At 33.8% G+C, this 239123-nt stretch overlaps 18 protein-coding genes and 2 long non-coding RNA genes across 38 annotated transcripts; 11 read left to right on the plus strand and 9 right to left on the minus strand.

The window, feature by feature from the left end:
- Positions 1-345: 345 nt before the first annotated feature.
- LOC105336136 (opsin-5) lies at positions 346-13444 on the plus strand. The gene is made up of 5 exons (XM_034480179.2): positions 346-740; positions 2717-2899; positions 3724-3831; positions 10889-11205; positions 11639-13444. Exons 1-5 carry the CDS (start codon positions 587-589, stop codon positions 11942-11944), a joined length of 1068 nt encoding a protein of 355 aa, XP_034336070.2. The 5' UTR covers positions 346-586; the 3' UTR covers positions 11945-13444.
- An 8936-nt stretch (positions 13445-22380) lies between these two features.
- LOC109617903 (uncharacterized) lies at positions 22381-31002 on the minus strand. The gene is made up of 3 exons (XM_034480654.2): positions 30888-31002; positions 26869-26947; positions 22381-22861 (listed from the first exon to the last, which is right to left on the minus strand). Exons 1-3 carry the CDS (start codon positions 30906-30908, stop codon positions 22482-22484), a joined length of 480 nt encoding a protein of 159 aa, XP_034336545.2. The 5' UTR covers positions 30909-31002; the 3' UTR covers positions 22381-22481.
- A 1665-nt stretch (positions 31003-32667) lies between these two features.
- Positions 32668-62593, plus strand: LOC105322324 (protein MTO1 homolog, mitochondrial). 2 transcript variants are annotated; one of them, XM_011420966.4, is made up of 16 exons: positions 32669-33118; positions 33542-33637; positions 35826-35881; positions 36145-36316; positions 36695-36871; positions 37437-37549; positions 39564-39676; positions 54856-54929; positions 55479-55595; positions 55822-55952; positions 56740-56944; positions 58332-58494; positions 59422-59540; positions 59667-59763; positions 61383-61440; positions 62371-62593. In XM_011420966.4, exons 1-16 carry the CDS (start codon positions 32884-32886, stop codon positions 62491-62493), a joined length of 2049 nt encoding a protein of 682 aa, XP_011419268.3. In that variant the 5' UTR covers positions 32669-32883; the 3' UTR covers positions 62494-62593. The 2 variants fall into 2 exon arrangements, with proteins under 2 accessions (XP_065935382.1, XP_011419268.3); XM_066079310.1 differs by lacking the exons at positions 61383-61440; positions 62371-62593 and adding an exon at positions 60597-61349 and having other exon boundaries at positions 32668-33118.
- Positions 43448-52545, minus strand: LOC105322323 (5-hydroxytryptamine receptor 4). Of its 3 annotated transcripts, none has more exons than XM_011420963.4 (2): positions 52391-52545; positions 43448-44937 (listed from the first exon to the last, which is right to left on the minus strand). In XM_011420963.4, exon 2 carries the CDS (start codon positions 44910-44912, stop codon positions 43557-43559), a length of 1356 nt encoding a protein of 451 aa, XP_011419265.3. In that variant the 5' UTR covers positions 44913-44937; positions 52391-52545; the 3' UTR covers positions 43448-43556. The 3 variants fall into 3 exon arrangements, with proteins under 3 accessions (XP_011419265.3, XP_011419266.3, XP_011419267.3); XM_011420964.4 differs by lacking the exon at positions 52391-52545 and adding an exon at positions 49678-50096; XM_011420965.4 differs by lacking the exon at positions 52391-52545 and adding an exon at positions 45039-45211.
- A 1132-nt stretch (positions 62594-63725) lies between the features above and the next one.
- LOC105322325 (CUE domain-containing protein 1) lies at positions 63726-75723 on the plus strand. 4 transcript variants are annotated; one of them, XM_011420967.4, is made up of 11 exons: positions 63726-63836; positions 65981-66231; positions 66576-66728; positions 67070-67233; positions 67538-68084; positions 68663-68867; positions 69308-69373; positions 69921-70043; positions 70536-70611; positions 70919-71033; positions 71354-75723. In XM_011420967.4, exons 2-11 carry the CDS (start codon positions 66037-66039, stop codon positions 71453-71455), a joined length of 1746 nt encoding a protein of 581 aa, XP_011419269.3. In that variant the 5' UTR covers positions 63726-63836; positions 65981-66036; the 3' UTR covers positions 71456-75723. The 4 variants fall into 4 exon arrangements, with proteins under 4 accessions (XP_011419269.3, XP_011419270.3, XP_034336546.2 ...); XM_011420968.4 differs by having other exon boundaries at positions 67538-68027; XM_034480655.2 differs by lacking the exon at positions 63726-63836 and adding an exon at positions 63850-63959.
- A 1783-nt stretch (positions 75724-77506) lies between these two features.
- Positions 77507-79888, minus strand: LOC105322326 (nucleolar protein 10). The gene is made up of 2 exons (XM_011420970.4): positions 79727-79888; positions 77507-79580 (listed from the first exon to the last, which is right to left on the minus strand). Exons 1-2 carry the CDS (start codon positions 79804-79806, stop codon positions 77630-77632), a joined length of 2031 nt encoding a protein of 676 aa, XP_011419272.3. The 5' UTR covers positions 79807-79888; the 3' UTR covers positions 77507-77629.
- A 3643-nt stretch (positions 79889-83531) lies between these two features.
- Positions 83532-93000, plus strand: LOC105322327 (adipolin). Its single transcript, XM_011420971.4, has 8 exons — positions 83532-84204; positions 89193-89321; positions 89517-89628; positions 89893-89933; positions 90256-90420; positions 90513-90712; positions 91635-91713; positions 92576-93000. Exons 1-8 carry the CDS (start codon positions 84067-84069, stop codon positions 92672-92674), a joined length of 963 nt encoding a protein of 320 aa, XP_011419273.3. The 5' UTR covers positions 83532-84066; the 3' UTR covers positions 92675-93000.
- Positions 93001-100103: 7103 nt separating this feature from the next.
- Positions 100104-132199, plus strand: LOC105322328 (echinoderm microtubule-associated protein-like 2). 8 transcript variants are annotated; one of them, XM_066079314.1, is made up of 21 exons: positions 100104-100257; positions 109873-110814; positions 121379-122083; positions 122304-122487; positions 122715-122873; positions 123019-123094; positions 123289-123456; positions 123555-123618; positions 124594-124695; positions 125386-125481; positions 126705-126866; positions 127416-127577; positions 127668-127781; positions 127895-128032; positions 129252-129383; positions 129656-129812; positions 129949-130049; positions 130149-130236; positions 130347-130439; positions 130572-130702; positions 131088-132199. In XM_066079314.1, exons 1-21 carry the CDS (start codon positions 100213-100215, stop codon positions 131241-131243), a joined length of 3975 nt encoding a protein of 1324 aa, XP_065935386.1. In that variant the 5' UTR covers positions 100104-100212; the 3' UTR covers positions 131244-132199. The 8 variants fall into 8 exon arrangements, with proteins under 8 accessions (XP_065935386.1, XP_065935385.1, XP_065935387.1 ...); XM_066079313.1 differs by lacking the exon at positions 100104-100257 and adding an exon at positions 103905-104334; XM_066079315.1 differs by lacking the exon at positions 100104-100257 and adding an exon at positions 104836-104984.
- Positions 132200-132590: 391 nt separating this feature from the next.
- LOC105322330 (fumarate hydratase class I, aerobic) lies at positions 132591-137728 on the minus strand. The gene is made up of 12 exons (XM_034480660.2): positions 137564-137728; positions 137226-137353; positions 137013-137151; positions 136472-136572; positions 135884-136090; positions 135647-135773; positions 135012-135202; positions 134815-134925; positions 134351-134557; positions 133585-133704; positions 133019-133136; positions 132591-132874 (listed from the first exon to the last, which is right to left on the minus strand). The coding sequence occupies exons 1-12, from the start codon at positions 137718-137720 to the stop codon at positions 132774-132776; spliced, it is 1707 nt and encodes a 568-aa protein (XP_034336551.2). The 5' UTR covers positions 137721-137728; the 3' UTR covers positions 132591-132773.
- Positions 137729-139105: 1377 nt separating this feature from the next.
- On the plus strand, positions 139106-148316 carry LOC105322331 (uncharacterized). Its single transcript, XM_011420983.4, has 8 exons — positions 139106-139268; positions 143363-143522; positions 144198-144337; positions 144920-145105; positions 145251-145367; positions 145553-145639; positions 146262-146478; positions 147423-148316. Exons 1-8 carry the CDS (start codon positions 139170-139172, stop codon positions 147479-147481), a joined length of 1065 nt encoding a protein of 354 aa, XP_011419285.3. The 5' UTR covers positions 139106-139169; the 3' UTR covers positions 147482-148316.
- On the minus strand, positions 146472-153822 carry LOC105322354 (uncharacterized). Of its 4 annotated transcripts, XM_020064877.3 has the most exons (11): positions 153683-153822; positions 152799-152864; positions 152540-152611; positions 152330-152395; positions 152161-152223; positions 151956-152039; positions 151786-151851; positions 151535-151633; positions 151361-151438; positions 151164-151235; positions 146480-146733 (listed from the first exon to the last, which is right to left on the minus strand). In XM_020064877.3, exons 1-11 carry the CDS (start codon positions 153772-153774, stop codon positions 146613-146615), a joined length of 879 nt encoding a protein of 292 aa, XP_019920436.3. In that variant the 5' UTR covers positions 153775-153822; the 3' UTR covers positions 146480-146612. The 4 variants fall into 4 exon arrangements, with proteins under 4 accessions (XP_065935392.1, XP_034336552.2, XP_065935393.1 ...); XM_034480661.2 differs by lacking the exon at positions 151535-151633 and having other exon boundaries at positions 146475-146733; XM_066079320.1 differs by lacking the exons at positions 152540-152611; positions 152799-152864 and having other exon boundaries at positions 146472-146733; positions 153683-153801.
- A 162-nt stretch (positions 153823-153984) lies between these two features.
- On the plus strand, positions 153985-157957 carry LOC105322332 (ribosomal RNA small subunit methyltransferase NEP1). The gene is made up of 6 exons (XM_011420984.4): positions 153985-154139; positions 154233-154334; positions 155623-155764; positions 156018-156076; positions 156201-156350; positions 156995-157957. Exons 1-6 carry the CDS (start codon positions 154020-154022, stop codon positions 157106-157108), a joined length of 687 nt encoding a protein of 228 aa, XP_011419286.2. The 5' UTR covers positions 153985-154019; the 3' UTR covers positions 157109-157957.
- Positions 157958-158270: 313 nt separating this feature from the next.
- On the minus strand, positions 158271-162746 carry LOC105322333 (blastula protease 10). The gene is made up of 10 exons (XM_011420985.4): positions 162519-162746; positions 162110-162419; positions 161657-161792; positions 161488-161551; positions 161170-161373; positions 160923-161052; positions 160450-160569; positions 160215-160312; positions 160015-160118; positions 158271-158614 (listed from the first exon to the last, which is right to left on the minus strand). Exons 1-10 carry the CDS (start codon positions 162582-162584, stop codon positions 158467-158469), a joined length of 1380 nt encoding a protein of 459 aa, XP_011419287.3. The 5' UTR covers positions 162585-162746; the 3' UTR covers positions 158271-158466.
- Positions 162747-165358: 2612 nt separating this feature from the next.
- LOC105322335 (protein LZIC) lies at positions 165359-169965 on the plus strand. Its single transcript, XM_011420986.4, has 6 exons — positions 165359-165498; positions 165922-166021; positions 167813-167948; positions 168944-169042; positions 169192-169369; positions 169701-169965. The coding sequence occupies exons 1-6, from the start codon at positions 165480-165482 to the stop codon at positions 169757-169759; spliced, it is 591 nt and encodes a 196-aa protein (XP_011419288.3). The 5' UTR covers positions 165359-165479; the 3' UTR covers positions 169760-169965.
- Positions 169966-175142: 5177 nt separating this feature from the next.
- Positions 175143-177274, plus strand: LOC105322336 (chitin deacetylase 7). The gene has a single exon (XM_066079322.1). The coding sequence runs from the start codon at positions 176082-176084 to the stop codon at positions 177246-177248; it is 1167 nt and encodes a 388-aa protein (XP_065935394.1). The 5' UTR covers positions 175143-176081; the 3' UTR covers positions 177249-177274.
- A 15417-nt stretch (positions 177275-192691) lies between these two features.
- LOC105322337 (GDP-fucose transporter 1) lies at positions 192692-194778 on the plus strand. Its single transcript, XM_011420988.4, has 2 exons — positions 192692-192837; positions 193245-194778. Exons 1-2 carry the CDS (start codon positions 192821-192823, stop codon positions 194248-194250), a joined length of 1023 nt encoding a protein of 340 aa, XP_011419290.3. The 5' UTR covers positions 192692-192820; the 3' UTR covers positions 194251-194778.
- Positions 194779-196887: 2109 nt separating this feature from the next.
- On the minus strand, positions 196888-200293 carry LOC117692525 (uncharacterized). Of its 2 annotated transcripts, XR_010711559.1 has the most exons (4): positions 200180-200293; positions 199872-199986; positions 197662-197870; positions 196888-197320 (listed from the first exon to the last, which is right to left on the minus strand). It is a non-coding gene; the product is annotated as an uncharacterized lncRNA (long non-coding RNA). The 2 variants fall into 2 exon arrangements; XR_004603856.2 differs by lacking the exons at positions 199872-199986; positions 200180-200293 and adding an exon at positions 197970-198126.
- A 5021-nt stretch (positions 200294-205314) lies between these two features.
- On the plus strand, positions 205315-219686 carry LOC105322339 (uncharacterized). Its single transcript, XM_011420990.4, has 10 exons — positions 205315-205441; positions 206482-206660; positions 207615-208386; positions 208503-208553; positions 208948-209162; positions 209937-210113; positions 210689-210908; positions 215668-215775; positions 216309-216418; positions 216900-219686. The coding sequence occupies exons 2-10, from the start codon at positions 206523-206525 to the stop codon at positions 217032-217034; spliced, it is 1926 nt and encodes a 641-aa protein (XP_011419292.3). The 5' UTR covers positions 205315-205441; positions 206482-206522; the 3' UTR covers positions 217035-219686.
- Positions 219687-221237: 1551 nt separating this feature from the next.
- On the minus strand, positions 221238-228842 carry LOC105322341 (guanine nucleotide-binding protein subunit beta). 2 transcript variants are annotated; one of them, XM_020064872.3, is made up of 10 exons: positions 228682-228842; positions 227862-227949; positions 226512-226657; positions 226250-226313; positions 225571-225800; positions 223599-223728; positions 223398-223469; positions 223015-223231; positions 222744-222873; positions 221238-222622 (listed from the first exon to the last, which is right to left on the minus strand). In XM_020064872.3, exons 2-9 carry the CDS (start codon positions 227919-227921, stop codon positions 222767-222769), a joined length of 1026 nt encoding a protein of 341 aa, XP_019920431.1. In that variant the 5' UTR covers positions 227922-227949; positions 228682-228842; the 3' UTR covers positions 221238-222622; positions 222744-222766. The 2 variants fall into 2 exon arrangements, with proteins under 2 accessions (XP_019920431.1, XP_065935396.1); XM_066079324.1 differs by having other exon boundaries at positions 221238-222873.
- Positions 228843-232280: 3438 nt separating this feature from the next.
- Positions 232281-233814, minus strand: LOC136273367 (uncharacterized). Its single transcript, XR_010711560.1, has 3 exons — positions 233684-233814; positions 233359-233590; positions 232281-232741 (listed from the first exon to the last, which is right to left on the minus strand). It is a non-coding gene; the product is annotated as an uncharacterized lncRNA (long non-coding RNA).
- Positions 233815-239123: the final 5309 nt, after the last annotated feature.

A 239123-nucleotide genomic window follows, 5' to 3' on the forward strand; every position in this document is an offset into this window, starting at 1 on the left:
TTTGAATTAAAAATAATAATAATTGAATTATTTAATCCAGCTGTTGAAATATACTTTACATACACTGTGTAGAAAATAAGTGCATCATTTTGCTAAACTAATCTGTAAAAAGTGTGGATAAATTATTTTGATTTTTATCGTTATTTACCGGCACGTGTCAACGGGGAAATTTTAATCTTTTGGGTGGGGTGGGGAGGTCACCCAGACTACAAGCTTTAGACAAGACTTTGCTTAAAGTTCATGATAGGAGGAGCGTTAATTAAATGTCTCCATTTAATCAGCAATGTTTTGACTCTATGACGTGACTGTATAGTTATATTGATTTTATCATTCACAGAGATCAGAGTGGGTATACAAACAGAGAACTTCTCGTTTCGTTCCTCAATTTACAACTGGCAACAAGCAGACAGTCACATGGCGCTGGTCAGGTGGGAAAAAAATATATACATATATTTATAGAAAATTCTGAACAATGACCGGAATAAAAGTGAATGCAGGCTGACGTTTTATTATTAGTTTCCCATGTTTTGCTTCGACGGCTACTACTTCTACTACAATTTTCGGGGGCAAGGTTTCTGTTTCTTCGATGACACAGGTACACACAACGTACAAGAGTGAATTCTTGATTAAAACTTCGGTGCATTTGGACAATTTTACAGAGTTTCGTAAACTCGACATATTTGATTCGAAGTTAACGGTGTGGGAAGATTATCTTGTTGGAATTCAGTTACTTCTTACAGGTAAGATTTGGAAATCTTATGCTAACGACATGCAAAATGATTTTAAGAATTTCCAAATGTAAAATGCTATAATTGATTTGTTTTAAAAGTAATGTAAAAAAAACAATTCATGGTATTTCAAACGATGGATGAATTGCATAAAGGTATTATGTTAGCAAAAACTGGTTTGAGTTGAATTGTGAATTGAATTATTTGTGGACGAGTTAAAATTGTGTTTTGTTGACATAAGATGTAAAATTGCCAATCCGATCTACCTAAGATTTAAGGTATGATTTATTAACTTATGAATTGTTACTCAGTAAATAAAAAAGCTAAAAATTTTGGCCGTTAAAATTTAGTATTTTTTATATTTCTTAATACAGAGCTCTTCTTCTCAAGGAGATCAATATAGTGTAAAAATTTACCACGGCCATCCAGCCCCCTTAAAACACTGGATATCGTTAAAAAAAACAAAGCATTTCGTCTAAAATATGAGATTTAAAAGCAAATTCAATGAATCATGGATTGATTGTTGACACCGTCGTTTTGAGCAGCCGGTATGTACAAAACAATTTGAATTTGAATACGTATAAAATGGCGTTACAGGTAGAATGCTTTAATTAATTGCTTCGAGGAATGTTGAACATATTGCAAACATAAAAAACTCGTGATTATAACTCTAGATTTCAGTTGTGAGTCGCTTTTGTTAAATTGTGCATTTATAATGGTAGACTTGATAGAGCATCTAAGTTTATGAAGCTGTTCTTCACTGATATGATGATAATTTCCGGAATAAATATCAATGACTACAAAGAGATCGACAGTGATTACTACGAATACCCATGAGTTGAAAATGGGGAAGCAAATGTGTAAATCTAAGAGATTGATCCGACTTGATGAACGAAATTTTCTCCGGGGGTTGGAACAAGGATGAGGAGGGGTTGGGTTAAGAACAGATATAGATAAAAAAAAAATCCATATTATGTTTGTGTGGTGTTCAAGATGTTTGAAAGAAAACAGATTTCATTATCAAATTTATCAACATTTCATTTAAAGCTTATACAAGTACGTGAATAAATAAAAAGCCAATTGACACTGGCTTTGAATATATACGTTACCTTCGATCGAGGTTTTTTTCCCGCGGCGTTCCTGTCTTTGGATTCATTGAAGACAAGACGATCAAAAGACACGCGATGCTTTTATATGATTAATTTACATTCATAAGTATGCAGTTGAACGGGATGCGGTATCAAAATTTCTTCAGTCATTTTCAATTATTACGTGTTTACCTAGTCAACTAGGAAAGCCACTGTGTGGTCTCAAGTTTGGTCTCAAGCATAGTCGTGGTCAAAAATGAATTTTAAAAGATAATATTTTCAATAGCTAAAGCCCCGTTAGTAAAATTTAATAGAAGTGTAGATTATAAGTACAAAAGTATGAGCAGGTACAAAGAAATTCAATCAAAATACATATTTTTGTATTTATATTTGGTTTGTAACTAGCCAAACCACAAGTCATTATAGTAATTATTTTATTTAATACAAACAATAGTACAAATATTATCACATGAGATGTTGCGTGTATATACAACTTATATTAAATACAACGATTTTTATAGCTATAACATCCTAGTTTATAGGAAATTGTACAAACTTTGAGTGTTGTGTAAAAAAAAAAAAATAAGAAACCCTATGAGAAAGGGCTGATTCAATTTTTTTAAGTTTTCAACATTATATGTTACTTGTTGTTATTCAAACCAGAGAAATTTGTATAAACCAGCAGTACCAACATAACGTTTTTAAAACAAAATATCAGCGTTTGGGAGTTGATTGACTAACTCCTTTATGAAATCACTCTTAACGGAAATTGTATGTGTCTCTCACCTATTACATTAATGAATCTGCAACATAAGGTAGACAAAATTAGAAGATTGTTTCGATTATTTATTTCAAAAAACAGGCTCCCATCACTACTTTCACTACTTTGATTCTTTTCAGCCTTCTCAGCATTCGTTCTGAATATCTTCGTTATCATCGTTTGTGTGCGAAAACGCAGCAGCCTGGTTCCCGCTGACTATTTCATAGTGAACCTTGCAGTGAGTGATTTAATTCTGTCCGTTGTTGGGCTTCCTTTCGGAATATCCTCGTCTTTTTTACATCGATGGACGTTTGGTTCTGGCGGTAAGCCTGAAAATGTCTTTTATTTTGGAGAGGGGGGGGGGTTGAGGGTAAGGATGTTTAGCATTATTTGTTTGGGCTATTATTTTTTTTCTTGTCAGTGAACATCTTTTTTTCTTAATATTAAATTTCTTCATCTAAGTTCCTTGGTACTCTCATCAAGACCTTTCCTTTGACGAGAGTCAAGTTATTCAAACGTTTGAAGAGAAATAAAGCTTTATTCTTTATAAATTAATAAAAATTTACACCGTTCTTGTACTAATAAGAATGGGATTAAGAAAAAAGAAAACATCAAAGAAAACAGCTCATTGCTATTGCTAAAATCTGATGAAAGTGTGAAACTGTTAACTGTACTGATATTTCATATTGTTTTGTTTTAATCTGAATATAATGCAATAACCAGGCTTTGCAATGATATTACCTGTATTTCACGTATGTGAACTTTTAATTCCACGTCAGCATCGATTTTCATGGATTTGGTAAAACTCGCAGATGAGGGGGCTAAATGGCTAACAAACTTACCATCGGAGACTATTTTTGTACAGAAAGTTTTCATAAATTTCAGGTTTGAAAATTTTATTCTAAATGTGTAGAGGAAACTCTTTTTTTTTTAATTATCAAGGAGATAAATATACTTTTAAAAAATGACGGCGACAATCCAGTCCTCCTAAGACGATACATAAAGAAAACAAGAGTCCATTTTTATCGGCTTTTTCATCATGAAGCTAATGCGTATAATGCGGATCGACCTAACAACGAAATCCACGAAAATTGGTGCTGAACGAAAACTGGTTGAACTCCCTTAATGGCTTCCATCTTGTTTCTAGGTTGTAGAATATACGGATGTCTCGGATTCTTCTGTGGGGTGGTCAGCATTTCTACGCTAGCCTTAATGAGTTTTTCAAGATATATCCACGTGTGCAAGTCCAGTAAATGTAAGGGCTTTTTTCTAATATTTAGATCCGAATTTGTGTCGCGCATTCTCGTTGTGGTAGTAAATTTACATTATTTACACGCAAATGTTACTCTTGGTATTAAAACATTTTTTTTCGAGTATATTTCTTTAAAAAAATGATTGATAAGAATTATAAAAAAGGCATTTTAAAAAAAAATATCTAATGATCGACTGTATCAGAAAAGATGTGGTTAAAGAGATAAAAGTTGATTTCATGCATGTTACATAAAAAAAAATGTGTATGAGCTTTTGTCAGGAGTGTTCGTGTTTTGTTTGGATGTTTTGTCATCTGTATGCTCTGTGCTACTTTACGGTGCATATGAATTAAACTAGAGTTGAATTAATCAGTGAATATTTACCACTCACTCGCACTTTGCAATCCTCAGCCCAGAGACCAAAATCGTACGCTTAAATATCAATGAATAATTTAAATTTGCAATTGGTCCCAGGTTGATAAAATATTAAATCAATATACGAGTATTAGTTGAAGAACACTTTTTAGGTTTTTTTTAAAAATGTTATTTCCTTATATGGCCCCGTGCGAATTACGTCATTATACTTCATGCAATGGTATATACATGTAGGAACTGAAAAAGTGCTTACGTTGCTTTAGTTTATCAGTTTTAATCCCATGTTATTTTATTTTCGGCTTATCTTTGTTTTTGGTGGTCGGGATCAAAATAATTCAAATCATAGGTAAATAAATCTTTGTCTGCAAGAAATGAATTGATTATGGAACAAGACTGTTTCATGTATATCACCACATTATTCATTTACAAAATCTATTCGCTAATACTATAATAAATGTACTTATTTCGAAATCTTTGGGTTTCTAATTTTTTATTTTTGCTATCCTGAATCACCCCCTATCTCCCTAGCCTTCTTCACTTTTGATCTGGCAGTGTAAATCTGTATAAGGAAAGTTTGATTCAACCAAAAGTGAAAACATCGGCTAAACTTTAAAAGATTGGCACATCCCCATCCTGCCGAGAATGAGAATGATGACGATTTTTACATGAGAGGTCTGGTGTTTTTCTTTGCTTTTTTGTTGTGGGGTCAATATTTATTGTAAGTTGCCCCCCCCCCCCCTCCCCATCACAAACTTTTAAACATTAGGCATAGTGACTGACTTCGGTATGGTCATTTGTAAAGAACTCCCAACGTTATTTATATGATGTAATCTCGACAACCTAGGTATGTAAATTGAATCTCCTAGTAACATATTTCTAACGAGTCTCAAATTTTTCTTTGGTTTGGATCGAACACTTTGGAAATTTATTCAAACATTTTATAAAAGATATAAATCACCGTTTTGAAAACTACGTATTTTTGTTCGACTTAAAAAAAATGCAATAATTTTTTTTAGTAAAGGTATAAGTTGGAAAAACCCAATACAAATTTAATAAGTCCTTAATCACAAATCGCAACAGTTGTAGCAATGGTGTCAGACGACTATACGAAAAACAGACGTAGTGTTATTATAATTAATTTCGTTCATTATTTCGAAAGACAACCAACGTCACAAAATTAAAAATGTTTGACAACTCCAATCATTCGTTAAACAATATGTGTCGCAAAAATAACGTTAGAGAACGTTTTATTCCAAATACTATTTTCCATTGATTTATTATGGTTTTTAATGTCTGTAATTATAGTATATTTGTTATATATTAAGTATAATTAAGAGAAATTTTAATGAAGGCGCTTGTAACAAAACTAAGTAGATAAAGCGTCGGAAAGTTTAAACTGGAAATATCTAGAGTGGAGCTGGAAAGACCAACTATTAGATTTAGAAAGGCCAGTTTTAAAATTGACATTTCGATTTAAAAAAAGAATACAAATTAATGGTATAGTCCTGTGCTCTGTCTAAAGACATTCATGCAGCCCATTTTCTTAAATTATTCAATATTCATTGATGTCTCAGGGTTCAAACAACGTTCATTCAATACTATCGAAAAATCCCTAGATTTTTCCCTTTGAAACGACCCCTCTAGAGAGTCACTGTGTCAGATTTTAATACACAGCTAAAAATAAACAGTCTATTGGGATTTTGCATTGCAAGCGACATAAAAAACGTTAAAAAAAATTGTGGGAGATGTTCCGAGTGATTTCTGAATGACATTTGACGAGGACTATTGTAAATACCCGTAAGGGGATTTGTTTTTTCTTTCGCGTGCATTTCTCTGGGTGAAAATTGATTTAGTTGTCAATGAAGAAATCTTAGAATTCATCCCCTTTATCGTTTTTAATTGTACTTCTTTGACAGGTGTGTGTATTTTCATTAAAAACCGTGAAAATGACGGAAAAAATAACTTGGGACAGACTATAGTAAAACTATGCCTGCGAACAAAAAATGCAATCTCGATGAATGTGGAAGAATTTGTGTTCTTTGTAAATCGTCATAACAAAATAAACAGCTTGTTCGTGAGGATGAATCCTTCAAAATGTTTTAAACAAATTAAATTCTTTGTAAGGACTTAAGGATATTGTTATATCAAATTTCAAAGTTATAGTTTTGATGATGGGTCAACATGTTCGTGTGATTGCCTACCCTTTCAAATTAAGTGCTTGGTAATACTAGTAATGTAATTTTACTATCAAAATCGAAATATCAAATTACAAGTAAATGATAGAGCTCTATGTCAAAATCAATTGCCCTAGTATTCTACGCTTTGTTGTTTATTATACATGCATTTACAACAGACGACTTTAAAAAAAAATGACATCCCAATGGTAAAGATAGAATCTATTTAGAACCATTTTAACAAGACCTTGGACTTTCGGTAGGATGTAACTATCTTTTTTTTGCGTCATAACAAGTTGAAAATGACGCTGGTTTCAAGCGAAATATACACAGATTGCGTAGTCTTTGCTCAAGAGCCAGATAAATCTTGTTGATTTCAAAGAGCCATAGCTGAGTGGCCAGCAAAGAAATAGACAGGCATACGTCACAGTGCTGTTTGACACAACTACCCAAAGTCCAAGCTCTTGTTAAAATGGTTCTAAGGCGAATAGATCACTAGTCTTGCTACCTAAATAGTCCAGTTATGTCTTGCACACAATAAACTATGTTGAAATGAAAAGAATACATTATTTATTCTTTTATTTTGGTGTTTATTTGTGCCAAAAGGTGATGGTTGGCGTGTGTTTTTCGGGGAATGTATGTTATAAAAAATAATTTATTCATTAATTATCAACAAGGATAGGCTACAAAGTTTTCAACAAATTAACACCCATTAATGGCGCGTTGTTTACCTCTTCCAATCTTTAGCTTTCCTTAAAATTTGATGACATAACGTCAACACTAGTATACACCTTAAGATAAAACATTAACTAAACACCTGGTGACAGTTCTCGTAAGCTTTTTATTATCTACTTCTCTTTGACACCTTAGCCAATGTCAACCAAACTTGCTACAAATCAACCGGCCCTTAATTAAGTGAAAGGGTTTTCATCGTCAGTAATAAAGACGCTAATACACAAGGACATGTTTAGCTACAATGGTTCATGTATTTGGTTGCAAAAATGTTCATCTGAATTTGAAGGGTTTTAAAGATAAGAATTTAACATTTTAATTTTCTTTTATTAAAGCAAATGTATTGCTTAATGAAGTTCACATTGCAGATAAATAGTAAGCATATTTTCTAAATATGTGTGGTTTTCCAAACAAAAAAAATCGTTCCTTAATAAATTGATTTCCTTGCAGTGATTATCTGTGTTTAGAATGTAATGTAAAATGTAGAATGTTTAGAATGTAAAAAAAAACTAGAACCGTTTAAAAAAAGAAGAGTATGACGTTTAGACAGTACATGGAACCTGACAAACTCCGATTTGATGAGGGTGGAGTCTACTCATGGTGAAGTGTCTAGAGCAGATAACCTTTCAATTTTGACAGTCAAATATGAATATTAATGAGCCTCCCTCATTTCTCTAAGCGAATTAGAAGAAAGAAGGTCAATGTTTGACAGCTTGTTTTGACGTGCAAACTAGAAAGTAACATCCCACCGAAAGTCCAAACTCTTGTTAAAACGGTTCCTTAAAGTGTCCAGTGGAAAATGCTCAATTTAGTGAGTCTACGAACAATGCTCCGATTCTAATTTTAACGTGTCTTTATTATAAGAATCTTAACATTCGTTAAACATCGATTGTTATTAATTAGAATTGTTCAATCCTTCTTAGTAATGTGTCATCCCTGTAGGAATCCTTATTTTTAATCGTGTATTTAATTTATGGGGGCGTTTCAAAGAAGAAATCTAATAAATTGTTCATACTTTTGAATGAACATCGCTTGAACTCTGATGTTTTTATAAATATTGAGTTATTAAGCAAAATGTGGACTGAGGATATCTTGGGACCGAGAATAAATCCCAAATACAGCAAATACAATTGTGACCCGACGTCGGGAAGGGTCCCGGTTGGAGTTTAAAGTTCACCTTCGAAATAGAATCCTTTAAAAACCTTGAACAACAAGTTAGAAAGTTCACCGGGATATAAAATCATGCTAAGTCCGATCGAAGGACTTCACGAAAGATTTGATCACCTATTAAACATTTCTGTTTATTACTTATATTTACGTTTGAAAAAGGAAAACCTTTTAGAATTATTAAAATAACCGTGTTTTGATGTTTACAATAATGCAACTGTCAAGCGATAAGCAGTTGCGTTAATCATTGTGACGTCATGGAAACGTTCACACAGATCGAGAATTGAACGTTTTAGCAATTAAAACTGAAACGTCCATATAAGGTAGCATATTTACAGAATTGAACGTTTTGCTATTCCATAGGTTCATATATGGAAGTATAATTATGTAACCGTTAGTTTGAAACTCCCTAACCATCCAATTTGATTTGTACTTATGAAAAACAACCGTTAAATCATTATACATGTTAGTATATCCTATCTTCCCGGCAAAGTTTCTCGCACCATATGTTTAAAGACAGAAGCGCTCTGAAAGGTATCACCGTTTTATGACTGTTCCATCTATTATTCATATCCCCGACAAAAGGCACACTTCCTGTGGAATCGTTAGAATTAAGGGTGGCTCATTTTTTTTTTGGGGGGGGGGGGAGGGGGGTGAATGATTATCTTAGGAATTATGATAACACAGAATTACTACATGTACAATCCACCTTGAACTGTGCTTAATCTTTACACGGTCAACAAACTCTGCTTTAAAGGTAACTCGATCAGTTGGTTATAATAAGAAGAAACCGAGTATATTACTGGGCTAAAACTAAAGTAATTGAATGAATTATGAGGACACGCAATTTACAATTCGCAAGGGAATTAGAAATCATTAATTTTGAAATGAATCAGTAAGGTGACGCATGCTAAGGAGCATCAGACTGATAGAATTCTGTGATAAACATTCTTCTAAAGATTAAAAGATCAAGACAGACGAGAAGGGGGGGGGGGGTAACATAGCTTATATGCAATGTTCTGTTTCATAGTTTATGAAAAGATTTTGTCAATTGTTTCTAAATGCGTCAGCTCTTTAAGTTGTTTGGGAAAAAAAGACCACTCCATCTTCATAAAAACGCTCTATTTAATGTCAACTGACACTTTTTTTTCGTTTTTCCAGAGCGGAAGAAAAAAATATGGAAATAAATTCAAATTTCGTTACCGAAAATATTTTGTTAGTATATGTATGGAAATGTGGATGCAAATGATGATTTTAACAATTCATGAATAATTTTGTTGATTGCTTGGAATTTTTTTTTCGCTTGAATTATCATGAAAATGAAGACTTATTTTTGAAAAATAGCTCGGTCGTAGTTATAGATTTATCTACGTATACATTGTGTGATAGACATCGGGCTTCACATCAATGCCAACCTCAGCTTTATACAAGAGGAAAACAGCTGGTTTTCAGAAAAAGGCTAAAAAATTATCTTGCAGCGATAAAAAGTAAAAAGTAACAATTTTTTTTTTAATTACTCAAAGTTTTTATAACAACGAGACATCGATGCAAAAAAAATATGTTAACTTACAGTTACATGTAATTGTATGCCCAGAAATCCAAATCTTCGGTAATATATATGTGTAAAGAAACCTGTAGCGTTTGATGTCTTAAAATCATCTATTAGCTGTAGAGAAGGGTACTTGTATTAAGTTTCAAATTGAAAATCCTTTTTTTTTGGTAACAAAATTTAAGGAGGATTTGGGATTGTCTTTTTATCACTTAACTTCTAAAATACATTTCTAAATGCTATATGTACCTGCATTTAATTTGTAGGACCGTATTGAGCTTATAGACATAAAAGACAAAAATAAATTTAAAAAATAGGAAACAACTACATGTTCAAGTATACGACATTCATCCTAATCTAAATTGAATCTTTTTCTTTTGGACAAATATTTCGTTGCTAGTGCCCATGTGCTCGGAAACACATGCTTGCAAAACATACAAGCGGGCATTACCAGGTAGTATGGATTTGGATCCGCAATCCGTCTGTGTTGAAACACGATAAAATGAATATTAATGCGTTTATATTAGAAAAAAAAACTGTTAAGCCGCATCTTGTCTCAACTCTTTAAGCTTTGATTTGAGTGTACACTCCAAAAGAGCCATCATAATAACAGTTTTGGTTCTCGCTGGAATTGAATCTCGTAAAACTTAACGCACTTAACACACAGAAGTCTAGGATTCTCCTTAAAGGGTTAATTAAGATCTAGCAGACCTTAATCTTCACTCCTGACATTTGAATTTCTCCCCGCGGACCAAATTGAATCAATTACGCAGTCCAAAGAGATCGAAATTAAACCCAGGTTTCTATCGTCATTCACATTTCGTTTTAAAGAAAACCGATTTTTTTCTTATCTTTTAGTTAGATTTTATTTTTGAGTGGGGTTTCCCCCAAAATTTTTCAAAACAACACTCCTGAAACTTAGAGCCAGTTTTGGATTTTTTAATAACAAGTATTTTTGAAAATCATCAAATGAAAATATATGTAATTCTAAAATTCTTTTTAAAAAACCCAAACTCCTTTATATGTGTGATCGAACGTTCATTGCTTTCAATATTTTATTTTCAGCGCCTTTCTTTTCTAAACATACCAATTTCTTCATAATCGGAAGCTATGTATACGCATGCGCCTGGGCGTCATTTCCGATGCTCGGATGGGGAGAGTACGGAGTGGAGGCTTATGGAACTTCCTGTACCCTGAAGTGGACCGAGAATAGAGGTTTCGTCACTCTGATGCTTATTTCATGTATCATTTTCCCCGTCATCATTATGAAGTTTTGTTATGGTGGAGTGTATCTATATTTACGGAGACACTGCAAAGCGTTCAGAACAGATCGAAGTAAAATGGGAATTAATGTACGAAAAAGAGAGGGATATCTTATAAAAGTAGGTATCTCATTCTGAAATAGTGGTTTGGTTTAATCTAAAAAATGCAAAACGTCAATATAAATTGTTGATATTATTTCTATATCTGCATCAGATCAATGTGTGAGTCATGGACGTGCGGTACGTTCGTCATTTATTGGTAATTAATCATAGGTGACAATTCCATTAATCTTAAATCAGACAGTTTTAAAATTGTTGATGACACGATGATTTTCCATACTTTTCACACTATTCTAGATGGTTGCTACCTAGTAAATTTGCGTATTTATTGAGTAAGTGTAAATCTTTTCATCTGTATCATGTTGTAAATTTTAAATACAAAATCTACGACGTGAAATTAGCGACCACGGTTAATAAGAAATAAAAAATTTACATGCGTGCAAATGCATTTATTTATGACGTTATTTGAATTCTCTACAACATTTACCAACAGATGGCCTTTATGATGTGTTGCGCGTTCATGCTGACGTGGACCCCATACGCCGTGGTCAGTTTCTGGGCAGCTTATGGTGATCCCAATAGTATTCCAGTAAGACTCACTCTCGTCTCGGTGCTCATTGCAAAGACATCCACAATATGGAACCCTTTGATTTACTTTGTGTTGAACAAGAAATTCAGGCCTCACATCAGATTTTGTCTTCAAAACTTATTCAGGAACGAAACAAATGCTCAAGACAGACGGACTAGAAGTCCATGGTTTTTCTGTAACAGTCGATCGTCTATGACGTCATCGCTATAATAGCTAGCATGGAACTGTGTTCACTGTGTCGAAAAACCTTTCCAACAATAACACGCGCGTGAAGCCCAGAAATGGTTTTTTTTTTTTTAAAGGAGAAAGTTGGGTCGATAGGTTGTTAATGAGATTTCTACGGATGCCAAAAAAGAAAAGAAAAGACAAGACTATGCCATTATTTGATTGTTTACCATTGCATGATGTGGGGGTATTTTTGTTTGTTTGTTGTTTTTTCTTTATGGGATGGGAGGGGGGTGGTTCATATTGTATTAAATAGAATTGTTTTTTAATGTAAGTAGATGTAAAACCGCATTTTAGCACGAATTGTCAAGGACACATTGCTATAAAATGTCTAGATACTCGTATTTAATTTTGTACCGGGTAGAAATTAATTGACGGACAAGAAAGGGGAGAATTATTTTTTCCTCGCAATTTCCATATTTTTTTGTACGTGGTGATTGTTATACATTGTGATTAATTGTTTTTATTGGCGGTGGATGCCTTACTATATCGGTGTTCAATGGATCTTACTTTAAATAGTTAAAACAATGATATTCAGGCATTGGTCAAAGATTTCTTCATTGAGTCGCATGGTCATGATTTTGTTCATTTTATTTTTATTTTTATTGTTGACAATGCTTTAGTAATCCATTTGTATGTTCAAACAGAGTTTGAGTGGCAGTCGTAGAGTTATAAGCAAGACGCAGCGCTCGAAGTTCTTTGTTATGTAAACAAGGCTCGTGCCATGTTTTTGCTTACATTGGTTCAATGTAACTGTTATCAGTATAAATATTCATTCTAGGATAAACCTGGAATTTTCTTTTCAGCATTCAAAATGTAATCTAAAACAAGACCTAAACTTTTTTTTACATAACAAATATTGTAAGCTTATAACTCGACAACCATAACACTCAAATTTTGGTTGGCTACGAAAACTGTCTTGCTGAAGAATTGTAAACAATAAAAACGAGGAGACTTGTAACCGAAAATTCTTACAAATTCGATTTATATTTGAAACTTTTTTTTAAATATAACCTAAGAATTTACATGCCCTTTACAACGCAAAGTCATACATGACTTTAGTTATACAGAGAAAATTTTTGAGAGAATAAAATATTCGATATTTGTCCATTTATAATGTTCCAAACAGCTCCTTGCATGTACCTTTAGTGATAGAACCCTTTTAACATTACCTTGGACTTTCAGTAGGGCGTTGCTATCTATTCCTTGCGTCAAAACAAAATAAAAATGACGCGGTTTCAAGCGAAATATGCATCGATTGCGTAGTCTTAGCTCAAAATCCAGACAAATCTTGTTGATTTCAAAGAGCCATGGCTGAGTGGCTAGCAATGAAATAGACAGGTCTACGTCACATTGCTGTTTGACACAACTACCCAAAGTCCAAGCTCTTGTTAAATTGGTTCTAGGTATGTAAGATGTTTTAATCAAGAAAGTCGCCAAAAAGCGGGGTTCATTATGACAGAGTGTAAATAATGTGAATTTTTTTTTTTAAATAAAAAAGCCGTTACAAGTATTAACTGTATTCGCTCATGATGGGAAGGTGCCGATATTCATTCATACTTTTGTATTATACATCTGCATGTTATAACATACTGAACAACGAAAAAAATCATCATTTAATTTTTCGAGAATTTCTTTTTGTTTGTTTGATTAAATCAAATGTTGTTTGTTGCCATATGTATTGAATTGTATTGTCAGATATTCATATAATATATGAATGATAAATCTTTTATTATTGTTATGCGCATCTAAATAAAGTTTTGTATTGATTCTTATTACAAGTGCAATCAAATTGTCAATATGTATGGAAATGTGGCGCGAAAAAAAAACATGAAAATACGTATACCATCCTAGTATACTTATTCCACGAAACACAAATTAACCACACATTTTCAGCTAACGAAGCTGTATATTATTTAACAAATAAAATAACCACTCAGAGAGCTTGTAAAATAAATAGACTTCCAGGTTAATTAACCAATAATTAACATCCAGTAAATGGAATTGCATTTTGTATGTTTGTGCCTTAAATTCCTTGTTGCCTTCAATAGCATTTTATTTATCGTCTTCGTTATGTCTCTGGGATTTTTTTAACAACAACGAAAAGAGGATGCAAACCTTTTAACTCCATACACATACGTCTAGATCCATTGTGCAACCAAGTATACATTTGTATGTTTTATGGTACATCGATGTTAAATGCAGAATTGGCATACTTTAAGTGTTAAACTGGGTCAATCCAAAATCAAATACACAAAGAACAATTCAGTTCTATTATACTGTGGTCTCATTAATATTCAAGGGTATCAATTTTCGTGGATAGAGGGAGAATCAAGGATGCGTAAATTCGTTGCAAATAACCATACAATACAAAATGTGAATAGAAATTGCTCTTCAGTTAACATTCAGTTTTGTGGATCAACTTAACAACGAAATCCACGAAAACTGGTGTTCAACGAATATTGATGAAACCAATGACAGTAAGATCACAACTGATTCTGATAAATATATTGGCAAATAATATCAATAAGATAAAATATTTCCAAATGCCATGTCCAAGGAACTAGATAACATTATCTGGTAGTTTTGAATAACATGTTAACCTGTGTAATGGCTCTTTAAAAACCCTGTAATCACCCCTGCGAATGTTATTGTAATTTAAATTTTGGACCACATGGTTTTATTTGACCCTTTCAGTTTCGCAGTAAAAATCGTGCCTCGTGTTTATAGTCTATTTTATAGAATCTAGGTACTTGTTGTCAAATATAAATTCTAGACGTATATTGAGTTTAAACTTTATCTTCATTAATTGGTGGATAGAATGTATTCTAGAAATAAATGTGACAATACAAAAAATAGTTTTTTCTGCATTTGCAACAATTAACATGCGTAGTAGAGATCCCCACTAGGAATTAATTTTCGATCCGCGCCTGACCTAGTAATAACATCAATAGTGAAAGAGACTATACTATTTTATGCAGAATGTTCCTTGAAAATGGCTCGATATACGAAGTTTTTTTGCAAATCATTCACCCATAATTTAAAAAAAACCATAGTATTGCACACCACAAGCATCAAACATGGCTATGGTTTTATTTAGCAACCCAATGTTTATATTTTCAACGACTCTACACGTGGTTGAACACGAACGATAACTCTGTTCTGAATATCATCGTTTAATTTAGATAACTACTAGATGGTGAAATAAGACATACATCTTAATAGATTTTTATGTTTTAAAATAAATCAAAGTAGGATATGATATGAAAATTGACCAGTACTTACGTATTTTTAGAATATTATCCGAACACTTATACTTCCGCTCGAAATTTCACAGGAACTTAACAAATCTCGGTGAAGTCTCGTGAACTTTCATTCGAGCACTTCTGGATTTATCACATACTTAGCAACGATAAAGAAAACATTCCGAACACATTCGCAGGGGTGGTAATGGTATAACTGAGTTGATACAGATCGATTCACATGCTCAAGAGGACATAAATGACAAATTTGCGAATGAGCGAGATACGTGATAGGGTGCCAAATATAAAGGTGCGAATGGACGAGTCACGTGATATGTTGTTTAATACAAATTAACGAATAGCCGAGTCACGTGATCGGGCATCAAAAAGAAATTTGCGAATGGGCAAATACCTCATTGTGTATATATTTGTTGACATTATGAAGATTTTGAAGGAATCATTTTTTTCACTATAAACATTTCAATGGATAGAAAAATAAGCATAAACGTTTTACTGTGTGTTGATTTAATTTTAAATCCAAAGCTTGAAGCATTGGAACGACAGATGTAGGTATCATCATTCATCATCATTGCTGGTAATCAATATTTCCATTTCCCCCCTAAAAAAAAGTAATGCCTTCATCGTTTTCAATTTCAAATCTTAATGTAGATATGAAATCAAACACAGATAAATTACCGTAATTTGAAATTTTTTTTTTCGATTTTGTGCATTTTTGTGTAGATGTAATTCTAAGACTCGTTTCACAAAAGTAATTTATGACTAGGATCTATCTCAAGACTAAATATTGCACAAGATCTCATCATAGCCGTTTCACAAAACTGTCCTATCTTATGATTATCTTAACTGTCATAATCTTAAGCCAACCAAATACATGTATGTGTCTCTAGTCCAACTTTATCATCATATGGCGAGAACCTATATAGTAAATGTATATTTTGGTCCACGACCGAAGGCCGAGTATATATATATATATATATATATATATATATATATATATATATATATATATATATATATATATATATATATATATATACACTTTGTGCAAACTTTTATTTTCATGCTGCCGTTGGTGCACAGGTAATAAATTCTTTTAGTATTGTGTTTTTAATCAAATTTACATTATTTGTAACTTCCATGCGTTAATTTCTTTAATTTTTAAGACATTAATCGAGTAAATTACTAAAATGTCTCTTGTAAAGACAGCATCATTCTTTGGAATTGAACACTATGCAAGTAACCGAGGAAGTATGACGAGCTTGAAAATTGAAGGTGATCGTATACTTTTTACTCAGAATTTATATATTGACAAGGCATCAAAAGAAGCATGTACTTAATATAGTTTTTTTTCATCTAGAGTTAATAAATGAACGTCAATATATACAGCAATATGACATTTTAAGAGGGATTAGCCACGGAATAAATGACTTTGATATAATCCCAGAACAAAATTTTACCCAAATAATTTACATTTTGTAACACTTTTAATTTGGTAACTTTTTACACGAGTTTTCATGCATGTGAAAGAACAAACAGAAGCCTTGGACAGAAATACAAAATCTTATAATTTATTTAGAAAACTGTGATGCTTCGTTGATCTGGTTCGAGTTGAAGAGTTGAATATGTCTTCTGTCTCCTTCAGAGCATTTACAACAGAGAATTTCTGCATTAAAACTAAATTTCAACCACGCCTGTAAAATTGGAGACCCTCATCGTAGACATTTTCACATGGATTTACTGACCGAACGGACTTTCAGGTTTTTACCCGTTTTATGGTCACAACTAAAGAAGACATTCAAACAACAACTATTGTTTGTAGAGGCACAAATGCAGCGAAAAATTAAATGAAGATTTCTATAGCTAGGGTGCAATATACTTTATAAAGATACCTTTTATTCAGTTAATGCAAGTCCCAGAGCATAAAACTCAATAAAATTAGTAAGGTTTTAAATTCTATTTAAAAGGTTGGATATAAACAAAAGGAACAAAGCTACCCTCCGCGTAAGTACAGAAAAACAATCTATACAAATGAATGCATGTAAATTGATAAAAACTAAGAAAATCAGTATATCAAAGAATTAAAAGTTTCTTAAGAATTGTTTTTAAGATTTCACTTAAAATGATTTTTTTGAAACAGTATTGATATATCTTATGATTGTCAGATCTTATAACAATCTTAACTTACGTCTTATGGTACACCTTAAAATAGTTTAGAAATCCAGCTCAGGGCTAGGATTCATACAACTATCATAAGATCTGACTTATGACAACCATAAGATATATCAGTTCCGTTTCACAAATCATTTTAAGTGTAAGAAATCTTAAGACAATTACTAAGACATACTTCATTCTTAAATATATACTAACTTTTTTATTTTTATCTACATGTATTTACATGCATTCATTTGTCTAGAAATTGTTCGATTCTTGCACGGAGGCTAACTTTTTAAATTTTGCTTATATTTTGAATATCTTTTACAGGGGGAGATATTGCTAAATTGAGCTGTAAAAATTTGGTGATTGAAAAATTAAAACAAATATTATTTATTAATAAAATTATGCATACAACTCAATGAATGAAAGGTATTCTTATAAAGTATATAACACTCTTAGTAATCTTCACTTTATTTACCGCTGTATTTGCGCCTGTAAAAACAATAGATGTTGTTTACAATAGGGACCTGAGAGTTCGTGCGAAAAGAAACATCCATGTGAAAATGCCTACGATGTGCCGTGTCCAATTTAACAGACGCGGTTGAAATTTAGTTTCAGTGCAGAATGTCTCTATTGGAAACGTTCTGAAAAGGAGACAGACGACAGGAAAAAGGAAGCATCGGGGTTGCACTCAAGTCTTCAAATAGAATACGGTGGAAATTTTCAAAACATGTTGATCATTTGGCTAAAATTTTGTTCTGGGATTATATCAAAGTAATTTTTCAGTGTTTCATTCCTCTAAATTTAATTTGTCATATCGCGGTATTTATTGGCGTTCATAAATTAACACTGGATTTAAAAAAAAACTATATAAAGAGCATGCTTCTTTTGATGCCATTTCAATATATAAATTCTAAGTAAAAAATACACGGTCACCTTCAATTTGCAAGCAAGTCATACACACTGTACTTCTTCGGTTTCTCGCATGGTACATGTAAACAATACCAGAGAACGATGCTGTCTTAAAGACATTTTAGCATTTTACCCGAATTATTTCTTTAAATAAATAAAACACGCATGGATGTTACGGATGATGTTTATTTTGATTTTTACACAATACTAAAGAATGTTTTTCTTTGCACCCGCGGCAGCATGAAAATTAAGGATGAGCAAAGTTGCGCGCTCTCGAATTTTACTCAGCTTTCGATGGTGGACCAAATTATAGGCACTCACTATGTTAAAGTTGGACTTACGACATGTATTTGGTTGTCATAAGATTATGACAGATCTTAAGATGATCATAAGATAAGACAGTATTGTGAAACGGCTATGATGAGATCTTATGACAAATCTTATGACAAATTTTGGTACGTCTTAAAATAGATTTTACTCAGAAGATGGTTTTGGAAACGGGCCCCAGATTCAAAACAATAATCATAATTGTGTATTTTTCCCCCCTGTTTTTCAATTTCAAACCTCATAGCTAGGTCGCCCAAAAATATTACAACAACCCCCCCCCCCAAAAAAAAACAAAAAAAAAACAAAACATTACCACACCTACCGTACTAACATTTCAGGGACTTATGCAAAATGGAGTGAAAATATGTGCACGTGCCAGTTTTTGAAGAGCTGTTGTAACATTTATCCTAAGTATTTTTATTTTTAACTTGATTTGTCGAAAGCACTGTAATATTAAACTTTCGCAGATTCTGTTATCTGGATAAAATCTTACGAAACCCATACAGGTATTACCTATTAGCCAATACATTGCGTTAGTTTAAATAGCATTTCAGCTTTTATATTGAAATAGACATATTTTACACCTGTTTGAAGTTCCCAATATTAATAAAATACAGATTTAGAGTAATAGATATCTTTTTGAATTTTATAAGAATAGACGTCATATTTTGAAACAACATAAGAATGGTTGTAATATTCAGTTGAACGGAAATTACTTGTGGTTTAGCTACCAAGTTACAAAAGAACAAAGGACATATAATTATGATTCGCGTTTGCGTATGACATAATATAGAATTTCTTTATTCCAGTTATTCATCCATACAGTGTATGACCTTGAATGCAAGAATCAGCTATCAAAATCTATCGATCTTCCGAGCTTTATACTGTAGAAACTGTTCAACGATTGTGTCAATAGTATTTGCCATATATAAATGTATTGTCTACAAAGATTTGAAAGGATTCAGACTTGTGAACATTTTTTGCGCGTTACAGCTCCGAAAAATGGCGAGAAACTCCAAACAATCGGCTTCATAGGTAAAAGAATTCTTCGATGGGAAAAAAAACTTTCCCCCAAAGACGCCAGCTTTATTAAACATACTGTAAAATTGACTTTTCTTCCCTTTATGAATCTATGTTTTTCCGTAAGATGCACAATTTGCAATTCTCTATGTTTCTGTTAGTTAAACTATAAATTCACTGGTCTTTGCATTTGTATCTCCGTGCTATGAAATAGCCTATCTGACAAAAATTAATGTTAATTAAGACTCGTTTTTCTCTTAGATTTTGATATGACCTTATACAACAAAGCCAGCTTTAGGAATTATAGACAAAATGGTCTGTTTTAGTGCAAAACCATTTCCTTGAGGGGGGAGGGGGGGGGGGGTAGAGGCTAAGAAACAGAGATATTTTTATACATTTATATATACATTTGAAAAAAGCTCTCCCTCTCGTTCGAGAAAATAAACGAAAATCGATGCGTGTTATGTTTTGACGTGTGAATAAATAAAACTGCCATAACAACAATTTTGGTTTTGATATCAATAAAAAAATCATAAATTTGAGTGTGACCTCGTAAATCATTTAAAAACTTGATCAAATGTTTCATTGTTCTTGGCGCGAGCTCGGATACATTATCTGATTAATTTGTTTTAAGAGCGAGCCTTAACTTTATTTCTATCAAAACCTCAATACGTGGTGTCAACTTTAAACGAAGTGTCTTTACTATGGATTTCTTTTGGGAATTTTAAAAAAAAAGATTAAATCTGCAAAATGTATCCCTGCTGTCATCCATCTCATTTGCGACGCCTCGGTGATAGGTTGTTCAATTACAACAGTAAACATCCACACTCAGATTGGGGGGTTGGGGAGGGTGGGGGTACAGAGCACGATTCGAACTCTCTTCTGTCATGGGCATACAGAACAAGATTCAAATACTCTCCTTTGTTTGATGCTCTATTATCTTAGTCTGTATATCCGTCAAAATGAGTGTTGTTTAAGCATTGAATCATTATTTTTTGAAAGATGTGGTCTCATAACTGCAACGGTGCGTGCATACAAATTGAATAACGCGCGCTAGCGCGTTATGAAAATTTGTTTGCACACACCGTTATTTGTGTGCAATATTTTCTCTCTCAATATTTCTGAGGATCAGTCTAGCCCCCCACTTTCAATTTGCTTCCGACGCCAGTGTGACATGTTATATACCTGTAATTTTACATTTTAAAATTTCTTTGCTTTGGTAATATACAGAGCACCTAATATGAATTTGTGACATGTACATGTTATAAATTTATCATTGCTAAATTAATTAATTAAATCAAATATTTAAGCTAAATTTATCAATTGGTAGATTTATTAATAATTTATATGCACTCTAGCATATCCTTATACAGTGACATACTAGTAACTATATTTTTATTCATATGTATTGATAATAATTGAAAATAATATATGTGCATATGTATTTCAAAGTACATTTTATTTATTTTTCATCCATGCTTGCGTGCATGCCTACATATTTAAGCATGCGCAGTCTGATATTTCCGGACACGACTTCCTACTAGACTGCGAAACTTGCAAAGTTGCGTTAGCGCGACGGCGTGTTGTGCAAAGTTGTGTTAGCGCGACGGCGTGTTGTGTGTTAGCGCGACGGCGTGTTATGCAAAGTTGTGTTAGCGCGACGGCGTGTTGTGTGTTAGCGCGACGGCGTGTTGTGCAAAGTTGCGTTAGCGCGACGGCGTGTTGTGCAAAGTTGCGTTAGCGCGACGGCGTGTTATGCAAAGTTGCGTTAGCGCGACGGCGTGTTGTGTGTTAGCGCGACGGCGTGTTATGCAAAGTTGCGTTAGCGCGACGGCGTGTTGTGTGTTAGCGCGACGGTGTGTTGTGTGTTAGTGCGACGGGTTGTTGTGCAAAGTTGCGTTAGCGCGACGGCGTGTTGTGCAAAGTTGCGTTAGCGCGACGGCGTGTTGTGTGTTAGCGCGACGGCGTGTTATGCAAAGTTGCGTTAGCGCGACGGCGTGTTGTGTGTTAGCGCGATGTCTCGTTTACCTGAACGCGATGTCGCGCTAACGCAAATGGCCCTATCCGGACACCATAGTTAGTTTATATACCATCTCAATCTAGATTTAACTCTGATATAAGAGATGCAAAACAAAGTCGTACGATGAATATATAATTCACCCCTGAGCCTTCGAGTGTATCTTTAATGCATTTGTAACTTTGTCTCTGTAACAAATATGGGTAAATTGTCAAGAATTTACTGGGTGGGTAAAAATAGAAAAATTTCACACAACAATTGTCATATATATATATATATATATATATATATATATATATATATATATATATATATATATATATATATATATATATATATATATATATATATATCAAATTTTTTGAAACTTTTACTTAATTATGTCTCCAAGATTTAGTAATGATATGACGTTAAGTAAAATAGCAATGGCAAAAGTCTTCGTATTTTTTTTTTCTATTGACCCTCGGTCATTTACCGAGTATTCATAAAGACGTAAACGTTGTGTGGATTTATACATGTAAACCCTTGTCATGAAAGACAAGGCGGTTGGTCTGACGTATGCTTTTCAGTGAGGCATCAGAAATTGTTTTAATCTCCTTAAAAAAAATGTAAAAATCTGTAATATCAGAACATATTTTGATGATTTGACCAATGAAAAACAAACTCATTTCTAATCTTCATATCAAATTGTTGAGAGAAAAAAAAAAGATTTATAGAAAACGAGAAACATCAGCCGTTTAAGTTTAATTCATATTATTGTAACACTAACAATTTATAAACAAAATCATCAGGTACTAGTTTCACCGAGTCAGCGTCAGAACCTGCTGGGCTACTGACACCAGCCTGGACACTGGGTGTGGTTACATAAAACCTCCGAGATCCTGTTGGCAAAATCATGACAATTGTTCGTCAGAAGATGATAAGCGCCATATCTACCTTTATAGGAGCGTGCGCATTTCTCTATACACGCCCTGTCCAGCTGACTGTATCCCGCTGGCTGACTCTCGCGCACGGTCTTGCAGTGGTCAGCGTCCGTTAGGGTGGGACCGTAGTGGTAAGAGTCGCCGCTGACCCCCCATTCGAAGTACTCTCCGTCAAAGAGGATCCAGCCGTGACTGAGTCCGAGGGAAAAACGACTGGGAGCACGGACCAATCTACGACCGAGTTTACAGAGGAGATCGGTCGTACCGAAGTAATAAGGCTTTCCTCCTTCAATGAAATAGAAAAGAGTACAATAAAGCTTTAACCACATGTGTTATAAGTTTTTATATTTTTTTTCTCCTTCAGATTATTGATGCATTTATTTTAAAAGAAAGTGTCCAATTGTGCGAAAGTATCATTCGACAAGTGATTGATTTATCATAATGCATCAAACTTGACATGTATACATTGCATATAAATTGCCGATTCTCCTTAAACATATTTGTAAAGTGTATATAAAAGTGCATCGAGGGTAAATAAAGGTATATCAATCTCACAATTTTTTGGTGTAATTTTTCTATTTTTCGGAAATTGAATTTTGTAATCATCGCCAGTGATTGAAGGACTCTCACGTCAGACGTCTGTTGTAGTTCTAATCCTACAGTACAATTTACTTTAATGTGGGTGGGTATCTTATGTGTGAAACAACGCAAATGATTCATTCCAATATCAATAATCTTAACTATACAATAAATTTTACTTGAGAGAGAGAGAGAGAGAGAGAGAGAGAGAGAGAGAGAGAGAGAGAGAGAACGTACAAAGTAAGTGAGGTAATAATTACTATATAGTAATGCATATGATTTTTAAAAGAAGAAAGACTTGGGGGGTTTTGGTGTAAAAAAAAAAGTACAATAGGAGAACTCCTTTCCACTCCTTTCCTGTACACAATGTGAATACAATTATTCTGGCCTAATTAGCCTAATTTTACCTGCTTCCAATACTAGTATTATCTTATTTACCGTCTATGTGTGTCAAATGGCATTTACACAAGAATAATACAGGATTATATTTTTGGCACTGAAAAAGCAATCTCTAAAGAAGCTAAAAAAATGTAAGAATTTCTTTTCTTAAAGGCGTTAGAAAAGAGATTTAGTATTTCATAACGCCATAAACGCAAAAAAATGACGTCAACTTACCAATCCAATTGAAAAAATACGGAGAAAAATTACGATTTGAAATTTAAAACTGTTTTTCTGTCATTTGTTGGTTGTACTGCAGTTGATATTTGATTTGAAAATATCGGATTTTTCCTAAATGCAGAAACGGTGTATTTCAATGTGCAATAAGTATACAACAACGTCCGCACAATGAAAACGTTATAATAAGCAACCAATCAACAAATCTGGACTTTAAAAAAAAAAACTAACTGTATTTCATGTGCGAACCCCTCTCATTTTAGTTCATTTTTTGTTTGTTTTAATCACAAAATAATTCATGTATTTCGGTATCAGTTTATTTAGCTGCAGTTCGGTAACCACCGGTCTGAAAAAAGTTTTCAGACCCGGAGCTACAAGCCTGCAGCTACACATTATGATATTTTTACTTAACTATGATATGACTTACATGTAAAGCGGAGATTTCGTGTGCTTTAGATAGCTTCTATATATCCTCTATTTACTTTTCTAATGTTGTATGAAATAATTCCATATGACCATAGTGTTTTTTCAAAGTAAAAATGTTGTCACATCATATGAATATTTCAACCTGTGTTTCCATATCATTTCTATGGTTGAGCAGTCTAAATATAAACAACCTTTTGCATGCTTTTTCATAAATAACACTATTATGATTGGACCAACCACCATTAGACTTTAGATTTAACCCTAAGCGAACATGACTTTTATTTATTGTTTAGATCATTTCAACCGGATTGCAGGAAAGTTGACATTTTTTCTAGTAAACTCAACACCAACAGTTTTATTTGCAATAAAATCTACAACCCATGTGTTTGACCAATTTTTTTTTATTGTGTTAAGGCCATTAGTAATTGATAAAGTTTGTTGTATGACATCATCAATAGCAAATAGAGAAGCATCATCTACAAATACTAGTAATCTAATATTGTTTAAATTACCATTAATAATGTCATTAACATATATAAATATATATAACAGGAATAGGAAAGGACCAAGTACTGAACCCTGGGGAACCCCAGCATCTAACATAAATGTAGATGTAAATTCGTCTAATGCTACTCTCTGTTGCCTATGTGTCGAATACTCTCTGATCCAGCCTTAAATATTTCCCCCAAAACCTAGCCCCTCAAGTTTATGAATTAGCCAAATTCTATCGAATGCTTTAAACATGTAACAAAAAATAAATCTAATATCTTTTCCTCTTTTTAAACTTGATGTAATTTTATCATAAATTTCTACTAGTTGGTTAATAGTTAAATCTCTTAGCTGAAACTTTGACTGAAATTTTTATAGAATCTCATTGTCTTTAATGTAATTAAACATAAATTTGAACAATGCTTTTCCCCATAATCTTACACAATGAGCCCGTTCAGAAAATGGGTTTATAATTAGTAAGATTATCAACACTCCCTGTTCTTAAATAGAGGTGTAACATTAGCTTGTTTCCAAATATAAGGTAGACATTTTTTACCAAAAGAGAGAGATTGAATAGTTTAGTGAGAGTTTTATATATAGAAGAAGAAGTAGCTTTCAGAATTGGGGCAATACCATTGGGGTTCTTGAGGTTTGGTTACATTTAGTATTTGTAGTTGGTCAATAACATAATAACATCTTGATCAGATATTATAATGTCAGTATGTTCAAAATTAAAGGGTCCGTGCCCATGTTCACGTAGCTTTGGGTTATCACTAAGAGTTGATATGCCTGAGAAAAAAAGAGTAAAATTCATAATGGGATGAACAAGTATTCTACCATATTGACACACTATTGAAGGAGAAGAGGGATTTTGTTTCATCAGTCGAATCACAGATTTAGCAATGCGCCATCATTTACCATGTGGAATAGATTTTGTTAACAAGTTGGTTAGAAAGTTTAATTTTGTAATCCCTTTGGGCATTGCGAGGAAGGCTCATTATTTTATTACGGATAGATCTAAACTGTTGCCAATGTTGTGGGTTATAAGCGCACAGAACTTTTTTGTGTACTGGTATTTTTTTTTCTTTGTCGCACTCGTTTGGAGCTAGAATTAGTTACACATATAAGGCAAATCAAAAGGTCGAAAAGTAACAGTTTTTGTTTTCACATCAGTTTTGAGTATTTTTAAGTAAAGTTATTGTATATATCATTAATGTTTTCTGAATTGAATACATCTTTATCCCAATTGACAATTATCAAATCAGCATTTAAGCCCTGGTAGTTAGCAAGGTTATAATTTTTTCATCACATGTTTGGGTCTTAAATGATAAATGAAAAGTAACAGGGGAAGGTGACCTACATGTGAATTTATCTACAATATCATTTTCAATACAACCCACATCATTAGTAAGAGCAAGACAATTTACATCCCCAATAGTATGAACAAATCTAAAGATAATCCCATTATAAATCTCTGCACCTAAGAAATCTATTCTTGTATTTGCTCTTGTCAATTTCTCAAGATTACAAAAAATCGAATATTTTTTTACATTATCAATTTCAAGACCAAAGTGTACTTCACTTAATGTACAGTGTATGTAGATATTTCAATTTTGAATTAAAATATTGAGGTGTACCAAACCATACACAAAGCAGAATACCTACATATTTATCAAAAAACTATTCTTATCATATATCTTGTTTCCTGAGATTCATACCAAAGTCATCACTAGATAGTTGTTGGGATTTCAGCATGCGTTCTTGGCCAAATCTTTACAAACAAATAATAGATTTTTTTTCCTGGTGAGAGTGATATGGATTGAGCAACAGGCAAAAATAGCCTATATTAGTTTTCTCCACTAGAGATCTAGGTATGAATAATTATAATACTGATAGTGTATACTTTTCAAAGTTTTACATGGACATTTTATTAACTCATAGAGAATATAGAAATAGAGAATTTAGTTAAGGAACAACATAATATTAAAAAGAAAAAACAGAGAGAGAAAAATACATAAATATATAATAGTTATTATAATAGGTCCAATAATCAAAACATGTAAAGTACATGTAGCACAGTGTAAAGTAACTTTGTGTAAAGTAACTTTGTGTAAAGTAACTTTGAATCTAGGTAAATAGGTTCAGACACGACTTTTTTCTAGATATTATGCAAGACTTTCTTACCATGGCACTGACTGTGTGATTTTTCAAGTAACCATGCACTTGCCTGTCCAGACAGCAGAACCACTGCACAGCCAATGGTCTGAAAAGACATAAATCTGATGTTAAGGTAGAAAGCCACACCTTTATATGTTCATTAGATTGTCAAAATGTCTCTTTTGAAATAGAACTTCATTGAAAGACGAAAATAAGGGTTATTTTGGGGGGAATAATCATTTAAAGGAACTTGGACACGATTTGAGCTCAAAATTGACAATAATTATTTTATTTTTCCAATTTTGATGTTTAGAATCGTTAATATGGGTACTTCTAATGCTTTATCAAAATTTGAAAGTCAGATATTGAGTTATAAGGAAGATATAGAGTTTGAAAATCATTGTTTTGTGAACAAAGCTCGAGCTCTGTTATGGTTTACTTATGTGTTTTATCGATATAAGTCTCAGTCTATCAAATGTTGATTTTTTCTGTTTATCATATTATCTATGAACACTTTGAATCAGTTTACCTGGTTTGCCACCAGTCATTTGGTCAAAGAAATGGTAATTCCATACTTTACATTATTTGTAAACAACTATAAAACTTGAGCTTTGTTTACATAACAATGACTTTTTACCTCTGTATCTCTCTTAAGACTTGACTTCCAACATTCAAATTTTGGTCAATCATTCAAAATGAGCAAGTAAACCATTTTATACATAAAATAAGAAAAAGAAAATTTTTATCTAAAATCGTGTCCAAATCCCTTTAAATGGGATTTTTTGGGGGGGTTATTTTTATTTTTAAAGAGAAAGTGAAAACTTGTTTGAACGCAAATAAGCATTTTAGCTAAAGAGTATGTTGTTGATAAATGCATTATTAAACATTTTATGATAAGATATGTCAAAATGATGAATTTACATTTTTATTGCTCTATATTTTAAAGGGACTTAGACACGATTTGAGATCAAAAACTTATTTTTATTTTTTGTATAGAATGGTTTACTGGTGCATTTTAAATGATTGACCAAAATATTGAATGTTAAAGTCAAGTTACAAGCGAGATACAGAGGTAAGAATTGATTGTTATGTAAACAAAGCTCGAGTCTGATAGTTGTTTACAAAAAATGTAATGTAGAGAATTACCTTTTTTAAACAAAATGACATGTAAAAAACAATTTGAACTAATGGAATATTTTAATAAATACTATTATCAACAAAAGAAAGTTACATTTGATTGAAACTTACACCAAAACAACACATATGTAAAAAATGACAATATTCGAGCTTTGTTTACAAAACAAAAACTTAGGAATTCTCTATCTTGCTTATACATTGTAACTTGATATTTGACTTCCAAATTTTGACTTGGCATTATGAACTTCTATATTTATCGTTATAAACATTGAAAATGGAAAAATAAAATTTGAAAATTCTAAGTCAAATCGTGTCTAAGTCCCTTTAATAAAAATCCTTTAAATCTTTTAAAAATGGAAAAAAATACATTGTTTGTTTGATAATTTGATGATCTTTTTTTATTTCTATTTTTTATAACAAAAAAAGACACGAGAAATTGAAATGAAATGGCAAAATATGACATGCATTTTATGCGATAATATAATTTTATCCGTTTGATCGGTTTAAAACGTTTATCATAACAACGCATTTCCTGTTGCGTAGTCGGAAACAGACCAGGTCTGCAGTCATTTACTTACTGGGATATTTATTCTTTATTCATGCATCAATGAGAAAGTGGGTACTGAATAAAAATCATTTAATGAGAACATGCAGTTGTATAAAGATGCATGCGTCACACAGCAATTACACAATCGGTGAGATTTCCTTATATGAAGTAGAAAATCGGAATAGAGCCTGAAATATTAATGAGAACGAGAAAAAATCAGCGATTTGGCTCAATGCTTCTACATGTACATGTATTTAATTTGGCTTAATGCTATTATTTTTTTTATTAAAAAAATCGTGATATATGAAGTACAATGTGTCAGTATATATGCCCGATTTTCACAAAAAGTAGTCCCATCCAGCCTTTCTCTATACGTCGTAACTAACATAGACAAGTATGTAGTTTCAGAATCGACCACGTTCTAATTGCAAAAAAAAAAAAAAAAAAAAAAAAAAAAAAATCGATCGCAATATATAATTTCTTAATTGTTAATTTAAGTATTGCATTCATTCTAGTCATTGTGTTTAACTGTAATCTTTTATTGTGTTTAAAAAAATCTTTGGGGCGTCGACGACCCTAATTAAAAAATAATAAAATGAAGATATCGATAAAATTAAATGCCATGTTTCTTTTTTTCATCGCATCTCACTTAAAAGAAATTATAAATACACTGAAAACATGTCCACAATTCCGTGTTTCTGTCCAAAAATGGCACAACATGATACATATACATATTGTCAAAGTCATCTGCAGAAATTGGTGCCTCCTTCCTCTGGGCAAAGATTAGTTTTGACTGACTTTACATGTACTAATTTATTTAAAGTCAATAAAAATAAAAGTGATTTGATTGCCAACATAATGAATTGAATATGCATCATTTTATTAATATATGAACCGGTCGCTTTAATATTTAACATTTAACAAAAGAACTTACGACAAAGTCGTAAATATTTTCAGTTTCATGGAAAAATATCTTAATGAACCAATTTTATATAAAATCATTTATTTAAAACTATTTAGATTTCCATAATTATAGCAATTGGTATAAACATTGATTGGTTTGCGATTGCATGTAATTAGCTAGCATTCGTTGATTTGCTACCTTTTGTAAAACGCAGTGTGGGGAATTTTAAAATTATTAAAGATTGCGTGACGCAGTTTATGATAAACGACTTTAAACCATCCAATAACAAATAAATAAGGGACACATTTTGTTGTGTCTGTACTCTTGTCCATTATGCTTAAAATGGTTTTGAGCGAATGAAATAAAATGAACTAAATAAATTGCTTTGTTAATTTTGTTGTTGTTCGCGATCATGGTTACGTACTAAATCATAGAAATAATTACCTGCGTTATATTATCTTCTTTATGCACGTATGATATTTAAAATGAATATCATTTTATCCTGAAAATTTTCCGCGTATCCAATAAGCCAAGAAGTTCGTTGATTGGATTTGCGTAATATTAACACTTCAAGACCAATTAAATTTGTCTAGTACATAAAAGGCAGATTTATTGTACGAATAAACAAACTCCGAATAATTTCAGAGTCCTCAAACATTGCTGAGGATCGGAGATCGTTAAGAGAAGAATTCCTTAAGAATAGTAACTTTACAAAACCCTCTGTATATTAATTAATAAATGAGAAATGTTTTAAAGAAATTTTTTGTCATCAGAAAATTTCACACGTATTCTTGCTGCTTTTTTCTTCAGCTGACCTGTTTATACTCGTATACTGTTATGTATATCTCAGTCGTTTTGTACATGAGCTTTAAAACTGTTGACTTATTAAGCATACAATGCATCTCAAAAATATTATTTCATCTTTTATATTACGATATAAGCGATCTTTGTACATGCATAGTCTGTGAATAAAAAAATAATACAATAGTATACGTTATCAGTATCGTATCAGTTGTACACTACCTAATCTATAAGTTTGTCCAAGAAATGGGCATTAAGAAAACTCGATGGTCCACAAATTAACCACCAGATTCACCTCATATTGTTTAAAAATCTACCAATCTGCAGGTCCCGAGTTCGAATACCGCAAAACTTAAATTTTCATGAAAAGAAGTACAATTAAAAAAAAAAAATTATTCCCCCCCTTCCAAAAAACATTGATTTTTTTTTGTATGCTGAACTTTTCCCAGGTGTATGGAGGACCCTTAAAATAAACTATCATTTAGTAAAGAAAAATTTCATTTATTTAAACTTCAAAATGTTTTCCTTTCTCTTTACATAGACCTCTTCTTTTTAAGGAGATTTATATAGCCTAAAAATGGTCACGACTATCCAGTCCTCTTAAATTACATGTAGAAGGAACATAACCGTTAAACGCATTTTTTAAGTTTTGCTTACCAATAAAAATGTGTTGATCATTTTTCACTCGAACTCCAAAATGTTGTGTTACAATACTAAAAATAATAATTTAATCTTCCATTTTTATACACGTATGCCCATTTAAATAGTGCATGGTATTCTGATAACGTTAAAAAGCGATGACTCTTAACTGCATCTGGGACTCAATTTACAATACTTGTAGCATGATAAATTTGGGTATAATTGTTAAATACTAATACCGTTTCCTCTTCCCTAAATTCTTTGTAAACCCAGAGATCCAAACTGTGCCCAATGCAATTTAAAAAAAAAAAATGGTTTATTTTATTTTCTTACATCATTCAAAAAGGCTGGATGGTGTTGGCCATTTTTAGATTTTATTAATCTCCTCTAGAAAAGATTTCTTTGTAAAAATGTCTTTGAATATTATATCAGAAGGGTAAATTGTTGCCCATCCAGCCTCCTTAATCCATGCATATTTTTATTGATTAATTAAAATTTGGTCACAAAAACATTGCGTCAAAAGTATTCTGGGCTGTAGCAAAAGGTGGTACATTTTTGTCATCCTGTATAATTTATGAAACTCCCTATATAAAATTTGTCAAATTCGTACGTAATATGCCCCCAGAAGTAATTATCATTTACTCCAAGGCATCATCGTGGCGTCTGTCTACTGGATCAGTTGATCTTAATAGCTGAAATTTCGTACCGTCAGCGTGCAAATTACCATCATATCGCCAAATCAAATATCATATCAATATCCATCTTCTCAGTAAGCCATATAGAGTTCCATCCGGGTAATTAATTGATTGTGTCCGCACTAATTCCAAGTCAACGCATGTTATACTGCAAGAGGCCAACCACCGTTGTTTCCATTGCTCCTTGTTGCTAGATAAAGTCACATAGATCAGCTTAATTTGCTATAATATGAAAGTTATTATATTTCATATTAATATTTAATGTGGAATCACCTAACTGTACAGCAATATATTAATATTTGATTAACCTCATAAAATAAACTTGTATGAAGCAAAGAGTATGACAAATGAGTATGACAGATGTAAAAGAAAAACTTAAAAATAAACTACATCTATGTTTATAGATATGTCTGTAGCAAGTTTTACCGAAAAAGTCCTATATATGAAAGATTTTGAAAGAAGGTGTAAATTTAAGATATTATTTTTAATAATAGTTGTTGTTATATCATGGGATATTTGTAATGGATATAGCGTAAGTTGCCGTTTAAAAAACAAAACAAACAAACTATATAGTCTGTCCCATGATATTTTTGCTGCACATTTGGACGATTTTGATAAAACAAAAAACAAAAAAAACAAAACAAAACAAAAAACAAAACATATACCTGTGAAAGAAATGCAATTAAAATCGATGAAAGGGAAAGTTTCCAAGATAACTTCATTCACACATTATTACTTTTCCCTTGTAACATTTCACAGGAACGAAAACAGATTTCCTACGGAGATTTATAATGGGCAATGTTGACATCTCTTCTCCATTCGGAAGTCACTCGGAATACCTCGCAAAATTTTTCAACGTTATCATCCGGGCATCATATATGGCTGATGCAATGCAAAATCCCCGTAGACTTTCTATTTTTAGCCGTGTATTGAAACTTGACAAGCTAGAGGGGCGTTTCAAAAGGGAATTCTTGGAATTTTTTCATACTATTGAATGAACATCGTCTGAATCAAGAGGTATTTATAAATATCGAATAATTTAAGAGAATATGCGGCAAAAATTGGGACAGGCAACACGTTTGTAAAAAGAAGTTCGGGCTCGGTATTCCAAATATGTTGGTCAAGTGATTCGAATTTTCTCAGATATATTTTGCAGCATGGGGCCAAATGTGAAAACACGATAATGACGAGTTTAACGTGTGCTTGTTAAAAATGTGTTTGGAAACATGTTTAACCATTCACGATAACATCATATTTTACAATCATTGCCTTACGCTCGTATCATTACATTACCTACGATAAGGAAACTCTTAGGGAAAATGATTAGAGTTTTTAAAACTGTTTTGACGTTTCCGCGTCACAACTGCGGTATACCTGGCTGCAGCCCTTCTAAAAGTGTCAGAAAGGTACTTTGCAGAAATGTTAACAGTTGTACAGAGCAGAAGTTTGACGTTATCGTGGTTGGAGGGGGACATGCTGGTACAGAGGCTGCGTGCGCCTCGGCCAGGATGGGGGCGAGAACCTTACTACTCACCCACAAAATCAGCACTATAGGTGATTTTAACTTGTCTAATTGAATATCATTTAATATGAGTGTGTATTTGTCCAGAAATGACAAATAGTCCATAGCCAGCAACCTAGCTGTTTATTGTTATAAATATCAGACATTATATATCTGTAATACAACTGTGTTATAGTTGTTATAGAGCAAGTTTTATGTGTCTTTGCTATAATGTGAAAGCTTTTTGTACAATAGCACAATCCTGACTGCACAATTACTGGTAGTTTGATCAGTTGATCAATCTGTCTCAAAATTATGGCACTGCATGACAATTCATGAACATGCTGAAGTTAGCAGTGAATCATTTTGAATGTCTGCATGCACGATGAATGAGACATACCCTGGTAGTTAATTAAGTTTTGATAATACTAGATGAATTCACCAGCTGCTTAAAAGTGAGTTGATTTTTTTTCTAGGTGAGATGTCCTGTAACCCATCGTTTGGGGGGATAGGTAAAGGACACTTGATGATGGAGGTGGATGCTTTAGATGGGGTCTGTGGAAGAATCTGTGGTAAGTTTCATTGTTCATGTAATCATTGTATTAGTAATTCATAATACATACATTTATATATATCCTGTATATATCATACTTAAGCTCAATTATCCCAGTCTTGCATAGGCTATCTGACCAAGGACGTATACACTAACAGGATAAACAACTTCTACATTTGCCATGATTACTCCCCAAAATATCATTCGAGCCTAAAGTTGACCATTGAGTTTTTAGAACTCCTTTGTTATTTGGATATTGAAAAGTTAACTGAGTTTAATTGCTTTGATGGCTATTTTTAATCCATATTTGAATTATTTTTATAGAGAAAGAAAACAAACATCGATTTTTACGATTTACAATTTTTAAATTTGCATATGTTCATGCATGGTTAAAAAGTGGGTCTGTTTATTATAGAAACTCTGTTGTAATTATGTTCAGATCAGAGATATAAAGTGCAAATTATGAAAAAGCAATTCTAAAATAATTTTAAGATGGTTTTTTAAATGTTTTGTATCATTATATCAGATGACATGATAGATATAGGAAGTTAAACTGACATATGAAATCACATACTGCCAGAAATTGGCTAGACTTGCATGTGTCTTAATTTTTTTTGGGGGAGAGAGAGAGAGAGAGAGAGAGAGAGAATGCCAAATGAAAAAAATCGGAGAGGGCTACGCTATTGCAGCTAACTGATGGCCAACTTATTAATCAGTTCTCATTTTCATGATTGTTTACAATATTATCAAGCAGTGAGAAAGTGAATCTCTGGTTTTTGAAGGTGTGAAAACAACATTATCTATTTTTTTTAAAACAACTGAGAATCTTGTTTGAATTTAGTATTAAAGTACCTTAATACATTTATATTTGAAAATCTGTACTTTCAAATAGGCATATAAAAAGAGGAACTCAGGCTGAAGTTAAAACGAGAGGATTCCATATGATTTTGTATATCTTCAAATATTTTTCATTCCCAGTACTGTATTTTAAATTGAACAAGAAATCATATTGACGCAAGCGTCAAATGGGCCGCAAAAATATAATTGTTGTATGAATCATTGGTTGTTTACATAAAAACACACCACAAAGAAGAAAATAAGAGTTGGTTGTACTAATTTTTATGGTAAATTTTAATTTACTTTCAGCAACTTTTTTTAAAGTTAAACATTTTACTATTATCATTAAGAATCGATTTCGTTACTGTAAGCATTTCTAACGGAAATTGTATGATCATTGCCATAGTATGAAGTAATGGAGAACACATTGATTTGTACATTACTCTAATACAAAGTTCAACTCATCATTTTTCTCTTGGAGATTATGTATTTCAAACCATTTTGGTTTTTGTTGTTGTTGCATTGTATTGAATGAAAACGTAATGCATTAGTTTAATATATGATTTCAAGGGACCTCATAATAAAATAAAAATTGATTAGTTCAAATTTTCCAGTCAATTCAAATTTTCATTTCTGTCATATTCTTGCGTAAATAATTGATATAATGTCATTTCATTTCATATTTTCTACCACATTTTACATGGAAATATAATAAATACACACGCAAAGTCATTTTATTTGACATGGCACATAGAAATTCAAATATATCATTTATATAAAATTTAATGACATTCAGGTCTTTAGTATTTCAGGTCTTTAGTATGTCCCGCATACCGATCCTGATGCATTGTTTTAAAAAGAATGAAGAACTCCGAAATTTTCCGAATAGACTATAGTCTCGATAAAAACGCGCCAAATACGACAATCTACTAAGTATGACCTACTTTTCAATTACGAGTAAAACAAAAAATATGTGATATTTTCTAAAAGGCATAAAACATATTTCTACATGCAAATTTACTTTTAATTTATAAAAATAAGCATAGTATTAATTCTATTAAAAAAGAACTATCCCGCAGAAACGCAGTAACAATATTTAAATGTGTATCAAATAACGGACCGCCTTCCGGCGGCCCGTAATAACTGTAAAAAATAATACTTTTTTAAACAAAAATGCCAATAAACTAGCATGTATGCTTCCAAGGCACTTGATTGAAAGATTTGTATTTTGACTGATCATATGTATCTACACTAAAACACACTTGAAACAGTTGCATGGTTATAATTATCAAGTAACTGATTCAACCTCTGGATAATGTATTTGGAGTTATCTTTCTTTGAAAACTTATTATTTCGTTTTACAAATTTAGATAAAACTGGAATCCACTACAGAATGCTAAATCGCCCAAAAGGACCAGCAGTTTGGGTAACTTGAAATACATTTCATTTGAAGTTTATTTCCATATTAAATTCCCCCTTTAATTTTTTCTGTCTAATCCATCAAAACCTACCGCTATATAAATGTTACCCTATAATAATTGTATGTATAAATATATATAAAACACATTATTTTGAAATAATAGAGTACTTTACTTATCAAATGATTTTGATGAGAGCCTATTTATTTTGATAAAATGTAACTATGTAACCGTGTAACATCGGATGTTAATAGCAAAATGGTTTTTCAAGGGTCCTAGAGCTCAAATAGATCGGACATTGTACAAAACGGAGATTCAGAGAGAAGTTCAGAATTCTCCAAACCTGACCGTGATTGCAGGGGCAGTAGAGGATTTTATCCTAGGACAGTGTCACAATCCAGACCTTGATACAATGAAACAAAGATGTTCTGGTGTAATTTTAGGTAATACTGTGGAATAATTAAAGTTTGTGGGGGCCAATTTTCGTGGATTGTGTAAATTTTACAGGTTTGTTGGGATGTAATTTCATGTTTGATCTTATATCTATATGGAAGTATGATTTCATAGCCCTAATTTATTAATTCGTGGAGGATGTTAATTTATGGATGGGAGGTTCCCATGATTTCCACGAAAATTGAGCCACCACAAAATCTAATGATTCCACAGTGTAACAGTGCAATACAGTATATTACTAATAAAAACAGGAAAAGCTATAGTATTTTCATGTAACCTTTCAAAATGTGGTCAAAAAGGTGGATTTAGATTGCAACTTTAATCATGTGCATGAGAGCTATATTAAATCTATGTTATTCTCATTTCAGAATCTGGAGAGAAAGTTTATGGAGAATCAGTGGTTTTAACTACTGGGACATTTCTGAGGGGGATGATTCATATAGGCTTGGAAGAGTTCCCCGCTGGACGGATGGGGGACCAACCAGCTATAGGTCTGGCCAAAAGTTTGGAAGATGCTGGCTTTACTATTGCCAGACTTAAGACAGGTAAATTTCATTCTCATGTGGGATTTACTATTTTCTTGTTTTTTAATATATAGCTTTCTGAATGTTCAAAACTGTTTTGCTGTGAAGTATGTATGAAGTATGAAATGCATTTATTAGATTGCATTTGCTTCCTATGCATAGCTTTATAACTTCAAAAGAAATGTAAAATTTTTTTTTGAAAATGAAAGCTATTTAGAGAGTATTTGTTTTAATGTTTGATATGTCAAATTAAAAATTGATGAACAAGTTATCTGTAGGTTTTTGCCTCATATCTTCTAAAGTCGACTTTTTTCCAAGCATTGTGTAATACATTCGTTACCCTTCATTTGAAATTTTGGCATTGTTTCACCTAGTCTGGGTATCTCACCAATTAATTTGAAGCCTAATCAAATTTGTAGCACTCACCCTCTTGGCTAAAATATTCTAGGTAGTAACGCATAAAATGTATCAAAATGTGATGCGTTAAAATATACAGATCTTCACTTTAAGTGTCTATCCGTTTATTTTTGCTGATTTTTGCTTGTTAATTTATCATTGTGATTGTTGTTTATTGTTGTTTATACAGGCACTCCTCCTCGTTTAGATAAGAGATCGATTGATTTCAGTAAGACCGTGGAGCATGCACCGGATGACCCGCCCCTGCCATTCAGCTACCTCAACACAGAAGTCTGGATCAAGGTAAAATACCAAGTCTCAAGTCTGAGACTTAATTACGTTAGATTTAGATGGTATGAAATAATGGAATAATGAAAAGAATTCATTATTAAGTTTTTCACACTTATGAGATTACCAATCCATCTATATAGATGTATTTTACCTTAGAAGGGTTTTAAATTGTCTCTTTATATATTCAACAATAACATCTATCATAAAAATATCATCAGTCATATTGATTGAAGTTGAAGGACAATGAAATGATTAGAAATAAATTGAAAATACATTTGAATTTCAATATCTTGAACACAGATATCTTGAATACAATGGATATGTCAAAAATTTGAAAGTCCCAATAACTTATTTTTTTTGTAGTTTATCCTCGATGTCTCGAATACTCAAGATATCTCGAGGTTTTTAAACAGTCCCATCTAGTTCGAGATAACAAAGTTTGACTGTAATTCCTTGTAATCTTTTTGTTGATCATTTCCCCAAAGGGTACATGGAATTAGTGGAAGTTTTTGTGGGGGTGATCTTTTGTTCATTTGTGATCTACATTGTATATTGGTACAGTGGAGATTTAATTTGGATGTGAGATTTGATTGTGACATACTGGTACTTGCCACATATGTAACCCTGCATTTACAGTAGAGTTTAAAAATAAAAAAGGAAATGGATGACTCAAGATAATTAGAAGTAAGGAGAATTATCAGAACTAGAGGGTCACTTTGAGAGACTAACTTCAAGAGATCAAAGTGTACACACTGAGGTAGAGTCATATGAACTCACTTATATGCCATTTCCATGGATGATGCATAGGCATTAGAGTTACTTTGTTCTATTAATTAGGTTGCAGATGCTGCATTTTCAGTCAATATTTTTGAAGATGTAAGATTTGATCAATTTTATGAGCAATTGCAATTAAAAGCTTTTGGAGCAGGTCTTATGGTACAAGGTAAAAAAAAAATTAAAAGCCCAAGATGGATTGGAACTCATTAATGCAGATTATTAGTGATTGACATTTCAGTATATCATTATTTCTTTGTTGTTTATTTCCAAAGAAAATATATCACGATATCGAGGTGTCCAATCCATCTTTACAGCAGGTCCAGTCCATAGTAACTAAATAGGAGCCCAATTAAACCCACAAATACCAGCCATGCTTCAGATGATTCTGTTTAAAAAGCCCCATGTTTTCAGTAGAATTATCAGATTAGAGTTTTGGGTACAGATCCACAACTAAGTTACTGAATGTGCAGCTTTGTCCATGCAGACGTGAAAGGTTGATGCATCTGGGGATACATTATACAAGTCACACCTCCGACATTGTTTGTTACACATAAATTCTGTTTATGAAGAGTGAATGGAGCAGGTCTAATACTATAATTAAGCAGCAATGACTTTGTGCCCTTCCCTTACCATACCCATGAGGTTGATTCATCTAGAAGTGCAAAATACCAATCATGTTTTCATTTTTGAATTGACATTATATTTTTAGGTTGATTATATCAGGTTTCTGAGCATATTGAAGTTGTAGTTTAATAATGAAAATATATGTTTGAGAGAGAGAGAGAGTGAGAGAGAGAGAGGGGCACTTCAGAGGTGACATTTCTAGCATTTATAAGGCTTTTTGATATGGTCTCATAGAATGTCATATCAGATTAGTTCTACTTTCATCATACATGTTTTAAGGAGGCTGCATGGTCAAGTATTTATCCATCAGTTCTACCTAAAAAAAATTATATATATGATACTTTTAGCCATAAATTGTTGTTGATTTTACATGTAGTAAAATTTTTTTTCCAATATTTTAGCTTTAAAATTTGAATGTTTTCTTATACATGTATATTCCTATTGATCTCTTCTTTACAAGGAGATTTATATAGTCTAAAAATGGCCACGACCATTGACCCCTCTTAACATGAAATGTTTTTATAGGCTAAATGTCATGAATATTATCTATAAATACTAAAATTCAAATAGAGGTATCTTGCAAATCTCCAATTGTTGTCAATACCCCGATAATTTGTTGTTAAAGCCAGAAGACCAGTTACCATGTCATATGACACACACAAATGAGGAGGTAGAAAAAATTGTCATGGAAACCATTCATCTTAATAGACACGTGCAACAGGAAGTCAAAGGGCCAAGGTAGGTAACTGTTGCAAGCCCGATTGCCCCAGACAGTCATACATGTCATCCATCTCTGTAGCAGCCAACAAAAACTGTGATGACAAGCCGCTACCACCAGCTCTGTCTGTTTTTCATTTCTTTGCTTGTTGGTGTACACGGCTATACTGTTAGAATAACCATTAAAGACAGGGGCAGAGCATGAGGATCTAGTCAGGAGTTTCCAACCACAATAGAGAGGAGTGGATGGGTGTACTATAGAGCTTGACAGTTATTAGTCAGTAGTTCTACATGTAGTGGGAGGCTGGTAAATAGATGAAAGGGGGGGGGGCTATTGGTTTACACAGGTAAATACCTCTAGAGGCAAATCTGATGTCTGAGTACTTCTAGAAAGCCCGTTTCTTATTCACTAATTGCCTTGCTTTGATCAGATTAGTACAGTAAGGTTACTATGTTATAAGGCTATTGTTTGGAGAGAAATCAAACACTGCTTGCAGTGATGTTATGTCTCTGTTCTTTTCGTTTAAATATTAACCTCAAAGCTTGCATGCTGCTGTTTGTAAATATTGCTAATAATCCGCTGTTTAAATAGTATTGACATTTGTGATTTCAAATTATCTTTGATAATTCTCATACTTTGATTTTTCATAGTAAAGGGTATTTAAAGGTAATATTGATAGCATCAATACAGTACCAGGTACAGTTAAACTTATTCAGTATGAACACGAATATAGCGAAATCTCGGATATAGTGAACTCTTTTGTGTCCCCAGTAAAATTGATGTTCAAATCTTTGCAAAATTTTCTGGTTATAACGAATTCTGATATAATGAATTTAAGGATATAGCAAACTGAATTTGAGTCCTGTAGAGGTGAATAAAAATGAAATTTGACATTTTTATAACAAATTATTAACAGTTTAAAAAGTTTGCACTATCACTTAACATAATAGTTTGAATGAATATATTTTCACATAGATTCTTCAACTCACAATCCGAATATTAAAGGTATCAAAAGAGAATATTTTTATTGTAAGCCTCAAGTATAAAAAATTATAGTCTGGTGAAAGAAAACATACAGTGAATTCACTATAATTTTTATAACAAATTCATTAACAGAAATAACAAAGTAAATCCATTGGTCCATAGGGCTTTGCTCTAACCGAGTTTCACTGTATTCTTTAATATGGCAGCAAGAGAAAAAATATTTTATGACTAACAGACTAACCAATCCTTCTTAGTGATGTAGCATGTTAGACAAGAATTTCATATTAATCCCTGGTTTTTAGGTGATTCATTTGTTGAAAAGATTATGGACATTTGTTAGTTGAATTTTTGTCAGTTCAAAGTATAGAATACATATTTAACAGGATCTTTGATCAGTATTTGAACCTAGCTTAGCTGTGTCCCAGAGAGCTTATATACCCGCTGAGCCATCTGGCAATGGAGACCGATTCATGTCTCATCTGATGCCCACACATTATAAAATGCCACACACAGTTTGCTATATTAAAAACATTGTCAGACTGATGTAAACAAACAAAATCAGACAGAATAAGTCTAGTGAGGTGCACCAGTTTACAGATGCAGTGTTAACTTTTTCGGAAAACAAATGTAAAGATAAATGCTGCGATAAACTTAATGAATTTATTATCTTCCTGTTATCCTGGTATCAGATTTTTGGGGGGCAATTTTTGAAATTGGTGTATACTCTGACATGCACAAGAAAATGCTTATTTACGACCCAGTTTGGCTGTAAATAAACACTTGACCCTGAAGGATTTAGGATAACAAAGTTAAAAATGTACGAATTGTTTGAAATCTTGATAAATGGACAGCATCTCATGTGGGGCTTTAGATGCCTAACAAGTGATAGTGTGCCAGTGTGTATCATGTACTTGATACCATTTCTGTGGCTACGACTGATAGTTTCTTTCAAACTCAGATCTAGATTGTTTTGATATATATGTAAAGGGGATTTTGTAAATCATTTGTTAGTTGATTAGTTTCCAAAATTCTTTGAATAGAAGCTCTCCGGGGGTTAGTCACAATGAAAAAAGATTGGACCGAAAATATTGGAGTCTGCAAAAAGGGAGAAAAAAATATATTGCATGGCATGTGATTTTTCTTTTCCCCCCAGAAACTTGTATCATTTATCCATCACATGAAAAGGCTTTGTGGAGATGTATTCCTCTTCTAATACATGTCTGAGAATGAATGTCTGCTGCACAAATAAAACAAAGATGAAAAAAACCTGATCGGGGAGCATTATAAATCACATTGTATTGCATCATTGTGTATTCTGAATCTATGCATGCATAGTTATTAAGTAGAAGAGGGAAAAAGAGAGGAATTATTCAGAATTGTGGAAAATGTCTTATGAAATGTTGTGTTGACACTTGATTCAAAGAAATTTGCTGAAGGCGATCTTTCCTTTAAGTTTAGAGGCAACCAATTGAAATTTCTCTTTTGAACAAGAATCGTCCATATGAAAAAAATTTATTTCGATGAGATGGGAGGGCAGTTATACTTGGTAAACCTCAGAAATTCTAAGGCTTTTGTTGTCTCACACACAGAGTGTGGCATCAGTAGAGGGAATTAAGTGACAAGATGTAATTTTGTATTGAATTTTAAGCTTTAATTGATAATACTTTTGAGAAGGTTTGCTTTTAAAAGATGAACTGGGAGGGGAAACAAGTTTAAAATGAATAAATTCAGTACAATGTGGCGTGGGATTCACTTCATTAATTGTTGGAAATGAAAATATTGATAGTCCCAATAGATGCGCTTAGAATTGGGGAGATATGTCTGTTCATGTTTTATTTGGATGGGTAGAGGGTAATAACAAAATATTTGGTATACATTGTTTTTGTATGTGTAGACACAAAACTTACAAACAATTTTGAAATGCACAGTAAATTTTCATCAATTATTCCTTCTGTAAAAGAACGTTTGACTTTCTTGACTACACAATAGCTTAATATATTGATCAGAATGCATTGGAAATTTTGCAACTCAAATTTTGGTGGTGGTGGTGGTGGGGGGGGGGGGTGTACAATTCAATACATTGTTTACAATATTTAAATCATTTGTCTTAAGAACACAAATGGTGTTGTGTTCTCTAAAAAGATAAAAGCAAAAATTGTTGTTTTTGTCATGTCTGAATAGAATAAATCATTTGAATGGGGGGATTTTATGCTTTTCTGGGGGGCATTACTCAAAATATATGTAAATAATATCAGTACATTAACAGGAAACCCCAAGCCTCACGCCACTATCTGACAACTCTGCAGTTCAATTTACTTAAAAGCTAGGTTATGTAAGAAGACAGTAAACGAACATTTATAGCCAAAATAAGACATGTGCCTGTCCAATCAATACAGCAAAGAAACCTACAGCAGCCATTAATTTTGCTGATCAAGGGGATGTAGGATTTTTAATTTCCATGTGAAGATTTGGCTTTTATTTTTACTTTTTTTGCTGAGTATGGTTGAATAGAGGTCACATCAAGGTCAGATTGGAAACATGTGGTCCAACAGACTGGTCTCTCTCGTCCCAGACAGTTTGATGATGTTTAGATAATAAAGATGTGAATTCTCTATAGCTGCATGCAGGTTTTTTGGTGAGTTCGATCATTTTTATGCCTCCCCTAGTCACAATAATTTTTATGTGAGGAGAAGATGGTATTGCAGACATCTTTTTTCTTTTAATAAAGAAAGAGTTTGAAGACATTGCCTTCATTTGCACATATTCATGGTAGAACAAGTGGGTGTTTATATACAAAGAAGGACAGATTTTAGAAGATTCAACCAGTGAATAGATTTATTATCTAAATAAATATACATGTCATAGAATGTGAATAGAACAACAGACCAACAGTGATCATGCCATGAATAATCAAGGTCAACATGATATACGAAAGTCACCGCGGATGTGAGGGTTGCTGGAAGTGTGAGTCTCAGCTCGACTCATGAGCAAGCTCGAGGTGTTATCCGAGTTTGACTCGGGGGTAGCCTCATGGCTAGGGCGAGATCTGTAGGTACTGCGAGAGCTTAAAGCACTTATACAGTCATCCATGTTAATACTGTTGGTGTCCTCAATCCCTGATTGTCCTTGACCTTCGGCGAAATCCATTTGACCTTGATCTTCGTCTTCCTCGTGGTGCTCCTCCTGGTTGATGGCGGCTTGCGTGGTCATCCAGTCGGCTAAGGCAGCAAGATTTTCCTGTCGGTAGCGATCACAGTAGATGTACTTGGCCAGGATGTCAATGTGTCTGTCGAAGCAGATGTAGAGAATGGGCTGGATTGTGCCCTGAGTCCAAGCAATGAAACTGAAGGCCTGGTACATCTTTGGTCGTTGTTTGAATTCCGAGTCAACAAGAATGAGCAAAAACAAAGGGTACCAGCACAGAACAAATGCGATCGTGCTGAGCACAAACATTTTAGCACGCTGACTGGAGTCTTTGATCATGTGACGGATGTTGCATGTGGAATTGAGTGGATTGTCCGTGATCGTGATGGATGATCGGACCAACATGGAAACACGATTTGGATGGTTCATCTGAATTTCTTTATAGAGTTTACAGATAAAGTGGATTACAAACAATACAGCCAGCGTAATGATTATAATCCACATTACATGAGCCACGTAACCTGTCTGCTTCCCTAACACAAAAGAACAGCTCCCAATTTGGGGATGAAAATCAAAATATCCTCCTATTAGTGTAGGCCCGAGATGTAAAATAGTACTGGCTATATACACAAGAATGATGCCAAAAAAAACGCAGCACAAAGAACCATGAGAATTCCCACCAATGTTCACCTCTCCGAAGGTGTAGGCCTCCGTGCACACCATAGCAACCATATTGAATATGGAGGCCGTGATAATGAGCACATATGTAGCCCCGAAGAAATCACAGTCCGACGGTTTGATTTGTGTAATCAAGTTGTTGGCTATTGGAATGCAGTAAGCAGCCTTTAGACTGTCCAGAAAGCAGGCATGAACGAGGAAAGCACTGGTCAGTTTCCTCATTGTCCGCCTGATGAAAATAAAGATGGCCACGAGAATGTTGAGAAGAAGTCCGAGGACGGCCACAAAGTAAAGATAGTAGGCCTCCTGGTGGTACGTCTGCTGTGTGGGGGCGTGCTGGTGCTCCGCCTTTAGAAGAGCCGGTTCCTGGGGCCCCAGGTTGCTGAGAGAGTCGCCAGCCACACGGTCTTGATAGCTGTGATTGTAAACCGATCTCTCCATGCTGTTCATTCATAACGAGCAAAAAATCCACAACCTGTAAATAAAAAAAACAAGGAGACAAATAAATAACAAAATATTTGCAGTACTGGAAAGAAAATTTTCTTTGGAGCCCAAACAAATCAAAACATTACTGACATTTTTGAATAACAGACATATTTTCCTCTGCTGTGAATTTTTTCCTTCAAAATTGTTGTTTCTAAAATAAATTCCAAACGTTAGTATGCAGTAATTAGATTCTATCATACCCATGGGAAAGGCGTAGTTTTTGTAAACTTTAACAAGAAGTGGGCTTTGATAAAAAAATGTTTACTTTTTGTGTAATATTTCACAATAATGGTTTAAATTCTCAAGCTTTATACCTGATATAACAGTTAATTTATTCTAAATATTGATTTTGGGTTTGAATTTTTATCAATGCTCAGGCAGAAATGTTTATAATGGAGTCCGGTCCAGACCACACTGACGAAACCAAAACATGGTGTATTTATTTGCACTAATCCTGAATGCAAATATTGGAAGATGAGGCATTGTGTCCTCTGGATAGAATATTTATACTTAATTCTTGTTCAATGAATATTCTTTATACACTTGTCAAGTACAATTGCCCGGAAATCTGACAAGCTCTGTTGGTAATCAGAACTATTTTTTGTCGAGAGCAACACAATTGATCAGATATTCTTTCTTTTCCCGTTCTGAGCTGCTAGCCGTTTTGGCTGTCACAAATTTTCTGTCTACAATTAGAGATCAACTCGGCCTTTGGTATTAAATACACTGTACTGGTAGCTAACAGTGATCAGAATTTTAATTATACTAGGTTTGTACTGCCACACTAAAAAAAATATACATTAAAAATTGATGCTATATAATCATTCCTGTTACCGGTACCTAAATATCAGCAAGATGTTTGCACTCTTTTAAAGATTAGCAAATAAGCATCGAAAAGGGTACTGGTATTCCAATTGCTCTATATTCATGGATAATAGGTTTCATATTACTGGTATATACTTTAAAATCTCTAACTTTAATTTATCTATGATTAATATTAGTTTTTTTTGTCAAACGTAGCGCACAATCAATGACTGTTGATCAAGCTTTCAGTAGTCGAGATGCGAAATTTTGAGCAAACTAGCTAACTTTCAAATGTGTCAGTTTAATGTCAGTAGATACTTCAAAATTAAGAGAAAAATAACACAATGTTATTACATACTTAAATTTCTTATGAACAGAGAAAACAAAGCTTTAAGTAATTGGGGCTTTTGATAGATAAGAGGCTGGCTATTTTCATAAATTATTGGATATGAATATAGAAATAAAAGATCAATTTTATGTTTTATTCATAGAGTCTAGTATTCGTATTTCATATAGAACAGGAATAATTATAAGCAATCGGGGCCTAAATAATGCTGGGGTTCTAATATTGTGAATTTCTATATAAAATATGTATATATAGTTAATAATTGATGATAATTCTTTAAAGCAATGTATAATAACAGTTATATTCAGCACAACTGATTGCTTTCTGATTGAATGAACCAGTTTGCTGTGTATAAATGTTTATCTCAACTTAATAATATTTAGTCATATCTTTGAGATAGAATATTGCGTTAGTGCTATGAAGATAAAATTTGAAATGGAAAATAGACTTTTATTCGTCTTCATTAATTAACTTTAGCATCTTAATTTAACTATTGAAGAATTGATTAAGCATGGTAGCTTATTCATTTGATTGAGCATGTTACTGATCTACGATAGAGAAAAATATAGATATCAGCATTTATTTCTTGCCTGGAATTTGGGTGCAGTGGTTGTTCAGTTCAATTTTTTGATTTTTAAATTGGCTAAATTTTTCCCTATAATGATGTTTATTTTTCACAGTAACAATGTGCAGAAAAGGACATCAAAAAGATATGACTTCGTTTGATGTCAGGTGTCTAATTCCGAGCATAATTTTGATCATAACCTTGAGAGTGAAAGATGAAAAACAAAGAAAGAAGATATTGTGTAAAAATGAACTTCCATGAATCTGTTTTGATCAGGCTGGGGTTACCTTTGTTTAAGGGCAAAAGTCAACATAGCTGGGGATTGGCAGTCACGGAAGATGGAGACCATCAAAGCTGTTGCATGCCCATTCAGAAGGGACTCTCTTTTGTGGTTTTAATTGATTGTAGTTTGTGGAGGACTTTGAAAAAAATCAGATGTTAGGGAGGAGATGCAACAGGAAGACATCATCCGTGACAGCTATTGTACACTGGTAACTTCAAACCATCTTTGATATGGTCATGTGATGTTGCAGAAGACATTATGATCTTTCTTTATGACAATAAGGCAAGTTTAGTGTTTATGTCCAGAATGTGGATTAAATGTAATCTGTCTTATAGTGTGCCACTTTGGATGACCTTTGGGTCTTAAATATGTCTTAAAAATGCCTCTATTCTTATAATGTGTAGGAACAACTCAGTTTGTTGAAACTCCAAACAACCATTTATTTACACAAATTAATTTCCAACAAGTTTCTCAAGCAAACTTCACGCAGCTTTTTAGAAATGGAATAAAAGAACTGCTAGATCATGGAATTTAGATATTTAGATTTGTTTTACTCTACAATGGTACATTTGTAAAGTATGTATTGATTGGCATGTACATATTGTGTTGACCTTAAAACCTTGTAGGCAACTTGCCTCTGTCAGACAAAAGGACAATAAGTAAATGCATAGTATTTTAGTATTGACTTTTGGAATTTGTCCCACTGTGTTGTTTGTCTCTGGTAACTTTGCAAGCTGTGTATTAATTTTCTTCATTACGTTGATGATTCTTACACATTGCATGCCTATTAATCGAGTCTTACATATAGGATTGTTAATTGCAGTACAGTAATATGTTATCACTTTTCCTAATATCTGTTGTTTATTTTTTATTATCATGTTTTGCAAACCATATCGCATCTTGTTTACGGTACATGTAGTGTTGCAGAAGTAGGATTGTTGAGCATTTGGTGTCGGAAAAAATGCCAGAATTTCGTAATTGTTAGCAGAGATATTGGACACGAAATGATAAACACGGCCACATACTGATGACCAGGAGCCATTTAGCCTCATCAACTGATCAGAGATACAGAAGAAATGGCAAAGTACCACTGAGAGAACAAATGTAACAATCAAGTAACCAGAGTGCAAATGTGCTCACTGAAAGTATCAGAATGGAAATGTACCCACTGATTTCACAGAGTGCAAAATTCATGTACTCACTAAAAGTATCAGAGTACCAAGGTAACCACCAAATAATCACGGTGATAAAATACCAAAATACTACCATAAAAATGCAACTACGAAAGTATCACAATACTGATGTTAACTCAACAAATGTCTTAAGTCGAGTATCACAGTAAAAATGAATATATTAATGTACCACAGTACAAAAAAAGTGTACCACACTACAAATGTTCTTAAAAAAGTGTACCACAGTACAAATGTTCTTAAAAAAGTGTACGAAGAAAAGTACTATAGTACAAATGTTCTCAACAAAGTGTACTGTACATAACACATCTATGTAAGTACCATAATTCACTTGCACTTAGTATAGTTTACTGAGCAAGCATAGCAAAGTACCACAGTAAAAATGAATCTAATGAAGTACCACAGTACATATGTACTCAGCAAAGTAGTTCATTACCATAACTCCCACAAAAGTATCACAGTACTAACTAATACAAATGGGTCAACGAAAGCTCCAGTTATAAGCTGACTTTTAGTATGAACTTCATCCCCCTCCCTTCCTTGACAATTTATTTTCATCTACTTTGAATAAAGTGTCATTTAATTTCCTTGGAAATTGCTTTAAAAAACAGGGCTGCATTTTACAAAAGAACATTACATATGAAAAAGTTGTAAATATTTCTACCTCATGGAACTATCTTTAATGAATAAAATTTAATATACAAAACCAGAAATTTACAGCTATTTTGAATTTTACAATTATATTTAAAAACCATAAAATTGAAACATTGATTAATATGTGATTTATAAGTATGGTATTCATTAATTTGGTCATAATTCTAAGTTTCTTTGTAAAATGCAGCCGAGCTAGATTTCAATGTTACTGTCATGACTTGTAGAAATTCCATAGAAATTTTGGTTACAGTAGCCATTTTTTATACAGTGTGTCAATTTTCAAATGATTTTTTACCAAACACTGTAAAATTAAGTGTTTCTTTTAAAGGTATGAAACACGATGGCACAATGTCTGTTCAATGAAATCTGGTTTTGCGTTTCCTACAACTTGCTGTATACTCTAGCTGGTATACAGAGAAACATTGTTGGCATGCTAATATGTGCTAAATGACAGACAAACAGCTCAGACCCATCTCTGCAACACTCGCAGGAATTTCAAAATGTCTAATGCAATGCCTCTCTGCTTTCAAAGTGTCATAATGAAACTCCCCAACTGAGAATAATTTACAGCTCCTAAAAACTTGTAGTTTATGTTGTTGGCTGATTTTAAAGAAAAAAAAGCAATTTAAAGTTTTTTTAAAAGAAAAATCTGAAGTAAATACCTACTTTAAATGATGCACTTTGTAATTACACTATTCTATCTGGAAGAATCTGGGATTTTTTCAAAGACATCTTATTAGCCCAACTTAATTATTATTCATATTTGCTTTGGAATAGAGCTAATATTTGCAGAGTGACATGATGTTATTATCAGTGTCAAATTTAAAGGGAAGTTTTCTTCTGATAGTATTTATTATAAAAAAAAAAAGATTGTGAAGATTACTTACAGTAAAAGGTATTAGAAATCAGGTGCTGATTTCCAAATCATAGTGATCCCTCCATATAGCAGAACATAGTGTTCATAATGTTTTCCACATCAACATGAAAACTTTCTAATCTTCACAGCATAAGTAAATATTTCCTCAGCTTGTGAGAAACACCAGATGTGCAAATCAGATGATAAATTTTCGGATAGAATCAGAAGGCAAAAACTGATCGAGAGAGCATTGATACCTTGCCCCCTTCTCCCCGCTTGTTCTTCGTACAGTCGTCCATTAATTAACCCTCTTTGAGAATTTGGTTACAAACATATACTTTACAGTCATAGGGTCGAAGAAAAAAAAAGTGGAGAGCGGAGAAAAAAAAATCAATAACGTAGAAGCTGAACTCTTTTGAGCAAGACCCAGCTTAGTGGGTTTCCTGCATTTATTTGTACAGCCACAGGATATATTCGCTAGCAAAGTCTCCCTAGAAGCTATTTCTTTAGATTCGCAAGCATGGGCGAGAAAAAAAACAGATAATTGGCAGTTTTTGTTTGTGAAACTGGTAATTAGGACTTGGTAGGGAAAATTTTTGAAGAAATATTTAAATATTGTTAAAAGGGTAATACACCCCTGCACAAATAAACCCTAATGAGACTTGTATTTACTTTTTTTCTCCCCATCCCTGATGATACCATTGATTTCTGAAGGATGGCTTGGATGTATAATCTGTTGTATCAAATATTGAGATTCATCCAGCTATTTAGCCAATAAAACCAATTACAGCAGTCAACTCCTTTGACCTCATGTCTCCAAAAACTAGACTGCTCACCAACTTATTTAAAAAGTGTTTTTAGACTATACAAGTTTTTAACTGAATTACTTTTTTCTGCAATTATTAGTTTCTTACATTCAATTAATTAAAGATGTTACAAGGGTATTGTTTTAATTATTTCTTACAATTTGCAGATTGCTGAAAAAAAGTGACTTGTAAATTTAGGAAGTCATGATCTCATCGCAGTCATTTTGACTGGGAAAGGAAAATGTTTGGTATCATATTGTGTTTTGTCTAAAAGAAAGGATTGACTGGAAAACCAAGAATTATTTGTTTGATTTGTTCCGGGATCCTTCAGACAGCGTGTGTGTGTTAACCCTCACAATCAATATCATAAGAACTAGAGATGGCATCTCTCCGATTGTTACAATAGATCCTCTTTGTGGCAGAGGGAACATCGGTACTCAATGGAGCATTGATTTTTGACAGCAAGAGTAGCCCTGTCCATGGTGACAAAGGGGGCCTGAATCTACCTGATGCTTGCTCCAATATGTGTACCGGTCACAGCTTGAGATGATAATCTTGTCGAGAGTCATTGAAAGCCATCAGAAAATCTAACTAAAAGTATGCTTCACTTATAAAGATTTGTACTTTATGAAGCACTTAACTTGTTCTTCTTTTAAAGTTTGTTTGCAGTGATAAATCTCCAGTACGTCATATTGCTAGCATGATAATGATATTTATTGGATTTAGTATTGGGTAATTAAACTGACGACTTCTAACTGGATGAGAGAAACTTTGAATTAACTGCTACCCAGCCTTTTAAACTTCTCGTTTCTTCACAGAAATTCAGTTTTATTAACAATCTTTTTTTTCTGGCTTAGAAGTCCTAGATTGATTTTGCAGCAAACTTTGTTTTGAGATTATCTTAAAAGTGAGGTTTCAGGTCACATGGTCAATCAGAATAACTAGGCTTGAGAAACAAACCCATTTGTGCCAGCCGAAGAGTTGTTAGGTAAATAGACATAGCTGTGCCATTCTGAACCATTCAATTATCTTGTGCAAAAACAAAAGAACAAAAAAATAACCCCAAACTGAAACCATTGCTATAGGTATTAAGTATTTTTACAAATTGCAGAAAGGCTAGAATTGTCTATTTTGACTATACGAGTAATTAAAATCACTTCTAGTGTCCTTTTGTTTAGGCAAGTTCAAATTTCATATGAGCTTGCATGGTATATCATGTTATTCTATTTCAGTAATTCATAAAATTGAGGCTGTCTCCTAGATAACTTTGCCTGAGAAAACAATGTGGGCTGAAGTAGAATAAAATTGTTTTTGTCTAAGCGCAAACACTAGTCGATTGAACCTTGCAGAAAACAGGGCTATAGAGTCACAGAGTCAATGAAGCTACAGAAAACCCCCGATCATTGAATCTTCCGTCGGAGCCTGGAAAATTACAAATTTTAGCCAGGAATGTCACCACACATGGAATATTCCCAGGATTCCGAGGATAAATGACATCTAGTCAGCAATGACAGTCAATTATTACATGAAGACGAGCAGTCGTGCAAATATGCATTAACTTATAGAAAGTCAAAGGCATCATCATTTTGATATAAAAAGAGATATATTGTACATGTATAAATTTAAGTAATTTTTATTTGCTTAGATTTTTTATGTTAAAAAATCATAATGGCTTTTTTTAATATTCATAGAATTTTTAGCTATTAATGGTATAACTTAAAATTGCTACATGTGTTTTAGTTGGAATATGTTCAAGTGGTTGCAAATTGATTTGGTAGACACTTCAAATTGTTTTTAAAAAAGTTTAAAAATCAAACAACAATTTCTTTTTACAATGTTCAAATGCACTATTGGATATTATTTAACATTGATTTATTATCTTAAAGAAGATGATAATTTTAAATTTTACAATCATTGGCGAGAGGAAAAAAAACTCACCTGACTGATTTAAAATCCCTATTTCACTGGCCGTCAACTATCACACTTCCCTTCATAATTCTGGTACCATAGAACTCTTAAGAAGCAAATTGCTGAGGCCCAGATGGGAGGAATTATCAACTTGTAGGTAATATCACCGGAAAACTTAATGGACTGGTAACATTGAAAGATACATTGCAGGAAAAGTTTTATCAAATTTTAATTGCCCATTTAAAATTTTATCTGGAATTTCATTTTTCTTTAGATTAGCATGAGTAACCTTTAAGTAGCCCCACCAGAAAATATGCTTATCATTGTACAATGCATATATTCATCACATGCAGAAGTTACCAGCTGCTGAAATGGGGCCCTCACGCAGGGGGAAGATATATAAGACATGCTGCGAGCACAAACAATATGTAGAATATCAAGAGGAATGGATTGCAGCAAATAAACACTTATGTTGATCGCTTTTCACAGGAAAAAGAGAAACATGGCTTCTAGCAGACCTGACGGTTTTGTTTATTTATTCCAGTTTATTTTGACTGGAACATAAAAGAAATGTCTCTGCAGTCTGATTTTCTGTATGTAGCCTTGATAAATGATACAAATTTTCCTCACAATGTAAGCAAGATTTGGCACCTATGGAAACATCATTCATGCAACTGTTAAATGCATGGAATTTATGGTATTGTCCGTAATCATAGAATGTTTCTGGGGTTGGTTTTTTTTTCATTTTCTTTTCATAATTAATTTGTAGTTGAAAATGTTGAATAAAAATACAGTGAAAGTTAATTATGATATTATACCATAGCATGTTTGCTGATATTTTTGTATTTTAAAAAATATTTCATAATTTGTTAAGTATAGTAATTAATGATTTGCATTAATTGTGCAAAATAATCAATAAAACAATAAGAAGATAAAGCGATGAAAAATAACATTAAATCAATTAAATACCTTCTGTTATTAAAAATGATTTAGTGTAATAAAAAAAATTAAGGGGAAAAACGAAATAAATAAAATGCACTCCTTCATTCATTGATGAAATATCTTGTATTAATCATATTATTATCATAACCATTAGCTTATGTGTATTCAAAAACATTAGAAAAGGATAATGTTCTCATTCACTCATGGTTCCACGCGGGCACCAGAAGGAGTGCATTCATTCAATGTGATTACTTCAACATTGCAACATCAGAGCAATGGCTGATCTTAGTCAAAATTTGTATTCATTTGCATCAAACGCAACAAAACATTTAAAGGGTGTATCTTATCATGCCTTAATTCATCTTAATAAAAATGCTGCTTCAAAACAGATGATGCTTCTTTCTCTCTTTCTTTTTCTCTTGTATTCAAATATTGTTCAGTTGCTGGTATGTTTTGCCAATTTGCTATTTTCATTTGATATCGGCCAAAAGTCCCATGTGAAAGTGTTCAGGCCTCACCTGAACCACATTTTGTTAGGAGGTGGGCCTTTTTGATTCAGAACTATATGTGTTTGTGTGTGTTGTTTAATGTCCTATCAAGATTGAATAAATTGCTAATGGAAGGTAATTATTCAATGCTAATTGAAGGCTATTAATTTTACGGAGGAGAATTTTAATCTTTTGCCATTCCTGCTCATGCTAGTAAGACCTCTATTTTTTTTTCTTATTATTAGTCACTTGGGTTTTTTCCCCCTTTGATGTCTCATATTTGTCCAAGAAAAAATGTATTTACTGGTACATGTATCAATGTTTGAGCTTTGCATGGTGTCCAATGTCAATTTAGAGCTGTAATTGATTGGTTCAAACAACTTTTGATCAGTGGGTGACATCTTGGCATTGCTATCACCTTTTTGACTCCCAGTTGGATCAAATCCTATAAAAACTGCAAGGTTCATGTCCCCTTGCCCAATGAAACTCCCACATACTCATGCACTAAAGCTCTTCCACTGAATCACTTTGATTGATTCAGTTTTATGTACATGTAGTGATTGTCAACAGTATATAATAAATGGGTGCCACTGGCTGCATAACAAAAGCAAATGTTTTTTCTATCACCATCAGTGAACCTTTAAGGTTAATAAAGAGGATACATGTAGAAGTACTTTTTTTGCAAAAAAGTTCTCATTAGACACCATGCAAATTTTGGAATTCAGCCATTATAAGTATATGAAACTCATTATTTAGTACATTGTATATGATATTGCAGAATAATTGAGCTTATTACATTCCCTTGTTCATGGCAAAGGAGATAGCTCTCTTGTGATGGATTCCCAATTTTATGAGATACTAATTGCAATTAGTGTCAGAGTCTGCCTCCCACCTCCATCTCAATCACTGGGAATGCAGAAGAGATTGTTTCTAAACAATGACAAGTGCTCCTTTTTATGCTTCAGAGTTTATAGGGTTATATCTGCACAAAGCAGGTCTAATCAGTTGAAGAAAATTACATTATAGTCTTTTGCATTAAATAGAAGTTAACCTAATCTATTCCAGATACTGCCCCTCTATAGAATCCAAAGTTTTAATGTTCAAAGGCAGAAGGCATCAAATATGGCTGGAACCAGAGGGTAATTTTTTTAATTGAAAAGTTTGTCTGCATTGTGTACAGTGAGGCCTCAGTTATCCAGACACCAATTATCCAGATGCTTCAAATTTCCTGAACAATTTTAAATGGGTTTTGATCTAATCTTGACCCCAGACACCTCTTGAATATTCTTATAGCAATTTTTTTTTAAAAGGTTTGATGTAGTATGTTTCAAAAAAGGTTTGAAAGTATGATGTAATGTGGCTGCTGACAAAGGTGTCTGGATAAACAAGAATCCACTGTATACAAGTTCAATCCATGTGCAGAGATATACCAGTTTGTAGTTTTGATATGGAATTTTAAAAAAAAAATTGTTTATTGTGTAAATTAAGAATTAGGACAAAATTCACAATGATTAAAATTTGATCATTTTTATTTCTAAAAAGATGAATGAAATGCAAACACCTTATCTATTAATTTTGTGAATGTTCATCAACTTGTGATGCTGTGTATCTAGACGATGAGCTATATCCTTGCCCCATTATCAGGGCACTGAGTTAACCCTGTTTTCACCTTTTGAATTTTTGTGTAGGTCTGGATAGTGAGGTCATCTATCCTCAAGGTATATCCTGTACTATGCCTGAGGAACATCAGCTGAGGCTTATGCAAGCTATCCCAGGTCTAGAGAAGGCTGCCATTGTCAAACCAGGTAATTACACCATCAAAAATTTGACTGTAAGTGCCGTATCTATAAAACCCCAGCCACTAATCTTAGACCAATAAGTTGAAGTCTCGAAACAAAAAATTAGGAATTAATTAGGTAAAGCCAACAGTATATATTTTCCTAACTTTCAACTCATGTGGCTTAATAGCTCAATTTGAAAGATATATTTTATCTTGCACAGTTCTATAACCTTTTATCTGGTATTTTAAAGGTTATGGTGTGGAATATGACTTTATGGATCCCAGACAGCTCAAACCCACATTGGAAACGATCAAGATACAGAATCTCTTTTTCGCTGGTCAGATAAATGGCACGACAGGATATGAGGAGGCTGCCGCTCAGGTGTGTGCAGACACAGGGGTGGATTCAAAATTTTTCCAAACAGGGTGGGGTGGGTGATCAGTGGAAGGATATTTTTTGCCAGAGGGCTCCAAGACCTTGTTTCAATAGTTTAAATACCAGTACATGTGAATTTAATAAGTCCTAATTTTCCAAGGGAGAAGGGGGCATGTAAAAGTAAAATATCATACACTAAAATTGATATTGAATAAATGAAGCTTGATAAGAACTATTACTAGTATATAGTATATACTAGTAATAGTTCTTATCAAGCTTCATTTATTCAATATCAATTTTAGTGTATGATATTTTATTTTATATACTATATACATAGGAAAAAATATGAATGCAAGTACTTTTAGTATAATAGCAGTCTATATTAATTAAATTATTTTGAATAAAGCAACATCTGCAAATTCTGATCAAATATTTTGTAAATAAATGGTGCCGTTTAGATCCATGCTATTGTTCCTTAGATCATATATGCTTTGGTACAACTCTTTAGAAAATGGACAGATGCAGACAGATATATGAGTATTTATCATTAAGATCCCAGACCCCAGTTATATAACAAGGACAATACGATATACCTCCACAAGCCAACCATCAAACGCATTGAATCAGATAGAAAATAAAATGAGAAATCTTTAGAGCCCTGGAGATTTTCATGGAGCGACTCCAAAAGTCCAATAATTACTGCATCATGCAGCCATGTATTACTTAAAGGACGAAATTGAGTAGGTTGTGTCGGTCGAATAATTAAATTGACCCACTTTCCATTGACATATAGGGCATTATTGCTGGAATCAATGCTGCAGCCAAAGTACAGGGCAAGCCTCCCTTCACAGTCGACCGAACGGAGGGTTATATCGGGGTTCTCATAGATGACCTCATCACCCAGGGAACCAATGAACCGTATCGGATGTTCACCAGTAGATCAGAGTTTAGGTTGTACTTACGACCAGATAATGCAGACAAAAGACTTACCGCAAAAGGTTTGTTCAATAAGATTAAGTTTTAAAAGAAAATGGTTTCAAAACATTCCCCAGCGAAATTCTAGACAAATCCTTGTGAAATTCTATGTTAACCATTGCAGTGAATTCAACTAGAGGTACTGTGAGCAAGCTCACAATTGATACCCCCCGCTAAGATAAAAATCATAATGCGTGTATTTTTCCAATTATAGAAAATATTGGATAAATCTATTTCACCGTCCATTTTCTATAAATAACAACTGCTCTATTTTTTTTAAAACTGTTGGTCATAAGCAATATTTGTGTGAAGTAAGAACATTCAATTCTTCTCCATAAGACAATGACCTGACATAAATTTTGCACTTTTTCTGCCAGTGACCTTGACCACGCCCAAATGACCTTGGGTCAAGGTCATGACGCACCCTTTGGTCCTAAGCAATATTTGTGTGAAGTAAAATCATTCAATGCTTCTCCATAAGAAAGACAATGACCGGACATAAATTTTGCACTATTTTTCCCAACGACCTTGACCTTGCCCAAATGACCTTGGGTCAAGGTCATGGCATACCCTTAGGTCATAAGCAATCTTTGTGTGAATTAAGAACTTCCAATATTTCTCCATAACAAAGATATGGACGGGACACAAATTTTCCACTTTTTCTGTCAGTGACCTTGACCTTACCCAAATGACCTTGGGTCAAGGTCATGACACACCCTTAAGTCATAAGCAATCTTTGTGTGAAGTAAGAACTTCCAATAACTCTCCATAAGAAAGATATTGACTGGACACGAATTTTGTATTTTTTCTGCCAGTGACATTGACCTTGCCCGAATGACCTTGGGTTAAGGTCATGACACACCCATAGGTCATAAGCAATCTTTGTGTGAAGTAAGAACTTCAAATAATTCTCCATAAGAAAGATATGGACCGGACACAAATTTTGTATTTTTTCTGCCAGTGACCTTGACCTTGCCCGAATGACCTTCGGTCAAGGTCATGACACACCCTTAAGTCATAAGCAATCTTTGTGTGAAGTAAGAACTTCCAATGTTTCTCCATAAGAAAGATATGGACCGGACACGATTGCACAGACAGACGGACAGACAGATGGACGGACAGACGGACAAGGTGATTCCTATATACCCCCCCAAACTTCGTTTGCGGGAGGTATAATAAGCGCAACAGTTGCCATGTGGAAGAAAACATGTTTATAGCAAATTTGCTACACTTAATATTACAAATTGCAATTCAGATATAACAAATTACAGATATAGCGAAGTAAATCCACTGGTCCCTTTCACTGAGTATTCAACGGGGCATTTGTAAAAAAAAATTGTATGTATTCTGAGTTTTGGGTGATCTTGTACATGTTTTGACTGAATTATCCTCATTATCTGTTATTTGTAGGTTATGATATTGGGTGTGTCAGTCCAACTCGATACAACCACACATTACAACAGTACAAGGAGGTGGAGGAGGCTATTGATAAACTTAAGTCTACAGTCAAGTACATGCAGCAATGGAACAAACTTCTACAACTACCTATGAGCTCCAATCCCAAACCATACAGGTAGGTCTTATACAAGTCACCAGCCTTTTTTCTATCAATATGCCACTGGGTGAATCTGGGCTGCCTTCAAGATCATAGCTGCTAGCCTGCTATGTAGGGGTAGTGGTCTGTTCGACAGACCTAGATATCTACGACCTAGCAGCTAGATTGGCTGCTACAATCCTGAATGCAGCCCTGGTAACTAGCTTTAGCAAGTTTACATATGATTTTAGTGTTTGTTATAGAAATTTTTCTTATGCATAATTCTGATTTATTTTTTTATTTGCATTTCTGTAAACCAGCTTTTATTTGTGACAACTTCTGTTGATTTACTTGAGGAAAACTAATTTTCACGATTAAGATAAAGATTATCTGGAAATAAATACCAGAGACATTTGAAGACTGGTTCACAGCGAGAACTTTTCCATGACAAGAAGGCTCTAGCGAACCCCTTAAAATTTTTCAACCGTGAATAAAAGTTGGTCATGGCCATTTTTAGACTGTGTTGATCTCTTTTAAAAGGAGAGCTCTATATAAGAATATAGGAAAGAGCCCAAATTTAAAAGGAAAAATATATGGACCTTTTCTTTACTTAATAATAGTTTAAAGCTGAAAACATCATATCTAAAAATTTAAGGAAGATCTGAAGGCTAATTTTTTGACCACCCAGCCTCCATAACAGCTCTTCGTTTTCAATGAAAGGCTATTTAAAAAATATATATAAATATCATGACCAAAAACAAAGAACTCTGAGAACTGTTTGCCTCAATAAAGACCTTCGGTTGCAGTTTATTGGAAACTTTACTGCTGATTTCTTTGGTAATTAAAAGTCTGATTTCTTTGGTAATTAAAAGTTTGATAGTTGTCAAAATAATGATTTTCCTTGTACATGCTGTGCATTTATCTTCAAAATTTGTATTAGACTTATATAAGTTGGATATTTTTCAGTGCTTTCCAGTTGCTTGCTGTACCTGGCAATACGGTAGAGAAAATAGCAATGGCAATGCCTGAGATATTCAAGGACCTTCATCTGAACAGGCAGCTTTGTCATAAAGTCTTTGCAGAAGGTATGACTATCAAAAATAATTCAGTATGAATTTCTCAGGAATATGAAAAATAAAATACGAGAGAGATAAATATTTGCCTTTTATTGTGCACTTGAAATGCGTCTGACCTTGTCAAGCTTTATACAGGTCTCTACGCTCAGGAGCTAGAAGAGCAGATGAGCCAGATAGAAGAGCTTCAGAAAGAGGAACAACTCCTGCTGCCAGAGAACATTGACTACCTCAGGTGCTTGTTCATATCCTAAACTAAATTCATTCTGATACTTTATATGCATGATCATTTTCCTTATACCCTAAAAGTAGACATTGACATTGGCCATGTATCCATATATTGACCTACTTAATTTGTTGTGTTTCATACAGTTCAACTGGTTGCTTTATATTTGTTATGATGGTAATCACATACCGCGGTACATGGATTTCAAGCACCCATTTAACAATTATACTGACAGTGCATTCCAATGCAAGCTAGTGAAGATTCTTAATTAAAAATTGAATTTGAAACAAAGTTGATTGACTTTGTCCTTGATTGACTTTTAGCACGTCAATATTTATATCAGCCCCCTGTTTCTACACCACAAAAAGCTAGACCTGGCAGGAACTTGATTGAATTGAATTATTAGTTTTGACCTTTGGTAACTAGGACCATGTTAAATCTAATATTTTTCTTCATTGATTTAAAATATGTTAGTAAAGAAGGCATATACTCTGGTTACCGGTATATGCATCATTAGAGCCTGGCAACATATTTACATTAGAAATATGGACTAGACAATAATAATATTAATGGTAGCATGCGGGTCCACTGCTTGTGAGAAAACCTACACTAAAACTTTGTCAGCTAGATCAATTGGTTTCAAAGGTTTATAATAAACCTTTTGAAAATTTGATAAAAAATGAACTTTATATTTTTTTTTAATTGTCAGTTTGGTTATAAAATAAAATATTTGTGCATGTATAAACTGCATTCGAGCATTTATCAATCTAGTTTATGTTGCTAAATATGATTTATATTTTTTTTAATTGTATGATTTGCTAACATGATCAAATTTTTACAAGAAATCCTATTGATGTTGATCAGCAAACCTGCGAGTGTCCAAAACAACTAGGCCTATGTAGTCAGTGAAAGTAACACTAGAAAAGAAGATTTCCAAATTTTAAGGAAAATAACTCACATTATTGAAATGGGGAATAGCCTTAAAATAGTGTTTAGTTTCTGTAGCCAAAAATTAATATATGATGCAACAATTAGATATTTATTTTTTATAGCTGGATTTTAAAAGAAGAATAACTTAGTTTAAATTTTTGAAATTAAAATTTCAAAAACTGAGTTGTTTCCCTTTTGTCAAATAAAATTGAATCAGTGTGACTGACAGCAGTGCCCGAGAAACTAACATTCTTTTTAGGCTTGATGACTTTGCCTTTATCAGTAAGCTTTGAATCCAGAGATAAATTCTGGTTATGAGCATATAAATTCCAAAAATGCCTTGTCTTTGCATATAATACTTCCCATGATCTTATTATTAATAAAAGGAGCAATTCTGCATGTGCATTCCCTATTAAATGCAAGGAACCAAAATCCATGTTAAATTCATATTGTGAGAAGTAACTCTTGTGGATTTTAAATTCTCACTTTTATTTTTCATACAGTTTTGAACAAAAATGATTGTGCTCGCAATTTTATTTTCTCACGGTTTTATAAATAACTTGAATCACAGAATTAAGTACTCATGGAATAAAAATGAATTAGGAATTTACAGTATTGATAAAAAAAAAAATAAGAATACTACTCGGAAGCATTTTGTTTGCGGTAACTCAAAAAACGTTGTATTTTTTCTATGGCAGATTAAATGAGATTTCCATGGAGATCAGAATAAAACTGGATGATGCCAGGCCAGCATCTGTAAGTATATACAGTCACTTGTTTCCTCTGATATGCTAATAGATGTACATGTTTTGTGTTAATCATTCTTAGATAATATAATGTTTGGTCTGTGTTTGTACCCCCTCCAACAGCAAGAGTACATTGAGCAATAAAGGTCTTGTACTTCAATTTCTCCTATTATATCAACTCTGTCTATCCTGTGCAGTTTTAAAGGGGGTAAAAATTTTGAGCTATTGAAAATTTGTGGGTATTTTTCAAAAATCTTCTCAAAAACTATATACCGGTATCTAATAGTGTATTGAGCGTGTATAACTGCTTTGTTAATACTCAGAATTACCGTTTGGTCTTTACAAAGGTAAATGATTTGAAAATCTTCTTTAGTACCATTTGGCCAGAAAAGCTGTACCTTGTGCGAAAGCATCCTCAGCTTGTGTAGTTTCAAGTTTGCTCCAATGGATCCCTTATATAGGAATATATATATAGAAATTTTATTTTAAATCTTATTCTCAAAAACTGAAACAACAACAGAAGCTTAATGTTTAACTTACATGTATGAATATGTAGAAGAAATTTTTGAAAATATTTGAAAATCAAAATATACTCTACTTAGTTTTCTAGATAATTTGTATTTGATTCTCTAAAGGCTGTCTGAAACTTGTGTTGGCTTTTGTTGCTAAGGTGAACAATGTGGCCCCAGGGCCTCTTGGGTTTTTTAGTAGGGGGTTATTGTGTGTGTGTTTCTAACATGTCATGTTAAGTAAATTAAGTACTTGTATAGTAAGGTTTAGACAGCTAGCATATTATGCAATTCCATCATGACAATTGCAGCTGGAAATATTCACAAGACAAATACATGTAAAGTTGCCTTCTTGATGCACAATTTAATGTTTATTTTAAAAGGCTATTTTGAAATTTAATTAAGAGATTTTTTTCTTTTTCTTCATTTAGATTGCTGCAGCTAGTAGAATTCCTGGAGTTACCCCCTTGGCTCTTTTAAAGCTGTTACAGTTTGTGAAAAGAGCTTTGAATAAACCTCAAAGTGCTGGCACTTTGCCTTTAGAATCTATATGAGAATTACATTAGTTTTTAATTGTTTGTCTTAATTTACTCAAAGTTTTTAATTGTTTGTCTTAATTTACTCAAAGTTGTTAATAAAATGATTTCTGATACAGTTTTGTTTTATTCTTTAAAAGCATACAATTGTACAGTGTGATACCTGTGAGCATATCTAGAAATTACAGAACAAGGTTGTGTGTAGCAGTCAAGAGAAATATTGTACAAGACTGGTGTCAAAGGACCAAATAATTAAAATCCTGCCTTAGGCATCTTCGCTAGCCAAGGGTTTACGGTCCACTTCGTTTCACATATGGGGAGCAATGTGGACCACAAACCCTTGCTTATATAGCGAAGATTTCCTAAGGAGGAGAAAGATCAAATAAATATATTTTAGGCATATCTTTTTAAGAGTAAATGAATGAATTTAAAAAAATAATATTTATAAACAATAAAATGTTAATGGTATATGCATTTTTTGTGATTGTTCATATGCCCAATACCATCAACATTAGTTGATTCCAGGACAAATTTGCAAGCTCCAGTTGTAATAAAAGCGCTTAAAGGTCAAGAGAATTACTTTCATTTCTCACCATGATAACTCTTTATCTGATTTTTTACAACTTTCAAAAATCCTAATGACATTAAACATTTGTTGAATACATCCCAGTAAATTTTTTTTTTTTAGAAATTCATCTCTGAAATCACAAGGCTTTTGTAATTTTCCATATCATAATCAGATGGTACATGTAAAGAAAAAAACTCTTTTTAATGTGGTGTTCAGACCTTTCCGTATACTGGCGCCAGATAGTTCAGTTTGTAGAGCACCTGGCAAGAGATTCAGGGGCATGGGTTCGAGTCACGTCTGGTCTGTCTTTATTACTCCCATTCCGTTACATTTGGTGCCGTGCCATTTTAACCCCTGCCAGGGGAAGAGCCTAGGGTGATCTTCAGGGGCGAACTGGATGAATGTGGCAGTCAGGCCGGTTCAAATACCACTAGGTAGCTCAGTTGGCAGAGCACCAGCCTAGAGATTGAGGGGTTCTAATCCTAGTCAGGCCCGTCATTAGACCTCATCTGGTTATGTATTGGTTCAGGTGAGCTAAAAATTAAGGATTCCTGTGATATCTTTAATTTGTGGATCATTTTCATATTTTGTGTATGTTGCCTATTATTATGGCATTTATTGTTTTGTTTTTTATCTTTTCAAAAAATTTTATGTAGGTCCTAATTTCTTTTTAGCGACATTTTTTCAATTTTGTCCGGAAGTATGTATTTCATTCAATCTGAACATAATGAAGTGGATTCATTTCTACAACATCCGGTCGATCCCTTGAGGATGGAATTTCGTTAAATTTTTGGTAAATACTACAATGATTACTCATTTGTTTAACCCATTCATTCATAAATAATTTCACAATGCAAAAATTGTCAGAATTAGAATGCTCATGTTTTATAAACGTTAAGGATTTTCGTGTTATGTTGTGAGTATCTTGAAGGACTCTTGAGATTCATAGCTGAGTTAATGGAGGGAAATGAATAGGCCTGGTCGTATTAATATCGATAAAAAATTTTAGTTGACCATTGTTTTAAGTTTTTGTTTACTTCCTTTGATTGTCGTGTGAGTATGTGTACACACTTGTTTTTAATTTAATAATCATTGAAAGGAAATGTAAGTGACTGATCCTCAAGCTAAGTCTGCCTCATAAGTTGTATCATATATAATATTTATCGTTAGTTTCCTTTTATTTCCAATTTTATTTTAGTATATGCGTTTTTTGAAACTCAGATTATATAGTGATTTTGCTTGATTATAAACAAAATAGTTCTTATACTTTCGATATGCATGAAATGCTCACAATATTAACTTGATAATTGGCTTTCCGGTACTTATGATGAGCATTTCCATGATTACTCTTATTACTTGGGCATTTCCGTATTCTATTTTGTTTACTGTAACTTCTGTTATATCACCATATGAGTCATGTTAAATTCATCACAGTGTCTTCAAGTAGTATGATTTTTAAGTAACATCTAATCCTACGGTATGACATTGTAGCACTAATGCACTATGCTAGGTTTTTTCATACTTATGTAGATTCTTTAATAATACTTAAGTAGTATTATGAAACCTTATTGATTATGTTATTTGTATACTTTAAAGCAATAAGAGGCCCATTTTAAAAAGAATTAAAGGTTATCATCTTTTGCCTATTACAGCAAAATTCAAATAGATTAATGAACATGGATATAGCAATGTGTACAACAAATTCTTATTTATATCCCAGCAAAGATCTTATATGAACCTAAAGAAAATTGCTATTCATAACAAATACAGCTCTGAGAAATTAACAGCTATAATGAAGTAATTTTAGGGTCCCCATTGGCAAAATTTTAAAGTACATGCATTTTTAATCATTCCTATAACAAATATTATTCATATATCATTGACATATATTATTAGTAGTAGTACATAGTACTCAAACTCTAATATTATAGATTAGAGTACTGAAACTTATAAAATTTTGAAGTGAGAAGGTTGTTAATTGACATTTTATGTAAATGGTGGTATATTAATTATATAGTGTACTACAGAAATACTGATTTCTGACTGTTCTATAACAATTTATGGTTTAAGCAAAGTTCCCTCTTTTGTTCCTTGAAATTTGCTACAAGCCAGTTTTGTGTTACATGATTTAATTGATTTATGGGAAGTCTGATTTTTTGGAGCTGAAAAAAATGTGCCTATATATATTTAAAAGAAAAAAATTATAGGAGGTACACATGGCTTCAATTGATATTGTCATTATATTATCTAAAATATTGTTAATGTCATTGATTCATTTTGAGGAATGTTGTTATGTTACATCTTGGCATCTAACATGAGTCAAACATTCCAAGCTAAGTTGTTTCAGCTCAATTTGAATCTATAATAATGTATTTTAATTATCAGACTGGACCTTGTTGTACTGGTAATCAATTTCTGCTGAACCAAAACATTTTCATGCATAATTTCACATATTTCAATAGATTATAGAGTCTGTATATTATCGATAATTGACATGTTGAGTGGGTGAATTCACAGGTTCCCTTGTTACCATACAAGTCAGACTAGAACATTTGCTCTCCCCTTTCAGGTCCTATGTATTAAAGCCTGCCTTTGAAAATATTTTTGTCCTCTACAGACCTATGAAAATTAACTGAGACTCACCAACAAAATAAGCATATTGTTATGTTTGTAGATTTATTTTTCCTTTTAATATTTTGCGCATATTTTCCTGCCTACCAGCACAGCAAATTTAGAAAAACAGATTTAGTTAAAAAAGGGAAAAACACAAATTTCTCATAAAGCTAGCCTAAAGAAAAGCCAGTCCTTCCTTATTTACTGCATTGTACAACATTCTGCGACAAAGTGAATAAGTAAGGGCTGGCTTAAAGGAGATTGAAAGAAGTGTACCTTAATATTATTGAGATATCCCTTAACGATAATCAATTTATATTGCAGGTGAATTCAGATATAGGTTATATATATAAGATGGTGTAGCTGACAGAAGACAGGAAATGGCAACAGCTGATACTCAATCGGCAAAGCCTCGAAGCAGTCGCCGGAGACTTCACAACCCGCAGGTGGAAAATGACTTTGCCCCAGGAGATGGGGAACCCCCAGCAAGACCCCCACCCCTGCAGAGATCTCGCTCTCTCAAAGAGAGACCAACGAAGCAGTTGGACTTTTATCAAGCCATGTCAGACTTTAAAGTAAGTGGATACCAAACATGTTGGAATTTTTTGTTGTTGATTTATTAATAAACTCTCTGTGAAGGGTATCTTCTAATGGACTGCAAGTTTTCTGTGTAAAATTATTCCCTTGAAAAGTGTCTGTTAAGAGTGGATATTCCAGAAATTTTTAAAAATATATGTAAGGAGAGCAAAGATTGGAAGATTCTTCCTCCTCCTTGTCTCTACTATTTATGTTGTATTTTTCTTAAGATTAAATTATTAGAAATACTGAAATATATATTACCACCTGAAAGAATGTTTTAAAGTCACTAGATTTTTAATCCTGATTCAGAAGTTAAACAACAGCTTTTTTCTGATTTTAGTTGATGTTTCCAACAATGGATACTGATGTTATTGAGGCCGTATTGAGATCCAACGATGGTGCTGTAGATGACACTATAGATCAGTTGCTGACTATGAGTATTGACTCCGATGATAGAGATTTTGTCGATATACCTCCAGAGCTTATTTCTCCTGTATGTTTGTTAGCTATACTATGTTACATAAATGCAATTGTTTATTCATCACATATGCATGTTAGTGTTATATCTTTATGTTATTTGTGAATATTCAGCAGCAGAAACATATTTAGTTACATGTTATTTTGGATATACATGTAGATTAATTGTCAAATAAATAAATTTTTCTATTTCAAGTGAAATTCATTTTCAATTTGGTGTCAATATTGCACAAATGTCATTTAAAAGTTGAAGATTCACATTTATTTGGTTCTTAACAGGTATTTGCAAAATACCAAAAAAGAGTCAAGTTTAATAAGCAAAGTTTTTACCATCTTGATAATCTGGTTTTTCTTCAGGTGGATGCGGGTTGCCCAACATACCATGAGAAACGAACGGAAGATTCTCCACCCTCATACACTGAAGCTGTCCAATCAAATAACTCCAGCAGTATATGGACCACCCCCATCACACAAGCAACGAGTAAATCCTCTCCCACCCTACCAAAAAGGAGCCCTATAAGGTCAGTAGTGGTTGCAAGTCTAAATCAAAGCATCATATTTGTCCTAGAATGAGCTAATTCTGTCCATACATTAATAATGTGAGCAAAATGCCTAATTTTTAAACCACATTTCTCTTTTGGGGCAAAACCTCAGTAATACAATGAAAGCGATGCTTAGTGAATACTGATTATTTACTAATTATTATTTTATGGAGACTTTTTCTTGCAGAAAATGTACCAGTACATATTTTGCACTGTTTTCTGATTTTTGAAGTATCTTAGTTTGCCTTGTTGATATACGAAACAACTGTTGATTTATTTACAGATCAAATTCAACCTCAACCCCAAAGACTCACAGTCATAGCAGATCATCTTCCCATCATCACAGTAGGTCATCTCACCATCATCACCATCGAAGAAGCCACCGAAGTCGCCACAGCGAAGACATGGTGGATTCTCTAGCTCTGTCGAATACGGAACCAAAGCGTCCCATCCCTAGCTCCCCGATCAGTCGCAGAGCTTCCGGAAAGAGCGGCGGCTTCCGTAACTGGAATCCCCCCATGCTAGGAACACTTCCAGACGACTTTCTAAGATTAACTGTGCCAAAGTCTCCAGACCCACTGTCATTGGACGGATTTCTACCGCTACAGAACAGCTCGGAACGAACGCACCACAACATTAGTAGTAGAAAAAACAGGCACACTGAGAGACTGTCAAACAGTAGCAGTGAGCAGAAGAAGAAGATCTCGCGGAGTCGCAGTGAGCGAGCTCCGGAGAGACCCAAGTGGTCCCATGGAGGAGACCACTTTCCAATGGTGCGTGCTCCTCATGGACAAGTTCAGAATATATCCTCAGGGATGTCCAAGTCACTGGTCAGCAAAATTGATTTTAAGATGCATGACCGGTTCACTGCATGTACAAATAATGCATCCCTTTATTTTAAAAAATTGGCATGAAAGATTATTACTATTATTATTATGAATACCATTTGATTCTGCTAAAATTTTCTTTCTTTCTTTGCATGACCAGTTGGCTATAAATTGCACAACCTTTTGTAAAAGAAAATTTAGACCTAGAAGCATATACTTTTGTTACAAATTATAGATAGTATACTTCCATGTATGTAGCAGACATATATGAATTCTATTTTTTGCTATATTTTGAGTTTGCAAATGAATGTTATACATTATTGATGCAAAATTGTTAAAATCTAGGCCCAAAGTGATCATGAAGTAAAGAGGTATTGAATTTTTTTTAAAGCAGTGCATGGTAAATTTTGGATTTCACAAGTTATCCCTGTGGTCAATGTGTGTCTTATCTCAAAACGAGGACATATGAATGTGAAAGTTGTTGGTGCATGGAGAATGTATTTTGTGAATGAATAGGATCCAGTAAAAATTTCCTCGTGTTGATTCATCATTGATTGATGTCTTTAACTTCCTTGCTTCAGATTATCTCTTCACATGAATTCAGTCAAGATATGCTGGATGAAAAGTTAAAAGAGAACGAGCGTCGAAGAAGGAAGGCAGTGAAAAATGTCGATCTTGAAATGTCCCAGTATTTGGAGGACGAAAGACTCGCAATAGCTTTACAGAACAGTGAATTTTTACAAGAACTCAGAGGAAATGAAGACTTTATGAAAACTTTGGAGAAGGGTATTTCGATACTTTTACTCTTTTTTTTAATTAGTTTTATTTTAATTTTTTTTTACCAAAGAAGTTTTTGTGTCTGTGTCTTATTATATATATTAAAAGAGGCACCCCAAAATAAGGTAGGCAAAATTACATCATGTATAGGTAGCGGACCACCAATTTTCTTTTATGATGTTTTTCTAGATGCATTGAATATATATGCGCAGTGTGTTACTCAATTAGATAATTTAACAGGCTGTGAAAAATGAGGCATATATTCCATCTCACCTGACTTTTTTTATTGAATTTAATGGTGCATGATTTCAGTTTTTAAAAGGTTGTTTTTCTTCTACTTAAACTTCTTCATGTACATGTACCAGGTTATACATGTATACCTATTTTTTAAATGCTTAAGGTGGAAAAATAAATAATAAAAGAAAAACAACATTCTCCTGTGATTTCAGATCGAAAGGATATGGCAACTTTTGAACCTACTGTACTTCCTGCAATGCAACCTACAGAAACAATAGGTATTCAAATTTGTTTTATTCTCTCATAAATTTTTCTTTTGTGGTGTTTATAACAGTCAAATAGTATGTTTTGTAGATTATTTCGAGGTATATGGTTGCTGATGCAATACAGTGAGCATGTACTTTGACTTTATATATTAAATTGGTCTGTAATCAACATATCATGTTAATATATGAATTCATTGAATCATGGTTTTGATGCATACACATCTGTACTTGGATTGCAAACACGAGCGATGTGCACTACATCATCAATTTCTGCCATAGACTCATGCTTGTAAAGTTAAGGTATATTCATTATCTGTTTAAAGATATAAAGAAAATCACATAAAATCTAGTTTTGCCCTCTTTGTATCAATATGTACCATGAAGACAATCAATGTTTTCAATTGCTCTCTTTGTGTCAGTATGTACTCTGTTTAAGCATCCAATGGTTATGGAGATGACAGTCTATATTGTTTTGCTCCCTTTTGTATCTATATTTACTTGCTGCTGAAGCATTAACATGCAATAGTTTTGCTGACTTTGTATGTACTTTCTGTTTAAGCATCCAATGGTTATGGAGATGACCGTCAGTCCCACTTGGAGCCGTTTCCTTTCACCCCGCCCACCCCTAAACAAGGAGACGATGACGCGGAACTACGGAGACAGCTCAACCACATGGGAGGAGGTAACTCATCGATTACATAAAATTTATATAAACATGTTCCTTCTTTTTTTTTTCGAAATTTGATATATAATGAACATAAATCACTTGTTGCACTCTAATGCTTAAATTATTAAATTTTGTGGAGACTCTGTTTCTATACCTGGAGTAGGGTACCACTCCCCCATAAATTTACTTCCTCAATGAATTATGGGACAATACAAATTTCTGCAAAAGCTGACATAAGATACAAATTGGTTCATGTAAATTCAAATGGTTACACAGTACATTTGTATTATAAACAAGAACAGAAATCACAGGCTATGATGAACAAAGTTTAGTTGATGTTAAACAGAAAACAAGTTATAGAGTCTGTTGTGAACATTAATAAATTAGAGGATATTATTTAAGAACACGAAACATATTGTTGGATATGAGAATTCATGTACACTTTTATTGTTTATTAAGCAGTGAATTATGTACATTTATTTTGAAATCATTGTTTTTATTATGCAGCATCAAAGAAGCAGTTTATGGCTCTGGCAAAGAAGTTTTTCACCAGAAAAAAAAAGAAAATGACACTGAAACAAATGTATCCTCTTCTTGCATTGATTATGGCATCAGTAGATTGTCAGTTAACATAGATAATTAATTTCCTGTTTCTGGCTATTGGAAAATAGAAATAACATAAAACATAAACCATGTATTTAGCTGATGTATGATGATAATCCAATATTCCCAAATATGTTGCTATTTTTCAAACTATAATCTTAAGGGCCCTGTCCTTAGTACCAAAAAGTGCTACGAAAGCTCTAGTACCTGTATTTCAAAACTACAGAGAAATATTTCTTTATTGTTGTGTGTGGACTATTGTTGTGTATTTCTTAACAAAGACACAGTCAGAAGGAGAAGCTGGCCCCCTCCATGATCAATCTACTGGACAGCGATGAAGAGGACTTTGTTCCCGATGAACCTGTAAATCCATACGACCAAAAGACGGAGATTGAACCTCTGGTAAGAACCCGGCCACTAGATGATCACAAGTGTGAATTACATCAGAAAAAAAATGTATATACATTTAGCAGCATGACTAAAAGGAAAAAAACTTAAATTTTTCAGAAATAAAAGCACAAACGTAAAAAAAAAAAATTGTTTATATCTTTAAATGGAAATGATCAATGATTGAGTAATTTTCCAAAAGATGATATGGATGTAGAGAATATGAATAGTGAATAATTATTTCATTCGTAAGAAATGCATTAAGTTCAAGTTGATGTATGATAATGAAATGCCAATTCAGATTACCGTAGTCAATGTCTTTTATTTTTCTTTAGCCTGATAGTTTGTTGAGGATACCCAATGAGCGGTTATCTGATCGACTAAAGACGGGTAACATGCCAATCTACCACGACAACAAAGCCACAGACTTTATATAATCCACCGCGATAACAAAGCCGCAGACTTCATATAATCCACCGCAATAACGAGGCCATAGACTATGATAATCACCGCACGACAACAAAGCCACAAACGTCATATAATCCCTGGCCCCTCATCAGATAGGATGGTCATTGTGTAAGTGTGGAGTGCCAGTATTAAGTGGTGATACATCAGGCCAGTCATCAATAGAGACTGTTTATATTCAGGGTATTTTGAATCCTCTCGCAGACTGATAAAAAGCAATTAATGCCAATATAAAACTGTGAACATTAATAATACAAAGCAATACAATTTTCTCCCTCACGAAACAAAGGGTTTCATTTTGGTCGAGAAGAACAGAATGATTTTTACTCCAAAGTGAACTTTAAATATGTGCAACTTTTTCAAAATTTTTTTTAAAAATTCATATGTTGATTATATAAAGCTACGGTATGTGAAAGATTTTGTTCTTTTTATCTTTTAATATGTCATTCATGTTTCTCCCCTCGTGTTTATTTCATGTTGAAAATCAAGCTAGATTAAGTGTCTCATGTTTTATACTCAGTTGTATCAATGATACATGTTTTTTAAGTCCATGTACAATGTATTTACAGATGTGAGTTCTTAATATATATATATACATATATGACATACATGTATATTTTGTTGTGTGATAGATCCATGTATAAATATATAATTATATAACGTTTAGAAATTGTTAATTGGAGAGGAGAAATTCAGACAAGTAAAATACTTGTAAGAAGGAATCAGAATGTTTAAGGAAATGAAATATACACGCTTCACCTATTAATGCATGTATTATGTATATTTTGTGGATTTTTTACATGGAGAAGTACATTTAAGATACTGTCAAAGAGACCATTTAACTTCTCGCCGCATGTATTAAATCATTATATTTGGTACATGTATGTGAAAATATTTGTGGTTTTTATCAGCAGTGTTTTAGTGCCAGTGAAATTAAAGTCAGTATTACACATGTATCATCTATGTGCTTTAAGTTGAATCAATATTTTAAAGGCTTTATTTTACATTTCAAATTTAAGTTCATTTTAGCCACCCCCCCCCCCAAAAAAAAAATCTTTTTCAACCCCTCCCCCCCCCCCAAAAAAAAAAATATTGAAACAAATTTGTATATGGATGTGTATGCCATTTATTATGCATGTTTTTAGTTAAAGTTAAGATTCAGGCAAGACAGAATCTGTGCCCCATAAGAAGGAATAAAGGGTATTGATGGTGAAGAAACTCCTATATTTTAATACCATTTTAATATTTCAAGGTAATTGACTGTAAAGGTGCAGTTATACTTGTAAGACTTGATCTATAGTAATTTTATAAGAACTTTATTTGATGTAAACCACTGATCCTCATATTTTGTACCTTTTTTTTTTCTCTCACTAGAATTCTCTTTAAGGTGCTTCTATACAATCAAATAAGTTGTACATAGTTAGACTATTGTATTTATTATTATTATTTGTATCCATAGTACTATTTTTGTATCATTTCTATTTCATAGTCATCAGAGTTCTGGACAATTCACTTTGGGGAACAAGTTTATGAATTCACACGTTTTTTTTTTAGACCCATTGTTTTATTGACCTTGCAGGTCGGCTAATTCCTGTTCAGCTTCTCTGTCCATCCATACTACCCATCAGCTCTATTTTATTTGGCTCTCCCTTGTCACTGTTAAAGAAATCTCTAATGTTTTCAAATTTTCAGAAAATGTCTCAAGCAATTGGGATAGACATTGATCAAAAATACAGTGTAAATCTCTTGTGTGTGTGTTACAAAAATCACTGAAGATAGACTTGTTTATGCATAAGTTGATGCTCATATAGTGTTAATGTATGGTTCATCAGATGTTGTTCTATGAACACAAGATAGGGAGAGCTAATGTCATAAGAAGTGGGTGTGTGTAGATTTTTTTTTGTTAAAAAAAAGCATGTACTGGTAACTACAGTATAATCACTGGCTAGCATTGCTCAGTTTATCAAGACTCAATTCATATTGTACAACATGTGCTGAAGATTTCAAAGGAACTCTTTATATTACTTAATAAAGCAAACAGGGTAATGTGTAATGAATCAAAGATAAATTATTTGTCATTTCATCATGTCACCATTCACTGTACATTTCATCTTCATTTTAATAACTTGCACCTGTGTGATCTTAATATGCATGTTTATCAATTGGCTCACATAGATAAATTGCTGTACATCAAGGTTCAAAACACTTTCATTTTGGCCAGTGATTCATTACTTAAACAATCTGAAGTTTCATCAGCTTTAATTGTAAATCCATCCCTAATTGCAATTAAAACATTTGTACTTGCTTAATAAGTATATTAATATATATAAAGCATTCAAAGATTTCCCATCAAGGTGGCCCAAAAATATTGGTGCTTTCTTTTCCTCTTTTTGTTTACAAAGAAATATCTGTTTATTCTTCAATTTGTTTTTTAATAAAAGTTTACACTCTCTGGTTCTCCAGAAATACTCATGTACCACCATAGAAGCATGGTTAACTTTCGCAGTTTTGTCTATACACAATATTGAAGCTTATAGCATAGTTTTAGCTAATTTTGGTACTATTAGTAAACAGCTAGAAGCTCAAAGCTTTTTAAAATTTAAGTAATGGATTTAAGTAATGGATTTAATGGATTTCAAAATGTCTACCAGTACATGTATTTGTTTTTGTTGGTATACAACTGTATAAATAAAAACGTAGTTTGATGGACATGTTTGGTACGAAAAAAATCAGACTTATCAATACTTTAAATAAACACCAAAATAAGTATCTTTACAGTGCTTAACTTGGTTAATCTGACATTCTAAATAAATTCTTGAGTTTGTCCTTTTGTTGAAATTCTTTCTCTCTTCTATACCCCTTTGACTTACATGTACCGGCACTTTTCTTTCCTTTGAATGCATATACATATATATCTCGTGCAAATTAAGCCACACTTATAATCCGATAATGCTTTTGTTTTGGTCTTGTACAAATGTACATATAAGTGTAAAATTGTTTTATGTAAAGTTTTTGTGTATAGTAAATTGAATCAATATGTACATGTTCATGTCTCTTCTGGGTAGTACATGTTTATTTTTTTTGCATGAAGTTTATGTATGTACAATGAATAGGGCTCTGTGTAAAGTTGTGTGTTAAACTCAAGGCCAAATCCTCTAGCATTATAAGCAAGCTTTTGTGATCTAATTTACGGATACAAATAACAGAGAAATCATTTACTTTTATTGAAATTAAGCTTCCTGCAAATGCAAGATTGTTTTTCTTTGTCAAAATACTCAGTATCTGCCTTTTTATTACAACTGAATAGCTCATGAATGTAATTTCCTCTTTTTCTAATGATTTGTTTCAAAATTGTGCCTTATTATATCTTGGGGTAATATATGATGGAATTGATTCATACCTTTAATAATAAAATGCAATAGTTCAATAATGTTACATATATTTGAAATTGAAATGAAATTCCCACTTCTCTTTACGTCTCAAAATGATAAGCACTCTGGGTTTTTTGATAGCTCTAATACCTTTCAGTAGTATGATGTGTAATTATTCATGGTCTTTTTTGGCACGCATAGGCTTTAAAATGTATCGCATGAAAAAATGTGCTTTTCTAAAATCAAGCTCTTTTTAAAAAATTTAAACTCGATCTGAAAGTTTTTCAAATGGGATGATTTGTTACAAAAACTATCTTTTATTTTTTAAAAACAATATGTGAAAGAAAGTGATTACATGTTCTTTGAGAGATTGGTTATAGCTTTGAATTAAAAAAAAAAATTGAGATTTAATAATGAAGTGGAATTTTCTAAAAAAAAAAATATAAAAAAAATCATGGTTTCTTTCAATCCTACCTAATTTTCTAAACCAGTTTCTTTTACTTCATTTTCTCTCTCTTTTTTCTGAATACTAAAATATTTTACTTCAAGATAATTCAACTTTTTTTCTTTACTCTTCAATTTCTCTAAACCAATCATGGTAACTCGATCTTTAGTTTTTGAGTCTTGCTGAAATGCCAAAGCAGCAATCTTTTTGGACGTTTTGTTTGATTGTGACCAAATACTTATATTGTATATTTATAACTATGGTTGTACAGACTACCTCTGTAAAAGTCTACAAGTGTCATTTGAACCTGTATCAAGGTATTGTTGAGACTGTATTACAGTTATTATCTTGTTATTTAGATCACTATGTATAATCTGTTTATTATGTGTGTAGATAAATAAAGTTAACTTGTTAAAAGTAAAAAGTTTTCGTTACTTTTTTTGGCAAGATTCTAAAAAATAAGGTATAATTACTTGGGTACAATAACAGTGACTTTGATATTTTCATTTACTTAACTGTTCCAATGTTGTTCTGGTTCAATTAATGCTAAGATTAAGATAAAACCATTTTAATAAGACATTGGACTTTTGGTAGGGTGTAACAATTTATTCCTTGCATCAAAACAAGTTAAAATGACGCTGGTTTCAAGCGAATTACACACCGATTGCTTAATGTTAGCTCAATGTTGATTTCAAAGAGCCATATGGTTGAGTGGCTCATGAGTGATTAAGGGGGGTTGAACCCATAGATTCTGGTAATAAGGGCTTATAGTTATTAGACAGAAAAAAATGAGTATGAAAAATTTAAACTTGCACAGAATTAAAATTAATGAAATTAGTTTATTTGAAAGTCTGGAAGTAGGTTTATGCATGTTAATTAAGAATTAATGGGTCATCAATTGGAAGCTTTATGTAGTTCATACCAATACACCCCTTTACAGTAACTGCAGTACTAGGCTGCGTTTTTCAAAAGAACTAACAATCTAAGACCAAATTAATGAATGCGTATTAATCACCAACTAATCTATGATTTATTCTCATGGCTGGAAAATAAAATAATGGGAATTGTAATATTTGTAAACAAATGGTTTTATATGTCAGTTTTGTTCTTTAAAGATCATTTTACGAGACTGTAAATATTTACGACTTTGTCGTAAGTTCTTTTCTAAAATGCAGCCCTGCTCTCTTGCAGGGCAAATTGACACACTTTGACAAAGTTTTAGTAGGTAGATAATTAAATTACATAAATGAAACAACTGACATTACGTCATATTTCACCAAACTATGTCAATTTCCCCTGCAAAAGATTTGTAACACAGTTTTATTCAGCTTATTGAAAACAAAAAATTATATATAAATGTCTCGTTAATATACGCATGCACAATCTATATCCTTTTTCACTAATAGGAAGATACATGCCAAAATTAGTATCAATATTGGCAAGGTGCCAGAAATTGTGCATTGATAAACATCTATACTGTACGTGGTATTCACTATCTAACTCCTGGCTATTTTTTGGGGAAAATTTTGTCTAGAAAATTTCCTTCTATACCTATTTTTGATAATAATAATATCCTGTTTAACTAGCAAGGTAGTTATTTTCAATCACTTACCAACAATTTTCAATTATTCATGCGATATTTTTAACCCCCCCCCCCCCCTTCTTTTACAATATCTTTATTGTCTGATTTGGTTAATTAATCTACTCATAGTAATTAAGACATCATACCTAAGCAATGCAATTTGATATAATGAGCATACATATCATAAAGGTGGATTGGAAATCCCCATCAAAAACAGAAGTTTCACTCCGGAGATTTCGTTGTCCAATGTCAAATGACATGATTGTTATGGATGGAAGTGATGTAAGGTGTATGTTGAATCTTGTAAGTTTGTGTTCTTAAATGTGTTCATAAACACAGTGAATGTATCAAAGAGTCATTGCTTTGACTCCGCCTGCTCTTATAGCTACATTTGAAATGCAGTTAGAAGCATGATGATGCTGAATAACTCAAGTTACTCAAATACATTCATTAGCCAATATAGTGATTTGGTAATCATAAATGTTCATAGCTTGTAAAAGTAAAATGATGAACAAATTGCTACTGATTTTCATTTTCAAAATCAATTTGAGTTATTATGTCATGTTTTACGGCTGCTTGTAGTCTATCTTACAAGACCTACACCAGGTACAACCATGAGTAACTTGGCCATATACAAAGTTTATTAATTCAGACACATCAGTACATACAATAACTTTTTATTGTCCAGTACATTGTATATAACTCAGAAAAACTGTGTATTGCACTGCAGTGTTTGTATTCAAAAATATCATTTGACTCTCTTCCCTAACCAAAACTTTGGTTTTTGTTTAAGAGTCTTAGTGATATCCCCTGCTGACCGTCGGATGCTCTTCCTTTCTTTATGGTGTTCTCTAGACTGCTGCTGTTGCCTCACTTCCCTCTCACTCTTCTTAAAGGTAAATGTCATCTCTCTACTACCAAGAGATCCTGATTTAGACACAATACTGTCATCCCGAGTCTCTTGCAATCTTTCTCCTAGAGATTTCTTGGCCAGCTTTTTCTGACTTCCATCTTTGCTGTCCAGATCAACTCCATCTTTGATTTCATAGAATTTGGGTGCGTTTTTCCTCTCCATGTACTCCGCATGTTTTGCCTGCGCTGCCTCACGTCGTAGCTTTTTGTGCTGGTCTTTGAGTTCCTTCGTCCAGGTGTGCTCATCATCTGAGCTATCACTCTCGCTCATGTTCTTGCCCTCCTCGTCGCTCACTTCAGCAAACTGCTCCATTTTAGCCTGCTTCTTTCTCCTCACTTTGTCCAACTTTGATACCACTGGGTTGACTAACTTGTATTCATCACTATTCACATTGATCTGGAATTCAGGGTTGGAGAACATTGCAGAGAACCGATCATCCTCTAGCAGAGTAGTTGTTTCTTTCACCTTCTTCTTGTTGGTTCCAATTTCCTTCACATCCATCAGTTTCTCTGCCAGATCTCTGTTGACTTTGGGAAGTTTCTTTAAACGGACGCGATTGGCTCTCTCCTGTTCAATCTTCTCTCGAATCTTGCTCTTTCTGTAATCTTCATATGCAAATGGTTCAGCAATGGTTTTAGCCTTGTTGTACAGTCTATTGTCCATGAAGAAGCCATGCATGTAGGCTCTCAGTAACGTGGACCCTATCAAGTGTGCAAGGCCTAGCTCCTCTAACTCCTTTCTAGTGACAAATTTGTAGTCATCATACACTATCTGAGCAGTACTTTCTTCCAACTCTTCTGTCAGGTTATCCAAGAATGAGCACCACTTGGGAGCAGTTCCCAGAGCTGGAATGTAGTAGGACAGAATTTTTTGGTCATCATTGGCCATGAACAGAAGTCCAGACTTGGGTAGAAGACAGAGGTCATTCAGAGGTGTACCTGGCTCAATGGAGGTGTAGGGCTTTCCTGTTTCACGGTCCCAGAGCTTCAAGATTTTGGAGTCCATTGAAATAACGAGATTCAGTGAATCTTGAAACTCGATCGATTTGATTGGCAATTCATAATGATGGTCTTTTGCAAGGAGTGGTTTATTGGAACGAATGTCATAAAGCAATATATGACCAGTACTTGTTCCTACGCCCATATTGAGAGCATCTCGAAATTTCAGTGCAGTGACTTTAGGCAGTTCGTGAACATCTTCAAATTGATTTGATAAGGTAATATCTAGTGTTCCGACAGCTTTGCGGACACGCGGATCAAAACATTCAACAGTTCCTACACTGGTTCCACAGGCGAGTAGTCCATGAGCTGGGTTAATTTCACAACAATTAGTATCTGGAGCCTTGGTGGTCAGAGGACTAAGGAACCTTCCTTGCTCTAGATTAATTCGGTACACTTCTGATCCAATGCCACCTACAAACAAATCACAACTAGGAAAATGATATGCCATATCCCTCCCATACTTTGGTATTCTAAGTCTGTAATATCTTCCAAATTGTGAATGCAGTTCTATGTATCGATCACACTGAAGAAACACTATTTTCCCATAGTCTTCTCCGAGGAATGTGGAATTTACAACATCGGAATCAAGACCTCTTTCAAACTTGAGTGACATCTGAGCGGTATCGAAACACTTTAGTCTCGGTTTATATGTACCAGTGGCACATATGTATTGTCCATCGGGAGACACCCCTACACATTGACTTGCTGTTGGCATGTCAAAATCTTGCAGGAGCTCTATCCTCCGTCTTACATCGATGTCCTGCTTCTGTAAAGAGCGCTTTTGCCTGAAAATACAAAAGACTGTATTTAATTTACATGTTTCACACTCTGACTTACAAGTTTCCTTTAAACTCTTCGGAAGCACTGGCACTTTTCCGTCAAACCACTTAACACACATTTTATACTTTTCATGTGAAATGCATGAAGTTACCTGTCAGAAAGCCATTCTGGCAAAGATTTTCCAGCGCTAAGATTATATATCTTAACGTTATTAGGATTTGAGACCTGCATGTTTCTAAACTTCGCGATAATCTACAACGTGAACACGTGCATTGCGTCGAAGTGTGTTTATTCCACAACCGGAAATGGATTAAAAGTAGAAACAATATCATCCGGATAAAATTGAAAACAAAAATGGGGACAAAGTTACGCATTGCTCACCTGGGACTATTAAATGGGGTTGTATGAGTAAAGTTTGTTCAGGAGGGATTATATAATCATTACCATCTGATTGGTTTCATAAGTCAAATATGGATGTGACAGACATTTGCAAAAGTCAGTCTAGCGTTATACGCAGCAAAAAAGTGAAGAGGGGATGTATAGCACAGGTGCTTTAATTCAGGAGGACAGGACGTACCGACCTTCCCCCTTTCCATCCCCCACCCCCATGTATAGCTCCCAGGACTTTACTCCTTTTTCATTAAATTACCTTTCTTATCACATATTTCTGATGTATTTTGTACCTTCAGTGTGAAACATTGTTTTGTTGGGTTTTTTTTTTTATCAAAAACGTTTTAGATAATTTAATAAACCATACCCTGGCATCTAAACATATGATACAATAATATATATTGTTTGGTATGGCTTTTGAAAATTTGTTTTAGGCAATTTTCGTAATGAAAGTGCAAATTAGATCAGAAATATGTTACAAGAGGATAATTTAATGACAGAAAAGAGTAAAGTCCCTGGGGTCTATTGTCATGTTGTAAATTTTGTATTTATACCCACCAGGGACGTATGCACGTCCCTGCACCCACTCAGTAAATTCTAAATCTACAGCATGACACTATTCTTGGGTTGGGTGATGGAAAGGAAGGTGGTCCTGTCCTCAAGCACCAGATGATGTAATCACCAGGTGGTTGTAATAATTCGTGTGCCTGTAGATTTACAGAAATCTGCACAAAGAAATACATCGATCTTTTAAAATAAAATCATGGTAAAATATTGTTAACATGTAGATGAGTTCCAAATGTAGGTTTACTTTTTTGAATATAATTCGTGTGAGAACTAAAAATAATTTATAAGCAAAATTAACTTTCGGAAGATTTCATGCATTTTTTAAAACTTTTTTTTTAACGTGTTGCTTCCGTCGGATGATTCATCTCTCATGATTTATATCTGTTTAGCATGCACCCAATAAATTAAAAGGGGTCATTGCCCGTATCCTCAATTACGTGTACATACCCACACACAAACACACACAAAAAAATGAAAAATTCCATACAATTCAAGTAAAAAAATAACCCCACACCAATTAATAGCAGCTATTTGTAAACCTTCCAATGGAAAAAAATGTATGTCTGTTTCTTTGTAGCAACTCCCGTAGGTTAAAAGCTCAACAAATTGTGACATGAATCGTTATTTACTCGTTGCACACCTGAGTGCAATTACTCTTAATTAAGGTAATGATATACATGTTCGAGATGAATTTAACTATATTAATTGAGTCTGTCTCATTTATAAGCGTTCATGAATAAAATTTAGGGATTTACATGATTGTTCATTCTGACGAGATTTCGATCACCTCTTTCCTCTTTTAATGAACAAATATTCAGAGTATCAGTGCAATCTTGCAATTCACCTTCTAAAGTCAAATAAATAAGCAAGTGTATGGACCCCCACCCCCTTTTTTTTAAAGAATAATCACGCCCTTATATTAATTGTAAGGGTTACTCATAGGCTTCAAAAATACAACGTTGTCTAGTTCATCTAGCTGTTGCAAATCCCCCATACAAGAACTTCATAATAAATTCATCGGTGGTATTTATCTAAGTACCATTGCATTAAAGAATACCTTTGAATCCAAGTTGTCCATAACAGGTCTTTGATTCCAATCAAGTTGTATGTAAGAAGTCGTTTTCATGTATTTTGTCCAACATTTTAAAATTTTTGCATGTTGTGTATGTCGCCCTTTTTTGCAAGACAATGACGAGGGGGTATAAGGAGTGAATACATGTAGGTTTGTCTGGCAAGCGAAGAATTTCAACCCTCCACCCGACCCCAATCCCCAACCCCGTAACAGTGAAATAAGGGCTGTTTAAAACAATTATTTTACTTTTCCTTTTGATTTTACGATACAATCTAGAGAAAAGGGGACTATCAACAATTTTCCAGTAAACAGTGCACATCAATTGCAAGATTTTTTTTTAAAAGACAAAAGGCCCGTGGGCCACATTGCTCACATGAACAACAGTTCTTATATCTTTTTCGAAATTCATGAAAATGAAACTCTTCTAAGATATTGTAAAACTAACAAAAGTTCTTAAATTCCAAGATTTAACAATACATAAAAACAGTATTAAAAAAGAAGCCTACTCGTTTGACATCATATCCAAGATCTAAGTTGCATTAATTAACTGAATATTCCCAGTATTTGTCCGGGGTTCACAGTTATAACAATTTCTAATTGTACTTCATATACATTTGGTATAAATATTGGTATATCTGGTGCAGTTCTTCTTGGGAAGATTTTAACAGACATAAACCATATTTTCACTGTTTCCTGATTATCTTCCTTTTAATACGGGTTCATACTTTATTTCAACAATTTCAAATTCCCTTGACATACCAATGTTTTGTAACAAGTTTGAATTTTGGCCCAGGGATTCTAGAGCAGAATTAAAAAGTTCACAGACGGGTGACGAACAAAGTGTGATAAGGAAACCTCACTTGAACCTTCGGTTCAGGTGAACTAATAAATGGGAAAGTTAACCTTGCTTATTCTCCATCTTCGCTAGCCAAGGGTTCTAGAGCGGAGCGGATCGTAAACCCTTGGCTTGTGCATTTTTTTCTGCAATAATCGCAACTTCGATGGCCCGTATGTACATCCAAAGAAAGCATTTTTAATTGCTTACATTAACACCTTTCTAAATCTCTTGATTATCCATAAAAAGTTACTATAAATGAATTGATCGTTAATTTGTATTAGTACATTTCATAGGAATAAGGGCCAATTCTTCCAAGTATATTTTCAAATTAATGACATTATAAACAGAAATAGGAGGGAAAATATGTCTATACTTGAACACAAGTTTAACTTTCGGTCTTGTTTTTAAGAATATTTTTGTCATCTTCTTCAGAAAAACTAAATACACACAGATTATAGTAATGACGTTTTGAATTACCAGTGAGAACAAAATGGAAAGTTTAAATTTTTCAGTGATAATTACCTTACAATTAATTAAAACGTAATGTCCGTAACTTTAGCTTAATCTCAAGAACTTTTGTTACAATATTAAATCATAATTTTTTGGTGATCGGTTCAATTAAAAATATATACAATTAGGTCTATTTGTTTTATTTTTAATTGGCTGCAAAATCATGTGAATTACCGAATAAAAAGTACATATATTCGTATACGTGCTTCAGTTCAGGTGATATTGTTTCGTTGGACTTTAACAAAAAAAAAATACATGTCTGTATTGTCTGGAATTTGAAAGCGATTAATTTGTCAAAAACATATCTTATTATTTCAACATGTTATTTCAGAAATGACACACCCTGTCAAAATCCCGGTATTACGGTCCCATTAAGATTTCTAAAAGGCGCGAAAAGGACTTTCCTTATTTTTTCAATACAAAGGTAAGCATCGAGATAAAAGAAAATAATAGTGGTGGTTCTAAGTTCTTATGTCTTTGCATCTCTGTTTTAACTGTTAACTCTAGGCCTAATCCCCCCATTGATGTTTGAGCGCGTTTATTTGATTTTCACGTGGTCCGGAGTGTTTATTTAAAAGGATACACCGTACAGTAAGTAACCGCTAAGGCCGCTTTGCAAACACCCAGGCATTTGTCGTAAAGCACTTGTATTCCACTATAAACCTGATTGGCTTTCTTAGGCAGTGCTTATCAAAGCGAGAAGCTTTTTTTTTTCTTTCAAATTATACTCGCGGTCCGATCGTATTTTGCGTCAACGCGACAAGCGACTTCGCTCGTTGAAGTCTGTTAGCAGTAATGTTTTATCATATACTCCAACAATTTAAAAATATCAAGAATTCAATCTTCCTTGCAATGGATATAATAAAAAAGCATTAATTGAATTTCGCTTCAATTCCAAGTGTAAGTGTGCGTAAACACTTCATAAAGTCTCTCCCATTCGATAAGCCGTGATGTATTTTTACGTGCTATAAATTTTGAATACCTGCAATTGTACCTGAAGACAGAGTTTAATTTTTTGTGCTACCTTTCTGGATTGGATCGTTAAGTGTTTGATTGAATTCGGGACCACAAGAACGATTTCTGTGTGAATTAAATAATTATTATCATTGTTATTATGGAAGTATTGCGACTTGCTAGCATAATGGTGCTGGTCATCGTTCTTTTGCAACTTTTAACCATAGAGGATACAATTGCCTTTAAAGACCTTATGACCGATCCAGATACATTTTCCAACCTTGAGACCAACGAAGAGGTAAGACGTTAGTTTCTCTGATTCATAAATTTATACCTTAAATAAAAAGAAAAACTTGTAAAGGGCGAGTTGTATATTTTAAGGTGGAAAAAGCTTCAATGAAGATGTTTGTTATTATCTATACTACTAGTATATGCCATGAATGGGCGAAAGGAGAACTTACTGAAATTACACGCTTTGCAATGAAACTAAACGCCACCGATTTGATAAATATCAGCTTGTCGCGGGAAATTGTCTGTGTCGGAGACTAGAAACGCTGGGTTTGTACCCCTGTTTTATTGGGCAATGACAAGTCAGGCACACGCCTTGTTACAAGCAAGTACAAAGGAATCCGAGTCGGGTGCTCAATAACAAGATCGGGGTAGTGCTGGGGATAGCGCCAACGAAAGTACCAATTTATATGCAACAAATTGAGTAGCCTTAGCTTTAGAAAAAAGGCGAAATCTTAATGTCAGGATTTTAAAAGAAGAGATCAACGGTGTATTTCGGTGATTGATGAAACACAGACATTTTGTCTACACGCTTTTTTTTGTATTCTTTTGGATTTTTTCACGGGGTTGCATTTGAGAAATTTAATTGTCTAGAAACGTTTTCATTAATAAACCATTTCATCTTCGTTGACGACTTTTTTGTGGTGCAAAAAATATTTTCGTTTTCTTCCAATTTGATCTTATGGAAATTCAAATGTAGAAAAAATAATTATATATTTTGAATTTCTTTCAAAAATATTTCAATAAAGAGGTCGAGGTGACATTTTTATTCATTTCTGAACACCGTCTCGGAAAAGTTTAAGTAAAAACTTCAAAGATATTATGGAAATAACAACCTTATCTGCCAACGGCATCTCTGATTTTTAACTTTTCGCGTTATTCAGATAACATCAAGATTGAACATACCATTAAACACACTAACTATCTTATATATTATATAAATGACCAAATTTCCGTCAATAAATTCTAACAAACAATTGCAGAGTTAATGCTTGACAAAAGAATTGCGATAACAACTCTTAAAGGAAATGATATTACACGAAAAAAAAAATCATAAAAATTCGCCACTGCGGTGCATGTAAAAGTATATTTGTCAGACGACGAAATTAACTCGTAGTTAAGACCGACCCCAAAAATAAATCTTGGCAGAGATAAAAACGTATTAAAACACAAAACATCTCCAAATTCCCCGATCGGTTAAGCTTGGGATCCGCTATTTCTTCATCCCAGCGTAAATAAATGCACGGAAGTCATAATCGGTATCTCTTGCCTCTTCCGTGGGTTGTCAGATCGAGTATCTATGATAGATTGAGAACACTTCACGGTTCGTTGATTCGCCAGCCTCCCGAGGGAGATACAGATTGATAATAACAGGCATTCATTGATCTCCCACCACTTTCTCTCTATACATAGAAATCCCACCAACACTTATAAACATAGAACCCCGGGTCTCATCTCTATTTTCTCTATGTGCCTACAATAATAACGGGAGAACGTTGTCGCCTCTCTCCCAAAAATCCATTGAGTAAAATACCTCAAACAACGCTTTCAAGATTAATTGTGTTTTAAAATTCAAAGAGAATGTACGAAAGAAACGAAGAATGCTAATGCAAAATAGGTAACTAACATTGGCACCCAAATACCCCGGCGAATCGACGCATTTAAAATAGTTTTGATCAAAGCTGTCAGCGAAAGCATTTCTGTTAATTTATGTCGTTTCGATAAAAATTTATTTGTTTTTTTTTAAACTTCAGCACGTACATTGTACGTTCCCTGAATGTAATGACCGTGAAAGTATTCCATTCATCTGGTGTAAAATTGGGGCTCGCCCTACAACATGTGTTGTCTGATACATTTCTGTTACATGGTCCATATAGAGTTCTTTTCAGGACTTAGGACATAGTTTTGATTGATTGTATATGGACTCTAAATGGTTTTCTGGCCTCTAAATTTGAAGATATTTTTTTTAGATATCATATCGATTTTGGATTCAAAACTAAAACTAACCTAGACGTGTCATTTTTGCAAATTTTAAGATTATTACTAACAATTCTTTCGGAACAGGTAGCGAATAAACCTTGTTTACAGGACTTTTTTCAACTTTCAGATTAATCCACTTTAAAAAGTTATTCAAGTTATTTCGCCAAATCTGTTTTATTGCTGTTCAGCGTAGAATCAATTTTATATCATGCCAAAAGTCAAATGCTCACACCTATGTGATTTACGAACTAAAAAAAAATTCACTTCTTCGGAACATTATCAGTTTGTATGTCCCAATTTGCAACATTTCGTAGATAAAGTACATTGCGGTTGTTTTTGTGAAAGTCGCCATATTTGAAATATTTGACCTTGACCTCTGACCTTTACAAGATCAAATAATGGAGAAATTAAAGACCGTTTAATATTTCTTCCAGATAGATGCATATCAGGAGAGATATTGTAGATTAAAACCACGAGGAATTTAAACTACAATGATTGAGTTCGTTTTGCATGTCAATAATCGTTCAAGCTAGAAATATACTTTCTATTTATCTTTTTTAAAGAACTGTTTTTCTTATAGTGTGGGCGACGTGTTGAACACAATAAAAAAAGAAATAAGAAGCTCGACCAATTCTGCATTGTTCCAAGTTAAATAAAGACTTTTTTCTTTAAAAAAAAAACATGTTCAAATATAAGGCATTAGTAGCAAACTAATCTAGTGTCAATAATCTGTGAATACGAGTCATGTAAATTAAGATGGCGAAATGTGATTTAGACAATAGATAGAAATACAAGATACACAGAGGTCAAATGACTTGAATACATTTACTCAGATTGAACAAAGTCTGTGAACGCTTAATTCGGTGTTTGGGTCGTCTGCGAGTCGCAGAGGAACAATGGCAGGGGACCGCCTAGGATAGAATGTCCTGCTATCATTAGATCGTCACAACACACTGTATGAAATATACCTAGTCATGGCACTTCTGCAAGTTGACGCCTCGAGACTCCGCCCCGGCACGTACTCTGGTGCCGAAAATCACACTTTTGAACGACTTGTATCACTGCTTATCGTTCTAGACCATCTTCCGGTTTTAAATAAGAACGGAACTCGGCACTTCATGTGTGATTTTTCGAAGTTTTTAATAACATTATTGATATATTTTGATATAGATATGGCACAAAAGGTTGGAAAAAAGCTTACGCTGATCGCGATTCCTACTTTTGAAACGATTAAAAGGTCATTTACACATGATATTATGTATATTAGTCATTTAGTTAAATATTTTTGTCACTTTTCACAATGCAGAAACGCTTGAAAATTTTTATTACACTTCGGAATAATTGGTAATTTCAATTTAAATTATCTTTTATTAACATTTTTGCAAACAACAGTTAACAAAGGACAATCAATTTCAAATAAAGCAGACCTCATATTCAATTTTGAAAATCTAATCAATTGATCGGAACTCGTGTGTACGTTAATTCTTTATTTTTTCCCTTTTAAAAAAAAGTATGTGAATGTCATAAGTTTGGCTTTTCTGGGAAAAACTCTTTTAAATAGAAGGGATTCATTGTTGCACAATCAGAGTATTTGAAATGTAAACAACATTTACTGTCGTACAATAATGATGTTTGATTCGTCAACAACTTTAAAGCTGACTATAACAACATTTTCAAGTGTTTTTGTAATGTTGCCACCCACCATACGGCAAAGGCTAATTGTATTTTCATTGACCGTTTCAATATGTACACCTCTGTTTTCTAGACACTGTGTCTGGGCTCTTAATTCTTGGCGAGTTTTGAGTCTTTGTTAAGAAGACAGTTCAAATCAGCCATACAAATGGATTCAATTACAATTAGGCTTATAAACTTAATAATGATCTTGATTGAAACCTGTAGCATACAGCTTACTCTGGGTTTTCATTATTTTTATTAGTTTATTATTAAATATCTTGATAAAACAATGCATGGAAGAGAGTATGAAACGCTAAAATGATAATAAAATAAATTAATTTAAAAACTAAACAAATGAGTGAGTGAATGAATGAATGATAAATGAATGAATGAATGCAAAGCCCCCACTCCTAAATACTCCAAACATTTGGAATAGCGTACTATCTAAAGACACAGGAAAATTCAACCATGGATATGTCTACAGCAAAATCCAACCTTGAAAAAAATACAGATCCTCACATAATTGTTTGATTAGAACAGTGTCAAAATACAAGATTGTAAAATTATACATAAGATGATAATCAATTTTCTAAGTAGTCACTTAAAGGGTGGAAGCAGAGCAACAGGGCCTCCTATTTAGAGGAAAGTGCTTCTCACCTTACTTGTTCCTGAAACCACTTCTACACTGACGTTTTTTAAATAAAACTTATTAAATCGAGTGTCTGACACGAAATACAATTATTAAAAAGAAATCGACTTCTGATACATTTCATATCGTGTTTATCTGATTAATTTTCATAAACATCATGTTCCTCATGAAATATTAGAGATACGTAGGTTGTCTGTTGAACCGGTCAGGTCAAGTGCTAAGTGAATTTGTTTAAGACGATCAAATGTTAAGTCAATGTTTAAAAAAGTTGGAATTTTTAATATCATTATTTTTGGCAATTTTTATCATGCAAATCGCAAGAACTAGTTTGCTGTTTGTTGTTATTAGTGTTTTTACTTTACTTTTCCTTACAAAAATATCTGCAAAGAGAGGATAGAATCTCGATAGCTTTTTTTTTGTCAATGCCTACCAAACATAAACGACAAAAATTCAAATACTGTTATGAATACATAGAATGTGACGTTCGTCAAATATCACATTGAATTTTTGAATAATATCACACTTTATTACATAAAAATTGGTTCAAATTTTCAACCTTACGAGACATTTGCCTTTTCGGAAACAACAAGCTCAAGCAGAAGATTTCATAGACATTAAATTTAGAGAGAACCATGCATGCAATGTCTTTTGAAAACATCCTGCCTTGACAAGGACACACTCATTTCTCTTTGTAGGAGCCCCGGAGTGGGGGAAGGCGTCCTGTGGACAGCAAAGACAGTTGGCTCCAGTTCATTAGGAGGGGGTCAAAAAGACCCACCAAACCAACTCCTAAAAAGCGAAAAAACAAGCGTCTTCAGAGACTGGTATGTTTCCTTCGCTGTTTCCCCCTTCCCATTATCTTTTCTCTGTTTCTCTGTGTTGCAAAACAGACCATGTATGCAGAATTTTAACAATCAGAGGCATCTGATAAGTTATCTAATAAGTTATGAATTATACATTGATATATACATTTTCAACTATTCATGTGCCATAAGTCGACTCGTCCTATCTATTTTTAGGGGTGCAAAGCTGGTCCAGCGGGACCCCAAGGCCCACCGGGACCCCCAGGTCCAAAAGGGGCAAAGGTCACGATACAGGAGCTCATGACCGAGTTTTTGGATATCGTGAAAGGTTCGTTGGATAGTGTAATGTTTTTTTTTTTCAACAGGTTCATTAACACGAATGCTATTTCGTTTCTAAAGCAGAAAAGACGATGAAAGAGAGTTTCATAAATCCTACGTATAATAATGCAATCGTATTTAAATTGATATATCGTCCATTAATTGATATATAAAATGGTTGCGTTGCCAGTTGAAAAAACATTAGAATTCTAATGTATTTTTTTAAAGTTTTGTTCCATGTCATTTTTATATACTTTGACTGTTACCTTAACAGAGGCTGCAGAAAAACAAGCAGAGAAAATGGTCATTGAGAGAGTAAGTATATGTTTAAACTCCTTAAACGGTGATTTGTTTTTTTAGAATTTATGTTTTTCCTACGGAATAAGAGTAAATGTCTCAATAATTTCCCAACAGCCTCATATTTATATAAATTGATAACAGGAAAGGGAGTTTTCATCCATTTCATAGTGAAAAAATTACTTAAGGCGAATCTTTCTCTGCTTCGATCGGGGAAGAAAGTAATTAAGACAAACTTCATCTCAGATGAGTTTAATTACAATTGACAGGTCTGATTTTGATACAAGACCATATTCTAAACAATTTAAATTAAAACTGGATTTTTCTTTGCTCGTTTCAGTGTGGGATGTGCGCTTCGGCCATGAACAATAGCGGAGCGGAAGTACCCTTCTTTGCCGCTGACGTCATGGCCCTACCGAGGATAACATCTGGATTTCATCTTCGTTTAAAAAAGAATGTCCTTGTGGATAGCAAAACATTCATAGAACTCCATTCTTTTCATCAAGTGAGCTTTAATTGTCGAATAATTTACTGTCGACATGCATTTTTCTCGGATCAATTCGTGCTGTTTATTCAGGTTTTGTTCTTATTTTCCAGCCCTTCGCCGCCGGATCATTCCAGAGAGGGAACGCTTTTAACATCCGAAATGGTCGTTTTACGGCTCCCAAAACAGGGATATACCAGTTCTCTGCCAATCTACATATTCGCTTGAAGCGGAAAGGCAGGAGATTCAAACTCAAGAAGAAAGACTCCATAAAATCCCAGATATGCATAAATTCGTTATGTAATAAATATGTGTAAGTTTTGATGCATGTGCAAGTAAATCTTTTTTGCGTCGTTAAGACTAATATTTCGAGTTTAGTATCAGCCTCTTTATGATTCTTTTGAGCCTCGTTTCTAGTTTTAAAGATGACTAACGCGTTCGTTGTTACTCTGTGGTTTTATAAATTGCTCTTGAAAAAAAAAAATTGCATCCTACAAGTTAGTCATTCTACTTTGCACAAACAAAATCTGAGATTCTCAGAGCCGTGGCACAGTCCCTTGAAGGAAGCAACATTTCGTGTTGTGAAGCCATGTGAATGTCAATATAAGGTTTGGCCAAAGCACACACAGCCCCCGCCAGAACTTCTGGCGAGGGACGTAAACCTTTGGTACAATAGGAGGGCAAACAACCCCGTAATTGTTGCCATCATTAAGTTTACTTAATCACTGACCTTACAATCAACACTCCAAAATTAAAAAGGAAAGTAAATAGGTCCCAGATAGCTCCTTTGTCAGCGATATTTACGCCTGTGGTCGCGGCAACAAAACCTATAATTATGATGGTAAATACCATGCCCTCTTCTATTTTTTCCTCCAATTATTTGACGGGGAAAATTACAACTCATGGGATGAAAGGTGCAATGGGTGCAAAATTATTACTTTCATGAATATCGAATCTTTATAAGCCATTGACCTATACAAATATGTAAATCTTACTACGTAGTACATGTAAACGGTATATTCATTCAATTGTTTTCAATTCACTGGATAATAAACAACGTTTTGGGACAGTTTAAATTTGATTTAATTTAATTCATGCGTGTTGCATTTTTGCACTGGCATTGTTCTTCTTAAACCTGTTTAAAGTGCATTCAGTGATTAAATCACTACGCACGGTATCCTATTGTAAAGAATAGAATTCTAGATGTCATTTGATCCTGATTGGTTTTGTTGCAGATCCTTGAGCCATGTCATTGGTGTAGAAAGCAATAGTAAAACATTCACCGTCAGTTTTTCTGGATTTGTGGAATTAGAGGTAAAGTCATGTTAAAAAAAGATTTTAATAAATAGCCTATTCATATACTTACACTTATTTAATAATACCAATGTATCACAGTATTCAATATCGTTGGATTTGAAGGATGCAATTATCAACAAACGAACACTAAAAGCACAGTTGTTGTTATTTCAGCTACGGTTGCATGTATCTGCACATCTTTCAATTTTAATGTATCACGGAATAAGCAAACAAAACTACTCTAAAATGGACGCAGTTTACTGTTTGATGACAAATGTAGTAGGAGAAATTGCTTACCAAAATGTAGCTTACAATTGAACAATATTTCAGTGCAACTGTTTTAGGTAATATGGAAATATACATATGTCTCTCGATAATGTAGACCTTAACTCGTCGAACAATTTCACTGTCATTTAATTGTATAGAGAACCTGTACTCCCATAATCTCTTTTGTGGAAACAGTTCTCAATATGATAATTAAAAACTGAACTGTTTAAAAACTACCTATTGAGTTATGAGAGACAGCATTCTTAATGGTCCTTTTTGCATGTATGGAAAAATTAAATACAAATTCCGTTAATTTGGGGGTTTTTTTCAGTTGTATCAAGTGCGCTCGTGCCAGAGTTAACATTTCAAAAATAAATTTTAAATATTGTTAACATTGTATGGAGGGGTCGATGTTATACTTTTTGAACTTAACCACAATTCTTTTGTATTAAAAATAAAGTGAAATGTATTGAAATCAAACCATAAAGGCCACCGTGTGAAACGTGTATTTATTGTATCAAAACAAACTCACACGTACATAAAGTTGACTTGTTAAGAACCGTTTCATAGATTTTGATCAATAATATATAATTTGTTTACTTTTCTTTTCTAGCAATCACAGTACGTTTCAGTGTACATAGACAACTCATCAAAAATGGACATTGTTGTGCTTAAAAATTCGGAGTTTACAGGAATCATGATGGGCACGTGAGCTGTGCATTCTTGTTGCGCATCTCGCTAGTTTCAGTCACGCCTCTAATGACGTAACGCCACATCACGTGACGGGTTCGCGTTGGGTTGTAGACGTTTCGAAGAAGTCTCTTGACTTATTCCGGGAATCAAAAGTTCCGGACTGAGATTGTTGATAATTCGGCGTTGTTCTTTTTCTCTTTTAATTTATTGTATAGATATTGTTTTATTTCATGAATATATGTTTTTTGCTCATTATGATATTTTAAATCTCAATTTTACTCTTATTGTAATTCATTTGTTATCAGTTTTTGTTTATTTAAAAAATAATAAAATGAACCACGTAAATGGTGTCCTGATTTTTAAGCGTAATATTACATTACGAATCTTGATCCCAGCTACACTGTCTTATATTTTGCTACAGCCAGTGACTGACTGTAGCAAAATATAAATATCCCAGAATGTGTTTACTGCAACGCAAAGGGAAATAAATCTTATGCATTTAGGGCCAATAGTCAAGAAAAAAAAGAGATTTTTCAGTGCATACATTATTGGGACGGAAGTATTCTAAATAGAATTACTAGCTTCATAAGACATTGTATCGGAAATCTTCAAACAGATCATTGATAAGTAAACGTGTCATTAATTTTTTTCCCGGTGTACCGGAAGTTCCGGGACATTGCTTGAAACAGTTGGTAGGAAAGGGAGAGCTAAAAAAAAGGATCACGGCTAAAATTGAATTATTGTATGGGAAAATATCAAACAGATTTCTCGTTGAAATGTAGTTAATTGTAATCGTTTATTGGAAAACTATCCTTTTGGTGCAATTAAGTGTTAATACTGGCTTCTTATTAATCGGAGATTCTGCTTTAGCTGAACTACAGCACCTACTATTGGTGATTAATTTTTCTATAAATAGCAAAATAGAGTTTTTATAGAATTTATTGAACTTTACGATTTTCCGCTCCTCTTTGAGCAGTAAACTGTTGTATGATTAACTTATAAATGTACAGTCATCTTTTTGTAACTATAAAGGACCATCTCTCATCCTTTAATACAGTAAGCTTATTAAAATTGTTACAAAATATAATGTAAGTTGCTAAGCTCTGATTACTTGCTCGTGTTATAAATTGAAAATTCTATTATATTCAACAGATTATAAAAAAGTGCAATAAATATAAGGGAAAACAAGTCCATTTAATATCGAATATTACCCTTAGGTGATGAATTCATTTTTTGTTGTCGAGAGTGTAGAGAGGGGTGAAAAGAAGATGCCTTGGATAGCGTAGATTTCTGTATTGTCATGAACGTATGAATTAATGTACCAATTCCCGTAAAAATAGAGAGAAACATACTCAGTTTATGTAACATTTATTTTGTATAGGTGCAATGCAGAGAGCAATGACCATAAAATAACAAAATATTAAATAACAGAAGTTTGCACAATTATTTTCCAATGTTCTTGTTTGAATTTATGATATATGTAAGTCGAATATATCATTAAATAATATGACCATTATTTTGAAATTGACCTATGTTTAAGTTGAATAAATCTTTAGAAAGAAGACCAACCCTGTTCACGATCAAGAGCCGGCGAAAGAATGAAAACGGATGCTATGATATATTTAATTCTAATTATTACCTAATCAAAGGGATTTTGTTGTTTTATTACAAATGAAATATTTGCGTCTATTTTGAACTGCCGGTCAATAGACTGCAATCTATTAGACCGCCGGTCAATAGACTGCGATCTGTTGGACCGCCGGTCAATAGACTGCGATCTATTGGACAGACAACGTATTTCAGAACGCGGGTATGTTAATGTTACATCCTTTCTCAGGGAATGTTCCTTTACATAGACGCTGTTTTTAGTACTTGGTGAAGCCAAATTCAATGTTATCAAAATGGAGTATCAAAAAATCAACAGTTTTAAAGCTTTATATAAGGTAAAAGACTATTTAAAATCTAATGGGTTGAAGACTCTCCCTTCTTTGTGTAAACTAATATTAAATTGAGATATTGAAATGCATGCAACAGGTGTTGTGGTTGTAAAAGATGAAAAAAAATCTAAGTATATTGCATAATGGCACGAAAACCATCTGCAATATGCAAATTGTAAACCAAAAAAAAAAACTAAACAAGAAGCCCATGGGCCACATCGCTCACCTGAGGAACAATAGGTATGATAAAATCAGCTTAAGTCATAATACAAACAATCTGGACAATGTACAATAATACATGTAGATCCTGTATAAATAAAATCCATTTTTCCCGCTGGATATTCTTATGTTTATAATCATTAGTCCCTTTTTTTAACAGGATGATTTTATAGTCATATCACATGTTGAGTATTGCAGTCCTCAAAAAGATCCTTTACAATTGTTTATATATGGGATATTAAGCTACATCAAACTCTAAACCTTCTTGTGAGGCCGAAGAATTGTCCTGGAGCCAAAGTCTTAACAATTATAAAGAATCATCTGGCTGATTAGTTTCTGAGAAGAAGATTTTAAAAGATTTACTCTATATATTCCTATGTAAAACTTTAACAACCCACCCCCCCCCCCCATCCCAAATGTGGCCTCACCCTACCCCTGGGGGTCATATTTTCACAACTGTGAATATACACTACCTGAGGATACTTCCACACAAGTTTCAGCTTTCCTGGAAGATTAGTTTCTGAGAAGATGTTTAAATATTTACTCTATAAATTCCTATGTAAAACTTCGACCCCCCATTGTGCGGCACCCTACCCCCAGGGATCATGATTTTCACAACTTTGAATCTACACTGCCTGAGGATGCTTCCACACGAGTTTCAGCTTTCCTGGTTGATTAGTTTCTGAGAAGAAGATTTTCAAAGCTTTACTCTATATATTCCTATGTAAAACTTCGACCCCCCATTGTGGCCCCACCCTACCCCTGGGGGTCATGATTTTCACAACTTTGAATCTACACTACCTGAGGATGCTTCCAAACAAGTGTCAGCTTTCCTGGCTGATTAGTTTCTGAGAAGAAGATTTTTAAAGATTTACTACATATTCCAATGTAAAACTTTAACACCCCCCCCCCCCATTGTGGCCCCACCCTACCCCCAGGGATCATGATTTTCACAACTTTGAATCTACACTGCCTGAGGATACTTCCACACAAGTTTCAGCTTTCCTGGCTGATTAGTTTCTGAGAAGAAGAATTTTAAAGATTTACTCTATATATTCCTATGTAAAACTTCGACCCTCCATTGTGCCCCACCCTACACCCAGGGATCATGATTTTCACAATTTTGAATCTGCACAACCTGAGGATGCTTCCACATAAGTTTCAGCTTTCCTGGCTGATTAGTTTCTGAGAAGAAGAATTTTAAAGATTTACTCTATATATAAATTCCTATGTAAAACTTCGACCCCCAATTGTGGCCCCACCCTACCCCTGGGGGTCGTGATTTTCACAACTTTGAATCTACACTACCTGAGGATGCTTCCACACAAGTGTCAGCTTTCCTGGCTGATTAGTTTCTGAGAAGAAGATTTTTAAAGATTTACTCTATATATTCCTATGTAAAACTTCGACCCCCCATTGTGGCCCCACCCAACCCTTGGGGGTCATGATTTTCACAACTTTGAATCTACACTACCTGAGGATGCTTCCACACAAGTTTCAGCTTTCCTGGCTTTCTGGTTCTTGAGAGGAAGATTTTTGAAAATTTCTCGAAATTTTTCATTAATTTCTAATTATCTCCCCTTGAAAACGAGTGTGGCCCTTAATTTTCAGAACTTTGAATCCCCCTTGCCTAAGGATGATTTGTGCCAAGTTTGGTTGAAATTGGCCCAGTAGTTCTTGAGAAGATGTTGAAAATGTGAAAAGTTTACGGACAGACAGACAGACGGACAGACGGACGACAGACAAAATGTGATCAGAATAGCTCACTTGAGCTTTCAGCTCAGGTGAGCTAAAAAGGAATTAGGTAATAAAACAATTATTTAATGCTTGAACAGTCAATAGACCATAATTTTTTTCCCTTGGTGCAGGGAACAGCTCAGTATGATCTATTGCCCTCGGCCGTTGGCCTCGGGCAATAGATCATACTGAGCTGTTCCCTGCACCTCGGGAAAAATATTCTGGTCTATTGACTGCTCAAGCATTAAATAATTGTATATTAGACTTCGAAAGCTAATATACTTGATATAACTATTAAATTTTCCTCTTAATACAAATAGGTGAATTTTCTACATACATGCATTTGTATAAGATTCAATTAGATTTTATTTAAATAAAAAATATTAATTTCTTTTTTCTGATAGAGATCATGCATTCAAATATATAAACAACGGAAAACGAAAAAATATTTTATGAAAATTATTTGATATTATGATGAAGTCTCTCAAATGATATAAAGAAATCAATGTCAAAACATATTTAAAAGAAATACAAAAAAAACATGTTTTTCTCTTCATTTTGACTACAAAGAAACACTAAATATTATAGATAGAATATTTAAAAATTAAACGAAAAGCAGTAATGTCAGCCATGGGAAAAATTAAACATATTATTTTTCATTCATTATTTTTGACAATGTATTCTATTATTAAAAAATAATTATAAATGGAAGTTTCGGGTTTATTTGCAAATGTTAAGCATTATATATAAAGTGTAGTGAAAGTTACGAGTTATTCTCAACAGGTTCGTGTTGTATCCCGAAATCTACGTTTTTATTCGCAAAGTTACGCGTTATAATACAACGTTTCGCGTTTATTCGTGAAAGTTATGCGTTTATTCGCCAAAAGTATTTTTCAAGGCTACAAATATGAGCTCAGTGAGTTTCTGTTGTATATTTTTTGTAAAGTTAAAAAATCAATCCCATTTTACTGAGAAAAGATTCACTGTATATAAATAGAAGTAAATCAATTCCATGGCGACGTTGAAGAAAACTGACCATTTAAATTTCTCCAGTGCATCTTAATCATGCATTGATAATTCTTATCAATGTTTGCTAACTATAATCGAGGTGTTCTTTATATTTTGATTTGGTGCACATGAGCAATAAATAACATTAGACTGTAAGCACTGTTTGCAGGGGTTATCGTTCTTTTTCTGCTGAAAAAGTACTATGGTAAATCAAAGTACTGAAGTACTGACGGGAGTTGATTTTATTTTAAAATCAACGATATGTTATTTTGCATGGCAAGTAAATTCCTATAAGTATTTGAATTACGCACATTTTTATAATATGAATCCTACAGGAATTTCGTGAAAATCCAATATCAATCATGTTGTGTAATATTCAAAGAATTATTCCATCGAACTACGCAATTAGTATTCGAAATATTTATGAGAAATTGTATAGATCCAAACAAAATTGAACTCTACTCTCGTTCAACTAGACTCTCAACTGTATCCGTTAATCTCCGACAAGAGAGACTATGCTTGTCGGAGATTTACGGAGACAGCCGAGCGTCTGGTTGAACGAGACTATATTGAACTCTGGCGTAGTAATACATAAAATGTAAGACTTCAAAAAATATCTAAATTGTTCGTACCATTTAAAATCTGACTATTTACAAGGTATCTATAAATGAGTTTCCTTGAAGTACAATGCTTAAGAACTCATTAAATCGAATTTATTGATTAGAACTAAATGTTGTCAGCGGTGTTGATTTGTGCTTAGGTCCAAACACTGTTTCACTTTCGGTTTGCCTGAGTAACTTCATAGGAGAGTTGATTAAAATCAACTCCCAAAAAATTGGTTTTAAGTGGTCTGCTTTGTATTTATTATACCCCCCCCCCCCCACTTCAGATCGAGGGCACGTTCGTTCCGTCCTGTCTGTAGTGTATATACACCTGTATGTTTTATGTTGACAAAAATGTTTATGTTTTGTCGTATAACGGCATTCACCTTCTATTAATTCCATTTTCAGGCACGTAGTATTCACCCCTGCAAATGTGTTTGGAATGTTTTCTTTATCGTTGCTAAGTAAAAAATAAATCCAGAGGTGCTCGAATGTAAGTTCACGAGACTACACCGATATTTGTTCAGTTCCTTGTGAAATTTCGAGCGGAAGTATGAGTGTTCGGATAATATTCTCAAAATACGTAAGTACTGGTCGTTTTTCATATCATATCCTACTTTGATTTATGTTAAAACGGGAAAAGCTTTCAAGATGTATGTCTTATTTTACCATCTAGCAGTTATTTATATTAAACGATAATATTCAGAACAGAGTTATCGTTCGTGTTCAAACACGTGTAGAGTGGTTGAAAATATAAACATTGGGTTGCTTAATAAAATCATAGCCATGTTTGATGCTTGTGGTGTGCAATACCATGTTTTGAAAATAATAATGGGTGTCTGTTTTGTATTAAAACTTAGTATATCGAGCCATTTTCAAGGAACATTCTGCATAAAATGGTATAGTTTGTTTCACTATTGATGTTATTACTAGGTCAGGCGCGGATCGAAAATTAATCCTCAGGAGGGATCTCTTTTAAGCATGTTAGTTGTTGCAACAGCAGACAAAAACTAATTTTTGTATAGTCATATTTATTTCTAGAACACATTTTATTCACCAATTAATGAAGATAAAGTTTAAAATCAATAAACCTCTAGATTTTATATTTGACTATAAGAACCTAGATACTGTGAAATAGACTTTATACACGAGGTACGATTTTTACTGCGAAACCGAAAGGGTCAAATAAAACCACGTGGTCTAAAATTTGAATGACAATAACATTCGCAGGGGTGTATTGTCCTTCAAAAGAATTGTGGAAAACCCTATCTAGATAGATTATCTACTATAGATCAAGTAATAATTAAAATCAATTTTATTTCATATTGATTTTCAGGAGGGGGCGGAGTATAGATGATGTCTTTTGAATAGGCTGTGATAGGCGAGTGATTTTCTATTGCCTAATTTGAGGGGTTTGATTAATTTTGCCTTTAATACCGATACATCATATTCAGCGAAAACAAACAATTGGCCTTGTCTTGAATAAAAAGCGCAAATAAATATCGAGTACAGCGAGACAAAACAAATATCAAATTGTAAGCTTGGCAATATAGATGGGCACTCTCTATAACCCGGCAGTGCTACATTGATGGTGCGGTACATCATCAGAGAAGAGATTTAAATGCAGTCAATATATCCCCGATCTGCTGTAAAATCATACCATGAATGTCTATTACCTCTCAGTTTAAAGTTGACATTTTCAGCAGTCACCTTGGCTTTTCACGCAATTACCATGATTAAAATCTACATGTTTACACAAAAAAAAAAATATTAACCAATATAAGCAAAGCAGCCAATGAATTGAAGTCAGAACAGCTTAGCCAAAAATGGGCTCCTCTCGAAAAATAAAATCTTGTCAAATCTATCGATCAGAATTCACTTTGTTTAAACCAAAGCTTTCCCATCAGATTCCCAGCATTGATTCATCCTTGCTATCTATTTAATTAGCAAAGCTGTAAGTAACTGGTTGTAAATTTTGAAAATGTGACGGTGGTTTTATTCTGCATCTCGTCATTAGTGAAACCCAACAAGCGAAGCAGACGACCACGCGAAGCATGATGAAAGTGTCAATGACAGATGCAGGGACTGTTGTTTTTGATGTAAGTAGCAATTGATGATTTTTCAAAGACATTCATTTGAAAAGGATAAAAAAATCAACCACTTTGTATTTCGTTTTATGCAAAATCGCAATACATACAGGTTCCCTGTTGATTAATCAGAGCTGGATGACCATGGCCATTTTTTAGACTAAAATAATATCCTTCAGACGAAGAATTCTGTATTAAGATGGAGTAAAATGTTCAAATTTCAGAACTAGAATCTTTGGTTTTTTAATTTCTTCAGTTATAGTATACGGTCAAATATATCGTATCTAAATTTTAAGCAGATTTGATTGGACAATGATAATGTGTTATCCTTAACCAACCAATTCTCAAATAAAAGACGAAAAAATACTGACAACTAAATGTAGGTGCCATGGGTGTACTGTGTATAAATATACAAAATTTGATATGTGCACGAATTTGTATTTCATCATTGAATTTTTGATGAGTCTCCTTTCAAGAATAATGAAATGGAAATAAGCGATAGGTTGGATATGTGTTACTCTTGAAACATCATTCAAATAAAACACAATAGGTAAAGAAAATTCTCTGTTAATGTTGCATGGATTATCACAAAACACAAAATAAGACTCTTTTGTGAAATCAATAACGATTAGTTGGCATTGACAATTACGGCATTCGATCCTCGTATTGCTTTCAAATGCATTGGAAGAATGTTTTGTCTGATCTATTTCCCGATAATGGTAATTGAAAACAACAATAATTCAGATTATAACCTTGTTTGGTAGCTGCAGAACTGTTTCTTGGGGATAAGTTTTACTTTTCTTTTACTACTTTTCTTCTAAATCTTCTCGGTCTCATTAAATGGTTATCATTATGCAAATTTACTTCCATATATTCAATTGCTGAGAAAATATTTTACAGATATTTTGTCAAAACTTTATTTAACTGATCAATAATAAGGGTCATAATTTGTAAAATGAAGTCCTGGATATTGGGGAGGTGCGGCCGTTTTGTCCTTAATTTTTTTTTATACATGTATATAAAGCCACAGTTCTGCACCACTGGTATTGTAAATCTGTGGAAGAAATTTAAAATAGCAGTCACACGTTTGAAATTTTTGTGGGTATCGAATTTTTTTAATTTTTTTTTTAATAGAATTATGTAAATCTTTGTTTGTGACAATTGCAAGTTTCTTTATTTTCCGCAAAAAGTCCAAAAGTCCAAGAAATAGATAGGACAACCCAAAATTTATTATAAATCTCACATCTATTAAAAAATTGAGTTTGAGAGAGAAGGTTTTCTGTTTCCTTCTTCCATTGGCACCCTTTTATTTCTATGCAGGTTTCGCTTTCTCAAAGTTGGTACATTTAAACTTAATGCCCACTTATATGGTATTGATTTGCGGAGCATCTGTATCACAGCTGTTCTTCAAATCAATGCTTATATATATTAAGTGAAAGATGATGCACGATAATCAATCATCTCTTTATCTCTTAAGAAAATCTAAAAGTTATAAATGATTTAGCTGGGCTTGTTGTCTGGTGCTTTTTATGTTTGTTTTGTCGGTTTTAATAACAATCATTGTCCAGTCTTTTTTTTCATTCAATCCACCCGCTATAAGTTTGTGTCAATAAGCAAAACAAACCACCAAAAATTGCAATGGAATTAAAATTTTTCCCTCGTTTTTCATGTTTCAAACATTTATAGTAATGTTACATCAAATTGTATATAGAGACTTTCCTCTAAAAAAATAAAATAATATCAAATATATGTTGATATAATCAGCATATGATATGAGCGATTTTGATTTGGGGGTGGGGGGGGGGGGTGGTGGGAGAGGGGGGGGGGGCACAGACCAAGTACAATACGATCAGAATAATTTTACACGTGTTCAAAAGAAACGTTATATACATAAAAATTGACAGGCAAACCATGAGCACTTTTAGACGTTTCTGTGATAAACAGAATGGAATTGAGCCACTGCACTTTTAAGCATTCAGTGGACAATCTGGATGGAGATGTTCCAATATTTTTTGCTGTCTTTTCAGAAAAAAAGACGATTGACGTGACTCTTTAGCATAAGCCATTTTACACTTTTTAAAACTTCAACCCTTAGATTACAACTACAATGTTCTATCAGATTTGTTTGTAAATACAAGAAAAAAATGAAACTCTTAGATTACAGCTGCAACGATCTATCTTTATTCGTAAATATTAAAAAAAGAACCTCGACTTTATGACACGCATTCCACCTGATTCATTTTTCTTAATGCATGTAAACGTTTTCAAAAGCTTTTCTTTAAATTGGTACAATGTAAATCCATTGAAAAATATAATGACACCACAAAAAAGCAACAACAAAAAATAAACGATGGATCAGCTGATGGGATGGGTGATTTTTAAATGCAAGAGTCACCTGCACTTATATTGTATATTCCCTACCTTTAAAAAAAAAACTTCAATTAAAGTCAGCGCCTAATAACATCTTTCATAATTTTAATCGTCATATTTACTTGTACATTTTATAGTGTTTTTAGGAAGAAATTGTTTTTGACATTCAATAATTCTTTAATAATACGGCCTTTATGTAAATTGGATAAAAGGAAAAAAAAATAATGTTCCAGGAAAAACTTGCGTTGACAACAATGTTGGATATATGGGGTATTAGCTTGATAACGATTGCATAACATAACGGAAAAAAAAATAATTGCCTATAGTCTGGGTGTTAAGTCTTCAAGATGATAGCTGTTTAGTCATAAAAAATGAAGGAATCACACATTCGTAGAGAATTCATTTACATACCCACGTAATGAAACAATATTGATGCATAAAGTCCCGCTGATTAGGATCATCCATCGGAGGATGTCGATTGAAATTACATAATCACGAGAGAGAGATAAATTTTCCTACGCTACTTCGATCGATCAATAATCATTTTATCACATTTAACAAAGCCAGTACTCGAGAGAATCTAGCAATGCTTTTTACATTTTTCACTCAAACAAACGATTCCTAGTGGCATTTAAAGTAAACTAGGATGTTCAGGGTACCAATGGGTTTTTTATATGAATAAAAACTCACAAAAAGAGAAGTGTTTTAAAAGCACATTAAGCGCCCCGATGCAGGAAGACTTTTTAAATATAGAGAGCTCTCGACATTAATTATAGTCCTCATTTTAATTTTTTCCTCTCGTTCAAACATACGTTGAGATTGGATTTTTATTTTATTTTTCAATCAAGATTGAACCTGCTTTTGATAGATCACAGAACTTGTAGTTGAACGTCGTCTGACAGCGAACCAGTTCAATGATTAGATGTATAGAAAGTTTAAATGTGCGAAGTTACGCTTCTTGGGTCCCCTTTGTAATGGTTTGACATAGAGTCTGCACGTTTTGTATTGCATATTGAGGAAATGTTTATCAATACCTTCGGAAGAATTACTTACATTATAAACAAATTGAATGACAACTTTTTCACTTCAGAATTTAACGATATAAAAACGAGGGTTAGGAAAGGGAAAATTGGGCGAATTCTAATACATGTTTACGCGATAGAGTATGAAATGTTTGATTAGCGTGCATTGTACACGGGGAAAAAGTACGTAATATGCTGGCAATTATATTTGATATTCAGTTAAATTCAATAATTGTTAACTGGTTTTGTAATTTGAAAATTTCATTTCCCCCTTTGGATCACCTGGAAATAACAAGCGGCATAGAAATGACTCCACACAAAATTTTAAGCGTATATCTTTAAGAGTTATGTATTGGAAATTCGTGTGTGATGTTGTGGAATAAACAGTTTATGAATATCTTCAAATTAATATAAAAGGAAATCAAATTTTCAACAACCAAAAAGTTGAAGTATGCCAAGAATCATTTTTCATTTGAAAATTTAAAAAAATGAACATCCTTTGTGGGGTTGTAAGCCGTAATTGCTCTGTAATTTAAGTGTGCGGTTGATATGCTCAACAAGAGAAGAAACACGGAGTGCAAATTTCTTTATTATGTAGAAGTGTCACTATGTGAACATTGGGAAGTATAATATCAAAATGGAATTCACACACGTGAACAGCAAAGACTTGAATTATTTCGTTGGAAACACGCGAAAGGTGAGAGAACGCACCAGATTTATATAATTGTATATGTGTATATATCATGATATATGATGTATTGGGCATAATTCATAGTAAAAACAATGTTTTGTTCCAATTATTCATTTGAAAATTGAACGGATGCTGAATGTTATCAAATATTGTTGAAAGTCGAAATTTGCTGAAAGTCAAGATCTCTCTCTCTCTCTCTCTCTCTCTCTCTCTCTCTCTCTCTCATATAAATCAAATATGAATGAACTAGAAATAGAAGATTCCCTTTCAGAATATATATACGTATTTAGCGGATGAACGGGTCAGATTATCTTTACCTGTATTTCACCGCACCTCAGTACAGATAACTTAAAGTAATATTAAAATAATCTTTATTCAAATACCGAAAACCGCTCAGCTCCGCTATCATATGGAAGATATTTTAAAAATCAATGACAATAACATGACTAGAATGGCATAAACAAGCTCTTCTGAGTCAATATTAAAAGACAAATTGTAAAAGCAGGTCATGTATTAAACACTTAAATAGTTTAATAAAGAAAATATTTCTGAAAGCAAAGCAATGTTGGGGTTTTTCGAAGACCATTCAGTACTGCTTAATAGAAATTCAACTCCGACAAAGCTAGGACATTCAGGACTTAGATGGACACATTTTGGTATGTTTTTATTTAGCTCATCTCATATAGCAAAACCGTAAACATTTGCTGGCAACGCAAAACTATTTAGATGATCAAATTTGGTAAACACTTTCGTCACTTACGTTTTTCCTATCATATTTTTTTTATACCTCTGTAGTTTTTCTCGACAAAAGAACATAGTTTTATTTATGTAATATTTTAGTATTTTTCAGCTTGACAAAATGACCCTATTTGATTGGGTTCAATATTGAAAAAAAAAATGTCTAGAAATTGTCATATCATACAGATTAACGCTGTTAAAATGAACAGAGTATAGTAATTTCTCAAAAACATAAAAAAAAATCGCCATTTTGTACTTTTTCAGCTTTAGGTTGTTCAAGCATTATAGTTATAGCTTGTGTTACACATCAAAATAAATCTAGGTGGAGCAAGCGTGCAAGCAAATATGTTTTAAATTAGTACAAATTCACACTCTTCATCTTTATAATATCATATTTCCTTTATGGCATCGCTCATACAATGGCATTTTAGAAGTTTTAATATTTCAGCAAATTTATCTAGTTAAATTTAAATTGATAAGTTTCATTACACCGCGAATATTCCTTTATTTTCGCAAGTCATTAACTAACTAGTGTTAAATACATAGCCTCGTGTTGCAAACTGCACGTTCGAAGTGCTGAGACAATGAATTTTATAGAATTCCAATTTGATACTGACTTGCGTCACAAAAAATCATTTATCATTGACCTTGAATTAGATATTATCACCCAAGAAATAGATTCTAAACTAGAAATGAACACTACTTCGCACAAAAACGTGACCGGTTTTATTTTCCATTTTCACGGTATCTCCAAACCGTGAGACAAATTTCTCACCTGACTCCTTGTAATTAGCAGCATATTATCTCTTTCAGTATTGCTTTTTTATGTTTTATTGAATTTCCTATTACCAAACAGCATTCATCATTTCCTGCTATTAAAAACTAAAATTTGTCTGTTTCTGCATGCACGTGCAATAGTTTTTGTGTCACGACATAATGAAATACTTTGACGCCAATAAGAATTTAGCATTGAAATTGAACATTCCGATATATATGGTGATTCTAGTAAGATGTGTTCATTGACCAAATATATTGGTTGTACTGTGTTTTTTTTATTTCTCAAAGTGGATTAAGTGAGATGTAACATATTTTGGCACATGATGATCCCAGGCATTCGGCTAAGGATGGGTGACGTATACTTTGTTCTATTCAGATCGTATCTGTTGAAAACATTAGCTAAGAATTAGACTTCATTCAGGCAGGATCATTTAAAAGAACTTGTTCGCATCTATTTGTAAGATTTTATTGACTGAAAGCTTATATTGACAAATTGAATTTTTTTTTGATAACGATAAAACATCTACTTGGAAAAGTGGCCCCCACATGATTTGACAGTGTGATCAAATTCCTGTCATAATTTCGCTTAAAATGATGGTTTAAGTGTCACTGAATAGGTCATATATATATATGTATGTATGTCATGTCGCGTCGTTTGAATTAAGCCTATAAAATGTTAAGGGAGAGATGGCCAGGGTTTGTAAGTAGCACATGTTGATTTTATTTTATTGTTGAATGTTCTATCATTTAACGCAATATTAGCGTAATTTCAAATGCATCCTAATACGAACTTTTTGGGGTTTTTTTAGTAAAAAAACTAACAGCACGATCAACAAAATCTTATTTACCCCTGATACTGATAAATTAAATCTAAATGCCATATGAGACACTTTTTAGTCTACTAATTACCGAACAAGAAAGGCAATGTTCTGAAATCTCTATTTTACGCCAACAAGCGAGTGAGAGTAATTAACAAGTCGGGTTTTTTTTCCTGTGCATCTTTACTGATATATTGTGGACCATCAAACTTAATCAAGCTAACTTTTTAAAATATAAATCTCACTTTCACAAAAGGAATATAAATGTTTAGTGGAAAAGTGAGACTGAGATCAAAAGTGAGCTCGTCTAAGTTTTATGGTCCCTGAGCCAGAACACAGGACTTCCACTCGTTGCTCGATGATTTCTGTTCTGAAGTTCTTATTGGAAACGAATTAGCCCACAGTCATTTTAACGACTGCATAATACTTATATACGTACTATATCTTGCAATTCTGTGTTGTACTTTGTTACTATGGTTTACCAGCTCTGCTAATTACAATAGAGACTCCACTGGACTTGTTATATGGACTAACGCCATCATCGAATCTTGAGACAACGGTCCGTCATAATTCAAGTCAAGAAATTCAGCTCAAACCTCGTTAGCTTGTCGTAATTTGCGTGCATCGTTTGCTTCAAATATGCAGCTATATCGTCATTCTAATGTATCAAATTAATTACATGTAAATCTGCATATATTTTTTTTGTCCTTACGTTATGATTCCCCCATAATTTATTTGTTTGGATTTTGCGTTCATTAACGTTCATCATCCTCGGGAAGCTTGATTCTGAAGCGTATTTATGCAGGTTAACGTAAAGCATTTAAGTGACTCCAATGAAATTGTGTTGTTTTAAAAGGTAAAGGCGTTAGTTCAAATATCATGCCGATTGAAATCTGTGCCGATGTGACAGCACTGCTATCTCTTATACACTCACCCTATAGCATTAAGTAATAACACTAACCTATCACAAAATGCTTGAACAGAGAGTACTTCTTTGTTAATTATTTCTCATGAAAAAACCACTGCAAAGTCATAGAAATCGTTTATATACGTAATTTCATCACAACATAAACTTTGGAAATGTAAGTACATCATGATTGCCAAATTCTTAAACAATCAGTGCAAAGAACGTTTCACGTTTCCAAAAGTAACAATCTTGGTCTTGGAAATGCTGAACATTCTTCTAGTGGGGTCCGCAATAGAAACCACAGTTTTGTTGAGACTTTGTAAACATGCCAGGAGGCACAATTTCTAATACCACAATGACGACATGTCTATAGTTGTAGGCATTCTAAAGTCTAAGTCTTCTCACACAGTTTCCAATTAATTTGGTCATTATCAAATTCTGATAGAATCGATCTACAAGTATACAAGTAATAAGCGAATACCAGTTTTCAAATATGTTTGAAAAAAAATCGAATGTTACTATAACAATGAATACTAAATCTTAAAGTTTGATGTCATCTTTAATTCATCGTAGTTAAAACGAAAACGATGGACGATATCTATTGTATGTGTGTTAACTTACAGAATAGGCAATTCGGATTGCATGGATAACCATTTTTGTAGTACGTAGGTACCTATCACGACGGAGCACTTCAATGGTTTTACATAGACTCGTTTAAATATCCTTTATTTCATTTTTAATATAAACACATTTGCAAAAGAGCATTATGCATTTCTCTATGTAAATATTTATTTCAAAACCTATAATGGAATGCACTTCGACGGACAACTTTTTATTTACATTGAGAGATGCACGTTTCCAATTCGTAAATATTTCTATTTTTTTAAATTAACTTTTACAATTAAATTTCAAAATAATGTTTTTACACAGAAATATGGAAAGGTACTGGTGTTCCATCTGTTTGAGTTTTAAAATCGGTCATCGAATCGAAGTTTTAAAATCCTAAATATACAAAAAAAAAACCACGAGACTCTTTGAACCATCTTTATTTGATTTGATAGTCAAAGATGGAAAAACGAAACAAAAACATCACCAAATCGAAAACACGCAAAATACCGTTCGGTTGATAATGATGTGCGACATTGGCATTTTAATCCTAAGTTTTTATCTCTGCTGGTATTTGTGTATTACATTTAATAATATCACACTCCCGCGATAAATTGATAACTCTGTTTCCAAGAGAAACGGGAACACCGTCAGATGAAATGTTCAAAGCACAAACAACTTTATGTAAATCACTTAAAAGCGTTTGGTATAAGAATTCACCATCACCCCAAAGAGCATTTTGAATTGAAAAGATGCCTATCTAAAAGACAATGGGTAAGTCCTGTCCAATTACGTACCTCTGGGTCCACGTCTCGGAGATGGGCGCCGTGTATTGGGCTGGTTCAACTCTTTGACAACCAGTTTCTCAGTCTTGTTTGTCGTCACTATGCTTCAGTTGCCCGGAATATATCTACCTTTACCATGGAGTTCCCAAATTGTGGCCGGCTCTTTGGTCAATTCCAGAGTAAGTTTAACACCGATTGGCTAATATTTATATGGTTTGACCCATATGGATATTTACTTCTAACAAAGTTCTAGTTAAAATCTAGTTTGCTTATTAATTATAACGCAGCAGTCGTAGCTATTAACTATTTTCCTGGGACTGGGATGGCATTCACATGTAGATGCCCGGATGTAGGTTTTATTGTCATTTGAAATTGCCTGCGTTTGGAAAATTTAAGGTTTTTATGATATAAAACGAGTTTTGGTGTTAAAAAAATCTGATGTTGACACAAAAATAGGTTTTATCACCAAATTAATACAAGACTCAGTCTGATAGAGTTGATAGTAATGAGCGGTAGTCATTGAGATTTTTACCGCTGTCATCAGAATTTATATTGCATCTTAGGACGCTTGGCATTTCTTCCCTAAGGTCGACAGACGTTTATAAGTATTTTATTTGTATTCTGTGCAATTTATTCTTCTTCGGATTATTAAATGCACATTACAAGGGATAAGATATTGACGTCGGACCCACAAACCAGTATCGAATTCAAATTCCCCAAGTTTCATCGCTAGCAACACAACACAAAATAGTAATTCCCCGCGAATCCTCATTTCATTGTCCAATTCCATAGAATAATATAATGTTTGGCGTATCGGTAAGGGGGTAATTAATTATAGGATTTTCTATCATATCATCAACGTTGACGTTACTTAACTGTTGTGTTAATAGGCGAATAACACTCTAAATTGCAGGTAGCGGGAATAACGGAAATGTACCAAAAGAAAGATCCGTCCCCGCAACAGAATAGGGAACGCTACAGAAACAGTCTCAGAGAATCCCAGGACAACTTGAGGCGAAGGCGTTCCAAGGAAATCAGAAGCAGACGAGAACTTGAACTAGAGGAAGATTTGGTGAAAACTGGTAGTGAGGATGAAAATGACATCCGCAAACAGAAACCGTACAGACGACGTAAACTTGATCGCAATCAAGAGCAGAAGACATATTCCAAACTGAATAAAGAGAGACGAGAGTGGAAAAATCAAAAGACTAGAAAAGAGGAAATGCTCAGATTTAACGATAGACAGAGGAAAAGACCGTTAGGTCAAGAGAAACAATTTAAACAATATGGAAACATAAGAAGCGTGCCAAATCTTAAAGTGACGTACTTAGGGTCTCAACCAAGGATGTCTGATGGGTCGGGTGCTGTTCCATTACGAATACCGAAAATGGTCCCCCAAGAAGACAACCTTCCATATAAAGCATCGGTGACAAGAAAACCTCCAACCACACACGATCTGGAGAAGCTAATGGACTCTTATCGAGAAAGACACCCTCAAACTCAATTATCAAATTCCGTTTCGAACTCCGACATAAGTGTCGCAGACGACCCAAGAGCTAAAGCACGAAATAAACGGGCTTCCATTCTAAATCGTGCCGAACGTCTGCTGCACAGTCGGAGGATGAAGGAGGAGTACTCTAGCGGGGACGACGGAGACACAGAGAAGAGCGACCGGAGTAACCCCGTGTACAGGCGGCGCGTGGACTACCCGTCCAGTGACGAGGATAAGTACGTCATGGTCAAGACCACGGTATCCCCGACCGACTCCGACTTCTTCACGGATCTAGACGTTGCACTTCCGCCGATACCTCAATTCGACACGCCTTCCGGCAAATCCCTGCCTTCCATGACAAAGGTATGTTTATATAAAACTTATAAATAGAATTTCTGTGACACTAAGATTTAGCAAAACCGTTTGAATTGTTTTATGTCTTGTCTATATACTGTAAGTTGTTTTAATTCCACGGTGTTAAAATTTCACGATTTCTGAAAGAATACCAATTGCGATGGTTTTAATTTCACGCTCCAAGAAAACCAGTTGATCAAAAGTATAAGCATTAAAACGTCTTGAAAACTTAAGTTCGTATTTACGATGGGTTTAAATTTGCGGGAAATGACAAATCGGGAACATAGTGAAATTAAAACCATCGTGATTATTTGCCAATCTTCAGTATACGAATGCCATAAAATTTAGTACAATCAAAGAACATTGGTATTTTATAGTCGTATGTGATTTTCATATGGAAAATTAAGCGTTGTGTAGTATTTACAGTTAAAGCCTCCTCCCCTCCAAAAAACCCCCAAAAACATAAAACACAAAACACACACACATACACACAAAAGCCAAACAAACCCCCCCCCCCCCCCAAAAAAAAAACCAACATACACGTTTCTTTGGGAAAAAAGAGATAAATACGACAATATAATGTATAAATACTAAACCCAGTTTTTAGATCTTTTGACTTAGATTATTATTTTTTTACTTAATTACTGAAATTACTTTTTCCACCGAATTTTAGACTCATACATTTACATGCAAAGCACAAATGGTCATCTGGTAGAGTTCAGTCATGGAGGCAAGTTTACAAGGTGACCGAGCAGTTAATGGTCAGGGATCAACATCACTCATAATTACTCGGCAGATTCGTACCTGGAACCCGATTTTGCCAAGTGGATCTGTAATCTATCTTAGGTGTCGTTGAACCCGATAATAAAAACTGCAATGTGCGCATGTCAAAAAAATGTTATGCCTCTATAAATAAACCAAAAAATTTAATTCTTCAATTAAAAAAACAAGCCAACTCTACTTATGTACATGTACTTCTTCAGCCGCACTTCACACCCGTTAAATTGCAAAAAACACCCGGTTGCAACCGTGAAATGCATGCACTTCAGCTGCAATCAAAGTTTAATATCATTTATTTGTTAACAACTAAAGTGTGATTTAAAACACGATTTGTTTAATTATACCTCATATTATGTAATATATGACGCTCTCTATGTAAACACCGGAGGATGTCGCAGGTCCCTGCCATACCAATAAGTGTTTTCAAAATAATTGCCATTTCACTCCTACCCTGGTTTTATTGCCTTCCGTTGAATTTTATCTTTTATGTATAAATAAAACGACTTGATTAAAAATCATATTTGAAAAACGAAATGACATATGTAAACAGTTTTCGTCTTTATGATGTTTAAATTATGTTTAGAAATAAAGTTATTAATTTCGAACAAAAGTACGTCATTGGTTTATACACTTATATATCAGTAAAATTCAAGAGACACAATGAAAATGGTGGTCTGAGGTGAGAAATTATTTAGATCTAAAGTCACCAATAAGTGTGAACCAATTTTTAACGACAACAAAAAAACCCACAATAATTAATTTTAATCTCGATATAATAAAACCGTTTGTGAAGTGGAACAGCAAACTCACGATTTAAACCAATGAAAACACACACAAGTCCTCGTTACATACAGTCAAAGACTTCCTTAATTTAGAATAAGTCTATGACATCAATATCTTGCATGTTAACATATTCAGTTAACATATGTTCACATAAATAAGTCCCATGTCAGCATAGATAAGTCGCATGTTGTCACATACATGTAATTACGTTGCATCTTGCATTTATGATGTCAGATACGGGTGTAAGTAAGTGATTCTATCAAAATCAGGTAATATTCGTAAGATTTGTAACTTGCATGTAGATATAATTATCTTGGATGTTGGCATAATTGTTTTGCATGCTGACATAATTTATCTTGCATGTAGGGGGCAGAAATTTGCCACCATGATGCAACTCATACGTTAATTGATACGAAATACAGTTAAAGATAGGCCAGATAATTTATTCTAGATCAAAAAGATCGTATGCAAGATACAAGTTTTTATCGTGAAAATTCAACGATCCTACTCTTTTAAAGATAAAAAATGTGTAGTTATGAAACTGTATTTGTACTTAAATTCCAAAGCCTTGTATTTTGCAAGGAGGACAGAGATTTTTCTTTAAGCAACAATGAAAGATTAATGAATATAAATTTCACTCAGCAGAGGCCAGCAAGTGACTTTGCCTGCATTGTATAACATATTTTCAATGTTGATTGTTGTCCCATGACCAATTTGACAGTGGAAATTGAAAATAGTCTTTCTAAATGAAGTAGTTTTCATATTTCTTTATGATTAACGGTAGATGTTAATTTCAATAGTAAGTGCTGAGGACACAGCATATTTTTCTACCCCTGGAAAAGAAAGACAACTTTTACGTCCCTATTCATGATAAGATATAATAAGCAGCAACTAAATAAAACGTATGAAAACTGACGGAGTAATTTTCAAAACACTTCATTTATGTTATATAAAATGATAAAGATGTGATGCAGCGAGACAAGATCGCCCTCTCAGTCTGTAAGAGCGTCTGCGACATTTTGTATCTGTCAATCGGTTCAGTACTCTAAAGGATTTTCTTAGTTTTTGGGGGTAGATTCTCTATGTAATCTATCGCTGCGGAAGTGGTATTGACCAGAGCATTTATTACATTAACGAATCTTGAATTTTCGACATAAAAGAGTTGATTAGTCTGAGTCCGCAAATACATGGTTTTTCTTGAGTTCTGGTTACTTAAAAAAACAGCTAAAAATTTATGAGTGTACATCCCAAAGACTTTCCCTTCAGAAAAGATGTAACAACTGACACTTAATAAGCAAGACATTATCCCGTCACTCTCGTTCTTTCTATTTATGTGCGCTTTAACGATGTGACTTTTCGTCAAAGCAGAAAGGGTAAACAAACCTTTTGTGTGAAACAGGAGAGTAAGTTCATTGGACATTTAAATGTTTTGTGAAATCATTATCGCGGGAAAGTACGAAACCGGAAATAAGACAAATCAAATGACAATTGTAAGAATGTCGGTCAAAACTCGGAAAAGGCAAATCTTAAATCTAAAGAGATTTTCCAAACACAGGGCAAACATAGGTATGACAACCAGGCGTAAAAAAGAGTGGTGGGTCAATTTTTGGATAGTCCATTTACGTTATTGTCTGAATACAAGTGATTGCTTTGGATAAATTAAGGATTCCAAATGAGGTCGTGGTAAATCTATTTCCTTATACTCTCTTGGGACTTCAATTGCAATCAAGGAAAATGACCGATAAAGAGAAATCCTTGATTAATAGCAAGGACAACGAGGATCGAGAAGACAATGTTATAATTCCTAACATTGTCGTCTCTAGTTATTTAGAATCTGGGGAAAATTTAACCGGTGGAAGTGGAAATGTATCAATAGAAAAGGACAATGTTACAGAGACTAGTGATTTAAAAACATCCAAATCTGTTCTCCACGACAAATCAGAATTAAAGAGGGTGAAGCTCAGCAGGGCCAATAGAGCGAAAAAGGAATCCAAGTCGAAATCGTCGGTACAGAGTTGGCAGAAAACGTTCGTTAAGAAACAAAGCGAGAGACAAATAAAGAAAGACAAAGTGTTAAGTCGTCTCATTAAAACCTCCGTGGAAGCAAACAATTCACCAAAAAAGTCAGCAATCCCGAAGAAAACACCTAATTTGGAATCCAAGACCAAAACACCGAATTTGGAACCCAAGACAAAAACAAATAGCCAGGCGTCGCAAAAACCAAGTGAAACAGTTCCTCCAAGGATAAAGACAGATTTTAATGACGTGAAAAAAGAGCATGTGGAAAGTTGGAAAGACGGTAAAAAAGAGAAAATTGAAAAAATTAAGGAAGAATCTCCAAAACGAATAAAGGGAGTTCAAGATAAACCTGATGAAAATCGGGAAAAGGATGTGAAACTGAAAAAAGATGGTGATAAAAAAGAAAAAGAAGACCCCATTAAAGCTAAACTGGCTGAAATTTTAAAGAAACAAAAAGAAAAAATGGAGGTTAGAAATGCACCAAGAAAGAGGCATCTTAAAGTGCCCCGGGGAAAAGTAATAAGCAAAAAAAGCACCGAGACAACCATGGAAACAAAAAGGTTGCAAAAGAATGAGGATTCTACAGAAATTAGAGAGGAGCATGTGTCGTCACACGACTCTTTCAAAAAACGCCAGCAGTATGGCGATGATTTGAGAAAACGAATCCGAAAGAAATCAAACCTTGACGAAAGTAACACACGCGTGGTATTTAATCAGACTTTTGGAAGAAGAAAAGAAAGTGTAAACAACATTCAAACTCTTGTCAAAGAAGAGAAAAAAGCAAAGCGGCAAGTGTCCTTTTCTAGTTCGGGTTTGCCTAAATATTCAAGCTCCTTGGCTCACTTTGATAAAGATAACTCTTTTGCTCGTTTCCATGAATCTTCAAATGTGATTTCTATGAAATCAGGGAAAGTTGGAGAAAAGTTATCAGCCGTTGTAAAACCAATGCCTTCGAGGAATGCTACCACTAGTCAATCTGCTGGTATAGAGAATCAAAGACCCCGTGTGATTCGAAGTCCAACTTTCACAAAAGAAGCACCGGAGGTTTTACAGTTTACCAGAAATCGGCATACCGGCATTCAACGTCATTTAGGCAAAGATGATTACAGACAAAATGCAAGACTTCTTGATTCCAAATTGAAATACAAACCACATATTCATAGGCGATCCGATACAAACGAATCAGTGCATTTGTACACAGAAGTTAACGTTCCTGTTAAAAGAGAGTATCAGAGGAACTTTGATTCATTTGTGCTTTTGGACAAGAATTTTGAAGATGCTGAAAACATTGGAGAAAATTCGACGCCCGAACAAACAATTTATAAAACTCAGCGTCGCTGGACTCAAAATACAATAGAAACAAAATCTGTGCCTGAAATATCTAGTCGCAAATCTAGTCGCAAACTCTCACTTAAAAGTGAGACCAATTCAAAATATTCGACAACTCCGATGTTGGAGATTGTGTTTCAACCGGACAAGGGAGATGTTTACGTGTCGGAATCCAAAGAACAAACAAAGGTGTACATCAAGTCGGGAAAAGTTTCAGCTTTTCTACATCGGAGTCCTTCGGCAAAAACTGACGTCCCTAGCGGGGAAAAGGATATAGTGCGAAGGAGCAAGGTATTTCTTAAAGTAGTTACACTCAAAACAGATATAAATTTTGGAGAAAAAAAATATAGTCAATTTAGGAAAAAATGGAAGATAATTTTCTCGAATTTAACTTAAAATGTATCTCGATTAAAATTTCGTCCTCGTAATGTTAAATTTTGTAGTTTTAAAACCAGATCCCATATCTGCTTTGATGTAATATCTACGAATAAAACTTTTTGGTCAATGATGACCAGCCGTGCGCTGTTTATGTACATTTAGTACCACCGCCCCAAAAGATTTGCCGGTTCAAACGCCAAGGTGATTCATACATGTACCTATATATCAATCACAGAAACCGCGGCTAGCTCACCTGTGTAATATCTTTGATCCCCAAAGACTCCAAAAGCCAATGAAAACACTGACGTTGGGTAACTTAACTCATTCATTATTAAAACAATTCCCGTCTTAATTGTACGATATCTAATAAAACATTGGAAAAGAAGCATTGGTGGAGAAAAGAAACATGCAAAGGATAGACATAGGTTAAGACGCAAAGCTCAACAAATGCAATGCAATTTCGCCATTCGTGTGCGTTTTCTAAGGACAACAACTATTTTATTCACCTGTGTCTAATCAGGTTGATAGTGATGAAAAAACGATACACATGTATTTAAACAAGTAAGTTTTAAAGTTCCTTCTTTCATCCACGATGGACACACCCATGCCGCAGGCAAAGTTCGAAAGTCGACGAAATAGTCGTCGAATGTCAAGGAAACCTTCCTCAAAAGACTGGACGTCTATACCAAGTAATAGTCGAAGATACAGTCTAGCAGACAAATCTTTGATGAATGAAGAAGAAAACCTTGACACCCAAAGGGAACAAAACAACATACCAACTAGGCGTTCCTCTAGGGCCTTGATTCATTCGAACTCCTCTAGAAACATAGATTTCAGGAGATTCACGATGGATAACGAGGATGTCAGCAGCAAAACCCGAAAAATAAAACGAGGAGGTAGCATCAGGCCAAGTGACATATCCGACATTTCTATTGCAGAGGAAGTGATACCCGAGAATGGAGAGCAACATACGTTTCTTAAACGTGATTCTTTAGAAGACAATTTTACAACAAATGGATCCGTGTTACATTCGGCTTCAACCCATTCACACAACGAAAGCGAAATGACGCTAGGCGACGTGAGTTTTCAATATGCTTTTGGCATTTAGAAACACGATTTTTTTTAATGAATGAAAATAATGATATTCATGTTTAGAGTAACATCTTCATAATGTTTGCGGGGTACAAAAATTCTCACATTTTGGATTTCTTGCAACATAATTCACGTCGCTCCTTTTACAGTTATTTTTCTTTGAGAAGTATAAAAACACGGGGAGGTGTTTTATAAAAATTCTTGTTTAATTGTTTTACAATTAATCAATTCAGATATTAAACTTACATCGTACTCTGTAATAGATAGATAGTTCATTTACCACAATATATATTAACCAATACAACCTTGTATTCTACCGCCTACTACACTGTATTTCTATTAGCATCTTCCAAGAAGATGTGGTTGTCATGGCTATTGTTTACTGGTGTTTTTACTAGGGGGAACAATAAATTAGCAATAACTTATATGTATTGTGTACTTTCCAAACATACAATAAAATTCCATAGGCTTAGCTTCAACAAGAAGTGTCTTGCTTAGATGAGTTTTAACCTACATCTCTATCACATCATATCCTGTTTCTGAATTTATCACCCGTAAAATTAAAGAGATTTTACAGCCTCTGTTATATGAGATAATCCAGAATATTGATTACGAAATTGTCTTAATTAGGCATGCATGAATGGTATAGATCTGTAAGCTGCAGTATCCAGGATGGTTTTGCTGAAAATCAATATTTTTAAAACAGTTTTCTACCAATTGATCTTGTGAAAAAGAAATAAAACCTAAAGGAAAATTACGACAAATTCATTAGTTTCAGAGAAGGTCTTAAGACAGTTAAATTTTTTAATGTAATTTTCTGATTCATCTTAATCAAATATAGACAATTATATGAAAGAAACCCGATATTGTTGAATGATTTTACTTTGTAAATTTTTGAACAAAAATAGAATTAATGAAATGTTTTTGACAACTAGGCGTTGTGTGCCTTATATTTATTTATGATGTGCCTGAGGATGTAATGGGAAATTCCGCATCAGATCTACCTTAAATTTCTTTATATGATTTTCAAGCTACATGTACATATATACTAATGTTTGGTCAGGAGAAATTCTGTCTTCGTTAATTTTAGGTTTAAAATTCAAATTGTATCTTACATTTTTAAAGATTTCTTTTTTTTTCAAGGAGATCAATATAGTCTAAAAGTGACTACGATACGAACATCTAGCCCCATTAATTACGGAGGCCGGATGGTCAACATCTGCCTTTAACTTATAAATTTGATATTTTTGCCCATAAACTATCAATAAGAAAAGACAACTCAGATGTTTTGGGTCTAAGATTTGACCGTTTTTCTATAATACTAGTATCTTCTTTTCGAGGAGATAAATATAGTCTAAAACACTGGTTGGGACTATCCAGCCTTCTTAAATTCAAAGAACGACAACTCAGATGTTTTGGGTTTAAGATTTGACCAGTTTTTACTACATCTTCTTTTCAAGGAGATAAATATAGTCTAAAACACTCGTCATGACCATTCAGCCTTCCCAAACTCAAAGAACACACAAACACTGGTTCACGCGTATAATCTATATTTCTCGCTTTAATACGCTGCTGAACTTTGACGAACAAAAACTTAAATAAAAGACTAAGTCATGCAAGTTGATGTATTATTAACAAAGTAAAGATATAGCAACGAGGCCGATTTTCCCAAAGTTGCATCCAGACTCTTTCTTGGTGAAGTGCGGTCAATAAGCCGAGTCAAATCTAAAGCCCTTGCATTATTAATCTTGATATTATTGTGATGTGGCATTCCTACTTGAGTATAAGGATATAAAAGTAATATTAATCTCAGCTCTAGCTGCACAAACATGGCAACTAAACGCGTGAAGAAACCTCTCGCCAAAACAATGAAGGGAAGTGATAAAAGTACCAAGACTTCCCGTGTTGGAACCACAACAAAGGTACATTTATTTAGTGATTGGCTTAAGAAGAAGTATGGTATTGAATACGACTTCGAATATACTATATTATTAAAAATTAATAATTTTATTTTCCCCAAAACTTTAAGTATTTGATGTTGAACGGTTGACGTAATGCTTCACACCATTTGGCGAATACAAATTTTATTACACGATCCTTTGTAAAATCGAAAGCATTGTTGAACTAGCAAATTTAAGCATTACAATATTAATATTTCGTGATATATTTATTGTTCTAATATGGTTGCTAAGGAAGTGTTGATGACAAAGAGCGCAGTTCCATTGCGCTCGTATTTCGCGGCCTTTAAAATGATGTTGCTTCATGCAGCAAGGCTGGCACGATCTAACCTGCTTCAGTTTATTTCGCATCATTAGTGTGCAATGGTTAAACATGTTTAAGGGGAGGACTACTGTAAGATTGAAGAAGGGTGAACGGAGGCTTCTCACTGCTTCTCTTGTTGAATGGCAGGATGATAATATACACGAAAAAGAGGAAAAAGTGAGTAGGCCAATTAAGGGACCTTTTCACTATTATCGCCATTACCATGAATGTGGAAATTTCGCGGTGACACGATTATCTGGGGTATGTTTGGTAACTGATGTTTTCTTAATAGGGGCAGTTATCTCATTTGGGAGAAAAATTGCTCTATCACCGGAGTTTTAAAAATAAGACACATACGTGTTTTTAAATGAATTTTGATATTCTTATGAATTTGTGATGCCCTAAAGTATAAAAAATGGAGCTAATAGGGAATAAGATTTTCAAATGAATATATACATAGATTGCAATGTTTCACGATGTAGTTTTATGTATGTTTATATGTACCTTGTCTGGTACGAGCAAATCTACTTGTCATTCTACAAAAATATTAGTACTTTGAAGAATTCCTATAATAAGTTATAATTATGCATAACATCAATTATTAATAACAGCCGCAAGATCACAACATATTATTGTTTGTTTAGTTGAGACTCGCGTAGAAGTAAGGTACGTTAATAAAAATCTTGAGCTCCATGACGCTGAATTTGACCGTTAAGAAGTCTACGAGATAACTTTTGATATTATTTGTCGTATACATCCTAACACACATAAGTTTAATTTGATGATTTCTATGGAATTTAATATATAATGTAACAGAGAGTAAAATAATTTTACAGAGTTTGTGAGTGAAGTTAATCTAGTAAGATTTAAATAAAAGTTTGGACCAACGACATGTATTTATTACTTAAACAGTAGATACATGTGTAAGGTTTTACATGTCTGCTGTACTCAAAGAACAAAATGAACCTGGATACTATTTTCTGTTTTAGGGTTTGGATACATTTTTTCATACTATTAATATTGTTTCTTTTTATATAAAAAGATGTATCATAGACTTGTATACAAATGTTTTGTGAACGATTTCAACACTGTTATTATAAATATTAAAACACCCCCCCCCCCCCTTCAAAAAAACCCACAAACATTTTGATAATGGTTTCACCTGTATAAAAATGATCCTATATTATCTATCTTCTATCCCAACAGTGTCACGACCGAATACCTAAAACATTATAGATTTTGGTGGATATCTGGCATGATATCGATGATCGTTGTTATGGATATCACTTTTTTGCATACAGTAATGTGACAAATTGCGCATGGTGTCATATTAACATTAATGAGTGAAACGATGTCTTCATTTTCAAAGAGTGGGACCCTTTTTTTCAGAAAATCAATATATTTAATTACTTCTCATTTTTGCCTATAAAGAGACATAAATGAAAATAAAAAAGGCAGTTCTTTTTTGTCACGGTTTATAAAAATATGAATTCTTAATGATTTGTAATCCTTGTTGTGTAGAATCGTAGTAATTAACTTGGCGCTTTCATCGTATTTAACCCCGTAATTATCAATATAATTTTCCCTTTTTCGAACGATTGTGTCTGCAATTTTAATTAATTTTCCTGTAACCCACATTTGACTTAATTACATTAAAGTTAAGTTTTTTGTGCATTTACCAAATCAACCATTAAAAATAAAAACCATCCTTCATCTGTCAACTATTGCGTGAGTGATAGTAAATTACATTTCAAGAAACATTTAGGTAAGATTAAAAGAATATAAGTAATTCCCAATGCCTGACAGAAGCCTTTATCCACCAGCTTACAGCTTGATCGCTTTACATTATGCATGTAAAACGACCAAAAAAGGGTTTAACCAAATGTAGCGACTTTAATTGTTAACATGTTAACTTTGCTTTCCATTGCAGAGTGAAATTCCCGTCTATAGTGACGATGAATACGAGGTGTATCCGGCTCAGCGCCCCCATACGGATACATACAGGGAATATCCACCATTTGTGATGGGGAGGTATGAACAGTCGAACATGAATTCCGAAATCAACGACAAAGCCGTGGTTCATAGGACGACAGATAGAAGAGGGAAGAGAGTGTCTTTCTTCAGAAACGGCGATAAAGATTTCAAAGGAGTAAACGTGTGCATAAATCCCAAACAGTTCCTCAATTTCGAGGCACTCCTGGTGTATCTGAACGACCGAATCGAAACTTCTTCGGGCGTTCGGTACGTATTCTCGCTACCCGACGGGAAAGAAATCAAAAGTGTGACGGCGTTTCAACAAGGACGTTCTTATTTGGTGTCTTCTGTGAAGAAACCGGCACTCGATGTTCCTTACGGCCAATCTAGGGAGAATTTCTGGAACAATAAAAAACCTTCGGCGGGACGTGTTCGAAAAGAAGAGCTAGAACTGTTCAAAAGGACAGAGTCGCCGAAAAACAACCCCAAAAACAAACCCAGAGTGATAACAGTCATAAACAATGAATATAGGGATCGCAGGGAAAAGTTCTACATCAATCCAAGCACGAGGCATAATTTTGAGGATCTGTTGCTTACAATGGGAGACATGACCAATATCGACATACATGCTTTATTCACTGAGAAACAACCGCATAGAAAAGTTAGTACTAGTATACCAATTTTTTTTTTTTTAAATGACAAGTTTTATTTATAGTGTCATGTTGTAAATTATTTATATACCGGGTGGCAGTAAATACAAAATTTACAACATAACAATAGTATGAAAAAATTTAATTTCTATTTTGCTTTTTGGGTATTAAAAGAAATTCAGTTTGAATGTTCTTGCTGCGGACTAAAATATTCTTTTTAACCAAATGTAGGTTGAAAGTTTTAGCCAGTTGTTCAACGAATTTAAAAATCAGGACAATTTCATTGCTTGTGGACCGGAACTTGTACCTCTTAAGCCGGAAAATGTCAAGCGCCCAGCTCCCAGTAGCAATTCCGGAAGTGATTCGATGAGTGTGGCGAGCAGGATGAAAAAATTCCATAAAACAAACGACGGAGGTATGAATTCACACCAAAAAATAAACAATGCAAGAATCACATATATATATTCATACTTTCAAGAGTTTAAAGAATGTAAAGAAACCTTTTGCATTTTCGTTAGTGAAATTGTATTCATAGTTACTCAATCAGTCTAAACTAGTCTAATGTTCTGCGGGTTTTTTTAAAATGATTTTGATAAGAGTTTGAAGAGTTTGAGATTTCCCCAAACTTTTTATTATCTACAGATCTTGATGAGATCAACGAGTACGAGATGCAACGCTCCCCGTCCCCACAGGAACACCTTCTGAACGGGGTCCCCGTCAACGGGTACCACGAGCCCCTGTCCTCCAGGCACTACCCTGAAGACGACAGCGTCAAGTTCAATATTCGTGGTAAAGTCAGAGGTAAGTAATTAATGCAAGACGGAAACTTTTAAACGGTGAAAACAGATAAATTGCTTCTATAATCAATACTTATGACGAGGTTTATGAATAAGGTATTAGAAGAAATAGTATAATAGTTCCATTATTTTTTTTCTTTCTGTTATAGAATATTTCCCGCCATCAATCACATACCCAGACGATGACGGTCAGCGTCCAGACAAGAAACTGAAACTAGAATGGATGTATCCTTTTTATTGAAATTTCCATAGAAATAATTACTAATATGCAGTTAAATGTGGCTTCGAAATTTTTCCTCATAAAAAAAATATATAGGGAATTTGATTCATTTCAAAAAAAAATTCTCAAAATGTTCTACAACCCAAGTTGCGTTTCATGACCAATACAGTTTGACTTTTGACCTTGACCTTTCCATCAGTTACGGTTTCCATGCACGCGAAGGTTGTAAAAACCTTGTAGTTTTCAAGACGGGCGAACTCCTGTACTATGTGGCGGCCGTGGCGGTGTTCTTCAGAAGAATCGAGGAGAGAGGTGAAGGTCGCGACACACAGCGGCATTACCTGGGACACACGGAGGACATTTCTTGGTAAGAATAAAATATGAAGCTACAGGAAAATGTGAATTCTTAATTTTAATGGCTAGGACTTTTACTCAAAATTTATTTCTATTTTCCGTTCTTTGTAGTCTCACGCTTCACCCAACGGAAAACTGGGTGGCCTCTGGACAGGTCTCGGGCAAAGAAAACCCTGTAAGTATATACATTTATTCTTCGTAACGGGTTCTGATAATGACGTCACTATCAAGAATTGAACTGGAAAGCATGTGTTGTTAAAGAAAAATTGATATATATGAAATAAAATTAGTACATTTATTTCTGGTTCAGGGTTTCTGCCAATTAGTGTGATATCTAAAAGTGTTTGTCGGCTGATGAATGAAAAATTTATTAAAATGGCTTTGATTGAAAATGTCACTGACGCCTCACTCATAATTTTTTTACTTTACGGTCTGGCGTTGCACTAATATTGCATATAGGTTGGCTAATTTTATTAAAATCACGGGTCCGAAGGATAAGCACCGGTGTTCTGATCATGACCCCCGTTGAATTTTTCACAAGGATAACTTACACAGCGTGGGACGATTCATTTACCAAATTGCCAGTATATAACACACCACTGGACATAGAAAATGTTGATCCCTCACAAATTCCCCATAGTGCAATTAATCAACGGGGTCGAAGCTTTCATCTTGAGTCGAAATTTACTTTTATTGCATAAGCAAGGAATATTTTATATTCATAATTATGCGCACATTATATATAATTCTGGAATCAATAGTTAAATGTGAAATCGATGGAGTTTAATGAGTTTGGTTCAAATAGACAAGATTCAGGTAATTGGTAACACTTGAAAGATTTTCTAAATACATGTAACAGCTTAATTGTGATTGCTTGACATTAGTATTCTTTGCTGATTGCTGTGTTTCCTAAGAATTTCAATACATGTATATCATATCATATCATATCATATCATATCATATCATATCATATCATATCAGCATATTGTGATATAATAAAACCATCAACCCATCTCTCTCTCTCTCTCTCTCTCTCTCTCTCTCTCTTAAAAATCAAAATAAACTTGTTCAGCTTTGTAATAAAATATATATATATACAGGTAAAAAAAGACCTAAATTTTTTTGCCTGCGTGGCATTTTTTTTTCATAGGCTCATGTTCGCATTTGGGACGGAGAGAAGCTGACTACTTTTCACGTGATAGGAATCGGTTTCTTCTCCCAGGGGGTCGCCTCCATCGGATTCTCTGATCAGGTAACCGATTCGAAAATATTACAATAACACGGTAGCACATGGTGGCTACTTCTTACACACTAGTGTTTAGAAAGTAATATAAATATCAATTACCGATATTTTGACCTTGTTGTGGTCAAATTTAATTTACTAGTATAAGTAATAAATAAAGTACTATAATCACTAGTAATTCTTGTGATTTTTAAATCAGTAAGGTATGTCTGATGAAGAAGGGGAAAAAAAGGGTGGGGGTAAATTTAACACACAGATATATATATATATATATATATATATATATATAGATTGCCCTCTGTAACTAGAGAATTAATGAATATATAAATTTATTAGAGAAAAACAAATTACCTTTAAGAATTTCGAAAATCGTTTTATTTTTCCAATTAAAATTAAGAAAATAATATATTTGTCAAAAAAAGTGTACACTTATGTCTCAAATTATCGAAGACTTTAATTATGTATGAAAGATGGAAGATAGCCAAACACTAATCATGAAGCATTTCGATACTGGTAGATTATCAAACCAAAAACAGGATCTCGCACGAGATCTTTTCGGACGATTTGGCTTTTTTAAATGACTTTTGAATAAACGTTTTGTTTTAAAACATTATCAAAAACAGGAAAAAGAAATGAATTAAATTTCTACCAAAAATGAAATGTTTTGATTGAAGTGGAATGTTTGCCATTGTGTTACAGAGCCGAGGTGGGTTTATGTGTGTGACGGACACCAGTGACAAGCACGTGCTCAGTGTGTGGGACTGGGAGAAGGAAAGGATGATCGCCAAAACAACGGTCAGTATACACTATAGATCTGTTGGTACGACGCGTTAGGGTTGTTTTTTTTAGCAAAGAGCTAGAGCCACGAAGCATCAAAAATTGCCCTATCATTAAAAATTTCCATATTTTGGTAAAATATAGGGTAGAATCTTAGCTTTTCATAACTGTTTTTCTTTTTTCGATATCTATCATACTTTTTTTATGAACGGAGTTTACAATATGGCATTGTTTTGATGAAAAATGTAGAACAGACGTCATTTTTGTTAAGTAACGTCATGAAATGATAAAACTACGTATGACTTGAATCTAATAAAATAAACAAAAAACAAATAAAATTATCATGTAGAAAATATAATTAATTTATGAAAATAAATTTATTGATGAAAATACCATGAAAAGCTTATTTACAATAAAGTTTAAAAAATATTACAGGGACCAGTGTTGAAGGTCAATATAACAGCGGTACATTTAAATATGTCGGTGTGTTAAAAGTTCTTTTTTCTGCAATTTGAAACTGCCTGAAGTAATGCTGATGATGCGCAGTGTATAACTAATTATAAAGTATGGGGTAAAAAAAATTTAAATGACTTATCGATCACACATCCAACACATGAAAAACACCCATATACACAGATTAACATATAACTTCAAAGCCAGGAAGTCTCAAATAAAAAACTGTTATATACAAATATATATAGACATGTAATGAATTGTAAACTTGCCAAGTCATAAACCTTGAAGATCATTGTTCCATTGTTTTGGAGTCATATCTGACGTGTTCAGAAAATTGTGTGCATTCTTTTATGGAAATTTTTTATGCATAATTAATGAATCATTTACACATCAGTGAATTGTAATGTTTTTTATTCAAATGCTTCTCAATAGAAGGTAATTGAAATTTTAAGCACGAGCATTCCCCACCTCTGTTAATTATATCAGATAAACGCACATCTGTTACAGAAATGAGACGCAGTAACTTTTTCAAACAATATGTATTATTTTTCTTTTAATAAGAAATAAAACACCTTAATGTTTCTATGGTTATCAAATATCAACTCCCGAAATCGGACAATAAAAAGGAATAAATTTCAAATCTACATGTTGTTTGATTTTTGCACAGTGTCATGTTGTCGTAAGCCTGACTGTTCTGCTCACATCAATTTTTGTTTTTAAATGTTCGATTGGTTTTCTTGATTTTATTTTGTATGTTGACTTGTTTTACGTGTATGTTTCTGTAGACCACAACAAAGGCCGTTAACTGCTGTTGTTTCTACAAATACGATGACACGTTGCTGATCACGTACGGGGCGGATCACTTGTTTTTCTGGCGCCTCTTCTGGGACCCAGTGGGGGTACAAGACGGCAAGCTGTACAGAGACAAGCTGAGCGGCGTGTTCGAAGTGAGAATCTCGTCACAGTTGGTGATATTACACGCGTCCACTGATTGTATTCTAAAAATTACGCCTTTTGATGTGTACATTTAAATTTTATTTTAAAACAAACGTTATCAATACTTCTTTGCATTTGTGATATTTTCTGTATTTTAAATAGAAATATTGATTCTTTAAATAATTTTAATTTTCAAGGGACATTAGATGGTAAAATGACATAAGATCATAGGGCGAACTGAAGTATATTTTCAAAAAAAAAATTAAATTAATATAAAATTTCTTTTCGGGTTTCGCGGAATTTATTAAGTTCATTTCTCAATTGAAGTTTGTTACCTTAGTATCTGATACTGGTATTATTCTAGCACTGTCCAGACTTGCATCGAAGTTCAATCCAACGTTTTCATAGAACTATCGGTATACATTCTCAGTGTACTCATATCCTGACCATTATAGTCATATCCCATCACATCTACCCAATATTACTTTCAGTACCTTGATTACAAGAGTGTTTTATTGCAATCAAATCATAATAACGCAATACATTCAATTCCAAAAAAGGAGGATACACAACCTGCTATGGTTACCTCGCATGCCTTTTCGTCCACTGGTGACGTCATTACAGGGGATTCCAATGGCTCCATTTTGGTTTGGACGAAGGATCAAGATTACGTTTTCAAAATCAATAAGGATATGATTGGAGGAATGAAAGCAGCGCATATGGTAAGACGAAAGACTGTTTAGCACAATAAATTATGTAAAACACTTGTAGTTACTAAAGTTGCAGTACATTCCGGTTCCATTTTTACACAGAAACCAGTCAGTACCCTGTGTATGATGGTAGATAACACTCTACTCTCTGGTGGAGGGTCCTACATCAAGTCCTGGGACAGCATCAACAACTATCGCAAAATATCAAAAAGAGAGGTACCTATAAAAAGAGCGAATGAAAAAAATTAAAACGCTGCAATAGCTAATGTTTGTAGTATATAAGTGAAGTGAATATGTTTTTTTTTTTAATGCCGAAAATGCCTTTTCAGATTCCAGAAATAGCTGGAAATGTAAGAACAATCATTCCACAACGAGGCTCCGGGGCAGACGGACAGATTTATGTAGGAACGTCCAAATCGTGTATTCTAGCAGGGTCGCTCCCTGTTAAATTTCGTTTTATAGTTCAGGTATATGATTGAATGCAACTCACTTCTGCGTGCCAAAGGAAAAAAAACAAACCTGAAAATGTTAAATATTTTGTAAACGTGGGTAATTTTACATGGATTTTTCCCGCAATTTCGATCATAAAATGTGTTCGTTAAGGAAGGAGTCTTCTCGTTATCAAACATACTTCTTATAATAAGAAATTCATAAAATTTTGACAGAGTCAAACGGATCATATTAAAAACTGATTCTATCAGTTTTATCAAATTTGACCCTTTTGTTTTCGCATAAAGGTCAGGTCAAGGTCACTACCTTTTTCTTCAACGTAAAGGATGATAAAAACAAGTGTAGCTCTTTGTAGTTCTGTAGTCATTTGTTTAAGATATGAAGATTCTATTCTTCAATGAAATGATAGAATATTAGAATGTCTATCAGCTTATACTACTTAATTGGAATAACTATTTATACTAAAACTGATATTGCTTAGCCCGCATTTCCTCTAATTTTCTTAAATTTTGAGGGAAATTTATTATTTTTTCATGTTTCCAATAATAAAATATTTATGATTTTTATGTATAATAAAGACTTTATAAAAAGATATAAATTGACAGAAAAGCTAATATATTGACCATTTCATAAGAGAGAAAAACTGATTTTAGTGATTTTTTCACAAAAATCAGTGTATAGAAGGGCACTTTAAAAAGCCTATAAAAATGTAGTTTGATAGGCAAATGATATTTTAAATACATATTCTGAAACCCAAGTATCATATCATTAGTTTACATTAGTGAAAAAATCCAACATTAATGTTATTGTTTTTAAAATGCTAAACCAGACTCATTAATCTGCAGCAATTCTGTATTGCGCAACATGTGATATTTTCCTACGCCAATATTACGCCAAAAATATAGTCCTTGTTAGATTCTAAACTTTGATTACTTTTTCTATGCCAAGTTGTACGATAATAAAAAAGAAAGAAAAATATTATATTATAATTTCCTTTCATCTTGATTTAATGAACAATTAATCAATTTTACGTTTGACTAGTCGAAAACCATAAAAGACTCCTTCCTTAATCTAACTAAAATTAGCGTTGTTACTATTTTCTAAAATACTTGGCTTTGTTAAAACATTTACCAACGCAAACAGCGTTGAATTGCTTTTCAAGTTCAACTCCTTTCAGTTTTTATTATGCTTTTGGGTAGCTTTTTAATGGGAATTGCCGTAATTATTTGCATATAGGGCCACTGTAAGGAGATCTGGGCTATAGCAGCCGTGCCGGGAGAATCCAGCTTCATCACCACCTCTCACGACCAGTTCGTCATCAAGTGGTCCACCATTACCCACCGCGTTCTGTGGCGCTCGCCAATGGAGGTATTAACTACCATTCCTTTTTAGAGTTGTTTTCATTATTTTTCAAAACTTTTCGTGATTCTGGCCCTACCGTCTCCAACATTATCTGATTGAAATTACCTAGTTCTGAACTTAAATCTTTATAACACAAGTGTCATACTCAGATAAAATGTCAGATTTGATGCTTATATTTTGGTGAGGAGGAAACTTGGTAATAAGGGAACTTGATGTACATATAGGGCCTATACGTTCATGTAAATCAATGGTCATTTATTTTCTTGTTTTTTTTACAGAAGCCGACCACGGCGCTGGCCGTAGATAGCCGGGGTCTCTATGTAGCCGTGGGTTCCGTGGCTGGTAGGTTCTTCGTGCTAAACGCAAAGAACGGGATGCACATAATTACCGTCCAAGTCGGGAAATCCCAAATCAACGCCATGAGGTATTCTCCAGGTGAGTATTGATCTTTTAGACACTGCCAAAGGCAGGTACGCGTATAAAAACAATAGCAGATGTCAGATTGTCTATACAAAAGGAAAAGTTTTATTGTTTTATCTAAGTAGGATATTGATCTTTCTTTTTTTTGCAGACAATGCGATGCTGGCGGTGGGATGTGAAGATGGACACATACATATATTCTACGTTCACGACGAAGGTCAGATCTACAGGAAGAATAACATTATTCTCAGGGTCAGTACTTATATATAGCTAAATGTACATTGAACTTTTGTGGTCTTTTGTTTTTACCACATTTAGCCGAAGTTACAACTTTTGCTTTGCTATTTTTAGGGACACATGAAATTCGTTACAAATCTTGACTGGTCTACCGACAGTCGTTTTCTGCAAAGTGTGGATGGGGATTTTGAACTCCATAACTGTAAGCTAACAAAACATTCCAGTTCAGTGTGAATGAAGACCTTTTTAAATAATTTTCCTGCATTGCAATGCATCACATTAAACACAAACTTTTTAAAAACTATTCTTCAGGGAATATACAGCGCATGGAAAGAGAAGATGCCAGGACCCTTCGAGACTGTAACTGGCAGACGTATAGCTGTTGCGCTGGCCATCCACTTATGGGTATGAATATAAAGATTTTTCTCTCTGTCAGTGAAACAGATTCTCTCTGGTAAATCCTCCTCCAATACATTCTCCCCCCCCCCCCCCCTCCAATACACTGTTACTGATATGTATTTTACGGCTGTTCTGTAGGTCCCTGGACATCCTGTGATGCTGGAGAGACCGTGTCTGTCGTAGCACGCTCCAATTACCGCGAGATCATCATCACGGGAGATAACACGGGCAGAATGAAAGTCTTCAAATATCCTTCCTCCACTAATATGGTAACTTATGATTTTCGAGTATTCAATTTATACACTTTTAAAATCTCTCCTTTTGGATTTTGGGCGTAAAATCCGCCTGTGTTCTTTTGCTTTTGATAATTTTCTGTCAGAAATTATTTGAAAAGTTTGTTATAAAACTGCATATCATTTTTGCAACATTGTCCGACAAAATTAGGAAAAAATATCGCACTTTTGCGTGAAAATTTGTGGAAAATACGGGGGTAATTTCCCCCACAAATCCTTGCATAAATTTTCATCAAAAGGTCATAAAAGGCACATGTGAAGAGTGAACCTTTAGTTAAGTAAGAGTTATCTTACTTATAAGAGGAGCCATTGTACCTTAAAGAGGCCTATATAAAACGAATGTCTTTTTTCTAACCTGCAGCCTGCCTGTCGTTGGACCAAGCTGTACTCAGGGACAGTGACCGCCCTAGAGTTCTTGTATGACGACAGCTTTGTGTTGTCCTCAGCGGGGAAGACCCCCGTCCTCGCTCAGTGGAGCGTGGTGGACACGTACAGTGGACAACAAAACCACTCGTAAATGACAACAAAACAACAAACAGAGGAGATACAAAACAACATGTGCAGGATAACAACACAACATGAACAGGACAAAACAAGATGTAGAAGACAACAAAACAACATGAAAAAGACAATTAAGCAACACTTAGAGGACAACAACACAACATGTAGAGGACAACAACACAACACACAGAGGACAGCATATATCAACAACAGCAATCATATCAACAACAACAATCATCAACAATGCACAACAATATTCATACATGTACATGCTGATCAGAAAAATACAGCTATCATTGATTTAATTGTATAAGTTTTTATAAAGCACCTAGAAGACATAGTTGGCGTTTCAAAGTACCAGCAACTAGTTTAGTCTACACTTTAAAAATGTGCATGTATATCAAACAGCTATATATTACTATATATTCAGTAAAATTGACTAGTCTTTGAATCCTTTATCATCGTGCCGTCCATAAGGTCTAGTTGATAGTACATTAGTACTAAATATGTTTACCTCAGATACTCAAAGTTTTGTGAACATTCCTTTATTTATGCATAATACTCTGTAGAATGTTGCAGAAATTCATTTTTTATAAAGTTCATACCGTCCACTATCACATTCCACTTTTGATATGTATACATATACATATAGTGAACAATTATTATTTTTAAAGCTTTATTTGCTTTTTAATATTAGTACTCTGTGGCATTAGAGCAATTTGTACATTTTTGCACAACTTTCATTTATACTCTTCTGTAAATGCAGTTACATGTACATGTGTATTATTATTATAGTTTTGTAGTAAATTGTAATTCGTTGGTCAAAGAATCAATTTACATGTTGTGATAAATATGTTCTCAATGGAAAGGAATTGAATCCTTTTCCAAGCTCTGATCATTCTGTGATAATTGTTTATATTTAATGTACTATACTTTTTGTCATTGTTCATTTTTATTAAATAATCAAATTAATATCAAGAATTTAATTACTTCTATTGTCTTTTAAAAAAGACATAAATGAAAATTTGAAAATGCATTGCATTTACATCTGCGACTCAAACCCATATTGATATAAAAGAATCTATTCATTAAAATGTCTTCATTTAAATCAAATACCAAATGGTGTACATAAAATTAGCAAATTATTTCTTAACAGAAAATACAAATATTAGTCTGAAATGATCTATTTGATTTAATATAACTAAAGATTCATATAATGTGTTATAGACAATGACGGTTTCTCTGTTCCTACAGGATTTTTTTATTGGTGGAGTGAGAATTGCAGTATTAAAATTTATTTTGATATTAGATATCATCACATTCAACATTAGTTCTATCTTTGAAAAATAAATCAGACTTGAACACAAATAATATAACATTTATTAAAATTAAAATTCTTGAAAAATAGATACATGATTAAGTGGTGCACATTGTCCTCCATGCAATGTGTCTGCTCGGGTAAAATATTATAAATTAATTAGCTTATTAATAATTAAATGCAATTATTTCTATCGGAGAACATATCCTCTCTAAACAATCACAATCACTATTCCACAGACCACTCCTTGAAAAAATCATTGCCTTTATTGTCCACCACAATGAATGCTGGGAAATTCTCCACTTCAACTTTCCAAACTGCCTCCATTCCTAAATTAATAATTTAAAAAAAAAAATTAGAAGAATTTAAACAGATGTATATTAAAACTTCAAGGTAGAGTGATAAAGCATAGATTTTCAAGTGATATATGTTGTTTAGTAAGTTTCCATAATTAAAGATTTAAATAACTTCACCTAATTCAGGATATTCCAGCTGCTCAACTTTCTTGATACAGTTCTGGGCTAATATTGCAGCTGGTCCTCCAATGGAACCAAGGTAAAACCCACCATTGCTCTTACAAGCCTTAGTTACCTTAAACAAAACAAAGACGCAACTGTATTTACTGTTTGATCTAATAAAAATTACATGAATATTGTACACCACTACACAATACATGTCATTGCAAAATTCAAAAGATTTGTTATTACTTTAAAATGTAAAGCTTTCATTAATTTTTTTGATAAAACATTTTTATTTCATGCAACATTTATACTGACAAAATACAAAATTTTCAGATAAATGACACAAATTGAAAAACTTTTCTGAATAGAGAGAGAGAGAGAGAGATTTAAAACTTTCTTGTCAAAAAATGAATAAATTTGAATTTACAATATATCCCAACTACAGTGAAAAAGAAGTGTCTTTATGTGCCCAGAATGTGTTTGAGAAAGATTTAATTATTCCAAAGCAAAACGTTAAAAATATATGTTGATCATATACATGTAAATACTGATCAACTGTGCAAAGATTAAAGAAAGACCTGTTTGCTTCTGTTGCCTTTTGCCAACATCACCATGCTTCCTCCAGCCTTCTGGAATTCATCTACATAGGAATCCATTCGCCCAGCTGTTGTAGGGCCAAAAGAACCCGATGGAAGTCCCTGAATCACATAAATCAAGTGACGTATATGATGTCATTTAAACGCTTAATTAAACAATATTTATAGATTATCTTTGCTAGCCAAGGATGACGATCCACGGTGTTTGAAGGAGTTTCTCTATTCATGAATAGAGATTTTTCTATTCGTGAATAGAGAAATGCTGTGGATCGTAACCCTTGGCTAGCGAAGATGTTTATAATTACTGAAGGTGATCATATTGATGAGTAATGCAATAATAAATGATTTTATCGACATAGTATTCATTTATTAATCAATAACTAAAGCTGAATGATAATCTGATTATTGGGTAAAATCTATTATGACATAAAAATTGGTTAGAAATATGGCTAAATCGTTAGAGTAAATAAGTTTTTAACTGCAACATTTTTAAAGGAGTCTGATACAATGTACATCCTTAAATTTGCTTTATTCATGTTCATACTAAACAGGTTTTACTGAAACATATTGGTTTAATTGCTTCTATAGTACCATGTACTTGTATATGCATTGCAACTATCAAAGATCCAACTGCTTTTAATAAAGGTAAATGTAACCTTTTAATGCAATACCACATACATGAAATACTGTATATACAGAATATCTTAAATCGGGATTTCATTTATGAGATAAATCTTTGAAAACTAACCTCAGGAGTCTTTGCTGGTCCAGCATAGTAGACAGGGTGGTCTTTGAAGTACTGGGGCAGGGACCCCTCTGAGTTCAGGCGGTCCTGCAGTTTGGCATGGGCAATGTCTCGGGCCACAATAAGGGTCCCTGTCAAACTTAGCCTTGTCTTCACGGGATATTTGTCTAAAGATTTAAGGATCTTATCCATGCCATCGTTTAAATTAACCTGTAGTAGAAAACATTTTTAAAAACATCTCATACACTGCATTACTATTGAATGATTTTATAAATCATTTGGAGTTGTATTTAAATAGTACAGAAAAATCTAAATCCATTGTTTTAATGGCAAAATGAAATTTACTGTACTATATTTAACTTCGCCTATAGTATACAGTTTTATTCAGCAATTAAATATTTATTATTAAATTCAATAGTTGTTCTATGAGACGGTCAGTAGAGTGAAGTAATTAATAGAATAACAACCTGAACTACTTCTGTGGTCAAGTCTTTCTCCTGGACCTCTGGCATGTATTTGGAGGGGTTTGTCTCAAGTTGTTCCAAGAATACACCCTCCTCAGTTATCTTCCCAAACACCTATTTAAAAAAATTCTTCATTGAAATCAACATTATTGCATAGATTTCTCAGGGTGTTTGCATAACAACAACCCCATTTATCTCACCTGTCTGTCAGCTGAACAAGACACGCCTATTCCGACCGGACATGAAGCACCATGACGAGGTAATCGAATCACCCTGACATCGTGACAGAAATATTTACCACCAAACTGTGCGCCGATCCCCAACCTCTGTGTCAGCTGGTGAATTTTCTGCTCCATTTCCAAGTCACGGAACCCTCTACCATGTTCATTTCCTTACAAAAAGGTTTTCTTTTCAACATATGCATTTATAGAAATCGCTGCATAAGTATTTTTTCAAAATACCTTTAAATAAATCGAAATCTCTCAATAAAATTATACATGTACCACCTAGCTATTTTCAAGTTGTAATGATATCAAGAAATTCATCTTTTTCAGTTGTTTATTGTGATGCTTTATCTTATTGTCATATCAAGATGATATTGTTCAAGTACTTGAACATAACATAATCCCTAGGAGGCAAAGTTAATTTTCCTAATTGATTAAATATTTTGGCCTTGACATTTCATTTAGTAAATAGTGTATAGTGTATATCTTGTAAATTTAAATGAATAAATTGTATCTCAAAGTTGTGAACATATAGATAGAGAGACATCTAGAGAGGAAAATACGTCCCACTGATCCTCTATCTCTGGCAATAAGATTTCATACATATGTACCTGATTTAAAGATGTTATCAAGGTATTTGGTAGAGGCCAGTTTAACTGTTTTTAGATTATATTCAGCTGAGGTTCCTCCGATTACGATGGCCAAGTGGTAAGGTGGGCAAGCTGCAGTACCAAGGGTCTAATCACGAGAAAAATAGGGAAATATTACGATAAACTTGGTAAGAGAAGGTCAACATAAATCAATCACCAAATTATGGACGTTACAGCTAGTCAATATAATTTATCTACCTTAATTTTTTCATTGACAAAGCTCATGAGTTTTTCTGGATTAAGAAGAGCTTTTGTTTGCTGATACAAGAATGTCTTATTGGCTGAGCCACCTCCCTTGGCTATGAACAGGAAGTCATATTGATTGGAGTTCGTGGAGTAGATTTCTATCTGTGCGGGCAGATTGGTACCGGTGTTGACCTCTTTGTACATATCAACTGGTGACACCTTTAACAAAAAGAAACATATTCATGCAATGCACACATTTTATATTGTTAATCAACTTTTTTAGAAGATATACTATAAATTCCCTATTTTACGCTTAATTTCGCGACTCCACTGTTTAGCACCAAATCGCAAGAATATGAAATCGCAAGCACCAATTTTTTGTTATAACTTAATAAAGATAAAAACTGTCAGAAAAATAAAAGCGAGATTTCAAAATCCGCAAAGACTGCTTCTCGTGATTTTACGCGGATAATAATTCCTCGCTATTAATTAGGAATCTACAGTATCGAGAAGAAGTTGACCATGTTGACAGTTTTGAAAATTGAAATTAAACACTATACCATCTTGAAAATGAGTATTAATAAAGAACAAAATTCCTACTTGTGAATATCTCAAGTTCTTCTTGGTATATGTATTGTAGACACCTTTTGATAAAGCCTCGGCATCATTACCATCTGTCCAAACATACTGGCCCTTCTTACCTATATTAATTTTTTGTAATCTTTACATCAAATATCTACATCTTTGTATATGCATGTAGAAGTCACATGTTCATAATATTCTTTTTTGTCACTGTTAAAATTAGTTGTATGTGTTTACAAATCATTGATTTAGATTGTGTCTATCATAACAATTACAAAGATAAATGGATAAAATTTATGTCTCTCATGTGGAGACTGTAACAAAAATACTGTATACAGGGAAATATTCGCCCCCATTTTTTTTTCGCCCCTTTTGCCCTCGTCGTCAGAGGGCGAATTTAAGACTGGGCAATTCTAAGTTGCAAATAATATCTCTGTTAACACAACTGCATCTGGGCGAATTCAAGACGGGGCGAAAAAGCTTGCAAGTGTAAAAGGGCGAAAATTACATGAGGCAAAAATAAACCTGTATACAGTATGCAATAAAATGTTAAACTTACCCATAATGATAGCAGTTCCAGTATCTTGACAGCCAGGAAGTACCATAGCAGCAGCAACATTGGCATTTTTTAGGAACTCAAGGGCAACATAACGGTCATTCTCTGAAGCTTCTGGGTCTTTAAGAATGTTTGATAATTGCTATAAAAGAGAGAAATTGCACAGAATTTATCTCATATTTTTACCAAAACATTTATTTACATGATGATTTTTACCTGCAGATGGGCTGGTCTTAATAAGTGGGCAACGTCAATCATTGCCTGTTCCGATATCAATGTCAATGCTTCTGGCTCAACACTCAGACATTTTTTCCCTTTCACTTCAAATGTGGACACATAATCTCCTAAAATATGAATGTTTAATTGTAAAATAATGTGATGCAAAGATACCTTTTGTTCATCAGGAAAACAGGAGCCAACCAAAAACCAACGAGTTTTTAAGATGATCAAAGTGGGTGTGGAACAAAATTCTGCATTTCAAATTTAAAAACACGGTTCTTAAAAGTTATTCATTTCCTAAAGCATACAATGATCCCTGTTAATGCAGAACCTACCAGTTAGCTTCTTAAATGGTGTATCATGGGGTCCTTCTGCCTGCAAAATGTCCTGATAGAAAAATGGTTTCACTGCTGCTGCAGGAGTCGCCTTGTGTCTCAGGGAGCTGCGATACACATTTTGTAGGACAGTTAGAAGCTTGCGACTGTTGTTCATCTTCGAACCTGCAAAATAAATTCAACACTAAAAATGTCTTTCATGACTAAAGTGTATTGAAAAATGATTAATAACTTTATGCCTTAATAACACTTTTTTTTCTTTTCAACGTAAACTTCTCTATTGCTAGGTTCCCACTGTTGTGCAAACTGTTACAAACACTATGATTGACAAATCGTAACTGATCGTAGGAATTCTCTATAATTCTATGGTAAGGTACAAGGTGATGTAAGTCAATATGTCCTTATGCAATTTGTTAAGCTTCGACACAGTTGGGTCACGATAGACATTTCAGGTTACACGATCTGTCATGATATTACTGCCTGTTTAGATAAGAGAAAATATGTACTAATTGTCCTGATAGAATTCCCCATAGGATCTCGATCTGATCCAAACGTTATGACTTGAGTCCCCAATTTAAAACGCTTGTGTATGTGCAGATTCATTTATATATGTTATGAAACATTGATCACGAACTGATGTACTCCCTTGCTATGGAGTATGATAATGATGATTCTTTCATGATCGAGATGGAGGATGATTCTATTACAATAAATCTACTTAGCCCAACTGACCACATTGACACATGGCAACTAAATGTAACGCAGGGTGGTGTTTGCCACCCCAAAGAATGATCCAGATTAACACAATTAGGGGTGCATGATTAAATGCACAGTGTTGCGCTTAGTAGCGATGCAGTACAATCTGATATGATGATAACAAATAATTACCATTGAATAGTAATCGTGTTGATAACAGAAAATATTTTGATGGTCAAAATATGTTCTACAACTAACAAATTTTCCAAAACATACCAACAGATCTGTAGAGATATGATGTGATTACATGCTGTACAACGATTAGTTGATTACTATATGATTAAGACTGCGATTTTAATCTCACTGCTAGTCGTGATGGTGGAAACATAGCATTACCTGACAACACTGGATGAAGGAACGTAAGATACAATCACTTAATTAAGCTAAGTTGTTTGAATTTAGTACCTATAAAGATTTATTTACCTACCTAGGTTTATTTTAGCAACTTAATCATATACTTTTTTTCTAAAGTAAGCTATTGTACAAAAAGTAACGTTAACACTTATTCGTGGCTGTGTAAAATCTTATCTCGAATTGTTTGATTCATGCAAATGTATTCAAATAATCATGACTTTCTTGATTCGTACGTCGCAAGTGTTTACCTTCGCTGCACTCGCATTCGTCTGCTGTCCTTGAACTATTCAGGAAGTGTCTTTTTGATGCTTTAATAGGCTTTTGCAATACTCTAACAAATAAACATATTAAAGATGCAGTTACACTTTTCGGAACGTCGTTGATTTTTGATATTGGTGTATGTTAAATAACGAGTTCTTTCCGAACGGAATAATTTAACTTTCACTTTCACTCTGCTCGTAGATGATGAGGAAGTAGGTACGTAGGTGTTGTAGGCATGGAACCTCAACAAGAAACACGCGACGAAAAGCCCCTAACATTTGCGGATATTGGAATACCTACAGGACCAAAGCTAGAAGAAGGGGCATTAGGCAAGGTAAAATTATAGTCCGTGTATGAATGGCGATGTATCCTGCTGTATAGTCCAATCCACACTTTGCAAAAGTTGTGCCCCTTTGTGGGGTCAACTCAAAGGTCAAAAGGGACAACAAAATATTTGGGCATCCTGTGAAAAAATCTCTTGGAATTTAATTTATTCTTTCGATATGTGGGTTGGCCCAACTTGGGGCAATCAAAATTCACAGCAGAAACGGATTTCTAATGTCAAGTGACAAAGTTACAACACTCTAAAGTACAAAGGCTTCTATGAGAAATATATGGGTTTTCCCCAAAGATGGCGGCCAGGGGACATAACTTTTGTAAAGTGGTCTATTTTGATACTTTATCTTGTTTATACCGACGGTCTGGCAGTGTTACAGTTGATTATATAAAACTGCCATTAATGTTAGTTTAGTAAACCTTAATTGATAATTATTTCATGATCAAAACTCTAGTAAGAATATGATTACTGATTTTTCACCAAAAATGTAGCACAGACACACAAGTACGTTTGTATCAGTTACAAATGTATTATTATAATATCATGGTGAGATAACCGTCTTGGGAGCCATTTAAACATGATTGTATACATGTAGTCATTGTTTTACAGCATTGAAAATTTTATTTTAAATAGCCTAGTATCTTTGGTAACACAAACACATGCGGTACTATACATATGATTTAAAATGACAAAATCAAGCGGTTGAACAAACTTACAAATCCAATAAAGAGTTTGCAAATTTTTTATGGCTACAAGGAGACAGGGTGGATGTCATTATGATGAGTTAAAATCAACCCTTTGGCTATTTTTTTTATTTCCCTGTGTAGTTTAATGTGTAAAGGTCACAATCATCTAGAGCTGGTATTTTAGAGACAATTTTGTACAGTAATTTGTATGGTACGGTAAAAGTTTATGATTGTTGTATAGTTTATGTGATTATTGTTCATTGAAACTTCTCAGTAAGCTGTGTATCAGAGTATAGGATTGGGATGGAATATTAAGTAGAACAGATATTCATCCTGGCTAAGTAAAATCAAATCAATATTTGAGTTCACAGTTCATGTAAGATTATTAATATACATGTATACAAGTGTTTGGAGTATTCATTTCTAAATCTGCTAGCTTGTTAAGGACACATTTCATCAAATTTACATTTAAAAAAAATGTGTTTTAACATCATCATTTGATAGACTTTTGTTTTCATTGCATACTTTAGAGAGTTAACAAAATAAGTTAGATCCTGGTAGACTTTGCAATTTATTGATACTAATTTTATAACCCTACTGAATGATTGAGACCATGAAGAACTAAATTCAATGTCAGTTAACCAATTTGATGTTTTCTGAATCATTTTCATAAAAACTACAACCTTAATGTCAATTTACTTCAGCTGTTTATAAATATATACCGGTATTTACTCTGAGTTGAAGGATAGACAACATGCTGTTCTAGTGTTTTCAATGAAAGCCCCTTTGTTAGATGAGTGTTTATACATTTAATTTGAAAGCGGTTTACAAAACATTTATTGTTTTATATCATGCATATACTTTTAGCTGAATTGAGAGTCCACTAGAGTTATATTTTATCGGTAATATACAATGATCGGGCGAGGTATCTCCTTGACTATGAAAAATCTGTCATGTGCATTTAATTTAAACTTGCATCATGTCATGAATTACCCGGTAAATCATCTTGATCTTAAAAACAAAACAATACATGTAATATTAAGTTACACATACAGTTGCTATCCATGCAGTCATAGGAAATTTCAACAGATGTTCTCCTTATACAGTGTATGGGTTCTCTATCTTTGTTTTCAGTGTTCAGCCATTTGATAGTTTTACTTATACTTGCTGCATGTTGACATTGGATAAATTTGGTATTTGCAAAAGCTCAATGCTTTCATTGACATACAATTCAGATATTTTTTTTTAATAGAGCCCAAAGTTAATTTTCAATAATTGTTTGTAAATATAAGACATATTATACATATTGATCACTCAGACAGCACTTTACAACAAATATTTTCCTCATCATTAAAATATCATTGACAAGGAAAATCACACCAAGTTAGGTTAAATCTAGTTCAGTCCTATCTCCATTCCAACAAGGAATTGTTTCTTTTTTTGCTAAATATTCAACATTTATGAAAACAAGGAACCTTTACCGTAATTCTGATTAAAATCAGATCCTTGATCCGCTCCTTATTTTTTGTTACACAAGTAGCGACAATGAAAAATAAGGAGCAGATCAAGGATCTGATTTTAATCAGATTGAGGAACCTATAATATTTATTTAGAAATATTTACATTTTCCATGGCCAGTTTCTTATCAGTGATAAGACTACAAAATAATTTTGTAATGTATGTAGTGCGTTTTATTTCATCAGTGAATTTTAGCATTTATTTTTAACACTGACCCGGCCATATTTGATCACCTCATAATACTTAAAGAATGATTCCTTATTCCGTAAAAATATCATATACATTTAAAATATGGAAATCCAAACCCTCTTTTGCTCCTCTGAAATAATAGTAAATTATTTATTCTCAAAGAATCCTTATAATCAAATTGTCACCAGACTAACAGGTGTGTGACTGTGAGTCAATATATTGGGTGTCAATCTCAGTGGTTAGAGCACTGACATTGTAAGCCAGGGGCCCTGGGTTCGAGTCCCATTTGAGACTTGGCTATTCATCACCTATTACATATGGCGCCTATTATATGTACAAAATCACTTTCATTCCTTAGGAACATGCTTCACACATTTCCTGTAGTCTTAGAATTTGGGGATGAATTTCTGTGAAGAGGGGGAGTATGTCACCGGTTTAACAAGAGTGTTACTGTCAGTAAATATAACAGCTCCCATTAGCTGCTCCCAGTAGCTCAGAGGGTAGAGTGCAGTAGAGATATGCCATGGGCCCTGGGTTTGAGTCCTGATTTAGACTTGACTTTTAACCTCCAGATACACCAAGGGGGTTTTTAGTTTCTTGGTAAAGATGACATATGTCAGTTTGTAGGGCTGTTGATATTTAACACTTGTATCAAGAGGATGTTTTTATGTAATATCTCATTTTACAAGCCTTATACAATGTACATACTTCATTAAGCACTGACTCTACTTACATTAGAGTGTATTGCTTTACCCACTTATATAAAGATCAACTGTATATTGCAACTTGACCTCATACAAATAACCTCTGATTTACATATTTCCCCTCATAAACCAGTCTGTGATAGGTGCAGTGATTATAGTTGTTATCAATATTTTAAATACATTTCCTCAAAAAAAATAAATTCGATCAACTCAAGGATTCACTCATATCATCAGAGAAAAAACCTTTTAAGATATTTCCTTTTGAAGTGTGATAATTTAAAGGAAGTTTTTTATGATGAAAACGAATGCATATTAAAACTTGGATCATCAGCTATGCTGGCCTGGTTTCTCTTTCAGACAAGGATTTGTTTGTAAATTTCAAACACTCTCATTTAAAAAGCTGCAATTTCATTTTTTAAGACCATGCCCATTATGTCAATTGAAGGTTTGCATTAACAATTTTTCACTAATGAGGATGCTTATGCATTAAATGCAGGACAGTTTACAAGCAGTACCTGGTAGATCAAAATAGCTGGATTTAACCAATACTATATACTATATATGTACATATATATCTTTCATTTGCATGACTGTTATATTTTTGATAGTTATGGGAACCTCTCAATCAATTTTTTTTTTATTTTTGATATGGTATACTGGGTAGTTTAACAGAAAAGCAACATGATTGTTTACATGTAGATCATAGACTATAATCTTAACTATTAACACATTAATTGCCTCGGTTATAGTGTTTATGATAGGTCGGCTCAGTACGCCATGCTCCTACTAGCTATAGCTAGTACCGGTACATGGCTCATCCCTGTAGCCCAGTAGGTAGACCATTGGTTTTTAAACCAAACTTAAGGATATCGAGTTTGACCCAAATAATGTGGCCATTAACCAGGTCTGTTAAATTACACCTCATTTGATTAAATATAAGTCTTTAACATCTCATTTTCACTCTTGTAAGTAATTTAACTATATATCTCAACAGAAAAGACCTCTGAAAGATTTGGAGAAGAAGGAGATAGCATTTGCTGTGATATCGGTCCTCAGTTCATTGGTAGCCACTGGGCTGGCCATTCAGAGACTAGCCACAACGAGCAATGGAAATCCTGACTTCACCTTTGCACTTATCATTATCATCAATGCTTGTAAGTCAGAATTAATACATGCCTGCCTTAGTTTTTAATATTTTCTTTAAATACATGCTTTAAAAGTTAAAAGATCTAGTTGTTAGATGTATGTGTTCTTGTTATAAAGTTAATTAATTGTTTTGTATATAGTTTAATATTTCCATGCAGATATGTACAAATATATGCCAGATATAGATTTTCACTTAAACATTGCGTGCAGTTACACAGGTGTAATAAAGGACATAGAGTTATCAGTTATAATATATATTGTGCATTTGATATATTGTACACTTAATACAATGTAAGTGTTGCAAAATGACTGATGCAACAGCTTGTGAGGGTTTGTGTATATTGATCAAATTTCATCTGACAATTAGTTGTTTCATTTTTGTATATATCATAGCTAACATTCATAAAATTATTGTTAAAAAACTGGATTTTTAAAAAATTCTTTAACACCTTCGCATTAGGTTAAATGCAGCAGCATTGATGAATTTTGCCATATTGAAAAGGGCAATAATTAAATCAATTACTAGTATCAGTTGAAAAAGAAACTGAGTTATACCCCTTTTCAAATCTTTCAATAAAAATATTTTCAGGCTGTCGCATTATGCTTTAAAATTATGGCCTGTGAAACTAAAAATGAATTTTTTGCCTTCATGCACATACCATGATTTCAAAGTCTTTTTGCAGTGTTTTGCATTTATTATGTAATCCATGGACTCCTTGCGGAGCGGCCATATGAAGTGATTGTCATGGTCTTGGCAACGTTTGCAGTATTAATCTACATCATTGTCAACTACATCATGAGTATCCAAAATGATGTAAAACTTGTGAGTTCAAACTTTGTTTATAAATACCGGTAAGAAAAGGTTTTAATAAATGTAAAGATATACCAGTAATATTTTGCATTGCATGTACATTTTAAAAAAAAAATTATATTGCACAAAAAATTGAAACACACAGAATTTTATCCAATATATTATGTACAAGAGAAGTCTTTAAAAAAAAAAAAGAAGACTTACACACATTAAAATAATCGCAGAAATACCAGTACTTCATTTTTGCAAAATTTGCAATATTGCACCACCTCCAAGACATCCCCCTCCCCCAGGATAAACGGCATATGTTTATTTATGGGTTAATTGGTGGTCAGCCAAATTGAATTAGTCACAACCATCTTCCTTTTTATCTGGTTTAATTCTTCAATCACATGCATTCTGTTAAAATTATTGACAATTGTATCATTTATAATTCTATGAAAAATCATAAAACTCTTTTAATAGAGGTACATATAGAGGTGTATATAGAAATAATCCATAGAATGGGCGCAAGTTCCTAAGCCTTGTTTACACTAAACAGTATGCAGTTTCCCAATCAACAGAGGTTTTAGTTAGGATATTTTTTCCTTTCAGGCACGCCTGGTACTTGCCTGTGTATTGAGTCCGATTATCATCATTCTGGGTGTCATTATAGCCAAGGAATATCACGACTCTGGTCGTCTGATCTTCAGGACAGTTGGTGCAGACTCTATGATGCAAGGATTCTGTAAAATCCTGTTCCTTTTTCTGGGTTTACAGAAGTTTGATCTACAATTAAGTGTAAGATGATGACTGAATTAACTCAAGCTATTTTGATATTTTTAATCCCCCCCCCCCCCATCTTTAGATTATTAGCCATGAAGAGAATAAGAAACATGACAAAAAGATCGACTTACATGTACATGCCCTTTGTTTGTGGTTCTAGGTGACAATGGTACTTCTCATTCTGCAGTCTGGAACCAAAGCAGACACGGAGGACATTATCATTCTGTCCATCGGGGTCCCGGTCACCCTCATCTGCTTTGCACTTGGATACTTTAGTGTGGGTAGAAGTTTTAAGTCAAATTTCTCTATTTTGAACTATTTTTGCAACAGTATTATCTAGAGGATGAGTTTTTAGAACACTGTAAATGCTGAGTTTTTTTGGTTGTGAAAAAACATAGTGATTTTCCTGCTTTTAGTATGGCATATAAATGGCTTCAATCCATTGTAATATCTAATGAACAGGTTCGATGGGAGAATAAGAAGCTGGGCATTGCATATGCAGCATCTTTAGTCCTGGCACCAGCTTACATTATATTTAAAGTTTATCAGGTAAAAGACCATTTATACATGTATGTTTTATAAGCTCATCTGATTACATTTTGTCCAGCATCCATTGTCTGGCTCTCTAATAACTCTTTACACTTATCACTAAGATGTTTACATTGCATACAAGGGAAAAATTAACACATTAAGAAATTCTGTTGAATTTGTGATATCATAAAGGTACTGTAGATTCCCAATTAAACACGAGGAATTTTTTTTTGCAAAAAATTTTGAGTGACAATTTCGCTTTTATTTTTCAGCTAGTTTTGAGCTGAAGGAAATTATAACAAACAAATAGTGATTGCGATTTAATATTCTCGTGATTTGATACAAAACAGCAGAATCATAGAATTAAGTAATTGCGTAAAATAAGGAATTCACAGTACTTGGGTCAGAGTTAGGACAGAAATGGGGGTTGCTCCTGAAGTGGGCAAAGTGGCCCACAGGCCTATTTTAAAAGACTAGCTCAGTTATTGGCAAATCAATTAATTAGATGAATATTGTATGTTTATTTGTTCATGCATGTAATTAGGCTTGAATTCATATCAAATATAAAATCTGCAGGAATTTAAAAGATAAAATGGTTTTTGTTTTGATTTATGATAATGCTGTAATTTTACTATTTTAGACAGCTGATGCTTTGGGAAAGGTTATACCTGTAGATATACCGCAGCATAATGCCACCAGTACCACTGCCACTGCCTCTGTTGCTACGACTCCAACATTAAATTCCCTCTCTGGGACGACTTTCTTCAGTGCAGGGCTTGCTTTATTCATTCGAGTAGTGATGGGGATCTATTTCCTTAAATCAGTTCTAAACTTTGGCCATGGACTGAAAAACAAAGGTGAGAAAAGTTTCCTTATTCATGGAATATGTCATTCCGTTAGGGATTCAGCCAAGTCTAATTCCAAATTGCACTTTTATTACCGGTAATTAAAGCAGTCTTGGAATTGAATAAATTAAATAAAACTTTGAATTTTAAATCAATATATTGAACTTTATTCTCAAGTATTTGGAAACCACGATAACCTTCACGTCGTAACACAGCCCAGTATGTACCAATCCTTTGAGGACTTGGATTGAGTGGTTCGTTGATTGTCTAAAATAAACCAGTTTGGTGTGTTTTAATTTGTCATGTGTGTTGGTGCATTCAAGTCAAATTTCTATGTGGGTGATGGTCACTATGCATGATTACTGGACAAAGATAAAAGATTTCTCTTTCAATACCTTTACATGTATACTAGCACAGTAAAAACAATAAGGGTAAATTGCCATGATTTTTTAAATGATATATTCCATTGGTTAATTATGGCATTATAGATGTGCATGAATGAAACACTGAGTCAATGCCAAGTGCAGGTACGGTAACCAATATACAGAAAAATTAATGCAAGATTGTCAACCAAATTTAAATAATTTTTATGTTGGGTTTATGAATATTCTAGTTATTTGATAGCAACTTTAATCTGCTCATGGATATTGATTGTTGCAGACCATATGATAAAATGACCATAAAGTGATATTTTTTTGAGGATTTTTTTTTTCAGATCAGCCCCTAACTGGCCATATGCAAATAAAAAATAGCATGTATATAATGATTTTATATATATATATATATATATATATATATATATATATATATATATATATATATATATATATATATATATATATATATATATATATTCTGTTCCCTTCATACCATTGTCAGAAACCTGTGGCCATTCCCACGTTTTCTGAATGGACTATCCAATGTGATTTAAAAGACATTTGTTTATTTTGTTGCAGTATATGGGGGAACGGAACCACCGAGAACAAACATCGAAGAAACAGCATCTCCAGAGTAAATCTTCAACCGACCAAACTTGGAGTATTTATAAATGAGAAAAAGTTTATATAGGGGAATTCTTTACAAATTTTAAGATAATAAATGTTGGCAAAAATTGTCAACTTTTGAATACCTGGTACATGAAGTTCTGAAATAGGCAATGCACAACATTAATTCTTAGTCATTGGGGAAAAATAAAGTTGATTACATGTTGATTTGCAAAAACCTTTACAATGAATTAACATATCTTCAGTAAACCTGGTGCTTTTAAAATAGAAAATATAGAATATGGGCCAAATTTTGCAAATCACTTATTTGCTAATCCATCTGTTTATTAGCAGAAAAACACTGAAGGACAAATTCAGTATATATTGAGGAGAAGTTTAATAAGTGTATTGTAGATTATTTATATAGTGATTTGTTTATCATGTGAGTATATATAGTACCGATATTCATAAAGTCATCGGATTATTTTTCAGTTACTAAGTAATACTCTAGTACTCACATACACAAAATGTCAAGTTGTACAAAAAGTAAATTTAATTTTTGTACATGTATGAGAGGATTGAAATTGTGTGTTATTTGTGGAAATAAATAATCATTTTATTGCTTTTTAAAAATACAACAAAAAGTTGCTTTAGTTTGGATTAAAGAATTAATATTGAATATTTTCCAACCACCACCCCCCCCCCCCAAAAAAAAACAAAAAAACAAAAACCAACAGTCAATAATTTCGGTACACAACCTTCAAATATAGATTTGACAAAGATTATCTTATAACTTGACAATTTATTGAGAGAGAATTTGACTGTTGTTGGAATTCCTTTCTGTACCCTAATAATTAAAAAAAACAACGTTCCCTATATTCCTCCAGCCATGAAAAGTCCTTATAGTTTTTATGCAACAGCATCATCAACTTTTAACTTTTGCATTATGACTTTTAATACGGTAAATTAGTTTTAGATATTTCTCCTCATCTATATTTTTATACTATCAATGCCATTTTCAAAAGGTGCTTTCATCATTATGCATATCCATAACTTTGTTTTTGATTGATCACTGTTGTGTTGTTCTGTTGTCATTCTTTTTTCATTGTTGTTTGCTTTTTTTTTATTAAGTTGATCCAACCTAGCTAGGTTGATAACCGGTTTGTTGTTGTTTTCATATATAGTGTATCTCTGATTTTCTCTAATCTGAATAATTATCAGCACTAATCAAAATACATTGTACAACTTTGTATATTACCGGTAAATATATTTTGGGTAAAATCTTTACATATACCTATAATTTGTCATTCATTACTTTCTTCTTACACCGTTAACGTTTAGCCTAAATTTTGGTTATATATCCAGAAATCATGTCATTATATTTTGATAAAGCTTGTATTTTTCTGTATTCAGCGAAATTCCACCTGTGTTTCTTTTAAAATGGGAAAATGTATGTGTATTATTTGGTGATACATGCATATATTTTGTTTGATTGATTCATGATACAATTTAATTTATTGATGAATTAATTGGGAGAGAGAGACCTGCCAAAGAATGTTATCATGATGACTTTGATAATAGTATACAAACATAGCGTTAACCATTAATATCTTGTAGTGTTTTGATGTTTAATATGGAAATCAGTGTAAATCTATGCATAACTCATGTACTATCAAAGTGTAATGATTTAATAACAAATGTTTCTCAAGATACACAAGCTATCATAGTCTAGATTGAACTTTTTATTAATAGGTCACGTTTTTCTGTAAATTATGTAGCTATTTGTAATTTCTAACTTTTGCAAGTGCTATGTACACCCCACACCGTCTATCTTTACATATCATAAAGTATTCTTTTATTCTTGCCAATGCCAAAAGCATTTTTTAAAAAAATTCTCTATTTTAAAAAATACATTCACCAGTGAAGTTTTTTTTATGATTTTTTTTCCAATTCAGTCCCTTTATTTTATTATTCGCAAACAATGTGTCTGCTATATTCTAATTATTGCCAAAATTTGTACAAGTTGAATGTAGATTATTAGAAAAAAAATAAAGCCTCGGCGATGTTTTCGTTGTTTCGATTTCCTTTGAACATGAGAATAAATAATGACTGGTTTCATTACAATGTGTCACCATAATGACGCAACAAGTTTATTATTGGACAGTTATTAGAGAGGTTTAGCAAACCAAAGTGTACCCGTAAAATTTTTGCATTACGTCATCAGTTTTTGTAATGACGAAATTCTACACGTATAAATACGAATAACCATACGTGTAGATGACATAGTAGGAAGGTCGAACTTTTAGCTTATATTTACTTCCTCGGTATTGAAAAAAAAACACAAATGTGTTTATTTCTCTAAAGCTTTAATATTTAATGAGACTACTCATATAAAAAACATAAATTGTCACCAAAATGTATTGTTTTGTAGAGGTTTTAAATAATAAATACACTTATCATATATTGCTAAACATGCAATGACTCTTAATCATATGGTTACTTTAAACGACTATGTTCAATGAAAAATAACACTCAAATAACATAGTCACATAACACTGTTTTTTCGCCGATTTCTCATAAAGGATTTTTCGGCGGAAAAAAATATATTATTTTATAGATAAAACTGCACTTTTTTCAGAGGCGGATCCAGCAATTTGGAAAAGGGGGGGTTCCATTTGTTGAAAATCAATATGTGCAAAATTCATCATTTGTCAATAAACAAGGACATTTTGAACGTTTTCAGTGCGTATACAACTGTATTTGATAAAAAATAACTCAGACTAATTGCGACAAACTATTATAGAAATGGATATTTTGGGTATTTTTTTTATGTCGTTGATGTTTTTAAATTCTGAACTATTTATCAATTTTGATTTCTATAGATTGCCTTCTTCAATAAAGGTCTAAATGATAGGATATGACAAAAAATGGGGATAATTTATCTTCTGAAAAGATGGTACGTGTGTAATTCAACGGTAAAAGCAATTGTCGTCCCAGGGAACTTCATGTGACCTCTGTAATGAGCCTCATCATCCGGCACTAGTACAGATGCGATCATATTTAGAAAAGTTTTTAAAAGTTGTGCATTTTCATAATGTTAACCCCTTACACGGTATTTTTGTAACAGAATTTCCAATTCATGGAAACAAAACAATACGAAATTCTTTAAATAAGCAATTTTAAAAGCATTTATTTGAGATAATTACAGAATTTCTATTATAAATGGGAAAAATTGCCTTTAAATAGGCATTAAACGTTTTCAAAAAATTTCATATGTCCCAGAGAAAGGGGGGGTTCCGACCCCCGGAACCCCCCCTCTGGATCCGCCAATGTTTTTAAACATAAATTTTTATTATTAGACTTCCTGGACACTTTAAAAGGAGAGAATATAAAAATAAAATAATTTTAAAACATTTACAAGTACACGTTATACAAGAAAAGTTATATGAGTTGGAACGCGTATTTCTAACCTGTAACTTACACGTACGCGTACAAGTTGGTTGGCTAAACCTTTCTATTGACTAGCGCCAGCCTACATAGTTTCACAAAATTCCGCTTACAAACTGTTCAGCAATGCTATATTCACTATATGAAAATTTAAATTTAAAATTATAGAATATTCAAATCTACAAGGAAACAGTTTTCCTGCTTCTTCCAACCCACTTGGAGAATTTTGTTAGAAAATTGGGTTTCTTTGATAATTTCTTTTCTGACCCTGTCGTCTGCTTCGGCGATTCATTAGTCGTTTGGTCGGAAGACACAGCATCTAACATCCAATGGATACGCCTGGAATATTGAAAAATACTGAATGGCCATTGATGCTAATAAGTAAAATTGAGGATGCAACATTTCATTAAAGACTAGATTTACATTGTGGTTTCTAACAATGAAATAATAAATGTAATTCTTACTCGTCTTTCGTTGATTTTGTCATGTCTTCTCGTAAATTAAAATTAAAATCCGCTCGCTGCCTATCCCTTAATCGATACCTGAAATGTATGATTACTCCATACAGTAGATCTATTGTTTAGCAAAATAAAAATATTATAATAAAGCGAATTTTTTTTTTGGAATATCCTACAAACCAGTCATCAGACATTTTGAAATTTTGTTTCTCATACACATCACATGCTGGACCATCAGTCAACTTGCTGTATGCGAACTTTTTGTCCCCCTCTAGTGACCTGTCCAATATAATTTGGAATTTTGTAAAATTTTACATCAATATGAAAATCCTTTGCTTATCTTTGGGTTTTGGATAGGGTCGTTTGCAAATATATATTTGCAAATTTGCTACTACCCCCTACCCACACATTAAGCTCGATAATGAGCGTACCCGTTGAGAGGTGGTTTGAACATCGATTGTTTGTCTATCGTTGTTTTTGTTTTCGTTGCCTTTTTCCTGAAATTTGAAAGCATTGAATTATAGATGCAGATTGGGGAAAAAAACATTTGCAAGTAAGTATCAACTCAATGTGAAGAGTTTCATTTTATCTTTAACTATACCTTGAGTAGTCGTCAATATTGGGATCATCTCCAATTAAAGACTTTGGTAAAATAATTTGTTTCTTGATGATGGCATTTTGTGTCCTGTGTATATAATTTCTATAATTATGAACTGGACATATTACATTTTGCATCTAACTGTATATGCACGCCGTTCTTTTTTAGATAAAAATATTCCAAAAAATTGTATCTTAAAATGTCTAACTCAGTGGCCTCACTGGTCTGCCTTTTTGACAAATCTTCGGAGTCTACATTTTGTTTTGAATTCCTGTAAAGAAATTTTTTTTTTTAGATTTGTGTGTATTATGATTCATAACTATATATTAACTAACTATACTACAACTATATATGATTCGTTCAAAAAACATCCTTACTTAAAAATTGGAGCCAAAAACATCTCGGCGATTTTTTTCATTCTTGGATCATCTGACCTCGGGGCTCTACATATAAAGTTGAATAGAGATGATAAATTAATAAGTAAGGGGAGAAAAAATATACAAACGTTTGAACATTTCTACATGTATGTAATGTATAAATATTTGTTATATCTATTGTATGGTAACATTTTCAGAATTTTTTTTTACTTGAACGCAGGAACCAAAATAGTTCTTATTTTCTTTTTCGTTCTGGGTTTGGGTACACTGGCCCGGTGGTTCCTATAATGTAAAATGTGCGTAAATCGCCATTTTCAGTTTCTTTGTTTCTTCAATGAAATTAAATTTTAACACATTTCAGAGACATAAATAACATAAATGTTCTTTATGTCTCTGCACATTCAAAGAAAAGCAGAATTTGGTGAAATACGAATAAGCAGTATTGTATAGCATGGTCGATGGTACTTACCATTTCTTTTCTGCACTTCGCATTTCATAACGTGTGGCGGTGGTGGTTTCATCAAGATTGCCTTGGCTAAATGAATTAAGGTGTTATAGATAAAACATTGGCAAACAATTTTATTTTTTATAGTACCAATCTGAATTATTTTTTAAATAAAAAATATGATAATACGGTCAGAAGATACTATAATGTCAAAGCTCCCCTCCCTGAATTAATTCAATTTATTCGATAATGAAACATAAACCAACCGTTCCCTTTGATCTCACTCTTTTCAGTAAGTATGAAAAGTTATTTTTATATTCAGATAAGAAAGAATATTCTTTGCATAATTTTTGAGAAACCATGCAACATTACCCCTCTCCGTTTTAGGAAAAAAAGATTTTGAGAAGTTTAACGTCATACATTATTCCTTCACTGCTTGTCAAGAGATGTACGTATTATACTCTGTCCCAAGTGTCCGCTTCCACCACTTGACACTTTTTGCGTAATATGAGAAATAATGAATCATTCTTTGGGTATTATGAGGTGATCTAATACGTACGGGCAGGGGTGATCGGATCAAATATAGCCCGAAGGGCTTTATGATGGATTTGATCACGCCTGATTTCATCACAATACATGTAGGCCCCCTATTTACATGTGGTCTACGTGATCAAATCTCCAGAGAAGCTATTTGGGCTTCACTGACAGGATTTGATTTCGTGACCAACCAAGTTCATATAGCTTACATAAGTTGCAAAGAGTGCATTGAGTTAAACTTAAACCCTTGCCCTTTCATCATGCATGGAAGCATCATAATGCGTATCTCTTTGGCTCTTTTGCTATATTAATTATAATGAGAATTGAACTTGTATAATCTATTTTTTATAGCGTTACAGTTTAAAACAAACCTCTTTTCGTGAAAACACAAGTTATCTGCATATTTAGTATCACCAATCGAGTTCACCACACCATTTCTGATATGAAATATTCGTTGATGCATGTATTCTACTTGATTGCAAAACCTACTATTTCATCTTTTATGCAAATGTGACGTGAAACATACAATATTACGTCATATAATCCGTTTTTTTCTTGTTTCATATTTAAACGTATATTTGAAACAGAAAACATAGCATTGCAATGTTTTCTTGATTTCGTTTTGTCGTCTTGATTTGTTACATGCATACTATGTATGCCATGCAAAAAACGAATATTACAAGTACAAATTACTGGAAAGCAAACAAAATGGCTGCCTCCATGGAACACGAGAAAAAAGAAAACAAAGTCATTAAAAGTGTCCCTAAGCAAAGTAACGAAAAGAGATTAATAGTCGTTCTTGAACGAGCATCATTAGAATCTGTCAAGGTATGTAATGTCTATCGAATTCGTTTTAGTTGTCAATTAAAACAGAGAACGATAAAGTTCGAATTATCTCTATGTTTAATGTTTTTGTTTTAGGTTGGCAAACAATTTGAGCTGCTGAATTGTGATAAACACAAAGGATTAGCGAAGAAATTCAAGCGAGACATCTCCCTGTGTCGTCCAGACATAACACACCAGGTAATTTAAAAATTTGTAGATCATTAACATGCAATATTACTGTACAATATTATTTCTTCGGGTTATGGATGCTAGTTTTACAGTAATTTTCAGGTTATAAGTTAATGTTTTTTGCCACGAAACCACATGTTCGTTGGTTCTGTCTTGTAGCAGATGCTCCAAAATATAATGCCAGTATATCAATGTTGTTCGGGCTCTATATTGTTCCTGTGGTTCCCAGTCAAAATGATATATGTCGGTCATGTTGGTATATTCCTTAGTTTTCTGAATAATCACCAGTTGCTTAATTTATTACATGACAGAACATGTGTTTGACTGAGAAAAGTATAAACAATTATAAACAAGCATTCTGAGAGTATTGCATAAGCAATACACGTCCCCTACTGGTGTGTAGAAATTTGTGAAAACAATGCACTGTTATGCAGAATATCATTGTTTACCGTCTCAACAGACCAACCCATTAACGAACGCGATTGTAATAATTTTAAAAAAAACTGTCGATTTAATGTACAACAGAATGCTTGACACTATTGCAGGGGTGTCTCTAAAAATTGAAGTAGAAGGAGGAAATGAAAAAGTAGAAGGGGTCTGGGGGTCTTGCTTATTGCTATATTATGTTTAAAATGCAAAAATAGCCGGGTAATCAAGGCATCATAGGCGGGGGAATTCCCCGCCTCCCGGGTCTTAGAGACAACCCTGCTATTGTACAGAACTTATTTGTTTGTTAGAAACCATAAAAGGAATGGTCCAAGTAATGCACAATATTATTACTGACAACATATTTTCCTTGTTTATTTGATACACACCGAGCCTGATAACGAACCCGAACATTAAAAAATTGGAATATAAAAGATTAATTTTCTTGAAAATATGTCAACAAGATGCTACAAAAGTGTAAATTTGATCTGTAGTTTGACATTTTGAAGCTGTTCAGCAAATTTCATATTATTCCTCAAACGCATAAAGAAAAAATGTGTGGAAAACTGAAGTGGTACAAACAGATGGATGGACAGACAGACTGACGGATGGACTGACGGTCGCAGAAGAAAGCTATAGTCCCCTCTGGTGAAAACCGGTAGGGGACTAATAAAGTTGTATATTTTGCTGTATGAGTGTTCATTAACCTACACTGTAAATCAAACTTTCTTAAGAAAGAAAGGAGTGTTCACACATTTTTATTGGCATTTGTTTAAACATGATCTTAAATAATGATATTAAATAACAAGAGTTACTTCTTTGTGGCATTTACATTTATTTCACTTCATGTATTTTGTTTTACAATTTTCAGTGTTTGCTGATGCTGATGGACAGTCCATTGAACAGAGCAGGACTTCTCCAAGTTTATATACACACAGAGAAAAATGTCTTGATAGAAATTAACCCCCAGACCAGAATTCCTCGAACATTTGACAGATTCTGTGGACTCATGGGTAAGTTACATACATTCGTTTCAATCATATGGAAGTAGTCCAACTAAATGAACTTGGTTAGAGAATTAATGATCATGTGAACAAAACATAATACACGAGAACTTTCTATTTTTAACAAATAATTACTTGTAAGTTTGTGTTGGTCATTGGTCTTTTCCTAATTACCAACCTTCCCTTATTCGTTTCTCTTTTATTTATCATTGATAACTTATTGAGTTGATAATTTTAAAAATTAAATGTTTCTAATTTTCAGTCCAGTTATTGCACAAGTATAGCATTCATGCTGCAGATGGACCACAAAAGTTGTTAAAAGTAAGTACCAGTATTCATTTTTTGCAATTTTACTGGGATATTTACCTTGCATTCAATTAGGAATCAACAGTATTGAGTGCAGTTACTAGTCTAAGCAACTGTGATGATGATCTTCTGTTTCCAGGTCATTAAAAATCCAGTCAGTGATCATCTCCCCCTTGGTTGCAAGAAATATGGAACCTCATTTCATGTCGAAAAAGTCACCAACCCCCGGGACATTGTTCCAGAAAAAGAGCCTGTTGTTGTTGTAATTGGGGCTCTCTCACATGGCAGTGTAAGTCATTCAGAGTTCAGAGCAATTTTTTTTTATTCTTTTGATTCATACCTTTTCCATAATGTCCTATTTAGTCTCCATACGAGGATCTAAAAGGGAATTTAGGACCCACCTCTCCCATGGAAAATTTTAACTTATTTATTTATTAATTTACATAGTAAAAATACAACAAAATATGTTTCAGACCCCCCTGGCCACTAAAATTATGCCTCTGACCTCCACTGAGGAAAATGTTTTGATCACAGCATGCATGCATAAAACCTATGTTTATGATTATAAATTCATGTAAAAAAAAAATTGGGTGTATATTCAGTATTAGCCATTTTATAATTTTTGGTGCAGTCAAATACATTGAAAAAGGAAGCATGAAATTTTTTTCTTGACACTGCAAAATTAAATTGATAACTGTCAAATTTTCAGGGTTTTCAGGTTTAATTTGTTCTAAATTTCTTAGTATCCATTTGCGGAGCTTTTCTAGTTTATTGTGTAATGATGATAAAACGACATACTTGACATATCAAGCCAACTTCCTTTTGATTTGATACCAACTTAATCCAAATATATATCTCCCTCCTCGGAGAATTGAACTCTGGGAAATAATCTTTTTGATTGAAGTATAGGTCTTTTTTATCATTGTTTTGCAGGTTGATGTGGACTACATTGAAGATTCTATCTCCATTAGCAGTTACCCCCTGTCAGCTGCCCTAGCGTGTGCCAAGATCTGCTCGGCGTTTGAAGAAAAATGGAATGTTGTCTGACCTTGGCTGTCAAGGTCTTTTCATTATGCTCTGCTGGAAGGTGTTTGTCTTTCTGTTATGCAATGTGCATTAATCTTGAGGTTTAACCTTGAAAAAAATCAACCTTGGGCTATCAATCAAGTCCCGATATACCTGTACCCCATTTTTTTCCCCGATACAGGTGACCCAAAAGGAATTAGAATGTCTAACACTTAATCTGCTAAAATGTTAAGTTTATGTCTTCTTTAGATACAAAATGTAAAATTGTAATTAAATTTTGATAATAAAAATGTTTTATGTTGAAGTATTTTGTTAGTTAGTGGCTCCGTCTTTAAGCAGTATCATTCATATTGAATACACATGTATATTGATAAGTAAACAAATCCTTCATGGCACATTTTTCTCTACCATGACTTCTTGTTCTGTCAGAAATAACAGTGCATTTCATCTGATTTTCATCCTGGTTGGTATATGAAAATTCTATTTGAAAATTGTTCCAAACAAGATTTTATTGAACCTATATCTTTATTTACGTAATGAATCAGGAAAAATTAGATTAAATGGATGTTTTATTTTATAAAATGTACTTCTTCATCTTGATACATATAATGGAAACATTTTCATTTAAATTAACGATGTTTGGTCTTATATATTTTGGAAGTAAGGGTACTCCTGCAAATTTTGTGTGTAAATTTGTTGACAATGCATTTGTACAGCTTTGCTTGTATGCTATGTTACACTTTGTTGGTTCTTAAATATTCATGTTGAAAACTTCTCAGCTTTTTGCGAAATATAGTACATGTACTTCATGTATAGTATTTCAGATTTCAATGGAAATGCTCTTGAAATATTAACGGGTATCTTTTTATTCAGTCATACAGTATGATAAACTAAGGTAGTATGTGTTCTTTTTATACATTAACAGTAAATTTTATTGATGAATGTATATTCTCTTTTTACCCATTATTTGTTCCCAGAGCATAAAAAAAATTGAGGAGCCAAATTTCTTTACATTTATAAATGCTTAATAGATGGTAACCACAGTTACTTAAAATTTGTAGCCTACAGAAAAATAACTAAGTAGTCCACAATCTTCTCTACATGTATAACATTATTTCATATAGATGGCTATAAACCTTTTAATTCCGTTTGAGTTTTATTAAAATTAAGTTAAAACGTCAAGTATAAATGAGTAATTTTATTGCAACAAAGAAAAAAATTGTAAAATAAAAAGTTAACAAAATGCACACGCCTTTTGAGATTCATTTGGATATATAAGTGTACAAAGTCTATAGATCACATGTTAACATGGACATAGATCATAATTCTCTTGGTCAAAACGTCATCATCTCGTTTGTTGACGTGAACTGAACGCGACTTTAGTGGGAATCAATGTCAATGGTATGAATGCTGCAGTACTCGATTCGGAATCCCCGGAAGTTCGTGTTTTGGTCGGAAGTGAAATGCAGGAGAAGTTTGTTACTGCTAAAGTAGATTACTTTGTCTCCAAAATTATTTCCTGAAATCCTGAAATAAAAAAAATTAATTCACTATGTTTTCTTATTTATTTTATAAATGATATCTTTATTTTCTAAACGGCTCTTTTCAAATAAAGCAATTGGTCATAAAAGTGACTCGGGTATTCAATAAATACGAGTATGAACTTAAATATTTTTAGCTGCAGATCTGTAGCTCTCTGGTTGAAAAAATTCGGATAGACAAACCATAGAGCTACAGTTCCAAGCGTTGTAAAAACCTCCGATTTACGCCGCCGTTTTTGTGTCGCTCGCTTCGGGAATTATATCCGACTTTAAAAGCATTCAACCGCCTAAAAAAATTGGATTTATTAATTAAACATATAGTTTACCCTAACTCTGCTAACTTTGTTTTCCTTTCAATGGTTCACAACGGCCATCCTTCGCCTTGGAATGTCATCGTTTTAAAAAACTCGCCTTATGACAACCATGTTTACCTAGTAGCGAGATCTCGGGTGCGTCGATTTACCCAAATGAACCCAAATTCAAGCGGAAAACAATTATAATAAAATCCTCATAATTTAGGGAAATTTGGAAAAATAAAAGCCGAAGGTCCATAACAATAATTAAAATTATTTTAAAAAGTTGTTTTATTTTTATATAATATATATATTTATATTATTTGAATATAATTACATACATTATATACTTTTACAAATCGAGATAAAATGCTCATCATTATTTTTCAAAAACAATTTTTAAAGATATACTGAAATAATTTTAATTATTGTTTTGGACCTTCGGCTTTCATTTTTCCAAATTTCCCTAAATTATGAGGATTTTATTATAATTGTTTTCCGCTTGAATCGCCATTTGGGTCTTTATTTTTCTTAATAACGGCTAACAACCCCATGAAATGACTAAAACAAGTGATAATATTAGTAATAAGGATTTTATTATAATTGTTTACCACTTTAATCGCCATTTGGGTCAATTTGGGTAAATCGACGCACCCGAGATCTCGCTACTATAGGTAAACATGGTTGTCATAAGGCGAGTTTTTTAAAACGATGACATTCCAAGGCGAAGGATGGCCGTTGTGAACCATTGAAAGGAAAACAAAGTTAGCAGAGTTAGGGTAAACTATATGTTTAATTAATAAATCCAATTTTTTAGGCGGTTGAATGCTTTTAAAGTCGGATATAATTCCCGAAGCGAGCGACACAAAAACGGCGGCGTAAATCGGAGGTTTTTACAACGCTTGGAACTGTAGCTCTCTGGTTTGTCTATCCGAATTTTTTCAACCAGAGAGCTACAGATCTGCAGCTAAAATATTTTAAGATTAAACTATGATGTATCAATCTCAGTTTGATTCTATAGAACACATGATTAAAATGCATCGGATTAGAATATTATTCATTAATTATTATTACGAAGTGTTATAAAGCTTACCTCTGGCCGACCCTTTCCGGTCCGTACACCCGGATGTCGAGAATATCGTACTGATCTTCGGTGTGGAAGTCCCGGAAGGTCAACTTCAGGAAATCGAACGTGCCCTACAGGACAAGAAAGTATGCATTATTATAATTATCTCGGGACACGAGGTTGTCTTTTTACTCACTGGATTGAAGCTATCAAATTGAGTTACTTACTTCGATCAGCCAATGGCATTCAGTGTTACTGTAGTAGTCGTTGGGATAATTTGGGGAAAGGATTGTGCCGTTTTCTCCTCGCAGTGTTCCCCCGCAATCTTAAATGTCAAAGAATGAAACAAAGTGGAAAAAAATGAAAGAGGCTTCTTTAGGGATAAAACAATCGAACGAAATAAAATGGTTGGAATAAACAATTTATAGAACAAATTTATTTGAAAGTGGTTAAAATACTCACTAGGAGTAGATTTCGCCACTTCGTCGCACGTGAAGCCACTGATCCCGTACGGACAGATGCAGTTACAGTTTGGACCGATAAATCCACCGTTCTGACAGACGAAATTGGTTCTACATCTTCCTGTGAATCAGAAGAAAATTGCAAATCTTCCCATAAGTCTTTAAATGCAGTACAATGCAATAACCCACTACGTGATTTGATCCGTACTTTCTATATACATGTATATGTATCAAGTTTTGGCAGATAATTCGTGTGATAAACATCGATTAAAATTTACAGATTTTTCGACACATAATTGCTACCCGGTTAACCATAAATGACATTCTACTTATCAAATGCTACAAACATTGCTATGCATTTATCATATTTTGCCCTATGTGGACTCAAAAAGAGTGTTCTGTTAGAAATACTCTTTGTGTAATCAAATTTTTGAGCAGTTGTCTATTGGTAATATACACAGGTAAGGTACTCACGGTCACACATATAGGCCTCGTTTGCCAGTTTGATGTCCAGAAAACTCGGCCCGTCTCTCTGTCCCATCCAGGACTGCACAAGCGTATCACGTGCTACTATGGTTTTAGACTCCCCGTCTCTCGAATATGCCTGTTGCACAATGGATTTTGAATACTATATGCCGCTATATTCCTTTAAGATTGACTAAACATATTTGACTGGAAACTGCTTGTCATAAAATGAGCACTGTGAAATGTAAGGGGTTACCTTGTCACTATAATGCATCAAAGATCCAATGTCGTAGGTCAAATTGTAGGTGTACACCTTTTTGTTGGAATATTTCTGGAAGTTGTTTTCTTTTCCGGGTATGATATTGCCATTAACGATTTGAATGTGCTGGTCTCGGTCCGATCTTGATTGTTCGTGAACGAAACCAAACGTGTGTCCAAGTTCGTGGGCAATACTACCAGCCTAAAGTAACATAACATTGAGTTAATTGCAATATCTCTCTCTCTCTCTCTCTCTCTCTCTCTCTCTCTCTCTCTCTCTCTCTCTCTCTCTCTCTCTCTCTCTTAACTGACGTACCCCGCATCCATTGGAAACGTTCACAACTTGTTGTCCTCCAATGCGACCAACCCTGGATTCGCACCTGAAAAAAAGATTACTTTTGATAAGATACTGTACGTCTCAACAGAGGCTTTTTATTTACTTATTATTTGGTCAATGTTATGAGATTTGGTCATTGACATCTTACCCGTCGACTGTTTGTTGAATGGTGACGTAATCATTGTACTGTCTCATATTTGCCGGTGTTCTAGCGACAAAGCGGATGCAAGTCAGCTGTTCCCACATTTTTATGGCAGCGTCAAGGTTGTTGGAAACGGTAAATTCTACCAAAAATACCAATACGATTGCAATATTTTGAAAAATTATTAGGGAACGTTTTCTCCATAAATTGCAAGATTACAATAAATGAACTAGGAACCTAAAGAAACCTGTATGCAACTTTCAGATTCTGTCTTTGATTACTATAAATCATTTGGTAGGGAATCTTATATATGCCAAAAATAAGTTGAAATAAAGAATGAAACGGAGAATTTTGATAGTAAAAGTAAGCATTATGGATTTTGAGGTAATAATATTTGCAAAATTGGAATATAAAAAAATAATGAAAAAGACGGTTTTTTTAATTGTTCTTAAAACTTACCCAAGCTTCGAGTTTCGTACGGAATGACAGCGTTTGGCCAGTAATATCTCCCGTCAGCAACAATTTTCCGCGTCCTGATGGGGACCCCGATCCGCCTCCTCAGTATGTCCATTTTTATGGCCCTCATTTGAGCGGGAGTCAGGGACATGTCCGACTCGAACGTCCACGGTTTGGGGTTGCGTTCGTCGTCAGGTTGCTGCCTCACAATCTGCTGTTTCGGTTGGTTGGGTAACAAATTGTTTGCAGCAGGTCTTGGAGGGCTCATTCCGACATATACATTGAAAAAATTATGGAGACCAACGCCAGCACCCTATAAACATTAAGAAATTATTATTTTCTTTGAAGTGCGGAACTGATTTTTTTTATTTGGGGGGCAAAATGTTTTAATTTTTCCGTTTAGCTCACTTACTGTTAAAGGTGCTCCTGTTGAAAAAACTAAGAAGGAAGCTGCAGTCACCAAAAAGAGTAACATCATTTTGCAACAGCTATGCGTTCCTTTTTATTTGCCTGTTTGTGTATCGCAAGAAGGTCTGAATATATAAAGAGTCAAACAGCAATAAATAAGTCAACTAAAAGAGTTCCCTAGTAGGAAAAATCCTTCAAGAATGGTCTTTGTGACTAGTTACAGTTATTGGTCCACTTTCGAGTTTCGGTTCTTTAAATACTTATTCTGCTAGCTTATCATCGCATTGAAATCAACCGGAATTGTCGTCATATATTACGCTTTCCGCGCCTGTGTTTGTACGGGCCACGTACAAAATGTTTTTGGGTGGAATTTAATAATTGATTAGTCGAGATAAAGAAACATAGACAAGCCCTTGGTATGTGGTCATACACGAGATAGCCTTCTTAAATCAACTGATTTCGACTGTTATTTCTCAATTAGCTTGCTCCATAATGGACACTTTTTGATAGTTTTGGGTGTTTTAGCAGTGCTTCGTAGCGATGCAGGAATTTGTATTTTACATACACGTACGGTATATTACCTTGAAATATCGAACTAGGGTTGCAAAAGCAGAATTATATCTTATATTAACCCAGCGATAATTCTGCTATTAACGGACTTAGCCCCTATTTGACGTCTTCGCTGTATCATGAAGAGATTTCCTCCCATTTTTTTCACTCCAAACCAAATAAATTACTTCCAGTCGGCAAAGTAAATATGAGTTTTTCTTATCGCATAAGCACATTTCTAATTAAACTTAAATGTAAATAACAACAATACACAAGAAGTGAATTTACGGGGCGACATTCCAGCGCTTGCTGAGAAGCGAGGGCCATGGTTCATTCACGTTTAGCTTTTCTTCAAGACGCAGGAAGATTGATGTGAAAAAGATGCAAATTGCATGCGTGACAAAATAAGGGACGGGACAGTTATCACATCCCGTCCGAGTGATTTTATCGGAATGAATTCGGTTCCTTGTATAAAGTTTGTTATCATTGTCGATGTCGTGACTGTCGATTTATAGAGATGACCACCATTTTAACCAAACGTTATACAGACAACTTACTTGTAAAATGCAGTCCTTTGGAAAAAGAGTTATTGATATTAAAGAGGTTCGTTACTCTCTCTTTGAGTAACTATTTTGTGTCACCTCTAGTCTTAAAATTTTGCCTTAAATATTAATTCTATTTGCATATGAATATTTGAAAATGTCCAATAAACCATATTGAATAAAATTGTTAAAAGAAAATTACCTATTTACAGATTTTAGTAAAGCGACTATTTTTGTGGCAGAAGGTTTAAAAAAGGAAAATTGCTGCTTTATTTATGCACTGGAAACCTTTGCAAATTTTGCAAGAACTAAATATTTTTCATTATTCAAGTACATGTATATCTCTAGAAGCTATTGAGAACGTTTCCGAAGGAAAACTCAAAGCCGTTCACTCATTTCACTCGCAAAATGATACACCGCAGATGCATTCTTTTTTCTCTTTTTAAAAAACAGAAAACCGTCCTTGCAAATATGTAACACCGTCCCGTGCGTTAAATTCATTCAAGTTGTGTATATGCGTTTTCAATAACTATTAATAAACTATGAATTACTAGTAGTTATATGAACGATATTATTATAATAAAGCCTAGTGGTACTAAACAAATGCCTTGTTTTTGTCATTTCGAAGCCATCTTTAAACTTGGTGATATTTTTGGAACGTGCTGAAACATGCATATTTGCTATATAAAAAAAAAATTAAAGTATGGGCGGCTTGAGATTTTTTTTTGGAGGGGGGGGGGGGCTATTGTTTGTTGGGTGGTATTTCAATTTTCTGAGAGATATAAACGTTGGTATATATAAATTAAATCGCAAAATGTTAACACGAAAGACATCTAACAGCGACTTTGGACTTGAATTGAAAAACACCTAGGCACGCAATGTGGTAATTACTATATAAGAGGGTCGGCAGACGATTTTCAAAATTTGTTACAGTTTGCTTTCAAATGTTTTGTGTTTCTTTACTGGGTTGGGTTTGTTTTTGTTTTTTTTTTGTGTGGATTCTTTTTGTATTAAATAATTAAATAATTTTGTTTACGGGGGGGGGGGGGGGGGGAGGGGTGTCTTTGGTTGAGACATGGTAGTATACTTGGTCGTATATAAAAAATGTGAGGGAACATTTAGTTATCTTCACCTTTGACAAACTAATGGTATATGTGGCTAATCAAGTAGAATATGTTCATAGCTCTCTCTCTCTCTCTCTCTCTCTCTCTCTCTCTCTCTCTCTCTCTCTCTCTCTCTCTCTCTCTCTCTCTTAAAACTAAGAGAATCCGGGGGAAAACCTTTCATTACAGAAACAGAAACAGGTAAATCAATATAATTTGCCCTATTTTCCACAGGTGTTTGAGGACAGGACGCCCCAACCACCCCCCCCCCCACCCCTCCCCAAAATATCTAGACCCCCGTGCCTTTATTCATTTTTTCGAGGGTCTAGATACTTAGTAGTGACCGGGAGCTACAGACCTGCAGCTAGATACTTATGAGTGGGGGATGGAGGGGGGGGGGGGTTGGTTGGTCCTGTCTTCAAGCACCTGTGCTATTCAATTTCTTGGGCTCAGTTTACGTTAGGTATAAAACTTTTGGTATGTTTTATATACATACATCAATAAACATGTGGGGGGGGGGGGGGTCGTAAATGTATGAAACTCGGAGGTGAATAACGTTTTTCACTCCAAGTTGCATACTTTCCGAATTTTTTTTTTACTCAACCCCTGAAAAAAAATAACAATTCGGAATTATTATGTTTGCGGTTAGTTCACTTTCATCAATAGCGTTAAACGTAAACTTCCGATATCAACAAGGAGCAAAGTCTTGTGAGAAAGTGTCCGTTGAGTTTTAGACAACTTGTATACGTTTGACAGCAGAATTTTACTAAAATGAGCTCATCTCATCACAGTATGTACAGTTACTTCCATTGAAAATTCACTGTTTAAATAAATTGTCTTTTCACTAATGTTATAACTGTATGTGGCAAGAGGTGGGAGGGGTATTCTCTTTGAGAAGTGGACAGGTATAGCTTACATCTAGGCTATGCCTGTCCACTTCTCAAATGAGAATAGTAGGAGGGGTGAACAGGTAGTACATTATTTTAAATTCTGTGTAGTCATTACGTACAAAAAATTATTTATGTAAGATTTTTTGTTTATTCCTGTATTTGTGTATAATGCTGCGGAATATCAATGTCATGTGTTTTGATTGTTGGTTTGGAGGATGAATTGAACACTTGACATTTTGAGACTGGTGACAACATTGGTAAACAAGTTTCAAAGTTGATGCAGAAGGAAATCTATATATCATCTTGCATTTTTTTTCTTTCAGAGAGCACAAGGGGCCAAGAAGAGACCGAAAAACTAAAGAGTAACTTAGAAGAGCAACTTGATAGATTAGTACAACAGTTAGCTGATTTAGAAGAAGCAAAGTATGTTGAAGTTATTTGGTATTGCCTTATTTTTTGCAGTTATAAAATGTATTTCTCACAGACAGAAGAGTGAACAGGGCAAACAAATCAAGAACTACTAAAATACCGGTAGCTTGAACTGCATTGCATAATTACTAGTACATGAACACATGTTCACTCACAATGGTGCCTCCTTTGGTCACAAGCTGATATGAATCTCAGATCTACTTACATTGTGACCATGTCATTTGTTGTTCTATCATAACTAGGTTTATGGTAGAAGCATAATCAGATACATTACTGCTAATAGAATCAAAGTGCAAAAAAAAGAAAGAAACCTCCAAAGAAGATAAATAAGGAAGGTTTTTTGCAAGGAAAAGTAAAATATTACCCTAACTGTTTTTAACTGGGTTTTTTTATTCATAACAGGTATGTTATTTTTATAAACAAAATGTAATATAAAAAAAACCTTAAGAAAATCTATTGCCTTATACTGGTGTCTTAACAAATATTTTAAATAATGAAGATCCCTTGTTGAGGGAAGATTCCTGGAACCAGGGTGGGGCTCTATTTGGGAGATGCAGAGATATTTTTTAATTACATCACAAACGGTTATCAGCCAACAATATTTTTATAAAACATATGGTATTCTGATTGAAACTGCATATGTAGATTAGCTTTTGCCATAAGACAATGGAAGTCATAATGATAATAATAACACCAGAATTATTGAGAATATTTGTTCTAATTTTAATAAACAAGAAAAAGACTAGAAACTGCAGAAAGAAACTAGAAACATGATTTATCTCACATTTTGGAAACAAATATGACACAGGTTTAATTTTTGTTTTTAATTTCCTCATGATACACATACTTTAGATGCTTTTTCTAGATATGAATAATTTTGGGTAAGAGTTGGAGACTTTTCAATAAAATATTCAAAATAGTTATATAAAAACAAGTTAAGATTGAAAAATAAATTTTTCTGAAAAGAAAATTGGGTGTATTGAAATTCTTACCAGTTCAGAGATTAAAACAAATTTAAAAAGAAAATTAAAACAAGATCTTAAAAAAATTATTCTTGACTTTGATTTTTGGACAATTTGCTTACAAATCATAATCACTAGTTTATGATATTAATTTAAATATCCTTCTTAGAATCGTAATATACTCAGGCCATTTTGTTTAAGTTCCTTTAAAAGCAATTATTTAAAGATAAGAGCAATTACGTTCTCCATTTTATAACTTTCAGTTGATAAAATATTTGTAAAATGTTGGATTAAAAATATATTTTCAATTTATTTAATGAAGCTAGCATTTCCCATTTATATTCAAATGCATGCATAAAAATATGTTGAATATGTTTTTTATTTAACAATTATTTTGTATACCGTTATCTCTAATTGAAACTGTAAAATAAAAATCAAAGATAACAGTACGCACTCTGAAATATGGGGAGAAATCCAGGGAAATAGCATGCCATGAAAAACATGCTAAGAGTAACACAAAATAAAAGACCAAGTGCAAAAACATTGTTCTTATCTGTTTAATTGCAAACTGCTTTGCCAAGAATAATTAAGCAAATGATTAATCTGTCTATTAAATGTAGATGGGTCTACAATCTTCTTTTTCATGCAACTTTTTTGTAAATGATTTCCTGTTACCTTCAGTATTCCAAGGAACTTGTATCTATATTTGTATCAGTTTTATGATATGGGAAAATACCATGAAGTTTGTATGCCTTAGACAAGGTTTATTTGGGATACAGTACAGTTCAGTATATGTAATTACAAACTTCTCTATTTGAATCAGAGATGACCTGGATGCTGATGAATATGAGGAAACAAAGCAAGAGACAATGGACCAGTTAACAGAATTCAAGGAGTCACTAGACAATATGGTGGGAGGAAACCTCAGTCTTGTGGATCAACTTAGCGGTATGCAGTTGGTAAGTTGTCAAATATTTGATGAAACGCAACAGAGCTTCGTGTGAAAGAGATTAAAATGCCTCTATAGAGTGCCTCATGTGTTTACGCTTTCAGTGATTTTTTTAATTACTGACATTAAAGATGGTTTCTTTAAGAATTTGAAGATTATAAGCAGCAAGACAATACCTGATATAAATTCTTGCAATATAATTTTGTTATGCATGATGTCATATTTATGATGTCAGTTTCACCATAAGCGAATTTCTAAGTGCATCATTTTTTTTTTTAAAATTTTACCTGCAATATTTGATTTAAAAAGAAAATTTGAGGGAGGCTTTTCTTTTGTAACTGTTAATTTTCCCAAAAGAAAACTAGGTTAAAAAATACCCCAAGGCTTATATAAGTTCAATTTAATCTTGCAAAAGCAGTGGCATTCATTACTGTATTAACGTATGATGCCATAATGATGCAAGATACATGCATTTCAATTCCTAATTAATTCCAGAGTTGATTAAATTCATTTATTTTTAATCAACAAAGAGGAATATTTTTAGTCTGCACCCAATGTAAATTGGATGCTTTTAAAAACGATGAAATGAAAATTTCTTTGCACGCAACTCTAATGATTGTAATTAGTGGTGGGTAGGTGTAATGAACATAATTCATGAAACAACCCTTGTTGTATAATAGTCATTATTGTAACTTTTGCATGAGTTTTATTTGTTGAATCAGCTTATTAATCTACATTTTTATGTAAAGAAAAAAACATTACATGCAATTTATCTTCTATTTTTGAAGCAGTAGTTGGTTTTGTTTTTTGGGGGTCAAATTACGCTTAATTAAATATTTTAATTAAAAAATTATGGCTTTATAGAATTTTTCATTGCTTCAAATTGTCATTGTTTTTTCCCTGTTAATATTGATAATATTTGCAGAAAATTTGAAGAGCCCTTAAAAATTCATACCAGGTATACACTCGTATGATTAATGTAGATTTTGTCTTTCTTGCTGACAGGCCATCCAAGCAGCCATTAGTAAAGCTTTCAAAACTCCAGAGGTCATCAGAATGTTTGCCAAAAAACAACCTGGCCAGCTTCGACAAAGGCTAGCCGAGGTATTGAACATAAATCATCCTTTATATACCCAAATGATTGAATGAAATTTGCACTCTTTCAAGTAAAATCCAACTTAAGATTGTCTTGATGTTCATTATGAAGATCAAAGTATTTCATTACATGTACATGTATCATGTTTTTGCCACAGATACGAAGAGATGAAAAAGTGGGGAAGCTGTCTGGTGACGTTTCCACTCAGCAATCTGTTGAAATCCTAACAGCGTTGAAGAAGCTGGGAGAGAGCCTTACACCCGAAGAAGAGTCCTACCTACAGAGCAACTCTAGCGCCAGTCTCAAGCAATTCGAACAAGTGTCTGGAGATTTAGGTATGACTTTACACATTTAGTTTCACAGGATTGGTTTTTTTTTCCTCAGCTCAGTGCAAGAGTTATTGTTCTTTGGTATCAAAATGTCATCCATCTGGGTTTTTGTAGCAATAAAATATGCTCAATTTTATTACTGCTAAATACATCCTGTGATTTTATCTTTGTTATGTTAAAGAGATAGAAAAAAAATAATTTAATCAATATCATTAGATAGATAAACCCCATCAACAAACAGTTTCACATTTCATTCATGGTCTGATATCTAGGTATTGGATCATATGAAATTGATTCACCTGAGTACCGGTAATTTTATTTTTTTATTATTATGCAGCCTCTGGTGATAAGGTGTTGGCTGTAGCTAGTTCACAGGTGAAGCAGGCATCTAAATAATCCTGGGAATAAGCCAGACCGATCATCATCCCCCCTAGTGTCACCTGACAATACATCACTACAACATTGTCCAGATCACAAGGAGAGCATCTGTTTTCAGAGTTAAATTGCAAAGATGCTTCCTTGCCTTGCAGCCTGATCCAAGGAATGTTATTTAAGGACAGGTGAACTTTATTAGGATCCTGGGTCGTTTATTTTTTGAAATACCATACCTTTTTGTACTCAATTAATACCATTTTAAAATCTGTAGTTTTCATGTAATCAACTTTTTAATGCATCTTTTATGTTAAATAGTGAGGAAAAAAATATGAATATGAATTTTAATGTTTTGTGAATGGGTTGTGAGTTAATCAAATCATATCTTCTTGCTCTAATCATTACACATTATTTTAAAGAAATTTCCAATCGCTCTATATAATTAATTTAATCTCTTACTAATGGATTAAAATATTCAAGGCCACCTTTCAACTGTGTTTCAAAAGTATCACCAATTGTTACTTTGTATAAGCATGGGTTGTTTTTTTTTCTTCAAATTTTACATATTGAATTCAACTTATCAGTCTCATATTGATTTGATATGAAATGTGTATACATGTACATGCAATTACTGTATTTAGTAAATGTTCTGATATTTATCTTGGACTACAATAATGGCATCAGTATCTCTTCCAAATCTCGTCAACTACCGGATGCTGTCCTGTTTTTAATTAGGCCAATGTACATGTAATACTTGGAGGACATTGACATTTGTCATGAGAAATTGGAGTGATTTGCATATGAAATTCATTCATTGTCATTTATAGGCATTTGCTGGCATTTGGATGTGCGAGTGCATAATAGACTGTTTTGCGGGCTGCTTGCTTGTGATATTGTTACATTAAAAGTTTAGACTTTATCAATTTAAACTTATCTATAACAGTCTAGACTGTTATAAATAAGTTTAACTTGATAAAGTCTAAACTTTTAATGTAACAATATGATATGAAATTAAATGTTTAAATTGCTAATGGCAACATATTTCAATACATGAACTTGTGAGAGGAAAAGATGTATACCTGAAAAAATTGATTTAATAATTGAAACAGAAATCGCTACTTTGTATGAAAAAATATGTTGTCATATGTGATAACCATATATTTATTCCAAAGATATGCAAATAAAATGTTGGTAAAAAAAGTATTTTTGATTTTGTGAAATTTGCAATGTTTCAATTGACTTTCTACTGTTGATGAGATTACTAGTTTGTTAAAATGCATTTTACAAATTTGAGGGATTTTTGCGATGATCTATTTCTCGCTATTTTTGAAATCATATTTTAATTTTAGTATTTTTTCTCGCAAAAAAAAAAAAAAACTCCAGACAGAAATGATGTCTGTGTGCGCCATAACGTTTTTAGAATAGTAAAAATTGCTTTCGTAAAAAAAAAAATTATATTACAGATGTTTTCTACTTCCGCATAATTCGCATTACGCGAAAATAAAGGATATACGGTGTTTTGATCTATTTTTTGATTTTTTAAATTTATATATGCCAGAAGTGTTCCATAAAACAATAATCTTGAGAAGTACATGTAGTGTGTTATTGTACATATAATGAAATAGAGAATAAGTACATGCATTGTTAAAAACTGCTTCTGTTAAATACTTTTAGATCGTAGTTTTGGGCATTATGATAATATACCCAGTACCATAAATTACGCGATGAAATTTACACACTTGAAATAGCAATATAAATGGCATCGTTTTAATCTATCTTTGTTGGGGGTGAAGATTAAATCGAGAAAAGTGTCAAACTTGCAGACAGTAAAGTCATCCTCACTACTTAACACAGTATTAAAGGAGGCTTTCATTGCTTTAGGGGGGACCCTGCAAAGTGTTATCCCATGACGGATAATGCACGGTCGAGATATACTCCTCACTCCCCTCCAAGATTATCAGTTATAATTATTAAAGCATCCGGACATTTATATTCTCGGCGCGGACAGTACACGGCCTTACAATGTGGGAAGATTAGATATATAATTGAGTTTCAGTGTTCCGCTCCTTGGGTCAGTTTTGCTACAAAGGAAAACCATCATGACGTATTAATGGACTATTAATGCCAATACACACTTCCAATCTGAATAATCTCACGTCGGGGGCCACATGTAGCATGTCGGAAAACCACGCTACGTTTTCCCCGGCGATGGACATGAATTCCGGGTGTTCGCGCGCTTCTTCTCTTGTCTGACGACGTACAAGAGAGCCCGATGATGCGTTTTGCACATTGGCACCTTCTTTAATGCAGGGGATGAGGAGTTGCTTTCCTTCCTTTTATCGCCGCATGGCTTCAAACCTGTTTCCCCGTTGGGACGTCATGGTATCTATAGAGTACCAGGGATCTTCTGGTTAATCTCACTTTTACTTATTTCTCTGTGATTGCGGATGTTACAATGTTTCCAGAATCAATAGCGTAGATTTAATTGGTCTTTGACTAAGAGTTTGCTAACCTTTCCCCTGAATTACTCATAGAGACAGAAATTGAAAGTTGAGCCAATGCCATGATATGTTATCAGTCTCTAAGGTGCTATGATCAGTACTTTGATTGAAATTTGGTCTTTGCCTGCACGGGTTGATGTTATTAGCAGTTAGAGTTTGGAAACAAAGAATAAAGAGAATTATTAAGGGTTTGTAATCAATTCTAATGATTGAGTAGCTCCGATATAATAACGAACAGGGGAATAAGTGTCCCATACTGGGTTTTGATGTTGAAAGTGAAAAACTTTGCTCATCCATTATGGTAATGGGATTTTATCAATTTAAAGAAAGACAGTTCACTTTTTTGTCGATCTTTCACGAAGATTCGGCACTGACAAACAATCTGATACAAGTGACATGAAAAGATAAAACGGAAATTATATTCTTTTTAATGATATTGACAGCCCGTTGCCTGGGGGGTTAAATTTTCGAAATACTAATTGTCGTTCTTCACGTGCAGAACAAACACATGTCACATGTTCAGTCCGAGATTTCGGCGAGATAACTCGAGATGTGTCGCCAGTCGTCTGTGTTTTGACAAAAATTTTATTGCAGCAATACATTTCATAGATTCCTCTAGAACAATTAATCTGATTAACACAAGCGGTTGCTACAGGACAGTACCGAATTTATTAACACCTTTCCATTGTTTTCGCCTGTTTGGAAAAGGTGATGCACTGCTATGGGCCGCGAGCTTTATCACGGCGCTGCTGTTTGTTTAAATTCAGAAGCACGTTTACAAACACCACTTGTTTTAAGTGCACTCTTTGTTTTACTTAACCCGTACACGTTTCGGTTATTTTTTCTTCCTTTGTTTGAAAATTAAATGAATAAAAAATGTTCTACTCCCTACTCCCATTCACTTTCGGGCAGGAGATATCAAACGGTCTATGATTTACAAAATAAAATAAATATCTGAATCTGGTAACTTGACCATGAAAAAATGAAAGTGAAAGTTTTCTATGGATGTCTATTATTGTCTGTACATTTTATTTCAATATCCTTCTCCTTTTTCTTTTTAGGAAAACATTCTCGACATTCATTTACTGTGTAATTTATAGAGAGAGAGTCGATAATTTTGCTATTATAACATGAAAGCTTATAAATCTATAAATATTCTTCTTAAATGAAGGGTGAATTTATGAAGTCCTGCAGAAATCTTAACTTCTTATGTGATTTCCTTTCCCGTTCGGACAGATTTCTGTGGCATAATCTACCAATTCTAGGCTGAGAACTAGACTTAAAACGCCATTTCCCGCCTCATCACCGTATTTAATTTGGTTCATGGAGCGCTTGGGCCCCAGTTTATCAAATCGATGCATAGACAAACCCCTGTCATTAGGAAGATAATATGTTAAATAGTCGTTTATCAAACCCGACGTAAAATGTACAGTTACTGGGATCGTTCATTAGTAATTGAGGGACGAAATAACACGTGGCCTGTGGGATCTGACACTCGCGAGAGAGCCCCACGGGCTCGTGGCATGCAGCTCGTGAAAAATGGACTAACGTTGGACCCAGCACACGGCCGGTTGATGAAGTGGAATACAAGATTGATGACCGCTGTCACTCGGGATGATCAGACGTCATCGTAAGAGACCGAAGCAAATCAACTTTCTCGCCTCTTTTTAAGAAGATTTCTAATTCTTTGCAATAACCAGAAATGAATGTGGTCCAATAATTAAAAAATCCGTTATTTTTTAGCCTTCGCGACAAAAGTTCTGATTTATTGAAGCTCAGTTAAACATTGAACCTGCGAATAATATGCAAATAATTATGCAAAGATCATATAACCGGGCAAAGAGTATGGACAATAAAACAGTAGAGAGTAATGCCATGATAATTAAGCATTGTGCATGGTAGCATTCTTGAGTGTTAACTTTATAAATCAAATCTTTCCTCTCGCAGACGAAACAAAAATACCCTTAAATTAAACAGAAAGAAAATCGTGACGTTTTGTCAAATTAGTTTCTGCGTTTGTAATTTTGCGCAATAATTAGATATCTTTAATGGACGTTCTTGGGGCACGTGTTAATTTTTGTTGTCACAGTGATGTGGCGATTAAGGGAGAAATTAAAAAAAAAAAGAACCCAGCTTATGTGCCAGTATTGAACAGCATCCGAAATTTCTGAGTCATTGTTAAAACATTCCTTGAAATAAGAATTCATTCAAAGAAATGAAGACTCTATTTTCAACATTATTTAATGTCATGTTACGTTCGGTTACCATTGATAAGATAGAAGAATTTCATTGCTACAGCTTCGACGAGGGAGAGATTAATGTGGCCTTAACTCAACCACATTCGCCTATTTTAAAGACATTTCCCCCACAAGAAGATTTTTTTTGTTGATGGCAGATTTCAGTGGGTCGAGTTCCGTCACAGTTTGCTTTACGATCGACGTTCCTTGTAAATATTATAAACACGGAGTCTACTACAAGCACTTGACAGATGGACACAACAGCCTTTTCTTGTAGGTATAAATTTGGCCGTTGCGACACACTCACTATATATCCCTACTTTGTATGCCAAATACGTCCCCATACTGAATGTTTATCAACAGAGAAAAGTTTTTTAATATAATACCATGGTTTATCTTGAATTTGGCATAAAAATATAAAACAGACAGACACTGAAACAAACCAAAGAAACCTAAAAAAAAAAATACCCAAAGAATCAAGTTTATTTCTATGATTAGTAAAAAATCACGACGATTGGAGTAAATGACTGATGACATTTACTCCTTATATCCTTTCATTTCCTGAGCATAAAAAGCAATCCCATCCTCAGATTTGATGCGCATGGAACACACAAAGTGAAATGGTCTGTTTGAAGGTGTCATTAAGGCCTATTTACGTTTCATCTGGGAGAGAAAGAGGAATGGGAAAAAACCCTATCCTCTGTCTATTGATAAATCCGAGAAAATAGAGCTGCAGAAAAGACATGCTCCGATGCCGGTCTTATCGAGACTTTATATTTCGTTCGTTCTTCATTTCCGTCAGGAGGGGAGGCAGATTGGCGCGCCCGTCGCACCTGACGCAGACTTAGTGTCCTTATCGCGATGGGCTAAGTCGTCAGAACGTGTGACCGTACATATGGCTGATTAACGAAAAAACCTGGGTAGCGTTGTCACTTTGTCATTCGTCGTTACAGTTAGTGTGCAGATCCTATTTACCTCACGGAATACGTTAATTGGAAAATGCAATTAATGTGTACGAAGAGCATGTCCTGAATACGATACCGAAAAAAAAGATGTCGAGCGCAATGTGGCTCCTGAGTCTCTCTGTTTAGTGTGAGTGAGGCAGGCAGCCTCTGGCGAGCAACGGTACGTTATACCAGGGGGCGCCTTTCACTTGATTCCCGTACACCGGCCAGTTGAAACTCAACAGGCACCTGTGCCTTGCTGCTTTAATGATTGACACCAGTTTTGTAACACGCGCTGATCCGATCAGTTTAAAAGAGAAATCCGGAGAATCAGATGTACATTGCTGATAGGACGCAAGCACAGATTACCAGTAATTAGCCAAAGGAGAGAGGGAGGAAAAAATATTGCTGCCGAATTTTCAGTTTCCCAGATTTATTGGAAGAAAAAAAAGTTACACGTTTTATGCCATACCATCCGTGACAAGTTTTGAGTGATTGGCAGAAGGGTTGAAATTTTAACGTTCATTCAGTTATATTAATTACCCAAAGTATGCGAAACACTCTATGTTCTGTTCATCGGATCCTACAATAACAAAATCTGTTATAATGTGTGCATTTTGTGGGCTTTACACAATTCAGTAGGCAACTGGTGAGAGTGATAAAAATGTGGATTTATTTTATTTTATTAATAGTGCAATTATTCCATTTTGGTTGTGGCGTTAAACTTGGCACGTGTTATCAGGATGGAAACTGTCGTCTGCCATCTTGTTTTTGCGGTGGAAAAAGCGCGCCCGGAAATCTGGAGCCATCGGAAATTCCACAGATGATAATGTTCTCGTTCGATGATGCTGTAACTGGTGAAATTTACGAAATGTATGAAAAATTGTTTTCCCGGGGTCGGCTGAATCCCAATGGATGTCCGATCACCATGACTACGTTTGTTTCCCACAATTTCACGGATTACAAGTTGGTGCGGTCTTTATTCCGGAAAGGCCACGAAATCGCTGTACACAGCGTTACTCACAGAACTCCGACAACGTTCTGGAAACAGGCCTCATATAACCAACTACAGTACGAAATCGTAGAGCAACGGAGCATTATTGCTGAAAACGCAGGAGTCCCTGTCCGGAATATCACGGGTTGGCGGAGTCCGTTTCTACAGCCATCAGGTGACATACAGTTTACATTGTTACAGGAAAACGGATTTGAATATGATTCCACTTTGACTATTGCAACTGAAAAAGGTTTCAGTGCCAAAAGGTGGCCAAACACCATGGATTTCGGATGGCAGTTGGACTGTAATGTTCTTCCATGCCCATTTGGAAAGTATCCCGGAATGTGGGAAGTTCCGGTTCAGATGTTAGAAGTCGGAGATTCCGGAAACGGATGTCTCTACGCAGATTCCTGTCGTCCGACGACCATGGAGGAGGCATTCCAATTGTTTTGGGTCAATTTTCACAACCACTACACGGGGTCGCGATCGCCCCTATTTTTTACTATGCACCCTTCGTGGCTACGAGAGGAGCACAACATGAAAGCATTGAACTATTTCTTTTTGACTATTTTACATTATTACCATGATGTGTATTTTGTGACATATCAGCAGCATTTAGCGTGGATGAAAAATCCTACCCCGCTTTCGGACATCCTCAGGTTTGCGCCTTGGAAGTGTGACCATCTGCGCTATGAACCTGAAACAGACAAAGATGGCAACGGCCATAACGGAGTTTCCTCCATATCTAATTGTTTTCCATATTTGTTCCTTGTCCTCTCTACATTTCCATTGTTTTACACAAAAATATTTTTCGACAAGTATTGTCTTTTATATTAAAAGAGTTATCGCCTATAATTCTGATACATTTTTGTTGGCTCTTTTTTCAGTAGAAACAAGCATTCTGAGAGTATTGCATAAGCAATACACGTTCCCTACCGGTTTGTATTATTCTATGAAAGCTTCGAAGCAAACATCTATTTCAAAACTATTATAAACGAGATGTTATGCTTTAATCAGAGATCAAAGAACAGAGGAAATTCAAACACCGAACCCGATAACGAACCCGAACATTAAAAAATTGGAATATAAAAAAATAATTTTCTCGAAAATATGTCAACCAGACGCTACAAAAGTGTAAACTTGATCTGTAGTTTGACATTTTGAAGCTGTTCAGCAAATTTCATATTATTCCTCAAACGCATAAAGAAAAAAAGTGTTGAAAACTGAAGTGGGACAGACAGACAGACGGACGGACTGACGGATGCAGAGGAAAGCTATAGTCCTCTCCGGTGAAACCGGTAGGGGACTAATAACATTAAGGAGGCTGGATGGTCACCAAATTAACCGTCAGATCTTCCTAACATTTTTAGATATATATGATGTCTTTAGCTATAAACTATCATTTAGTATTATACCTTTTAGATTTGAACATTTTTTCTATATTATTATGTAGAGCTCTCCTTTTGATGGAGATACATACAGTCTAAAGATGACCATGACCATTGAGCCCTCTTAAATAGATGGAATTATTAATTTGTATATTTTCAAAAAGTGATAAGATTGTTAAAATCGATATACTTGGGGTGTATAATACTACATTTTCTTATTTTTTGTCCGGTTCGTTTGAAGTAGAAGTGGATTAGATGAAACTATTTATGAGAGTATTTCCAGAAAGCGATAACACGTTAAAATCAATATCAGTGGGGCGATAATGTAATTTATATTGCACAAGGAAACGTTTATATTATGCATCGGTTTTTTGTTTTGGGGGGTTTTTAAGGTGGGTTTTTTTTGGTACTTTAGTGAATATAGATATTGTCAATACTTATGTGATAAGCATATTTAGGCCATTTTTTTCGTGGGGGTTTCCAATGTCAGAAAAACGTTTAATTTTTTACATTACATTATTACAAAAATACATATTTAGTTATTTACACACATTTTAAAAAAAATTGCCTTACATTTACATGTAATATAATGATTTAAAAAAAAATATTTTTGCAATACTATTTGGTTTTGTACTTGGTAATTGTAACATTTAAAGTAAATCAAGAAGTTAACAAATGTCTTACGGAGATAGTTAGATAGATATAACATACTTCAATTACATTAACTATTACTATCTATTATGCTGACGTTATCGACTTATCAAAACTTACTCTTGGAAATGTTTGGCATTGGCAGTGTTCAAGAATAAAAAAATCTTTCATTTAATTCGGTATTTATTTTGAAATATAACGAGCGATATTTTTACAGAAAACAGTGTAATCGGTTACTAGTACTCAATCTAAAAGAGAAATTATTATCTTTCATTAAGATTCAAATTGAAGAATTTGGTGAACTATTTGTGGAATTCATTTGTCTATTTCGGGAGATAACTAACTAAAGTAAATGAAAATATAAAAGTGCCATTAAAACAATAAATACAGAAAAATACAACGGGGTATAATTAATTGCTGTCAGTGGTTTATGATCTCCAGTCGTACGGCATCGCTGGAGTGAATCCGGGAGTGTGTTTTTCACGCGCATGGATTTCTGGACAAAGCGCGCCCGAGGGGTGCCGATGGTGAAAGCTACTACCATAATCTTATCGTCAATCTGTACAATACACCTGTGCAGGGGGGCTTGCTTGTCTCGCCAGGGCGTGCTGCGATATAACGAGCGAAAAAAAAATTACGCCAAGCATCGCACTTCAGCCTTGCTCTCACCATATTGCACGCTATATTACGGCAAATGTTGTGTTTTAACTTTATCTAATTAAGCGTCAGAATTAGTGATTGCGCGTCCTGACATTTTTCTCGATAATTTTCGGGGCTTAATTTTTTTTTATTATCGGGGCTCGACAGGAAAAAATATTTTCAGATTACAGCTCCTAAAATGTTTTGTCGAAGAAGAAAAAAAGAGGGGATTAGAGTTATGGGACAAAAACACATAGGTTCAATTTCAAATCAATACGATGATCTTTGTTCTCCCATTGATCGTAGATTTTTGTTAAGATTAGTTTTCCTATTATATTGTATAAACTCCGTCCTGTTTCCTTCCCCATATAATGAAAAGATTTAGAAACAATTGAATCTAATGCGCCAAGAAAAATGGTTCGTTATGGGCTTTTTTTTTTGTTTTGATATCGTAACTGTTGGAATAAGAGTGTTTTTTCGTGTCGCGGGGCTTAGCCTACTTCATCCATCAGCCTGCTTTCGTAACAAATACACCGCAAACATCGCCAAGTTTTGTTCTGCTACTTGACGATACTGTTGTGACGCTAGGGAAAAAATACAATTTTTAAAACGCACGTGCCGGCTCTGTTTAATTCGCAGACATGCATTCCCCCCTCATTAAGATTTCTTTCCCTCCATGGTGCATATTCTCCGAATTAATCAGAATCGGTTTATTCGCTCCGTGTAATAATGGGCTGGCTTTTATGTTATTTCGTTAATTTTAGCTTCAAATGACACAAGCAGCGCTTTCTCTGTTGGCGCGGAGTCTGCTGAGCTCTAGACCCGCGGTTTTTGCCGGGGATGACGGCCACACCGCTCTCATTCCACAGCATGACGAGTTTACCCGAAGGCGGGCTTGTATCAGACCCCAAATCTTGATCTGATCCTAGGTCGTAAGACCCGAGGGATGGAAAGGTACGGTAGCGATAAAGTCACACCCCCGGGTCATAGGTGGGAATCTTTATCGGTCCATCTTATCATAAATATAGAGAAGATATCATTGGTATGCTACTTCTCGTAAATATTTGTGTATCATTATAGAAGTAAAAAATGTTTGTATTTGTTTACACGAAGAAATCCATCCACAAGTGCTAATGTGATTAGTATTTATATTTTAGTGGGGCTAATTGATGGATTGGGGTTATATCTATCAAAGAGAGCACGGGTTATTTTTCATCTCACCAGGGGCTTTTTTTTTCTCCCGTTCGTCCAAGGCACAAAGTTTGACCAAAATCTCCTCCCTCAGACATCTCTTGACACAGAATCGTTAAACACAATTTATCATCTCCAAGACCTGGCGACTCAGGAATCGTCGGATGATATCCTATGTTTATAGCTCTACTAACAAGCAACCTAATTTGTATCGCCACACCAACAAGTTGTCTGAACAACTTCAATCAAAATCTCATTAGAGCCACTTAATCACCGGGACTGGTGATTTATGAAATGTTGGCCGCTTGGTTGTTGTAAAGATGCGAGATACAAAATTTCGGAAATAATAAACAAAGAAAGAAAAAAGAAACTAAAGTTGTTTCCCCTAGGGTCCCCGGACCACCCCCCTTTTTCAGGATGTCGGTACATAACGCCATTACCGGTGTTCACTCAATCTCAGAGTTTTATAAATATACGACTCACTTTAAACTTAAATATTTACATTTACATCATCGTTAGTTGCAAAAAATAAGACGAATTCTCCTAAAACTTGCTTCCTGTAAAAAGGAGTTGTAAAGAGCTATGAACAAAAACTCTGGCATAATACTTTGTCATCTGAACTCTGATGTCTGACACGCGCATTTTCTTATTTTTTTCTTCTCTTTGTTTTTCTTTTTGTTTTGTTGGTTTGTGTTATTTAGGGGTAGGGCGTAGGTAGGGGGTTTGATATCCAATTATCCTTAAAATCGATTAACCAATTTGCATTGGGTGAACTTTTCTTGTCCTGCATTGCACGAGTTTCTTTCTTTTCTCTTATGTTCCTTTTATTCCATTTGGAAAAATGATGACTGGCACTATAACCTTGTTTGACCTTGCTATGACAGCTAGTGACGTTGGGTGGGGACTTATCTCAGAGACCACTCAAGCCTTGTCAAACCATCCTGTCCATAAATGTGATCCGTGTATCAGTAACAACGTGTCCACAAATTCTTAGCAAACTCCGTCTTTGTTTTGGCAAAAACAGAATTACCCTTGTCTCTGAGCGAGAAATGCTTCCGTATCACAGAGAACTCCAGTGGGCCCTGGCTCGTTGAGTACCAGGGAATGGTCAGTGTTATTGGAATTTCACATTTTATAGAACCAAGATAACATCCCGCCAGATCAATGTATTACAAAAATCTTCTCGTTGTTTATTGTTCTGAGTCACGACCTATTGTGTACTGTCTGTCCCCAAAAGTAAGGTTACCCTGACATTGTATTTCTAGCAGGAAACACGATTGTGATTTTTTTTCGGTCTGTTTTAGCGCCTAATTTATTGTCTAATATGCCCATACTACATATGTATTCCTATGCCGGGCACACTATGTACCTAGTTTTTATTTGTTAAATAGTTGTGTACATATTGTATTGTTTTTAAGTACAATACGACAACTTGTAAGTTGAAAACATATTATTATATAAATCAGAGAGAGAGGTGGATTAACACATTCAACTAAATTATAGCCACGCTTTAAGCATTATTTTTGTATATTATATTTTTGTCAGAGAGAGAGAGAGAGAGAGAGAGAGAGAGAGAGAGAGAGAGAGAGAGAGAGAGAGAGAGCAGTGACACTTCTGAAATAAACTTATAGATTAGATAACTTTCCCAGACTTTGGATAACCAGATAATATTTCAACTTTGTCAGCAATCAACGGACTCTTTTTTATAAAATTGTTTGCACTTTTTATGAATAGTTTTAGAATTGATATTTCAGAAATAACCCATTATTACGTGAAGGTTTAGCTTTATACCGTTTATCCTTGCAACCAAAACAAATTCATGCCAACAGAAAAAGCAAAAAGTTCAAGATCTCAGTTTTTCCAAAAGAATTCTGTAATCAAAAATATTTAGATTTAAAAAAATTATTGAGTACACAATTGACCTCGAAACATAAAGTAAATAGGTAAAAAATATAGTTTTCCAACGTACTGTGCATAATGATGGATTTTAAAGCTGCTTGGTCCGATTTTTTTGTAATTACAGTATCAACATTTTTTCCATACAAATCATTTATCTTAGAAAGTTATGGACTTTCTCCTATTTACACCAGCAGAATCGGTCTCCTTTCAAAGTTAAAAATATTCAAAGTAAATAAAAATAATTTCTCTTTGGGCAAACGAAAAAACAAACCAAAATGCATCACGGGAATGTTTAGAAAAGGAAACCGCTTGGTTTCGTCCCCCGAATGATTAGGGTTATTCAACCCGCATGCTATGCATCGATTGTAAAGAGTCTGCTTTGGAAATATCAGCGAACAAAACTACACATGTTTATTTGTAATTTGTCTGATCATTTCGACCTTTATTTAAATCGATTTCAAAGTGGTAATACAACCATACCGTCGTCAGGGGTGAAATTTAACATGAGGCGAAATAACGCGGTACCTTTTAATGTCGTTTGTTTTGTTAGCAAATTTTGTACGTATTTTTCTTTGAAAATTTTTCATTGAAAATTGGCATAATTGACGGGTAAAACTACTGCAATGTCTATTATTATACATATACTAAGCTTAGCCATCGTTTAAAAGCGTGCATAAAATTTGATATAAAATCGGACCAAGCAGCTTTAATTCTTTCAAAAATAGTTTGATAATACTACCATGGTTATGCGTTTTATGGCGTTTTGTGGCGTAGTTTGTACTTTCCGATGATTCTCTATCCCACAATTTCAGAGTGCAGAACGCCAGGAAAGGCAATATAAACTATAGCATAACATGGAGAGGCAGAAGTAGAAACCTTTAGTCACATTCAGTTTATTTTGATTTTCTGGGAATCATTTCAGTAAAGACATGAAAAGAAATCAAGTGTTGGGGTTTTTTTTTTAATGTTTTTGCAAAAAGTTGATTTTAGATTCCTGGGACGGCGTCGACCCATTTCTCTCCCATGCATGTCAAGTCCGCGCCATCACCGAGATTTCGGTATCTCTGACATGCACGCTTTGGGTCTTTTATTCAAAATCAGAAAATGGAGATGACGTTTATTTTCACACTCTTCTCGCATGTCGAGTGGCTTGAGATTTTTTTAACGTTCCATTCGGTTTCTCCAGGGTGCATATCTCTCAACTTTTGATTTATGTTTTCTTTTCATTTTGATAAATTGGATTATATTTCAATAGAACGGAGTAATTTGGTGATGAGTTGCAAAAAACTGCAACAGCTTTTGTTGCGTTTTGGAATAGAATTTCAACAACTTTGGGAACTAAATGCTACAGACCTTGATTTTATGACTGTTTCTGTAATTCAAGTCTAAACACATTGAACAGTTTGTTAGAGTTTTAAGAGTCTTGAAAATGACACGGTGATTGTAAGGCAAGGTAATATTCATCATGCCATCATTTAAAATATACTGGCAACCAAATGACATAAACAACACCCTTTTATCGATATGAATACCAATTCTATCAAAGAGGGCCAAAATCTTTTAAAAACCAATTCAAAATGTACATAAACATGATAATGACAATTTTGACCAATCGATAGAAAATAAACATATATCTACACCCAACTGATATGTTATATAAAAGTTCAAATAAATATACATGTATATTATTTCCCCCATAGAATATGGACATTGATTTACATGTATGTATTTTTTTTTTTACGAATTATTTTTAGGTTATTTACATGGTCATAATAAAATATTCCCTTCAACTTTTCGATGTCTTTTTTATATATTTATCAAGACGGGCAGACAAATATACATTGTTCATGAAACCTCCACGAAACCTCCACCAGTGCAAGATATTTCTGTATAGTCAAGTCATACACTATAATATAGCAAACCAGATGGATTTGTTATGCAATGTAGAAATTTTTTTCCCCAAAGCAAAAACTTGTCTCACTGGTTTCAATTTACAAAGACATCTAAACGAATAAAAAAAGAGTCATTTAAATGCAATCCATTTCAAGCATAGTCTGAAGTGCATTTGTATAATACCTCTTTGATACTTTGGAAATGATAAGATATGGGGAAGTTTTATCTTAATAATTTTGAGTGTCTCTACTCAGCTTTCGATTACGATATATATGTAGCTATCTTAATATAAGATGCTTTATCTTATAATATTTTTTCATTTTTTGACAGAATGTTTTATAAAACGAGTGCATAAATTATGTTTGCGAACTTTATCTCCTAAAAACATAAACTCTGAATAGATATACCAAATATATATAATTCTTCAAAGAAAAAAAAAGCGAAATTACAACAAAAAAAACCCAACAACATACTGTAATTTGATAAAAGATACCACTTTATAAAAGCTGTCTACATGGGCGTCTTCCAAAGTGAGAGGTTTGCTTTAAAACTACATCGTACACAGACAAACAACTATGGCTTAACAAAGAACAGACAACCACACAAAGCAGTAAAACAACATTTATTGGGGTTACCTCTTAATGATTTTAAACAAAACATCAAACATCGATCTGTAAGAATTAGTTTTCAACATGTTAGAAACAAGTATATAAATCAATTAGAACCATTCTAACAAGAGCTTGGACTTAGGGTAGTTGTGTCAAACAGCAATGTGACGTAGGCCTGTCTATTTAATTGCTAGCCACTCAGCCATGTCTCTTTGAAATCAACAAGCTTTGTCTGGTTTTTGAGCTAAGTTTACGCAATCGATGCATATTTCGTTTGAAACCGCGTTATTTTTCACTTGTTTTGACGCGAGGAATAGATAGCTACGCCCTTCCGAAAGTCCAAGGTCTTGTTAAAATGGTTCTATATGTCCAAAAGTTCAAAAGTTTATAGAGATAGAGAAAAAATTATTAATGATATACATGTACAGCGTACTAATAATATGCAAGGTATGGAAAATGTAAACAGTATGATATCAGCGTCTAGAAAAAAGTCTTCATCCTATGCCAAATTCTTTACATTCATCAAAATAGAATAAGTAAACATGTATATCTATTTCTATTTTCTATTTCTATATCTATTCTTTAGAAATGCAACAAAAAGAATTCGAAAAAATATGCACTTTCTCACTTCACTGTTTTATTTCATGTGCCTTTATGATAATGGTATTATATTTTCAATCCTGAATGCCATAAACGTAATTACTAGATAATACTGCGATGATCCTACTACCATCTTATACCGGTGCTCCCTCATAATCGTCTTTGCCTCCCCCCATCCCTTTCCCCACCTGTTTTTTTGTCCCTACGACTATTGCATGTTTTACAAAACTAATTTAAAACTAATGATTTATTTGTATTTCATTAAATGCACTGTAACTGTTATAAATGTTAACTTGCATTGTATGGCATTGTAATTATACAAGGAGAAGACATTCGAAGTTTTTGGAACTTGTGTCCAATCCTTTCGGCATTAGTCAATAAAATATGTTCAACTCATATTTTACTTTCCATGTGTCTTCGTCAATCCCCCTTGCCTGTTCTCCTTTAGAGTCCATTTGTATGACCATAACTGAAAATAGTATCTTATTGCATGTGATTAGATTTACGATTCATGTTTAATTCCCTTCAATATGGTGTTAAGCATCAGTTGCTAGGCAACAAATCAACTGACTCATGTTTGACCGTCTTGGAAGGAAGGACCAAAGAAAACCAGGACCGTATCATATTATCCGGAGGGAAATCGTCTTGGAACATTGATACTTATAGCTGCAAGTTTTCAGTTTGCTGGCTGTGGTCACATTATGAGGTTTTTCGAGACTCAATATCGATTTGAAGCGCGATAAAATGGTCACTACCGATGCGTGAGTTTATATTCCCAAAAAAACCTATCATTTTAGAGATTGCAATCGTTCTGTATCCCTCCCTAGCTGAACTTTACTTTAATCAATGTCGTGTATTCAAATGTTTTCCTACATGTGCAATGAGTTGATCAGGAGGGTATTTTAATCAAAAGCAGACGTTTAATTAAATGTATTTTTTCATTGTCATTACTCATTAAGCTTTGTTTTATTGTGGAACATTCATTAAATAAAGCAATTCAAAGTATGTTTCTGGGGTTTCTCCACTATTCATGCAATTTGATGAAACAGCTGTTTTTGACTTCGTTAATACCAATCTGGTATAAGATCCCGCAGTTTGCTGTTATACAAAGTTGATCCTCTTCACGCGTATCGTATATGATTTTGCATAAGGGTTTAAGAAATATACATTGACTTTAATTCTACATAAAAATCTTTGAAGTTTAATCGCGTAACCTTGTGTTGACGTCGAAGCTTGTTTTTTATATCCTGTTGTTTCAATTTCAGGTTTAGGAATGATAAGAAAAAATGTTAACTCGACCTCTCGATGAAATTAGATACTCCGTACTCAGTGATTTTCTCTTTTTATATTTATCACAAATTCAAGAAATACAGATATGATGAAAAGCACAGCACTTGAAATTTAAGAAATTGCCCCCTTCTCTTGATATTGTTGAATTCTCAAGCTCTCACGCAAGCTTGTAAGTATAGGAACACTGATCAGATATCCCCAGATTTTATTGCGATAGATACCATATACTGTTGAGATATGGTTAATCATGTGTCTAAAGGGGAACGTTTTCTTCTTTACGTAGCGCCGAGCGGTGTCGTTAAAACCAACTGATCCAAGATGTTCTTAATCATTTCATAATTTATATTTCTAATTTCTCCCGGGAATCTTTTGATAAAAAGAATCCGTGTAGCCCGTGAGGAGAGCTACGTAATTTGCGTGACGTTTTAACGATTGCGAGCGCTTTTTTTATATTTTGCACGGACGAAGGGCGCCAACGGTACCCCACACACGTGCAGTTGTGATTCAAAGATACTGGATATCTTTTTGTTGTTCTGACATGTATTTCTCTTTTATGTATATAGTCAGATCCTAATCATTGTTATTACTCATTATCCACAAATTTTAGGTAGATCTGAGAGAGAGAGAGAGAGAGAGAGAGAGAGAGAGAGAGAGAGAGAGAGAGAGAGAGATTATTGAAAACTAGTAAAAACGAAATAAAACAACTGGTGCTTGGGCCTATGATGTTAGATAACGGAAACCAATGCTTTCTTGGACAACCCTTGATCTCGCTTTTTCTCCAAGCCTCGCTGATTGACATGCCGATTTTCCTTGGAGATGGATGCTTTGACCGATGATGAATATCGTATCAATTTTCCTGATTACAGATATTAATTTCTTATTTTCTGGATTCTGGGGAAAAATGAATGACGGTTCTTATCGTGCAGTGAGCACAATTACACGTGAACAGGCGCCTAAAGAAGCCGCATCTCAATACAGTCGGCATTCCCGCGAGTTTCTCTGGAAAGAAAGGTTTTATTGTTAAGTCAGAATTTTTGGTTGCAATCATTTTTGTTGAAATGAAAAGCGAAGGAACTGAAACATTATTGGCACAAAACCGTCTTTGGAAAAAAAAAAATTGGGTGTCCGCTCGGATAAGATGTTATCTTGCCCTGAAGCGGGGGTACTAACCTCCCAGATGATCGTAATTTTTGCGTAATTAAAACGTTTAACACGCTTTGTTTAAAGGTCTCTGACACGGAAATTCGCTCAGTATAAAATAAAAAATTTCAAATCATTTTGCATGAGAGTATGAGAGTGCATCTTGGTACATGGATTCGTGCCCTCTCTTTCTTGCTTAATTAATCAGTGAAACCAGGTGCAAGTCGACCAAAAGTGAAATCCAAATCTCTTTTGTGCCGCTTCACTTGCCCTGTCCTTAGTCAAATATCCTTCATATCCTTTAGTTTGTTTACAGAAGAAAAGCATAATTCATTCTGCAGACATTCCCATAAGTGATCGACGCGTTGTCAAACATGGCGTTAAAGCTGCAAGGAACTGGTAGCCGCTGATGAATTTAATTGCTTCTACAGGTTTCTATTGTCCGCATCATTCGCCAGGTGTCACTCAAGTCGCGTGACAGCGCCTGCGCCGCTCTGTCAGGTCGCTAATCTGCCGAATAATTTGTTTCATCTACCGTCGCCATGGTTGTCGGGTCAGCGCAAATTAACTCAAAGTGTTAGGGAAGTTGTAGTTTGCCGCTGTTTTCCACAAACAGTAATTGTTTTAACACATTTTTTCATCCGAGGGTGTTGATGGAACAAAAAGAGTTTATTTTCCCGAAACATGTACATGACCAGTGGGAATCTATTTTGGTTCTGCAAATAAATTATTCCCCCAAGCACAACTTTAACTTGGCATCTAATTTTCAACTGACTTTTTTATTTATTTTTAAGTATTTAAGAGATTTATCGTTTCAAAAATTCTTATCATAGATAAAAATGTCATTTTGCATGCAAAATGGGCATTGACAGCTCTCGTCTGTTGAGTTTTGGGATTCATGCGAAGAAGCAATTTATTACAAAGCAATTCATTACAACTTGAAAAACCGTTGAATGTGTTGCTTTTAAATCAATATGCTTATATTTTTGTTTTATTTTATATAGATAAGCTATCGATTCGTTTGGTGGTATATTTAGTATTTTAAGAGGTTACTTGGAATATAACTGGATTTGCAAATCCTTATTTTAAATACAAGCATATCAAGTATCTGTTTTATTGTGATTGTTTAAGGTAGGGGTAAAAACAGTATTACTAATATGGCAAATATGTAAAAAAAAAAAAAAAATCAAAGTATTTCACCAAATTGTTAATAAATGACATTGTTTCAAATTGATCTCGAAACGTAAAAAGGGAAAGAAATTGTGACGAAATTCCTATACACAATTGATAATTTGATCTGCTTCATTTAAAATAAGGCCATTCAAATATCTGTAGCATGCACACTGCTAGTGCATGTAGTGTCTCCTTCCCCACTTGTGTGGACCAGAATAACCTTGATCTTTTTTTAAAATAAATTACTAATTAGTACGCGATTGTTCACTCGTTACGGACTTAAGTTTTATCATCGATTTCTGCTACATTGTAATTGACTCTTTGTACCTTCGATAATGCTAGTATACTTGTAATACATTAACTAATAAAACTTTATTATGTGATTATTATAATTTTTAAAAAACATAGGTTCGTTGGGCCGGGTGTAAAGATATCATATTGGTTAAAGGAATTTTGTAATTGTTAATTTGTAATACACGTGTCAAAAAATAAACTACTTGCTTACTTACGTACTTACTTACGTACATACTTATTTACTCATTCATTTACATACGTACTTACTTACTCATTCACTCACGTATTTACTTACATAGTTACTTATCCACACACTTACTATTTTATTTATGTACTTACTTACGTACTTACTTACGTACTTACTTATCCACTCACTCACTTACGTACTTACTTACTCACTTACTTAATAATTAATTTATTAATTACTCATTTACTTGTAGTTGTTGCCACAACTAAGGTCGTCGTCACTATATTTTATCACGTGTTCGATCCGCATAAATGATTTTCTTTTTTAATAACAAAAAGAAAGATTCGATGATTGTTATTGAAAAAAATGTATTTTTCTACCAATTTTTAATTTTTTTTAATGTAACGAACACGTGCAAAATGCAAATGTAGACACGTGTTGTTATTTATGCACTGAAATATATAATTATATATTCACAATTGAAAAGGATTGGTTTTTAAACAATGTCTATCGGTCATAAAAGAAAATTCGTACCAGTTTACATCTTCACATATGTTGATTTTAATTTGTGTATGTATATGGTGCAAAACCGTTGATTTTGATTTCATCCACACTTATATATGGCAATGCACATTCAGAATCATTTATTGTGCACACGGTTGACATTAGTTTATTACTTTTTTTAATTCTCTGCTGTGATAAATATAGTGCATGCTCATCAAGAGACATAACCCCATCCTCTCTGTAATGTTGTGAGAGCGCTTGTGTTTGTTTTATGTGCATTGAGGGAGTAAATGTCTACAGTATTTGGGTTTTTAGGGCATTATTCTTTAAAGATCACTTAATCTCAAATTAAGCAAGGATATAAAGACTGTCAGAGATAACTAAACTAGATATTTGTAATCAATAAATGTTGTCATTTTGGGGAAAACCGTTTTCTCGATCGCGGAAACCGAACACAAAGTTTAATTAGAATGAAAATATCTAACATTGGAGGAGTTACTTTCCTTATGTGCTTTAAGATATGGAGAATAATAATTAATAAAACTTTCACAAATTCACAATAAACATATACTTGAGGGGGAAATTAATTAGACAAATTTATGTAAATTGGTTGATTTAAAAGTTTTTATTGTGAAGTCTGCTATAAACAATCTGTAAGCATAATTTCATGCAAAAAATATGACATATATATAAACATTATATGGGACGAATTTCTTTATGTGAACATTAAAAATATTTTTTATTTAGAGACGAAAATGAAGGCCCTTTATTTTTAGACTATCATTATGAATAGGAACGCACAGGCTGTGACAAAAAACAAGGTGAAGATAACGTACGTACTGTTCATTTGGATCATGCCAGTAAACAAGTATCCTACAATTCATTTTATTATCCGACTGTTGCAAGTAAAGATAAATAATTACTGATAAATACTGATAATAGATATGTTCAAAATATTTTATTTCGAAAATAGTTTCATTTAGTATAGACATATATGCACAGCATGTCATATGTATTTTAGGGAAAATTACATAATAGGTAAATGCGTAATCTGTATGTCGACATGGCAAAAAGGTTAATTGGCATCATCACAAGACATTTTTTAACTTGAAAGGTAAAGTTTCTGAATTGTATCGAACATAATGAACTACGAACTTATACATGTATACCAGGGTATATGACATGCGTATTACCATACCCACCCAACCCCCACACAAAAAAACACCTATAACATTGATGATTCCTTTATCAAACAGGTTCAATTTCTTGACTGATGCTTAAAATTTGGGATTCATATTATGGCGCCTATCCGATGAAGAACTGTTATTGCTAACGGACATTGGGCGCCCACTTCAGGCTCTTTACCGGAATTTGGAGATGTTTACATTTAGTGAACGAGTCTCGATGATGAACAAAAAGAACTAACAATCTAACAATTTTGACCAATATAAAAATCCTATAAAAAAAGTAATTATAGAACCATTTTAACAAGACCTTGGACTTTCAGAGCTTAAAACAAGTTACGAATAACGCTGTTTCAAGCGAAATATACACCTACTGCGTAGTCCTAGCTTAAAAGCCAGACAAATCGTGTTGATTTCAAAGAGCCATGGCTGAATGGCCAACAATGAAATAGATAGGTCTACGTCACATTGCTGTTTGATACAACTACCCAAAGTCCATTAAGCTCTTGTTAAAATGGTTCTAATACGTGTTGTGTTCATGCGTTTTTGAATTTGAACCAACCTATAACGTGTTTGCATTGTGTTGTGTACCTTTATTTGATCAATTTTACCAAGAAAAATTACGCCAATGACATAAATGCATGATAAACGTAAAAAATTATATACTCTATTTGATCAATTTTACCAAGACAAATTACGCCATAAATGCACAATATCTAGAACCATTTTAACAAGGCCTTGGACTTTCAGTAGGATGTAATCATCTGTTTCTTACATCAAAACAAAGTTAGAATGACGCTGGTTTCTAGCGAAATATACACGATTAGGCTTCGCTTAAAAAAAAAAGCCAGACAAATGTAGTTGATTTCAAGGAGCCATGGCCGAGTGGCCTACAATGAAATAGTCAGCCTACGTCGAATTGGTGTTTGACACAACTACCCAAAGTCCAAGCTCTTGTTAAAACGGTTCTACATCTACGAGTATTATTTCCTCTATTTCCTACGGAAACTTGTTGTTGAAACTGACAGGACTGAAATCTACACGTCCCGTTTCTCCATCGGTCGAAACCTACAACGACCTAAGAAAAATCATAGACTGCACGAAATAATCAATACATGATGATGTCAGACTCAAATCATTTGGCTGTTTCTTTTAGCTAACGAATTGATGTGCATTAAAAGTAATTTAGTTAATTTCATTTTTCAATCAATTTATTGATTTGTTAAAAGGAAGATTAAAACTTAAATGATAAAATGCTTTCTTTTATGATTCATGCGGGTTATGAAGATAGCGATTATTGCAGAAAAAACTATATAACCCACGTACCTTCATATTCCGCATGAATTACTGAAGAAAACATTTTATTGTTTAAATGAATGTAAAAAAGCTATCTTTGAAAACATTATGTACGATTAAGAATATAACAGAATCAGTTATTCGGCTATTCAAAAACAACCCAAAAAACCAAAGTGTGACACTTAACTATGTGATAATGACGAGAATAGAAAAATCGACATCCATCTGCAATACCCTTAACTGAGCCATACATGTACGTTACATATACATTACCACTTTTATATAATAAAGGTAAAAGTTGCGGAAATTCGGGTTCGGGAAACAAGTATAAATGTAAATTGTGACAACGCTTTTGCCATCCGTTGTTTGCGGCAGGTGATATACGTTTTAGATATGTATACTCTATTTTTCTAAATTTGTGGAATAAAAAAATGAGTGATAAAAAACAGTGCAAGAACAATTCTCTGAAGTTATGAATCTTAAATCTAGGTAAGTGAAACGCAAAAACTATGGTTAATAATCATATACACTTTGATGATTTATTCATCATAAAGTTAAAAATTATATATTTTGGTTGAAGTTTGATTGGCTGTGTGTTTGATTTAAAGTGTTTTTCATTGTAAAGAAAGCAGCTGGTGTATTTAAAAGTAGTTTTTAAGCAATTAACCTGTAGATCTGTAGATTCGATTTAAATGAAACGGATGTTACCATCAACACCCTCTGAAAATTCATGTAAAGTGCATTTGTAAAGAGTTCAGAGCGTTTTTTAAAAAACCAACTCAAACCTGAAAACACATAAAAATATTTTGCGACATCTCTGACGTACAATTTAATATCACTGAAATACGAGTATATATAGAATCTTGTCTAATGTAATCTTCTGAATTTCTTTTTAGGGGCCAATTCTCATTAAACATGCAGAGCCGACAGCACACATTTCTTACAGTAGCAGCCATTATCGCCTCGTATTGGACTGTGTCAATTTCCATGGTGTTTGTCAACAAGCACCTGCTCAGCGGTTCCTATGGCGACGTGGACCTATCCATTTTCGTGGCTTGGTATCAAAGTTTGGCTGCTATAGCCTTCATACAATTCATCGGACTCTTTCAAAAAATGCGGAAAAAATCTCTTCAAATACCGGAAGTTGATATCCAAGCTCTCTTCCAAAAAGACATGTTGAAAATATCTTTAACCACTGTTATAATGATAGTGATGAACAATCTCATGCTGAAGCACATCGGGGTGGCCTTCTATCAGGTGGCCAGGTCCTTCACACTGGTTTTCACTATCGTCCTCTCCGCCAGCATGCTAAAGCAGCCACTGACTTGGAAAGTCTCTTTAGCTTGCCTGTTCATTGTCACAGGGTACTTAATTGGAATTGACGAGGAAAACAACATTGGGACACTGAGTTTATGGGGCATAATGTATGGCTTATTGGCTAGTTTAAGCGCTGCAGTGTGTGGGATCTACAACAAACGCTTTGGAAGTGCACCAAATATTGACAGTTTAAAGCAGGCGTACTATAACAACATCAACAGTTGTCTGTTCTTGGCTCCACTGGTTTATAGCACTGGGCAAGCGGGTCAGGTGTTCGAATCGATCGAGATGACATCCGTGAAATTCTGGGTTTTCCTGACTGTGTCAGGGGTCCTGAGCCTCGCTGTGGCGTGGGTTAGTACTCTACAAATTAGAGTTACTTCCCCTGTGACTCACCACATCAGTATTACTGGGCGGTCAGTAGCTCAGACTATTATTGCCATCCTTTATTACAGAGAGCAGAAAACAATGTGGTGGTGGTGTGGGAATTTATCCGTCGTTTCCGGTGTTTTGTTGTATGCCTGGTTGAAATCGTACAAACTGAATCCATCCAAGGATAAGTCGGTGTTGCTATTCAAAACTTGAACCTTGAAATTACTGTAAACTTATTATATTTGGCGTGTACGATATTTTGCGGAAATTGGTTTTTGAACAAGTTGGCGTAGATTTGAAATAGCGTATTCTTGAATGTGACTATTCTTATACATATATGCATGGCATTTAACGATGTACTTGATTTAGCGGCAGTCGCATTCCGCCAAAAGCGCTAAATAGAATACACAGCCAAATGTAGTACGTTTACATAGAATACACAGCCAAATGTTGTACGTTTACAGTATATACTGAACCATTAAATTATAAAGTGAATGAACAAGTTTTGCCATCCGTCATTTAAATCCGTGTCCGTTATGTGTTAGGCTAAATAGCACCATTACAAGAAGTTATAACTATATCTTGTGTTAATGTGTTTTGTTTTTTCAATGAGAAACTTATTGCAATCCAATCCGCATTTATTGCAGATACATTCAAGTATATCTTTGCACTTTTGAACGTAAGTGAATTTTGGTAAAGAATTTGGCTTTTTAGTTTACTAACCCAGCTAGTATACTTACTTCCTCAACAAGCATTCTAAGAGTAATGCACATAAGCAATACGTGTCGCCTAAACCCCTCGCCCCGGTTTCACCAGTACTGTAGTGTAGCTGAATGCAAATGGGTTGAGGTCTAGACTTAGTTAATGATTCCAGAGTGTATTTATCGTGCTTTAACTCATATATTTCATTAGTCAAAAATGAACAAAACTCCGAAAGTTGTTGTTAATTTCCATATTCATATTACATCGACATTGACATATGAGTTTTCACTGTGTTTACCAAATCTTTAAGCCCTGGTACATCCTAGAATATCAAACAAAGCTATTATTATGAAGAATCTTTAAAAGAATCTATATCCGTCTCATTTTATAACCCTTTAGGCATCATTTATTTACTAGATCGTGACCTTAAAGTCGGTTGGCTTTGGGAAATACTGTTACTGTCGAGTTTTTTTGACGTCATTAGAGACATGAGCTATATACGTCTGAGGTGCGCTTAGCAGAGCGAGTGTTAGCGCCCGCTTGCCAAAATTTGCGTTACGGGTATAGAAAATGACAAGCGTTCGCGAGTACCTGCTCTGCTGAACATGCCTCTGGATTTTGACAAAGACCTATATATGATAAGGGCCTAAAATGGCCCCCCAAAATGAACATCATCATTTTACTATCATTCTCTGTTTTCTTAGTACAGATATGTATGTGATGTGTTTACATGATATTCATTTTGGTTCAAGTGCCCACAATTTAGAAATATGACATTGTAAAAACAACCTTTTCCCGCCATTTTTGCATTTTAGCGTAAAACAGCTTGTTTTCAAGCAGTTTTCCCTTCCGTAAACATAGAGCGCATTCTTGAACAAATAAAATATTTTAATCAGAGATGTATCTAGCCAAGACTAATAAGTGACAAAAATTTTTTCCTTGTTCAAGCATGCGCTCTATATTTCCCATTCGTAAATAGATAAGAAAAATGTCAATTTTTGGCTTATTTTGATTGAATTATAGAAATGGCGTCACTTCTGACGTCATATACTGCCAGTGAGTGCAAATAAATCAAATAAATGAATGAAAAATATATTTTATATCAACTCTTCTAAAAAATTAGTTAACATTTCATTGTACCCGAAACACTTAAAAAATGGCGAATTATGGGGGCCAAATTTAACTCTTATCATATATAGTTCTTTCAAATCCACGTCATAAACTTGACCTCATTGCAAACACTACGAATTTTATTTTACCAAATAATGATTTTGCGTGACGAAAATAACTGTCTAATTTCACCCAATGAAAAACAAAAAAGTCGATGTCGTTTTGACGTCACCTCGAAGTATACCTTTCTGACCACGTAAAAGAGATTAATCTGATAGCTTGAGAAAGTAGAGGTATGTTTATATGATTTCATCTGATTTAAAGCTGTTTGGTCCGATTTTACATCAACTTTTTGTACGGCTTTTAAACGATGGTTATGCTTAAAATGTGTATAAGAATAAACATTATTTTACAGTATTTTTCCAGGTCAATAAATTAAGGAGGCTCGATGGTCCACAAATTAACGTTCAGATATGCATGAACTTAAAATTTTAAGATATAATGTATTTACCCATAAACTGTTAATAATTAGCGGAAAAAAACCCATTAATTTTGACTTTAAGATTTGCGTATTTTTCTATATTTTTAAATAAAGCTCTTCTTCAAAAGGAGATCAATTCCCTATAAAAATGGCCACGACCATCAGGTCCTCTGAAGCCATACACTGTATTTCTTAATGAGAAAATAATGTACATTTGTTTTTAAAAAACAAACTTGACATAATAGGGTACAGCGTTAAAATTCGCCCCCGACGTCGAGGCTAGTCAGGTTTCCTTCCCACAGCTCTGTTCTATTTAGTGGACAGTGCGCGAACGGATTTGTGAGAAGGGTACCAGACCAGTTGTACGACCGTTGAGCAAAAAAAAAAAAAATACAAAAAAAATATATATAAATAAAAAAAAAAAAAAACAAGATAAAAAATGTCTAAATATTTATTCAAATAACAATTTTAACGTTTTCACAATTTCAATATTTTTCAAGAATTAAAATGCTGTACATGTGCTGTACGAAAAATCTCAATTAGTAGCGTTATAGTTTCATTCATTTTACTTATTTTGTATTCAGGCCGCTAAATGGCGGGTTGAAAAAAAAATATCCAACAACATTGAACATTTCAAATACACATGATGTACATGCAGCATGCATCCGTATACATACGTGTATTAGATTAAAATGTTATTCTTCTGTGTATTGCATTTCCCCACACACAAATATAATAAACAGCGTATCCAGAGGTTAATCAAATGATAACAATAAGGACCAAGAACATATGTATATGTAGTTAGTATATACGTCCCTGTTAAGACTGAGGCATGCACGCCCTTATATACACGCGTGCACGTCTATGCTGCTGAAGTAAAGGGGTGACAGTCTTGATACTTTCTCTCAGTAAATTACATTAAATACTGAGTGTAAATTCCATACAATGATCAAAGGGCCAGTTGCATCGTCATTGCGTTGAAGATTTGAACTGTAAAAAAAGAGAAGAATTCGAATTTTTAATGTATACAAGTTTCTAAATTAAGATACATGTATATTCTACATCCACTCTTCATCGGATTTTATGGACGAGTCTAAAAAGTTTGGCAAATATGAAAATTATGGTGAAATGATACTTGATCATAAACGTAACGTAACGCAACCATGGCATTTTTTTCCAACCGTCTACGGCGAGTTTTATAAAATTTTCAACCAACGGAATACCGTATATTACTTGTCACTCAGTATCAAAAACGAACGAACAAACGACTGAACCAAAAAAAAAATTAAAATGCAATAATTAATGTTCTACGCTTAAAATCTTATACCTACCCTTTGTCTTTTCAAACTTTAAAGTCTGGCATCACCGCCGCCGCGCAGACCTCGTAGAACCCAGGAACGAGAAGCCAGTGGTTGGGCGTGAAAATGGGGAGGATCGACTGAACTACCCGGGTCATGGGGGTTTATTATCAGCCCGGGTGCAGGCGCTGGTGGGGGAGGGGGAGAAGGAGGATGGTGTTGCATGCTTGGTGGTGCAGAACCTGAATAAGTATTAAAATTAACGTTACTAAGTTTTTCTGCATTTCATTGGGTTCGAAAAATCCAAAGATTGAATAAGAAAAGAATCTAAGATGTCTTACTCATGAACTTTTCCGTCAAACGGTTGTATGTCCATTTCACAGTTAAAAACAGTAAATGGCTCGCTACAATCATTGTGCTGTTCACAGATTATTTTGTTTGAAATGTAATGTCGTCACAAAGGAGGACAATAAAATGACGTCACAAACATACATCGATTGTGACGTCACAAGTCATTGAAATGTTTCGATATTATAAAAATCCGGAATAATTTAAAAAGAGGTCAAATGTGCAATGTTTTGCTAAATTTGATTTGATTATCTCTTCACTCTTCTTCATATTCACTTGTGCACTGTCTTTGTCCGATTTTTAAATCAATAAATTTTTAATCAAATTCTTTATACGCTTTTCAAAATTCCCTGAAGTATCTAAATAATTTGAATTTAAACAAGATGCCCAGCTTACAGCTTGTCTAGTCAATTGCTCTAGTCAAAGAAGAAGATACATGCATATAAGGATTTTTCTCTATACATCCTTATGTAAAAATTCGTTCCGACCTCACTGTGGTCCCACCATACCCCGGGGATCATGATTAGTACATACTTGAATATGCACTACCTACGGATGCTCCCACACAAGTTACAGCTTTTTTTTTGGTCCGTTGGTTTTTTTTTTTAAAGAAGAATCTTCTTTGTGCTTATGGTTCTTTTGGCAACTACAGGCCTTCTACAGTATTAAAGTAGTCCTAATATCGCACTACGTCATAATACGGATTTTACAATATTGGTTCGACTTTTACAAAGCGTTTTTGATACCCGGTATTGATTTTGCTCTACATCGCTGTTGTAAACAATGGCAATTATAAGCAATTTGAACGGTAGTATATGTATTCTTTGAGATATAGAAATGATTAATGTTGAGAAACTCGATTCTGTTAAAGTAAAATGGAAATCGAAGTTTTGATTAACCAGGATCTCAGGTATGCTTACATCTTCTTTGTTTTGACCCCCCCCCCCCCCCCCGAATTTTTCTTTTTCTTGAAAACCGGTTTAAATTTAGAGACAGAAGCTATTTCGAATTTAATCAATCGTCAATTAATTAATGTTTAAATGATATCTAACATTGTTGACAGATCTAGGCAGAAACTGTAGCAAAATTAATTTTTACGGATTTTTTCGTCAGGGTCTACTTGGTTTAGAGCTTATAGCGTAAAAAGTAATCCGTCAACATATAATTTATTTTACCAAATCTTTTTTCTAAGATGTCAATCTATAGAATAAACACCATGAATTTAAGTTTGAGTCCATAAAATAGTAAAAAAAATTACCAAACGCGATACTAGCATTGCATTTTTTGTATTCTATTTTGATACATCAGGTCCATAAAGCGTACTTACTTACAAAAATTTGCGCAAAATTATTGATGAGATATGGCTTAAATAAATATTTATACTCTATTTTGTATGTTCAGTTCTATTTTTTCCAAAATTGGTAATTATTTTTAGGAAAAACAGGACGTCTGGCAAATTTCATAATTGTCAATAATTTTCGCAAGGGGGTACACCCGTCTGAGAGGTGATAACAAACAAACTAGCATGTAAACATACATATTTTCTTTTGTATATGTATTGCTAGAATGTATATTTATCATTTAAAGCTAAGCTTTTAATGATTGAGCCCATTTAGTGCCGAGTATAGGACTACCTTAAGTTCGACTTTCGTTTCCAATGTTTGTTACTGTTTCGAAATAGTAAACCAATGTTTCGTCACCAATAACAGTTCTAGTTTTTGCAAATTGCCTTTGACTGAATATGGAAAACATTCTAGCGATTGCTTAGCGGTCATCTGTCAAAATATGAGTTATTAATTAAGCAGAAATTTTCGTTCTTTCAAAATACGTTTCCAGTTGATATGCACTCGCAAATATGCTAAACAGCTTTAAGAGTACCACGAATCTGCCATCACTTTCAATTATTTCCCTGCCTGACTTTTGAGACATTTTCTTTGCCTATTTCAGTCACAGGTCGGCAAGATAATGCTAAAATCTTGGAAAGACTCGGTGCAGAAATTTCTTTTCCATCTAAAAAGAAAGAAAGTAAAAATCTGATTTATTCAATTGTAACATTATAATGCATTTATTTCGTTTTTAATTCTTTAAGAATGTTTTCTTTGTTTTAGTGGTTTGCCTGTGTATCGACCGGTATGATTCGGGTGACGTCACATTTAAATACTGTGTCATATTAATAATTAATCTTTAGTATGGGTACCCTTACCAGTCTGGCGTCATCTTTAACTTTAAGTAGTTAGTCACGACTGGCAGCTAGCGGTCGTCCCGCAGTTCTTCTTTATTTTCCCCCACATGCTTTGGTTATTTACGTTGCGGCCATTTTGCTTAACTCTTGTAATTACCCATAGTTCCGTATTCTATTTTATAACGAAGTACATTTTGGCGGAGAAATTTGATTTATTATGATATATCGATTATAAAATACTTGTAGGTTATTTTTGTGCTTGATAATTAACTTTAAATTGTTTTACTTAGTTACTGTACTGTAATATTTTCACGTTAATACGAGACCGAGATTCTTTTACGAGATGGGATTAAACTATGATTGTATTATCTTTTTAACGGGATGAGATTAAGTATCTTACTGGTTATAATTTAACGACTGCTTTTGGCACTCTATAAATCCCCGGACGCTGAGAAACGGGTGACGGGTGCTCTCTCCTTTTTTGTTGTGTGCTGAGGAAGCACGCAAAGTTTCTTGTAGCAGATTTTTTAAGGTGTCACTGTGTACTGTTTCAGTATCTAAGTGACTGAAGTACATATATAATAATAGGGTTTAATTAATTATTATTACTAGCTTTAGTGCTAGTTTAATATTCATATTTACTAGTTCAGTACTATATAGTTATTTCGATTTCTGAAAGTTAGGGAATATTTTTGTTGTATACTAAAAGTTGTAACGAGTAGGGGAGATAATTATTCATATTTAATCTAGAGCTTTTAAGTTTTATTTTGGTCAGGAGAATTTAGGTATAAGGTATAAGGTATATTTAGTTACTGGATATGAGCACCAGTTTTCTTTGGTGTCGGTAATTGTACCAATTTTGCCATCGTCCCAAGGGTTGAGAATTGTCTGATTTCTCCTTTGACCGACTTTGTTATTTGTTTCTATTTGTTTCATGTTATTTATGGTTGAATGAATCATAAAACTTTTTATATCGTTTTGTTCTCACACAAAAGGCAGGGGTTCCAACGTTACAGAATGATTGGGTTTTGTACGAACTTTTATACATGTATTTAAACTCTAATTTCTTCAGCATTATTAACCCGTTTTCCAACAATTTTTACAACAGTGGTCAACGAATTGCTCCACTGAAATGATTCTAAGTTAAAAACAAAGTAGAGCTGAACGCTCGTGTTTACATGGCCGTATGTATGGTACATATTCTATGAGAAGTCTGGGGCTGGCTCATGCCCCTGAAGTTCTGGTGTAAACCGTAACCCCTCACCTAAGAGCCAGAATCCTTGCCCTAGCGTCATGCAATTTACAATTTAAGTAAAAAAAGACTTATCGATCTTTCTTTTTATTTTAATATGCTGTCAGTTTTTATTTAGTGTCAGTATATAGAAGTAAAGAAGATTGTTCAATATTATCCACATTAACCTAATACAGTCAACCTGGCCTAGCTGCTCTGGAGTCGTAGCCCCTACCCAGAGGACATGAAATTTACCATGGAGTTCGTTTTACTTTTTTCTCACAAGTTTTCAGAAGTAGAAAAGAAAACTTTCGAAATATATACTGTACCCGACGTCGAACAAACTAACGTTTTAAGAAATAACATATCTATCAACACGTTGGGACTATGCATCTTTACTAGTCAACGGTTCTGATCCGCACCGCTCCTCACGAACGTGAACCCCAAGAAACCGTTGGCTAGCGAAGTTAGGGGACTATAAAGATAAAATCAATGTATTACCAATCATGTTTGAAAGAATATGATAAAATTATAATTCATTTTAATATTCATATCAATTGTTTAAGTCGCTGTGGTTTCGAATGGTCTTGGTTTCGAACAATACAATCAGAGAAATATGTCAGGTAGAGTAAAGAGATAACGAGTATCGAATAAATAAACTTTTGCAAAATTAATTGCTTATGGGTGTATTATCCAGGTTTTGCACAATTACATTTGACCACTTTATTATCAACAAGATATTGAAATTAGTTTATTTTCAATGAAGGCTTTAGAATAATGTGTGACGTCACAATCGATATAAAAATGTTTGTGACGTCACTTGATCGGTCGCTTTGTGACGACATCATAATTCCCAAACAAAAAATCTGAACGACACGATGATTGTGGCAAGTCATCTAGTCTTTTTAACCGTAAAGTGGACATACAACCGGTTAACGGAAAAGTTCATGGGTAAAACGTCTTAGATTTTTACTAAAATATTTCGATCTTTGGATTTTTTAACACAGTAAAATATGATAAAAAGATACTATTTATTCATATTTTCAGGCCCTGCACCACCACGCATGCAACATCAACCTCCCTTTCCTCCTCCCCCACCAGCACCTGCACCCGGACTGATAATAAATCCTCATGACGCGGGTAGTTCGGTCGATCCCCCAAATAATCACGCTCAGCAACCGGCCTCTCGATCCTCGGTCCGACGACTACGTTTAAGCAGCGGGGACCAAATAAGTGCGCGTCGGTTCTGATGCCGGGCTAGAGTTTGGAAAAGCAAATAGTATGTGTAAGGTTTTATTGCATTTCGGTGGGGTTGTTTGTTCATTTGTTTTCGATACTAGGTGCTGGTGACCGTGCTTGATCGTGTTGTTGGAGACAATGCATTTTATGCATTAGCTATGAATATAAATAATGCATTCCTTATTTTCATGATTTTGATCATAAAGCACTCCATCTTAATTTCTATGCAAAACTTCATTCACAATTTTCCTTTATCAAAAAATAATCCCATTAAATGATGAATATATGTCTTATCATTATGATTTATTCTGTTTGAAACGAAAATGCTATGTTTTTATTGTTTAGACCTTCAACGCAATGACATCGCAGTTTGGTCCTTGTGTCCTGAAAGGAAACATGGCTCAATACATGAGAAGAGAAAGCGACAAATCCGTCTAGTACCACCTTATACTGTATATAAGAAGAGCGCCAAAGCTTCAGGCAAGCCTCCGTATGTTTATACTGTTGTGCAAATGCCTTGGCCTTGCTATTCACTAATAATAACCCAAAAATAAATTGTTGATAAAATGTTTGTACAAATTTGTGTGTATTTTTTACAATGGAGATTATTTCTGAATATTTTGTAAATGTCATTTACCTGTGAAGTTGTATATACTAGTATTTTCGGGGGGGGGGGGGGGGGGGGATAAAATTGATTTCAAGAACATTTGATATCTCAGTTGTTTCATGATGAGATGACAATAAGGTGTAATAAGACTCGGAATCAAAATGATTTGAACATATTTTATTGTTTGCTGGTATGAACAAAAGGATTGGGCACAAGTTCTTAAAACTTACGCACCTTTAAAGGCTTTCCTACAGAATTAATTTATTGCTAACACAAAATGATATTCATTATAAATCACATCTGTCAAAATTCAGATACATATACACGTTATAATGGTTGAAATTATAACAGTATATATACATGCCAAAAAAATTATTCCAATAGCGTTCACCAAAAGAAAAATAAGATAGCCGTGAAGTTCTAGTATGGGAAAAACTTTTCTTAAACAATCTTAAAAATTGGGAATTTCTAATTTCTGTGGGTATTGCGTCCCATGTATCAATGGCTGTTTGGTAGGAAATATGATTTGTAAATATTAAGTCTACACTTAGGAATGTTATAATTATGAGATTTTCTGGTTACATAATTAGATTCAAGCAATCAATTATTAGGAAATATATCTGTAAGATGGGTAGGTACCATATTGTGATAATTTTCATACATACATTATGTACATGTATGTATTTGTCCGTTTCTTCTATCAGCAAGTGTTTCCCATCCAGTTTCATAATATATATTAAAAGAGTCTTGTGATAGTCATAGAGAATCAAAATCTATGTACAAGATATAAAAGTCCAATTTTGGAATGATATAGTATGAGAATTGCACATTGTACGTCTAAAACATATAGGTGTGTGTGTGTGTGTGTGTGTGTGTGTGGTATGTATAAATAATTGACAACGAGAACCTTTGATGACATTGCAAGATATTTGCATTTGCAAATATGTTTCCTTATATGAACCTATATAATAGCGAAACGTTCAATTCTGCATGAACTTTTTCATGATCATAACACGCGCTTATAAAATGCTATTTTATATATAACATATATCTAAAGACCTAGATTTGCGTCTACGTCTTAGAGATGACTGACTTAACTGCGCAGCGCATTTTAGTTCAGATTTGGTAAATATAAAAAATTAACTCAACATGGAGAGTGCGCGAACGGAATTGCACATGGGAAGAGTACCAGACTACGTCGAGGAAAGTACGACCGTATTACGACTTCGATATCGCAATACTTAAATGTTTTTGCAATTAAAAAAAATAAACCCGCATACGTACATTTTGTTCTCTTATATTTCTGAAGTTTGTTTTGTTTGATCGATCGATGCATAAACCAAGCTTATTATTCGGGGGACGAAACCAAACGGTCCCCTTATCTAAACATGCCCATGGTGCATTTGGGTTTGTTGGTTTTTTTTTGTGTGTGTTCCCATTAAATATACTTTTATTAACATTGAATGTTTTAAACATTGATAGGAGACTGATTCTGCACGTGTAAGTAGGCGAAAGTACTATGATATACAACTTTCTAACACAATTGGTTGGTATGGCAATTTATTTGATACTATAACAGCCAAAAAATCGGACCATGCAGCTTCGAATTCAGGACTTGAAAAAGTTAATTTCATATCGAACATACACATAATTTGGTCTTACGGCTACGTTACGTTCAATCTTGTAAGAATTTACCAAAAAAACATTATACTTACTGTTCTCGACATCTTGTAATGTTATCCCATGGAAGTAAAGTCGTTTTTGAAACTATTGAAATAAGAACCAAGCATTTAAATTCTTTTAATGGATTTCTATAAACTGTGGAGCAATCGTTGTCCTAATGGATTTGAGTTCAATACCTGTTTGGGCGCTATAAAATACATATTATATCCCAGGAATTGGATACTGATAAAAAACGTACATGTTATGCAATAAAAAAATGAGCATAAAAAATTATTACATTACATTGCATTGCTTACTTTAACAATGAAATTTTTGACAAAATTTCAGGCTAGAATACAATTGAATATAGGCCCTAACCATGCTAACGGTGTCTCCTTTTCTACACATTCCGGAAAATGTGTATCCTTCCAGATAGGTTTTGACAATTGATCACCAGTCTGCGTTTTCCGCTTTAAAAAACTTGACTATTTTGTCAACTTTACTTTCAACCTTAAAATTTAAAGCAATTAGGAGATAACAGGCGGTAAGTATACCATTCATTATTTGATTTATCTTTGCATAATTACTGACTCATTTATTGCTATTCTGCGGTTTGTGATATACTCTTTGACCTGAAATGTTTCGAACAAGCCCGAACCCGCGAATTTCGGTTATTACTATGTAGTTACAGTAGTTTTTATTTAAACGACTTTAAACCTGTATAACTGATAAATACATAAACCCAGTATGTAAATTACAATTATAATGTGTATGATTTTATTGTTTCTATACTAAAGCAACAGTAATACCAGTTTTTGTTGATGTTTCCAGAAAGCATCACCATTAAATAATACGATTTATAGCATTGTCATTTGATAATTAATCATCGAAACCACAACTTTAGCACCATACCGGGTAACTAGAATTACCGAAATACCCGTGATTTACCGAAATGCCCTTCAAAAACACCGAAATGCCTCATTTGAGCACAAATATTTAACATCATAGTTTAAATCTAAGTGTTTAAATGTATTTCCCCAATTTTCAGTTTGATAATGTAAGTATTTTGACATAAATAGCGATTTTTAACATGTGTAGACATTGGGTTAAGAACGATAACTCTCGCTTTTCACTCGAATAGAGGTGTGAAATTTTATTCCCAGAATAAAATAACTAAGAATTAAAAATAACAGTTTATCAGCTTTATTTTTTTAATATCATATAATAATCATCAAAAATCCATATAGAGTGGAAGCAACTATAAAAATAGCAACTATTTTAAGACGTAATTCCTATCCTATTGCTCCTTTCTCTTGACATGTATATAACACAAGTTCAAGTACAGTATTTTTATTCTAAATATTAACTTTATATACAATAACTATCTATATAAAATACTAGACATACACTCTTTATGGCATAATAATGGGCATTTTGGTGATTTTGAAGGGTATTTTGGTGTTTTCACCGGGTATTTCGGTAAATCGCGGGTATTTCGGTAATTCTATGTACCGCATCATACCATTGCAGGCATAATCATATTATATTTGGTCAACCATCTACAGTCACTTTAAACATTTTTAGGGATGAGTTAGTTACTGTTTGACCATCAGGGGTGGACTTTGATGATGGATAAGGCCAAGAAGAACATCTTGATAAAGAACCGGGTGGAGCTGGTGGAGAATATCAACATAGAGGATGGACTGTTGACGGAGCTTCTGTCACGACAGGTTTTCACCCAGAGGACCGCAAAAAGCATACAGGTAAAGGGAACCTCGGTGTAAAAGCATTCAGGTAAAGGGGATCTCAGGGAAATAGCATACGTTAAAGGGGACCTCAATGTAAAAGCATACAGGTAAAGGGGGCCTGATTGTAAAAGCATACATAGGGGACCTTAGTGTAAAAGTAAACAAGTAAAGGGAACATAATTGTAGAAGCATACACGTAAAGGGGGGCCTCAGTGTAAAAGCATACAGGGGAAGGGACCTCATTATAGAAGCATACAGGTAAAGGGGCATCAGTGTAAAACGGTACATCAAATTACCGAAATGACAGGATTAACAGTAATGACACCTGAAATTACCAGAATGACAATGAAATCTACAGAAATGACACTTCAAATACATTAAAATGGGGACATATTATATTATACATTTATGTCTTTCAGGTAAATGCTTCATAACCAAAGAAAAATTAAAACCTATTAGTAAGTTAAATATCGTATTTATTGAAAATCAAAGAACAATAACTCTTATTAAACTATGGGGAGAAAAATCAATATAAATTAGTAATTTCTAATTAACAATAAATATAATAATTAATGAGGAATTTTAATTGCATGCTTTTAAATATCAGAGGGTCAAATTACATGCATGCTCATCTCACAATTTTCCAACTATCCAACCATTTTCCATCTTGCAATTATACCAATTATTATCAATAATAAAGACATTAATTGATGTAATATATTTGTAGTAAAAATATTTTTTAAAATATATTTTAAGTGTCATTTTCTGTAGATTTTAGTGTCATTTGGTAAATACTGACACTTCGGTAATTCAGGGTTACCTGTGTAAAAGCATACAGGTAAAAATACATCTCGATTTTTGAAAATAGTAGGAAATATGCATTCATTGTTTATGTATCCCCCAGTTATTATAATGTGTGTTTGATAAATTGAAATTAAGATTTTTATATGTATTATTTTTCTTACCAAGGCAAAGAAGACTACATTTGACCAGACAGAGGAGCTTCTGGACAAAATAGCACTGAAAAGCAATGGATTTGAAGCTCTGAGTGAGGCTTTGATAGCCAATGGCCAGGAAGACATTGTAAATCTCTATCTAAAACCACCATCAGAAGAAAGTGAAAAACTGAAGAGAGATGAAAAAATAGAGTCTGTTATATCACAGGAATCTCAAACAGTTGGTCCAGAACCCACTCGTCCCCAGTCCTCTCCCCCCAGGCTCCCAGCCCCAGGGCCACAAGTATCTCAACCAATCACCAAGGCAGTGCAGCTCCTCACTCACACCGAAAGTGCCTCGCCCAGAGTCCTATCCCAGGGACAGCAGGAGTCTCAGGGAGTCCCCACCTGGCAGCTCCAGCCTGCGTTACACCACCCACCACCAGATCATGTGTTCCACCCAATTCAGACCCACAGTGTTCAACCTGTGCCCGTCCAGCCTTCATCTGTTGATTCGTCCATTATTTGTGTGTCTGGAAATCCCGGTCAGCCATACAACTTTAGCAATGCTGTGTTTTTGGATAGAGTCAGCAAGAGCGACGGAAGCTTCAAGGAAAACCAACAACGACACAATTTAAAACACTATATCAACGACCCAAATTATCAGGTGCCCCCAGAGGTTGCTCCAACAACAGTGTCTCAACACATTCCTGTCATGTACAATAACAATGTTCATCCTGTTCCTAAAGAGGTTGTATATATTCCAAGTTACAGGCCAGCTTCTCTTCAAAGGGAGGATACTCTAGGTAAATTTATTTCATCAATGATAGTTAATCCTGGTAACTTTGGTTACTTTGATAGCCAGTTTTTTTTTTTTAGATTTAAAGTTTTAGGCGTTAACTATTTTTCATTTTCTATTTAGATGCTATGACCAAACCTTTGGGTAACCATGAGGCAAACTGTGAATCTCCAGGTAACAATTCATGATACTGTAAATAATACTATAATTATAAATTATCCATAACTAAACACATAGTGCAGTCTTTCTCTTCAACAGAATTACAGAATAGTTTTCAATCATAAATACATTATGGTGCTTACTTCTAGAGTATGTGTTTTAATTATAGAGTGTGTACTTACATAAGCAGCAAAGAAATAGTGCAAAGACTGTTTGATATGATCACCTTTAATTAAACTGGAAAGAAGTATCTTTAGTACATTATAACTGTTAATTGAACATGGCACTATAACCAGTGCTATACCTAAAAAAAAAATTACAGTGTATTCTTGTTACGCATTGAACAAAGCACCAGTTGACATTATTATAACTGTTCCTCGATGACAATTTCTATTCTTTTCAATGCTAGCTAAAAGACAACGAACTGAGGAAAAAATCGAAATAACAGTGTTTGAATCGAACCAACCATCTCAGAATGAGCCCCCAATGATGACCCAGAGTAGCCTGCAGCCGGTGAGAATCCAGGGGGAGCTGGATGACCCTGAGATAGATCTGACGGACGGGCCAGTCACCGTCAGAGTGGACAATACCACCAGGCAGTTCTACATCACCAACTATAAGAAGGTGAATTCTTATTTCATTGAAGTTGACCTTCACATTGATTTCATTATCCTTAAAAGAGGTTCACCAGTATCTTAATTATTTATTAACATTATATATCCCTATTATGAATGAAATTCAACTATGTTTAGGGAAAATAAAATCAGAAAGTAAAAATCGTTTATTACGAACACGGGCATAGTGAAATCTCAGTTAGGCTAAGTTTGTTTCGAGTCCTAGGTAAAATTCTTATCATATCTTTCCAAAATTTTACGGTTATATAGAGAATTCATGCATATAGTGAACAGATTTTGAGACCTGTAGAGGTGAATAATGAAAAAATTTACCTCTTTTACAATGAATTTCTTCACAATTTTAAAAAGTTTGCACTACCATTTAACATAATAGTTTGAATGTATTTATTTTCTCATAAATTCTTCAATTTACAATCCGATTATTAAAGATATCAAAAGAATGTTTTTTCATTCTAAGCTTTAATTAGCAAAAATTGTAGTGTAGTGAAAGAAAATATATATATAGGGAATTCACTCTATTTTCTATTACGAATTAATATGGATATAACGAATAACGGATAAAACGAAGTAAATTTATTGGTCCATATGACTTTTCTATTATCAAGTTTAACTGTATAGTACATGTAACTTACTTTGTGCTAAAAACCATTTCTGTTGTCTTTTTAAAAATGGTTCATAGGGAATTTTGTTTACAGTCCTATGTGACATATCTTTATAGTCCCATGTTACCTACAAGTTGTTTACCTATGACTTATCTTTACAGTCCTATGCAATGAGGCGGTTGCCTCGAGGTAAGGCGCTAATCATCAACGTGAATGAGGTGGAGGGGAAGCCACCCAGGCGGGGCACGGATATCGACAGGGATAACCTGTATCACCTGCTGAGACAGCTCCACTTTGACGTCCAGGTGTATAACGACAAAGACGGACTCACTGCTAAGGTAAGGTACCTTAAGACCTCATTGTCTGGTCATCAGAAAAGTTGTATGTTGTAAGGTACCCTAGGATCTTATTGTCCGGTCATCAGAAAAGTGGTAAGGTCTGAGGAACCATAGGACAACTCTCTATCTGGTCAACACATGGTAGTCAGTCTGATTAAAACAATCCCCCTTCTCCTCACATTTGTTGGGGTGACAGGGTCTTATAGGTATCAGTAACGAGAGGGGCTGGTTTTAATCAGACTGCATGGTAGTTAGTGCCTATGAAATATTCATGGTATATTGAAAAAAATTTATTGTTAAATGATATGTTTCCTAGGGGTTGTATCTACATGTTTTTAAAAAAGTGGTTCTATGGGTTTATATTTTTTAGGTTTATCTTTTATTAAAATATTTTCAAATATACCCGGTAGTTCACGGGGGATGAGTTCATGGGATCAGGCTTTGAAAAACCAAATATAGTCAACCCGCATGTATAATGCATGTCTCGAAAAAATATTGAAGCCATGCATTTATTGATATTTAGAATGAAAGTTTTATCACAAGATAAATATGATATTCTTCACTAAAATTTATAGGAGATTGCTCAAAAATTGGAAATGTTTGCTGCTGACCCAGCCCATCGCCAAGGAGATTCATCATTTGTGTGCCTTCTCAGCCATGGAGAGGAGGGTTTTATTTTTGGAACAGATGGAAGGAAATTACAATTGGACAGTGTGTTCAAGCTGTTTGACAACAGCAATTGTCCAACCCTGGTGGGAAAACCAAAGATCTTTGTGATACAGGCTTGCAGAGGGGGTATGTATGGATATTTTGATTGTTCAAACATCATTATGTGCATCTAATGCAAATTAAATTTGTTGGACTGTTATAAATAGTCTATGTATTCACTATTTCACTATTTCCTTTCTGGTACCAAAGACATTTGTACTTCATGTAAATTTCATGTGATTTACTCAAATGAGCTTTCACAGTATTTTGCCTGAAATTTTCTAGTTAATTTTTTTGTGCAAGATTTTACAAAACCATATCTTATACATGAAAAATCAAGTGAAATTTAATATAAGATTTTCTTATGTAAGTGTGAAATTCATGTAGTTGCTCTTTTTTTTGCAATGAATTTTGCCTGAGAGAAATCATTTTAGATTCTCAGAACCTCAAAGTATTTCTTCATAAAAGTGTTATTTATCCTTCAAACTTTGCCCACGGTGAATACAATGGAATTAATGTACAAGGCGAGATCAAATTTTTAAAAAGTTATACAGGTGCTTTGGTGGCTTGAGTCCCTTTACCTATAGACAGTTACAAGCAATAAATTTTCATGGAGCCACTAAGCCAAGCATTTTGTTGAATTACTGTTCAAAAAAATCCGGATAATGAAGAGTTATCTGACATTGCTAAGGATCGGAGATCGTTAATGCACGACTGCATGTTTGATAAGGAGTATCATAAAAACTAATGTAATATTTATCTGTATAAAGTGCATGATGACTAAGGATTTTTGTGAACAACAAAAGACTTGTTGAGTTGCAGCAGTTTACAATCTACAGAAAGGTCTCTTTCCCATATACCGGTACATGTACCAGGTTCATGTAAATGAGAAAATGTTGTCATAAATCAAAGCACTGGTACCTGTTTAAAAAGATGCATTTTTAAGATGGAGAATGTATTAATCATTGCTTTACAGTCAGATCAGGGAACTATCGATAGAATAATTGAAATGAAAATGAGTTGCCCTTTTTAATAACAGTTTTATTACTAAGGTTTTCAAGGTTGATTAATTGTTCATTTTATTACACATTATTTTAGTGCCCTTAAAGGTTGGTCTAGAAATTTGATCACCCCATAGGCCAATACACTATTATCTTAGATTTAAGTGCAGGCTATATGTTGCCTGATTAGATTGGCCTTTTCTGTCTAGTTACCTGTAGTCATTCTTTGTTTTCCAGTATCACTTTTCTTCACATCTGGAATTGCCAATATTTTTTAGCATTATAGGGGGGAAAAAAAATATATGGATCAAATGTCATAAGGCACAGGTACAAGTTTCTCATGTTTTTGATATCAAATGTGTCATCAAGTTTATAGGTCTGGTAGGCAAATGTTCTGTAGCTCAGTAGAAAATGTACCACATGCGCTTACAGAGAATATTTATTGATTTGATTACTTTTTACATAGAATTTAAGATGATCATGATGATAGGAAAAATAGGTTGTTTGTTTTTTTTCGAACATTGAGTGCCTAAGCACTGGATGTTGGTTAAGTGCTTTTTTTATGTTCTACATCTGAACTGTTATATTTCAATCATATTGCAACTTCACCCTGATTGATCATAGGTATTTTAGTTATATTCTAATGGGTTAAATGAAAAGGGCCTTGGTTTATAAGGTCTCATCTGTAAGTGCTGTAAATTTCATTTATGTTGCTGATAACTTAAATTTACTTTACCAAGGATTAATCAAGGTCATATTCACTACTGATATTCAGTATTTTTCCACCAAGAGAAAATTTTCCCTGAATCTTCTCTTTTCCCCTTTTGATAAGTAAAAATTCACCCTTATATTGAAAAGCTCAAATAACATGAATAACTAATTAATATAAATCATGTGAGCATTTGAATCGTGTGAACATTTATGTACTCTTGATAGTCATAAAATGCTGAAATTCAATTTAAGCGGGGTGGCTTTGCATGGACCACTGGTCTCTCCAGCAAGGCTCTGACCAAAGGCTGGTTTTCCAAATTTCTCCAGAGAGGGTAGCTCTCCCCCCCCCCCCCCCCCCAATCATCTCACTCCACCAAGGTGGTTAGAACATTGCAGAATGGGCAGGTCATGGGAAGTACATGTACTGTACAAAGCAAGTTTATATGTAAGGACTTAACTTTATACACAGATTTACTGCAAGAAGTTGATGACCCATATTGATTTTCAGGTCAAAGGGTCAAGCTTACATGTATTAATATACATGTATTTATATAAATTGCCCAAAAAGAAATTTGTTGCAAGTCTCCAAACTCTTTGCGTGCACGGGTTGACATTGCATATGATATAATAGGACATTTACGAAATAGATACATCAACACAACGTATTGTTGACATTTACATAACCAAGCTTTAAGCCTTCAATAATGCTATTAATTTCACTACATTCTGCGTAGTTAGAATAATCTAACTGTGTCTTGGCACAGGCCTTAATTACAGTTAAAATGCCTCCCATATACCTGTAATTTAGCAAAAAATTGCAGAATCACTCCAAAAAACGATTTTGGAGAAAATTAATGAAGCTGCATCAAAAATAACAGTCAAATTATTTATAACAAACCATTTTGAGGCTGTTAATACCTTTCACCCAAAAATTTGATTCATATTAATGAAGAATCAGGGACTGGTCTGGAAGAAATCTTTTTCACCAACGTTTTTACTTTCTTCAAATTTACACACCATGTACCGGTAGACATTCGAAACTTTCGGGATTTTTCATATTAAATGCACTGAGTTATAGTAATCTCCCGTATTTCCTTTGGTGAACAGAATATATGATAAATTTTCCATGAAAATTTACACGTACTTGTAATATCGTTTCTGAGTTTATCCTTACAAATGTGATATTGTGGAAACAACTAAAGAGCATACCATGAATTAGCATGAATGTAATGCGTAAGATTGTAAATAAAAAAAATCCAGATGATTTCCAAATTTTCTAAAGGAATTTTCTTTGATTATTAATTAGCAAAGCTTGAGTGAGAAAAAATAAAAACAAATTGGTAATCTTCAAGTACCAATGATGTTTAAAATATATAAAACAAAAGACAGTACTCTTCCAATTTCTCGGTATTAAAGCCCAAAAATTCGAGTCTATTATTTTAATATAATAGTATAGATAATGACAATTGGATTTTTTAAAAAGTAGAAAAAACACACAGTGTTTACTTCTCATCTTTATTTTGATTTTGAGAGCCCTTTTCTTAACCTTCAAAGGTATAAGTGGTTATTTAAGTCAATGTCCTTTTGGTCCTTGGTCAACGATTTGATATGTTCCTGTTAAATAGTTTCTTACCATTAACTGAGAACATTTTGCTTGACAGTCTCCAAACTTTTTTTTACAGTTGACCATGACACATTGGTGACCCATACTGATACATGTATTCAGGTCAAAAGTTTAAAGGTCACCCAATTTTCTTGACATCCACATTTCAAATACTGTCTGGCCTCGTATCTTGAGTTAAAGATAGGGTCATGTATATCTAAAGAAAAATTCTTAGGATTTAGTTTGGTTTATTGATCCAATCTAGGGTTTGTACCCAGTCACAACAACTACCAGGTTCAAAGCCCGAATGATCTTGACATCACACTGCAAGTTGTGTGGTTCACAGTGTGATGGTAGCGCCAGAGATTCTCAGCTACTGGAGTGCAACATCTGATATCTTTGTACATGTACGCAAAAAAAAAAAAATCAATGTTGGGAAGAATCTGTGATGGCTTTTGAGCTGCAGAATGGCACAAAATACATCTTGATTAATACTCGCAAGTAGGTCAAGACTATGGATGCTGTACTGGTATAACAGCAGATGTTTTTGGCACAGATTTTTTTTTGTTTGGATACGTACTCGCATTACATGTGGTTCTTGTTCTTTGAAATTAGTCAAAACCTGGAAGAACTTGCTTCAATTGCTGCTTTCATTGAATTCTTGAATAGTATTTATTTACCATTATACATGTAAAAAGATTTCAAGTTACTGATCTATAGTTAAATGCATGTACCGGTACTCTAGAATATGTACAAGTCTTGGCTGTAATTCCTCTTAGTGAAATTGATTGCAAGTATTCAATGTACTTTCATGGACATAATGACTCCAAAATGCATCTTACTTGATTTTCTTAGTGATACATGTATATGAATTCACATCACAATTTTTTTTTTAAATCAGTAAGGTTTGTACCATAATGCTTTTAGTTCAAGCTTGTTTTAATATTCTTTTATACTAAAAAAAATGACACTAAAAAGATGTGAAAATATATCTAAATTGACAAATATTTAGAAAATGAATGTATTACTCGGTATGTACATGTATATGATATGGTATATTCATCTCTGACACTACAACAAATTTATATTTTGGCTTACTGGTACTTTTCCCCTTTTTTTCTTGTTCTTTTCTACACATATTACATCAGCGTCCACACAATCACAGATCTGGTGCTGTAGCTATTTACATTACATGGCATAATAACATGTACATTTAAACCCTATTTGGGGGGGGGGGGGGGGGGTTGGCAGCTGTAGGATTTTAATGATTTTGTCAAATCAAAGAGTAAAATTTAATTGAAATATTCTTAACTTGTTAAATGAAAGTACAACCTCAGATGTTTCAATAAAAGAAAAATAAGTAATATTCAAACACCATATCAGTCAAAATATTATGTGTTTGTACATGAAAAAATACAAATGGAAATCTTCCGCCTTCATCACTCATCTAATAGAACCTTTTTAAACCCAGAAGTCCATTTGCATTATTAACATGTTGTAAATATTTATGCATGAATGTTGCATTTTTCAGGAGCATTAGACAGTGGTGTTCCCTTCCTTGATGAACACGACGGATCAACTGGATCTAAACAGCTTCCTACGCAGTCTGACATGATTATTTGCTTTCCTACACAAGCAGGTGAGGGGCAAAATTGTCCCATGTTAAGGAGGCTGATTGGTCAACAAATTAACCTTCAGAACTTCTTTAAATTTTTTTTTTATTTGTTTGCCTGTGAACAATTAACAAATAAAGAAAAAATCTATATATTTATTTTAGTTTTTAAATTTGAATTTTTTGCCGTGTCTTTTTACATGACTCTTCTACTTGAGGAGATTAAATTAATCCCAAAAATGGCCATGACCATTTAGTCCTCTTAAGTGGGCTTGATGGTGGCCATTTATAGAATGTATTGATCTTCTTAAGAGAAGACCTCTGTACAAAGTAAAATAAAATAAAAATGAACTCAAATCCAAAGTTTTCTGTAATGAATTTTGGATGTAGGAAAATATCATATAATGACCACCACCCTGTAATCTTGATAATTAGGCTCAGTACCAATACATCTCTGTCTTGTACAGTTAAAACACCAAATTTCAAATACCTGTACAATTATACTTTATCGGTACATGTACTCGCAGCATGACACTAATATTCAATTGTCTTTTGCCCAGGTTACTATGCATGGAGGAATCGGGAGCGAGGCAGCTGGTACATAGAGGCGCTGGTACAAATCTTCATGAAGTACGCCAAGAGTGAGGACATTTGTACAATGCTGCACAGGGTAAGATATGGGTTTAAATTATTATATACTGTATACAGGGTTATTTTCTTCCCATGTAATTTTCGCCCTTTTACACTTACAAGCTTTTTCGCCCCGTCTTGAATTCGCCCAGATGCAAGTTATGTTAACAGAGATATTATTTGCAACATAGAATTTGCCCTCTGACAACGAGGGCGAAAGGGGCGAAGAAAAAATGGGGGCGAATATTTTCCTGTAAACAGTATCCAAAAACTTACTTATAGAAAAGGTATTACGCAGTAAGACATTTTACAAGAGGCCATGCCTTAACCCTTCTACATACAAATTGAAATTTATCATGGGCTAAGGTTCCATTAATGTGTCATTGTGAAGTCATTCCATGACTGTCATCATTTGAAGGTGGGTGGATGGGTTGGGGTTTACATTTAATACGTTTAAGTCAAATACTATCCTTGTTAAGTATTTCAAAATGCATGTCATTGTAGTGATCTGGTAATTTCAGGTAAACTTGCTGGTGTCAAGAAAAGTGTCCCGGTGTCCTCAAATAGAGATGGACTCCATGTCACAGATGTCTGAATACAAGAGTTCTCTACGCATGCCTCATCTTTTCTTCTATCCGGGGATCGGATGTGTTTAATCAGGCCAAAGGGCACACTACAGTGGTGTGTACATGCATTGATGCAGAATATCTCTACAAATTTCTGAATGAAAAAAAAAATACATGAAAAACAAATGCATTTGTAGCAAAACTATATTTTGTATAAGAAACTGCTAGTTTTTGTTGTGTTTTTTTATTTTATACTTATTTTTCTCAAAATTGTTGGCCATGGATATGTATGAGTTTATGAAATTTAATATATGCAATATTTACACAATCCATGTGTATATGGTCATTTAATATTTGTACAAAATATTTCCCAAATAATGGAATATGATGCTATATTTATTAAATATTAAGTCTGTTAATGATAACTATCTAAATTAGTAAAAGGTCAAGGTCATTGATAGAGGACAAAGGTCAAGTTTACTTCCATGGGACTTTTTCATCTTTTGAGATCTTGTTTCACAAAGACATTTCTTTCACATTTAAGACGACTGAGTGGTCATTGGATTTAACCATCAGGTCTGCCTGAAACTTTTAAATATGATCTTTTTGGCCATAAATTATTATGAAGTAAAGAAAAAATCTAAATATTTGAACATTTTTCTTTATATTTATTCGGAGCTCTCCGTCTAAAAGAGGTAAATAAAGCCTAAAAATGCCATGACCAATCAGCCCTCTTTATTTGAATTAGTAAAACCATATTCGCTAGCCAAGGGTTTTCAGTCCACTTTGCTCTCCATACGGGAAGCAAAGTGGACCGAAAACCCTTGGCTAGCGAATATGAGTAAAACAGGAAATGAATAAAATTGTTTAATCTTGATTTGTCAGTGAGAGTTTCAGCATCTTGTTTTTATGATGAGAATGTCAAAATAGGGTCAGAGAATGTTGTTTTAATGATCTTGTGATATAAAGCATTCCAAGCTTTGCTCAGTGTTAAATGCCAAAATCAAGAGAATTTGTACACTTGCTTGTTACTGTTATTGAAATCCACTTTATTTGTTATTTGAACACAATCAAATGAGAAGAAAATTTTTATATATTTGTGTGTCACAAGATTTTTTAAACCAAGTTTTATCCATGTGTGTTTGATGTACTTGTTTATGTGTATGGTTCATCACCAATATCAAGAATTCAGCTTCAGTGATTTATTTTATTGAGTAATGCTATTTGTTTTTGAAATACAAAAACTCAGTATGCATAGAAAATGATTAATACTGGCTTATGAAGAAATAGTGAAATACAGTGTTCAAAAAATTGTGTATAGAATTTAAAAATCTTTAAGAGTAATAAACCGGCATAAATCAAGTCCCACACAAAAATATACATCAATATATAAAATTTCTCCCCTAAACTCTTCTCTTTCCATAGGGAATCCACATATCTGTGCAGTAATTGATATGTCACTCCATGCACAGAACTAGAAAGGGGGGACCAGTCACCCCCTGCAACTTTTAAATTTCTTTAAATTTACACTATAAAATTGTCAAACATATGCCTTAAACCCCCCCCCCCCCCCCAAGTAAAATTTTTTGGATCCACTCTTGCACTCAACCACAGAATCGTATTCTTGTTGCAGTATTTCAGCCTTATAATTATTTCTTATATGTATATACATGTATTTTCTTTTGATTAGCCATACACACTTTTCACATTTTTTCAATCCTCTCAATCTTAAATTGTGTCTTTACATGTTTATAGCAGGTCATTTATTCTGTTATAATCATGTTGTTTGTATATCATACTTAAACCTTGCACAGAGAGAGCCAATACTATAACCAATGCCTGAATCTTGATTTACTCTTGCTCGTGTAATCTCAAATCTATTGCTGCTTAATATAGATTGCTTGTGCTAGATGTAGGTTTTTCATTTTATTGATTACAATTATGTGTTCTTTTTTACCAAATGTGTTCAATGGTTTCATTTCCCTCCTTTGGTATATTACGTGTACTCTGACCATGAAAAATATAAAGGTCAATGTTTTTTTATTGTACTTATTTTGAATTGATCCTTTATTTAAGTGCCGTCCAGTTTTTTTCTGTCAGGAAAACTCTTTTAAAGAGTCTTATTTCATTTACTTCTTCATATAAGAAGCATGCATACAAGTCTGTCATTTTTTTTTTCATATATATTTTCTTCATTATTACATTTGTGCTTGAAGAAAAATATTCTACTGGTCAAATCGAAATTGAATCTTATGTGGTTGGGAGTCTTCATAACTACATACTTAGGTCACTCAAATTTGCACTTACTGGTAATTGGAAAGTTATTTAAATGGAGAAGTTATTTGCATTTCAAGTTGATATTTTTTCAATACCAATTTAAGTGCTTTTAAACATGAAATTGATTAACAAAACTACCTGGTAATCATGATCCTCGATGGACGATATTTAAATACTGGTATTCACCTACTACGGTACATGATGTACCCAGTACCTGAATTTGTTAACCTAGTAATCTTTTTTTTTAAAGAAATGAATGAGTGGGGTAAGCTTATTTTGACAATGAAAAAAAAATCAGAAAAGGCAATGGTACTATATTGGGAGAATATATGTCCACTGATTGACTTTTAATGAATTACACTTGTACATGTAGATCAATGTCCAGTGTTATTTTCCAATTCCTGTAATGCATCTTTATGCTGAATGTACATGTATCTCATTAGCCAATAAAAAACAGTGACTGAATCTGCTTTCAATTTTCTTTTTTTTTTGGACATCTTGAAATCTCTTCTTCTGTAGCCATGAGTGATTATGCTCATCTTACTTTTGAAAAAAGATGAAGGATTGTGCCATTGAATGAGTTGGATCATTACGGTATGTGTTGTACGTGAAAAATGAAGGAAAACTATGATAAATAACAAGAGGCCCACTGACCTTGATGGTCATCTGAGTACCATAGCCCTTAGATTGACATGTCACAGAGTCTTATGTTTGCATTTTAGGCTTCATATTTAAGTCTCAACACTAATCTGAGACTCCTCTGATTATTACACCATTTCATTATGTGATTTTTGGAAAACATTCATTAATGAAAATGTATAGGGGGTGGGGTTCAAGAGTCGGGGGAACCTTGGATCACAGTATAGATCTATACCTTAGCTCCAGGGGCCATAATTTTGCAATTGCATACTGCTTATTTCTACATACCACGCATGCTTTTTTAATAATAAGTTGATTTCCTAAAATAGACCCCATATTTTATTCAAAATTGCCAAAAGACAATTAACCGTGAAGTTACCCCCTCCCCCTTCTAATAAAAAGCCTCGACTTCTGTCCCATGGCCTGGGAGTGAATTTCACAATTTAACACAAGGACATGATCACAATAACATTGCATCTCCCACGATTGTGACAGTTTAGCAGAAAATTATCAAATTTAAGATACATTTTAACCAACTGACCATATTGGCCCGCCCTAGGGTCTGACCCTGGGACCAAAAAATTTTACAATTTAGGTAGAGGACTTCTTGGACATCATTACTACCGGGTATGCATTTAGTTTTTGAGGTGGAATAACACATCGTCACAAAATGACTGACCTCAGATCGAAACGACATTTCGTTACATTAAAAAGATTTTTTCGACGGTAACATTTACCTCGCTTCATAGCCGAGTGGTTAAAGTGTTGGGCTTGTGATCCGTACATCCCGAATTCAAATCCATTGGGGGCTTTTGCTGTTACTTACTGAATTGAATTTGTTAGATGTTTATTTTTTATCCCCAAACTGCAAATTTTTCGCTTATTTGACATATGTAGTTTAATTATCATAATCAAATAATTTACTATTAATTTGAGTGACTTTTTCTAGGTGTGTTATTCCACCTTAACAAATATGTATGGGTGTAAAGAAGATTTTCTAAGATTTAATACATTTATACTGTATAGTCATATTGACTCTACCTTAGGGTCATTTTCCTGTACTTTTCGGTGACATGTTTAAGTGCACCAGCAACTTATATCATATACTCAAAACTTCAGGGCACCTCTCAAAATCTAAGAATATACTTGTGACTACTGGTAGTCACTAATTAGAGAAGAGTGTAGATTAAAACTTTCAGGAAAATACAGTGGTTTGCAGAGAATAAGAGAAATTTTAGCAATCCATTTGCATGAAAAATCAAACTTATCAAAGTTTTGTCTCCTCCTGCTATACACATTTGCTATATGAATTTTCACACATCTTTTTTTTCTTCTCATCAATTTCAATTCTGTGAAGTCAAATAAATCAGACACAAATGACAAAAAAGCTTTATTGACAATTGAGAAATACATTACAATAGTACAGGTGAAGGACTAGTTAATACACACCCCCCTGAATGATGGAGCAAGCAACCTATCAACCAAAGTTGGATGCTATTTGTCTCCCAGGGGTCAACCACTTTAATTTTAAAACCAAGAATCCAAACACGAAAAGCACTTCCAGTATTATGCCTAATATTTCCATCAGTTAACTATTGTCAAAAAAAAATTAATTTTCGTATATTAGACCAATAAGACATGCATATTTTTCAAACGCTCATACTGTAATAATGCCTTCCTAACCGTTCTTTAATATATGGACTACATATGACAAATCACTAACACAATTTGGACCTTGTACACAATCTCACCCATACACACATTTACTCACGATTTAGTACTTCAGGATATAATAAATATTTTACAGAGAGAACGAGACCACATTTCAATGTTATTTCAGTGATTCTTTTTTTTTTTGAAATTTTCATCAGATTTGATCAAGACATAAAAAACACAATACAGATTGTTGTTAATGAGGGAACAATACCCCATAGGTATAAATTAAAACTTCTATAGTCATGAAAATATTCTACAAATACATTCATATTCATAAGTAAAAATTTGATACAAATGTGAAAGAGGACAGGCAAGGTCAATTGCTTACCCCTCACAAAAAATAAAGAGAGAAAAAATACATGTATTCATTGCACTAATTAAATATATGATACAAAACAACACATAGCATTCAGGTTTAAGGGGGTGGTGTGAACATATAAGCCTACATTGAGGTCTATCATAGTCATACCCACCAGATCATAAAAATCTGACAACATGGATAACGCTTGTCACTTAAGCTAACTTATTAAAAGTCAAGTTAAAACAATTGTTGCATGGGGTGTAATGCAACAGCAGAGATGTACATGTATATTTCCTTTTTTTTAAAAAAAATCAAAGAAAAGAAAAATGACCCAAACAATTAGTGTATTTGATCATCAAGACATGATGCAGAGTCACATGTACTTCTTTTGTCCCCTTACATTATTCCATTATCATTAAATCCACGAGTCAGAAGAAACATCCTAACGTGTACAAGCAGACAAAGCAGTGTTTGCAATTACAGTCATACACATGATACTCTGAGAGAAATATAAAGGGCACATCACATGGCACACATGTGAAACGTCTAGATCCATACACACAAACTATAAGACTAATAAGATCTGATTTCCACAATGAAGGATTTTTAACAGTGATAAGTATCATGTCGCTCCTGCACACAGTGTCAGACATTTTGCCTTGGTGCTCTGTATCTTCAAGTCTTTGAGTCACCACAGTGGAGACAAAGCTGACAAAACTGACACTCACTGCTTGTTATCAACCCCCTATAAAGTGTGATTACTTGTATGAATTTTATCTAACATTCACATTAAATCACTGTATTGTTTTTTTGTTATCATTCACATGAGAACTGAATGAAGAAGAAAATTCGCAGTAGATAGTTACTGTAGCACAGTTTGTTGTTCCCTCTAGTTCCAGATCTTGAGGAAGCTATCCCAAGATCCAGTGGCTACTGCCATGCCATCCTCAGTTACCCCCAGGCAGCTCACCCTGTTGTCGTGGCCTGCCAGAACTCCTGCAATTTCATAACATATACAACTTTAACTCAAATCTCACAGAATCTTGATCACAACCACAATAAAATGATCCATCTTTTCAAGAAATATTATTCTTATACTGACAAAATGGACAGAAACGGAAGCAATTCTTGTCTTACCAGCTCTATCTTGTTTAAGAACATCCCAGACATTGCAATTGAAGTCATCATATCCACCCAGCAATAGACGACCAGACTTGGAAAAGGCCACTGATGTAATTCCACAAATGATATTATCATGAGAATACATTCCTATCTCTTGGTCAGCACGGATATCAAACAATCGGCATGTGGCATCATCAGATCCTGTCGCAAAGGCATACCCATTGGGGAAATACTGCAAAATGCAGAAAACAATGAATTTTCCTTTTCCTACAGATAATTTCTTGTTTTTATTACAAATTTTAAGCATATAAGTTTAACTCAGTAAAATTGAGAACACTTACAGAGATAACATTTATCAGTTTGATAAGTGATAAATTGATAAGAGGATTAAGACTTACTGTGATAGCATTAATATCAGATTCGTGACCAGAAAATGTCTGCTTGCACATTCCATCTCTAATATCCCAGAGCTGAAGGGAAAAAAATTGCATTTCTTAAATAAAAATCCCATTCATTTTATAATAGCAATTGAATTTGCAAAATTGTTCTTAATAGATCTGTCTTAATAGATCTAGACATCACAATAAATCTATACAAACCTTAGCTGAAGCATCACATGCTCCGGACACAAATGTCCTCATGTCTGGAGACAAAGATAAACTCATCACATCTCCAGTGTGGCCAGTGAAGGCAGTGGTTTGTTGACCTGTTTCAATGTCCCACAGAGCACTGAAAACAGAATGAAAACCACATGTAAGATAAAACACAGCTTCATGGTTCAAGAGAACTATTGAAATGTTTGAGGAATCCCAAAATCTGATCATTTGCATCAATAGCTCATTTTCATCAAGTTTTAGTAATATCTATAGCAACAAAATGGAATCTTCATAACAACTGTTACACATGTTTTAACTTATTGGACCAAATTACAGTATGTCCAACCAAAGTAAAAAGAAAAGTTTATTCATATTTGCTTTTAAATGTGATTAAACAAATCATGTTTAAATAATTGGTTATCTCTACTAATACCCTTTAAATTTCTTTTTCAAATAGAGTTTACTCATAATATCTTATGAATTTGCCTGTCACAGGTTGGGTATTAGGAATTTCATTTAAGCTGATTTCCTTAAGACCATATAACAACATCATACATTATCCATTCTTATGAACCCATCTGATTTTTTTGTACTTGGGGAGATTAAACTATTGCTTTAAGATGACCCTGATGCTTAACAAATGCCAGATTATAGAACCTAAACAAGTTTTTTTTTTAAATGCAGAAATAATTTGGAGCTGGCTAGAAAACCCAAGATGGTGTGTGCTAAAAGCTTCAATATTGTGAGAGTTCTGGTGTGTGCTCATAACTAATAGCAACACAAAAATCAATACTGGGCCATATCCCCCACTGTACAGCATCAGCAGACAAAATCAATACTTATTTTTATACACGTCAATCTGCAGAACATGAAAATCAATTGCTCTTATTAAATCTGCTCCATTCCACACGCTAAGTCTTGCTTCTCGGTGAAGCATCTGTTGTGGCTGTTCAGTGTGTAACACTTCATACTACGAGTTATTTTTGGCAGTTTGTGAATGGCTTTTGCACTCAGACTTGAGGCACACTCACATTTATGGATGAGTCATTCACTTAACTCAACCCCTGTACCAAGAATAGTGCAACACACTGGGATGCCACAATGTTTAAACATTAAATAATGGTGCTAAAACCATGAATTCGCTAAGTCTCCACAACATTCATAGTTATAATTATACACATGTGACTTCAATGTAAATCAGAGCAATGAAGACAAGAGTATCCTCTTACAAGAAATAGAAGACCCATACTTGCTTTCATTTTCACTTCCTTCTCTTATCTTTTTGTCAAGACCTTTTGAAATGTCAAATGTAAAGATGTTTTCTTCTCTTTGTCCATTTTTACATGTGTATCATTTTCCTTACAAGACAATACCAATTTCTTACTTTCCAAATAACACTGACTTAAAAATCACACACTTATATCCATTTCCCCACTGTTTACTTTTAATAAATTACCTTTGGTGCTCAAAACTTGATCTACAAGGAAGTTAACCTTTGTGATAGCTTTCATTTAGACTTGGCATACATGTCTAATTGGTTTTCAAGTGACACTTAAGCTCATATTGCCCAAAGTCTACATAAGTATAAACCACTAATTTCATTCCTCAACCCAATTTCTGTGTTACTTATTTGACAAGCTCACATAACAAGACTACACAAACGTCACATTTCGTAACGCAATTGTTTTACAAAGAAACATGTTATGGGAAAATGGATTTGCCCGTTTATGGCTGGTCAGAATCAATCTATAATTATCTTCTCAATTCAAAGCTTACAACAATTGATGAAAGAGATGAAAAACAAGTCTCTGTTATCCATGCAGACTGACACGCTTCCACTCATATGCAGTGTGAGTGACATGTTTAGGTAAAGATTAAAACCAATCTCATCTGATCATGTTCATCAATAAGCCCCACCCCGTCTTACTTCTCCTGTTGGTAGTTCTCAAATCTCCATCTACTTAATTACACTTACCAAGTCATGTCTCCCGAACTTGTAACAATTTGGTTGTCATCAATAAATCGGCAGCAAGACAGGTAGCCAGTGTGTCCAGGCAATTCTCTGCTCACTCTTACATTTCCTTCCCTAGTTTTCAAACTGTAGATTGAACAAATGTTGTCTAGACCACCACATGCTACATAACTCCCTGATGGAGCATAGGCACAGGTCATTACCCAACTGGACCTAAGTGGTATAGCATGGACCTGTAATAGAGATATTTGATTAGACACCAAACAGTCTTATCTTTCTTTCCATCATCTAAAAGCATGTTGTTTGTGTAGCTAATTTTGACCTAAATATATAAATAAACACAGTGATCATATTGAGGAAGAAATAGTTTTTCAGTGGGTGAATATGACATTAGTAAGTTTCAGCCATGTAAACATTCAAGTCAGGACACATTGTAGAGTGCTGATGGAATGTTTAACCAATCAGGAAGTGCGTTGTTGTTACACCTTTACCACTGGTAGACAAACAGATACAATTATCAGCAAAGCAGGAAGCTTTAGCACACTAAATAAATAAGGTTTTTTTTAAATCGTACTTGGAAAGTTAAGCATTAGTGTAACTTATTGCCCATTAATTTCTTTTCTGCTCTTGCAAATGTGTTTTCCCCTGTCCCTCCCCACAATGTTTTCAGAATTTTACTTACTTTGTTTGTTGTGTAACCATCCCATACAATTAACTTTCCATCTTGTGAAGCTGATACTAGGTTCCTGAAATAATTAAGTGGGAATTAAATGTGTGATGAGCTTTGGTTTCCCTCATTTTAGACAAGAAAAGCATGTTTACGTGTAAATTGCACTTAATACACAATATTATCAACCACTCACATTTTACAGAATCAGTCATTTAAAATACTTTAAAAGACATATTTTAAAAATTCACTGCATTTCCCACCCTATTCAACTGACCTTGAATCTGATGCCCAATGCATGGCATAAATTTTTGCTAGGTGTCCCCTGAGGGTGCGCCTAGTGCGCATTTGTATCCTCCCCACTGGTTCGACATTTGCTGTGGCACTGGCTAGTGTGGTATCAGCTGCTGCTTTTCTGGCTTCCTGCAAATTCAAGGAACATTTTTTTTTAAATTAAAAAACACTTCCAATATCATCTAATACCATTATGCTTTTGTCTTTCCATATACATGTTCAGAACAATCAATGAGAGTTAATTCAATATAGCTATTTGGTACCAGCTCACTGGATGAAGGTTCAAGAATGCATACTGTAAAATACATGACTTTCTGCCCCCTCAAAAAATAGTTTGCCATTGATGTTTTGGTGTAAACTTGCATGGCTAATTAAATAATAATTATAATTAAATAACCCATTCCTAAATGATCAAGGGGTATCATAATAATTCACTTGTTTATTCGGATTCATCTTTATGAATTCAAAAAAGTAAGTATGTGCAAAGGATCACAAACATTTTTTATCAAGTTGGCAAGAGATAAACCATGCCTGTACTGAAAATTGAAAACCAAACATTTTTTTGTTTGTCGCATCAATTTTTCTTCATTGGGTTCAATATTTACATTTAAATGGTTGTCATATATTCAAATTTGAATTGAAACATACAAATATTTGCTCATCTTCCAAGAGGATTTGATTACTTTAAACAAATGATAATGAATTCAAGTTGGGAAAAAAAATACTGGGTCCAACTATATCAATTTCAAATAACACGAAAACTGTTTCTATCAAATGAATAATTCATTTGTTATTCTACAAGAAAGGGTATCCTGTGTCACGAATCCAGCAATGTCACCATATTGATTTTTTCTCCATTATTTAAACCTTCTACAAGCATGTTATTTCCAAATCAATTTTTTGGTTAGCCAGTTTTAGGTTCATTTTAAATACAATTCAGTAGTCTGTTTGTCTACTTCCACTGAAAGAGACTACCTTATTTGTTGTACTTGTGTTCTTCATCCTTGAAAAATGATTGCTTTTTCTTCATCAAACTTCATGTCTAATTTTATATTATTTAATATTTATCTCATTCTCACAAAAATGTTATTCCTTTAAGTAGTGTTTTAGGGTATTTTTAGCATAACTAACTCCAAGTCTCTGGATGTAAGAGAAATATTTTATCATTCAATCACATGAAATGTCTCTACTATTCATGACACCTTTCGTTCACCATCTTTGCATGTATTTTCTCCAAAAACAATTTCATGCAGAACTTAAAAGTCAACACACATGTTAACTGCAACAAAGAGATCTCTGAACATTTTGTAAGGGTTAAAATTCATTAACTTACTCTTATCTGGTTTTTCAACTGTTCTGTTTCCTGGCGAAGGGCTTCTAGTTCACTGCTCATGATGACAGTTTATCTACAGGTACACAATCTGAAAAGTCATTAGGAAAGTTAGTTGAAGCTTTCTTCACAAAACTTTCAGATGAGAAAGCTACGTGTATCCTTTGTCAGATGGTTACAATTCCCTACATACACAAATACATCCTGCACTAAATCAAGTTATCTTGTGACCTATTTCTTCACACCAATCAAGACTTGTGTCATTCTTTGGTAAACCAATATTCACAGCAAGATCAGTATTTTAATTTATGTACAGAGCGTTAACAATCGAGAAAATTAGTACCCCACCCTGTTCCCTTACGAAATACCAAGTAGGAACCAAATATATTTTGGGCTAAAATAAGGTGGTTTTTATCATATATAACATCAGTTAATGTTCTTGATAACGTTAACACAAACAAGCATTTCCAAAAACAAGAAAAGACATAAAAGGCATTGTCAAGGTTTGACGTGAATCCATCTTTGCATAAAATTATCGACATTCAAGATGGAGGCTCCATCCACTACATCAGCATCCCATTTATGACATCCCTTAACTCTTATCTAATAAATGTACCAACAAAAGACAATTTCCTTGAACATTCAACATTTTTGCACTTGTAAAAGACCTCAAAACTTATTAATGATCATTAATTTTGACATGTAAACAGAAAATACATCAAGCGGAAATGGACCAAGAAAACATCACGCACAAAAACCCTGATTTTCTCTCGAAAATTAAACGCAACTACATCAATTTTTAGTTCTAGCATAGCATACTTACAAAAAGTAGAGAAAAAGGAGACCGAAACCTCCCTTAAATTGTCATAAAGACGCGATGAATCGTTTATTTTAGTCCGGCATTAATCAGTATGATGTCTGTCTTCCTGTAATGGGGTGCGGTCCTCCCTGTATTTGCATGTGAAACCCCGTACATAATGAAAATCGATAAAATGCGCATGCGTAAGTCATATGAACATGAGTTATCGTCCTTCCGTTGTTAAAAAAAGGACGAGGCGCGGATCACAGTAAAAGAACAGACTTTTATTCATTATCCAGGCACTTTGCAACGGAGATTAGGGATGGTTAATTAATAATTTCTATCCTATTTTACAATAAACAAAAATTATTTTATTCAAAAACATTTTACATGTTTTTGAGACAATACAAATTTTATAAAATTTCAAATTTGAAGTATTTGTGAAATTTCAATTTAATATGGATTCTTTCAGCCCCCCCCCACCCCCCCCCCCCCCCCGCCCACACTATCACGAAAAGATGATTCACTTTATGTCTAAAATTTTAATAAGAGGGAGAGACTGGTTAAGGTCAACATCTAGTGAAATGAAAGTAACCTACAGATTAATGATAACAATTTTATCTAAAGCTTTCATAAAGAAAATCAGGAACGAATCTCGAATCGACATAAACCAAACAAACAAAAAAACAAAAAAAACAACAACAACAACAAAAAACGATATATATAATATTTTGTTTACATTCTCTTTAAAATGACACTAAATCGAACATACATATATGTTTGCTTGGCGAGATCTTCTTAACTCGTTAAAAAAGAGCAATCTTGGAAGAAAACCCTATGTTATGAAAACACTAATATGACGTGTACAATGTCATTTTGAATCTTTATGATTCTGAAATGGCGGAATTTTTTTTTTGGGGGGGGGGATGCTAGTAAGCGTTTGTTGTTCTTTTTCAAAGTATCAATATTATACAAAACAGTCGACACATTCTTCGAAATTTCATTCAATTATTTACAATAAAATATTCTGGTTTACACACAAGCACTGGCAACATATTTAGCTTATTTTCCATTCATTTATCCCGTTAAAGAGGGATAAAGTCAAACTATTTTACTGTGCACAATTACAACAAGGTAGCCACTGAATGCAGAAAAATCGAATTTTTTTAACTTAACTGCCAATAATGCAGCAGGTACAGAAAGTTTATGTACAACGTTGTAAAATATAAAAAAAATACTAGGTGATATATAGTACGGAAATATAGCGGATCGTGGCAAAAGCATTATATGTTTTCAGATATAACGATTTTTTTTATCTTATAAAAAAAAATCCAGCGTTGCTCGTACATTATGATCCTTATGGAGACACGTATAGACAATATGAATTTGATATTGAAAATTGGACGGACCCACCTGGACCCACCTGGAAAATTTAAACTTATTAAATTCACATAGTAAAATTACCCCTCCCCCCTACAACTATATAAATTCCTCGGACCCCCGGGAAAATTCCTGGATCTGTGCCTATGATCCATATTCCAACAGTATGTAAACCAGTTAATTTAAAATTATAGATTAAAAACATCAGTCAGATGTCTGGATTTTGACATAATATCTCAATTTAACGTTAACTTCGTTGGGATGTCTGCTAACATCTTACTAAATAAAGCTCAATTTGCATGACGAAAATAGGAATGCTATAGGGCATGTAGCTTTTACTTCAAATTTCAACACTAAAAATAGATGATACGTATTAACGTCATTTGAACATCTAAATTATCTTGTTGTGTTTATTTATATTTGCAGGCATTGTGCTAAAATACAAAGGCTTTTGTTACATCTTCACTTTGATATGTCATATCAAAGTGAAGATGTAACAAAAGCCTATATAATGATGTGTTGACATTGTTGAATGATTTTGATTTTTTGTAAACTAATGAAAAATAGTGAATAAATGAATAAGATAAATTGATTGATACTGTTGCACAATAAGCCAGTGAGCCTGAACAAGATAAGACATCGAGCCGGGGAGTTCGACCCGCTCCACTCGGAATACATCGTTATTTCCATATTGTTTCCCTGTGTATTCTGTGCATTAACAAATTAGTTAGCCTTTTTACAATATTTTCGAGGTCTTTGATTTTTAGATTCACGTATTTACTATATGTCTGATTTAAAAGCATATAACCGATGTCGTGGTGACGTCACAGTGTCTTCACCTATGATGTGCTGCGCAATTAGGTCTGTCATCAACAAATCTAACAAATCAAAATAATGAATATATATTCCATTTGTTATTGCATTTTACGTACCAGTATACAATTTATGATTTACAAATTAATAGTTTTCCGTAGTCAAAAACTCGCTTTCTTTTTTCGCAAAATTCAAAGTTGGTTACACTGCAATGTCATCAAAGACTCTCGATTTCAATTGTTTAATCATATATATACCACACACACACACACACACACATCTATGAATTCTTAAATATTGTAGGCATAAAAGGTGCAAATGTTATACCTAACCTTTCTAAGATCGACAATTATATATAGATTTTGATTCCGTGTCATATTACACCTCTTTGTCGTTAAACCATAAAGCAACAGAGATATCAAATGTTTTTGAAATAATATTTTATTTTTTCCACAAAAATATACAAGTTTACATGTAAATGACATTTACAAAATATTCAGAAATAAGTTCCATTTTGAAATAAATGATGTACAGGCATAATATATACACGTATACCAGTATATACTAATTACGTTAAAATCTTATTTCTCGATGTGAACTTTTGGTCGCAATTTGCACAAACATTTTATACGACGGTCAAGCAAAAAATACGAAGACAATGTGGCTGTCTATACATATCACATATTTTTCATAAAAGTCATACCTAACACCCTAACAAATCATTTAATGGACCAGTAATTGTTTTATTGATATACGAAGTTTCATCCAACTTTATGAAAATGTATTTTTGTTACCCGATTTTAAAAACAACATGTTTTGTCACTACGGCGCACGATCGATGACGTTGAAAACATGACGTCACGCTCTGTTTATATAAATGCCTAATCTTTATTCTTCACCACACAATTGAAATCGGCACTATATCACTTGACATCTTATTTGTTCACATTTGTTAGAGAATTATAAGTTAGTTCCTCAAACTTTTCATCTTTTTATCGAACATCTCTTTGTTTACATTAAGAAAAACCCTAAACGTCAGATGACGTTATTTAATGTTATGACCAAATATTTGCATATTTTCTACTCTCTTTCGTACTGTTTGATGTTAAAAATACCAGGCACGTAGCATCAGGGGGGGCCAGGGGGGGCCTGGCCCCCCCACTTTTTGTCGCAGCAACAAATTTTTTAAAATTCACATATAAAAAAATGAATTATAATGGAGTTGCCCCCCCCCCCCCACTTTTTTGGAAGTTAGTAAAAAATTGATATGAAAATAAGGAAATGAGTAGCCAAATTGAAGTGACCTCCTCCCCCCCCCCCCCCCCCCACGGAATAGGAATTTCATGATTTGGAGGAAAAAAATTTTGGTAGGGAAGAATTTTTTTTGGAAGTATAGTTGAGTCTATCCCCCCCCCCCCCCCCCCAATTATGGTTTATTGTAGACATAACACAAAGTTTGACCGTGCACCATGACCTCATTTTTGCAGGATTAGATCCTAAATAATTCTTAGATATAAACGAATATATTAAAAAAAATATTTCAAAAAAATGTCTACTAAATTTAGTAAAAATATTATAACGTTAATAAACAACAGCGCATGGAAACTATATGTATATTTTGCGCTCTGTAAGTCAATATAATGATAATAACCTAGCTATTGCAAAAATCTTTGTATTTTTTTTTATTGACTCTCGTTCAAAATATATTTAATTTGAGGTTAATCAGAGAATAAGATTGCACACCCGTGTAAACATACGGATGCTTGTCTGAAGGTCTGGTGCTCTTCATATAAGGGTGTAGACAAGCTTGTTTCTTTCTCTTATCACGTATTAAATCATGTTTCCGTTCAGGATACAAAGGACCAAACTGCATCGTCTTTGCGTTTAAGACCTAAACAACAAAACGGGAATACTTTTTGTTTCAAACAGAATCATAAAACTAGTAATCGGAATGGCGATCGATCGCAGAATTGCTAATCGCTTATTGCAATTACGTTCCGACCGATTAACCGGTTACTCGTATCAAAATGCACAATTTTATGGATATATGATAAATATTATTCTTTTTTCTTAATTTACTGTCATTAATAAGGCTACAGAAAAATAAAAGGATTGTTCTGTATCTACATAAGTCATAATTTCATATGAAAACTTTCATAATAATTTTTAGGAAAAGATCAAAAACAACGAGCAAATAGTCTTGAAATGAATTCGCTACCGTGAGTTCGAAGTCAGTTTCTCGAGAAAGTACAAAATCAAATTTGCAATGAAATAGCGCTAAAAATTATATTATATTTTATATATAAATTATATTTTTATACGAAAAATACATTACTGATTATAATCAGAGATAATACAATTGTTTCGACCGAGAAATCTGTTAACCATTCTTAATGACAAGATGATAAATATTCATCATAAATTAAGATTTTTAAAAATCTTTTTAAAGTAATGAAGAGTTGCATCTTAGAAAATTAGGGGGAAATCAGAGGGGGGTGGTATACCTACACTTTTCTATTTCAAACTCAAATCCAGCATCACAACCGACGCGCATTTTCATGGTCCACGCGGTTTAAGCGCAGTCGTAGGACCCAGGATCGAGGAGCCGGTTGCTGAGCGTGATAATTTGGGGGATCGACCGAACTCCCCGCATCATGGGGGTTTATTATCAGTCCGGGTGCAGGCGCTGGTGGGGGAGGAGGAGAGGGAGGTTGATATTGCATGCCTGGTGGTGCAGGGCCTGAATAATACAAATTAACAATAATATCAGCTTTTTACAATATTTTAAATTCAAAGATCGAAATAATTCAGAAAAAAATCTAAGATGTCTTACCAATAAACTTTTCCGTTAAACGGTTGTACGCCCACTTCACAGTTAAAAAGACTAAATGACTTGTTACAATCATCGTGCCGTTCAGATTTTTTGTTAGGGAAATATGATGTCGTCACAAAGCGAACGATAAAGTGACGTCACAAACATTCTTATATCGATTGTGACGTCACACATTATTGTAAAGCCTTCACCGAGAAATAAAAATCCGGAAAAACAATTTCTTTTTCATTTACAAAATTTCTTGTTGATAGAAAGTGGTCAAATGTCATTGTTCAAAACCTGGATAATATATGCATACCCAGTAAGTTTTGCAAAAGTTAATTTGTCTGATATTAGTAAACTCTTTACTCCACCTGACATTCATCTTATTGTTATGTCCGAAAACAAGACAGATGTAAATATCTCCAAATACTGCATGCACAATTTAACCAATTAATATCAATGTTGAAATGATTTATCATTTTATCATATTCTTTCAAACATGATCGGTATTCGATATTTCACTAAGATATTGAATTTTGTAAAAATATTTTTGAAATCTTTTTGAAATATTCCATTCAATTGTTTTTTGTCCCCAAATTTCTTTTTTCGACCTTTTAACTTTTTTGCTTTTACTAGAACTGTACACCTATATGAGAGTTTATGGTTGTTTGAATATGTTTTAATTTTATTTACGAAACTGTACATGTTTCTATTAACCTTAATTATTAAAAAAGACCATGTATACCACCCTTCTAAAGAACTGCAGCTTCATTTTCAAAAGAATACTTGAAGTTTTCTAAATACTAGCAATAGATCAGTGTCTGACTCCTCTTTTTTAACAAAACTTGGAAATGGAATTTGAATTCCTTTAAAAGTAATCGTACGTAGTCTTTCATTACAGGGGGTCCAGAAGCAGAGAAAAAATTGCCAATATTTGACCATTTTTCAAAAGTTTTCCTCTCTACTTCTGGAAACCCGAAAGAACAAACTGAATTCACGGTTATATAGACCAGTTAACACTCTACTTTTAAAACTGTAAAATTCATGTCCCTCGGGGTGGGGGTCATGACTCCAGGTCAGCTAGACCAAAATGATCATATAATGATAATGTATAATTAATCTTCTTTACTTCTACTGACACTGAATAGAAACTGATATAGCTTGTTACTTAAATTGTAAATGGCAGGGGTTCTGGCTCCTAGATGAGTATAAAGTCTAAAAATCTTCTTTTGTTTTGTATTTAATATTTAACGAAAGATATTTACATTTTTAATGTTTTTGCCTGTGATATCAATACAAATCAAATTTGTAACATATCATTCAATACAATTCATCTTCATCAATGACTCGAATGAGGTACTGTTGGGGCGCAGGCGGGGTCTTCATAATTAGAACCAATTTAACAAGAGCTTGGACTTTTGGTATAGTTGTGTCAAACGGCAATGTGACGTAGGCCTGTCTATTTCATTACTGGCCAATCAGCATGGCTTTTTGAAATCGACAAAATTTGCCTAGCTTTTGAGCTAAGAACACGCATTCGGTGCATATTTTGCTGGAAACCAGCGTCATTTCTAACTTGTTTTGGCACAAGAAATAGATAGTTACGTCCTACTGAATGTCCAAGGCCTTGTTAAAATGGTTCTTTACAAAATAAAAATATAACGTTAAAATTTCAATAGTTTTAATCAAAACGATGGCCACTGAACATGCGCTTATTTGATGTCCGAGTTTTTGCTATGCACTTGAAAAAGAAAAACATTTCAATAAAATATTGAATATTATATATTTTTTATGGACAATTCCTATTTTTTTCAGTAAAATGAATAAAATCTTTGTTTTAGTTTCATTTTTCCTCGTTACCTATGCTTATGTAAATATCTTACATATAGCAGAGGGTGTTCAACAGAGCGCTCGACAAAATTCCCTTTACCTGCAACACGAATTTTAACGAGTGCCCGTTCTGCTGAACCTAAACCAAGTAGATGGGTCTAATTTATACGACTCCTTGCTGGCTGATTCGGTCGAAAAAGAAAATATTTTTTTCATATTAATGAACAAAGAAACACTTGCTAGGAAATGGCCTAGGATGGAAGATAAAGTCCGGTTTACGGCATAGTTTTCGGGGCCTTAGACAGCTCTCAGACTCTTAATAGAAATTATACCCTATTTAGGGCCATATAAAGACGAGCCTTCACCTCCACGTAGTCAAGTAGACCAGTAGTTCACCAATGTTAATAAAATAGTTAGGAAACGGGTTAAGAATAAGGGATAGAGCTTATATAAAAGTTCACACAAAACTCGGTGATTTTTACTGTGAGTTTATGGGTCTGATTAGGTACAATTTGTTGGTGAAAACAAAAATTTCTGCATGGTTCGTCACAAGTAATAATATTTGCAAAATGTCTTTGACTCTAATAATTGTAATAATTGTTATGAGTGACGAAACATGGGTTCACTATTTCGAACCAAGAAGAAAAACTGGAAACGCAATATGGCTTACCAAGTAGTGCACTGTAAAAGGCCTGTAGTTGCCATAAGAACCATAAGCACAAAAAATGTTCTTCTTTAAACAAAACCAACTGACCAGAAAAGCTGTAACTTGTATGGAAGCATTCTCAAGTAGTGTATATTCAAGTTTGTCCTAATCAGGATCCGCGAGGGTATGATGGGGACACAGCGGTGGGGGGGGGGGGGGGGGGCGAAAAGTAAACACTCTACATAGAAGACCTGTAGTTGCCAAAAGAACCATAAGTACAAAGACGGTTCTTTATTGCACATTCTTCTCATGTGATGGTATATAGTCGTACAAATTCCGATACTGAACGATGGACAAAAGTGTTACAGGTCGGTATCACAGTGATGTTATAATAAAAAAGTTCAATAAATATTATCAAACGCGACGCCCTGTATCCGGATTCAAGTACGTTCATATGCGGTATTTCACGATTATATTCCATCACATACGTCTGAGCTTGTGAAGTTTATTTCAGTCGGAGAAGGTTACCGTCTTACCACACCCACCATACTCTCCAGATCTAGCCCCTGTCCTTTTTTTCTTTTTCCAGAACTTGAAAAATTCTTATTTGGTCGTCGTTACCCTTGGCTCAGCGACCAGTCAGTGCATCAGAGGTCTACCTACCTCAGCGTACGGCGACGCATTTCAAATATGGATTCAGAGATTGGCACTATGAAATCAATATTGTATCTGAGCCGTAAGAGAAGAGATATAGGGGGGATACTGACCGAAAATTGACTTAAGATATGTCAGAAGTTGTACTTAGATTAAGTCATTTGTTCTGAACATTCTTAAGTTACGATACTTCTGAGAACACCAAAGTCTTTCTTAAAGTAGTTCTTATTTCAAAGATAGCTTCATAAAAACATGCCTGTCTGAATTTAGAGATTTTAAATGAGTAAAACGATGCAATACAGGGACGTCGAAAGGTTTTTTCATATCGGGACGGCGAGATTGATCGGGGGGGTTGAACCGGATTTTACTTGTAATGATGATATTCTACGAGACGTCGAAATGTTCAGTTATGTATTCTTTAATTTAATAAATTATGTTGTCACTTATGATGGCACTATAAGAAACAAAGCAGGTATTGTATTTAAAGCAATATGAGCTGTATTATTAAGAATTTTATTTTGCTGCAAACACCTGCTGGTATGCTAAGTCTGCATGTAACTTAAACTTCTATGATAAATAAGACTTCGAAAAATCATAAATATTTGTCAGAAGAAAGATTTCTCTTCTAAGGAATTATAGCAGGTCAATTTTTGTACAGGACGACAATAATTCAAAATTTGCTTCAATTAAGGCTTCGTAATGGCTTTTCCACTAAAATAAGGCTTACAGAAATTAACAAACGATGATATTTTTTGTCATTTTAGTAGTAAATAACATTTTCGTAAAAAAAAAAAAATAGCATGAAAATTGCAGCTCATATTGCTTTAATGTTTGTTTACTTACGTTTGACGACATAAAATGTGTATCAATATATCGCAACTCGCATCTAATTAGAGAAGTTATGTAACTGTATATATATATATATGCAACTTATCAGTCTCTGTTGCACTTCAAAAACGTCCAAAAAAGGATATCCGTAAATCACGTGCTGACGCAAATTCGGTAGCATATCAATGAATGTGCTCAGATAATTTTTAATTCTCCTTTGTGTCATGTAAATCGTAATTTTTCAATATTCGTTTTAATTCATAATGAGATCGTACAGTAACGTAAAATTATGATCTGTGATATTTACCTTATCAAACTGTACCGTAACTATAGCCTTAAGTAGAACTTACACCACGGCGGATTGAAAGATTTTCTTCTTGCCAAGAGAACGCTCTGGAAAATTGAATATTACAATGTGAATAATACATGTTATAATCCTTCCAGATTTGAAATTGGCAGAAATTATATTGAATATGTATTATAAAATATCCCAAAAACAAATAGTTAAGTGAACATTACATCCCTTGCAAATGTTCTCCGTGGTTTAAAATGGATTCATTACGTATAGAATTTGATTTGAAATTTATTAAGACAATAAGGAATTGTTTTGTAAAAAAAAAACAAAAAACCAAAAAAACAACAGCAATAAAATCATTTGTTTTTCTGGATTTTTACATCGTCTGAATCCATGGGTTTTCTATCCGGTACACTGCTTTCAATGTAACGGATAGAAAACCCGTGGGTTCCGACGTTCGGATTTTTATCATCCAGCGGAAACATTTTCAATATTTTGTGACGTCACAATCGATTTAAGAATGTTTGTGACTTCATTCTATTGCACCCTCCCTCCTTTGTGACGACATCATATTTCCAAACAAACAAAAATCTGTGAACAGCACAATGATTGTGGCAAGCCATTTAGCGTTTTTAACCGTGAAGTGGGCATACAACCGTTTGACGGAAAAGTTTATGGGTAAGACATCTGAGAATATTTTTATTCAATCTTTGGATTTTTCTAAGCCAGTGAAATATAGTAAAAACCTATCATTAATTCTTATAATTATTCAGGCTCTGCACCACCAAACATGCAGAACCAACCCCCGTCTCCCCCTCCCCCACCAGCGCCTGCACCGGGACTGATAATAAACCCCAATAACCCGGGTAGTTCCGTCGATCCTCCCCGAGGTCTGCGCGGCGGTGGTGATGCTAAAATGTAGAGTTTGACAAAGGGTAGGTATAAGATTTTTTAACAATTTATGTTATCTTTTTTGCATTGTCATTTATGCTTGATTGTTGTGTTCATTCGTTTTTGATACAGGGTGACATAAAATCTGTTCCGTTGGTTGACATTTTACAAAAACACTCCGTAAACTGTTACAAAAAATGCCATACATGCAGGCAGCGTTACGTAAACATTCAGTATTTTCAATGTTTATGATCAAATATCATTTCACCCTAGTTTTCATTTTTCTAAACCAGTTTATATTCGCGACGTCTTTA

This window comes from Magallana gigas, chromosome 3 (genome assembly GCF_963853765.1).
Source record: "Magallana gigas chromosome 3, xbMagGiga1.1, whole genome shotgun sequence".
Classification (NCBI taxonomy): Eukaryota; Metazoa; Mollusca; class Bivalvia; order Ostreida; family Ostreidae; genus Magallana; species Magallana gigas.

Excerpts from the sequence above, each read along its gene's own strand:
- LOC105336136 (XM_034480179.2), top strand. The coding sequence starts at position 587 with ATGACACAGGTACACACAACGTACAAGAGTGAATTCTTGATTAAAACT. Across the intron at positions 2,900-3,723 it reads ATGGACGTTTGGTTCTGGCG|GTTGTAGAATATACGGATGT; the intron begins GTAAGCCTGAAA and ends TCTTGTTTCTAG. Across the intron at positions 11,206-11,638 it reads GAGAGGGATATCTTATAAAA|ATGGCCTTTATGATGTGTTG; the intron begins GTAGGTATCTCA and ends ATTTACCAACAG.
- LOC109617903 (XM_034480654.2), bottom strand. The coding sequence starts at position 30,908 with ATGATCAACACATTTTTATTG. Across the intron at positions 26,948-30,887 it reads TGATCAACACATTTTTATTG|ACCATTGGCTGTGCAGTGGT; the intron begins GTAAGCAAAACT and ends ATGTCTTTTCAG. Across the intron at positions 22,862-26,868 it reads ATCACACAGTCAGTGCCATG|GAGGAAAGCCTTATTACTTC; the intron begins GTAAGAAAGTCT and ends ATTTCATTGAAG.
- LOC105322324 (XM_011420966.4), top strand. The coding sequence starts at position 32,884 with ATGATTAGAGTTTTTAAAACTGTTTTGACGTTTCCGCGTCACAACTGC. Across the intron at positions 55,596-55,821 it reads GGCTGCCATTGTCAAACCAG|GTTATGGTGTGGAATATGAC; the intron begins GTAATTACACCA and ends GGTATTTTAAAG. Across the intron at positions 55,953-56,739 it reads ATGAGGAGGCTGCCGCTCAG|GGCATTATTGCTGGAATCAA; the intron begins GTGTGTGCAGAC and ends ATTGACATATAG.
- LOC105322323 (XM_011420963.4), bottom strand. The coding sequence starts at position 44,912 with ATGAACAGCATGGAGAGATCGGTTTACAATCACAGCTATCAAGACCGT.
- LOC105322325 (XM_011420967.4), top strand. The coding sequence starts at position 66,037 with ATGGCAACAGCTGATACTCAATCGGCAAAGCCTCGAAGCAGTCGCCGG. Across the intron at positions 66,729-67,069 it reads CTCCAGAGCTTATTTCTCCT|GTGGATGCGGGTTGCCCAAC; the intron begins GTATGTTTGTTA and ends GTTTTTCTTCAG. Across the intron at positions 70,612-70,918 it reads AAAATGACACTGAAACAAAT|TCAGAAGGAGAAGCTGGCCC; the intron begins GTATCCTCTTCT and ends ACAAAGACACAG.
- LOC105322326 (XM_011420970.4), bottom strand. The coding sequence starts at position 79,806 with ATGCAGGTCTCAAATCCTAATAACGTTAAGATATATAATCTTAGCGCT. Across the intron at positions 79,581-79,726 it reads CCAGAATGGCTTTCTGACAG|GCAAAAGCGCTCTTTACAGA; the intron begins GTAACTTCATGC and ends TTGTATTTTCAG.
- LOC105322327 (XM_011420971.4), top strand. The coding sequence starts at position 84,067 with ATGGAAGTATTGCGACTTGCTAGCATAATGGTGCTGGTCATCGTTCTT. Across the intron at positions 89,629-89,892 it reads GTTTTTGGATATCGTGAAAG|AGGCTGCAGAAAAACAAGCA; the intron begins GTTCGTTGGATA and ends TTACCTTAACAG. Across the intron at positions 90,713-91,634 it reads TCGTTATGTAATAAATATGT|ATCCTTGAGCCATGTCATTG; the intron begins GTAAGTTTTGAT and ends GTTTTGTTGCAG.
- LOC105322328 (XM_011420973.4), top strand. The coding sequence starts at position 114,103 with ATGACCGATAAAGAGAAATCCTTGATTAATAGCAAGGACAACGAGGAT. Across the intron at positions 126,867-127,415 it reads AGCTGAGCGGCGTGTTCGAA|GAGGATACACAACCTGCTAT; the intron begins GTGAGAATCTCG and ends ATTCCAAAAAAG. Across the intron at positions 130,440-130,571 it reads CGCTGGCCATCCACTTATGG|GTCCCTGGACATCCTGTGAT; the intron begins GTATGAATATAA and ends GCTGTTCTGTAG.
- LOC105322330 (XM_034480660.2), bottom strand. The coding sequence starts at position 137,720 with ATGAACAACAGTCGCAAGCTTCTAACTGTCCTACAAAATGTGTATCGC. Across the intron at positions 135,774-135,883 it reads TTGTCAATGAAAAAATTAAG|ACCCTTGGTACTGCAGCTTG; the intron begins GTAGATAAATTA and ends TCTCGTGATTAG. Across the intron at positions 133,137-133,584 it reads AAGGCAACAGAAGCAAACAG|GTAACTAAGGCTTGTAAGAG; the intron begins GTCTTTCTTTAA and ends GTTTTGTTTAAG.
- LOC105322331 (XM_011420983.4), top strand. The coding sequence starts at position 139,170 with ATGGAACCTCAACAAGAAACACGCGACGAAAAGCCCCTAACATTTGCG. Across the intron at positions 144,338-144,919 it reads TCCAAAATGATGTAAAACTT|GCACGCCTGGTACTTGCCTG; the intron begins GTGAGTTCAAAC and ends TTTTCCTTTCAG. Across the intron at positions 145,106-145,250 it reads AGTTTGATCTACAATTAAGT|GTGACAATGGTACTTCTCAT; the intron begins GTAAGATGATGA and ends TTGTGGTTCTAG.
- LOC105322354 (XM_020064877.3), bottom strand. The coding sequence starts at position 153,774 with ATGCATCAACGAATATTTCATATCAGAAATGGTGTGGTGAACTCGATT. Across the intron at positions 151,634-151,785 it reads TTCAAACCACCTCTCAACGG|GTCACTAGAGGGGGACAAAA; the intron begins GTACGCTCATTA and ends TATATTGGACAG. Across the intron at positions 146,734-151,163 it reads TCGCCGAAGCAGACGACAGG|ACAATCAACGAACCACTCAA; the intron begins GTCAGAAAAGAA and ends GGTTTATTTTAG.
- LOC105322332 (XM_011420984.4), top strand. The coding sequence starts at position 154,020 with ATGGCTGCCTCCATGGAACACGAGAAAAAAGAAAACAAAGTCATTAAA. Across the intron at positions 154,140-154,232 it reads CATCATTAGAATCTGTCAAG|GTTGGCAAACAATTTGAGCT; the intron begins GTATGTAATGTC and ends TTTTTGTTTTAG. Across the intron at positions 155,765-156,017 it reads CAGATTCTGTGGACTCATGG|TCCAGTTATTGCACAAGTAT; the intron begins GTAAGTTACATA and ends TCTAATTTTCAG.
- LOC105322333 (XM_011420985.4), bottom strand. The coding sequence starts at position 162,584 with ATGATGTTACTCTTTTTGGTGACTGCAGCTTCCTTCTTAGTTTTTTCA. Across the intron at positions 161,793-162,109 it reads GTACGAAACTCGAAGCTTGG|AATTTACCGTTTCCAACAAC; the intron begins GTAAGTTTTAAG and ends TATTTTTGGTAG. Across the intron at positions 161,053-161,169 it reads TGATGCATTATAGTGACAAG|GCATATTCGAGAGACGGGGA; the intron begins GTAACCCCTTAC and ends ATTGTGCAACAG.
- LOC105322335 (XM_011420986.4), top strand. Across the intron at positions 167,949-168,943 it reads AACTTAGCGGTATGCAGTTG|GCCATCCAAGCAGCCATTAG; the intron begins GTAAGTTGTCAA and ends TCTTGCTGACAG. Across the intron at positions 169,370-169,700 it reads ACAAGTGTCTGGAGATTTAG|CCTCTGGTGATAAGGTGTTG; the intron begins GTATGACTTTAC and ends ATTATTATGCAG.
- LOC105322336 (XM_066079322.1), top strand. The coding sequence starts at position 176,082 with ATGTGGATTTATTTTATTTTATTAATAGTGCAATTATTCCATTTTGGT.
- LOC105322339 (XM_011420990.4), top strand. The coding sequence starts at position 206,523 with ATGATGGATAAGGCCAAGAAGAACATCTTGATAAAGAACCGGGTGGAG. Across the intron at positions 208,554-208,947 it reads GGCAAACTGTGAATCTCCAG|CTAAAAGACAACGAACTGAG; the intron begins GTAACAATTCAT and ends TTTCAATGCTAG. Across the intron at positions 215,776-216,308 it reads TTGCTTTCCTACACAAGCAG|GTTACTATGCATGGAGGAAT; the intron begins GTGAGGGGCAAA and ends TCTTTTGCCCAG.
- LOC105322341 (XM_020064872.3), bottom strand. The coding sequence starts at position 227,921 with ATGAGCAGTGAACTAGAAGCCCTTCGCCAGGAAACAGAACAGTTGAAA. Across the intron at positions 223,729-225,570 it reads AGTTCGGGAGACATGACTTG|TGCTCTGTGGGACATTGAAA; the intron begins GTAAGTGTAATT and ends TTCTGTTTTCAG. Across the intron at positions 222,874-223,014 it reads TCTTAAACAAGATAGAGCTG|GAGTTCTGGCAGGCCACGAC; the intron begins GTAAGACAAGAA and ends ATGAAATTGCAG.